Below are 273,465 nucleotides of genomic sequence, written 5' to 3'. Positions count from 1 at the left end.
TTTTCTGAACAGAGGTTGGATGCCTGTATCCCCGCGGAACCATTATTTCGGCTAGTCGAAATTAGTTCGTCAGCAAATGTTGTATGTCGGTAAATGCGTGCATTGTCGGGTCCAGTAAGTCTAAGGAAGTCAAACTGGACCAAAGCAATCTCCTAAAACCAGCAATGGTGGAGGTGCCGCACCACTTTGGTGTCCTGCTGATGCGCGTCTCCCAGATCTAGTTTAAGCTCCCAGCCAATATCATTTGCTTCAGCTGAGAGCTGGCTTTGGACAACTAGCTGCCCCCACTTCTGCCTGTGTGGAAAGCTGTGAACTGTACTTGTCTGGGAGGCTGAGTTTAGGAGGGGAAGTGGGCATTGACGCAACTACCTTTCCCCATCAGCTTCAAGACGTATTCTTACTGTGAACCCTGTCAGCCTTCTGTTGGGCAGCTGCTGCTGTGAGCTGTGGAGTCGATTCTGATTCAGAGCCCCCATGTGATGGAGTAGAACTGCCTGATGGGATCTTCTTGACCATGAATTAACTATAATCTAACAGTTCTTGTGGTCTATGGGAGCCTTGGTGGTGTAGGTGGTGGGTTCTATACTGGGCTGCTAACCACAAAGTTAGCGGTTCAAAACCACTAGCTGCTCTGTGGAACAAAGATGAGGCTCCCTACTCACATAAAGAGTCAGGAACTCACAGGGACAGCCCTACCCTGTGATTTTTTTAAAAATAATTTTACTGGCGGCTCATACAATTTATCACTATCCATACATAGATCCATTGTGTCAAGCACATTTGTACATTTGTTGCCATCATTATTCTCAAAACATTTGCTTTCTATTTGAGCCCTTGGTATCAGCACCTCATTCCCCCCCCCACCCTCCCTGCTCCCTCCTACCTCATGAACCCTTGATAATTTATAAATTATTATTTTGTCATATCTTACACTGTCTGGCATCTCCCTTCACCCACTTTTCTGTTGTCCATCCCCCAGGGAGGTTATATGTAGATCCTTGTAAATGGTTCCCCCTTTCCACCCTCCCTTCCTTCCACCCTCCCAGCACTGGTCCTGAAGGGATCATCCATTCTGGATTCCCTGGATTTCTAGTTCCTATCGGTACCAGTGTACATCCTCTCGTCTAACCTAACGTGACCAGATATCCCACTTTTGGCAGGACAGTCAAAATTTTTAACAATTTGTCCCTCATCCTGTGATGTTTTATAAAAGTCCCGATTTTTTTCAAGGATGCATGACACAAGCTAAGGTATACAGTTTTCGGCTGCCTTGTGGCTATTTCGCCTGGATATGAGTTTTATCAATGGTGTCCTGCTTTATCAATGTTAAAATCTGGTCACCTTAGTCTAGCCGGATTTGTAAGGTAGAATTGGGATCATGATAGTTGTGGGGGTGGAAGAGGAAGCATTTAGGAATTAGAGGAAAGTTGTATGTTTCATTATTGCTACACTGCACCCTGACTGGCTCGTCTCCTCCCCATAACCCTTCTGTAAGGGGATGTTCAGTGGCCTACAGATGGGTCTTGGGTCCCCAATCTGCACTCTCCTCTTTCACAATGATTTGATTTTTTTGTTCTCTGATGCCTGATAAATGATCCCTTCAACACCTCGTGATCACACAGGCTGGTGTGCTTCTTCCATGTGGGCTTTGTTGCTTCTGAACTAGATGGCTGCTTGTTTACCTTCAACCCTTTAAGACCCCAGACACTATATCTTTTGATAGCTGGGCACCATCAGCTTTTTCCACCACATTTGCTTATGTAATCGCTTTGTCTTCAGCGATCGTGATGGGAAGGTAGTGTTCTTGCATTGAGGGAGTCCTTGAGTGGAGGCCCAGTGTCCATGTGCTACCTTAATACTATACACTTAATACTTAATACTATAAATATATGCACATGATCTATTTCCCCATCAGATGAGGAAATTTTAATGGAAGTTATTTATTTGGAATATTGTTGATTTGTTTGAATATTTTGTTTCCTGGATAGAGGGAAGCTCTTTTTCTTCTTACACTATTTGTAATTCATTATATTTTTATAAATTTTGCTTTTTAAATTCAAATGAGACCTTTATAAATGACACATTATTCTTTTTGACACAAGTCCCCTCCTCCAAAGTCATAAACTCTTACTCAGTTTCTTTACTTTAATAACAATGTAATTAATGGTTTTCATATGCTCATTAAGAATTTGTACTCTTTTTTTAAAGTAACATTTTCTTGTTTAACGGGTGAAGGTTCTCATGGCTGGTTAAGTTCCCATTCAACAATTTCTACACAGACTGCTCCATGACGTTGGTTACGTTCTTCACGAGGTGGGAAAGCTTCATTCACTTTCTGGTGGGTCCACATCCATTATTCCTGTCCACTCCCCCTTACAGGCTCCTCATTGTTTTAAAGGACTTGTGGCCTCACTGAGGGGACTTTTCAAAGGAATGCAGTTCATACGGGGATGGTTTTCGCTGTGTGAGCTCATCTGTTATGTGTCAGTACAAGATTTAAAGAGGATCTCGGCCCATCATTGCAGGGAGTCATCCAGTCTAGACCAGCCAAGTAAATCTGGTTTGGGTTTGTTTGTTGTAAGATTTGGAGGTTTAGGATCCTGCTACTGTGCCCCTGATCACAAGAGCTGGCTCCGGAAGCTGGGCATCATCTAGTTCTGCTGGAGTCTGTGGTTCCAGTGGACTTTTAGTCTTTGAGGGAGTTAGTTTATTGTGCCAGCCTGACTGATACACACATGTGGATTGATTGAAGGGCGGAGAGATAAATGGCTCGGTGAGCCTTGCCTTTCTTGTCTCTTGCTCTTTGATCATCGGACCAGTGTACAGCTACCTTGCTTATTCTTTGCCTCAATTTGCAAGCTACACTACCTGTGGGACACCTAACCTGTGGACTGTGTCACTGAAATTTGAGGTTCCTTCAAGACCTGCTTTGGACACAATTGGAATTTACATCACTTAAGCTGGGGACTCTTGGACCCTGTCATCTGGCTGACTGTTGGTGACCTGCCTTGCTGTTTGCTGCCTGTGCTGGATAGCCTGAATCTCTCTACAGAGGACTACCTGGCAGCCCTCAAGACTTGAAGGACTGCCAATGTCTCACAATTGTCTCATGGGAGTGAGTTGCACTGAGCCATTTGTACTGCTTTATAATTTAACTGTTCATTTCTTGTATTATATATCTATCTATCTGTATATAACTTAACTGTTCATTTCTTGTATTATAGCTCTATCTGTATAAATGTATATATGTATATAAAATTATTAGCAATCTGGTTTTGTCTCTCTAGAGAACCCTAACACAGGGGGTGTCCTGAGGACATACCCTTCACCACAACCATAAGGAACAAGTTTGTGAAGTGGGTCCCAGCATCTCTTAAGACTCCTGTAATTGCTATTTTATGTGCACCAGAATTAACAGTGGGCACTGCCCTAAGCAAACTCTGACATTTGCCCACAATGGGGCTGATTGGTCCCTATGGTGGTAGAGGGCAGGTGTCAGCACTGAATCAACAGAGACAAGGTGGACGTGGTTATAATAGACAACAAGGTTTCAGTAGTAATCAAAGCAACCTGTCTTGTGTGGAATTATGGCATTGGCTACTTAGCCATGATGTCCCTAGAAGTGAAATTGACGGGAAACTTACTAAATAATTGTGATCTATACAGGCAGAAGAATGGTAGATCAGGTGAACAGCAGAATAGATAGTCATGATCACTCACTCAATTCCCAGACCCGAGCCAGTTTACAGACCTGCAAACCCTTGAATGAGGGGAAGGCCAGGTCCCTTTGAAGGAGGACCGTGCTACATCATCAAAGGTTTATACTGTTAGTCTTTCTTCTAGCCTTCCCCAAAGGGATCTGAGGCCTTTCACAAGAGTGACTGTTCATTGGGGAAAAGGAAATAATCAAACTTTTCAGGGATTATTGGACACTGGCTCGGAACTGACACTAATTCCAGGAGACCCAAAGTGTTTTGAAGGCCCACCAGTCAGAGTGGGGGCTTATGGAGGTCAAGCTATCAATGGAGTTTTGGCTCAAGTACACCTTACTGTGGGTCCAGTGGGCCCCCGGACCCATCCTGTGGTTTATTTCCCCAGTTCCAGAATGCATCATTGGAATAGATATACTTAGTAACTGGCGGGACCCCCATGTTGGATCCCTGAAATATGGAATAAGGGTTATCATGGTAGGAAAGGCAAAGTGGACACCATTAGAACTGCCATTGCCTAGGAAAATGGTAAACCAAAAGTAGTACCACATTCCTGGAGGGATTGCAGAGATCAATGCCACCATCAAAGACTTGAAAGATGCAGGGGTGGTGATTCCTACCACATCCCCATTTAACTCACCTATTTGGCCTGTAAAGAAAACAGATGGATCCTGGAGAATGACAGTGGATTATCATAAACTTAACCAGGTGGTGACTCCAATTGCAGCTGCCGTTCCAGATGTGATTACATTGCTTGAGCAAATTAATACTTCTCCTGGTACTTGGTATGCAGCTATTGATCTGGCTAATGCCTTCTTCTCAATACCAGCCTCAAAGGACCACCAGAAGCAGTTTGCCTTCAGCTGGCAGTGGCAACAATACACTTTCACCACTCTCCCGCAGAGGTACAGCAACTCTTCTGCCCTGTGCCATAATTTAGTCTGAAGGGACCTTGATCGTCTATCTGTTCCACAAAATGTCACACTGGTCCATTATATTGATGACATTATGCTGATTGGACCCACTACAGAGGATGTATCAAAGACTCTAGAGATTCATTGGTACAACATCTTCGTACAAGAGGTTGGGAAATTAACCCAATGAAGATTCAGTCACCCCCTCCCTCAGTAAAATTTCTAGGGGTCCAGTCGTGTGGGACATATCAACATATTCCTACTAAAGTGAAGAAAAAACTATTGCATTCATCCCCTCCGACTAAAAGAGAGGCACAACGCCTAGTGGGCCTCTTCGGATTTTGGAGGCAACATATCCCTCACTTGGGTGTTCTACTTTGACCTATTTATACAGTGACATGAAAAGCCTCCAATTTTGAGTGGGGCCCAGAACAAGAAAAGGCTCTTCAACAGGTTCAGGCTGCCGTGCAAACTGCTTTTCCACTGGGACCATATGATCCAGCTGACCCGATGGTGCTAGAGGTGTCAGTCGTAGATAGAGATGCAGTGTGGAGTCTTTGGCAGACCCCTATTGGTGAATCACAGAGTAGACCATTGGGATTTGGGAGTAAAGTACTACAATCCTCTGCAGACAACTAATCCCCCTTTGAAAAACAGGTGTTGGCCTGTTTGTTATTGGGCCTTGGTTGTGATATGAGTTGGGGAGGTCATCCCCCACCACTAATCACAGGTTCAGTAAGCACAATTGTATGGTTGAGGTATATATATATATATATATATATATATATATATTATTAAAGTCATCGAGAGCATGAGAGATAGAAGAGAGAGTCAAATAATGGAGCCAGACACATTTCATGGTAGCATGCTCATCTCAGCCCCGTTTGGTGGTCTACGTGGAGAGAGGGGGAGGGGAAGGAGGACAAGGGGAAAGGGAAACAGGGGAGTGAGAAGAGGGGGAACCAGTGAGAGGCCAAGGGAGGAGTGCAGAGAGAGAGAGAGTAAGAGAGAACGAGCTCTATTGCTAACCCAGGCCTATATATCTTTGGGGGTGTGCAAGCCCACTAATTATAGGTAAAGACATACGTCACAGGAAGGCGGTGCACTATAGGTTACACAGCAATGAGAGGGAGTGGTCTAGGGGCATACATGCAATAAGAAGGGGACGTTGGGAGTATACACGTGACAAGGTGGGCAGATCTTAGAGTCAAGATGGCAGCTGGATCTCCATAGGAACCATTATCAGTAGTGTGAACCCACCTACAGGAACCAAGTAGATGACTGCAGGCCTGTCCATGGTCCATAACATCAGGGAGCGGGGCCCACTGCAGTCTGGCAACTGATGGTCCTCAGGGAGGATGCCTGTAAGCCTCTGACCTCCCCCCACACTTGGTGGAGACTGAACGCCTCACCGTGGGCCACCAAGTCACCATGAGGCCTGAACTATCCATCATGAACTGGGTATTGTCTGACCAACAGAATCATAAACTTGGACGTGCGCAGCAACACTCCATTGTTAAATGGAAGTGGTATATACGAGATCGGGCCAAAGCAGGACCTAAAGGGACAAGTAAGCTGCATGAAGAAGTGGCCCAAATGCCCAGAGTCTCCACTCCTGTCACATTACCTTCTTTGTCCCAGTCTGCACCTGTAGCCTCCTGAGGAGTTCCTTAAGATAACTTAACTGAAAATCAAAGTCATGCTTGGTTTATGTATGGCTCTGCACGACATGCAGGTGCCACTCGTAAGTGGACAGCAGCAGCACTACAGCCCCTTTCCAGGATCTCCCTCAAGGACAGTGGTGAAGGGAAATCTTCTCAATGGGCATAACTTCGAGCAGTGCACCTGGCCGTTCAGTTTGCATATAAGGAAAAATGGCCAGATGTGAGACTGATTCATGGGCTGTAGCCAATGGCTTGGCTGGATGGTCAGGGAATTGGAAGGACCATGATTGGAAAATTGGTGACAAGGAGGTGTGGGGAAGAGGTATGTGGATAGACCTCTCTGAATGGGCCAAGAAAGTAAAGGTAATTGTGTCTCACGTGAACGCTCACCAAAGGATTACCTCTGAAGAGGACTTTAATAATCAAGTGGATAAGATGACACACGCTGTGGAGACTGGTCCTCCTCTTTCCTCTGCCACTCCTGTTATTGCCCAATGGGCACATGAACAAAGTGGACATGGCGGCAGGGGTGGAGGTTATGCTTGGGCACAGCAACATGGACTTGCACTCACCAAGGCAGACTTGGCCACTGCCACTGCTGAGTGTCCCATTTGCCAGCAACAGAAACCAACATTAAGTCCAAGATACAGGACAATTCCTCGGGGAGATCAACCAGCAACTTGGTGACAGGTTGATTACATAGGACCACTTCCATCATGGAGGGGACAGAGTTTTGTTCTTACTGGAATAGACACCTACTCTGGATGTGGATTTGCCTTCCCTGCACACAATACTTCTGCCAAAACTACTGTTTGTGGACTTACAGAATGCCTCATCCACCGGCATGGCATCCCACATAGCATTGCTTCAGATCAAGGAACTCACTTTACAGCAAATACAGTGCGGCAATGGGCCCATTCCCATGGAATCCACTGGTCGTATCATGTTCCTCATCATCCTGAAGCTGCTGGCTTGATAGAATGATGGAATGGGCTCCTAAAGACACAATTACAGTGCCAACTAGGTGGGAGCAACTTGCGGGGCTGGGGCAATGATCTCCAGGAAGCTGTATACACTCTAAACCAGCGGCCAATATATGGTGCTGTGTCTCCAATAGCCAGAATTCATGGGTCCAAGAACCAAGGGGTGGAAGCTGGAGTGGCACCAGTCACTATTACTCCTAGTGATCCTCTTACAGCATTTTTGCTTCCTGTCCCAGCAGCCCTGTGTTCCTCAGGCCTGGAGGTCCTGGTCCTGAAGGAAGGAACTCTCCCACCTGGAAACACAGCACAGATTCCACTGAACTGGCAGCTGAGAATGACCCCTGGCCACTTTGGGCTTCTCATGCCTCTGGATCAACAGGTCAGGAAGGGTGTCACTGTACTGAGTGGTGTTATTGATCCTGATTACCCAGGAGAAATTGGATTGGTACTATATAATAGAGGTAAAGAAGAATATATCTGGAATCCAGGGGATCCCATAGGCCGACTCTTCGTGTTACTATGCCCTTTGATTAAAGTAAATGCTAAATTACAGCAACCCAATCCTGACAGGACTTATAATGACCCAGACCCCTCAAGAATGAAGGTCTGGGTCACCCCACCGGGCAAAAAACCACAGCCAGCTGAGGTGCTTGCTGAGGGCACAGGTAATACAGAATGGGTAGTAGAAGAAGGTAGTTCTACCTATCAATTACGACCACGTGGTCAATTGCAAAAGTGAGGTTTGTATTTGTCAGTGTCTTTTCTTTATATGTGCTTATTGCATGTCTTTCCTTTGTTCATGTATGATATATCAGATACAATTTGGACTCAGTGTTTTCATTTATATGTGTGATAGATGTTTGATGATAAGTATAAGTGTGATTTCATTAATGTCCTGAAATTACATATGGCTAAAGGTTGTATACAGGTGCCAAGTTGGCAAGAGGTGTATTGAGGTAGTTTATTGTGCCAGCCTGGCCGATAAACATATATGGGTTTGATTGAAGGGCAAAGAGATAAATGGCTTGGCGAGCCTTGCCTTTCTTGTCTCCTGCTCTTTGATCATCAGACCAGTGTATGGCTACCTTGCTTGTTCTTTGCCTCCATTTTCAAGCTACACTACCTGTGGGACACCTAACCCCTGGACTGTGTCCCTGTAGTTTGAACTTCCTTCAAGACCTGCTTCACCACACCATTGGAATTTACATCTTTTGAGCTAGGGACTGTCGGACCCTGTCATCTGGCTGACTGTTGGTGACCTGCCTCACTGTTTACAGCCTGTGCCCAGGTAGCCTGAATTGCTCTACAGAGGACTACCAGGCGGCCCTCAAGACTTGAAGGACTGCCAGTGTCTCACAGGTGTGAGCTGCACTGAGCCATTTGTACTGCTTTATAATTTAATTAACTGTTTATTTCTTGGGTTATATATCTCTCTGTATAAATATATACATAAAATTATTAGCATTCAGGTTTTGTTTCTCTAGAGAACCCTGTCTAACACAGTCTTGAAGCCAAGTTCTTCTCGGTTCTTCTTTGGGTCTTTGTTACCTTTTTTCTCTTTTGCTTCAGACAAGCAGAGACCCGTTGTTCATTGTGTCTGGTGAGGCTCCTCACAAGCTGGTAAGACCCTGCACAGTAATCATCAAACTAGGATGTAAAACATGACCCGCATTAATTATGACAACTTGCAAACATGTTCCATGAAATGAATGTCCTTCAAGCCCAGGACACTAATCGATGAGGAAGCGAAATCACTTGGAATAGTGCTTCCATTAATATATTTTTCTTTTCCACCAAATGATGGGGTGGGACTGTGCAAATGGGGTTTGTGAAAGGCTAACAGGGGAGACTGATCAGTGTTGCCCTTTCACGGGGCATGTCAGAGTGAGGCAGGGAATTAGACAGCTCACAGCCACCAAGAAAGAGGAGCCCCCAGAGGAGAAGAACACGTGAGAGTGGTGGGGGAAGCCAAAGCACCAGAGGCCGCAGGACCAAAACCATGAGACAGAGCAGAGGAGCAGCCCTGAGACCCTGAGGCATAATGGTGGGCTTCGCTTCCCTGTCCATGGAACAAGGCAGAGGCCAAGGGACCATGAGGCGGAGAGTCCAAGGACCAGAGAGAGACAAGCCTGCTGAAGAGATGCTTCTGACGAAGGAACTGTATCCTTAACTCATGTAACCTGTTACAAACTCAGATACCAAATCATAGCGTGGGATCCAGCTCCACAACTCAGCGGGTCCTGAAGGGTGGCTTGTGCCTGCCCTGAAGGGGTTAAAGAAAATGAGACAGAAAAGACAGGACACAGGGGTTCCTCTCTTATCTTGGAATAAGAGCGTTGGGGGCTAGTTTATTACCAGTACAGATAGTAGCAAGGTACGGCAAACCTCCATCAGGCACATACACAATAGACTGGGCCAAGTGAATCTGAGATACCTGGACTCCTTTTGGGGAACATCGCAAAGGAAGTGTCTGGCAAGCAGAACTGGTGACAGTCACTCTAGGATAGTATTAAATAACCGAGAGGTGTGCTAGTTAGCCTGAGTGGATCCATCGTGTAGCAGTCTCCATTTTGTGTCAAGCTATGGAAATTCCCCCGAGGTTAAGGTCAAGCAAACATTGGCCAGAAAATAGCAGCTGCAAGACAAGGCCACACACTATTCTCAAAGAAAAAAAAAAGTTGTAAAATGTCAAGGCTAACTGCAAGGTCTGCTTCTGTTCTTGCTTGCTTTCACGCATAGCTGCAAAGCCCCATTGCTTACCCCACCCTATAAAACCCAAGTCTGTAAGCAATCAGGACCCGCTCTCCCTCTCCTCAGAGGGCTGGTCCCTGTGCGGGTTCTTTCTCCTTCTTTCTGTCCCCCTTTAATACAGTTTTGCTTCTTATCAGAGACTGAGTTGTTCTTGTCTGGTTCATGTACAACAGTTTGGAGGTCCCACCAAGATCTGGTGACCAGGTTTTACATTAGCGGACAAGCGAGACCCTGGGAATGATTGATCTCCTCAGCCAGTGCTGCAGCTAGGAGAAGGCCCCGGAGAGACGTTCCTCCGCCCCTGTTGTAGGGTCCTGTCCAGAGCGCTACCAGGTTGGTGTGCACACTCCGGGTTGGGAGGATAGACCCTGTTGGAAGTAACTTTAGGGCACTCCCAGAGGGCCAGAGAGACGTCTCTGTGTCCTCCTGTATCTTTAAACTGGTGGCTTATTGATGGCATATTCTGATTCTCTTTATATGCTTAAGTCCTGTGTTTATTGTTGTTTTCAGCTGTATGTTTGTATGTTTAAGTCCTGTGTTTCTTGTCTGTTTTTGTTTTCGGCTGTGTGTTTGTATGTTTAAGTCCTGTGTTTCTTGTCTGTTGTTGTTTTCGGCTGTGTGTTGCTTGCTCGTGCTCCCACTTGTCTTCGTGGTTGTTTAATTTTTTTTAACAGGCGAAGTGAAACCATAGGACAGACACCGTCAACTCCACTCCAGGGCCTTTTAAATAATTTCTCTGACTTTTCTAAAAGGTCTATGTCAAGTTATGGGTTTAAAACAAAGTCTGTCATCTCAGGACCTTTTGTGAGACAGACTGGGTTGCAGGAGTGTCTGATTGGCCCTCAGAGGGCACCTTTTCCCTACCTCTTCTATACCAGGTGCGGAAATATGTCTACAGAAAACCAGGTCACCCGGATCAAATCCCCTACATAGATGTGTGGATTGACAGAGCTTCTAATCCTCTTCCGTATATTCGGAAGTTTCTTCCCCCCAAGCAGGACCTGGTGGCAGTGGAAAAGGAGACTCGGATAAAAACAAGAAGCCCAGCGACTTTGCCCCGTCCTCCAGGGTGCCGACGGGGAGCTTGAACCCCCCTGCTCTGCCTCCTCCTCCTTACCCGTCTTCCGGGGTGGGCCCGGCACCGGGTACTACGGAAGCTGCTCCATTAAGTTTTCCCCACAGCTGGAGGGAAAGGTATATGCTGAGACAGCAGGTGAACAGGGCAAGCCTGCTGAAGTCCCGGTCGGTATTTTCCTCTTGAGACAAACTGTTCCTCCACCCAGGGTGGACCAAGCAGTCCCTTCCATGGTTTATGTCCCTTTCTCCACCAGTGACCTTTACAACTGGAAGCAGCAAGACCCATCCTTCTCTGAAAAGCCCCAAGGCTTAATCTCCTTATTGGAAACTATTTTTCATACCCACCAGCGCACGTGGGATGATTGTCAGCAACTTTTACAAGTTCTCTTCATGGCAGAAGAACGGGAAAGAATCCAGAAGGAAACCCTAATATTCTACTCGGGGCAGATGGATAGCCAGTGGCTGCCCCGCATTTGCAAGAAGCTTTGTTTCCAACCCGGTGCCCACCATGGGACCCCAACGATGCACAGGGCAGGGAAGCCCTGACAAGGTATCACCAATTTCTGTTGCAGGGCCTCCGGGGGGCTGCTAAAAAGCCCATTAATCTGTCTAAGGTGAGTGAGACAGTGCAGAAAGCTACGGGTGAGTCGCCAGCTGCTTTTCTTGAATGCCTCATGGAGGCTTACAGGCTGTACACCCCAATTGACCCAGAGGCCCCTGAGAACCACCAGGCCATTAATATAGCTTTTGTAGCTCAGTCAGCCCCATACATCTGAAAAAAGAAAAAAAAAAAACTTCAAAAGTTTGATGGGTTTGAGGGAAAAATCTTAATAAATTAATGAAAATAGCCCCAAAAGTTTATAACAACAGGGAGGATCCACAAGTAACTGCTACATGGCAGATGGCTAAAACCATGGTGGCAGCTTTTAAAGGAAACAAACAATCATGGTCCCGTAAGGGAGGGGGTGAAAACAGGCCAGATAACCATAGGGTCAGGCTCCAAAAAGATCAGTGCGCTTATTGCAAACGCATGGGACACTGGAAAAAAGACTGCCCGGAGAAGCTACAAAAAAGAACATTAAAAAAGTTCCAGTTTTACTAACCCAAAGTGATGACTAGGGCCGTCAGGGCTCCAAAAATTCTGGGCCCCAGGAGCCAGGCTAACTTTAAATGTAGGGGGTCACCCAGTAAACTTCTTAGTGGATACCGGTGCAACCTTCTCTGTATTGAAAGAGACTCAACCAAAGAACAAAAGCCATCATTGTGTGATCACCTTCCCCACATAAACGCTGAAGATGAATGTGTGCACAAGTAAGTGTGGTGAAGAAGGCTGATGGTACACGGCTATCGAGAGACATAGCGTCTGGGGACTTAGAGGTTGAAAGCAAACAAGCAGCCATCTAACCCAGAAGCAACAAAGCCCATATGGAAGCAGCACACCAACATGTGTGATCATGAAGGGCCGAGGGAAACAGGTTTCAAGCACCAAAGGTGGGTGGGGGGAAATCTTATCATCATGAATGAGGGCAGTCCATGATGGGTACCCAATGCCCATCTGTAGACAACTGGACATCCCTTGCAGAGGGGTAGTGGGGAGGAGATGAACCACTCAGGGTTCAGTGAAGCAATAATGAAATGCACAACCTTCCTCTAGTTCTTAAACGCTTCCTCCCCCCCCCCCCAATTATCATGATCCCAATTCTACCTTGCAAACCTGGTTAGACCAGAGGATGCACAGCGGTACAGTTGAAATCTGGAAACACAAGGAATCCAGGACAGATGAATCCCTCAGGACCAACGGTGAGAGTGGCGATACTGGGAGGGAAAGGGGGATAGAAAGGGGGAACCGATCATGTGGATCTACATATAACCTCCTCTCTGGGGGATGGGCAACAGAAAAGTGGGTGAAGGGAGATGTTGGGCAGTGTAAGATAAGATAAAATAATAATTTATAAATTATTAAGGGTTCATGAGGGAGAGGGGAGCAGGGAGGGAAAAAAAAGAAAATGAGGAGCTGATTCTAGCGGAAGGCGAATTTTGAGAATGATGAGGGCAACAAATGTATAAGTGTGCTTTACACAATTGATGTATGTATGGATTGTGATAAAAGTTGTATGAGCCCCAATAAAATGATTTTTTTAAGTTTTTTTTTTTTAAGAGACTCAAGGGACCGTCCTCAACAAAAATTCCTATTGTTGGAGCCACCGCGAAGCCTAAAGCCTATCCGTGGACTACAGCCAGGGTCACCGACTTAGCCCGCGGCACAATCCCCCATTCCTTCCTGGTCATGCCGGACTGACCGTACCCATTGCTGGGGTGGGATTTGTTACATAAATTAAATGCCGTCATTTCATTTAACTCCACGGACAAAGCGGTATCTGTGAAAATAAACCCAACTAAAGAACCGGGGCCTCAATTTACAGTATCTGTTCCATTAGCTGAAGAATATATTCTGTTCTCGGACCCGGAGCCAATCTCAGGCTCCGAGGAACTGTTAAGTCGGTGGATAAAAACCATCCCTGAGGTGTAAACTGAATACAGTCCCCTGGGATTGGCCCAACATCAGCCATCGGTGGTCAGTCAGCTTCTCAGCACTGCTACTCCCGTCAGAATGCAGCAATACCCACTGTCCAAGGAAGCCCGGGAGGGCATGGCTCCCACATCAACCGGCTGAGAGAGGCAGGTATGCTAGTGGAACACACCCTGCTCCCAGTTCGAAAACCAGGAACCAATGACTTTAGAGCAGTACAGGACCGCAGGGAAGTCAATGCCCGGCAGTCACTATTCATCCAGTGGTGCCTACCCCTACACCTTGCTAAGCCTTTTGCTCCCTGAGCGTACTTGGTATTCAGTGTTATATTTTAAAAATGCCTTCTCTTCCATTCCTTTGTCTCCTCTAAGCCAGCCCATTTTTGCCTTTAAATGGGCTGATCCGCAAGAAGCTTTCACTGGGAAATTAACCTAAATTATTTGGTCCAAAAGTTCAAAAACTCTCCAACCTTCTATGGAGAGGCACTAAATCAGGACCTCCAGGAATTCAGAGTAAGCAATCCCCAAGTGACCTTGATGCAGTATGTAGCTGACCTCCTGCGAGCAGCTGCCAAATAAGAGGTGCCAGGAGGCAACCAAGAACCTACTGTAGCACCTGGCCCTCCTGGGGTACCGGGTAGCAGCAAAGAAAGCACAACTATGCCTCACAACAGCCACGTACTTAAATTATCAGCCCCAGGTGGGACAGAGAAAACTGTCTGCCAGCAGAATCAACACAGACCTGCAAATACCCTTCCCAGAGACTAAACGCAAGGTGCGTGAATTCTTAGGTGCGGTAAGATACTGCCATTTATGGATACTTGGTTTTGCAGAAATCGCCAAACCTCTGTATGAGAACACCAAAGAGGAGGGACAGGTAGTAAAAAAAAAACCCTGAGTTGGAGGCTGGCTTTAAAAAAGCTGAAAGGGGCCCTCTTGTCAGCCCCAGCCTTGGCTCTTCCAGACCTGCGGAAGGTAAGGAGGTAGCCAAGGAGTTCTTATGCAGCACCTGGGACCGTGGAGAAGACCGGTGGCTTACATATCCAAAAAGCTGGACCCAGTTGCTGCCGGCTGGCCAGGATGTATGTGAGCCATAGCGGCCACGGCAGTGCTGGTAAAAGAAGCTTTAAAGCTCACGCTGGGCCAGGACATTACCGTCCCAGGAGGGCACTCGGTCGAGAGCCTGCTAAGAAGCCCTCCTGACTGCTGAATGACAAATGCCCGTGCGCTCCAGTACCAGGTACTGTTACTCAATCCACCCAGTGTCCAGTTCTCCAAAACAGCTACCTGCAACCCGCAACCCTGCTGCCGGATGAGGCTGGGGAGGAGCCGATCCACAATTGTGTGGAGACCTTGGAAACCATCTCCAACGTCTGGCCAGACTTAACTGATGCAGCCCTGACGTCTGCAGACCTGGAGCTGTTCTCAGATGGCAGCAGCTTCGTAAGGATGGCGTCCGGCAGGCAGGAGCTGCGGTCACCATGGAAACTGAAGTACTGTGGTCCACCTCCCTGCCCCCGGGGACCTCAGTCCAAAGGCAGAGCTTATCGCCCTGACACAGGTACTCAAGCTGGGAAAAGGAAGATCTGTCAATATATGGCCAGATCGCCATGATTCTTTTACTGCTGCTCACTTACAGGGAGCCCTCTATCAAGAAAGGGGGTTGCTAACCTCTGCAGGAAAAGAAATTAAGCACAAGGCTAAAATACAAGACCTCCTTCGAGCCTTGCGGGAGCCTCAGCATCTCGCTATAATCCACTGCAAGGCCCATCAAAGGAGACTCAAAGGTGACCAGAGGCAACAACCTGGCTGACCAGGCAGCCAAGAAGGCAGCATTGGCATCACCAAAGCCAGTAATGGGACTGGCACAAGCAGAAGGCAAGCAGTCTCTTACCTTGTTCCAGCCAAACCTGCCGACTCGCCCCTGCTACTCAAAACAGGACCGGGAACTGGCACAACAGCTGGCAAAAAAGACTGGTCAAATAGCTTGTGTTGAAGACCCTAATGAGTGGCTGACTCTCCCTGATTGCCGAAAAATGCCTCACCTGCGCCCAAGTAAACAGCCTCCACAGAACACGCCAGCCACAAGAGTGAGGACGTTACCCCGGTCAATACTGGGAAGTGGACTTTACCGAGGTAAAGCCAGGAATGTATGGTTATAAATGTTTGCTGGTCTTTGTAGACACCTTCTCTGGTTGGACAGAGACCTTCCCAGCCAAGGCAGAAACGGCCACTGTGGTATGCAAACTGCTGTTCACTGAGATCTCCCTAGATTTGGCTTTCCCTGGTACATTGGCTCTGATGATGGCCCTGCCTTCGTGGCACACATTTCTAAAATTATAAGTAAAATTTTATGCATTAACTGAAAGCTCCATTGTGCCTATCGGGCCCAAAGTTCCGGTCAAGTGGAGAAAATAAATACAACCTTAAAAGAAGTATTAACTACATTATGCACAGAAACTGGCCAGAACTGGGTAAGACGTTTACCTTTTGCTTTAATGCATGTCTGTTGCACCCCTGACCTTGAAAACCTTGCGCCTTGTGAAATTATATAAGGTAGACCCCCTCCTTTCCTACCTAGGGTTGGAATGGAGCAGTTGGCTCCCCTCACTAATGTTGAACTTTTAAAGTCTATGCAGGCTGTGCAGGAAGTCCGCAGCACTAACAACGCCTTGTTTCTCCGCCTCCACCATCCAGACACCGCAGGAGATCCCGGATTAGAGCAGTCGCATGGATCGGACCCTTCTGTGACCTGACCCCAGACAACTAACCTACAAAACCTGCCCAGCCTATTGAAGCATTTCATTTCTTAAGCAAGGCGGCCTTTGTATGGCTCTGGGTGAAACTTGTTGTATTTATGCCAACCATTCAGGAAGTATCAAAAATAGCTTGTGGCTGCTAATCATCAATAAATTAGTGCAGTTTGTACAAGATCGAGTACATTCTGTCAAGTTGTTGATACTAAGTAAGTCGTATGAGCGGCTAGCCCAGAGTGAGCCTCCGCCACAGCCCTATGAACGCTCCGCTCGCACCTGGAAGAGTCACAGGTGTAACAAGCTCAGGGAGGAATGTGATAGTTAGCCTGAGTGGAACCAGCTTGTAGCAGTCTCCATTTTGTATCAAGCTATGGAAATTCCCCGAGGTTAAGGTCAAGCAAACATTTGCCAGAAAATAGCAGCTGCAAGATAAGGCCACACACTATTCTTGAGGGGGGAAAAAAGTTTTAAAATGTCAAGGCTAACTGCAAGGTCTGCTTCTGTTCTTGCTTGCACAGTTGAAAAGCCCCCATTGTTTACCCCACCCTATAAAACCCAAGTCTGGAAGCGATCGGGCCAGTCACTCTCCCTCTCCTCTGGGGGCTGGTCCCTGCACGGGTTCTTTTTTCTCTTTTCTGTCCCCCTTTAATAAACTGTTTTGCTTCTTACCAGAGACTGAGCTGTTCTTGTCCGGTTCACGTACAACAGAGGGATGCTGTAGAGACAAGCATTTTCTTTATAGTATGTGGGAGAGCCTGGGCGCCCATAGGAAGTAGCTAGTCAAGAGAGTCAAGAGTTTGTTCCTGGAGAATTATATGCATCTGACTTCCTCTCAACTTACATCAGCAGGGTGGATACTTCTTTAAAAGTACCGGGCTTCTAAGAGCCAAAGGACAGCAAAAGGCAGCTTTGTCTGCTTATTCTGATAGGCATTTACAGCCTGGGGGTGGGGGTGGGGCAGCTTTACATTAGCATCTTCAAGTGGGGCAGTTGTGGGAGAACTCTTTCTGTCTGCAGAATGCATATAAGGTTTTTTCTCTGCCTCAGAACTGTGAAAGTCTTCCAAACTCTGTTTACCGAGCATAGAGATTCGGCCACTTGAAGTTTCACTCCGTTTCTTAGTTTCCCACAGTAGTGACCCTATAGGACAGAGAGGTGTTTAAGTCCACCCTGAGATTCCTGCCAACCACATTCACATAGACAGTAATTTGGAATTGTTCAGTGCTATATGACTAGATTTTGCAAAGAGAACTAAGTCCTCTATAGTGAATTAATACTCTTGAGGTGTCTATGTCCATAACCAGCTAAAGAGACCAGTCTTTGTGTTTGTGTTATGATTAAGAATAATCTTTCTGTGAAGAGCAAATGCCTTGAGAATGATTGGGACAGGGAATGTATGGGTGTGCTTTATACAATTGATGTATGTATATGTATGGATTGTGGTAAGAGTTGTTGGAGTCCCTAATAAAATGTAAAAGAAGAAAAGAGGAGAAAAAAATGATTAGGGCAAAGACTGTACAGATGTGCTTTATACAATTGATGTATGTATATGTATGAACTGTGAAAAGAATTGTATCAGCCCCAATAAATTGTTAAAAAAAATAAATAAAAATAAATATGCTTCTGAAAAAAAAAAAAAGAATAATCTTTCTTTGAAATTGTACATAATCTCAAAGGAAAAAGAGGCTGCCAGGAAATTGTCATTCTCTGAAATAGACTGAAGAAATTGCTTGGTGGCGTCAAGAAAGTGCTGAGCCTTGTCTAGTGGCTCTCATAGGAAAAGCTGATGCAATGAAAAGAGATCCCTATTTGTGTAGATAACAACCAACCAACCCAATTGCAGTGTGTCAATTCTGACTCATGGGAACCCCATGTGTTGCAAAGTAGAACTAGGCTCCTCAGGGGTTCGTTGGCAGTGACCTGTCGACAGCAGCTCACCACGAAGAGCTTTGGGTGGTGGCTGAACACTTAGCCCTTGGAAGCGCCCAGAACTCCTTAGAGCCCTTGGGCGGGCAGAGGAGTCCCTGGGGAGTGGAAACAGCTGTGTACTCCCAAACAGGGCTTGGAATCCACCCAAAGGTGACTTCCGTCAGATTCTTGACCTTGACAGCTTTTAAATGATCAACTATAATGTGCTCTCTTTATCATTTCCTGTTGCTCTCTTTTTAAAAAATCATTTTATTGGGGGCTCATGCAACTCTTATCACAATCCATACACCCTATCACTCTCTCCCAGCTGAATTCACACCACAGTGAAAGCATTTCAATTACTTCACTCTAGTATGGCAGTGACGATAGGCTGTTCTGAGACTGCCTACTAGGTATTATGATTTTTGCATGGTTGATAGGAAATCTAGATGAACAAAAGCCTTTATTCTAGTCAACCCCACCCCATACACACAAACTAAGCAGTGTTCTCAACACTCATCCCCCACATCTCCCCTAAGCTAAACTAGAGGATCGACAGGCCACCAGCTGAGCCATTTGGATAGCAAATCCTTACATTTATCCATACATACCAGTGCTCTCACTTGGTAGAAATCAATAATTTCTGAATGAATATATTAATTAATAAATATTACATGACTAATTCATATTCAGAATTTTTCTGGAATGCCTAGAATTTGAATCACACTTTAGGATTTTCTGGTTTTCTATATTTGCTTCTTATGATGACTGAGGAGGCAAAACTAACAGTTTTCAAACACCTTCCTACAGTAGATAACTTGAATCGTCCACTTCTCTTCAACTGCACTGTTGGGCACCACCCCACCTCTGGCTCCATCTGCTCTTCTGCAACCGTTTCAATCATTTCCTAATCGGTCCTGAGTCCATCCTTTCCACCTGTTCCCATTATCAATCAATTGTGGGCCAATCTCAAGTCTATCTTTCTTTTCCCTCGTTTTTGATGACTGAGTTGCAAACATGTCTCCCTTGTCCGCCAATATGATGTTAGTTACACACACACACACACACACACACACTCAGTGCCATTGAGTTGATACAGACTCATAGCGACCCTGTAGGATAGGGCAGAACTCCCCTTGTGAGTTTCTGAGACTCTAACTCTTTACAGGAGTAGAAAGCCGTCTTTCTCCCTCAGAGCTGTTGGAGGTTTCAAACTGCTAACCTTGTGGATCGCAGTCCAATGCATAACCACTAAGCCACCAAGGCTCCTTATGATTGAGAGGTCAATCACTGAGACACTGAACGGAGATAGGATTGAGACAAAGAACGTGAGGTTAAGAGCAGCTTTATCAGGGTAGGGAAAGAGCTTCCGGGAGGGAAGGGAGAGCAGAGAGAGGGACAGGAGCATCTTGAGCTCCTGGGAGGTTCCGAGACCCAAGGAGTTAAGTCAGGGGAATCGCAGCTGGTCAGTGAGGCAGTGGGAGATATCTAGGGCTCGAGCTAGGGAGGCAGACGTTGTCAACAAGAAGAGAGATTTTTTGCTTGCAGCTGCAGGACTTTGAGTCAGGATGCAATCCGTGGGAAGTGCCTTTGCTGTTTGCCAACATACTCCCCGAAGTGCTGGGACAGGGGCTGAACAACCTTAGTCTGGAGAGATAAGCTCCTTGGAATATTGGAGCAGAAGATGCATACTTCAATAGGTCATTTATCTGCCTGAGAGGCTGGAAATGGGGCCTGGAAGTTCTGTCGTCCTGAGGAGCCAGAGAGGCGATGGGGGCTGTCTAGTCCGGACCCGGCCCAAACAATTACGATATTAGCCTCTGACAATAGAGTGCCAGATGGGTCTACAAAACTGGAGGATAGAGAAGCTGCTTTTCTTCCTGTTTCACCCCCTCCCCCCCATGTTATACCCTGGTGGTACAGGGGCTAAGTGCTCCCAGCTTCCTGAAAGATTGCAGGTTTGAACCTCCCCGCTTCTCAACGGCAGAAAGATGTGGCAGTGTGCCGCTGTACTGGTCACACAGGTCGGGGAACTCTATGGGGCAGCTCTGCCCTGGAGCAGAGGGTAACTGAGGCGGTCAAACCCACAGCTACTGTGGAAGGAAGAGGAGGCTCTGTGTCCCCACGAAGATTTACAGGAACCCTCTCAAGGGTCGCTGGGAGTCGGCATGCTAGGAGATGGCAGTGGGCTATGAGATCTGCCAAGGAGCCCTGGTGGCACTCTGGGATAAGCACTGGGTTTCTAACCACAGGATTGACAGTTCAAAACCCACCAGCCGCTCCTCAAGAGAAAGAGGACTCTTTTCTGCTCTTGGAAAGATTTCCCGCCTCAGATAACCTAGGGAGCCCTTTCTCTTCTCAGTCCTATAGGGTTGCTAGCCATCAGAATCAACTAGACAGCAATGGGCTTCGATTTGGTACCAGGAATAATGAGCACTTGTGAAATACGATATCAATAAGCAGGAACCCTGGTGGTCTAGTGATTACGTGTTGGGCGGGTAACTGTAAGGTCAGCATTTCGAAATCACCAGCTGCTCTATGGGAGAAAGATGAGGCTTTCTAATCTTACAAAGAGCTAGTCTAAGAAACCAAAGGGGGCAGTTCTATAGGGCCACTGTGTTGGTCTGGGTAGGCTAGAGGAACAAGTTCGTAGACCCTCATATGTGTATAAGAAAGAGTTATATAAAGAGTAATTGTACATTAAGAAAACATCCCAGCTCAGTCCAGATCAAGTCCATAAGTTTGATATTAGCCCACAAGCCCTATACCCATCTATAAAGTCCTCTTCAGATTCACGTAAGACATGCAATGACACCGTATGCAGGAAGATCACAGGCCAGTGGGTGGGAAGTCTTGTGGATCCAGTGGCAGTGGGAGCATCTCAGCACTGTCAGGGGTCACCACGTGGCTCCTTCAGCACCAGGGCTCTAGCGTAGCTCCATGTGTCTTGTCTGCAAGAATGTCTCTCAGGGAGTGAGCCTGTGTCCTGCCTCCAAAGGAGGCATCAAGCTGTGACCTGATTGACAGGCTAAACTCCACCCCTTCTCTCTTAAGTCAAATTGACAACAGATTGTGTAACTACCACAGTCACTGGGAGTTGATACGGACTTGATGCAGTGAGTGAGAGCAATCTCAGCAAGCAGAAGAGTATCACAGAAAGAGGGTAAGAACTCATCTACTAACGGAAAAAAAGATACAACAGTATCTTCAACAAGTGACCCATGGAAAACCACCACCGCCAACAAAACCCTAAACAGTTGCTGCCCAGTGGATTCTAACTGCTAGCAATCCTATAGGTCAGAGTAGAACTGCCCCTTCAAGTTGCCAAGATTGAAATCTGCCCCCAGCCGCCTGCCACGCCTTTCCCCTGCAGGGTAGATGCTTGACCCAAACTGGAGTTCTCACCCAGACAGGAGAAAGCCTGGGGGTGCTGACTTGGCCTCCCTGCATCTGCTAATTGTCGCTCATGGTGGAATATATAACCTGCCTTTGCGGCCTCCAAATAGCAAAGCTGCCCTTGTGATCAATAAAATACAAATCCATTTTCAAGTGTAACTGCATTCACGATGGACTATATAGTTTTCCACCGCGAGAGATTAAGATTATGAGGACAAACATCTGGGGTGGGGGAGGGGAAAGAGTGGGAGGAGGGAGGAAAGGAGCTGAGAAAGGAGGCAGAAAGAAGGTCAAGTTGGAAACCTTTGCATTAGGAAACTGCGTTTCCGGTGGGAAAATCCGTGCAGCCCTTGCTCCCCCTGCTGGAATAATGGTAGAGTTGCTCCAGGCAACCTTTTCTTCGGCTGCACGCCAGCTTTCCACAGAAAGGACAGGCTTCTAGGCTTGAATCTGACTTCACACAGTGCCTGCTTTGGTTGATGCCGCCGCACGGCCGGGAGGAGTCACCTGGCAGAGGCTGTACAGGGTGGACAGAGGAAATGCTGTCGGGCCGCCCCCGTGGGGCGCCCGTGGAGCGCCCTTGCTGGGGAGGGCTGGCATGGAGGGGAGGTGGGAAGGCCGTGTCCCTCAGTGGTTGGTCTGTGGACTGAGTACAGAGCACGGGGACCTCCTTGGTTGTTTCCAACACACTCAAGCATCTGCGGGAAGGGCTGACCAGGGACCGGTCCTTTGGTAGTTACCAAACATCTTCACCTCCATGACTCCGTTTGGCTCAGAAACAACCCCTTGAAGAGGTGCCTCTCGCCACTCCATGGGTGAGGAAACTAAGCCCCCAAGACCTTGTTTTTCCAAAAACATACGGCGAATACAGAGGAGCTTTCAGGTTTTGGATCCCAGCACCTGGGCTTCCCATCACCCTTTACTCCCCCAACACCCACCCTTCCTAAACTGACTGGCCTGTGAAGAGATGCTCTTGTGACTCCGCCTTCTTGATCATGTCACCATGATCAAGGCCTTTTGATCACAACTCAGGGTGTTCCGCTCCTGAGTTCCCGTGTATTTATTATTCCCTGTTACCTGGAGCAGCGGTTCTCAAGCGACACCTTTGGGGGTCGAATGACCCTTTCACAGGGATCGTCCAATTCATAACAGTAGCAAAATGACAGTGATGAAGTAGCAACGAAAATAATGTTATGGTTGAGCGGGGGTCACCACCACATGAGGAACTGAATTAAAGGGCCGTGGCATTAGGAAGGTTGAGGACCACTGACCTAGAGGAATTATTTATTTGGATGAAATAAAGGATTTTTTGAGGGGGTCAGGGGGACTGTTAAGAAGGAAGGATTGAAACATTTGGAATTGCCAGCGCTTGAAGGAAAGAAAGTCTACCACTTAATTTTATGACACAAGAAAAAGAGAGAACCTAACTTGAACATATGGGCAAACGAGCGACAGAACTAATGATTTTCAGAGAAGTGAGTCCACCTCGTGCTGGTTCACCTTCTGCCCTCAGAGGGTTGTGTGTGCTGGTTCTGACTCGGAACAGCCCTGGACTAACCCGCAGGGAAGAAACTCCACCAGCCACCCTGTGGGAGGGAGATGGGGCAGTCTGCTTCTGTAGAGACTGGCCACCTTGGCAACCCTCTGAGGCAGTCCTTCTCTAGCGATAAGCTCGCTGTGAGTCAGAGAGAGCTCAATAGCAGCCTGCAGAAGAACTGCTGGGAAGGTCTTTTCCCCTGTGCATTGGCTCATGGCTTCTACCCACCAGCTGAAGTCCCAGAAATCACACTGAAGCTTTTTCGGCACCCTACCACACAACCAGGAGGACATTCAAGATAGCTTGACCACAGTTGACGTGTGTGTGTGTGTGTGTGTGTGTGTGTGTGGTTCTTGGGTGCTAGAGGTCCCAGCTTGTTTGAGCCACCTGACAGGATCATGGTTGTTTGGTGGGAGAAGTGACGGGGCTCCCCTACGGTAAGTGATGGCATTTTACCGACAGAGGAACGGGCCCTGATGGGAATTTGATGTTGGTTAGAGGAGGTTCTTTGGATTTGTTCTGTTTAGGAGTAGCTGATAGTCTCCCGCTTGTTTTAGTTGGGGCTGTGGATAGCGCTGACCAGTGCGTACCATTGTGGTCATTGGAGGCTGTCACCTCTACTCCCAAGGGTTCTGGGGGAAAAACTGTTTGCGAGGGCACCACAGGTGGTTTTCTCAGTGGGTGCTTGAGTTTCAGAAGCTGCTACATTTTACCTAATTTTAGAACTTCCACATGTAAATTTTAGGCAAGTATGATTATTTTACTTAAAAACAGATTTATACTTTCTGTTTGACTTGCAAGTGTAGGAGGATTGATGCATTTGAATGAATAGTGCTGGCGCAGAACACCGAAAAGACCACAGATGGCCACAAGAACAAACAGATCTGTCTTGGAAAAAGTACAGCCAGGATGTTCCTTAGAAGCAAGGATGGCCAGGCTTCATCTCATGTGCTTTGGACAAGTTGTCAGGAAAGACCAGCTCCTGAAAGAGAGCGTCAGGCTTGGCAAAGGAGAGGCCGTCAAAAGGAGGGAGGCCTTCTACAGGACGAACTAACACGGTGGCTGCAACAAGGGACCTAAACGTGAGCACAATCGTGTGGACGGTGCAGGGAGCTTCCTTCCATTGTCCATAGTTGTCGCTGTGAGTCGTCCTGACTCAAGGCCCCAACAGCAGCAGTCGTGTTTTAAAAGGAGATGTTTTGCTGTGTACACTTCCAACCACAGAAGAAGAAGCGGGGAAGAGGTTACCACTAAAGACACCCTCTGGGGCAGCTCTCCTCTATAACACATGGGCCTCCAGGAGTCAGCTCTACGGCATCCACCGCCAGCCCTTTAAATGACGAAGAAAAGGGAACATGGTGTCTAGCCCAGCCAGTCAGGCAAGGAGCCTCCACCTCAGTCAGCCCCAGTCTTTCAGGCAAAAGGGGGTGGAGACTAGAGGAGAGTATAAAAAGGAAGACCCCTAATTGTGCCGGAAGAGCATCTGATTGCACAGGCCAGGAGTGCAGCGAGGTGAACGGGACAAATGTCACGAGCAATACTGGGATGCTCGCTTCCCGGCACTGAGTGCCTCTGGGCATCTCCCATCTCACGGTGATCCATGCCACCTTTTGGAAAGAAGAAGCCTAAACCACTTCACGGGATTGGGTCCTTCAGTTAGGGGGTCATTCTGATTGTCTAGCACTGAGAAGCCCCAACCAGAGCCATGCACACCTCCTAGAAGACCCGGATGGAACATCACTACCCTGTGGGCAGAAGTCCAGCTTTCTTCTGTCGTGTGTAGTGGATAATGCCCTAAAGATTTGGATACAGCTGCTCTCCAATAAGGAAGAGTTTCCAGCAGGACTCTGGTAACGGCAGCAGTAGACTAGTCAACAGCTCAGACTAGACCAGATCGACCTGAGCACAAATGCCAGCTGTTTACACCTGGAAGAGCCTGCCTGGGCCTCCAGCATCTGTCAAAGGGTCATGGTAGCCACGGTACTTGATTCTTCAGGAGGTAAATGCCAGGGGCTTAGGTGGAGAGCAAATGTTTTGAGAATGATGAGGGCAATGGATGTACAAATATGCTTTACACAATTGGTGTATGTATGGATTGTGATAAGAGTTGTATGAGCCCCTAATAAAACAATTAAAAAATAAAATTTAAAAACAGAAATAGAAAATGCTTCCAACGATGCTCAGTATGTACAAAGTGTTGCCTTGTAACCCATGTATCTGAAAAAGAACTTGTATTTGGTACATATCAAGAACTCTTAATTCAATAATCAAAAGACAAGTAACCCAACTAAAATATGGGCAAAGGATCTGAATCAACAGTTCTCCAAAGAAAGACATACAAATGTCCAATAGCACATGAAAAGATGCTGACCACCACTGGACATTAGGGAGATGCAAATCTAAAACCATGATTAGATACTGCTTCACATCCATGAGAATGACTACAACAACAACAACAACAAACAACAAAAACTGGAGTAACAAGTCTTGGAGCAGATGTAGAGAATTAGAACCTTCATCTTTCTATGAGCATGTAAAATGGTACAGCTACTTTGGCTTCCAATCAGGACTCCCAGTTCTACCTTACAAATCCGGCTAGACCAGAGCATGTACACTGGTACAGATAGGAACTGGAAACACAGGGAATCCAGGACAGATAAACCCCTCAGGACCAATGAGAGTAGCAATACCAGGAGGGGAAGGGGAAGGTAGGGGAAAAGGGGGGAACCGATCACAATGATCTATCTATGACCCCCTCCCTGGGGGATGGACAACAGAAAAGTGGGTGAAGGGAGATGTCAGACAGTGTAAGACATGACAAAATAATAATAATTAATTAATTACCAAGAGTTCATGAGGGAGGCAGTGTGGGGAGTGAGGGGGAAAATTAGCTGATCCCAAGGGCTCAGGTAGAAAGAACATGTTGTGAGAATGATGATGGCAACAAATGTACACATGTGCTTTACACAATGGATGGATGTTTGGGTTGTGATAACAGTTGTTACCCCAATAAAATGATTTTTAAAAGAAAAATATAATGAGTACAAAAACAAAGAAAATAGTCTAAAATGGATTGTAGTAATGAACATACAACTTTTCTTAATGTGATTGAACTATTGAATTGTATGATATATGAATTATATGCCAATAAAGCTGTTAAAAGATTAAAAATTTGAAGAAAAAAAAAGATTAAAAATTCAACTGTGGAGTTAGGATATGACCCAGAGATTCCCCCCCTAGACACATATCCAAGAGAAACGAAAACATAAGCTCACACAAAAATGCACACCCAACACTCACAGCAGCATTATCCGTGCAGCCACAAAGTGGCAACAGCCCAGATTGCTCAGCAACAAGTGAGCAGGTCAACAAAGTGGAATGTGCAATGGAATGGTATTTGGGAAAAGAGGACTGGAATATTGATCCATGCCGCCACATGGAGGAACCTCAAAAACAGTGAAAGAAGACAAATACCCAAAGCCACATATTATATGAGTTCATGTCTATGAAATGTCCAGAGGAGGCCAATCCATAAAAGCAGAGAGCAGATTGGTCGCGTCTCAGGCTAGGACGGGTAGGGAGTAGAGATGCAGACAGCTAAAGGACTTGGTGTGTGGACCATACTCTTGTGGAGTTGGGTGATGGTTATACATCTCTGTGAATACATTAAAACTTTAAATCCTATAAATAAGTGACTATATTAATTACATCTCAATAAAACTGTTACCAAAAAATGTTTATAACCCAACAATTTTACCCCTCATGTAAACCATGAGAAATGAAACATCAAAGACTTATGCACTGGTGTTTTAGTAGCTTTATTTCTGATAGTCTAGATTGAAAACAATGCAAATGCTCATCAACTAGGTACTGGGTAAAGAAATTTATTAATTATGTATTTATTCATACATATAAATTGTAATCTATTTTATATGTAATTTAAAATAAATACATTATATGTAATTTATTCATACAAAGGGATATTTTTCAACAGCAAAAAGGGATAAAAGATTGATAAATATAACAGCTTGGGTTAATCTCCAAATGTTATGTTGAGTCAAAACAGCCAGACACAAGAGTACATACTTTATGATTACAATTGTGTGAGGTTTGATAAATGCCCAAACTAATCTAAAGGTCATAGAACTCAGAACAGTGGCCTTTGGGAAAGGTGACTGAGAGAACGCTACGAGTTAAAAGGCATACATATACATTTGTCAAAACTCATTGAACACCGAACACTTTAAGATCTTCCCAAGTAGAAAGAACATGTTTTCAGAATGATGAGGGCAACAAATGTACCAATGTGCTTGACACAATGGATGGATGGATTGTGATAAGAGTTGTACGAGCCCCCAATAAAATGATTTTTTTAAAAAAGAAATAAAGACCAGTGCATTCTACTGCATGTAAACTGTACCTTAATAAAGCCGCCAGTGGTGGGTACTTGTTTATAGCAGTTTATTAAAGGGCCCTGGTGGTAGAGTGGTCACACACTGGGCTGCTAGCCAGAAAGTCAGCAGTTCTAAACCACTAAAAGCTCCTCAGGAGAAAGAAGAGGCCTCCCTTCTCGTAGAGTTATTTCGGAAACCCACAGGAAGGGTTCCCTCCTACCTTCTAGGGTCGAAATGGTCTTGCTGGCAGTGAGTTTGAGTTTTGAGTTGTAGTCGATTTTCCAGAAACACAGATGTCACTACATAGTCTAAATATTTAGATGCTCCTACCTACGTAGGATGGTGGTTATCAGACAATAGACAGGGCGGAAAACTGAACATTTTTGTTCTGGAACACTATGGCCTTAAGATAAGCAGACACTTGCTCACAGTTGCACAGATGGCCCGGATTACTAACCCAGAGACTGTTGTTTGTATCGAAGTTTCATAAAGAGGTCTTGTTTTATTTTTCGTGAAATCCCTCCAGCATATCTACACCCAGCTATATTGCACTGTGATATTTTTCATTTTTTAATCTTTATTTTTTTAATTTCTTAAATATTTGCTTAACAACTCAATGTTTTAAAGAAGCTCTCCTTTGTGGCCACACTTACATCACTAAAGCTAACAGGACACCTCAAAATCACCCATTATCGTTCATTCAATAAGAGGATGGGTGACTCTGGGCAAAGCTCCCAGCAGTCCCAAGGGGGAAATAAGACCACGAGCCACGTGGAGATCATGAAAACACAGTGTGACTCAGCCTCGGCTGATCCTTTCACAGCAGGCTGGCCGCTCAGCGGTTGAAGTGCTCAGCCGGAAGTGAAAAGTTGGTGTGAATCCGTGGGAGACGGGTGACACAGGTGGCTTCTGTGGGTCCTACTCTCCCATCCTCCCATCCTGGGCCATCCTCCCTCCCCCCACCCCACCACTGCCTTTCTAGGGCGTGGGGACCCAGGCCAGCTCATCTCTGGGGAGGGCCCCTGGGGGTGGTCCAACTGCACGGCTGAACAGGGGGGTGCGGGGAACAGAGGCGCTCTGAGGAGAAGGGCATGGATTTGCCGACCCACTTTGTGTGCTCCCACATTGGCGGTGCTTGGGTTCAAGGAAGGAACCGCGCACCCTTTCCAAAGACTCAATGGCAGGGACTCCACGTCCTGGCTCTCTTCCTGCGCACAGAGACGCTCTTTGTGCTCAGTGGTAACAGAAGCCCCTGGCATCCGTCCAGTGCTTTAGAAAGACCCCTTGGCCTTGACCTTAGGCCGGCCTGCTGCACCCCTGAGGTGCACGGCCACGGGTACAGATTAGAGCTCCGCACACAGAGAATCAGCGACAGATAAGCCCACCGGAACCGAACCGCGATGGGAGTAGCGGTACCATGAGGCTAGGGTGAAGACGGAGGGTGGGGGGTGTTGAAGGTGAACCATCAGAAGGTCGGAAGGCTCAGCTCCGATCCTGGCCCCGACCGCCCGCCCTCTGCTTCTGGTCTCCGCACATCCCAAGGCCTGTCCGAGACATGGTCTTCGCCATCCTGGCCCTGGAACCTGCTCTTTCACAAAGCCCCGTGCGGTCAGACACGCTGACATTTAGGATGCCGAGTGAAGAAGAGCGAGCGCTCACTGCTGTTAACCCGGCGTTCACTCGACCTAAGCAAATGTCTCTATTCTACTTCTCTTTGAAGATAAAGCACGGCCTGCTCTCCTCAGGGGCTGACCCACATGCAGTATCAGGATGACATCTGACCGTCTGAGGGCCAGGATGAAGGGCTGAGCCCCATCTGCTCAAGGGGACTCTGCCGTTCACGAGCCTCGCCTGCTGGCTCTGGAGCCTGGACGGGCTGACATTTAGAGCTCACTCTCCCAGGCTGGGACAGAGCCCCCCTGCCCAGAACAGCCCACCTGGCCCCAGACACATGAAGGCGGCACAGCCATCCTTTTCATTGTGACTTTAACTCATTTCACATTTGGAGGTGATGGCGAGGGTCAGGGAGTCAGCGGGTTCTAATCCAGGGTCAGTCCCCCAGGTCACAGCACCCTTTCTTTCGCAATGTCATAAAAAAGAGGCAACATCTCAAATCAGGGCCAGGGGTGGGGAGGGGGAGCGTACGGGTGTGCATGCTTGCCAGCGTGGTGGAGAGTATAAACATTCAGGGCAGCCATCAGGGACAAATTGGTCTTCACTACGGATAACAGGCAAGCAGGAAGAGGCGACATCTACCTTGCTTGCCGGCTATTTCCCCTTGTGGCCTCCCTGGTGAAGCTGTGGATGGTGGCCTGGGCTGCTTCCCGGCTGCAAGGTCAGCCGTTTGAAGTCGCCAGGTGCTGCATGGGAGAAAGAGGAGGCTGTCTGCTCCTGTGAAGAGTTAACCGTCTCAGAAACTCACTGGGGCAGTTCCACTCTGCCCTAGTGGGTGGCGGGGTCAGAGCTAACTCAATGGCCGTGAATTTGATGTGAGATTGGTCGCCCTCAGCATCTACAACCAACTTCCGGCTCCAAGGAGCTCACTGACTCTTCCAGTTCCACGCCAACTTCCACCTGAGCAAGGGAACCAATTAGTTTTTCATTGAAAACACCTTGAGAAAGGGATTGTTTTACGTACTGCCTGCCTACCTAGGGCTGTTGAATAGAGTTGGGGAAATAGTGTGGGGAAATTCCTTCCTGCTTCTGGAAGATTTATTGACTGTGGAGCCACGTACACAGCGCCTAGCACGAAACTGGACACAGGCAAGGCACTCAAAGCTCAGCCTTTTGCACAGCACGGTTGCTTTTACGCTGGCTTCTGTGATGGTTACGGCGGTGACTGCACTGCCTCCTGGGGGTGCCCACCTCTTCGTCTGGGAGCAAAGAAGATGGAGGGAGATGGCCCCAGCCCTCAAGACTGATGCCCATTCTTAAAGCAGCATCATAGCCTGTGAGGCATCTGCAGAGGTGAAAGGTCTCCAAACATGGCAGATGCCCTGTCACCATTATCCTTCTGCATGCACTCTGGTCCTTTATTTGCCTATGGGGCTGCGACCATGCAGGGGAAATGGCCTCCTGAGCACTGGCGTGGTGGGGACCTGCCAGGTCACCCTGTCAGTGCTGGTCAGAATCCTGGTGGACAGAGCTAGTCTCTCGCCTCTGCCGCCCACAGCCTAGGCCCCCAGTGACTTGTCTCACAGACCCCCACCCTCTCTATTCTCCAACATCCTTGCCTCCCCCAGAATTCCCTTCATGCCAGTGCTGTCCAACAGAACCATCCCAGAGGGCGGGAACATGCTACAGACCTGAACCGCCACGGCAGCAGCCACGGGTCACCGGTGGCTAGTGAGCACTTGAAATGGAGCTGGTGCAACTGAAGAACTGAGTTGGAGATTTTACTGGATTCTGATGAATGAAATGTATGTGCACACGTGTGACTGGAGGATACAACAACAGATCTAGCATGCACTTGGCCCCACTTCTTATCTGAGTCCCTGGTCGTCCACAAGGCCACTCGGGGCCCATGTTTGCCATGAGACTCAGTCGGTGGGACTCATTCTCTTCCTTCTCAGAAGCCCCGCATGCTAAACCCTTGATGTTTCCAAATGTTTGCTGTAGAATGAACTCCAGTTAAGTTTACCACTCACCCCTTTTTGAATTTGTCATTGATATTTTTATGTTATCTTCACTACTACCTGCACTCTCAGACCTGTGGAGCTCCTGAGTGGTGCAAATGCTTAAGCGCTCAGCTGCCGACTGAAGTCGATGGTTCAAATGCCCCCAGAGGCACATCAGCAGAAAGGCGTGGCAGTCCGCCTCTGAAACATCACAGCCACGGAAAACGCTCTGTGACGTGGTTCTACTCTGAAATGCAGGGGGGCATGAGGAGCTGAAATCGCCTGGATGACTACTCGCTAAACCAGTGGTTCTCAACCTGTGGGTCGAGACCCCTTTGGGGGTCAAATGACCCTTCCACAGGGGTTGCCCAATTCATAACCGTAGCAAAATGACAGTGATGAAGTAGGAACAAAAATAATTTTTTGGTTGGGGGGTCACCACAACATGAGGAGCTGTATGCATGCATCATGGCATTAGGAAGGTGGAGAACCACCAAGTTAAACATTCAGGGGTCTGATCATCTTTTATTCTTAATTTAGGAGCCGTGGTGGTGTAGTGGTTACACGTTGGTGCTAACCTCAAGGTCAGCGGTTCGAAACCACCATCCGCTGTGAGGGAGAAAGATGAGGTTTTCTCCTCCGGGAAAGAGTTGCGGTCTCAGAAAACCACAGGGGCAGTTTCACCCTGTCCTATAGGTTTGCTGGGAATCAGCATTGACTAGATGGCAGTGAGTGTTTGGGAGAGAGACGAACTACAAGGAGCTCTGGAATTACTGCCGGGAAAGCATCAGACTGCTGAATGCAAGCTGGCAGCTCAAACACACAAGTCACTCTCAGATTGACAGCCTCAGACACCCACATTGCCAGTGCTACTGTGTCCCATAGGGTCACAAGGAGTCAGAATCAGCTCGGTAGCAGTGGGCCTGCTTAGTAAAGTTCCCCCACAGGGATGACCTCAAATTTTTATTTCATGTATTACAACAGCACTGTAATGTGCATTAAGAATACAGATTTGACAAGGACTGCCAGAGGTAATTTATGCCGCGATATTGCAGGCACTAGCCCAGCTGAGAATTCAGGTCATTGAATGCCAGTGCTGGTCACAGGGCCTCCGGACTAGTGGCCCAGGAGTCATATTCATAGCAGACCTGGTGAGTCTATTCCTCAACTTGGATAATGGAGTGGTGAATCACGGGCCTGGGCCCAGGATCATTTGGGAGGCACTACACAGGCCTGTGAGAACAGAGGAACCAGGTCGGGGGCTGACCCAGAAGGAGCCAAGAAGCTGGGAAGAAAAAAAAGCAGAACTTCCCGAGGGGAACATTCTCCCCCCACTCCACCCCCACCCACCCCTCCCGAGCAGCCTTCAGATTCCAAGTGATGGGCTTCAAAGAAAGGGCCCCCTTCTGAAAAGGCATTTCATTTATATCACCTGAAATTCTATCACCTGGAGCTTCATTGAAGGTAACCTGCAGACACGATGACAGAGTCCAAGGCAATAGCCCCTCCACTTAGGGTAGATTGAACAAACCAGACTGCTGCCGCTGACCCTACCTGCACTAGAGGAAAGGGGGGTTCACCCGTGGGAACAAGGCAGAGATCATTCTACAGGGTGGGCATGGTGGGTAAGTGGACTGGGTGCCTGGGTGTGGGGAGGTACCCTGGTCATTGGAAAGGAGAAGAGTTCAGGGTGGCACTGGAGATGCATTGTCCCAGCAGGCAATGCTCCCTGCATCCTCGTGACCATAGGTTGCTGTTGTCAATTCTCAAGTCTCCAACCTTCTACCCAGCCCTGGACTCGCCCTACATGGAGAATCCCGGCAAGGAGCACTTGAGTTTGCTCCACAACAGCCTCATAGACAAAATTCACTGCCACCAAGTTGATTCCAACTCCCCAAGTCGCTGCCAACCATAGCGATCCTATAGCATGGAGTAGAACTGGTTTCTGAGACTGTAACTCTTTACGGGAGTAGAAAGCCTCAACTTTCTCCAGCAGAGCCACTGGTGGTTTCAAACTGTTGACCTTGCAGGTAGCCGCCAACATATAACCACCGCACCACCAGGGCTCCCAAGTCCTAGCTACCCTATAGAGTGTCTCTGGGGCTGTGAATCGACGTCTTTCCCTCTCTGAGCACTCCCCAGTGGGTTTGAAGTGCTGACCTTGTGGGCAGCAGTCCAGTGCTTATACAAGGGCCTTGTAAACCTACTGCTATCAAGTCAATTCTGCCTCATAGCAACCCTGTGGGACAGAGGAGAACTGCTCCCTGGGGTCTCCGAAGCAGTAAGTTTACAGGAGGGGATAGCTGGCTGGTGGGTTTAAAGTGCATGTAGCAGTCCAACACATAACATCATGCCATGAGGGAGCTTTCAGACCCTTGTTTTTAACAACAACAAAAAAATATCTCACTGACATTTAGTTGATATCAACTCATAGTGACTATGTATAGGGTTTCCCAGACTGTAAATATTTGTGGAAGCAGACAGCCTCAACTTCTTCCACTGAAGACCTGGTGGTTTTCAAACCCCAGACCTTCCAGGGCTTTTATGAGGCCAATGCTTGTCTAGACAGTGAAAGCACCAGCGAGCAGAACAGACCTGGGGGGCAAGTGGGTGCTGAGCAAGGGGGACAGGCAGAAGCACTGGACTGTGTCCCACGCGTGTACTGAACAACAGCTTCCAGATGTTCTCTCAGGAGAGAGACAGGACTTGGCGCACACAGCATGGGTGCCCAATATTCACTCAACCATCGAGTAGGTGAGTGAAGGGTATCCTCTGATCATGCAAAATCAAGCAGGTCAAATAATGTTCTGTCTAATTTCTATGCTTTTGTCCTTTCTAGGTAGGGACTTACTCCAGCTGTGTTGGGTCACAATTTTTTTTTTTAAAAATCCTCCTTTGGGTCTCATTTCTGGCCTCCTCCTCAGAATGCCCTTGAGTTTACCCTTCATTTCCCTTCCTCTCACAGCTGAACCCTGGGGTCTCTAAGGGTGCTGGTAACTGGGGAAGCTTGTGAGTGGGGTCGGCTTGAACGGGAAGGGATCGCTTATAAGTCAGTTCACACACAAGAACCGAAGAAGACAGGCTCAGAGAGGCATGAGGTACAGCACAGGACACAGCGTGCACAAAAAGCAAACCCCTGCTCAGGGTGGTCCGGGAGCTGCCGGGCTATCTAGTGAGGGGGGCACATTCCAAAGGTCCATGGCCAGCCATACCGCCCGGTTTTCCACACCCACTCCCAGGCAGAGCCTGGGAATCCCTAGGAAAACACTGACCAATAAATTAGGTTGAAGAATATGAAGGCAGCAGGAAAGATCAGCCGAGAGTATTTGTCGATGGCATGAGTGTTCTGGAAGATGCGAAGACCCAGCTGGCCCTTCAGCAGCCCCTTCTTCCTGGAAGAGGTGGAGCCATTGCCCAGGGCCAGGTGGACCACTATTCTGTCATGCCTTTCTTCTTTCACTATGTGGCTTCTGGTGTATCCAGCCAGGCTGTTGACCTCAGACTCACTGTAGCTCCCATCCAGCGTCATGGCTCTCGAGGGAAGCATCCCACACGTGCACGGGCACTGCAGCAGCAAACAAGGAGAGGCGTCAGGCAGGACACGGGCAAAGGCAGAGGAGGTGGTCTAGGCTGCGAGCCAAACCCTGTTGTTCTCAGAACCACAGAATGACAGAACCAGAAGGCTCTCCAGAGATGACTTAGACACAGTGGTTCCCAACCTCCCTCATGCCGCGACCCAGTCCCTCATGTGGTGGTGACCCCCAGTAATAAAATTATTTTCATGGCTACTTCATGACTGTCATTTTGCTACTGTTATGAATTAGGTGACCCCTGGGAAAGGGTTGTTTGACCCCCAAAGGTTCTACCCCCACAGGTTGAGAACTGGTGGCTTAGAGCAGCCTGGGGTGCCTATTGGAATTGCCCAGGTAGCTCTTTAAAGTGGCCGTGCCCCGGCTCCACTCTAGACTAACGAACTGAAAGCTCACAGGCAATCATAATGCGCAGCCACGGTTGAGAACCTCTGATCTAGTCCAAACCCCCTCAGCTGCAGAACCCAAGTCACAGACCCAAAGAGGCTTTACAATTCACCTGAGATCACACCTGATTGGGACTTTATTTTTATTTATTTATTTATTTATAATCATTTTATTGGGGGCTCTTACAGCTCTTATAACATTCCATACATCAATTGTATCAAACATATTTGTACCCTTGTTGCCATCATCATTTTATAAGCATTTACTTTCTATTTGAGTCCTTAGTATCAGCTCCTCTTTTTTTCCCTCCCTCCCACCCTCATGACCCTTTGATAAATTGTAAATTATTATTGTTTTCATATCTTATGCTGACCACTGTCTCCCTTCACCTATATTTCTGTTGTTCATCCCCCCTGAGGGGGGCGGGATTATACATCAATTGAGATTGGTTTCCCCCTTTCTCCTCCTTCTCCCCACACCTTCTCCCTACCCTCCTGGTAGCTCTACTCCTATTTCTGTTCCTGAGGGGTTCATCTGTCCTGGATTCTGTGAGTCGTGAGCTCTTCTCTGTACCAGGGTACAGGCTCCGGTCTAGCCAGAACTGGAAGGCAGGACTGGAATTCTGTGTGTTTCATCAGTACTATACTGCGCTCTAGTTGACTCATCCCTTCCTTGTGACCCTTATGTGAGGGGATGTCCTGTTGTCAACAGATGGACTTGGGGTCTCTGCTCTGATCCCCCTTGTTTTCAACAATATGTTTTGTTGTGGTTGTTGTTTTTGGTCTTCTGGTGCCTGTTACCTGATTCGTCAACACCTAATGATCACACAGGCTGGTGTGCTTCCTCCATGTGGGTTTGTTGCTTCTCTGTTAGAGGACTGATTGTTTAACTTCAAGCCTTTAAGACCCCAGACGCTATATCTTTTGATAGCTGGGCACCATCAGATTTCTTCACCACATTTGCTTGTGTACTCGCTTTGTCTTCAGCAATTGTGCCAGGAGGGTGAGCATCACAGAATGCCAGGTTGTTAGAACAAAGTACTCTTGAGTTGAGGGAGGGCTTGAACAGAGGTCCACAGTCCATCCACCTCCTCAATGTATTGCCATATAAACATATGTACATAGGCCAGTACCTCTATTTTTATGAATTCATATAGTTATATCTATGTATACTTATGTAATACTTCTATGCATAGCTTTGCTTCCTAGATCTTTCCTCTGTTTCCTTTACCTTCCTCCTGCCCCACCATCATGCATTCATATTTCTTTTGAGGAAAGATCTAGGAAGCAAAGCTATGCATAGAGGTATAACATAAGTGTACATTTATATAAATATATTAATTCATAAAAATAGAGGTATTGGCCTATGTACATATATTTATATGGCCGTACATTAGGACTTCCTTTCAGCTAGATTGCTGTTGCTCCAACCCCACCGGGATCTCTGCGTCCTCCTCGTCCTCCTTGTTGTTGCTTGTAATACTCTAGCTGTTCGCCTGTCTTTGGCATTGTTTGTTCACCACTCCTTTCCCCTGCCCCCATCTCCTCCCAGGTCCCTCTGGAAGCTTCGTCCTCTTGCTTTCTCATGCCTATCTTATGTATGTAGGGAAAACAAAAACAGAGAAAAGAAACGATTGAATAAAAAGAGAAAAACAAACAAATGAAAAACACTAGCAAAATCAAAAATGAAAAAGCATAGATAATTCCAGGTCTGCCCACTGACCTTTATGCCTGTCTCCCACCGGTCCTGGGAGTTCCAGGAACTGCCCCTCCTAGCCTGAAGTCTATTTCAGAGGGGGGCTCCTTTAAAATCACATCTTCTCATTAGGAGTGTGGGCTCCCTTTCTGTGCATATGAAGATAAAGAACTCGGCTCCCACCGAATCCTGTTGGGAAGCCACGTTTTTTTCATTCCTGCACAAAGGGTAGTCTCCCAACTGGAATCAGGAAAAAAAACAAAACCTACCTCCAAACTTACTGCCACAGAATCGATGCCAACTCATCGCGACCCTGTACACCCGGTAGAACTGCCCCCGGGTTTCTGAGACTGCAACTGTCTCAAGGAGTAGAAAGACCCCACTTTCTGCTGAGGAGTGGCTGGTGGTTTCAAACTGCTGGCCATGAGGATAGCAGCTCCTGCTCTGACATTTCCAAGAGTCACATTTAGGGGTGAAGGGTCATGACACCCACAGTGTATTCTTCAATAGTTTCAACTGCAACAACAAAAATAATAAAAACACGTCTATGGACAGAGAGCTCACGCATTCATGAGGAAATACTAACAGTGTCGGTTGCAGGTGGGGAACTCTGGGTGTTTCTTACTCTAGTCTGTCAGCTGTTTCTGCCAGTGGGACCCCGTCGGTAGCAGGGTGGCAGTCAGGGAGGATGCGGTTTCACTTGGCTCCTGCCCCACTCTGTGTCAACACAGAGGACTTCCTGCAGCTGCTGGCTGCTCTTGGCTGAAGGGGCGGGCGAGGCCCACTGGCCTTGAATGTGTTGTCCTCAGCCTGTTGACTTTAAAACCTCTCTGGCCTGGCTCTCCACCCTGCAGTGCCTCTGCTCTTTACCTGGGAAAGTGAACGAAATACAGGCACACCTTGGGGCTGTTTGGGGTTTGAGATCATAAAGCAAGCTACACAATATGTGTGGTTGCTTATTTTCCAGTGTGTGTAAAAGCCACACTTTAGTGGTGTAATCGCATTATGAAAAGGTTTGACTTGAGGTGAGAAATAGCTCAGAGACGAGGGGTGAGCACAAGATCTAGGGAAAAACAAACAAAACAAAAAGATGTAGGGACCCCACTATGAGACATGATGCCCCTCAGCGACCAAGGGCGATACAGGGGACAGCACCGGAGACACAGTGTGGGAACTGCACCTGACCTGATCCCACCACACCGAGGCAAAGCACTGGGGGAGTGCAGCGGAACAGCAGGGGAACGGAGTGGCAGGGTCCCCAGGGAATGCTGAAAGTGGACTTTGGGGCCAGGGCGTGGTGCCCCAACAGACTGGACTGGAGGGCGCTCCTGAGGGCCAGCAGACGATCCCTGAACTGACTACGGGCTTTTCTCTTGTGAAAAATAAATAAATAAAAAGATGTAGGGAAAACGCTTCTGGTAGATTAGCTCAAGGCCGGAGAGTTGTCATCGACTCCATGGCAGTGAGTTTGGTTTGGGGTTTGATCCCACATAGATAGTTCTTAAAAGAGTATGATTCTCTGGACCGTGGTAGTGGGGGCGGGGTGGGGCAGGCTTGAGGAACTAGAGGAATGATGTGTGTTTTGTCCGTGCTAGACTGCACCCTGGTTGCATCGTCCCTTCCTTGTAACCCTTCTGTGAGGGGAATGTCCACTTGTCTACAGATGGGCTTTGGGTCTCCACTCCAACCCCCCTCTTGCACATCCATATAATTGTTTGTTTTGGATTTTTTGATATCTGATACCTGATCCCGTTAACACTTCATGATCACACAAACTGGTGTGATTCTTCCATGTGAGCTTATTTGCTTCCCTTCTAGATGGCTGCTTGCTTAACCTCAAGCCATTAAGACCCCAGATGCTATATCTTTTGATAGCTGGGCACCATCCGCTCTCTTCACATTTGCTTATGCATCCACTTTGTCTTCACCAATAAAACACATCATTTCGCTAGTTCAGTGGTTCTCAACCTTCCTAATGCTGCGACCCTTTAGTACAGTTCCTTATGTTGTGGTGACCCCCAACCATAAAATTATTTTCATTGCTACTTCATAACTGTCATTTTGCTAGTGTTATGAATTGGGCGACCCCTGTGAAAGGGTCATTCAACACCCAAAGGGGTCTCGACCCACAGGTTGAGAACCGCTGCTCTAGTTCTTGACTGCTTCCTTTCCCCCCTCCTCCACCACCATGACCTAGTTCTACCTTACAAATCCGGTTAGACCGGAGAACACACATTGATACGGATAAGAGCTATCGACACATGGAATTCAGGACAGATAAACCCCTCAGGAGCAGTAGTGGGAGTAGTGATATCATGCTGGTAGGGGGATGGTGGGGACAGGTGGGGAAAAGGGGAGACAGGAGAAACCCATCACAAGGTTAGATACATAGCTCACCCCCAGGGGGACGAATAACAGAAAGATGGGTGAAGGGGAACAACAGACAGTGTTAGACATGAAATAACAACAATAGTATATAATTGATCAAGGATTCATGAGGATGGGAGGGAGGGGGAAAGGAGGAGCTGATATGCTCCTCGAGGAGACGTATTTTACTAGTTAGGCTAAATGATTTAAGGTGCTTTGGCGCGGTGCTTGAAGCGCTCTGCTGCTAACCAAAGGTCGGCTGTTCCAGCCCAGCAGCTGTCCTGGGGAGGAAGATGTCGCAGTCCGATTCCATAAAGAAGAGCAGGCTCGGCAACGCCTCGAGGCAGTCCTTCCCGGTCCTATGGGGTCGTTGTGAGTACTGTCTGGTTCTAAAAAGACTTCGGAGGAGATTTGAGGTTAAAGGTTTAAAGATTATATCAGAACAATACTTTCAGGAGTTCACCCGACCTTCATGAACCCAGGAAGTCTGAAACTCGTGACAATTTAAAAATTCCGTTCTACATTTTTCCTTCTGTTTCATCAGGATTCTTCTCAAATGTATTGCCATTGGGTCGATTCCAACTCATGGTGAGCCCATAGGGCAGAGGACACCTGCCCTTGTGGGTCCCAAGGCTGTAGATCTCCATAGGAGCAGCGAGCCTCACGTCTCTCCCTCAAATCACCTGGTGATTTTGAACGGCTGATCCTGGCAGTTAGCAGCCCAGCGAACAATCCATCAGGCCATCCAGGCTCCTAGGATTCTTCTCAGAATCGTTGCTCCAACGGCTCAGTAATGGCAGCCCAAGCACCATCCAGTTCTTCTGGTCCCGTGGCAAAAGAGGCAGTTGCTGCTGGCGGCAATTAGCCACACATGCACTCATGGCCACCTTCATGACTGCAGAGTAGCTCCTGTGAGGGGGGCAGAAGGGAGGCTTTGTCCCCCCTCGCTGTCTACCCACTCGCAACGAGGGCTTCTCAGGCTTTAACCGCACATTGGACAGCAGGGGCCTAAACTGTCGCCTTCTGTACGTCTGTCTTCACGTGGACAGGGAAGATACACGTAAGCCCAGTGACCTTTCCATGGATGATTTCCTTGTTGTCCTTCAGATTGTATCATAGGTACAACCACTGGCAAAGTCCAGAACCCATCGTCTGGTGCCAGGCTAATGAACTTCCTGAACACAAGTTCTGAGCAGGAAATGGATCAGAGCTTTGTATGAGATGCTTCTTGGACGACAGCCTTACTTTTTTTTCTTTCTTTTCAATAGCTCTATATGGGAAGCCAATGGATAATAAGTCAAAGCTTAAATATAACCTATATTTAAGATTAGATTAGATTTAAATATAGATGATATGTACAAAATATAAGCTAAAGGCATTTGACGGGATCAATGTACAAGCTCTGAACATATAAGTAGTATTCCAATGCTGATGTTAGCACACGTGACCCACCAGCCTCACGGTTGGCAGTTGAGCAAGCAGCCACAGGACCAGCAGAGAGCCTTTAGTTACCGATGGCTGCCCATCATTTCGAATTAAAATCGTAGGAGTGAGTTTTGTGCAAATATTTCTCCTCTTTGTACTTCACTTGCATTTTCTTGGCTTCAGAGTGGTTTCTGGGGGAGCTCTGGATTTGTTAAGCACCTTCTGCAGAGGGCTGCTTTAACTCCGCTCCACAGAAGGCGGCAGAGAAGGCCTTCATGGCCTTCCAGTGCTCAACGTTTCCTGGTCTTCTCCTTCACTCCAAGTTCTGCAGGATCCTAGTGTACTGGGTTTTTGCTTCCAGACTTCGGGAATTTTATTAATCATGGTTATGCTATCAAATTCTCGTTTTATTGAAGTGTAGAGAGTACAACCTAGATATTGCTTTAAAAAAAGTTTTAAATACAGTTTAAAAACTAGGTTCCAAAGCCATCTATTACCATTTTTAGAGACAAGGCAGAAATACCGAAAGGCCCAGAGTGGCCACTGAAAGCCTCTTTTTGAAAAGGCAGCATATGTAGCCACCTCACCCAAAAACACAAACTCACTGCCATCGAGTCTGTTCCGACTCATAGCGACCCCATCAGGACAGGGTAGAACTGCCACCTGTGGGTTTCTGAGACTGTCTCTTTACAGGAATGCAAAGCCTGGTCTTTCTACCTCAGAGTGGCTGGTGGTTCTAAACTGCTGAACTTTTGGTTAGCACAGTATACTAGTATACTATAGTCTATAGTGTAGTATACTAGTATAGTATCGTATCATACTACATAGTATTATCACTAGTCTAGTATCTCCAATGACCCCAAAGGCTAAAGTCTTAGGATTTTCACTGGTCTTGCGCATTGATAAACAAAGGAAGTTTTCTTTGGAAAATACTCCCCATCTCTGGTCTAGAGGCAATATTCCTCTACTCATCCACAGCCATGGGATCAATTCCACCTGATGAGGATCCAGTAGAGGAATAGAGCCCTGGGGGCAGAATGCTTACACACTGGGTGATCCACAATGCCGGCTGTTCGAAACCCCAAGCTTCCCTTTGGGAGGAAGACGGGGATGCTACTGCCTTAAAAGGGTTCTGGTCCTGAAAGCCCACCAGGAGAGTTCTCCCTTGTCCTATAGAGTCGCTATGGGTCCGAATCAACTTGAAGGCAGTGAGTTTATAGGGAGGAGTAGAATTGCTCCCTAGGGTTTCTGAAGCTATAGATCTTTACAAAGGCCTCATCTTTCTCCCTTGGAGCAACTAGGAGGTTTGAACTGATGCCCAATGTGTGCTATCAGGACTCCTTCGTGTTCAATCATAAGTGATATTTTGTGTCTGTCCAGAATCCTGTAATTTTCAAATAAAAAGAAACAACTCTCACGTGCACTTGTCAAACGCAAACAAACACTGTCGTCAAATCCACGCAGCCTCACGGGAACCCCGTCGGAGGACAAGGGAGAACTGCCCCTGTGGCTTCTGGGACTGCAGCTGCTTGGGAAGCAGAAAGCCCTGCCTTCTCCTGCGTGCAATTCTCGGTTGACCTTTAAGCACCCCGAAAGCAGAGCGGGGGAGTGTTCCGTTATCCCCTATTTGACACCTGGAGAAAGGGATGCTTGCCATGGGTGGCAGGGTTGGTTCTAGGAGCCCAAGACTCTGCTTTCTGGGGTCCTCGGAGTGGAAGCTAGCACCCGTTCCACAGCGAGATCCTGCTTCTTTTGCATAACCCCCTCTCTTTCCCGCATGCGTTCATGCTCTCCCTCTTTTCGAATCCAGTGGGCTGCGTGGGTGCAGACACCGAGACAGTCCAGTCCCTCACCTTCTCCCGCAGCTCGCGCTCCGTCCGCTCCTGCACGGTGGTCAGGTAGTTGACGGCCGCGTACTCCAGCACCGAGAGGAACACGAACACGAAGCTGACCCAGAGGTAGATGTCCACCGCCTTGATGTAGGAGACGCGGGGCATGGAGGCGTTCACCCCCGTGATGATGGTGGACATGGTCAGCACCGTGGTGATGCCTGCAATGTGGTGATGCCAGTCTCAGGTCAGTCACAGACCGCTCACACAGCTGCCATAACTCTCACTGTCCCTCTCTTCAATCTAAAGAGAAATGTCCCCCTCAGTGGGGAACAACAATCTGCTTCCTAACCAGGCCATTCTCTGTCACGAAGGCAGGCCTATTTTTCACCTGGACAACATGCTCCTAGTTTCCTTTCTTTTAAAGCCTCTCAAGATCCTGGATTCCTGTGATGAGGGGGGTCACAAAATTCTTTGGACAAAAACCTGCTCAGATATTGGTTCGTGGACCCACTCAGCTCGGCTGTGCTTCTCGGTGGTTGGCAGACATTAGACCGGCCAACGTTCCAAGTGCATAGAAGGGAACCATCATCCAGGATGCAATCTCATGGAGCGGACCAATCGGGAGAACAGGGAGTGTCCTTGGGAGGGTGGGCTGGCTCCCGAACACAGCCAGGTGTCGGGCAGCGCTCCCTCTCGCTCGGCGCTGCACCCCTCTCTCTTCCGGTAGCCTGCCTACCCACTGGGGGATGCCAGCCTGCAGAAGTCTCTCCTCTGAGCAGTATGATAAAGTCATTCAATGGGTGGAGAAAACAGAATGACTTATAGGGGAGCCACTGAGCAGAAACATTAGTGTGGAAAAAAGGGGACAGAATCTGTGTTTCTCCTTTCCTAAGCAAGAAGATCTTGTCTGCATATTGAGGAGCCAGAAGAGAGTAAGCCATAAGGGAGTTCTACTGGGCGTTTCAGTTCGTTTAAAAAAAAAGACGTTTCCCATCCGCTACATGACTGATATTTTGGAATTTTTTGCCAACAGACCTATGGATTTGGGATCCATAAACCAGATGTAGATTTATGATTTGTCTCCTCTAGGAAACCTAAACGAAGGCAGAATTGAAGGCAGTGACTACAGGATACTTCTAAGGGGGTTCCATAGCCTCTCCGATGGACACTTTACTCTTCCTTCACATAGCGACCAGCTGAAAAGGTAACACTTTTACCCAGTGAAACGCGGGCAGGCACCGCTCTGCGGTCAATCCAGAAGGACACCCAGGACAGCATGACCATCAGGGTGGCGGGGAAGTAGGTCTGGAGCAGGAAGAAGAAGATGTGGCGCCGCAGGGTGAAGTTAATGTACAGACGGTTGTACCAGCCTAGGACACAGGAAGAAGCCAGTTAGGCACCACCTGGGGGCGGAAGTGCAGCCACTTGGTTGAGGGCCCCTTCTTTAGCTTACATCGCTCTTCGCATCAGCAGCAAGTTCAACTGAACCACCGTTGGCTTACTACAATACCTGGGCTTTCCAAAATCTAAGCCCCCTCTCTCACTCATAAGTCAATTCTGATTCATCCCGTCCCTCTAACACAGAGTAGGGCTGCCCCGGGGGGTTCTGAGTCCTTAGGTCGTTCTGGGAGTAGAAAACCACATCTCTGTCCCACGGGCCTGCCCCTGTGCGTAGGGCTCTTGGCTGTAAATACATACTGGTGTGTTTATGAGCTCATTGGGCCTTAGCTAACCTCACAGCATCCCTGGAAAGGATACAAGGAGGAAGATGTGTCCATTTGTTTGTTTAGTTGGTGTTTTTTATTTGCAAATACCAGCCATGTTCCCCCAAGTGACTCAGGAGCTTAAGAAGTTGGAGGGGATCCATTCTATTGTTGGTATCACCACTGAGGCAGGAGCCAGGGGACCGGGCCCCATGACTGTGAGATTAGTGAGCTCATTTAATTTCCATGCTCACCCAAGAAGAAATAAGCTGTTGGTTTGCTTTTAAAATTCAAGATGAGTTCTGCTTCTGACTTGAGTCACCATGTGATCAGTCCTCAAGAAAAATGAAAAACGAGGCTGTAGAAGTCATGGGTTTCCCTGGGGGCGGAGGACTGGTCCTCTCAAGTTGACTGCACACTAGAACACCTGGGAGCCGTGATCGCTCTCCAACTCTCCCAAGCCCTGGTCCTCTGCCTGAGAGGTACTGATTTAACTGGTTCAGAGCAGAGACCTAGGCCCAGGGTCTCTCTAGTGTTCTGCCCGAGCTGAAACACTGATGTAGACCGAGACTGTTCAGGTGCGATCCCCGGACCAGCTAGACCAGCAGCAAGAGCACCACTTAGGACCCTGTTTTGTGGGGCTGATCCCAGACCTGCTGCATCAGGAGCTCTGGGGTGGGGCCCAGCACTCTGTGTGCACCCTACCTAGGGACTTGTGAAAACACAGATGGACGGGCTCCATCCTCAGAGTGCCCAGGGAAACTTGCCTGGACACCACACTTGGAGAATCACTGGTCTTTGGACATTGCTATATGGGCACACATAGGAGTGTGTTGACCCTGCAGGTTCCTGGCCTCCCCAACTGGTGATTCTGATTCAGTGACTGGACAATGGGGCCTAGAAAGATACTGGGCAAACAGACTCTCCTGTGGGCTGGCGGCGCTCGGGCTGCACCTGGAGAAACATTGCAGCACGAACAAAGCCATGTGGCTGGAGTGAGGTTAGGCTGAGTCCGGAAGACAAGGTTAGGCCAACTGGAAAAGACCAGAACCATAAGGTGACTCCAGAAAGCTGGGTACGCGGCTACTGTACTGGTTCCTGGGCTGTGGAAGTGAGATGGGTGCTCCCTATGGAGTGCATAACTAGAAGGTGATCCTCTAAGAAGGTAGAGATTACTGATTATTTATTCATTGCCTGGCCTTGTCTAATCAGGTCAAAAGCTAGAGCCAAACCCATGGCTGTCAGGTAAATTCTGACTCATCATCACCCTTCAGGACAGAGGAGAACTGCCCCGTGGGGTTTTGAAAGCTATAAACTTCAGGGAAACAGATTGCACATCTTTCTCCCACGTAGCGGTTGACAGTTGGAACCACGAGCCTTTCCCTTCACTGCCAAGCACTTCACCACTGGGCCAGCTGGGCTCCTGCTAACCGGGGCGGCTCACTCCGCTGACCCTTGTTGTTTGCCCCAATCAAGTTGGCATTCATGAAAGAAATCACCAGGTTCCTCCCTTGGGTTTGCACAGCGTCTTTCTGGAAGGACCGAGACCCGCCTGTAGTCCGTTAGGCATTATTCCATTAATGTTTCCTTCTGCTTCTGCCGAAGAAAACCAGGTGAGACCTGTCTTGGCCACTGAGGGCCCTTAGGAATGCTCTGTGCTCCAAAGAGAGAGTGGTGCGATGGTGGCCAGGGGAGGGGCTGGCAGAGTTCGCATGTGTGGTCCAGAGTCAGCAATGAAAAGGGGACGACGCCTCTTACTTTGGACCGCAGAGAGGCTTGCATGCGGAAGGAAGCCAGCCAACCAAAGAAACACACACTGTCCTAATGTAGAAGGGGTTAAGTGTTGCAGGCCATTAAGACTCAGCCTTGAAACGGCTGAGCATTCTCATGACCTATGTGTCAGTGTTGCTGATTTCTTCTGTGACTTAACGTTTTGAACAGACAGACGGTCAAGGACAAGAAAGGATGCAAGGTCTGGAAGAACAGCTTGTTTCCTTTTCTCAAGGATGTCTGGCTTGGCAGAGATAGAGTTGCTATGTGTATCAAATGTGCTTGCTTAACAATGAGATAATTAACCCTGGGTTGTTTCTGCATGGATAGAAGGAGTGTATAGAATAAACTCCAGGCTTCAGTATTCACTGTTGCCCTCCCAATACTTTCTGTCTCTCTTTTTTCCTTAATCCTCACGCCGCCTTTTAGGACTGTCTGACACGTTGGCTGGCTCCGACAGTTAAAAGAGTCTGCCGGGTCACTTACCAGCTACACGACTTCATAAGCTAAACTCACTGTCTCTCAACCTCAGGTTTTGCATCTGTAAACGAGGGCCAATAAGATCTACACCCTGCGCCTGCTGGGTAGAAATCTGTTGACTGGCACAGTCACTAGAATAGTGCCCAGCACATAGTAAAAGTTATATGGAAAACTCTTCACAGTGACTTCAGAAAGATGGACGATTTGATGTTGCTAACAACAGCTGGGCGTCCGTAGGGACCTCTCTAGGTGGTCCAGACAGTTCGTGCACTTGGCGGCTAGCGGAAAGACTGGAGGCTCAAGGGTCCCAACAGGCATCCCAGAAGAAAATCCCAGAGAGCTACTTCTGACATGTCAGCCGTGGGAAACTGGGCGGAGTGCAGACCGACTGCCACACAGGAAAGCACGGGTCCGAGCTGCCCAAACGGCAGTGGGGAGAGTCGACAAGGAAAGGCGAGTGTGAGCTCAAGTGAGAGAGAAGAGAGATGGGGTGAGCCCGGTGAACAGACGCTGATGCAGGCCTGGGGCGGCCCAACACCTGCACCACTGTGCCTGGGGCTCGCTCTTTTCAAGAGAACTCGATATTGTCAGGGAGACAAGGAATCTGGGAGATGATGCCCACGCAGGGGCAGCTTTGGTCATGAAAGCTGCCAGGGAAGGGCCTGGGCTTCACGGTGCCGGACAAGGGAAGCCGGAGGTTGTGCGGGGCTCCACAGCCACCACAGACCCGATAGAGAGATTAGAACGACCCCGGCAAATGGGTCCTCTCAAAGCTTCCAGCCTGGCCCAGAGTCGCCCGAGAGCTTCCGCTATGCCCTCACAATGCAGCCAGTCAGAGACGCCTGTTACCTTGGAAACCAATCCATCCCATCTTGCTCAAGAGGTCAACTTGATCTCACCGGAGCAGCATGAAAAGCTCGGCCGCTTTTGCAAAATCACACGATTAAAGCAAAGCATCTGGAAGGAGGTTTGCAAAGTGCGAGGGGTGATTACCTGGTGGGGGGGGGGGAGACTAGCAACTTCACTCCTTACTTGGTGCCTTTAAACATTTATGTCTTTAAGGACTTTGCATTGTTTCAATAATGGCCCCTTCTTTTCACTGGGAGGCTGGAGAGGACTTCGAATGTGGTTTCTTTCCCATTTGAAAGAAACCAAGGGGAAGGCTCGCTACCGGTGCTGCTGTAGAAGGCCAGCCTGGAAGTGGTGTGGAACTTCTGAATCAGAAACTGCGATAGAGAGATCTTCTCGTCCGTCTTCAGCGACTGGTCCCCGTTCTTCCAGTACAGCATCAGGTCTTCATCCGTGTATGCATCTGGGCGGGGGGGGACAAAAACAAATCATTTGGCTCTGGAACACCTGAGGCAGGACAAAGTAACCGAGAAGTCGTATGGCGGTCAACAGTTCTGTATTCTGGCGTGGTCAGCATTTAGCTCGTGGCCATGAACACGCAAAGGTCAGAGAGGGGAGGGGAGGGGAGGGTTGTGGAGATAAACATGGATACTTACAGCTCTCCAGCTCCAAGGAGCAGGTCTGTGAGTCCAGGGGGAAGTGGCTGAAGTCCATGTTGCACATGGCAGAGACGGTGATCCTAGACAACCCAAACACGCATGTTGGCTTGTGTCAGGAGCACATAGCACACAGCCAGGAGTAGCCATTTTCTCACGTCTACTTCAGAAGTTTGGAAGCAGGTATCTAGGCTATGGAGCCTTCCTTTTTTGGCTTCCCTTGTCTGTAGCAGCTGCTTTTGGTGGTTTGCCCTGATGTCCTACAGCAGGCCTGGGCACCCCCTCCTCCAGCAACTCTGGCCCATGAGCCAATGAGACCCATTGATGCCTGGGAGGATTTAGACTCACCCTGACCCTCACCCTCTACCCAAGGCCAGTGACAACAATTCACTGCCATCAAGTCATTTCCGACATGTAGTGACTTTATTTGGACAGAGACGGACTGCTCCTGATGGTTTCCAAGGTGGTAAATCTTTTTTTTTTTTTTAACATTTTATTAGGGGCTGGTGGTAAATCTTTACAGGAGCAAAACACCTCATCTTTCTCTGCAGAATAGCTAGTGGATTTGAACTGCTGTCCTTGGAGTTAGAACCACATCTGGTAACCCACTATGCCACCAGGGCCTCTTCAAAGGCCAGAAGTGTCTGTAATTAGTGTTTGATTTTGAGAAGCCTGCAAGTAGACCAGGAAGATGTAGAGAAGACCGGGTCAAGTTCAGCCATTGAGCTGCAGCAATAATGCAGTGCTGTTTAGTCCCTATTGCCTGGCAAGGCAGAGAGTGGGTACGCATGATCTCTCTTGAGGGCCCACGGAAGGCCATTGCCTCCATCAGCATATCCAGAGCTGACCACGTACTCAGGCATCAAACTCAAGCTTTAGTTCCCCAGTGACGGAGAAGAACCCACCTACTGAAGCTGGCATCAGAAGATTCCAATCTTTCCATGTGGCCCACAGACCAGTCCAAAGGACTAACTCTCCAGGGCAGAGGGACTACCCGCACCTGCTTCAGGGGCGTCGGACACAGGAACAGTGATTCCCCAGACAGGTACCTCATGCTGTACAGCACGTGGCCGTCTGGGAACACCCTCAGCATGATGTTGTCCGTGGTGGTGTCGTGGGTGAAGGACCTTTTGGAGTGAACGAAGAAGATGTCGGGGACCCAGATCTTCTTTATCAGCCGGCCATCAAAGGTCATGCTCTTGTTGCTGGTGCTGGGGAAGGCCAGTCTCTCGTCCCTCCAGTAATGCCGCAGGTACAGGGTCATGGTGAAGTCCTAAGGAGCCACGGCGAGATGAAAGAGAGAGCGCTTAGAGAGACTCCCCTGTTAGAATCTACCACGTGGATGGGGTGAAGCCTCAGCCCCCATAGCCAGAGGCGACGGTTCTGAAGCCGTGACAGAGGTGTTGCTGTCATCAGAGAAGAATCTGTGTTGCCGTCTATCAGGAGGCTGAGCAATCCGCCCTGGAAGCTTTGATAAAGATCACTGCAGCTGTCCACAGTCTGGCCTGGTAGCTAGTATGGTAGGATTTACCCACAAACCTTACTCTTACTCATCTAAGCCTCTCGGACAGTTTATTCTGTACCTCCCTGGATAAACATCTGCTCTCGGCTCAGTGAACTTCATTCCAACAGGCTGAGTTGTCACACGCTCCTCCTAAGAGGGTTCGGCCATTAGACCGGAAGATCACGGAAGGCAGGACTGTGTCTGTCCCACCACGGGGTCCCCATCCCTAGTTCAGGGCCTGGCCAGGTACAGAGTCAGTGCTCATTAAATGTCAGCAGGATGGAGGGATGGAGGGATGAGTGGATGGGTGGACTGAGGCAAAAGCTTATCACCCAGAAAGCATATCGATTCCTTTCACCAAGAGTTTAGCACTCTTGCCATGACCAGAGAGAAGAGACCAGGTGCAAATGGTAAAAAGGTGCCTGAAAACTCCTCTGGTGGGAGCTGGTGAGGGAAGGATAGAATGAGTGTGTGATGATGGTGGGCCCGAGGGAGCCCCTGGAGAGAGGAGAGGATAGACACGGAGATCCTGCCACGTGACTGTCAGACGCTGGCCTGTCCTGGCTCCAGTGCATCAGCCAGGGCCATGAACTCCCCCACCGCACACAGGGGAAGGGCCATTCTCTGGTTTTGGCGAATGCCTTCCCAGCATCTTAGAACCTCCATCTCATGCTACCTCTGGAATGGGTTAATATGAACCTAGTCTTTTTGTAATAATGATTCTGTGCGATCCTTCCTGCGTCACTCAATAGCTTCCCCCATCGCCCTCACTCACTGCCATTGAGTTGATTCTGACTCAGGGCAAGCGTGTCGGACAGAGTAGAACCGCCCCTGAGGGTTCCCGAGACGACAATCTCGACAGGAGGTGGAAGCCTGTCCCATCTTTCTCCCAAGAGGTGGCTGATGGGCTCAACCTTCTGGCTTTGACAGTAGCAGCCCAAAGCAGACCATTACGCCCTCCATCAGGGTTCCCATTCCCCCAGAGAATCCTGCAGTAGTACAACTCGAGGCTTGAATTTTGAGAAATGTATCTTCCCTCTTGGCTTTCTAACTCCTGTTCAAAACGCAGCAGTACTCGGACCCTCATGCCCAGAGATTCTGAGTCAGGAGGTCTGGAGTGGCAGGTAGCAATCTGCAAGTCAAAACTCCCCAAGTCATTTTTGCCCATGAAGTTCAAGAACCCCAGCTCTAGATTGGACATTTCTGGGGCCAGCTTCCAAGCCCTATCAGTATCACCTCCTGCTCCTGCTGCCCATCCTGCGTGCACAAGGCCGCCCAGCCCCCAAGCTCCCACGGGAGCTGCTCCTTGGAGGCTGCCCTGCCGGGGCTCAACTTACCATGTCCACCTCGGAGATGCTGTCCAGGCTCTCCACCTGCACGTCCACGCCCACGGGGACGGCAGGGCCTGCAAAGAGCAAGAGACCTGGTGAGTCTACATCTGTATGTGCCATTAACCTGGGAGGTCGCCCCAGGCCCTGTCTCCAGCCGAGAGACCACCCAGGGGTATAGAAAGTAGTAATCCAGCTCACGCATACATCCATGAAGCATGTACTGAAATATCGGTCCACATCTAGAAATGGCAAAGAAGGCAGATAAGAAAGTTTAGGGACCGAAACTGTTAGGAACTGACGAGAAACGCTTTGTAGCATTCAGAACCCCTGCGTCCTTCCTGCTCAGGCCCGGGCTCATGAATACCTGAGCTGGACGACCATTTGCTGTCCCTCAGGGATGTCGCTGGCCACTTTCTGTACCTCCGCCTGCAGGGTAGGAAAGCAGTGGGCAGTGTTTGTGGTGGTACAAGGGGTGAATGTGCTCAGTTGCTAAGTGAAAGGCTGGAGGTTTAGTCCACCCAGAGATGCCTCAGACAACAGGCCTAGCAAGCTATTTAAAAAAACAGAACAAACAACCAAAGAAAAAAGTCATTGAAAATGCTACCAAACACACCTGGGATCACCATGTCTCAGAATCGTGCCATGGCTCCCGCTGTGAGTGGCAGAGTGGAGACCCGGCTAGAGACCTTTGTGTTGATGTGGCAGAATGAGGCTTCAGCACGGCTAGCCTGGGGTTGGGACAGCTGCATGTCCAGATCTGGATTCCTTGTGTCATGCAAACGATCTACAGAGTCCCCAGAGCAGCGCGTAAGACCCACCCTCCAGAAGCCTTCCCTGACCTGTGAGACCAGAGCTTCCTAAGACCACCCGGGTAAGAGATGTTTAAATCCCTGCATGGCAGAGTTGGTGAGGACCACCGTTCTCAGATATGTGACTCAGAAGCAGGCACTCCATTTCATCTAGCTCATTGCAAGATTTCTAGGACGGCGCTTACCCGTGAGTTCCTGGTCTGTGTCTAGAGCCGGTTCTGGTGATGCTGGGATGTCGCTTTGTGAGAATGGATGGAGCACTACCCTTGTGACGTGTGCAGTTTGAGGCGATGCTTTGGAGTATGTTTTATATACACCTCAGAGTGGAGAAATCAACACCTGTGTCTGCCAAGCATATTAATAAATGCTATTATTCAGTCACAGCCAAAAATGTTTCTAGAAAGAATTGGCCAGTGGGCTGGGTCTTCTGGGAAGACATGTTGCTAGAAAGCCAGTCGCTGGGTCTTCTAACCAGGGACTACAGGAGGATGATCTGACCCACACTGATCTGAGCAGGAAAACCTTAGTGTGACAGCAGGAGTCAGGTCTTGGGAAATGTGGGAAAACTGAAAGGGATTCAGACATTGGCCTGGGCCAAGGCAGGGGGATCAGAGAGCCCACCCTGAGTAGGAACTGGAAGACTAAATCCTAATTATACCGACTCCTCTCAGACCTCCCCTAGAGGCTTTGCTGATACTCGAAATCCCACCATTCAAGATTTGGGGTTTGGGATGAAACCAAGAGAATGGAATGATTTTATTTATTGTTGGTGGGATTTCGTGATTAGCAAGTAAGTACCGTGTCTTCTTTCTTTCTTTCTCACAGATCCATCTGGTTCTAATAGATCTTTGTATCTGCCTGATGGTGTAGGTCAATGGCCATGAGAACACTGCTCTCACAGTCAGACCCTCTTCTTAGTCCAGGCTCCAGGAGTGTGTTAAAAACGCCACACCAGCCGGGGCTGCAGAAAAGAGCCCTGCGTTACCTTGAGGTGATGGACAGGGAGCCAGTGAGTCTGAGATATTAAAGGGCTGTCAGCTCCAGCACTTCACCCGGGCAGCCATGCTGTTCACTGTCCCGCCTGTCCCTGCCTCCTGCGGCCCCTCTCTCCAATGGCCGAGACTCACCACCACAAGCAGTTTCAAGAGTGAAAGAGAAGAAACAATATAACAAAGCTTGGACCCACTTCCCAGTGGCCTGGTTTTCAAATAATGTGCCCAGTGTCTGAGCAGGAGCTGGTTTGGGCTAAAGACGTTTTCTAGATAAAATCTATCAGCTTGCTTGGTGTCTGTTACTGGGTCTCTGTCAACAGCACTGGGTGTCCTTCTACGGAGACATCTCTAATGACAAGACTCAAGACTCACTCCCTGAGCCATTGCCTGAGCCATTGCCTCCGGGGGAGGGAAGGTCAAATTCTCCGGTGACCTGGCTGCTGGAGGCAAACAAGCTGTGTACGGAAATGCTCCAGAGCTGCACTCTGGGGGCTCCCGCTTCTTCAAACAGACCAGGGGCCCTGACCTTCTTGGCTTTAGTTGAAAAGGAGCTGGCCCATCCCATAGCCGTAAGTGAGGACACGGATGGTTCAGTGGGAGGATGTTTGTCTGCCTTTCATACCAGAGTCCCGAGTTCAATTCCCAGCCAATAGTGCTCCTCATGTGCAGGCACCACCGCTGTCGGTGGACATTGGTGTGTTTTGGCTCCAGGGCTGGGCATTGCCGTCTTGCATTCTGCTGTGGCCCATTCCACAGCAGTTAACAGCAACTTCCCAAAGCTCGGGCTGGTCTGAGCCTGCCATTTTGTGGTGTCTACCAGCTGGTTTAAGGAGAGATGCTCCCAAATGTCCATCAAATTCTCATCTTCTGAATGGATCTGAATCCTAAAAGGTGTGAGCGGGAAACACTTTTAACAAATTAGGCTTATCAAAAAAAAATAAAAACAAAACAAAAAAAAAACAACAAATTAGGCTTATCTTGGCTTGGTTCACAATTTGGTCCCATAACATGACTTCAAGAGAAGGAAGCTGCCGAGTCAACCAGGAGTCCTGGGTGGGATTTCAGGCAGCTCAGCCAATGACGTGACCAATTCAAGGCAGCCTAAAGGGAAAACATGTTTAACCAAGGGCACTTGTGGTAGTTCCATAATCTGGTGTCAATTTGAGGATTAAGAGTGTATGGGTGGAGTCTAGTCTGTCCATCTTGATATAGCCAATGAGGCTTCTGTGTGGGTGGACATGGCCTTCTCCTGGGAGAATTTCCTGAGGATTCTGGGAACTCTGGTATTTCCTCCTTGGAGGCGGGAGGCTCTCTCTCTCTCCTCACTCCTTTGAGACTCTCTACTGACAAGACCCAAGACTCACTCCCTGAGAGACTCACACATGGCACTACGCTGATAGACCCTGTGCCCTGGGAACTAGGAAAGCCACATGCAGACCCTGCCAACACTAAGATGTTTACAACATCATGGGATCCACAAGACTTTGCACCCAGTGGCCTGTGATCTTCCTGAATTCAGCCTCATTGCATGTGGTCCATGGGTCTGAAGAGGACTTTGTAGATTGGTATTGGACACATGGGCTAATAATAGACTTATGGACCTGATCTACACTGGACTGGGATGTTTTCTCAATATTCAATTGCTCTTGTATGTAAACCTCTTTATCACACACATATAAGTGCCCCTGGATTTGTTTCTCTAGTCTACCCAGACTAACATAGAGTTTCTTGGTCATAGAGAAGAATATAGCACACATTTCTCCTCATACAGTCCTGCAAAGCATCCATTGGGCATTTATTGTATTTTATATATACATCTATGTCATTTCTTTCTCCACCAACTCTTTGAAAAGCAGAGACATTCTTAGACAAACTAAATTGGAAAGAATTAACAGATGTCAGGGGCTTAGGTGGAGAGCAAAGGTTTTGAGAATGATGAGGGAAATGAATGTACAAATGTGCTTTACACAATTGATGTATGTATGGATTGTGATAAGAGTTGTATGAGCCCCTAATAAAATGATTTAAAAAATAAAATAAAATGTATTTAAACATGAAAATAAATAAATAGAATGGAAAGCATTTGCCTGCAGGCATCTTCCCCTAAAGGAAGGTGAGGTTCCAGCAGCAGGAACATGATCCTGGAAGGCAAGTCAGAGACAGAAGAGCGACAAGAATAATGGGTGCCTGCCTCTAAGAGAACATGGACTATGTAAAGCAATGTTAATAATGTATTGCAAGGCCGGAAAAAAACCCCACACAGAACTACAGCACACAATAAAGACAACCCTTAAGGAGGGATGACTCTAGTTGACTGCTTGGTTCATTCACTGAAACTTGGACAGATAGGAGCCATTAGACCAAGCATCGGGCGGATGGAGGTGAGTTTGGCACAGTTTCTTTCTCCAGGAGCTTAAAATGTCTTAATCCTGGTCCCCTCCCACTGCTTTAAGAGAGCCAAATACCATCCTTGGTGGGGTGTCAGGAGCATCCACCAGATACTATGGGAGTGCTCAGGAAGGCTCCGTTCGGTCTACCCGAAACCTTAGGGAAACGGTCACAAGAGACCGCTTTTGATGAACGCTGAGGGCAGGCATTGGAGCAAGTGGCAGCCAAGGGACAGCAGGCGAGTCGGGAGCACTCATTACTTTCCACAGGTAGCGAGGAGAGGGCATTTGGGGAGATGGGAGCAGCATAGGTAAATAAGCATAGCAAGGTGGCTAATTAACCCATGCCTCTCAGATGTGGAAAAATACAGACGCAGATCTTTCTGGCAAGCCCTTGTGCTTTCTAGGTGTGTGTGGGGGTGGGGGGGGATAATAACCAACCAGCAGCAGCTCTGTCTTGCCGGCTTTCAGGGACCGGGTGACAGAGAGCTCCTTATACCCATGCTGGCCGATCTCACCGAGCACTCAGTCTGAGCTAGGAACTGAGGGAATGAGCAGAGCCTGCTGGACTTTTGGCAGATCCCTGGTCCTGGCATTTGGCCTCCAGTAGCAAGATCTCCTACATCATGGCCCCTGGGTCCCCAAGCCTATGGTGCTCTGGTGGCCCCCTCAGCATTCCGCACCCAGGCACTGAGCCTGCTTACACTTCCTCTCAGGCCTCGTCTGACCAACTGCTCCCTGTATCATGACTGAATCACCCCCAAAAAACTCACTCTCAGTGTGGAAGCACCCCCACCCTCCTCTTTGTGCCACACCCAGCAGGTGGGCCACCCATGTCCACGAGGTTCTTGGACTCCCTCACACCTGTCTGTGTACTTCTACTGAGGTCACACACCCAACACGGAGAGTGAGGAATTGATTTCTTCTAGCTGCCAGTCGTTGGGTGGAAGGATGGGCTTTCTGTGTCCCCTACCTGTCTGACAGGGACTCTTGTTCATGTCCCCAAGGGGACGACGTCCCACACGTCTACTTTTGTCAGAAGTGTCATCCTATCTTCACAATGAAGAATCTCTCTGGACAAAGTTGACACAGTGTTGACCTGAGAACCTAGGTAACTTGGACTCCCAAACGCCAGACTCACAGCCATTGATTGGAACCCCTCCCGCCCATAGAAGGCAGGGTAGAACTGCCCCAAGACTGAAACTCTTTACAGGAGCAGAAAACCCGTCCTTTTCCCATAGAGCAACTGTTGGTTTTGAACTAGTGACCTTGCGGATCGGAGCCCAATGTGTAACTACTTCACCACCAAGGCTCCTTATAATTATACAGTGTGGCTTTAATTTTATTTTTCAAATTCCCAATGAACTTGAGCTTCTTATACTTGCAGTTCCAGGGCTTCCTCTTCTGAGAAGTACCTGTTGATAGTCTTTGCCAAGGAGCCCGGTAGCACCAGAGTTCAGTACTCAGCTATTAATGGAAAGGTTGGACGTTCAAACCCACCCGGTGGCTCCACAGGAAAAAGACCTGGGTATCTGCTTCTGTAAGGAGCCCTGGAGGTGTCGTGGGTATGTGTTGGGCAGCTAATTGCAAGGTCAGCAGCTCTAAACCACCAGCCCCTCCACCGCAGAAAGCCGAGGCTTTTACTCCCATAAAGAGTGACAGTCTCAGAAACTCACAGGTGCGGCTCTGCCCTGCCCACAGGGTGACTCTACATGGGCATCCACTCGGTGGCAGGGCGTGTTTGTATGAGATCTGCTCTGCAAAGGTTATAGTCAAGAAGGCCCTCTGGGGCAGCTCTTCTTTGTCCCAGAGGGCGACTATGACAGGACTCGGCTCGCTGGCTCCCACCAGTTCTTTGCCCTGGAGTTCATTTCTCCTAGATTGGCAGGAGCCCTTCCTTTATTGAAATACGTCTGTCTGGGAGGCGTCATGCTTAACTCTTTTGGGAGGGGAGGTAGGTCGTTTATTCCTTTATTTTCTCCCTGAGAAAGGTACAAAGGACTTGAGCAAATGCTGGGAGGGGAGAGATCTGGATTCAGGTTGTAAAACTTTGTTTCCACAGGCTCCTTGCCCGGCCACTGCCTGCCGTGAGTGTCTGCTCAAGCCGTGAGGTGATCACTCAGAACCGTCGAGTCCTCAGCTGGAGCAGCAGAATCTACATCGCTGAGGGCTGGTGCTTCACAGGGGCAAGACGCCCCTACCCTCTCCTGGGACAGATCTTAGAAAATCTGAGTTCGTTTGAAATGTTTTGAAAACCATTTTGCCTCATAAACAAAAACAAACGCACTGCCCTCAAGGCAATTCTGACTCAGAGCGACCCTACAGGACAAGGTGGAACTGCCCCTGTGCGTTTCTGAGATGTACGGTGACTCTTTCCAGGAGCAGAAAAGCTCCTCTTTCTCCCGAAGGGCGGCCGATGGCTCTGAACTGCAGGTGCGTCCCCACTGTGCCACCAGGGCTGCTGGCTTTCCTTAGGGGGAGGCCCACTCGAGCAGTCAGACATGTCCGCTTTAAAACAGTCAGGTCTGCTCCATCAAAGAATCGACAGAAATTCAACCCTAGAGGAATTTGGAGGGAAGCCCACCTGTATGACAGTGCCCGTCGCTATGGACACCGCAAACTCTCCGTACGTATTTGGGGGAAAATGAGCAAGGCGGATTCCAAAGGGACAGGGTTCTGTGGTGCAGGCTTCCGATCAGTACTTTCAGAGAGAGCAGATGCCAAGGAGTGGTGGCACCGCAGTGTTCCAGAAGGGTTTCCCTAGACACCCAGTTAGGGGATCCGCAGGATGCTGCTCTCTGCCTACCAGCCCCAGAGTCTGCGGACAAGACGTTGAAGCCATTCTCTCGTTAGTCAAGGGCCTCTCCAGAGCTGCCGGGCGCATGTTAGAGTTAATTTCTAAAGACTAACACACATGAGGAATAGCGCTGGCGGAGGTGGTATTGAATATCTAGAAAAGCCATTTGGGACCAAGAAGTTGCTGACGTGTCGAATCGGCATGTGTCATGTGCACGTGTTTCCAGAAAGAAAAGCAAGCTTGTAAAGGGGAAATGGCTTTAGTAAGGAGCGAAAGCACAGTCCATGTACGTAAATTAATTCAAAATGACACACTGAGGCCAACAGCTAAGAGCTTTTATTTCTAGAAAAGCCAGTTCACTGTAAATATTTTAATGTTAGTTTGCTCACCAGTGATCTGAGATCATGGGTGAAATGAGAGAGAGAAAAAAAAGTCCTCAAACTACAATTTAATGCCTTGAGAAGAAAAAGGAAAACACGGAGCTAACAACAGTGATTCCAGCTACAATCTTTGGGTCACCTTGTAACGTGTTACAGGGCAATTTTTCCTGGAGTAGCTTACACAAAAGCATTTTCCTCCGTTCCAGAGATTCTGTACTTAATTTTAATGTTGCTACTGTTTGGGAAAGATAGGCTGTCTGTGTAGATAGGAAATATGGTTTCTCCATAAAACAGATGTTTATTTTGTATTAAAAATAACCCTGAACTTGTTTTACACCATTTTTTATACATGTCAGTGATATTCATGCTGCCCTGTACATTTCAGTGATTAAAATTCCCCGTAATTCACAAAAACAAAAAACTAGGTCAGACTTTTCTCCTGGTGAGTCCTACAGATGTTCAGGTCCCGCCACCGGCCCACTGACTCAGCAACTCTGGTTGTTGGGCTGAAGTCTGGGTTTCCATGAGCCCCCTGGGGTGACATGGGGCCACTCTCTGCCAACAGCTGTGCTCTCTGGCTTGTTTCCTGGTTGTTCAGCCTGGCAGGCGGGTCAGCAGCCAACCACAATGCCTGCTTTCCTGCTGGTGCTGCTCTGCCTCTCCGAGACTGTGCTCAGTCAGCTGCCTGTGCTGGGATCCAAGACGTCCCTGGCAGCTCGTCGACTTTGTTTCTTGGGTGTTTGCTGTCCAGGGTGACCTCGGGAGTGAATCGGTGGCAGAAGAGTGGCTGCAACCTGTTTGCAAGTTGTTTCCTTCCCCTCCTGTCAACACGACGACCTCCCTGCCCTAGAGTCCATGCCGACTCCACTCGTAGACACCATTCAGCAGAGGGGGACCTGCCCCTGTGGGTCGCAGGACGGAAACCCTTCACAGGAGCAGAAAGCCCATCTGTCTCCCGAGGAGCTGACTTTGCAGTTAGCAGCCCAATGCATAAGCACTGCACCCCAGGCCCCTCTCCAATAAACTGATGGAGTTGAATTCCCCTGCCCTCGAGACAGGGTGGGCGTTAGGGGCCCCACTGAGGAATAGAACGCAGCAAAAGTGCTGATGCAGAGTAAGACATCCACGACCTCTGCGAGAGGCAGGGAGACAAGCAGGGAGAGGACAGGGAGAGAGACACTGAGAGACAGCGAGAGAGACAGCGAGAGAGATAAGGAGAGAGACACAGAGAGACAGGGAAAGAGACGGCGAGAGAGCTAGGGAGAGAGACGGTGAGAGAGATAGGGAGAGAGGCAGGGAGAGAGACACTGAGAGAGATAGGGAGAGAGACAGGAAGAGAGACAGGGAGAGAGACACTGAGAGATAGGGAGAGAAGCAGGGAAAAAGACAGGGAGAGACAGGGAGTAAGGGAGACACTGACTGAGAGAGACACTGGCAAAGACAGCGAGAGAAACCCTGAGAGAGGTAGGAACCCAGCGGCCTCCCAGGCCAGGTCAGACCCCCCCCACCCCCGCTATGAAAAAGAAGAACCTTCTAGTTGACCCCAGGCAACACCCTCTGACTGCCACCCTGTCAGCACTTCCCGACTGAGCCAGTCAGTCTGACGTGTGAGGGTGGTTGGAAACAGACGGCCAGGTCTTTCTTCCTCATCACCCCGGGGGACCTGTCATCCATCAAGCAAGCACGCTGACTCCCCGAAGACTACACTCCAGACAAGTTATTCCGTGACTTAAACAATAAGTGATTGGAAGAAGGCATCTGCACAGTGACTTCTAAGGGGAAGGGCCAAGAAAGACTCGCTCTTGTAAGAGAAGCGCTGAGACGTGCAAGCCGTAGGCTCTGCGGGAGCTCCCAGGGCCCCACAACATGGGGAATGAGAACGATTTCCGGAGGCACTTGATCCCCAGTCCGGGGCTTTGTGCAGCCAGGAGCAAGCAACAGTGGTCGTTCACTGTCAGGAGGGTGGCCCAGTAGAAATTGGAACCCCATGCTACACACAAGCCCTCTGCCCCCACAGCCTCCTCATCTGTGACACCACAGGATTTGCACCAAGGGCAACTGAAGTTGGGTTCAGACGGCACCCACCCCCCACCCCACCCTCCGCCTGTTTCCTTCTCTGGGTCTGCTCCCAACTGCATCTTCTGGTCAGCGGTTGCCGACACAGCTTCTTCCAAGTTTCCCAGGGGGGTGATCTGCGCTCCCATCCCGAGGAGCAGCCTGATGGTATTTTATGAATACTTGAAAGAGTGGACACAGACACACACAGAACGGAATTGAGCTGGTGTGTGAGCATGGATACCTCATGGCCGTCCAGCCAACACTGGCTTCCAGTGACCCTATAGGACAGAGTAGAACTGCCCCTGGGGGTTCTGAGACCGTAACTCTTTGTGGGAGTAGAAAGTCCCATCTTTCTTCTGGGGATCTGCTGGTGGTTTTGAACTGCTGACTTTGAAGATCACAGCCCAATGCTTAGCCACTATGCCACCAGGTGGATAAGCTGTAAGAAGGGGGATGCTGTGGACAGCACTGGCAGCGGAAACAAGCACAGACGTGTGACCCCAATGGAAGGCGTTCTCGAGGGCAGGAGGCCCCGTTCAGAAGGAGACGCAAAGAACTGAAGAGACAAGTGGGGCGGGTGATGGGGGTCTCTGGATCCAGCTAGTCCTGGGCCGGGGCAGGTTGCAGCTTAGCTGTAGAATTTCGGAGGACCCTGATGTCTCAGGGGGAGGAGCGTCAAGGAGGAGGTATGTCAGGAAGGAGGCTGAGCCTGCCTACGAGGGAATGAGAAAGAGCCAGGGTCTCGCTGGAAGATGGACATCATGGTGTCCGTCTGCCGCTGTGCGATTCAACCTTTTTATCACGATTGCCCCTCACAGAGAAAAATCCAGCTACATTTTAAACTTCCTAATGAATGTACACTTAATTCCTCTCATTAGAAAGTAATTAAATTCTAAGGAATACATTTTGTTTACTCGGAGGGCTACAACCCCATCTAAGAATTTTTTTTCACTCCCCCCAAGTTGAACCCAGGAAGGTGTCCCGGGAGGGAGCAGGGCCTGAAGTAAGACAGGCGTGGGAAGGAGGGGGCCTAGTGGAGGGACAGTTTGCAAGATGAATTAGTGGACTGTGGTGACTCAGATGGGAACAAGAAGGAGGGCAGAGCCAGCCAATGAGGCGCATCCAGCCTGAGTCCACTGGTGGACTTGGCGAGGGCTCAAAGCAGGACTCGAAGGCCCACAGGCCAAGGCTGCTGCTTCCTCCCCAAGTCCGGGCCTTTGTTGGACAACTGCCACACAGAAAGGCTCTCTCCTGTGTTCTGGGTAAAAGGCACTACAGGCCCAGCCCCTGCTCTGGCTCCTTTCAGTTCCCAGGTCTCTCCTGACCCCTGTAGACATCCCATTGCCTCCTCGAATGCATGGTCCTGGAGCTGGCCTCTGTGTTTGAGCTGAGGAAGCTGGGTGTGTCCCCCAGGCCTGCTCTCTGACTCTCGCTATGTAGGGTCTGATCGCTGTACGGGGTATCGGCAGGTGCACACACACATCGACGTGAGTATGACTGAGACCAGATGCCACTGGCCTATATATTTCAAGGTTACAAATCAAGTGAAGGAACTGAAACATATCCCAGTCTATTTTCTCAACAAACATCTCTTCACAGCAACCCAGAAGGCCACGTCCAACCAGAGAACTTTCAGACTCTCAGCGTTCTGGGCGACAGTGAGCAAGCCCGTGGAACAGCAGGAGGCCCAGACAGGAGTCGGCTCTCTTCTTTATCCCACCCCCACAGGCAGCCAGGCAAGAGGAGGGCTCTGGGTGCAAGCCTGTGGCATCACTGCCCATGCACCTAAGCTCTATCCATGTCCCTTGCAAATGGCCACGTCGTGGGATGAGATGTCTGCACGTGGCTGGTGGAGTCCATCACCGGGGCTCAGAGCAGAACCATCGAAGGGCTGAAAAAAGCCCAATCAGGGGCTCCTTCTTCAAGCCATAGACAAGGGTCCTGGGTGGGGCCTCCTGGGTGGGAGGGTAAGCAGTCTTACCCCTGCCCTGGTTTGAGGGAGGCTGCAAGAGAAGGAGAAACCACCTCCAGCAGGGCCAGAAGACCCAAGGCTCCCACACACCAGCTGTCAGGTCTCAGACCCCACAGGGCAGGGCGGGAGCCACTCCTTCTTCCTGCAGCCGGCCCCTCCCCCAGGACAGCTGGTCCTCTGAGCGCCTTTTATCCCCTGCTGGGCTTTCCTGCAGGACCACATGTCACTGGGGTGGAACATGGGGAGGGAAGCACAGAGGGAGGGCCCAGGGCTCCATGGCTGACCAGGCAGAGTAACAAGGATGTGTCACCCTGGAGCCAACCGCACTGGCAGCCCTGGCCAGGCAGGGAGCTGGACCAGTCCCTCCCCTTCCCCCCTCCCCCCAGTGGCAGAGGCCTCCGTGGTGGATGTGCTTTGGGAAGTGCTCCAGGGGGCGCAAACGGTTGAGCACTCACCAGCTAGCCAGACGCTGGGCTGGTCGGTCTGCAGCCAGCCACCTGGAGGCCGTGGAAAGTCCACAGCCCTGAGAGCCCTACAAAGCCCTGTGATGCACACAGGGGCGCAGGGGGAGTTGGAATTGGCTCAGCTCACAACAGCCGTCTTTGAGAACATAGAAACAGGAGCCCTGCCCTTAGGGGCCTCTGAGGGTCCCCATGCCACCCAGCCCCTCATCCCTGCACATACTACTGGGAGGAGGGAATGGGGGACACCTAACACTCTATGGAGACACACTAAGAGACTAAAAACAGAGGGACCGCTTTCTTAGAGGTGAGCTGCCCTCAACCCCAGGAGAAGACCTGGGCTCCGCTAACCTGGGCCCCCCTTGCCCCTCCCCCCCCCCACACACACACCGAGCAGATTCTGTTCTTGCACGCAGTGCCTTCTCCTTCCTGTATTCCGTCTGCTGTTCTATTTGCCACGCTGTCCGGCTCGCGGGGTCAGTGCAGCGCAGATTGCCCCTGAGACGGGCACCTCTATTATCAGAGCCCATTAGGTACTGCTGGCACACCTCCTTCCGCACAGACCTGCTTCCTGCCCCTTGACCCGGGGATGAGGTCCTGCAGGCCTCTGCCACTGTGGGGGCAGGCCCGGCTCCCTGAGAGGCCCCAGTGCCACCCAGTGACACGTGGTCCTGCAGGAAAGCCCAGCAGGGGATAAAAGGTGCTCAGAGGACCAGCTATCCTAGGGGAGGGGCCGGCTGCAGGAAGGAGGAGTGCCCCCCCCGCCGCCCTGTGGGGGCCGAGACCTGACAGCTGGTGTGTGGGAGCCTTGGGTCTTCTTGCCCTGCAGCCTTCTCCTGCAACCTCCCCAAAGCCAGGGCAGGAGCCGAGATCTGCAGGCCTCTCCTGAGCGTTGGCCTCTGGCCTTCTGGCTTTCTCCAGGTCCTGTGCTTACTTTTCTCCTGCTTGGCAGGGCTCAGGGCTGAGGAAGTTCAATGAGAGGCTTTGCGGTCTTTTAAAATGCAAAGGCTTCTGGGATCAATTCAATGTCCTACTCCCCAAAGGGAGGTCTGACGGCTGGGTTTTTCTGAGAGAACCCGTGACCCAAAAGTGCCAGGGGCCATCCATACGTTATCTCTTTTGATCTTGACAGCGACTCTGCGCCTCGATGATGATCCCCAGTGACAACCAAAGGAGGCCCAGAAGGCCACCCTACTCCTTCTGCCCCAGACCCCTCTCTGGTTCCCTGGAGAGCGCCGAGGGCAGAGAAAAGGCAGCTTGAAGCCAGCCGGGGTGCCTGCGTCAGTCTCGGACAGCCCAGCACCCGACACGCTCCAGGCCTCAGTTTCCCCACATGCACGATGTAGGAGCTGGCTCAGGCCTCTCGTTTGCCCCACTGCCTGCCTGGCCTGAGCAGAGGCCTGACCTGTTTCTGGGCCCTGCTGTGGCACTTCCTGGTGGAGTACAGCTGCGGGCCACGTGCCAACCACTGACCCCATGAGCACCCACAGTCCTTGGGGGGCAGGGCTGGGAGGAGACCTTTCAGTGGATCAGGTCAGCATCAGGTCGCCAGCTCTTCAAAGCACAACATTCTAGATTCCCCTAGCCTGCTCCTCCTTTAGTTCCCCCCAAGAAAAGTGACTTGCTATCAGCAGAGCCACCTCCATTCGAAATGTAAACAGCTTAGTCACCAGGCAGCTTGTCTTTAGTCAACAACGCTCCCCACTCCTTCCTGCCAGCTCCTTCCTTCTTGGGAACACGGGTGACTCCAGAAACGGGCTTGAACGCGAGCCAGCGACCAGCCTGTGCGCTAAGGAGTCTCCCAGGCATAGGGGCCCCGAACCCTAAGACGGCCGCTGTCCTACCTCCAAAGGCGGGCCGCATGGTGAAGTCATGCTCGTCCACGCGGAGCAGGGGCTGCGCTTTGCCCTTTCGCGTTTTGGTTACGTCGGAGTCCTTCCTGTACACGTGACTGCAAAGATAAGTAGGAAAGGTTTTCTGTTGGCCACAAGGTGTTGCGGGAGCTGGTTTGGGGGCATGACACCTGTTAGGCCCCATTCTCCATTCTGTCATCTCCTTTCTGGCCATAGGGAGCAGAGCGTGAGGGCAGAAGGACAGCCCTTCCCAAGTCCCTCACAGACAGACCTGAGGGCCAGGCCCTTCCAGAGCCCTCTGCCTTGGACACGTATTATTATTATTATTAAAAAGCATTTTACTGGGGGCTATTACAGCTCTTATAAAGATCCGTACATCCATTGTATCAAACATATTTGCACATACGTTGCCATCATGATTTTCTAAACAATGACTTTCTATTGACCCCTTGGTATCAGCTCCTCTTTTCCCCCTCCCTTTGTCCACCCTACCCTCATGACCCTTTGATAAACTATAAATTATTCATGTTTTTATATCTTACACCGACTGCTGTCTCCCTTCACCCACGTTTCTGTTGTTCATCTTCTTGGTGGAGGGGGCAGGTATTATGTGTCACTCATTGCAATCAGTTCCCCTTTTCTCCCCTCCTCTCCTGACCTTCCCCCTACCATCCTGGTATTGCTACTCCCATTCCTGTTCCTGGATTCTGTGTGTCATGATTGCTTATCTCTTATCTGTACCTGTGTGCATGCTCCTGTCTAGCCCGCAGTGAGAGGCAGGACTGGGGTCATGATAGTGGGGGCTGAGGAAGCCTCAAGGAACCAGAGGAATATTGTGTGTTTCATCGGTGCTTTACTGCGCCCTGGTTGATTCATCCCTTCCTTGTGACCATTCTGTGAGGGGAAGTCCCATTGTCTACAGATGGGTTTTGGATCTCTGCTCTGACCCTCCTCGTTCTCAACAATATAGTTTTGTTTGTTTGTTTGTTTTGGGTCTTCCAGTGATTGGACACCTTCTCCAACGTCTCCCCAAAAATTATGGTTGAGTGAAAACGGTTGAGTTGCCTAGTGGATGATTGTGAGTATTTTCTTTTCAAAAATTCCTCTTGGGTTCCTATGAAATAGATTGATAAATAGAATTCTGATGCCACTGTGATTAAAGTGCTCGAATGCTCTTTGGGAGTGCATTTGGAGTTCGTTCCACCAGGGCAGACAGTTAATCATGCTTTCTATGGAGAGGTTCTGAAAAGATTGCATAACGGTGTGTGATCAAAAAAAGGCCTGATTTGTGGCAGACCAGGGGACTGGTTTTGCCACCACGATAATGCTCCTGCTCATGCAGCCATCTCAATGCACCAGTTTGGGGCAAAAACCAGCATGCCTCTCTTGCCGCACGCACCTGACTCACCTGCCCTCGCTCTGCTCAACTTCTTGTTTGGGTGAATGAAGAGGGACACGAAAGGACAGTGATTTGATGACTTAGAAGAGGTGAAGGGAAAAAAAGGAAGGAGGTGCTGTAAGCCATCCAAAGAGGTGAGTTTGAAAAACATTTCCTAGATGGAGTCGCAGAGTTGACAAATGTATTAAGTGTCATGGAGAGCACTTTGAAAATGATAAGGTTGCTTTGTAAAAGAAATTTAAATGCATAGCTTTGAATTTTTCCCATTTTGTTTTAGGGGGTGCCCCTTTGCATGTATGTAAATTGTCCTTCTAAAAGGGTTGGGTCTGAGTGTAACTTTTATGTGCACTGTACTCTAGGCCTGGCATTCAGAAAGCATTCACAAATAGGGTGGCCCTCAAAGAAGTGGACGGACACAGCGGCTGTACGATGGGCTCGCCCAGCAGTCCTGCAAATGGCGCAGGACCGGGCAGTGCTGCCTTCTGCTGCAGGGCAGGTATGCGAAGGTGCTGAGTGACACACAGGGGAAGTCCTGCTTGAACCAGAGGCTGTCTCAAGGCCTTTCAGGCATTGCTGCCGGCAGAGCCGTAACAGAGTTCGTCGCAAGAAAGCGGCACAGCAGCTGCCATGAAGTTGGCCAGCCTTCATGTCTCCTGAAACCAACACCCAGACCCAGGGCCGTGGAGTCAGTTCCACCTCAGAGTGTCCGAGGAGACTGGAGCTCCCGAGGGGTAGGGCTGGCTGGGTTTTCAGGAAGGGACAGCGAGACCCTTCTCTGAAAGCAAGTGTAGGCGGACTCGGATCGTCAGCCTTTCTCTTCAGCTGCACGTGTTAATCATCTGCCTCAGGAGTTGCGCTCTACAGTCAGCCCACGCATAAACCCAAGATGGGAGGCAGTGGCGTTGGGAGGATTCTCACCCTCGTACCCTGTCAGGGGCAGGAGCTTGAGGAAGAGAGAAAGAAAGATGAAAAGGCAGGAGGGACACTGCACATGACTTGCTCCTGCTAAAGGAGCCCTGGTGGTACAGTGGCTAAAGCCTTGGCTGCTAACCTAAAGGCGAGCAGTTCCAACCCGCCTCCCACACCGCAGGACAAAGACACGGCCCTCTGTTTCTGTAAAAACTGGTGGTGTTGTCGTTCGTTGTCGTTCGGCTCATGGTGCCCCTGGGCACAGCAACTGAAACACCGCCTGTCCTATGTCCTCTTCACAATTGTCCTCATGGGTGTGCCCTGCTGCAACTGCTGTGTCACTCCATCTCATCAAGGGTCTTTTCTTTTGATGGACCCGTGGCTTTATCCACCACGATGTCCTTTTCCAGGGACTGGGCAAAGCACATACGGATTACCGCCTTGGGAAGCCTCCGGGAAGTTCGACTTCCCTGGTCAAAAACGGAGGTTTTCATTGACTTAAAAGCTGCCCACAACTTTGGGGCCAGGGCTTGGTGCCCTAACAGACTAGACTGGAAAACACTCCTAAAGGCCAACAAACAGTCCTTGAACTAACTACAATCTTTTCTTTCTTGTTGTGTTTTGTTTTGTTCATTGTCAGTGGTTTGTTGTTGTTTTGTTGTATATTGTCATTTTGTTTTGCTCTGTCTTGTTTTTGTGCATGTTATTATCTCTGCAGGTCTGTCTAAATAAGATAGGCTGGATGAACAATCTGGAGGAGAAAACAACGGGACTGACAGTTCCGGGAACATGGGATTGGGGGAGGTGGGGGGAAAGGTAGTGGTGTTAACAAACCCAGGGACAAGGGAATAAGTGATCCAAATCGGTGGTGAGGAGGGTGTAGGAAACCTGGTAGGGCATGATCAAGGGTAACATAACCAAGAGGAATTACTGAAACCCAAACGAAGACTGAGCATGATAGTGGGACAAAAGGAAAGTCAAAGGAAATAGAGGAAAGAGCTAGGAGGCACAGGACATTTATAGAGGTCTAAATAAAGGCATGTGCATATGTAAATATATTTATATATGAGGATGGGGAAATATATCTATGCACATATATTTATAGGTTTAGTATTAAGGTAGCAAATGGATATTGGACCTCCGCTCAAGTACTTCCTTAATACAATAGCATTTTGTTCTAATAACCTTGCATTGTGTAATGCTCACCTTCCTGACATGATCGCTGAAGACAAAGCGGGTGCATAAGCAAATGTGGTGAAGAAAACTGATGGTGGCCGGCTATCAAAAGATATAGCATCTGGGGTCTTAAAGGCTTGAAGGTAAACAAGCAGCCATCTAGCTCAGAAGCAACAAAGCCCACATGGAAGAAGCACACCAGCCTGTGCGATCACGAGGTGTCAAAGAGATCAGGTATCAGGCATCATCAGAACGAAAAAATCATATCATTTTGAATGATGGGGGAAGTACAGAATGGAGACCCAAAGCCCATTTGTAGGCCACTGGCCATTCCCTTACAGAAGGGTCTCAGGGAGGAGATGAACCAGTCAGGGTACGATGTGGCAATGAAGAAACATACAACTTTCCTCTAGTTCCTAAATGCTTCCTCCTGCTCCACTATCATGATCCCAATTGTATCTTACAAATCTGGCTAGACCAGAGGATGTACATAGATACAGATAGCAACTGAAAACACAGGGAATCAAGGGTGGATGATCCCTTCGGGACCAGTGGTGTGAGTGGCGATACTGGGAGGGTGAAGGGAGGGTGGGTTGGAAAGGGGGAACCAATTACAAGGATCTGCATGTGACCTCCTCCCTGGGGAACAGACAACAGAAAAATGGGTGAAAGGCGACATCGGCCAGTGCAAGATATGACAAAATAATAATTTGTAAATTATCAAGGTTTCTTGAGGGAGGGGGGAGTGGGAAGGGAGAGGAAAAAGTGAGGAGCTGATGCCAGGGGCTTGTGTGGAGAGTGGATATTTTGAAAATGATGAGGGCACTGAATGTACAAAAGTGCTTTACACAATTGATGTATGTATGGATTGTGATAAGAGTTTATGAGCCCCTAATAAAAGGATTAAAGATAATAATAAAATAAAAAGCCGCCCACAGTCACTCTGGAGCACGCCTCATCAGCAGCTCCGTGCTAAACTTCGGCTGTCTTCCAAGTGCTCCAGCCGCTCTCTGCTCAGACAATGCAGAGCTGTGCCAGGAGCTGCTTCCTGGAAAGATCCAAGCGTTTAGTGCTCTGCACCCCCATCCCAGCTGCCCTCTGCCCATGTTCCCTACCACTAAACCAGCTGTCGCTGAGTGGATTCTGACTCATGTTGACCCCACGCGCGTCACAGGTCTTCAAGGGCTGGTTTCGGGGAGTGGGTTGCCAGGCCTTCTCAGGCACCACTGGGTGTTCAAATCAGCCTTTCACTTAGCAGCCAAGTGCACCACCCAAAGACACTGTCTTTTCCTTGGTTGACTGATGGCTCCGGGTATATTCTACAGCAGAGAATTAAAACCGTTTCCATCCCTCCCAGGGTCAAAGGAAGTCCAGAAAACTGGCCAATCAGAAAAGACTTTTCTGACAGGTCATCTGGACATCAAATCTGACAGGGTATGAGATCTGATTCATGCCAGAGGAAAAGGAGCACTAGAAGCAGTCTATATTATTGCTGTTTCTGTTATCAACAGGATATTGGAGGTTTTAAAAAAAATAACTGGGTCTGTGGCTGTGCTCTGTCTCTCCCCTCTGGTCTCTGTGTTAATTCACATCCTGCATACCCCACCCACATGGACTCCCCGCCCCTCCCCCTCCCAGCTAACATGTCACCGGTGCTGGGGGGTGAGGGTGGGGAGGAAGAAAAAAATTTTTTTTAAATAACTGAAGAGATCCTTATTTGGGGGTGTAGTTGTTCACGTGTATAGACCCTTCTCTTACTCCCAGGGCTCTGGGCACACCTCATTTGTGTTTGAGAGAAGCGGACATTTTCCCCATGTGGACGCTGGCAGAGGACACGGAGAGCCTGTGCACTGGGGCTCTTTCATTGGGGACCTTCACTTCTGCTCTCGGCCAGCTCTGTCCAGATGCGTGATTTCATGGGAGCTCTAAAGTACACACGGACCAATAAGGTGACCAGTGGCCACATGCTTCAATGAATCACAATGAAATGAAATGAAAGGTCAGCTCCTTGGTTTCTATCGCTGCACTTACGTGCTCCATAGCCACTGTGGCGCTGGTGGCCAGTCTTGGGCCATGTGCATAGGCAATGCTTCCCTGGTGGCAGAGGGTTGTATTGATTGGTGCAGGTCTAAAGATTGGCCTGTCCTTCTTCCCCAGCAAGGAGCAGAATCCCTTCTGAGCCAGGCTTCCCACCATCTAGCACAGTGGTTCTCAACCTTCCTCAGGCCGCAACCCTTTAATGCAATTCCTTATGTTGTGGTGACCCCCCAACCATAAAATTATTTTTGTTGCTACTTCATAACTGTAATTTTGCTACTGATATGAAGTGTAATGTAAATATCTGATATGTAGGATAGATTTTCATTGTTACAAATTGAACATAATTAAAGCATAGTGGTTAATCACAAAAATATGTTTAATTATAGATTGTGAAACATTTATGTCTAGTGACAAATAAACGAAATTTTGTCTCAAAGCATGTTGTAGCATGGGTAATAATCTTCACGCCGGGGACTCGTCTGTGGGTGGACTCACCTGGAGACGGATAGAGGAGCGGTGTCTCAGTTCCTAAGACCATCGGAAATATGTGTTTTCCAATAGTTTTAAGTGACCCCTGTAAAAGGGTCATTCAACCCCCAAAGGGTAGGGACCCACAGGTTGAGAACCACTGTGCTAGCACATGGCCAGCTTCTCACAGGTCAGCCAGTGAGGGCGCTGGTACCATCTGTTTTGTCTTCCCTCGCCCCCTCTCACTTCTTCCCATCAACCTTAGGGACATCAGCAATCACCTAGGTGTCCCCCCTCACACTCTGCTCTCCTCCAGTTCCTAAGTCAAATGTGTTCAGAACATCTGCTTTATCCAGACCCTGTTCAAGTCATGGAGATAGTAAAAAAAGTAGATAAAGTCACTGCCTTGACAGGGCTTATATCCCGGCCAGGGAGCTAGACGTTAGGGGAAAGATCAACACTGTATGAGATAGTTAAGGTTTATTGTGCCAACCTGGCCGATAGACACATGTGGGGTTAATTGAAGGGCGGAGAGATAAATGGCTCAGTGAGTCTCGCCTTTCGAGTTCTTGGGTCTCCTGCTTTGGGATGGTCGGATCAGGGTGCAGCTGCCTTAGCCAGTTCCCTGCTTCAACTGACAAGGCTGACTTCCTGCAAGACATCCCCGAGGAGAAGCCACATGGACCTACCCCGATGCAGCCCTGGGTGCTGGAGCAGCCGTGTGGAGACCCCTGCCAGTGCTGAGATGCTTACCCATTTCCTGACTCGGCTTTCCTTCTGCCGTCAGCATCATTGCATGTGTTTTGTGAGATGGAAGACGACTTTGTAAATCGGTGTCGGACATATGGGCTAATGTTGGACTTACGGGCTTGGACAGCACCGGGTTGAGATGCTTTCTGAATATATACTTACCCTTTATATAAAACTCATATAAAAAATAAAATAACAGAACTCTTCCTGATGTGGCTGAATGTATGACATGTGGGTGAAGTGCTCGTAAAACTTTAAAAAATAAAAACAATAAAAAAGTAACAAAGCAGAATAAGAGGTGAGAGAGAGATGGGTTGTGGCAGAAAACTGTTTCGATGTACCAATCAGAAGTTTCCCGAGATTTACAGGGACGGGGGCAGGGAATAAGCTCCGAAAAGATCTGGAGGAAGCATGTTTCTGAGCGAGGAGACCACCTGTGCAGATGTCCTCGGACACCGGGTTCAAAGGGGAAACCGGGAGAGCGCACTGAGGCAGGTGGGAGGAAGAGCAGGACAGAGTGGGTCGTTGAAGATATGTTTCAGGGAAAGTGTGTGTAAAGTGCTGCACAGAGTTCAAGAGACATGCGTGTCCTTCCAGGCATCGCTGGATGCGCCACGTCTTACCCCTGCCCTACCGAGAGCTTCTCCTCTCCGTTCCGCTGCACCTGTGTTTGCCTCGGGAAGGCCGACGGCCTCCTCCGGCCTTCAGGTACTGCACTACCAGCCCAGACCTCAGTTGCTTCATGTTATCATCTTGCTGGAAATGCAAGCTCCAGCCTCGCATGCCCTTTCCCTTGTGGGGTAAGGAAGCTCATTGGCTCAAAAGCACTAACTAACTGCTCAGCCGGCACAAGATGGGGGCTGTGGGCTCCCCAAAAGATTTTCAAAGCCTCAGAAGCCCTACATCGCATCCCTATGAGTTGGCATCTGCGGGATACCAGTGGCTTGGTTTGGATACACCAAATCCTGCCCACCTCCTTCCTTCAGCCCGACACCTTGAACCAGTTTGCTCAGAGATAAACTCCGGGGCCTCACCCCCCTCTCAACTGCTTGAGCTTCCCGGCCAGCTGCACTTGCTGCTCCACTTCAGCCAGGCTGCCCAGGACCAGAAAGAGCTCTGGGGGCACCAGCAATTGAGCACTCAGCTGAGAATCCGAAATTGCTGGTTTGACTCTAACCCGAATCTACTTACCAGCAAGGCCTTGTAATCTTTGCCTGCCTGTGACCAGACTTCTCTAACTTTGACATTAAATTTCGCATCTCCTTCTGTGAGTGGTTATTGGGGACTGCAAGGGGGCCGGGAAGTAGGGCGGGGTTTCTTTGTATAAGCTGCAGCTGAGGTATGTTACTAGTGGGGGGCTCAGGTGAGTGCTTGTACCACTGGGAAAATGTAGCCGGCAGGACAGCAGCGTGTCTGCAGACATTTACTAAGTGCTGTGTGTTTTGCTCTCTGTAGCTCGATACAGAAAAAAGATCTCATCTCGTGACAGCTTCCCACTTGGCGCCACCTCACCTGATCTATTCCATGCATCCAGCTTCTATGGCCTCTGCCCTCCAGTCTCTGACCTGGCTACTAGGTCTGCCTCTTTGGCCCCCACTTTCACTTCCTTGGTCTTTGACGCCATGGCTCACAGAGTGAGCAGTCCAGCGATTGCCAATGCCCTCAACGACCTGGTCTCTGTGGCCTTCTGTTGCCGTTTCCGCCGGCTGGGAACGTGTGCCTGCTGCCAGACGCAGAGTGCACCCTGGGAAACTCATCCTGTGCGGTGTGGATCCCGTGACGACAGAGGCCTGTGTGCGCCTGGCTGGGGTGCTCCCACAGACGTCCTAGACTCACCATCCTCATTCCCCCCACCTTCCTCCGGAAATCAAGTGGGACCAGACCTCGTTCTTGGGCCAGTGAGCATGCGAGGGGCCGTGGCCAGATGCCCCTGTAAAGATGCCCCGAGGACAACACTGATAAAAAGCTCAGCCCAAGGGCTAAGCAGCTCATAGACATGACGTTGTAAATCCAGCAGCTCACTGCCCCTCTGCCTGCAGATTGCAAATCCCTCTGGGCCAGCACAGTTTCCACAGCCATTTGGAGGGGAAGATTAGGCGAGCGGAAGTCCCATAGTGCCAGCACCTCCGCAGAGAGCAGGGATTTAAATCCTGATGCCCTGAATGAGACCCAGGAGTTGTTGTTATTAAAGAAATTGGATAACTCAGACAACTGACATCCCAGCCCTGGGCTGTCTGAACGAGCTGGGTGGACAGGCAGGCTCCGCCACAGCAGGCTCCATTCTCAGACGCTGCCCACCAGAGGGAGGACCCTGAGACGCAGCAGCCCGAGTCAGGGCAGTCAACCTTCACAGCTCCAAAGCTCAGCGCATAGAGGGTGAGTGAAGGACAGAGAGCTGCCCACCAAGCTGTGGAGCAGAGGCACCCTGGCGGCCAGTGGGTTACTTACTGAGCTGCTACCCTTGGGGACAGCAGTTGGAAACCACAAGGGCGGTGCTACTCTGTCCCATGAGGTCACAAGGAAGCAGCATTGACTCCACGGCAGTGAAGCTTTTGAGGTGTGGGGTTCATACCGCAGTGCTGTGGTTAATCGCAATCACACGAACCGTGTTTGGGACCCAACTCACACCAACTGACTGTCAACCCAGAGGGGATGGTGTCCCCACCCTGCTTTTCAGTGGGAGAAGCTGAGGTTCAGAAAGACCAGGAAGTCTGGCCCCTTGGCAGAATTGGGGCCCAAATCCGGTTCCCCTGACTTAGGGTCCCCTTTCCTTCCCTGGGCTTCTCTGGGCAGGGGTGAAGGTCACTGGGTATTGTGGGCCGTACCAAATGTGAGCCTTAATGCAGTCCAAGAGAAGGCCGGTCTGGGCCAGAGCGCCAGGAAAAGGCACATGGGAGGGGACAATGAATGCGGGCCTCAGGCTCGGAGACTAGGGCAGTGATGCCAAGGGCAAGGCCCAGAATCCTCTGCCTAGAGTTTGGTATGCCATTCCCACCACAAAGGTTGGACAGGCCTCTGAGCAGGAAAGCAATCACATGGTGAGGGCCCTTCCAGGCAGTAGGGCAGGGAAGAAGGGGAATAAAAACTGGGATGCAGGAAAAAACCAACACAAAACAACGACAAAGAGAAAAGAGGTTCCCCCCAACAACTGTATAAACAGGAACACAACGGAGCAAAACCTGAAAGCTGTTTTTGAGGAAGATACTGTTGAGCCAGGACAAGGAATACAAGGAAGGCTTGCAGATCCCAAACACACTAGCTGTCCAGTCGATTCTGACTCACGGAGACCGCTTGGATCACATAGAGCGGCTGGGAGGACTGTCAAGTCTACAGATCTTCACAGATGTAGACTGCCTCAGCTTTCTTTTCAGAGGGAGGCTAGTGGGTTTGAACTGCCTACCTTTCAGCTAGCTGATGCTTAATCCACCGTGCCACAAGTACACCTCCGAAGATTAGAAGAGGTCCTAACAGTCTGTGTGAGAATGCAAGTGTGTGTGTGTGTGTTTGTGTGATGGTGTGTTGAGTAGGAGTGTGTGCGTGCCCCGTGCATGAGTGTATATACCTGTGACTATATGTGTGAGTGTGAACGCATGTAGAAATATGCTTGCAAGTAGCTGTGAGTATGCAGGTAAGTGCATTAACCATGTGTGCATGATCAGTGTATGCAATTGTGTGGATCGTGCGTTTTTGTGTGAACATACAAATACCCTACATAGAGAGAGCGCTCGCTCTTAGCCAATACTCAGAAGGGTCAGGCTATTTGATTCCTGTTATTGACTAGTGTCACTTAATGCTTTCGGGATAGCAATAAAAATTATTTGGAAAAACTGTACTGGCTGAGAGTTTTCACAGGGAGACCTGGTTCTATGACTGTCTGACCAACTGCAGGTCCTGTGGGGGCAGACTCTGTCCTAGAGGGTCACGATGAGTCTGGATGGAATAGGAGCTTCCAAGAAGGTGGAGTAGAAAGGCCTAGAACCCTCTTCCTGATGGTCCCTTTTCCATAAACACTGTGCACGTCATCTCCCTCCTCAAGATCTACAAAGTCGTTTGTAAAGAAATGTGCTTAAAATGGTTGAAACCAGTTTTCATTTTTGACCCTAGGGCCCCCTTTCCACTCAGCAGAATTAGAACTCAGGGGAGTTGCTGGCCCGGGGACCACTGAGGTCCCTCCCAGGGCAGCAGCCTGTGATGCCTGCCGCAAAAGTAGGACCTGACAACAGCACAGGGCTTGTCCCCGTCCATCTGGGGGGCTCTGACTGTTTGCTCTTGGACTGGGGATCAGCAGGCCCTGCAGAATCATAGCATCTCCCAGAGCTGCAGCCCCAAAGATAGGCAAGCTCCTGCGTGTGCGAGATGGCCCCTGTGGAGAGGGAAGTAGCCGCGATGACCTCTAACGAGACTTCATTTTTATCTGATAGGTATGTATATTGCATATACATAGCCATCATGATATATGCATGGCATCATAAATAAACGATGCATTGCCTTGGGCAAACCGGCTGCACAAGACCTTGAAAGCATGCACGAGCAGAGACCCACTTCGAGGACTAAGGTTCCCCTGACTCCATTTTCCGTCACCCAAATCATGGTATTTTCAATCGTCTCATGAATAAGAAAAAAACAAAGAAGAAGAGGTCCATTTGCATGCCGGAGCTGGTGAAGAATATTGAAAATAGCCTGGACTGCCAAAGGAACGAATAAATCCGTCCGAGAGAAGCTAAGACTGCTCCTCCGAAAGGGAGATGGAGAGAGCTTCTCGCTCCTCCTGTGGACATGTGATCGAGAGAGACCTGTCCTGAGCAAGGCCCTGTACTTGGTAAAGCAGAGGCTGGGCAGGGAAGAGGAAGGCTCTCAAGGAGGTGGCAACAGGACTGGACACTGCCTCATTCTGCGGTGCAGAGGGTTGCGATGGGTTGGAACCTACAGGATGAACTCCAACAGCAGCATATACATTCACAGATGTCAGTGCAGATACTTAGACGGGAGGCATCCTTTCCAAAGTTGCTCACTGATAGTGGGGATCGATTTAAAATGTTTGGAAACTACTGTCCCAGAAAATGTGCCTGGAAAAAATATCCGTTTAAAGTCAAAACCACTCGTTCCCTCAGGGGTTGGTAGCATGGACCTCAGACGCGTGGCATCTCACTCATGAGCCTGTATCTCACGTGCCTGCTCTGTCCCAATGGATGGGCAGTTCCGAAATCTACTTGGCAAACCAGAGGTGCATCCAAAACGAGGAAGGCTCTGGAGGAGCTGGATGGACCCCCATGGCTGCAACAGTGGGCTCAGCCCTGGGAACAGCTGGGAGGACCTGCGGGCGCAGGACTGGACAGTGTTGCGTTCTGTTGTGTAGGGGAGGCTGTGGGTCAGAGCCGGCTCCATGGCACCTCACAACAGCAACAATAGCCGGTCTCCCTCGGCCAGGAATGTCATCGTTGTACCTCGGTTTAGAATTAACATTAAGAAACCTAGACTTGAAGCATCATAACTTAGCGTGCAATTTCTGGGCCTAAACCAATATCTCTTGGAAATGTTTCCATTACATCATGAAATTACATTCCCCGTTATCTACACACATTTTTCAAATAATCTAGCAAACTATGCCTTTGGTAATATCAGAGATAATAAAATGAAACCCAGTACAATTCCAAGATTGTTCCCAATCAAATATTTTAGCAAGACAACTTCAGTTACAACTTTTCTCTTTTTTTGTGTGTGTGAGTGCCTTCCTATTTTATTGGATAGCAATATCTACATTACAAATGTTGCTGTTGAGTACCAGTGGGTCAATTATAACTTAAAACAATCCTACAGCGCAGAGCAGAACTCTCCTGTAAGTTTTTCTAGCCTTTACCTTTTTTTAATATCATTTTACTGGGGGCTCGTACAACTCTTAACACAATCCATCCATCCATCCATCCATCCATCCATGCATCCATCCATCCATCCATCCATCCATCCATCCATCCATCCATCCATTCATCCATCCATCCATTGTGTCAGCACATTGGTACAACTTTTCTGAATAGTTCAAGCTCAAACTCCAGAGTATCTTACAACCCATTTGCATTTAGTTGCTCATTATGGGATGTAATCTGGCCCTCTCTGGTCCCTATGCACAATCAGTTGAGCTCTCCATTACCAGTCCAGAGTTTTGGCAGTTCAAACACATCCGTAAGCAACTTGCAAGACAGGCCTGGCCATCAATCGGCTTCTGTAAAGTCCCAGCCATTGAAGGTACTACAGAGTCCGATTCTACTGTGACCCACTCGGGCACAGGAGTCGGAATGAGCTCGACAGCAGCGGACGAGATGGTCCCTATGGGACAGAATCCAGAGAAACCAAACCTCATGACCAGGAAAGCCCCTCCAAGGTCTCGCTGGAGCCAGTTTCCTTGCTTGGCATTTTAAAGGAAAATGCTTTGGCAGGTCATGGGCACCAGAGTGAAAGGCTCGACCTAGTCTGGCATCACCCTCTGCTGCCCTGACCCTGGGAGTGGCTGTTCTCAGGGTGGCAGAGGCCCCCTCTTTTTACAGAGGGTGGGGTATGATTAAGGAAGGGCTAACCCCTCTGGGAACTGTCTCATGGGGCTGACCGAAGTCCTCCCAGAGGACTCCAACTCCCCTCCCTCCCCTCCAACTGCTGACTTTACCTTGGCCTGGGCACTTCCGGCTGCCCTGTCCATCTCCTGCTCCTGGGCTTTCTGCTTTCCACAAGAACTACCAAGCAAAACAGGAACAATATGACTCTTGTACAATAAGGCATTTCGTGGCTGCCTGCGATGCAACACGCTGATTTCCAGTGGTAACCTGTGGTGGCGAAACCCCCTGGCTTAACCACGGATTCCTGCCTGCTGCCTGGTGACGCCACCTCTCAGAGAGATCAGAGGGTGTGGCTAGCAAGCCTGATGGTCCTGAGGTAATATCTGACACTGATGCGTTCTACACACACACACACACACCACTGCCACAAGGCTTTCCCCTCCCTGCTGCTCAGGGATTGGCTATTCAAGACCGCTAAGACCTATAACAGCTTTGACTAAAACTGTTATATTAAAAAAAAATCAGTCTCTTCAACACGTCGGCTTCTTTTTACTGACATCGTTAATCCTTCTCTCTGGTGGCATAAAACCAGCCTGTCACGTCCCCAGGGAGTCAGCGTGGATTCGGGTGGATTTGCAGGGGACTCGGGGGTTTGGTTGTGAATGCATGAATGTGTCTAAAAAGAACCCAGGAGCTCTTTCCGCAGGGTGACTTCAGTTCTTGATCTGAAACACGCCTTGCCTGTGATCAAGGATTCTTGCCTTTCCCCAAATACCTATTGTGCATGTGTGCACCAGAATGTGCATGTGAGAGAGAGAAAGAGCATTTTACGAAAGCATAAGACTAATGCTTTATTTGCAGAAAAGCATAAACCAAAGGAGACTTCATGGTTATGTAAATTCCTCTTCCTGCCGAGTATTAGACAACCTTTGGTCTTTAACTCTAAAGTGCATACAGCCAAACACCCTAAATAAAGCTAGATTTCTACCCTGGGTGATGCAATTGTGCACGTCAGCATTGTAAGGAGCATGTAGCTGTGCTTATTTTACTGAACAGAATAAAATGTATTTAAAAACTACTTATTGCTTGTCTAAGTGTTAGGAAGTAAAGGTAGTAAGTAACCTTCTCTCCTGAAGTTCAGTGTCAGGTAATCGGGAGATAGCGGTGGGAGCAGGAGACAGCACTGGGGTTGTGTTATTAAGACGAAAAGAGACTCAAATTAAGCCCAAATCCGAAAGAGGGGGTAGAACCTGAGTTTAAATTGTGAGCACCCGGTTTACAGGGGATGCTGGATGGCAGCGGAAGGCCAAAATCCATCTGCAGGGTCCCCACATGGATTAACCCTCCAGCGAATTCCCTCTGACCACAGACCGGGGATGTGAACAGCCTTGTTAACAGACAGAGAGCATGTCAGTCCTTTCTGCTAGATGTGGTCACATGAAAATGTAGTATCGTATCGTTTCATTTCACATGTGACCTATTTTAACGTTGGTTCAGCTTTTTGTGGTTTTTGAGTGAAGGAGAACGACACGTGGATTGGGACTCGGGCGAAGCCCCTCTGTCTGTAGACCAGGGAGGCGAGCAGCCTGTCGGGCAGACTGCTTTGGAAAGCGGATGTGATTACAGATGCAGTTAGCTTAATATCTGATACCTTTGACCTCCATTTGACACATTTTTAATTTGTTCTAGTTTCTAATATTTTCTGCTTTCCTATAATTGAGGGTTTTCATGGTTTACTGTTATTCTTCTCAGTTTTGTTTGTTTTTAAAATGTCTCTCTGTATATGAAATGCAAGATAGGTAAACTTAAGAGATAGTAACTGGATTGATCATTTCTTGGGGCAACGCAGGGGAGGCTGAGGGGAAATGAGTTGTGATTCATGATGCCTGTAAGAATGAAAGGAGCATCCTAAAACGGATTGTGGTGATGACTGTGCAGCTCTTGATGAAGCTATTGAATTTGTGAATGATATGCCAATAAAAGCATTTTTTTAAATAGAGACTTAAAGGCTATCCATTGGATTTTTTTTCCAATTGTATTAGTCTCTTTATTCTTTTGATAATCTTCCATTTTTAGGTGATGAAATGCTTCAGATGCCGGCACCGTTAAGAACATGGTCACTCCCTTTATTTAAACTCAAAATTAAGCCTTTGGATTCTTGTCTCTATTCGGATCCCTGTAGTTTGGCTGCAACAGGCACCTGGAGACAGCCTCACACTGTACACGCGGCTCTAGCTTCTCCAGGAGCGCTACACGGTGATTTTAGTTTACGGATAGTCAACCAGGAGGCATTCCCCAGTGAGTTTAAATGCATTTTATTTTAGACAACCTACACGACATTTTTTTTCCTTTAAAAAAAAAAAGCCTCCGCTCCAAATAAATCAGGGTCAAAAGTAAATGAAGAGCTCACGATGATATCAGTTCCGTTTGTCTAAGTCCTGGTGTCGTGTGGATGAACAGCAGCCAGTCGGGATGAGGCATCGGTCGTGAGTTGCCCACTGTGTTAACATTTCTCCATCTCTAAGCCATCCTTAAAGAAGATCATATGTGGGGTGACACCATCTTCACGGTAGTCCAGCAGAGCAACCATGCCATCTGGATTCATGTTCTCACCAATAAAGAACTGGTAGTTTTTGAAATTTGCAAGGATGTTCTTGATTTGTTCTGCAGCACCTGTCATAAAAGGCTTTACTCTTTCTGGTTTCTGTTCTTCAAGTTTGCCTTTGATTGATTTCATGTAGTCTTTGATGTACTTCTTGTAGGCTTCTTTTGTGAAGCTGGTTTCCTGCAAGTGATGGTTCATGACAATATCAACACTAGTGACCACGGTGCTTTCTGCTGCATCACCATCGGGGCCTTCAGCTGAGGCATTACCCCCAATGAGGGCGTCATCAATGGCACCTTCGGTCCTACTGACCATCTTCCCCTCCACTTCCAGACACAGCCCGTCTGCGATCTCCCGGATCTTGTAGATGTCGGAGAACATCTCATCATGGCTGATGAGGTCCCGGTAGATGATCATGATGGCGGCTGAAGGGAGACAGCGCTAGCTTAGCAGGAGCCCGGAGCTCTGAGCTAGCGCGGTGCGGCCGGAGCGGCGCTTGGGGGGGAGGGGGGAGCGGGCGGAAAGGGCTATCCATTGGATATTTTAAGCAACATGGACTGACACAATTGAATTCCTAAAGAAACTTATAATTAAGATCAGTCAGAAGGACGGATACACGGGCAGTCACATTACAGAAGAGGATAAGGTTCTCTCCTAAGACCAGGGAGGCGGGAAGAGGAGAAAAGACATCGGAATGGAATCGTCACATTCAAATCGCGTCTGAAGTGGAGCACATCTGGTGAGTGAATGGAGTGGGGGCTAGAGCGACAGCAGTGTCCACTCGGATGCCGTGGGGTCTAGGTCGAGGACCTTGTGATGGCTGATATCCACTACAAGTGGGTGAACAACAGGTTTGGTGGAGAAACAGTCAGTTTGGAACTTGGGGAGTTTGAGGTGCCATGATGTTTCCAGATGCCCTGTGTTCTAGGAGAGAAAGAAAAACCTCAACCAAGCTCGCTGCCACTGAGTCGACGTCAACTCCCGGAGAGCCCAGCTTCACATACATTTTATAGCGACCCATTTAGTAAGTCTTAAATAAGACAAAGACCCGGAGGGGTCCTCCGATGAGAGACCATCAGCAGGAGGCCGTATGGCGTCCAAGGACTCACAGAAGCCGACACCAGCCCACATTCCCCGGCACCACGTCCGTGCCAACCCACGTCGACCCTCTAGGACAGAGTCGAACCACCCTGTGCATTTCTAAGGCTGTAAATCGTTATGAGTAGAAAGGCTCATTCTCCTCCCGCAAAATGGCTAGTGATTTCGAACTGCTGACCTGCATTTAGCAGCCCAAGAACCCATCACTCCCTCTGCCACCAGGGCTCCTTCTTCAGAGACATGACAAATGGGATAGGGAGGACAAAGGAAGCTCACAAAATCCTGCTTAGCGGCAGATCAGTTCATCACAGTTGCAGGCGGAACCACAGAAGTGAATAAATCAGTGGTTCTCAACCTTCCTAATGCCGTGACCCTTTAATACAGTTCCTCATGTGGTGGTGACCCCCAACCATAAAATTTCTTTCATTGCTACTTCAGCACTGTCATTTTGCTACCGTTACGAATCGGGTGGCCCCTGTGAAAGGGTTGTTCAACCCCCAAAGGGGTCGCAACGCACAGGTGGCGAATGGCTGGAGTAAAGGATCATGATTGAGATACACTATTGCAGACAGAAAAGCTCACAGGATTGGTTTAGCACCTCCAGCGCCCCCAACAAGGCAGTTAAGCCTAGTGCTCAGAATTTAAGCTCTAGCACACTAGCAATCAGAGGGTTATATGCCTGGAGCTCCGGAGAAAGATCTAGAATGGAGAGCGATTTGGAGCCATCAGGCTATGGTGGTAGTTTAAGCTCAGGAAAGGGTGAGGCCTCCCAAGGAAACAACGAAAGAAGTGTCTAAGCACCTAATTCTGGAGAATCTAGAATGGATGGGGCTGCCTCACAAAGCAAACAGACTGGAAAGCAGAGGCGGAGAGTTTCCAGGAGGTAGTCAACAGACTTCCGTGAGAAGTCAAGTAAGGCAGGGCAGAAAACAGGTCAGTGATAACATTCCTGGCTTCAGTAAGTGGACTTTTGGTTGTAAGATGCTGCAGGAAACCGGATGGCAATGGATTGAGAAGGACCTGGGCAGTGGAAATAATTCAGTAGGGAGACTAACTCAGTGTTTTCCAAATTGGGTCACTCCACAGAATTATCCAAGGAATTTATCAAGTCTCACTCCTTTCAAATATTTAGATTTTGTTCAAAAGATCCTTTTCCTTTCTCCCATTTGGAACAGGCCTATAAAGTTCTGGCTGACATCCCAGAATTGGCTCAGATACTGCTGATTTTCATGAAGTGTTTGTTCTATTGCACCCTTGATACAACTTCCACTCCGAACTCACTGCTTTGAGTTGATTCCAACTCAGTGACTCTACAGGACACGGTAGAAGGTCGTGTGGGTTTCTGAGACTCTGAGCCTTTTCAAGGAGAGAAGGGCTCCTCTTCCCCCCATGGAGCGCTGGTGACTTCAACCTGCTCACCTGGAGGGCAGCAGCCCAAGGCGTAATCCACTGCGCCACGAGGGCTCCTTTACCTCTACTGTTTTTTCCCTTCGAAGCTGTCTATTATAGTTTCATTACTGGGATTACAATTGGGGGGGGGCGGGGGCGGGAGGACAATCATGAGTCAATGATCTTTTTCTATGACTGTTTTATTGAATTATAATTCAAATACCATAAATTCACCTCTTTAGAGAGATGGTTTTAGTGTATCTTCATGATTATGCACTGTCACCACTATCTGACTTGAGAATTTTCATCTTTTTGAGTCTTCATTAAGTCATCCCCATTCCCCTCTCTCTCAGCTCCTTGGAAGACGAATTGACTTTCTTGCTACGAATTTGTCTATCCCTGACATCGAATGATATTGGCCTTCTTATTCGGCTTCTCTTACTCTGCACCGTTTTCAACATCCTCCTGACGGAGCATATATCACAGCGTCATTCCTTACTTGGTTGAAGAATGCTCTGCGTTGTGTGTCTCCTACATTTTGTGCTGAATTCTTTCTGTTGTCATAAAGCTGCAGTACATTCACAAACCAGTATCTGTTAACAGTGCCACAGACATATGCAAACCCATCTCCATCATGTAGGGTGGACGCAACCTAATGTCCATCAGTAGCAGAGGGATGAAGAAACTGTGCTAAAGATTAATGATGAAACTGCACACCTCAGGCATGGGTGGACCTGGATGTTATCCTGAGTGAAATTAGTGGATCATCATAGGGCCAATATTGTATGAGACCACTGCTTACAAGAAAGAAATCAAGACAAAGAAAACAGGTGTGGGTGGGTACCAATGTGGCAGGGGAGGGAAGCTGACCCAGTAAGCTAGAGTGCCCGCAGGTGTTAGCTTGCGGGGAGAGGAAAGAGCAATCCACAAGAGGGAGAAGAGAAAGCAGGGTGGGTGGGGAAGGAGCAGGCAAGTTATTAGGGGGAGGGTTGATAAGTACTTTTAATTCTTGAACACAAAATTTATGATCTGGAAATTGTGGTGACTGCATAAGTCTTAGTGATTGAACTATTGAATTGTATGTGATTATGCCAATAAAATTTTTTAAACTTTTGACAAGAAAAAAAATTTATCTAAAATGTAAAGCCCTACCAGTTCCTAATTAAACCTTCTAGAGACAGAGAGAGATGTACCTGTTTTCAAATCTGGGGGAATGTACATAGGGGTGCAATTGCTAGGCCACATGTTAATTCCAGGTTTCCCTTTCTGAGGAAGCACAGCACTCCCACCAGCTTATTGGCCGACCTGTAACGCACGGTTCCCATTCCTCCACATGCTCCGTAACATCCTCTTTCACTGTAGGCAGCCTGCTAGGTGTGGCAAGAATATCACACGGTTTTTTAAGCTCATTTGGGGGGGCTTACAGCTCCTTTAACAATCCATACATCCATTGTATCAAGCATATTTGTACATGTTCCCATCATTATTGTATACTTACATTCTATTTGAGCCCTTGGTATCAGCTGCTTTTTACCCTTCCTCCCACTCTCATGACCCCTTGGTAAATATGTTTTCCTATCTTACACCCACTCCTATCTCCCTTCCCCTGTGGTTTCTTACCCCTGCCACTCCCCACATTCCTCCTGCCCTCCTGTTATTGCTACTCCCATTTCTGTTCCTGAGGGGTTTGTCTGACCTGGATTCCATGTATCGTGAGCTCTTATCAGTACCTGTGTACATGCTCCGGCCTAGCCAACAGTGAAAGGCAAGACTGGGATCATGATAGTGGGGGGGGTGAGGAAGCTAAAGGAACCAGAGGAATGTTGTATGTTTCATCGGTGCTTTACTGCACCCTGGTTGACACATGTCCCATTGTGGTTTGCATTTGCATGATGGTTCACGATGTACAGCATCTTTCCATGTGCCTGTTGATTGACCATTTGTACGTCTTTGCAGAAGCATCTATTCAACTCTGGTGCCATTTTTAATAAGCTACCTTTATTGAGTTGTGACAGCTCTTTAAACATTCTAGATTTGTCCTTTCTCAAACGATTTGCAATTTCTCCCATTCTGTGCTGTCTTTTCGCCTACTTGACTGTTGAAGCACAGGTTGAATCTGATGAAACACAACACGTCCTCCCCTTTGGTTACTCGTGCTTTTGGTATCAAAGCTGGGAAATGACTAGCTAATGCCAAGTCACAAATATTTGTCTTCTACATAACGCTTTCTAAGAGTCTCATATTTTAAGCAATTCTACTTCAATCTTTGATCTGTTTGAACTTTTGCATGTGATGATAGACAGTGGAACTGCTGTGGTTCCACAGTTCAAATCCACCAGCCACGTGGCATTACTAAGAGGCTATCTGCACCCATATAAATATTTACAGCCTTAGAAGCCCTCCAAGCACGGCTTCCTTCAGCAACTCAAGCTCAGAGCTCTGGGAATACCAAGCATCATTCACTCAAGTCAGACTAGGCTAGTGGAAGGGCCCTCTGGTCACCAGGGGTGAAGTTAGGGAGTTATCTGGCTGCCATGTGAGGAATGGGCAAGACTGGAGACCTGCTGGGTTGCGGCATAAATTTTGTAAGATAATGGCTAATTAGGATCATGTCCAGCACAGAGAGGTCATGGAGAGCTGTGCAGGAAGAGAGAAGGTACAGGAGACAGGAATGAAATGCAACAGAGTAGACCACCCTTGGTATTCTTGGTCAAAGACAAGGCAGGAATAAAAATCCTACTTCAGTTCTACTGGGCAGCTCAAACTGGTTCTGAAGGCAACTGTGGCGAGGTGTTCCAAACAGGTTTCTGAGGCACGCACAACCTCCACAAGGCTTTCATCATCACGCACATGCTCAAGCACACGTATGCTCCTCGTTAAGAGTCAGGTTCACCAGAGGCTGTCTCTCTCTATGCACTTACTTCCAAGTAGCAAAATAGTATATGCTTTTCAGGATCTCATGCAAATAAAGCCCCGTGTGTGAAGCCCACTGGTTGACTGGACATGCTTTTCAAAATCGGGAGACGTCCCAAGACACCCAAGAGTTTATTCATAACCAATCAAATGAAAACATTTATTATTCCCTTGAAATAGGAGATTTTATGTTTCCATAGTCAAAAGCAAGAGTACTTTTAAAAAGTTTTTTTAAACAGAGATTGCTGATGGAATTCATTTATTTCAGTAGACTGAAACAAGCAGCATGGACATGTAAAGTGCTACATAAAAGCCCGTGTTACATGACATAGGAAAGGCTCACTGGTTTAAACAGTTACAAGTGAAAGAAAGGCATTTTATATCAATATATTCCAAGCATGCTATTTTAACTGTCGGGATATGTACTTGGTGTGCTATGTAGGTTAAAAGAAATTAAGTCACGAGTTACATAGTGGATTTGGAGATCAGACATCCAGTTTTGGCTTTATGCTAAAGGTTTAAAATGAGGCGTTAAAAATATTTGTTTTGTGGGGACTCACTTTGTGTGGGGTTCCCGTAAGAGAGGGCCGAGTGATCCCATTTGCTTATTCTTGTCGCAATGTGTGTCAGATTAACAGCCCAAGGATTCTTAGGGGCCTGTGGGCAGAAGGGAAGGAACATATGTCATACTCAGGTATGTGTATCAGGTGCTACAAAATCCTCACACAAAAACAGGCAGCTGCCTGGAGGGTGCGGGTAGAGAGGCAAATCATTTAGAGAAGGATCCGCCAAATCTTCCTGGCTTAACGATTTTTAAAGCACAGGTGTGTACACCCCATGGCAAAGTGGAATTCCAGATTACATACATGGAGGCTGCCGCGTCACTCTGGAAAGCCAAGATTGTTCTAGCACAGAGTTATCTCAGCAGATTGGGGTTCAGGACTTTCCTTCTTCTTAGAGCTGTGACACTATAGTCTCCCCAGTTGTATGACTTCCTGATAGGAGACCATGAAACTCCTAATTCTACTATCCTGTCCTGAAGCAAGATTTTCAAATGCATTTTCTCACGGCAGTGAGGTTAGGAAACGGGAACCTATCACTTTTCTGACATGAGGTCTTCACCAAGTCCTTCGGCTTTATAGACGTTACCAACGTCAGCTGTAAAAATTAACAGAAACAATCTGCAAACACCTCTAAAATGCTCATTTATTCAAGTTTGACAACTATGGATTACATCACAGTGCACAATATGTTCTTATGAGATGGGGTTAAAGGGAGACTGGCTCCCAGATGAAAATAGAAAATGTTCCTGGTGGCTAAAAGAACCATAGTCCTGTATTGAGAGTAAGATTTAGATTTGATTTTAAGATCATTTACAAATTGTTTCTATCTTGCCCATGATTTCAATCTTTAAAACTACACAAGAATACACCCCTCCAAATTATTCAAGGTACAATATGGGCTAACTTCTGTGTACCGGGCTAGAGCCTAAAAAGCCATTTACGACAGTCTGCATCGTAAAAGGAAATTAACTTGAAAATGCACGTTGAGAGCGCAGCTCTTGGAAAGCTAGGAACGGTCTGCATGTGTCCAAAAAACAGAGCTTCATGAATACCCTCCACGCGCCCTCCCTGCGCTAGTGAGCCTGCGCACGGCCGTGCCTTCCTGTGGCTCTGTGTGCTAGCCAGGACCTGGGATGAGAAATCTCCATTAGAGTCAGAACCAGCTAGGAGTCTGCTGGGAAAAAATGGTTTCTTGTATTTTGATTAGGTGGACAATTCTAAGGTTTTTCTAACACCCATCACTGTGACTTGGGCCCTGAGCTTTTACATTAAAATGGTACATGAAGTATTTCAACATTATGCACATTTCTGGAATAATTCATTCATAGTGATCACAAAACTAGGCATATAATACATCTCAACAGATATACAATTCAAAATAGAGAAAACATTCAAATTTAAAAATCAATTTCTGGAAGACAATCCGAGTTTTCCTGCGTTGAAGTTTTTCTTCCTCAAAAGAGCTCGATGGAGGGTTGGTTTTTCTTCCTTTTAACTGTTGGTGTGCGTGTGAGGGGCAGGGGATGACAGTGTACCAAAGAGGCTACCAAGTACTCGTCTCTGGTCGAGAAACATCCAGTAACCCAATGTGATCTCCTTTCGTCAAAAGGTTTGACTGAAAGGAAGTTCCCTTCACTTAAGAGGACTTAAGAGACAAAGTCATGGAACGGGCGAGCCCAGAACGTCTGGTTTGGGTAACTTTGGGCTTAAGAGACACACAAAATCATGGAACGGGCGAGCCCAGCACGTCTGGTTTGGGTAGCTTTGGGTACATTTGAAGGTGTTTGAGGAGTTTCACTTTCCCTTTTCAAACATTCTATCCCTATATAATTCTACAAAAGTAGAAACCATGTACTCAACAAATGGCATTGAGTAGCCAGTAATACTCATTGGAACTTAAAACACCATATCTTTTACCAAAGATTTTTCAAGGGCTATACAGATAAGTATAATAAATCTACATAAATAAAAGCTGAGGCCTAAGAAACAACAACGAGCTATTTTCCTGGAAAGCAGGTCAAACAGTGAGACAGGGGACATTTGACTTTCAGTCCCTTAAACTAAGCAGGACACACTGCTGGACATGGTCTGAATCCCACTCATTTCTAATAAGGAACAAAATAGGAATGAAAGGTAGATAGATACAAAATAATCTTTTTGTAAACAATGTGTACCCAATGCAGAATGTTTAATGAAGCACTCCTCACAGCTCTTGAAACACAAAGCAATGTTATAACTCAAAGTCAAATATATACTCATTGGCCAGATATATTCGTCGGAATATAAGAGCTGCGAGCGCCAAAGTCAGGATGACAATCAGCACAGCTGAGCCGCCGTGATCAGTGTGGTTGTCTCGGGGCTGCTGGCCCTGGATGACATCTGGGGACGTTGAAGACCTCCTCTGACTCTGCTGCTGGGCCCGGCGCTGTCGAGGGCTCATGGAGGTGTTTGTGGCTCCAGGCTGGGGAGGCTGCTGAAGGGCCGCTGGTGAGGGGCTCTGCACTCCATAGCAGACAATTTGAAGAACGGGTTTGAGATTGAAGGAAATTTGCATACACACTTGTACATAATTGTTTAAGAATACACAGAATAGAAACATAACACACCGAATCTCAGAGCACTAAATATGGCTACCACGACGACTAACGATAACTAACATTTCATCCACAGTATATCTGACACTGCGGATGTAATGTTAGCTGTTATTGTTATTGCTATGAGGACCTAGATTCAGGTTCAAACACAGTCAGGCACGGCTTTCCTTAGGAAGACAGCTCTTCCAAACTGTGTTAACATGATTAATATCTTTAGAAAAGAAATCCCTTAAGACACCGATTTCAGATGATACTTAATGGGTCACAATCAGCATGCATAGAAGCGGCGATCAAGAGTCAAAGGCAGACTGCAGACACGTGAAGGTGCCGAAAGCAGAGACGTCACTCACTTTTGGAGCGACGTCAATGGTTGCCTTTGCAGGAGAAAGCCAAACAATCAAAGACTGATTACAAGGATCTACATATGATCTCCTCCCTGGGGGACAGACAACAGTGGGGTCCTCCTCACTGACCTAACAACCCCGTAGGACAGGGTCGGACTACCCTGTGGGTTTCTAAACCTGTGAAGGCTTAAATCAAAAAACGGGTTTATTGGCATATAATTCACATACCATACAATTTAGTATTCTAAAGGAATTAAAAAGAGTTGTGCAACAAGACTGTAAATCTTCACAGGGTTAGAAAGTCTCACTTTTCTCCCACAGAACGGCTGGTGGCCTCAAACTCCTGACTTGCATCCCAACACAGAACCCACTACTATGCCACTAGGGCTCCAATTTCAAGTCGAACAGAATATTACAACTAAGTCTCCAAAGAGCCATTGTTTATTCTGGAGAGGTCTAAGGCTTAAAAAGTATTCATTCCAGCCCCATTTAGGAGGAAAACAAAAAATACCCAATAAATTAAAGGTCAAAGAATAAATAGCTTGTTCAAGAAAATACCATTCTTGCAGTGGTTCTCAACCTTCTTAATGCCGTCACCCCTTAACATAGTTCCTCATGTGGTGGTGACCCCCCCAACCATACAATTATTTTCATTGCTACTTCATCACTGTAATTTTGCGACTGTTAAGAATCTGGCAACCCCTGTGAAAGCTTCACAGGTTGAGAACTGCTGTTTTAGAGAGAGTATTTATCAGTTAAGAAAACTAAAATCTTCAAATGTTTCATCTAAAGATCTTTTCCTATGCCAAATAACAAAAAGACACACACACACAGAAGTCATACCGATGCACTGGCCGAAGCACCCTGGAATGCTGTAGGCGTGTCATCTTGTAAATCATTCAGGGAGAAAGAGTGCTTTAAGTCTGACTCAGCAATTGTCTTTCCAGATGAACTGACTTCTGCCTATGAAAAAAGACATGCCCAAGAGAAGGGTGACGGGAGGAAGAGAACAAAACAGCCCACAGACTATTAAATCCCTCCTCTCAGCCTGATCTAAGTCAGTTAAGCACTGAGCACTCGAAGCTCACACACTAGGACGGGTATTCAAGGAGAAGGACTGCTGACAGTTGTTCCCAAAGAGCTATTCCTTGGTAGCTCACAGTCACCATTCCAGCAGCCCCAAAACACTTGCAACTAACAAATATTTTGTAATTTTTCAGGAAAGCCTCATATAAACTGGTTTGAGGCTACTAATAATTTTTATCTCATCTGAATGTAAATATTCCCAGGCCTGCTGAGAAAAGATCAATGTGTTTGATCATGGGATACAGTTACTATCACAGGAGTCAAATGGCATGATTTCACAGCAGGTATTAACAGACGGTAACCAAGCCAAACCTGTGGCCATCAAGTCAATTCCAGCTGGCAACCTTACAGGACAGAACAGAAATGCCCCAGGTGCTTCCAAAGCTGCAATCTGGACAGAGGCAGCCTGCCACAGCTTTCTCCTATGGAGCAGCTGGGGGTGCGACTCTGTCAGCAGCACAGTGCTTAACCACTGCACCACCAGTGCTCCGTAGATGGTAGATGCATCACATTTCCTAAAGTCTAAAAAAGGCCGATAGATAAAATAGTCACATTAAACAATTAAAATGCAATTAAGACTTTTCAAAAAGAAGAAAGTAATCAACATCTATGAATCAGAACCTATTCAATGGCAGTAGGGGGGAAAAAGAGGCAATTCCTCTTCTGAGTACTACAATACAATATAAGAAATGGATTCTGAAGGGCACCGTCTTCTGTTCCGGAGTCTCAGCTTCTAACTACTGTGCTATAGCAGCTTTGTGACTTGTATTGGTACGTTAATATTAAAAAATAGCTTTAAAAGCCTTATTCCAAAAGAACTACATAGTTTTCCTTTCTGCTCAGAATACCGCAGTAGACAAAAGTAACCCACAGCCTGTGTAGAGTATCCCCTTACAGTACCTTAAAGCTGATTCGTCTAGCCAGTTCCTTGGCTTCCTGGTCAGCCTGGCTTGACTCACTTCCAGATGTTAAAGGCAGCAGGACATTCTTCATGGCAGAGCCACACCCCTCACAACAAAAATCTTGTGATCTGGTAAGAAATCATTTTTAATAAGTTCGTTTCAACATGCTCCATGCCAATCCTCACCCTTCAGAGAGAACTCGAAGGCTGCACAAATTAAATGGGACGGTTCCACATCACCTTCCCCACATGCTCTACATTAGAAAATAAAGCAATCAATATTTATAGTTCTGAGACAAACACATTAGGTTGTTGTTAAAAACAAAAAACAAAGAGCCTAGTGTTTTGATTCCTTTTTTCTAATATATAATCTAAAGAAATGTCACCTTTAGAGCTACATATTAACAAAATATATAGAAAATATATACTATTACGCTACTCTCAAGATCACAGTAACAAACCTACTTAGAGTCTGTGTAAAAAAATTCATTAATAAACTCAAATTACCTTTTGTTTTAGCAGGAACGTGTATAAAGGAGTAAAGAAATCAGTTAAAAACAAAATTTATTTAAGAATTAGAACTACACAACTTTTAGGACAAACTATAGGAGGAATGCTTTGGGGCCCGGTTTTCAATAATAGATTTTCAGATATGCCAAAAGCACAAGCAACAAGAGGCAACATCAATGACAAAAATCCAATCAAACTCGCTGCCTTTTATGATGGAATGAAACTGCGCCTTAAGACAGGGTAGAACTGCACCGGTATGTTTCTGAGACCAAAATTCTTTATGGGAAGAGAAAGCCCTGCCTTTCTCCCACAGAGTGGCTGGTGGTTGCGAACTGCTGACCTTGGGGATCAAAGCCCAACATGCAATCACTATGCCACCAGAACTCCTACAGATAAAGTAGACTTTATCAAAAGTTAAAGCTTTCCTGTACCTTATCAATAAAGTGAAGAGACACCCTACAGGACTAAAATAAATATTTGAGACCCACCTATCTGATAAGGGTTTATTATCCAGACTACATAAAGAACTCCTACAGCTCAGTAACAAAACGCCACTGAGCTCAAGAAAAGCCCAGGCCCAGGACTCTGATAGACAGTTCACCAAACAGATAACACACAGCCAATACACACGACAAGATGCCCATAGCCCTAGTTACTGTTGTGATTTATCAGGTGCTACTGCTTTGATCAGAAAGGGAAACAGCATAAGTACTGCTGAGGGTGTAAATAAACTGGAATCTTCTGTTGCTGGAGTGACTGGGAAATGGTACCTTGGATGTGGAAAACAGCATGGTGGTTCCCCAAAAAGGTAAATGGAACTGCTTTATGACTAGCAATGCTATTCCTAAGTACACACCCCCAAGACAATAAAGCCAGGACACGAATGTTCACTGCAGCATTACCAACCAACAAACCAAGTGTCCATCACAGGCTAATGGATACATAAAATGAGGTACAGGCCTGAGATCAGAACCAGATGGTTGAAGGGCCAGCCCCAATCCCAACGACGTGGACACCTGCCCCACCCCCCAGAAGAATTTATTTCAGAGGACAGCACTGAAGCTGCAGCTCCGGGAGAGGGACATGTCTTATCAGAGCACACAGGAGCAAATGAAGGGGAAGGAAGAGAGTGGATCACATCCTGGCCCACCAAGCCTTAACAAGGATATTCCTGCTCAGAGCAGCCAATCCACAGAGAAGACCACATAGCCAGCCCCGCTACAAGATACAAAACCCCTCACTTACCCAGAGCCCTACAGGGAACAACACTGGAGTCACAGTGTGGGAATCCCACCCGATCTGATCCCACCACACCGAAGCAAAACACTAAGGACATGGAACAGAACAGCAAGGAGAGCAGAGCAACAAAGTCCCCAAGGTATACAAAAAATAGACTTTGGGGCCAGGGCTTGGTACCCCAACAGACTCGACTAGAAAACACTCCTAAAGGCCAACAAACTACACGCTTTTCTTTCTTGTATTGTTTTGTTTTTGTCATTGGCTTATTGTTGTTTTGTTTTCTTTTGTTGCTTGGTTTTGTTGTCTTGTCTTTGTGCATGTATTATCTCCACAGGTCTGTCTAAATAAGATAGGCTGGATGAACAATCTGGAGAAGAAAACAACAGGACTGACAGTTCCAGGGGGACATGGGAGAAGGGGAGGTGGGGGGAAAGGAAGTTGTGTTAACAAACCCAGGGACAAGGGAACAAGTGATCTAAATTGGTGGTGAGGAGGGTGTAGGAGGCCTGGTAGGGCGTGACCAAGGGTAATGTAACTGAGAGGAATTGCTGAAACCGTAATGAAGGCTGAACATGATAGTGGGACAAGAGGAAAGTAAAAGGAAATAGAAGAAAGAGCTAGGAGGCAAAAGGCATTTATAGAGGTCTAAATAAAGGCATGTACATATGTAAACACATTTATATATGAGGATGGGGAAATAGAGCTATGTGCATATATGTATAGATTTAGCATTAAGATAACAGATGGACATTGGGCCTCCACTCAAGTACTCCCTCAATGAAAGAAGACTTGGTTCTATTAAACTGTCATTCTATGATGCTCACCTTCCTGACACAATCGCTGAAGATAAAGTGTGTGCATAAGCAAATGTGGTGAAGAAAGCTGATGGTGCCCGGCATTCAAATGATACAGCATCTGGGATCTTAAAGGCTTGAAGGTAAAAAAACGGCCATCTAGCTCAGAAGCAACAAAGCCCACATGGAAGAAGGACACCAGCCTGTGTCGAAGGGATCAGGCATCAGGCATCACTGGAACAAAAAATCATATAATTGTGAATGAGGGGTTGTTCAGACTGGACACCCAAGGCCCATCTGTAGGCAATTGGACATCCCCTTACATTAGGGTTGCGAGAAGGAGACGAGCCAGTAAGGGTCCAGTGCAGCAATGATGAAAAATACAGCTTTCTTCTAGTTCCTGCATGCTTCCTCCCCACCCACTATCATGATCCCAATTCTGCCTTGCAAATCTGGTTGGACCAGAGGATGTACACTGGTACAGATAGGAGCTGGAAACACAGGGAATCCAGGACAGATGAACCCCTTAGGACCAGTGGTGAGAATGGCGATACCTGGAGGGTGGAGGGAGGATGGGGTGGAAAGGGGGAACTGATTACAATGATCTACATATTATCTCCTCCCTGGGGGGGACAGACAACAGAAAAATGGGTGAAGGGAGATGTCGGACAGTGCAAGATATGACAAAATAATAATTTTAAAATTATCTAGGGTTCATGAGGGAAGGGGTGACAGGGAGAGAGGGGGGAAACGAGTTGATGATGCCAGAAGCATAAGTGGAGAGCAAATGTTTTGAAAATGAGGGCAATGAATGTACAAATGTGCTTTACACAATTGATGTATGTATGGATTGTGATGAGTTGTATGAGACCCTAATAAAATGATCTTTTTTAAAAAAAGAATGAGATGGTGTCAGCTACCACTACCAACTGGTATGAAGAGGATCAGATGAGAAGGTACTGAATGAGTGGGAGAAAAATATAGAACAGATCTCATTATCTAAAAGGGATGAGGCTCATTAGATGGATAGATACTAGTGGGACCCCTACTATCACCCTTAATCACCCTTCAGGTCTGGAACTGAATTCACCCCTGTGTTAGAATCATCAACCACTTATGATCAAAAGGGCAGCATTTACCCAAGGCCAAAACCCAGAGGCATAGAAAGGAGTGGGAAAGAAACAGGAAACACCAGGAGGAAGTGGGATAAGCAACAGTCCATTGAAGGGGCTGTAATGGATGAGGTAAGACAAACTATGAACTTTCAAATATGAAACTGATGATCTGCTCTGCAGCCTCATCTAACTCAGAAGAGAGTCTTTAAAAAAGTGGCACACAAGGGCTTCACAAGGATTGTGGAGGGAGGGGGGGAGGAGAAGAGCTGCTACCAAGGGCTCAAATAAAAAGTAAATGTTTAGAAAATGAGGATGGCAACATATGTACAAATATGCTTTAAACAATTGATGTATGGATTGTTATAAGAGCTATAAGAGCCCCCAATAAAATTTTTCTAAAAGTTTGTGGAAAAATTCTAATATCATTTAATTCCATTTTTCCATGAACTCTTCGATGCCTCCTCATACACATTTAATGAAATGTCTTTATTCTGTCTTATAAAGAGAAACAAAGTGTTGGTGTAGCTATGACATGGGTAAACCCTGAAAACATACAGCTCTAACTAATTTGACTAACGTCAGTGAGAAAGGATTCTTGGTGGTGCAGTGGTGAGGTGCTTGGTGGTTTGGACTCACCAGCTGCTCTGCAGGTAAAAGATGTGTCAAAGATTAGCCCTTTAGAATCAGAGTTTCTAGGAGAACTCAGTCAATTGGCATATCTCGCCACTGAGTTGATTCTGAGTCAGTGTCAGAATCCTATAGGACTAGGTAGAAATGCCCCTTTGTTTTCCAGACTTTAAATCTCTACAGGAGTAGAGTGCAGATGAGTGCACCTTTCTCTTAGAGAGTGACTGGTGGATTTGAACCATTCACCTTGTGGATGGCAGTTCAATGCATGATTTTTTAAAACTATATTTTAAAAAACAATGATGAGCTTTGGCATATTATAGTTAACAAAACTCATGTTCTGCATCCTAGTAAAGTGATCACCATCTGGAGTCTTAGATGGTTCCAACTATGGTCCCTACTCACCAAGAGCAAACAGGAAGAAGGTGATCAAAACACCAAACACTCAAAAACAAAAAATTATAAACTCACTGTCATCAAGTCAATGCCGACTCATGGTCTATGTGAGTCACAACCACATCTTCCCTGAGACCAGAAGTAGTAGATGGTGCCTGACCAACATTTCAGACCACTCTAACTAGGGTCACAATAGGTAGTTCCAGCTAGAACAGGAGAAAAATATGGAGAACCAAAATTATTATTTGAAAAGGAAGCCAGGCAACCTACAGCAGCAGCAAAGAGAGGGCTCTCTGAGACAATCATTGATGCACCCTACAAACCAAGTATCCTAAGCCCACCTCCAGATAGCACCTTTGAGTGGGACTGCAGGGAGGCAGAAAAAATGAAGGAAATCACTCCCTAGATCAGCGCCCTCCTTAGAAACCATGCGTGAGACCAAAAGCTCAACAAGCACGCACACGTAAAGATGAGAAGGGGCCGAGAACTTAAGGCAGAAGAAAAGGAGCAAAGTTGACGCCGGTAAAAAGAATGCTGACCCTGTTATAGAGCTAATGTCACCAAACAATTTGTGTGGAAAATTATCAAATGAGAACCTAATTCACTGATAAACTATCAACAAAAATCTAACAATCTTTTTTTTCAATTGTAGAGTGAAAAAAACTGTTAAAAAATTGCAGAGTGTAAAATAAATAAATAATTGTTGAGTGAGTGGAAGTTTACAGAGCACATTAGTTTTTCATTCAACCAATGACGGATACTTTCTTTCATAACATTAGTTGCAGTTTCCTCAGTGTAACAGCACTCTTCCCATTTCCTCCCTGGATTCCATGTTTCCATCTGCCCTTAATTCCTGCCCCTTCTTGCTTCTAAGCTTCTCTTTGGGCAGATGGTGCCTGCTGGTCTCCTGTGGTTGGATGTTATCTTTCAGAGTGCTTTCACCCTTGAGGTCTGTCTGTTGTTCGGTTTGCAAGGTGATCCTCAGGAGTAGGTTCAATTCCAGGTCGGAAGGTGGGGTCTCAAAGGCTCTACCAGTTTCTATCAGAACAGCAAAGCCTGGTCTTCCTTATGATTTTTTTTGATTCCTTATGAGTCTTCTACCATTTTCTCTTCCTCTCTGTCCAGAACGTCTCTGATCCTAATCAGAGCAGTCAGTGATGGTAGCTGGGTACCATCCAGTTCTTCAGGCCTCAGAGTAGTGCCTGTGGTCCCCATGGTCTATTAGAGCAGTGGACTAATTGTTTCCCTGTGTCATTGATTTTCCTCGCTCATCTTTCCTGTGGATGGGAAGAGACCAGTAGCTGCACCTGAGATGGCCACTGACCAGCCATTGAGTCAGTCCAGTCACTACTCAGCACCAAAGGAAGCAGAGCATTGTTTCTCTGAACGATGTTATGCCAGCTGGCTTAGCCACCTGCAAGGAGTGGCTAACAGCTTGTTTTCTGGCATAATAAAAACGTGGTGAGAGTAACCAAAGGAAAAATGCTTTTGGCTATTTAGAAGAACCAAGCAGTATAGACTGTAAAGATGATCTATCTTCGCTGAAAGATGAACAGAATCCTCATCTGGCAGCAGTCTGGTAGAATGGCTAGAAATGAAGTTAAGCCCCAAACTGCTATCAGCAGAGGGTAACAAACAAGAAACAACAGGAAAGATTTGCTGTTTTGTTTTCTATCTCTGATAACTATGTTCTTTATCGTAGAGAATACCAACTCATACAAAGTATTCATCAAGGCTGTCATATTTTTCAGATTCTCATCTAAATTACAACTGAAATTCTCATTTTAATAGCATTAACTTAATGTTGTTAGCCATGAACTGTGACGGATACAAGATTAAAGTTAATTCAGCCTCATATCTTTGGTAACGAATGTGGTATGAAATGTAATAGATCTTCGTTTTAATACGCTGAATGAAATAGTTTAGCTACAAAAGAAAAAGACTGTGTGATCTCACTTATATGAAGTCTCTAGAGTCAGCAGGCATACAGTGTTCTACGAGGTAAGTGAACGGGAAAGCGGAGATGGGCTGCTGAGAAGGTCCCGGTGAGTTTCTGCGACGGTGGACGAGGACACCGTGAAAGGAACAGTGGCAAGGCTGCACAATAATCAATGTCACAGCAAAATGTATACACCCTGCTGCATGGAAAACCAAACTGCATGTAAACTTTCACCGGACTCACAATGTTTAAGAGGTATTCGTATAAAACTTTTGAAAGAATGGAAGGTAACTCTTACTTTTTGGCAAGTGCTCTTCTCTCCTCAGGCGTGTAATCTAGAGAACCGATGGCCCCTTCTCCTTTTGTCGGCATAAACCCGATGATGGCTAATAAGGCAGTTCTGACTGAAATACAAATGCAACATCAGCTAAGTTGCTTTGTAAAAGGCACTGGGTTTTTTCTGGGAAGAGGACAAAACAGAAAGGGTATAGTAGGGGAATTGTCTTATAATGTTGGCAAGGACTAGCATTTTTGTTACTTACTCAATCATAAAATTCCTTTTCCAAATCAGCTTTAATCTCAAGAAGATATCCTTCTCAAGTACAAACCCCTAATGTACGCGCAAGCGCGAGCACTATGAATCGACACTCACTGCTCCACGAAGGTTGCCAAGTCTCAGGGTGATGTCCCGAGATGCTCAAACAGATTTTCTTGCCCACTTCAAAGCGTCCGTTAGCCTGAAGAAAAAGAATACGCTTTAAAAATGACCTCCTATGCTTTCTGTAGTGTTTTAGAAATAATGTAACCTCCGAGGAAGTACAATCTGTAAGGGTCTTATGACAGTCACTGTGCTGATGAAGCCTTATCAGCTGTTTTCAGAAACTGTAGCAGCTTTTGGAAACTGAGCCTAAATAATGAATATACGAAGATTGACTGACGTTCTAAGTAAGTTCCTGCTTTAATTCTTGCTAGACAAGAGATGACATAAAGCAAGAGGCTAAGGGACAATCTGGCATGAAATCTAAGGATTCAGTATCACCTAACGAGATGCTGGTGAGAAAGGGCACAGAGAAAAGGTTCCAGAAAGATGATGCCCTCTGATAGGGCAGAAGCACCGTTTTGCATGTGGGTCGGCAGGCTTGGATACTGACGGTGCTAGCAGGCACATGGAAAAGTAGGTAAAACTTTATGTCAGAAGCTACAGCAAGAGATCTATCTGGTAGCTGTATTCAGAGGTCACTCAATGAAGCCCATTTCATACACATGGAGACAACAGTTCAAGTCTCAACTTGTAAATTATTCATACTTAGTGGGTGAGAAAAGAGGCATACAGTCAGAATATTAGCTCTACATGGGTAGACCTTTGACACGCTCTGCTACACTCACAAGGCCTGAAGAAAACTTTTCAAAAGAGAAGATGAGAACCAGAAACAGTCCAATACTGAAGACCAGAAGGGCAGGACTTTCAGCCAGTATGCTGAAACATGACCATACCAATGAAACAATTGTGGTTCTTATTTATTTATTTATTTTTATTTTTTTTACAATTGTGGTTCTTATTGGTAAACAGCTGCTGCCCCAAATTCCCCACCCAGCTTTTCCCATGTCCCAACAAACCAAGCCCTTTCTCCATGACCTACATACTCACAGGAGTAACACCTGACAGGAGCAATTCCTGCTCCAGCCCTGTTGCCAGTGTTAGCATTCTCAATCTCACCAATACTTATTAGGAAGTTTGATATGCCAGAAACTTTATTACTGTGGGTGCATTAATCATATAATCCACTTTGACAAAAGAGAAGTCTGAATTTCATAGAGCTAATATTATCTGCCCATGATTTAGCAGAAAGAGTAAAATGGAGAATCCAGATCTACTGGCTCTAACACCAGTATTCTTTGCCCTACACCAAATAAAGAGGCATTAGTTTGAAATTTACTGAATACCTTTTGATTTCACCATCTGCCTACTGTGTGTGTGTAATACTTAATTTAGTTGGAAATGGAAGAAGCTGAGAAGAGGTCATGGGAGTTCTCAAACTGGCCTCTGAAAATGTTATAGTGAGCATAGCCAAACTATCACAGGCTAAGAGTAGATCCTTAAAGGCGGGGAAGGGGAAAATCAAGACAACAGCTTGAGCTAGTCATATGAAGGCTTTTATGTTTGGTTTGTTTTTTGATGGTTAGATAATTAAAGTTATAACTAAAAAGAAATTAAAGAGAAAAGCTTAATCAAAGAAAAAAATTTAAAATGGACCAAGGTAAAAAAAGAGTAATTTTTCTTCGCATAAAGGATAAAATATGTGAAAATGGAGAGAAAAATCTAAGATACAAATAGCAATGATACCTAACATTAACTGAGACCCAATTCTAAAAGTTGTGAGATACTGACTCACTTAATGCCAAAGCAATTCAATGATTATTATCCACATTACAAAAACTAGGAAAATGAGGAAAAAAGAAAGAAAGAAGAGTTGAAGGAGACCATGGGTCCTCGAGTCAGTTTGGGTTTTTAAAGCAGCAATGTTTATGATATCACATCACCAGGTCTTTCCCCCGAGGACCCACTGCTGGGTCCACACCATCCACCCTTCAGTTAGCAGTCAAGCACTTCACCACATCACCACGACTCCCACATATAAAGTTGTTGTTAAGTGCCATGGTGTCAGTTACAAGTCAGAGCACCCCTTTGTACATCGGAATGAACACTGCATGGTCCTGCGCCACTCTCACAATTGCTGTTGGAGCCCACTGTTGCTGCTATGTGAGTCCACCTCATGAAGGGTCTTCTCTTCGCTGACTTCCCACCTGACCAAGCATGGGTCCTTTCAAGGGGCTGGTTTCTCCTGATAATATGTCCGAGCATACGAGAAGTCTCACCATCCTGACGTCTAAGAACATTTTGGCTATGCTTCTTGTGAGGCAGACGGTTTGCTTTCCAGCAGTCCACTACTCTTTCAATATTCTTCACCAGCACCATTATTAACACGCATCCACTCGTCTTACTCACTGTGCAACTTTCACATGCTCATGAGGTTATTGAAAATACCAATGGGTCGAGTCAGGCACAAGATTCATCTGGCATCAGCAATGCTCTCCCTTATGCCATGTCCTCTTCTAAAGCCAGGTTGAATTTCTGGCAGCTCCCTGTTGATGTATTTGCTGCAACCACTGTCGAATGATCTTCAACAAAATTTTAATTGCATGGGCAGTATTGATACTGTTCTATAAATTTCTGTATTCTGCTGGTCGCCTGTCTTTGGAATGAACACAAATATGGATCTCTTCCAGTTAGTTGGCCTGGTAACTGTTTTCCAAATTTCTTGAGTCAGATCAGTGAGTGCTTCCAGTGCTTCTTCAGCTTGTTGAAACATTTCCATTTGTATCCTGTCAATTCCTGGAGCATTGAGTTTTGCTAATACCTTCAGGGTAGCTTGAACTTTTTTTAGTACCATTTGTTTTTGATCATATGCTGCTTCTTGAAATGGTTATAGGTCAAGCAGTTCTTTTTGATAGTGACTGTGTATTCCTACCATCTTCTTCTGAAGCTTACTGCATCATTCAATAGTTTGCCTATAGAATACTTCAATAGTGCAACTTGAGGCTTGACTTTTTTCTTCAGTTCATTCACCTTGATATATGCTTTTTGTGTTCTTCCTTTTTGGCTTTCTACCTCTAGGTCTTTGCACATTTCATGACAATACTTTGTATTTTCAAGCTACCCTTTGAAATTTCTGTTCAGTTCTTTCATTTCATCATCTCTTCTATTAGCTTTAGTTATTCATTGTTTATGAGAAAGTTTAGGTCTCTTCTGACATCCTCTTTCTTTTCTATCTTATCTTTTTAATGACTTTTTGCTTTCTGCATGAATGACATTATTGATGTCATCCCTCAGCTAGCCAGGTCTTCTGTCATTAGTCTTCAATGCATCAAATCTATTATTGAGCTGTTTGCTAAATTCAGATGGGAAATACTCAAGGTTGTATTTTGGGTCTTGTGGACTTGTTTTAATTTTCAACTTCAACTTGAGCTTACATGAGCAATTAATGGTCTGTTCCACAGTCAGCCCCTAGCCTTGTTTCAGCTTCGAAGACTTAGCTTCTTTATCGTCTCTTTCCACAGATATATTGTCAATTTGACTACTGTGCATTCCCTCTGGTGAAGTCCATGTATACTGTCAACTTTTGTGTGTTTCAAAAAAGGTATCTACAATGAAGAAATCATCAGTTTTGCAAAATTCTATCATGCTATCTCCAGCTTCATTTCTAGTGCCAAGACCTTTTCTTTTTTTAATTTCTGTGTAAGTCTACATACTTTAGAGAAACAAATCCACAGAAACTCATGTATGAGAGTTTTATATAAAGGTTAAGTGCACATCAAGAAAACATTCCAACCCAGTGCTGCCCAAGCCCACAAGTCCAACATTAACCCATATGTCCAACACCAATCCACAAAGTCCTCTTCCATCCCACAAAACACATGCAATGGCGCCAACTGCAGAATGAAATCAGTGAACATGTAAGCATCTCAGCACTGGCAGGGGTCTCCACACGGCTGCTACAGCACCCAGTGCTGCATGGAGTAGGTCCATGCGGCTTCTCCTTGGAGATGTCTCACAGGAAGTGAGCCTTGCCAGCTGAAGCAGAGAACTGACTAAGACAGCTGCACCCTGGTCCCACCATCACAAAGCAAGACACCTGAGAACTCAAAAGGCGAGGCTCACCGAGCCATTTATCTCTCCGCCCTTCAATTAACCCCACATGCGTTTATCAGCCAGGTTGGCACAATAAGCTGTAACTATATCAATTTCTTTTTTTAAAAGTCATTTTATTATTGGGGGCTCATACAACTCTTATCACAATCCATACATACATCCATTGTCTCAAGCACATTTGTACATATGTTGCCATTGTTTTCAAAGCATTTTCTTTCTACTTGAGGCCTTGATATCAGCTCACTTTTTTCCCTTCCCTTCCCCTTCCCTTCCCCTCCCTCCCTTCCTCCCTCATGAACACTTGATAATTCATAAATTATTATTTTTTCATGTCCTGGACTGTCCGATGTCTTCCCCTACCCCCTTGTCTGTTTGTCCATCCCCCTGGGAAGGGGTTATAGATAGGTCATTGTGATCAGCTCCCCTTTTCTCTCCCCACCTTCCCCTTACCTCCTGGTATGACTATTCTCAATCTTAATCCCGAGGAGTTAATCTGTCCCTGTGTTTCCAGCTCTTATCTGTTCCCATGTACATGCTATGTTCTAGCCAGATTTATAAGGTAGAATTAGGGTCATGATAGTGGGAGGGGGTGGGGAAGCATTAAATAACCAGAGGAAAGCTGTATGTTTCATAGGTGTTACACTGCACTGACTGGTCCATCTTCTCCCCACGGCCCTTCTGTAAGGGGATGTCCAATTGCTTACAGATTGGCTTTGGGCCTCCACTCCACACTTTGACCCCCTCTTGACATTATGACTTTTTGCTCTGGGTCTTTGATGTCTTATACCTGATCCCATTGACACCTCATGATCACACAGGCTGGTGTGCTTCTTCCATGTGGGCTTTGTTGTTTCTCAGCTAGATGGCCACTTGTTTATCTTCAAGCCTTTTAAGACCCCAGATGCTGTGTCTTTTGATAGCCAGGCACCATCAGCTTTCTTCATCACATTTGCTTAAAGACCTTATTTTCTAACTACTGCTTCTTCCTCTGTTTCCAACTTTTGCATCCAAATAGTCAATCATTATAATGTATCTTAATTGCATGTTTGATCAATTTCAGACTGAAGTACCAGTAGTTAGTAAAGTTCTTCAATTTCTTCATCACTAGATTTAGTAGCTGGTGAGTATACTTGATTAATATTTGTATTAACTGGATTCCCTTGTATTCATATAGTTAATATACGACCACAGACAACATTGTACTTCAAGACAGATCTTGAAATGTTCTTTTTGACAATGAATGTGACACCACCATTCCTCCTGTATTTGTCATCCCCAACACAGTAAGTGTATCTGATTCAAAATTTCAGCTCACTAAAGCCTAGGATATTGATCTTTATGCATTCCATTTCATTTTGAGTTCCTATTTTCCTAGATTCATACTTTGTATATTCTACATTCTGATTATTTATGTAACATTCCAAAATCAAACTTCTTGCCATCAATTCTGACTCACTGTGACACACAGGCCAGAGTTAGCTACTCTTATTGTGTATTTATAATATACTAGACACAGGAAGTTCAATTTTTATTTGGTTGGTACAAGTGAGGCAGCACAGGGCTACCAAAGCCTTCAGAATGCTGGGCTCGCCACTTGTCCAAGGAGCCATGGTTAGGGATGTATTTGACTCCATAGACATCTGGAATGAGGCACTTCTCAGCCACCACATCCTCAAACCCATCCACATTAAACTTGAAGCCCCATTCCTTGGAGATGTGGATCTTCTGGCGCCCAGAGAACTTGAATGTGGCCCTGTGTAAGGTCTCAATCACATGCTCCTTGTTATGAAGCTTGGTGCGGATGGGCATGATAACCTGGACAATGTGGATTCTAGCCACTGTGCCTTGAGGTTTCCCAAAAGCACCTCGCATCCCAGTTTGGAGCCTAGTTTAGGGAGAGCAGAAATTAGCCAGACCAGCAGCATCGAAAAGCAGCAAAAGGTTGTCTCCAAGGTCCCTTAGGGCAGCCTATACATACCAATAGGCTGCATACACTACCAAGGAGGCTTGCTGTTTGCAGCCATTGCACACCGGCCCCCACAAGGAGGAGGACGGTCGGCTTAATTGGCTGCAGATACTAGGAATTATTTAGAGGGGAACTCCAAACAAAAAATTACAACAATTTCTAATTTGTAGTCACCATGAAGAATTAAGCCATAGCATTCCCAAAAGCCATAAATAATACTTACCGTTAGTAAAATAATGCTTGGTGGTTTCATAGGATACTCTGGTGGCAGTACTATTCGTCCATGATAAACCCCACCATCAAAATCAGAATCTGGGGGCCCTCTAACAGTGAAGTGCCATTCAAAAAGGTTATCCTGAATTAAAACAGACAAGGATTCATTACCATGACTGTGGAACACTTATACCAGTATGAATGTTAGAAATCTTACTAGGCCTCAAAAAAGCATATGTTATAATCTATTGCTAGAACAGTTTCTAATGCATGAAATTTGTTTCAAGAATTAAAGCTGGGTTGCTATTAAATATAGCTTTAATGTAGTATTAGAGCTACATTATTTCTAAACAAAATGTTACAAAACATTTAAGTTCTGGTATGTATTTATAAATAAGAGTACCGTATATACTCAAGTATAAGCTGACCAGAATATCAGCCGAGGCACCTAATTTTACCACAAAAACTGCATTAAAAATGTGCTGAAAAACTCAGCTTATACACAATTATATATGGTATAAGCTTAATTAAGTTTGAAATTAATCCTTGAAAGAATGTCAGTTAGTGATAGTAACAACATGCTGTCTAAATTAAGATAGACTGGATGAACAATCTGGAGAAAACAATAGGACCGACAGTTCCGGGGGGACATGGGAGAGGGGGAGGTGGGGGGAAAGGTAATGGTGTTAACAAACTCAGGGACAAGGGAACAACAAGTAATCCAAATCGGTGGTGAGGAGGGTATAGGAGGCCTGGTAGGGCATGATCAGGGTAATGTAACCGAGAGGAATTACTGAAACCCAAATGAAGACTGAGCATGATAGTGGGACAAGTAGAAAGTCAAAGGAAATAGAGGAAAGAGCTAGGAGGCACAGGGCATTTATAGAAGTCTAAACAAAGGCAGGTACATATGTAAATATATTTATATATGAGGATGGGGAAATATATTTATGCACATATATTTATAGGTTTAGTATTAAGGTAGCAGAAGGATATTCGGCCTCCACTCAAGTACTTCCTCAATGCAAGCATACGTTCTTCTATTAAATTGGCATTCAATGATGCTCATCTTCCTGACACAATTGCTGAAGACAAAGCAGGTGAATAATCAAATATGGTGAAGAAAGCTGATGGTGCCCGGCTATCAAAAGATATAGGGTCTGGGGTCTTAAAGGCTTGAAAGTAAACAAGTGGCCATCTAGCTGAGGAGCAACAAAGCCCACATGGAAGCCTGTGTGATCATGAAATGTCGAAAGGATCAGGTATCAGGCATCATCAGAACAAAAAAAATCATATCATTGTGAATGGGGGAGGGGAATGCGGAGTGGAGACCCAAAGTCCATTTGTAGGTCACTGGACATCCCCTTACAGAAGGGTCTCAGGGAGGAGTTGAGCCAGTCAGGGTGTGATGTAGCAACGATGAAAAATACAACTTTCCTCTAGTTCCTAAATGCTTCCTCCCCCCACTATCATGATCCCAATTGTACCTTACAAATCTGGGTACACCAGAGGATGTACACTGGTACAGATTGGAACTAGAAACACAAGAGAATCCAGGGCAGATAATCCCTTCAGGACCAGTGGTGTGAGTGGCGACACTGGGAGGAAGGGTGGGTTAGAAAGGGGGAATCAATTACAAGGATCTGCATGTGACCTCCTCCCTGGGGTACGGGCAACAGAAAAGTTGGTGAAGGAAGACGTCGGACATGTCAAGATATGACAAAATAATAATTTATAAATTATCAAGGGTTCATGAGGGATGGGGAAGCAGGGAGGGGGTTAAATGAGGAGCTGATGCCTGGAGCTTAAGTGGAGAGCAAATGTTTTGAGAATGATGAGGGCAATGAGTGTACAAATGTGCTTTACACAATTGATGTATGTATGGATTGTGGTAAGTTGTATGAGCTCCTAATAAAACAATAAACAAAGATAGTAACAACATGATCAAATTATTAACATAAATTTGGATGACTAGCAATCTTTCAAAAGGTATATTTATAAACAGTAAATAAGCTTGTTTATGCTAACAGTCTATAGTTACCAAGAACTTTACAGTTTACAAAATATTACACATCCATTATTACAATTTATTCTCATTATTACCATGGAAATGACACAGAGATTTCAATCCCCTCATTTTACTGAGAAGGTGACAATGTTGGTATGAAAGTGTCTGGGCTGGCTGCAGAGTTCCACTGAGAGCCTGGACCTTCCAAACTGTAAAGAGTCTGGGGCTTTGGCCACTTTCCCACCCCACATAACTCAAGACCTTATGTTAATTTTGTCCTAAAACCCATTTTACAGGGTGTAGAAAAGTGCTTCCTTCACTTCATTCAGAATAGCTAATGAGATATAATACGATCGATCAATGAACCACATCGCATATATTAATAATGCCTCAAAGCAATAAAAAGACAATTTTAAAGAATTTGTTCATCAATGATGATGCATTAAAATCCAAAGAATGACATAAAAATATAAACTCACCTCTAAAGGCTGTGCATGGTAATGATCTGTTGGATCTTTCAGTTCTGCCGCTTCTTTCATGAGACGCTTAACGGCTGAAGTCAGATGCATAAGAAATAGTTAAAAATCTTTCCTAGCAAATGGTAGATTGACAAGCCAAATGAAAAAGTTTCCTTTGCAAAAAAAGAAACCCAAACATTCAGAGAACTAGTTCAACTGAGCATGTGGTAAAAGCTTTATGCAGAGGAGCGAGAGGAAGCTGTCGCTAGGTGCTGGCAGACGGCTTATTGTGAAGCGCTGCACACAGGGAGGGAGAGCAGCGCGAGCCAGACCTCAGTGGCAGCGTGCCTTGTTTCCTGGGTCTCCCAAGCTTACTCCGAACACTTCCATCAGTGCCTAACACTTCCACTACTCCTTCAGAGGCAAAGTTTCCACTTTGCACAGGTTCTAGTATTCACAGGCTTCAGTGTGTAGAGTACTTCCTATGACGGGCACTTACCTACATGCTTTACAGATATTGACTTATTTCACCTGGAAAGCAACCCTGTGAGTTAGGTACTCCTTTTATTCCCACTTTCCAGAGGAGGAAAAGGAGACAGGGAGATGTTATATCATTTATTCAAGGTCACACCATTTGTACATGACAGATTTGGATTCTAACACTCATCCCAGATAAAATTTAACTCTAGCTGACTCAACTTTCAAATTCAGTGTCTATACCCAAGCAGGTGAGTATTACTGAAGGGGGTGGGGGTGAGAAACCACACACACACACACACACACACACACACTGGCATATCAGTGGCATTATAAAGTCATTATCAACAACCTCCACTGATACACAAAGCCACCCAACTTCCGACATTTCTCTAGCAAGTCCACCAGCCCACTCTATTTCAACCCACTTATGAGTTACCCACTGGTTGAACTGCTAACCTTGAAAGGTTGGCACTTTAAACCCACCAGCCACTCCCCAAAAGATGAGACTGTCTGCTTCCATAGAGATTTACAATCTCAGAAACCCTAAGGAGCAAAGCCGTTCTACTCTGTACTGTGAGTCACAATTGACTCAGTGGACAATGGGATACTGACTGCCCAACTCACCTCTCTTTCCCTTCTAATGGCACAGCCTCTATTTTCATAATAAATCACAGTTTAGATGGTGTCCTCTCATGGACCTCTCGAAATGCTTCTTCCTCGAGGCTCTCAAAGGTGCAATCTTTGATAAGAGCTCAGGCAATCTGCTAAAACAGTGTCCGGATTCTGGAGTGTGAGAGCAGGGTAAAACTAGAGAGCCCAAGGCCCTGAGACTGTCAGGGAACCACTGCAGTAGTTGGGTTTGACCAGGAAGGCTGGGAGGACCAGGTAGCACCTGACTAAGAGCAGATAGAAAAGGAAAAAGACCAGGTATGGATATTTGGGGAGAAAAAAAGGGGAGGCAGCAGAAATTGCCTAGGTGTTTGTGTGAATAGACAGAGGAACAAGGGCAGTAAAATGTATGGAGGCACAGGTTGGAATGTTAGAGAGAAAAGCACCTCCCACACACACAGCCGGCGGAGTTCTGCTTTTATCTAGGCTTTTGCGTAAAATTCCATTTTTAGTAAGGGTTCCTAGGCTTAGAAGAAGGTTCTTAGGCTGCTATTGGTTTAGGATACAAAGACGACCTCAAATCTCAAATATAATTTAAAGAGAACATTTATTAAATCTTACACAGAACAAAGACACATCATCCAGATGAGGGAGACTAGTTAGCAGCACAAAGTCACACTGTATCTAAGCGTTTGCTGAGATTCAGAGACTTAAAAATGACATGTGGAGAGCATGTGATGATATGGGGAGGGCAAAGGAAACTCACAAATGCATGACTGGTGGCCGATGGATGCATTACAGGCCAGGTAGGACTACAGAATCAGGAATCAGGAATGGGTCCATGACCGGGACATGCACATTAATAGGCAGAAAAGTTTACAGGATTGGTCCAAAGCCTTCCATGACTCATGACCATTCCACTTGGGTCACTATGAGTCGCATAGACTCTACTGGCCATGAAGGACACACTCAGGCAAGCCCCTAAAAGAGACTGCCCTCCCTGGGCTGGGGGCTAGTGGGGGTAACGGCTTTCCAGAGCGCTCTGCCCGAGGATTCAGGAGTGTTTGGGATTAAATTCCATGGAGGACTCTACTGATTGGCTTCGGGCTCTCACTGCTCTCCACAGCCTCCTGCAAAGCCATGCTGGTGTTGGATATTCGCTGCTGTGGATGTGAAGCCTACTCACAGCAATTGTTTGTACAACAGAGTCAAACACTGTCATCCTCACAACTGGTCTTAGGTTTGAACCCACTTGTTCCGTGTTGATCCATCTCATTGAAGATCTTGCACTTTTTTGCTGCCCTTCTACTTAATCAAGCATGGTGCTGTTTTCTAGGGACCGATCTTTCCTGACCACATGTACAAAGTATGTGAGATGAAATTTCACCATCCCTCTAAGAAGTATTCTGACTGTAATTTGTGGGGAGAGGTCAAACGCTTACAGACATCCTCCCCAGAGCGATTAGTCAACCAGACTATATGGCAGGCCTCACTCTAGGGACAATAAACTACTGGGGACAATAAACTATTTCTCCTTGAGGCCTGTGACCAAGCGTTCTCACCCTACCAATAACGATCTCTATCAGTTGAGTCAGGGAACAGGCCAAACTGACTCTGTGACATCCAAAGTTAAGTTATCCGCCCACCTTATCACTTGTATACCCCCAATCCCCCCTCTTACTGTTACATGTATGTCCCTGGACCACCCCCTCTCATTACTGTATTACCTATGGCACAACCCCTCCCTGTGATGTATGGACTCACCTGTAGTTAGGGGGCTTGCACGTCCCTGGAGAATATAAAAGGCTTGGGCTAACATTAAAGACGACTCTCTCCCTCCACGTGGACCATCGAGTGGGGCTGAAGTGAGGCATGCTACCATGAATTGTTTATGACTCCATTTATTTCAATACTTTACTTCTATCTATCATGCTCTCTATAACTTTACTATGATCTTTACTTATTATCGCTGTACAATTGCGCCTCCCGGACCCGTAATGATGTGTTAGGGGCTGGCTTACCCTGAGAGTAATTTTCCTAAGATAGAGCTGTTTGATCTTTTGGGAGCCCAGTCACTGTACTTTCAATATTCTTCACTAGCACCATAGTGCTGCAAACCTCAGACTCAAATTTGAGCGTTAATACAATACCCTATTTCAATTCTGAACTATAAATAAGTCTCTTTAGGCAAATGTCTGATCACTTGATCAAATATTTATTGAGCTCCTATTATGTGTTAAATGACACAACTACAGCTAGAAACAAAACATAGTTTTGATCTTCAGGGAGCTTACCTTCTGGAAAGTGACCAGTCACAAAAATAGCATAAATGCTCCATCAAAACTAAGTACATGTTCTGGTCACAGTGAGGAATGTGACTAGCCCTGTTGTAAAGTCCATTATGGTGGAGGTAGTTACGTTAAAAACGGAACATCATTTGATATCTCTTTTGACCCATTTTAAAGGTGTTTCAGGTTTGTTTGTTTTTAAAAAGGGGGGAGGATACATGTGGATTAAGTCCCTGGTGAATCCCCTCTGATCAAGGACCATGTATGTGAATTGCCTTGCTATCATGCAGTGCACTGTTAAGTGGATTGTTGTGAATGCATTTAGGCTAAAATTTAGCATTTGATCGTCTTCATGATCCATTTAAATTTGTTCTAGTTTTAAATATTTTCTGCTTTCTTTTCAATTGAGGTTTTATTCTGTTTTACTTTATTATTCTTGTTTGTTTTTTAGTGTTTTTCTGCATATGAAATCCTGGGTAGGTAAAGCTATAGAGGCAATAACTGGATTAATGATACCTTGGGGTATGGCAAGGGAGGCTGGGTGTGTGTGTGATGAGTACAGAATGAAGAAAATATTCTAAAACTGATTGTTGTGATGACTGTACAACTCTTCTTGATGTGACTTAACTATCAAACTGCATGATATGTGAATTATAAGCCAATAAAACTGTTGGGGAAGAAACTGTACCTATTGAGACACTCTGCCCTACCCCACCCCCACCCCCCTCAGTTCAGATACTGGGCTTAATTCAACTCCGGATTGTGTTCAATTTTTGGAAGACACTCCACCTTCTCCTACTCAAAAGCCTTCATATATACTGCTACCTCCGCCTCCTCCACCCACTGTTGTTGGCTGCCATACAGTCAGCCCTAAGCCCACAGCAGAAAGCATTCGCCTGGTTCAGGGCCATCCCTGTGATCACTTACACATCAGATGATTCACAAGGTTTTCACTCATTGAGGCCTTTCTTTGTAGGCTAGAGGTTGTGGTCTAGACAGCATCAAAGCAAAATGCAAATCTCAACTGACACGGGTGGTGGCTGCACCAGAGGAGCAATGGCCGGAAACCAAAGCAGGACCTCCATGGTGGAAGACGAGAAGTCTACAACTGAACCACTGGCTTCTAACAGACCTTCAGCTTTGCTTGTCCACCCACATTGGTTCCTATCTGGGCAGACTGTAAACATCCCTGAGGACTACTAAGAAGATAGAGATCAAGAATTTGCCCTCAAAATGCAATCTACATTATTTTAATGGTCAGTAAAGTTTAGAAACTTTACTAGAGACAAAGTTAAATCTCTTTGGCATGTATCATAATACACTATACTTCACCTTTTATATCATTTATCTCACTTTACTTATGTATTTAATCCCTGTCCCCCCACTCCCCGACCAAATAAACAGTAAAGATGGTGTGCATCTACTTCACTGCACATAGAAAGCACTTAAATATTTGTTTAACTGAATTTTACTATCCTCCCCCAGAGGAACTATGATGCTGTAATGGTTGGCCAAGCCTTGGACTGCTAACCACAGGATCAGTAGTTCAGACCCACTAGCAGCTGTGTTGGAGAAAGATGAGGCAGCCTGCTTTCTTACAGATGCACAGTCTCAGAAACCCTGAGGAGAGTTCTACAAGAGACACATCTTAGACATAAAGATAAAAATAGACTACAAATCAAAGGATGGACAAAAATATTCCAAGCTAGTGGCAATTCTAAAAGACAGGGTGGCAATATTAATTTCTAGTAAAATAGACTTTAAGGCATCATTCAGCTAAGAGGTAACAAAGGGTATTATCTAACTAACCAAAGGGTCAAATGAACAAATGGTCAGAACCATAGTAAATATCTATGCACTGCACCCAATGAGCCAGAACCCAATCCAAATTCATTGCCACTGAGTCAATTCCAACTCAATTCTGAACCTGTAGGACAGCGTAAAGCTACCCTTTTGGGTTTCTGACACTAAATTTTTACGGAAATAGAAAGCCTCATCTTTTCCCACAGAGTAGCTGGTGGAGTCAAACTGCTGACCTGGAGTTAGCAGTCCAACAAGTAACCCGCTATGCCACCAGGGTTCCAACACCCAATGGAAGAGCATAAAATACATTAATCACACTCTTAAAGAATCAAAGAGAAACATTCCACAATAATAGTAGGATATTTTCATACTCCACATTCAATGGAAGATAAAACTGAAATAAAATGTTTTAAAAGACACAGAATACACTCAACCAACTTGATCTCCATTCAACAACAGTACAATACATGTTATTTTCCAGTACACATGAATACTACCCAGAATAGACCATATGTTAGAACACACAGCTCTCAGGGAACAGACCAGCCAGTCAGGGTGCGATGTAGCAACGATGAAAAATATAACTTTCCTCTAGTTCCTAAATGCTCCCCCCACTATCATGATCCCAATTCTACCTTGCAAGTCTGGGTAGACCAGAGCATGTACACTAGTACAGATAGGAACTGCACACAGGGAATCCAGGGCGGATGATCCCTTCAGCACCAGTGGTGAGTGTGGCGATACTAGGAGGGTGGAGGGAAGGTGAGTTGAAAAGGGGGAACCAATTACAAGGATCTGCATTTGACCTCCTCCCTGGGGTACAGACAACAGAAAAGTGGGTGAAGGAAGACGTCGGACAGGGCAAGATATGACAAAATAGTAATTTATAAATTATCAAGGGTTTATGAGGGAGGGGGAAATGGGAAGGGAGGGGAAAAAACAAGGACCTGATGCCAGGGGCTGGCTTAAGTGAAGAGAAAATATTTTGAGAATTATTAGGGCAATGAATGTACAAATGTGCTTTACACAACTGATGCATGTATGGACTGTGATAAGAGTTGTATGAGCCCCTAATTAAAAAAAAAGAAAACACACACACAAAAAAACACAAGCAAAGCCTCAATACATTTTAAAACATCAAGATATTACAAACCATCTCAGAGTAAAATACGATAAAATTAAAAATCAACAATAAGATGAAGTGGGAAGAAATCAAAGAACTTAAAAAAAAAATCCCTGAGAACCAATAGAGAGGTCTGAGGGGCTAACCCCATACCCAACTACGTGGACAGTCCCCCGACACCCCAGCAGAATTTACTTCAGAGGACAGCACTGAAGCTACAGCTCAGAGAGAGGGACATGTCTGATCAGAGCACACACTGGAGACACAGTGTGGGAAATTGCACCCAATCTGACCCCACCACACTGAGGCAAAACACTAAGGGCATGCAACAGAACAGCAAGGGGAACAGAGCAAGGAAGTCCCCAAGGAATACAAAAAATAAACTTTGGGGCCAGGGCGTGGCACCCCATCAGACTACTAAAGGTCAAGAAACAGACCTTGAACTATTCATAGGCTTTTCTCTTTTTTGTCATTGTTTTGTTGTTGTTGGTTTGTTTTCTTTTGTTGCTTTTTTTTGCTCTGTCTTGTTTTTGTGCATATTATCTCAGCAGGGCTATCTAGATAAGATAAGCAGGATAAACAATCTGGAGGAGAAAACAACAGGACCTACGGTTGTGAGCAGGGGCAGACATGGGAAAGGGGGAGGTGTGGAAAAGGAAGTGGTGTTAACAAACCCAAGGACAAGGAAACAACAAGTGATCCAAAAGCAGTGGTGAGGAGGGTGTAAGAGGCCTGATAGGGCTTGATCAAGGACAATATAACCCAGAGAAATTACTGGAACCCAAATGAAGGCTGAACATTATAGTGGGACAGAAAGAAAGTAAAAGGAAATAGAGGAAAGAACTAGGAAGCAAAGGGCATTTATAGAGGTCAAAATATAGGCATGCACTTATGTAAATACATTTATATATGACGATAGGGAAGTAGAGCTATATGCATATATTTATAGGCTTTGCATTAAGGTAGCAGATACACACTGGGTCTCCATTCAAATAAATACTCCCTCAATGCAAGAACACTTTGTTCTATTAAACTGGTATTCCATGATGCTCACCTTCTCCCCATGATCGCTGAAGACAAAGTGGGTGCATAAGCAAATGTGGTGAAGAAAGCTGATGATGCCCCGCTATCAAAAGATAATGTATCTGGGGTCTTAAAGGCTTGAAGATAAACAGTGGTCATCTAGCTGAGAAGCAACAAAGCCCACATAGAAGATACACACCAGCCTGTGTGATCATGAGATGTCGATGGGATCAGGTATCAGGAATCAAATAACAAAAAATATATCATTGTGAATGAGGGGGAATGCAGAGTGGAGGTCCAAAGCCCACCTGTAGGCAACTGGACATTCCCTTACAGAAGGATCACAGGGAGGAGATGAGCTAGTCAGGGTGCAGGGTAGCAATGATGAAACATACAACTTTCCTCTAGTTCTTAAATGCTTCCTCCCCCCACTATCATGAACCCAATTCTACCTTACAAATCTGGCTAGACCAGAGGATGTACACTGGTACAGATAGGAACTGGAAACACAGGGAATCCAGGACAGATGATCCCTTCAGGATACTAGGAGGGTGGAGGGAATGTGGGGTAGAAAGGGGCAACCGATTACAAGGATCTACATATAACCTCCTCCCTGGGGAATGGGCAACAGAAAAGTGGGTGAAGGGAGATGTCAGACAGTGTAAGACATGACAAAATAATACTAATTTATAAATTATCAAGGGTTCATGAGGGAGTGGGGGAGAGGGAGGAGGGAGTGTGGAGGGAGGGGGGAAATGAGGAACTGATACCTAGGGCTCAAGTAGAAAGCAAATGATTTGAGAATGATGATGGCAACAAATGCACAAATGTGTTCCGCACAATGAATGTTTGTATGGATTGTGATAAGAGTTGTACAAGCCCCCAATAAAATTATTTTTTTTAAATCCCTGAATCAACAACAACAAAAACCCAAATCTTAGGGACAAGGAGAGCAATTTATAGCAATAAACGAGCAAGCGCACACACACACAGAGAAATCAACACCTTAACCCAAGAGCTCCAACAATATAAGAAATGGCAGCAAAATAAGTAGGAAACAGAAGAAAAGAAGTAAGGTTAGAGCAGAAAAATTATTCCAAAGACAGAAAAATAGAAAGAATGAACAGACAAGAAGTCGGATCTTAAAAGAATTAACGAAACCAACAAAATACTGATAAATCAAGATGCAAATAGCAGAAATGGAATGACATCACAACCAAGAGATGTAAAATAGAATATTTAGAAGAACTGTACTGTAACAAATTTGAAAATGTAGAAAACCACTACCTACCTAAACTAACAGTCTTTTTAACTGACCTATAGCAAAAGAAAAAAAAAATCAGGTCATGGTAAAACTCTCAACAGAAAATCCAGGCCTTGACAACTTCACTAGTGAATTCTGCCCGACACAGAGTTAACATCAATTCTACTCAAACTATTAGAGTATAGAAAAGGCTGGGAAACTCCTGAGTCCATTTTATGAAGGGAGCATAACCATGATAGTAAAACCTGGCAGAAATATCACTAAGATCAATACCTCTCATGAACACAGATGCAAAACTTCTCCACAACACCCTAACCAATAGAAAGCAAACCATCTGTCTCACAAGAAGCATAGGGAAGAGACCCACTATACGCAAAGAACTCAGTAAGAATAATAAAATAGGAGGCCTCTCACTTCCTGCCCTCAAAATCTATTGCACAGCCATGGTACTCAAAACCAGCCTGGCACTGGTATAACCAGAACTACTGAGAGCAATGGAACAGAATAGAGAACCCAGAATAGATCCATTCACCTACAGACCTCTGATATTCCATATTAACTGGGGAAGAGACAGTCTCTTTAAGAAATGGTAAAGGCAAAATTGGATTTCCATCTGCAGAATAAAAAAACAGGGCCTACCCTTCACCCATATGCAAAAATCAACTCACTGTAAATCCCAGAGCTCTAAAGACCATCGGTGAGAAAATGGGAATAAAGACAAAGGCCCTACTGTAGGTGAAAGATTCCCTCAAAAAACTCCCTGCCACCAAGGTGAGTCCAATTCACAGGCACCCAGTACGACTGGGTCAAACTGCTCCTGTGTCTTTCTCCTGAGGGTCAGCTGTGTTTCAATGGCAGGCCTTTCCACTAAGCCACCAAGGCTCTGGGACATAGACATGTGGGAAACAGGATTTCGCCCAGGCTGTCTCCCCCAAATATATGCCAAACTTACCTGCTTGTGAATGACTATACACTTGGAGGTCATGAGGACTAGATCAGGGGTCACTCTCCCTAAGGGTTATCAGCCATCTAGAGCAAGCAGTCACCACTGTTTGTCCCACAAGTAGGGCCCACTCCCTTCTGATAAGGATTGTAGTTGTCTGTTTCCTTGTAGGAGACCCCAGAGAGATCAAGCCCATCCAAGGGTGATCAAGATTAGGCCGCCATCATGAATCTAGGGTCCACCCTTCTTGTCACATGTATGTATACCTCTAGCTCATCCCCTTCTAACCATTGTATATCCCCTTCCTATGTGTATGCCTATTGTACTGCCCTTTCCTGTGATGTGGTTGTCTGCAATCACGCCCCCCCTAAGTAGATATAACCCTGGGTTAGCAATTAACAGGTCCTCCAGCCTCTTGCCGGGTCCTCAAGCATCCTGCCGGGTCCCTGCCCCACCTTGCCTTGGCCCACACCAGGTGCCACGCTGGTAAGATCATGGCCATCCAGGAGGTGAGCATGCTACCATGAATTGTGTCTGACTCCATTATTTGACTCTCTCATCTATCTCTCATGCTCCCGATGACTTTAATATTTATATATCTCAACCGTACAACTGTGCTTACTGAACCAGTGATCAGTGGTGGGGGGCTGGCACCCCCAATTCCAACCACATAGACTCATTATCAAATATAAAGAAGGAAAACACACAGTAGAGGACAAAATAATGACTTGGACCCAGGAAATGTAAGACCCTGTTCTGCATCAAAAGATTTAATTAAAAGAATAAAAAGAGAACCCACAAAATGGGAAAATACTTTTTGGCAACAACAAATTGAATAAGAGAAAAAAAATCTGTTAAAAAAAACAGGCAACACCTCAGTAAGAAAAAGACAACTCAATTAAAAAACAAGCGAAGGACATGGACAGGCCACCAAAGATGACTTCCAAATAGGTAATAAACATGAAGAAATGCAAATCAAAGCGAGAATGATATACTACCTTTCACCAACAATGACAGTCAAATTTGCTAGAGGAAATGCTGAGACTGAAACCCACATACACAGGTAATGAGACTGTAAATATGGATAACCATTATGAAAAGCAGCATGGGAGTACATCAAAACATGGGGAACAGAAATTCCATCTGACCCAGTAGTCCTTCACCTAGATATATACCCAAAGTCGTAGCACAAGCATATGCACACCAATGCACATCCATCACAGCCCTGCTCACAATAGCAAGATAGAATTAGCCTACATGTCCATCATAGAATAAAAAACTCTGGTTCATTCACACAATTGAAGACTATGCATCCCTAAAAACTCACGATGAAGATGTAAAGTACCTCTTGGTGTGGAATGACCAGGGAGACAGTATACTGAATGAAATTAGTCAATCACAAAAAGACAAATATTGTATGAGATCATTATTATATATGTAAAAAGACACAAAATTTCCTAACAGGCCTTGAAGGTACCAATGAGGGGAGGGGAAGGGACGGAAGATGAAATAATAGACTAGAGGGCTGACTGTATTTATTAACTTGGTGAAGGAGAAGATAGTAATCCACACAAGAGAAAAGAAAAATAAAGGCGGGCAATAGGACAGGCTAATGAGGATCTTTGATTAGTTTAAACTGTTGAATACAAAACTGATTATCTAAGGAGAACAGGGTTACTGGTCAATTGAGAGTGGTGGATCCCGAGCAACGCTGAGTGCTGAGTCTATGGCCCTTAGCCACCCTTCAGGTCTGCAAGGTACTCACCACCATGACAGAATAATCAACCATTTCAGCTCAAAAGGGCAACATTTACCCAAGGACCAAGTACTGGAGGTTAGGAAAGAAAGAGGGATAGAAAGACTGAGACTGTAGTGAATGAACTGAAACAAAATATGTATAAATTGTTGAAGGTAAAACTGATGATCTGCTCTGTAAACCTTCACCTAATTCACAGTAAAAAAGGTTTTAGAAAAGAAAGATAATGCAATTTTTGCGAAAAAAAAAAAATTTAAGCCCCCAAGGTATCACTGAACTGAGAATGAAATAAAAGAAAGCATTTTTGTAATGCCTCCTGGCATTTTCAGTAAGGCCCATCTCTCATCTAAAGCACTTCTCTGAACTTCAAATGGCATATCTACTAAACAGCAACAACATCTCGAATTTTCTCTTTTAGAACAGCATCACCACCTTTGTGGAAACTCAAACTCACTGCCAGCGAGCCTATTCTGACTCACAGTGACCCTATTGGCCAGGGTAGAACAGCCCCTGTTTTCTGAAGACTGTAACTCAGGGAGTAATAAGCCTCGTCTTCCTCCCAAGGTGCAGCTGGTGGTTCTGAATGGCTGAGCTTATGGTTAGTAACACAGTGCAGAAGCCACTACACCACAGGTCTCTGCCCTTTGAATAAAGGAAACCAAAGAGGAAGCGATTTGAGTGCGTCGGCTAAAACTTGACTCACTCACTGCCAGCGAGATGATTCCAATTCACAGCGATCCTGTGGGACAAGGTAGAACTGCCCTTCTTGGGTTTCCAAAGCTATAAATCTTTGACAGGGGCAAAAGATGCATCTTTCTCCCTTAGTCGATGGTTTCCAACTGCTGACCTGGAGGCTAGCGGTTCAACGATAGCACCCGGGCTCCAGATGAAGCGTATCACGTTTGGTGAAACTGAGAGTTGGTGAAGATGACCCTCAACAAGATGCACTGACCTCGTAGCTGCAACAATGCCAGCATAATTGTGACGATGCCCAGGACCAGGCAGGCCTGTCCTGTGAGTCAGGGCAACTTGAGGGCACATAACAGTGACATGGCCCCAAAGAGCTTATGACTGGTTCTACAACCCCCCTGACCTACAGATATTTTTTTAGCTGATGGCTCCGGCTGCTGAGGCTCTGCTTAATCAACAGCCTCCGGCTTTTCAGGAGTCTTTGTAAAATCAGGAGGATTTTTTTTTTTTAATTGTCACAGTGTCAACTTTTGGAAGGAAAAAAAAAAGCAAGCAGCAAGAGTTGGACACACTAAACTAGATAGTTTGGGATTTATTATTTAGTGCTAATTTTCCCCTCTCCTAAGGTTATCACGGTACCAAACTCTCAGCCCTGAAGAGATTCGAGCTCAGTCACCGGGGGCAGGGTTGTTTGGGAGACTGTAAATCTCTTAGAGCAGAAAGCTTATCTATTTCTAGCAGTGGGTGGCTTCGAACTGCTGACCTTGTGGTTATCAGCCCAACGCATATCCCACGATGCCACCAGGGGTCCTAGACTCAATAACATTCTAAACTCGTGATTCAAATCTGCCTTAACATAGGAATGCTAGGTATTTTTCCTGCATTTTTCTATGCTCCAAAAATAAGAACCCGAAGGTAGGAACGCTTAGGGACTTCTGTAAACGAAGCAGCTGCATTAATACAGGAGGGAAAAGCTCAAGAACTGAATACAAATATCTCATCCGTTTGGCAAAATCATGACTAGCCCTCAAGTACTCGGCTCTCCCAGCTTTCTAGTTCTTCAGTTAACTAGCTCAGACCATCACATTTTCCTTATCGCTGAAATTCTATTCGGCCCAAACGCTGCAAATGGGAGACTTAAACAACCGGATTCTCAAAGGCGTGGAGCAGCTAATAAAAGTCAAGTGGGAGCCCCGTGTTCGGGGTGCAGGTCGATTCCTCACGACACCGCCTCTACACCTGTTCTTACTGATGAGTTTAAGGCATGGCTGACCCCGGCCAGAGGAGAAAAGGGAAAGTCGGGGTGGCGTAAGGCGGTGGCCGGACCCCGGTTTGGGCAGCCGGTGTGTCCTCGCCCTGCGGCCTGCACCTCCCTGGCAGGCGGCGGCCTCGCGTAGTGGGTGAAGCCGGTGGCGGGGCTCCGAGTAGTGGCGGGCACCAGGGGACTGTAGCCCCAACCGCGGGCAGTCCGTCCTGCTGCTCAGGCCGCCCCCCGGCCCCTGTCCCGTCCTGCTCACCCGGACTCTTGAGGTTGTAGCGGGTCTCCATGGCGGGTCGATGGCCCGGCTCCCGCCTCACGGCCAGTCACCGCCGCCGCCGCCTCTCCGCACCGCGCCGCAGCTGCCCGCGTCTCCGCGCGGATCCGGCCGAGGAGCTGCCGCAGGCGCCGCCCGGCCGCGTCCCGGACTGCCGCGGGCGGGGCGGGGCGGGGCGGCGCGGGGCGGGGCCGCCGTGAGCACGCTGGCTCCGCCTCCTGCGCTGCTCTTCCGCCTCCCCGGGGGCCGCGCGCGCGCCGGCGCCGGCCGGACGTCGCCGAGCCGGCTGCGGGGGTTGGAGGTCGGCCTTCTCGGCTGGCCGCGGGGTCCAACCCCGCCGGGCCGCGCGTTTGCGTCACGCGCGCTCGCCCGGGTTTGTGAAGTGGCCCCTGACGTGGCAGTCGCTTCGTGGCGCTCGGCCGGCCCGCGTGGACGCCAGTCCCTCGCCGCTCGGGGAGCTGCCGCCGGCTCCCTCACGGTCTCCCCGCCCCCGCGCCCGGACTGTCCCTCAGCGGCGCGTTGAGGGCGGCGTCTGGGAAGTGCTTTCTTCCTAACTGCTGAGTGTTGGTGGCGCAGCAGTTCGGCGGAGAGATCAGCAGGGGGAAGCCGCCCCGCGAGGGGCAGAGGCGAGCCTTCTCCGGTGACAGTGACAGCGCCAGGAGCCCACGCGGCCCTCCACCCTGCCCTTTAGGGGCTGAGTCGGAGGGGATAGCCAGAGCTCAAGGAATGGGTCAAAAAGTAAGTTGGCCAAATTGGACTTTGCTGTAGACAAGTCATGGCTACCAGTTGGTTTCAAATCCACTGAGTTGTATTATTAAGTCTAGTTGACAATCTTAAGTCTATAGTGAATTCGTCTTGGGAGTGTGGGCAGTGGGGTCTGTTCCCAGGTAAACCTTGCCCCCCACTCAGTCCAATTTATAACTTTCATAAAAGGACATTTACAACGTTAGCAGGTGTGCACATTCAAGCAGTGTTCCTCAACTGATTTTCCCTTGTTTCTTTTCACAAGAGGACCCTCCTCAAAATATCTTTTTATACATCTGTTCACTCATTCTTTACATTGAATCTTCAAATTGTCATTTGACAGCCTCTTGGTTGGATATCCCTGAAAAATCCCCCCCCCCACTCCTCCACCCCCGGTTATTTCTCCTGGGTTCACTAGAGGTCTCAGAATCTACAAGAGTGGGTGTCATCGTTTCTGACAGCTGAGAAAATGAGGTCCATCATTCGCCCCAGGGCACAACTGTCTTCTAGAGCTGGCCTGGCCTCTCAGGAGATGCTGCAACAGGATGTTGACAACAGAAAGCCACCACCACCAAATCAATCAACGTGGGCTTCTACCCTGCCCCCATTGGCTTGATAGCAAGGATAGCATTTCCTTCTCTGGTGAAAAAAATAACAAAAATCTATTCTGATAACTTAGTTATGGAGACATGTCAAAATTCTGTTGCAATCTTGCTGGAAGGGCAGAGGCTTCTTAGCAAACCATTTTAAATGTTTCTGTAAAGATACATTAAAGGAGCCCTGGTGGTGTAGTGATTACACATTTGGGCTTCAATCCACGGTGCAATTGTGTACACAGTTTGGTTTTGACCAAGGAGCCCTGAAAGTGCATTGGGCTCCTAACTAAAAGGATTCAAACCCACCAGCTACTCCATGGGAGTTAAGATGAGGCAATTTGCTCCCGTACAGATGTACTGCCTCAGAAACCCTATGCGACAGTTCTGTTCTGTCCTATAGGGTTGCTCTGGGTCAGAATCAATACAACCGCAGGTTTGCTGTGGGGCTTTGAAACCCATCACCACTGCCTGTATATCTGGTGTGCTTAACGCTTAACGTGGAGCAGTGAATTAGTGTGGCTCTTCCCACCATAGCCTGACTCCCACACAGTAATTGATGGGAATATGCAATCTAAGGACCTGGGAACTATAGTTTATTGCTAATGCAAATTAAGTATATGGATCGTGGTGATTAAGGATATAAACTTGGCTAAGCTACAATTCTTAGTATTTTGGACTTATCTTCCAATTTGTGATCTGATATACTTATTCTCCATTGTGGATGTTGTAAACCCTGCTCTCTGTGTTAATGGAGTCCTGGGGTCAATGGTTGACATGCTGGGCTAATCAAGAGGTCGGTGGTTCAAACCCACGAGTTGCTCCACATGAGAGAGACGTAACAACCTGCTTCTGTGGAGATTTACGACCTTGGAAACTCTCTGGGCAGTTCTCTTCCTTCCTATAGGATCAGAAGGTTGGGTTCGGATGTATTATATGAGGCAAGAGTAGCATGTTGTGGAATGAGGCATGATTAGAGTGGGATACTTCATGCTTATTCAAGTTAAATGCCATCTTTGGCTTGAGGCGTACCTTTTATCTTGCAGGAGATACAAGGAGAAAGGAGCAAATAGAGAGGGAGCTTGAATACCCCACAAAAAGGAAGGTCAAAAAAATAAAAAGAAGGGCTAGTTAGTGGAGTACGATGTTTGAACCTGGGATCCCAATGCTGAGAACCTCCTAGACCCAAAAGGAAAAACTAAGATCAGAGACAAGCAGCAACATTGGCAGAGAAATGGCTGCCACAGAACTAGAAAACCTGCAAAGAACATACAGTGAGCTTCCCAGCCAATTGAGCAAGAAAACTTAGTACCTTCAGGCCCAATCTTACTGCTGGAGTGGGGTGAATCTAGGCACTTATTGGCAGAGCTAAAAGGTTTGTAACAGTTGCCTAATAAAGGGCAAAGGCCAGACCCAGGGGCTAAGAGCCTGCCCACATAGCTGAAGAGATGTTCAGACTAAAGAAGAGTATCTTGAATTTCTCTTGATCCTGATCTCGCCTCTCCTGATAATGATGAGTATGTCTAAATGTTGTGTGGCCATTGCAATGAACTACTGAACACAGCAGAGAAGTAGCATGATGGAGCAGGGACAGGCTGGTGTCAGTCAGAATTGGTAAAAAGATTGTCAAGAAGGGGTATTCTTACCTCCACCTTTTAGGAATTCACCTTGGATTGTTGATGGTGGTGATTCTCTTGTCCCCTTGAAAAGTTAGATGAGGGTCAGACACCACCCCCACATGTGCCATTTTTATACTTGCTGTGACACCAGAGCCTACATCACCAGTATTTTAAATTCCAGCAGCCTCACTCATGGTGGGCATGTTTCACCAGAGCTTCCGGACTACAACAGACTAGGAAGAAAGATTTAGTAATCTACTTCTGAATATCATATCTGGATCACACCAGAACATTGTCCTGCATGGAGCTGGAAGCCAAGCCCGGATATACCAACAACCATGACGATGGCACAAGATCAAACCACATTCTGTTCTAAAAACAGGAAGTCATCCTGGGAGTCCACGTGACAGCAACTAGCAACTGCTTCTAGACTATCAGCTGGTGGGAAGGGAGCTTTCTTAGCACATTTACATTTCATTGGAAATAACACTTGTGTTTTTCCTAGAAAGAGACTGTAAATTACAATCAATTAGGGCAGAGATTTTTCTTTACACTTGATGGTCCTAATGAAATCTCCTTTTCATTTGAAGAGATTTTCCTTAAAGCAGTCTCAGGAGATTGCAAACACAATAAAAGATGAAGTTTCAAATATTTGAGAATCTTAAAAAATGTCTTAGGACTACAACCTTTGACTTCTATCTCCAATAGTATCTAGAAGCCTTTTGAAGGGCTGATCCCTTGCTCATCAGTCCTGGATTTGAATCCTGGAGCCCCTCACGGGCACACCCTGGATCAGACACTTAACACGAATTAACTCATGTATTCTTCCAACAGCCCTGGGGGGTGAGGGTAGGGCTAGGGTGGAGCAAAGATCATTTATACCTATTTAACAGCTAAAACCAATTGATGGCTCAAATGATCTGCTTAGAGCAGGGATTCTCAAACTTCTTAAACAGGGGGCCAGTTCACTGTCCCTCAGAACCGTTGGAGGGCTGGACTATAGTTTTAAAAAAAAAAACTATGAAAAAAGTCCTATGCACACTGCACATTCTTATTTTGAAGTAAAAAAAATAAACGGGACAAAAACACCCTGTGGGCCAGATAAACGTCCTCGGTGGACACATGTGGCCCATGAGCCGTAGTTTGAGGACGCCTGGCTTAGAGTCTCAATTTTTTCAATTACATTACAAATTCATATTCTGGCATATTGTTAAATCATATTGATGAAAGGAAAATTTTCTAGATTTCATTTATTTCTTGGTCTTAGTACTTTGAGACGCATTACATAGATTCTTAAAGTTTCAATGACTTAATTCAAGATGACAAAGCTAGAAAGTGGAAGAATCCTGATTTAAAAGTTGGCCCTTCTGACTGAAGCCGGAGTTGGTTTTGCTCCACTAAAAAAAGAATCAGGTGGTTTTGTGTTGAGCATTTGAAGAGGGATGTGCTCCTCAGTTATTCCTGGACCAAACACATATTTATTCTCTAGCATTTAAAACTTCCCTGACTAATTTTAAGGATTTATTTTTCCTTGATCACAAAAGCAATACATTATTATGGTTCAGTACTTGGAATATAAATCAAAATGCCAATCTCCCATATTCTCAGTCCTTAGAATAATTTTTATTAATATTTTGAAAACATTTGATTAATATTTATGTATTTACTTTATTATATCTTATAAGGGAAAAGTATTTTAACAGTTGAAATCCAATTGCATATGTTTTTGTTGTACTAAAAACACTAATATTGGCTAGTATCACTTAGACTGATAATATAAATTGGCTAATAATATATCTGCAAAGAAAACATTTAAAAAGCACTCTGAAGCCATGAATGGATCTTATTGTAACATCTTATTAATTACTCTTAATATTTAATAAAGCCACCCCCACACCCCGAAGAAAAACAAAGTCACCTGTCATCGTTTTTCCTATTGTTTGATCCTTAGGATTTCCCCTTTGGGATAGTTAGTGAGAACAGAGGACTCATTTTCTTATGGGGATGAGGCCAGTATTAAAAGAATGGAGATGATGGTCATATCATTAGCAGGGGCATACATTTAAATCCCGGCTCCCTGAACAAAAAATGTCAGACAGGAAGGAGCTGTTTTCTGAGCTGGGGCCCCACCTTACTGCCTACTGCATTGCAGGTCTCATAGCTCAGCTGCCGCCTACCATCTGGTGGCCAGCGGAGAGATCCAGGAGGGAAATGCAGCTTTGGTGTTTCTTCTTGGTGTGTGCCCGTACATTGAAGATAATTGCCTCATCTGCTCAGTCCCTTTCCCCCTAAAAAAATCACTTTGATAATATTTCAGTAATATTAAAATTCCGTTTACAATGTTAGGCAATCTGAATGAGAACGAAGACATTCAAGTGTGAAGGTGGAAACGGGGGTGGAGAGGGGGGGTGCAGCACGGTTGACAGTGTGGGGTCCTAGTTTAGGAGGTTCCTTTTACCGGAAAGCTTGTACTGTGTCCCATGTTCTCTTGGAGGTTACAACAAAGCGGGGAGGGTAGGAATAAGCAAATATATACCAGTGATGGGTTGTTGGCAGTATTATTAAAATTACATGTTCCCATAGTTCTCTTATGTTTTTGCTTGGAGAGTGAATTTTCTGCCAGAGATTTGACTACTCTGGCGCCTCCTTGATTCTGAGGTACAAGAAACGGAAATATCCTACTTCAGCACGGTGCTCGTGACATTGGCATGGGTTGGCTTTCTTTCTTTCTTTCTTTTTTTCCCCATATCTTAAATGTGTTTTAAGATCAATAATTTTAAAAAACATAGTACTCATCCTCCTTAGACCTCTCAAGATGTGTTTAGGAGTTTCACAAGTTATTTCATTAACTAAATTTAACTGTAACGGAAACACCTGCCACTTAGAAAAGGCATTCATGGTTGAAGAGGCAGGTTTCGGCCAGTTTCTCCCTCCTTCCCTCTGCATCCTCTCCTCACAGGCTTCCTGCCCCTGTCTCTCTGCCCTTGCCCATTCCTGTGTCCTCAGACCCAGCCACCCCGTTTCCCTCTTGGGGGCCCTTTGACCCACCTGTGAACCTTGCTCCTCTGCAGACATGCTAACAGGCTGAAAACTACCACCCACCTTAACAGTTTTACTTTCAATTCCTTGGGAAAACGTAAATAGACAAAGATGACTAAAAGAAAATTCGGTGAATTCAGAAATACTTTTGAAGTGTATTTTATTCACCACTAGAGCATCATTATTCCCCATTAGAGCATCCACATACTTTCAAAAAATACTAATTCAGAGAACTGTGAAACATTCTTTGGTATACAGTGCTCAGTGCATGCATGAATCATGAAACTTGATTCTGCAGCCACGGGCCAGTTCAGCAACAATGGACAGCCCTACACTGCTTTCCACTAAAATCCAATTTATAATTGTAGGCAAAGTTAGAATGATAGCCAAGGTCATTAGCTTCTGAAAAGCAGTCTTGAACTTCTCTACCAGTAATTCTGTCAGCACAAAACGAGATAGAGATTTGCCACAATTAGCGTGCCTTCCAGCACCTTGTGAGAAGATAGCTGGGCCAGGTTGACCTCTCTGGGGAGCTGAAATTGCATTTAGGGGCAGAAATTCCTCAAGAAAGCTATCTACTACATTTGTCAGAAAAGAAGATAAAATTCCTCTAAAATATTATTCTTCAGAATAGAGAGCTGCCTTATACTTTTGTTTTCACAAAGTCCTTCTGGAACAAAGTTATCTTCAGGAAAACAGTATAGAATGTCTTTACTCTTGATCTTTGCCAAAGGTAAACAGCAATAAAACAGCATGTCTTTGAAAGGCCTCAAGCAATTGCATTTTTCTAACACTTGCCACCTGACAAAATCGAGGAGAAACAAGAGACGACACACATATTTGTTCATTATTCCTGGGAATATGCTTAAAAACAAACATTGGAGATATTTTAAGATAGCCTTTAAAAGATAAATGCGAGCAGTTATTTATGGAGATAGTAACTATGCAGGGAGAACCCTGTCCTAATGGTGAATGTTTAACAGGTGAAGCACAGAGGTTTGGCAGTAGAAAGCTCCCCTTCCTTGGGATAGACCATGTCATTGCCCCAGCCAGCACACCTCCTGTCAGCGGGGCCTTGCATGCTGCCATGCTGCAGAGCAGATTGTAGCCGAGTTTCCAGACTGAGAGAGACGAGGAAGAAATGCTAAAAAGCCTCCGTTTGCAAAGCAGCCAGTGAAAACTGTATAGAGATCTCAACAGTCCTCTCCACAACCAACTATCGGGAGGTCTGAGCAGCATTTTGTTCCAGGGTGCACGGAGTCCCCATGAGTTGAAGGTCAACAACAAAGTTGAACTAATTGTACTAGAGACTCAGGTCAAAGCTCCACCGACAGCCTCCTGCTGGGTTTAAGTTGCATCAGGTCCCAAGTAACTATGAAGGCTGTTAGATGACTCAAAATGTCCTTCCGGGATGATGAATGCCCTACTATGGTACTGAACTGCTCACCTCAAGGTTCACTGCTCACCTCAAGGTTCCTGACAGCTGCTGCTTGTCAGGAGAAAGATGAGGCTATCTGCCCCCATGAAGATTTACAGCCCTGGGAACCCTAGACACCATGGCTAGGCATCAGAATCCACTCGATGGTGGGGGCTTTTATGTTTATAGTGATGACAGAGCCCTGTATGGGAAGAGTTTGAATCAGAGGAAGAGGAGAAAGCAATTCTATGTCAAATTAATGCCATCTTGTACAATTTGTGATATTACATCTACAATATTTGAAATTGCTTAGATGGTCTAATTTATAATAACTATTTACACCTACATTAGGGGGATCAAATATAGATTTTTAAAAATCTATATCCAAACAGAAAAAAAAAAGTTAAATAAATCTACATCTTCAAGACATTAGAAAAAGAAACAAACATTTGTGGTAGAAGCTCAAACACACTCGCAAATTCATGTGAAGAGTTGGGGGGCGGGTAAATGTTCCCCGGGAAGCCTGACCGTCATCTTCCTTCCCACAGCTCCACCTGCAACCATTCCCAATCAAACTGTGTCTACCAAATTAGAAGAATGTGGTCACTTACTCAGGTTCCCGGCCCTCTCTCCAGATCTTGTGATTCAAAGTGGAGTACCGTGGTCTCGACCATTAACTGAAACAGTGCTGTGTGGATTGGGGCATCATACACCTTAGTTCCTTTCCCACTAGGAAATGGAGAGAGGCGGCTTATCCTTCCCTGCTACCCAGAAAGGGGGTGTGAAAGCCTGAACCACACACACCACCTTTTAAGAGGTCTGGGGAGAGTCTGGATCTAAGGGGGTTAGGGGGCTGGGAGTGGGTAGATTGTGCAGGCTAGGGCGGTAGAGCCCTATAGGAGTTAGCTCTCCCAAGGACCAGATAAGATGAGTGAGACTTATGGACATGTGCAATCAGCGAAGGAGGCAAAGAGAAGCGGCCTATTGAGCTCCACAAAGGTAGGGAAGGCTGGCATCTAAGGGCTGAGGTTTAAATTGCTCCACTGCAGTTGGCCACTTGAGAGAAGGGCCTGAGTTTATGAACTCTTGGCATTGGGGAACTAGAAGGGTCCCCTCTTCCTCCTACTAGTAGTTTATTAGAAAAGATCGAGGGTGCAGGGTGTTCAAAATCCCCTGCAGCTGGACGTTAGGGCCCTGCTCTATACTAAGTGTAGCTACCCTATATAGGGTCTCCAAGGCTGTACATCTTTAAGAAAACAGGTAGCCTCATCTTCACCCATGAAGCAGCTACTGGGTTTGGACTGCTGTCCTTCAGGGTGAAACTGCCCCACAGGCTTTCCAAGTCTGTCATCTTTCCCGAAGCAAATAACCACATCTCTCTCCAGTGGAGCTGCTGGTGGATTCAAATCGCTCCCCTTTCAGTTAGCAGTGAAGCACTCAAGCCCTGTGTCCCCAGGGCTCTTTCATAGCAAAAAGGAGTAAGACACTAGACAGGATGGATGAATACAGGGACTCCAACAACAGGCTCCAACTTAAGAACTACTCGGGGGCTGGTGCAGGATCAGCAGTGTTTGTTCTGCAGAACACAGTGCTGCTAGTCAAAACCAACGAGAAGGCAGCCAACCTCAAGCCTTTATTTACGTTCACTTTACTATGACTGTTACCCAAAACTGTATATTTACTGACAGTACAATTGCAGGAAGACCACTGCCCAAACTGAACTTGAATGGATAAAAGCAGACCTGGAGAGCCCATTAGGCCAAGCTTTGGACACTACAAATATCATGCTTCCTTTCAAAATTCTAAATGATCTAAAAACCTCTTAGCCCTAACTTCTAAATGACGTTATCCTCTCAATTCTAAACGACCTGGCAATCTTAGCTCTGTTCTCCCATGAGAGCAGCCTCCTCACGCCTTCTGTTTCTCTACCCTGGGCAGCCCTTGTTTGCTGGTACAGACAGATGAAAAATGAGGAGAAACAGTAAAACAAACTTTTAAATCAAATCTAAAAATGACAGTAAGTTCATAGATACAGATTATGTCAACTAAATTATGTGATTTTCAGTCTGAAAATTATATTGTTCATATAGTCATTCCTTTAGAAAAGCATGAATATTAAACCAACACTTAAAACTTTGCACTTCTAACTCGTCTCTTCGTCATTATAAGGAAAGGCACTACTACAAGAAACGTTTCCACTTTCAGACTGAGTGTTTGGATACCATTAAAACAGCATGCGATCTGCTACTAGTTGAACACAACTTCTTGGATTGTTATTTCCATCCGTGATCTTTTCAGTTAAAAATTAAAGCAGTCCATTTGCTATTAGTTTTTAGATATTAAAATCTGTCTCCAATATCTGCCCATAGCCATCTTACCAAATGGTGTCTGGCACATGGTAAGTACCCCATAAACATACGTTGATGAAAGAACCCTACCATTTCTCTCAGGAAATGAAGGACAATGGAATGAATCCCACGACATGGTTCCATTCATTATTTCCCATAGGTGTATGAGCATGCTTGTCCAGCTCTGATGAGGGCAGGTAAGGACCAGGAGGCAGGACTGGTAAACTTTCTTAATGAGTGCAAACTGGTACCCAAGAATAATAAACAGCAAGCTTCTGGAGGGTGTAAGGGCATGGCTAAAATTGTGGCAGTTTAGAAAGGACCTCTGGCCTTGTGTGGATGGAAGGCAGGATAGGTGGATGTGGTGGAGAGGCACTGGCTAAGAGGTTATTGTGAGCCAAGTAAGAGAAGGTGGTGGGGACTAACCAAGGAGAGTGCCAGGGAGGATGGAGAGACGTGGACAGATGACGACTAACAACAGCAACAAAAAAGACTGAAGACTAAATAATAACAACAGATGCCTCTAACAACAGCCATACACACATTGCCATCAAATTGATTCCAACACATGATTCTATAGGACGGAGATGAGCTACCCTCAAACTGGAATCTTTAGAGAAGCCAACTGCCACATCTTTTTCTCCCTCCAAGCAGCTGGTGGGTTTCAACCACTAGCTTTTCTGTTCACAGCTGGGTGCTCAACCACTCTGCCATCAGGGCTCTTTCTGCAAGACCCTGCTGCAAGAATGGGTGGTTGCAGGAGGCGATCGGAGGAGTATCCGGCAAATACTAGAAAGGACAGTCAGGCCATCAGAGGAGGGGCAATCTGGCAGGAAGGAAGCCCGATTCAACTCTTAACACCTAAGACAGAGACTCTTCTTGTAAAAGGGTCTAGCAAGAGTATACTGGCGGTCACTTTGAATATAGGTCTGAAGCTCTGGAAAAGATTAGGATTGCAATACTTTTCTGATTCTAATCCAGAGTCACTTTTTGTTTTCATCAATTGTTGCGCATATTAAAAACTCTAGAAAAAAGGAATGCTTTTAGGATGGTTTTCTCAGAGTTGATCTACTCTCACCGCTTATAAAACACCGACTGGCTATAAAAGGTGTTGATGGTATGTTTGGCATTATAACTACTTAGGGGGAAGCATAATCTTTATGAACGTTCTTCTCTGAATTTTCAGAAGACACTTCTTACTGGGGTCACAAATACCGAAGGAACACATGTAAGAGAAGGTATCTGTTTTTAAATACTCAGCAAAGAAGTCTTCCCAAACCCACAGAGCAGCAAGTCCTACGCTTTCAGTCTCCTCACCACACTTGCAAAAGGAGGGCATTCAAGGGGGAGAGATTTGGTGAGGGCTCTTTAACTAACATGGTTGAGACTGAGGACTCTGGAGTCAGCCTGTCAGCTTTGCTGCTTACATGCTGGAAGATTTTGATCAAGGTGATATCTATCACCTTGGCCCCGGTTGTCTCACCTGTAAAAAAAATGTAACAGTCCTTATCTCTTGGGTTATGCAAAAGCACTTAAGAGCAGTACCCAGGTAGCCATCTGAGGAATCAACTAAGCCTACATGGAAGAAGCACATCAACTTGAGTGATCCAAAATGACCAGAAAGAAAAAAAATTCAAATACAACGAAGAGAAAAGTATCAGAGCTTAAATTGCCAACACCCCATTTGTAAAAGGTTCCGGAGGGCAGAGGGAGTCCAGAACCCATCTGCAGCGTATCTAGTCAGATTAAGCGCTTGGTCACAGGCAAGGGTCCCAAACAGGTTTCCTAAGAGATAGAGATCATGGTAATCATGATTATTCTGGATTGAATTTGATACTTGGTCAGTTGACCTCCCTCTTGACCCAACTGGAAATTGCTCTAGGTGCAAGTATTAAGTTCTTCCCTGGCTTTTAAAATACTACTGGTGGTCTTTTCTTTCTTACTCATTATTTGTTTTTTGTTTTTAATCTTTGTGTTATTATGATGTTATCCTTACTACTTTATTTTGTTTTTGTTTCTTACTGTTTCGGTTGGGTTTTCCAGTTGGTGAAGCACCAAAGGAGCAGATGCATAGAGCTAAGAACTAATGCACGGTGACCAGGGATGCATAGAGCTAAGAACTAATGCACGGTGACCAGGGGACTAGGAGAACAAGTAATATATGTGCGGGGAGAGGGGAGCACAACTCATTTTAAAAGTAATTTATAGAAAAGAGAATGTACTAATAAAAAACAGCAGTACCTGGCACATTATATACTCGAAATCAATATTATCAATAATCACCTTAAAACTGTTAAAAACAACATTTGCTTTCTCTGAAGTCAATATGAGTACAGAGTAAACACCTTGAGACAATTACTTCAGATCTGGTTTACCTAGCAGAACCACAATTTGCTATTTAAGCTATAACATGGAATGCTAGCCCTTTCTATGAACTCTTATAAAGCCCAAATCAAACCCATTGCTATAAAGTTCATTCCAACACACAGTGACCCTATAGGACAGAGAACTGCCATGAGTTCTTCCAGTGCTGTAAATCTTTATGGAAGCAGACTGCATATCTGTTTTCTGTAGCGTGCCTGGTGGGTTCAAACAGCCGGCCTTTGGGTGAGGAGTAGAGCTCTGAGCCTGTGCCACCAAGGCTCTCTGGAGAACAATGATGGGCTCTCCATTTAGCTGAAGTCATTGCAGAAGAGAATCTGACTAAGGAATGGGAGGGAGGCTATTAGGAAAAGAATTTTGGGATGGATAGGGAATACAATCAGAGCAGAAAGAATTAACATCCGATGTTTACTGACATGAAATGTTAATTTTTCTACAATCCTATAAAGCATGTCTCCATCAAAAATATGGAGAGAAAAATAAAAAACATGGAGAGATCAAAGGCTTTAAAAATGAAAGTGGGAATTCCTTTTAGCTAGCATGATCTCTCCTCATTCTGATGAAATAAGAACTGGCCAACCTGGACAAGCCCATTTTGCTCCATGGGCCACAAGCCCAATGCAGCAGTGATATGCCTGCCTGCCAAACCACCTCATCTCTCTGAAAGGCCATCCTACCTTGTCACAGATAACATCATTCTGCTCCCAGAAAGCTTAATAGGAATATGTTTGAAATGAAATGGCAACCTTACCAGACCATGAACATGTGACACACTGGCATTCAACATTTTGAAACCAAGTGATTTAAAAAGGGAAAGGTGTCCTGTTAACAGTGAAATAGAAGCCCATCCTTTACCACAAATCATATCCAGTCCATCCAAGTTGAATGCAGACTGCACTTTAATAATCAAGACAATTCAGCTGGGTTTTTTCAGAAGTGTATTTCAAACAATTAGCATATAACCTATATACAACAATATTGCTGTGATTTTAGTCATTTTACATTTAAGGGTTCAAAATATATTAGGTTCACCAAATAGCATCTTCCATGAATGTCAACCAGGGTTTCTTCAGAAACACTCCACCTGGATTGTAAATATGAGTGTTAATCAGTACCATTGATTATCAGTATCCAGATGATAAAGTCACACACAGAATCTCACCTCTACACACAAACAAGGTCCAATTGACTCAAGGGAAAAGACTGAGTTGTGTAGGTCAGGTTCACAACCTTTAAAAATGAGCAAGGGCATCCCAGTAATAGTCACTGTAGCCATGTATTTGAGGTTCAGATTTATAGTATCAGACTGGAGACCTAAATGTGCCCATACCCGCTGCAGCAAGCTAACTCCAATATCAAAAATGAAATGCAAAAGGTCTTGAGAGTTTGTAAACCCCACAGCACAGACTAGAAAAACCAAGTACTTAGATGAAACTCTGACACCCTCCTATAATTAAGAGGTCATGGTCACAATGACAGAGTTGAAGCAGTCATCTCTACTGGTGTGTGATCAATCAACAAGTATACTTACTATCATGAACTTGGGCCCAAAGCCAGAGGTTATTTTTGCCTGCCCCCACCAAGAATCATTTGTTCTTGAAGTGAAAAGCTTGTAAGGCACATTTTAACACAGATCCTTCATATACCAGCTTAAAATGGAAGCTCTACCTGGGAACAACAATATAGACACCCAAGTAACGTGTGGTTGAACAGATAGGCAAGGTATCGATCTCGATTTTAAATTCACATTAAAAAAACAGATTCTTTGCTTGATTTTTTTTATTCAAAGAGAAATAGTCTGTAAAAATAAGACTTCAATTTATAAGACTATTCCATATGTGCCAGGCCTGTTGGCATGGGTCCAACAGGGTATAGCTCTGAAAGTTCAGGCGGACACTTCCCTGGAACGCTGGGCTGCCAGGCACCCAGTTTCTGAGAACGAATTGTGAGGAAGGGAACGAGGGTGCCTTACTGGCTTTTAGAAACTTCCAAGGGCACAAACCCTTGTGAGGCCCAAACCTTAACCCCCCTGCCCTGTAACCATCTTATATTTCTGTTTCCAGCTTCAAGGGTACATGGCTTGAAGGGAGGGAGATGAGGAGCTGGAAGGAAACCACAGATATGAGAGTTTCAGGGCAAATTGCTTAAGGGACTTCAAACGCTGTTGCCAGGATCAGCTATGCTTAAAAACAAAAAACGTTCTAATACTCTGCAAGCATGCCTTAGGGCACTGACCCTTGCGACAGCCATGGAATCATCTATTTGGAATGGTTTGAGGTGGGGGAAGGCAAAGGAGTCACCTTCAATTCTTGTAAGCTGAAAGAAGAATTTCCAGAAACTGACACGGCTAGTGGCAATGCCTCCACTAGCTGTCCTTTTCTCACAGCCTTTTAGAGGTTTTCAGAGGGGCTCTTCAGCCGTACAGAGGGACCTGGTGGCCAGGGACATGCTAGTGCATGTGTAAGGTGGCAGGTGGGCAGAGTCCACAAGAAGTGAAGGAGACCGGGAGGGGACCAAGGTGCCCGGCAGGATTCCACTCCCTAGTGGACAGAGACCAGTGGAGAGCTGAGCCTGGTTAAGCAGTAGGATCAAACTGGCCCTAAACATTCTAAATGTCTAAAAAGCTTCATTTCCCAAGCACCAGAAATACTAAGACACCTTTACAATCTGCAGCTGCCAATCACCTGCACTTGGACAACATTTCTGACCTCTGACATTCCTTAGCTCCCAGTGGCAGTCAGGGAGAGCCGCCTGGAGCCCTGTGTCTCAGTGACACGCTTTCTCCCCAGTGGTTGGCACCACTTTGGAAACCTGGTGCCCAGTGGGGTAGAGAACAGTAGTGCAACGCAGGGGACGCAGCGCTCGGCACCAAGTGACCACAGAAACAGGCGCGTGGTGAGGTAAAGAGCGTCTTAAAAAGTGAGTGGGGCCCCTGCCATGGCCACAGAGGGGTTTCTAGAAGCCCGGTGCTAACAGTCTACAAAGCTCCTTCTGGACTCCCATGAGATGCAGAGGACACGTCTTACTGCGACTGGAGCCGTGTCTTTCCCCGCCGTGTAATATAAAAAGCCACTGCCCTTCAGTCCAGAAAAAAAGATTACAAAAGTCGTTTTTTATCAAAGGTCAATTCAATGAGGAAAAAACATGAAAAAGTTGCAAAATATGTACAGTTCCTGAAAGTTCTTGTGTGGTTTTTCTTACTACAGACCAAAAATGTTAACATTTGTGTAACAAAAATGACAGTGGAGTTCGCATCATGGTTCGTAGACACGTTTTTTGCTGCAAAATGCTTACTCTGTTTGAAAAGAGAGCAGGTCAGGCGGCGGCAGAGACTTTCTAACACGGATCCTCGTCATGTGTCCCCGTGCCGTCCTTGCAGTGCCGCCCGGGCCGGCGGCCTCCCTCCCGAGCAGCTCCTGAGAGCTCACCTACAGCAGCACTCGGGGGGTCCCGTTGGGGGTGGCGCCTTTTTTCTTCTGCAGCCGATTCTGGACCTTTCGAGACTTGACCACTCTCATTCTCACCTCAAAGACTTCATGGATGGCCTTCCGGAAGCAATGGAAGTTGTAGTCAATGAGTCCTGGGGAAGACAGCAAAAATACCATGAATACCCAGGAGAAAGCAGTCCCATTTCTGACCATGTCCATCACCCTTCACAGATGCTCAGGGTCCCCAAGCAATGACACCTCCTTCTCTATCTCCCTGCGGTCCCTGGGAACCACCAAGAAGCCTAAAAGGCCTCTGGATCTTTTCTCATCCTAAACATTTCATCTAAGTGGGAGCAGCCAGCATTTTGGTATTTTACAATGGACAGTGGTGAAGGCTGTACATAATGAATATAATTAACATCGCTGAGTTGTTTAGCTTAGATGTGAAAATGACATGTGTTTAATGTATATAGATAATGCACCCACTGCTGTTGAAGTGTGGGAGATCTGGTGGTGGTGTGGTTACATGTTGGTCTGCTGACCTCAAGGTTCCATGTTTGAAACCACCCACTGCTCCATGGAGAAAGACAGGGCTTTCTACTCCCCTAAAGAGTCACTGTCTGGGAAACTCACAGGGGCACTGTGAGTCAGCCCATCCACTCAACAGCATTGAGTTAACAAAAAACAACCTTTCGCATGTCTGCTCTGACCAGAGCATGCCAGTAGGGGGCAGTAAAGGAGCAACCTTAACAGAAGATCCTTAGAGGCCTAAAAGGTTCTCAGCTGGGTTTCAGGAATTCCAGTTTTTACCTTCCAGAATTAAGAATTGAAAAGTTCAATTCCCTAAAAGATGTTATTAAGTTGGTTTGGAGTAGGGGATAGACCCTGACTTTGACCGCCTGAGATCTCAAGGCCACACTAACAATCACACTGATTTCAAGCCCCGGTCTTAAGCCTGAGGAAAGCAGAGCCAAGTAACGGATATCCTGTACGTAGCTGCGCATTACACTTGGTACAGAATTACCAATAAGGGATATGGGATCAACTTGACAACAGTGACTCAGAGAATCAGACAGGCGCTTCAGAGGGCAGTGAATGTGTTAGGGAGCTGTGGACCACATGTGGAGGGAGGCTGAGAGTACGTGACTACAGCTCAGAGAACATGAGCAATGTCACTAAAAGGCTCACCGTGGATAGTCTGAACATGACAAATCAGACTCAAAGAAGAAAACATTTCTGGTGGACTCTTGGCAAAATGGATCAGGAGTTCCTGTTCTTTGATCTAAGTAATTCCACAAATTGAAATCTTCCCTGAGGAAATAACTAAAGATTCACAGTGCAAATGAGGTCACAAACAGGATTGCTTATCACAGAAATTTAGTAAATATACACATTGGGCTGCTAACTGCAAGGTCAGCAGTTTGAAACCAACAGTGGCTCTGTGGAAGAAAGATGAGGCTTTCCATTCCTAGAGTTACAGTCTCAGAAACTCATAGGAACAGTCCTACTCTGGCCTATAGGGTCCCTATGAGTCGCAACTGACTCGATGGCAGTGTGAGAGTAAGAACATAAATGTTGAATAGAGAAATTTAACACTGTTGAACTAGAAACATGTTTGTAACAATTTCAGTGAAGAGTATGAAGTAGTACTTATATAATTTACTGTGTTTATTGTAATCCCACTTTTTAAAAAAAATACATTATCTTCAGGGAAAATGCCAGAAAGTTATGTAGGAACTGTTTAAGAGTGATTATCTGAATGAGAGATTTATCGATATAATTAGTTTCTTTTTTGCTTATCTGTCATTTCTAAACTTTCTAAGTGTATTTATTACTTTGGTGAGTAAAAATAGTAAAAGTATAAATTTTTATTCCACAGCCAATGAATGAGGAAGATTTTAATGACCAATATTGAGCAAAAACAACAGTAACTGAAACTGTTTCCTCCCTTGAATTGTATCAGCACTACAGTGCCTCATATTGGGTCTATATCCAAGAAAGTTTTGAAGAATTCATAGAAAAATGGAATCAAAACATCATGGCAGGGGATGGAGGGGAAAAAAAAAAGAGGACCTGATGCAAAGGGCTTAAGTGGAGAGCAAATGCTTTGAGAATGATTGGGGCAGGGAATGTATGGATGTGCTTTATACAATTGATGTATGTATATGTATGGATTGTGATAAGAATTGTATGAGCCCCTAATAAAATGTTTTAAAAAATTGCACAAGCCCCCAATAAAATGATTTTAAAAGAAAAACATCATGGCAGATTTCCCATGAGCTTTGAAACTCCCTCCTATAGGTAATAGCCCACTGCCATCGAGTAGATTCGACTCATGGTAAGCCACGAGTTACAGAGACCTGTTCTGTAGGGTTTTCTGGGCTGTAACTGTTAAGGAGTAAATGGCCACATGTTCCTTCCAAGATGCTGCTGAAGAAGTTCTAAGCACCAGTCTTCAGGCTGGTCTATCAATGCAATCCACGCCCATCCAGGGCCCAGACAGACTTTATGGCCCTACCTTTCTTGGAAGGAAAAAAACAGAAGATTTAAACACATTTAATTAACTCTAGATGGTGTAATTAAGAAGTTTGCATTTGTTCTTTATAGTTTTCCCCCAAATATTTTTATAACGAGCATGTATTGTTTATGAGGGAAGAATGCTGCTTCAGAAAAGTTGCTCTTGTTGAGCTGAGTTCCCCTCCCCCCCCCAACAAATATGTAGGTCATACCCTAGTTACTAGCAAAATCCCCCAGCTGTGTCAGTAAGCTAGATTTCCAAACTTTGACACCCAAATCCATAGCCATCAGGTCAAGTTTGACTCACAGTTGTCCTGCAGAAGGAAGCTGACCTGCCCCGGGGCATTTCCAAGACTGAAATCCTTCCAGATGCAGACTGCTACATCTTTCTCAAGGCTTGAGTAGCTGAGTGCTTAGTAGCTGAGTGCTGTAGCTACTGAGCCACCAGTTTCCTCCCTAACGCAGACCTTCACAAAGAGACCCCACTGCTAGCAGATCAATTTCAACTCCTAGGGACCCCACAGGACAGAGCAGAACTGTTCCTTGGGGTTTCCGAGGCTGTAAATATTTTACAAGAGCAGACAACCTCCTCTTTCTCCTGCAGAGCAACTGGTGAATCCGATGTGCTGACTTGTCAATGACTAGTCCAACGCTTAACCTGCTGCACCATCAGGATCCTTCCAGTTTAGACAATAAGGAAACCATAAGGGTATCTTTTTGAGATTAATTGGCTTTGTTTTAAAATTAAACTATCTTTGGCCATAAAGTGACATGAAGTCATTAAATAGACTCATTATTACCTTTTTGGAATCATGTTACTACCCCTATGTTTTGAGGACTTAGGGATGTATGAAACAACATCTTCAGAGACAGTAATGGGGGTAATAATCGCCCAGGGCTGTGACAGGGGAGGTGGTGGGAGAATTGATTGGGGTGATGATGGCCCCACTCTTCTTAACATGATTAAACTATCCATTGGTGTGATAATGTGACTGATCTGCCAATAAACTATTAGAAAAATAGAATACATAAAGATGAAATAGATGTTACTTGCTAATGTCAATGTTGTATGAATCCTGTTGCCTCCTCTTTTAGTGAGAACAAACGGAGCAAGAGGTCAGACAGGCTCAGGAAGTGTGTGTCCTGTCCAGAAACTTTACTGCTCTGGCCGACAGAACAAAACAGTAATACTCACAGACAGGCGGAGGCCCCTGTGGGAGAAACAGCTAGTCCCACTTGTACTACAGGAGTTACACCACTAGAGGGTAGGCTAGTTCCCCTAACCCAGAAACCTGCCGCCCCACCAGGCTGCAGGCCTGCCGAGGAGGGCACCTGTGACCAAGTCTCTAGACACTGTAAGGATGCTGTAGAGCCCATTCCCATCCAACACACGATAAAGATTCTATTATATGAACATGTTTTTGAAAATTCACATGCCAAAAAAAATGTTACCTTTTCTTTCAAAGCTCTCCTCTCTAACAAAGCAAACCAGAGCCAGGAACTTTGTCACTTCTTTTAAATAAAGAACTGTCGTATTGTTCAACTTTATAATGGCTGTTGATTCCTTGTCGTAAGGGGTCCCAGCTCCGTCTTCTTTGAGGCTGAATGGAGAAAGAAGCCAAAATAAGTAAGAAAGAACTATGAATTGTAACTCGGTGACAGAGACCAAGTTTAACACACTGAGCATACTCACAATGATTACTAGTTTACATTCACAGTGCCTCTGGGCAAAAGACCTCAGAAACAATCACAAGAATGCAAATCATGTATAACTGCCGCTTTCCTAAGCGTGTGAGTGGCCGCCTGGCCGGTCTCCAGGCCCCAGAGGACTGGAAGTTACCTCTTCTCCCCCCGTGGCCCACGGACTTGTTTCCTTTATGCCTACACTACCCAGCTGTTTGAAGCGTGGCCTGATGAACGACAAAGAGCTGCTCCAGAATTAAGGGGACCTAAAGAAATCTCATGATCCACCGAGAACAGAGTGAAATTGTCTCGGATTTTGAATCGTTTGGATCCACAATCAGTTCTCACGAAAGCAGCAGGCAAGAAATCAGATGATGCGTTGCACTGGGTAAATCTGCTGCACAAGACCTCTTTTCAAATTTTCAAAAGTAAGAGACTAGGGTGCACCTGCCCCAAGCCAGGGCATTTTAAATACGCATGTGAAGGTTGGACACTGAATAAGGAAGACCAAAGAGAATCAACACAATTGAATTACGGTGCTGGTGAAGAATATTCAAAGTACTGTGGCTGCCAAAAGATCAAACAAAGCTGCAACTTACTCTCATCTGGTTGCACACAAACAACATGTGTTTGGAAAAAAGGCCACAGAATGGCAAGTTGGTAAGAGTGGTGAATACCAGCAAAGGGTAGAGAGGAGTCTATTGTGTTATTCTCGCATACTTTCTGTAGCTTTGATTTTTACCCTTAACAAAAAAGTAAAATAAATGCACTGGTCTATTTTTAAAAGGCGGCATGCACGGGCATAGGTGACTTGAGCTGGAAGCTCTTCCTGCATACGCAGGGACACATTGTGTAATCCCCTGAGACTCAATCTCCTCATCTGTCGTCTAGCCAGCAGCTGTGTTGGGTGTCATCAAGTCAGTCCTAACCCAGAGTGACCGCCTGTCGTCTGATCAGTAGGCCTTTCTTCTAGTAAGGTTTGGTGGACTTGAACTGCTGACCTTTCAAACTAACAGCTGAGAACTTTGCACTAATATTAATGACCTCCGAGTCCTGTAAGGAAAAGTCTGTAAAATAGTGCGTTATAGCACTGAACATCGTGCTGGAACACAGAAAATGCACAATGAATGTTAGCTGCGATTGATATTATTATTGCCTTCTCATAGAAATTGGAATCTTTGAATACACTAAAAAAAAATCCACACCAAACTCACTGCCATGGAGTTGATGCCCATTCATAGTAATCCTACAGGATGGGGTAGAACTGTCCCTTTGGGTTTCCAAGTCGGTTCCATCTCTCTCCTGAGGAGCAGCTGGTGGTTTCGAACTGCTGACCTTGCAGTTAGCAGCACCGAGACATAACCACTCTGCAACCAGAGCTTCTTAAAGATGCTCACTCTATAAAATTAAGTATCCTTTCCTCTTTGGCTAAGGGACGGTTCCCTGTACCTTTCTTTCCTCGGTTCTAAAACTACGTATCCACTTTATTTTCACTTCCTAAATTTATGAATAATAAGCCAGAAATCTGATTCAATGGGAATCGGTGCCAAACCTGGCTAATGCAGCATAGAATTCAGCTGGTGCTAAGCCTTCTCCTTGTCACCTAGGAGCTGTTGTTGACTTAGCTGTTTGGCTGTTGTCATGTTGATTCCCACCCACAGTGGCCCCTTGTTACTCAGTGGAACTGTGTGCCATGGAATCTTCTAGCTGCGACCTTTCAGAAGCACACAGCCAGGTCTGTCTTCCAATGTGCTGCTGGGTGACTTAAACCACCAACTTTTCAGCTAGTAGCTGAAGGTGTAACTGTGCCACCCAGGGACGCCAGAATAAACTCACACTAAGTGACAACCACCACCTTCGTGTCAAGGAGCTCTGGGGGCGGAGTGGTTCCACACAGGGCTGTTAACCACCAGGTTAGCAGTTTGAAACCAGCTGCTCAACAAGAGAATGGTGAGGCTTTCTACTCCTACAGAGTTACCGTCTTGGAAATCCACAGGGGCCGTTCTACCCGGTCTCAAGGGTCACTGTGAGTCCGGTCACTGTGAGTCGGGACCTGCTCGATGGTTGTGGGCTTAGCGAGTGAGGTTCAGAGGGGACCGGGCAAGACCAGCCATCCAGGGGAGAGGTCAAGAGCCAGGACTCCTTGGTTAGCATCCGAGCACAGTTGCCTTCAATGTTCCTTACAGCGTTTGATTTTATTTTGAACACCTTATTGTAGTTTGTATGGAAGCTGGGTGTGGGGGAATAGCTTCCATTCGACAATTCATGACTCATTGAAACACCCTCAGCGCAGCAGCACTTTCCCCACTCCCTCTCTGGGTTTCACTGCCTCTCCTCCATCTTTCCACCCTTTCCTGTCATCCTCTTCCCGCCCCTTCCTGTTGGAAGCGAGCGTCCCTCTAGATTCCTGTGGTGGAGGAGCCTCACAGGGTTTGCATCTCTAGGTAATACTGTACTCACTTGGAAATTCTATTTTTTCATTGGGTTAAAAGGTATTTCAATGTATTGATCTTCAGGTAGCACTTGAAAGACAGAGAAATTCTGTCTTAAAAAGGTGGAAAGAAGTTAAGAATTCTGTTAAAGTATCTAACATCTGAAATCCAACAGTTACCAAAATAATTTTCTTTTGTAGGTTAGTGTGAGTTGAATCCTTTTTCTAAAACTTAACATTCATTGTACTTTTAAGTAGCCATGTATATGCCAGTTTAAAATACTTTCAAAGTGTATGCCTTTCCTTTAAAGCCTTCTGAAGGCCAAGACTTGGCCCCCTGCCTCCATTCTACAAAGCATTAAAAACATATGAAGAGGGACGGTGTTTTAAAGCATGTGTGTCGAGATGACCAGCCGCAGCAGGGCCTTGGGTGACACCCTGAGCAGACCCAGGTGACTGAGGCACCAGGTCATCTTGCTAGGGCCACTGAGTAGCAGAGAAAGGATAATATGACCCACAAACAAGGCCATGAGCTGCCTGGTCGCCCAGTGTGAGTCCCACACTCTTGATCCACCCCCTGGGACTACCTGCTCCGGCAGAGAACTTAAGAAACCCAGTGAGAGAGCCATGCCCCATCTGCCAATGACCCAGACTGGTTTGAACTGACTCCACAGGGTTCCAGGGAACACACTACCTGGGGGAAAATAATTTGCCCTCAAAGCCCAGCTTCCTCCCCCGCCCATCTGCTCAGAGCTCTCCGTGTTTGTTTTAGCTGGATAGGAGTAACTGATTAGAGGCATTTACATGAACAACTTACCACTTAGGTCTAATTACCATATGGCACAATAATGATTATGCACATCGCTAAATATGTGCCGGATTAATTGTGTGGCTCACTGTATTTGATTACAACAGCAATCTAGATGTAATCAGGGTATAGTCAGCTTCCATGGCAATTTCAAGGTCATCTACTTATTGCTTAAAAACACGAGCAGTAAACTCTGCTTAGAAAGCCAAATGGCCATGTGAATAATGGACTAACTCACAATGATGGCAGCTACATGTATGTAGGGTTCATCACAGGATGGACCCAATAGCACTTCATCTTCACTTCAACCCTGCGAGCCAGGGTCCCTTCCTGCTTCATGCGGGAGGGGCCAGCTCCAACTCCTTCAATGCCATCCATGCCTGCCGTTCCACAGCGAGCACTGAGATTCACCCCCAAATCGGCCTCTCCTCATGGCCAAGTGAAGGGAGCGAGGGAGGGAGGCACCTGGGCTTCACAGCTGGGAGTGGCTGTCACATACTTGTCTGTCACATTGGTTTAGAGAGGTCATACCACACACACCCAATATTCATGCGTGGTTACAAAAAAGCATGTTGGGAACCCAAATCCCGTCTTTATTTCTTCCTCTGTTGCTATATTCATTGTGAGCACCTGGGCCTGACCTTTTGCAAATCTGCCTTCACTTCCGCTCCCTCCATGGGAAAGGCAGGATCCAAGAGTTAACCAAGAAACTGAACAGAGGGCCAAGGATCCTCACCCAGTGGGAGAAATGGCGGACGGAAACCCTCAGAGGTGACAGGGCGGGTTCACTGCCTGTGTAAAGAGGAAGATGAGCACAGGGAACAAATCTCAGGGTGGGCTTCTTAGGAGGGCACGTACTGTGCCTCATCAGTGGTTTACACAGCCCCACCTTGGTGTCCTAAGATGGACAAACGCAGACTAGTGCCAGCCCATCTACTTGGCACTGCACCTATGATGCAAACTTATGGTAACTTACGATAACTGCACCTGTTAAGCAAATATGATAACGCTGTAGAATTATTTCTGTGACAGATAACATAGTCAATGTTCTTCACTCCCTGTTCCTTTTTATTTTATATGTACATAAAGTTCTCTTTTCTAGGAATGCAATGAAATCAATACTTTATAATGAAATCATTAGTTTAAAATTCTCTCTGCTGCCCTTAACAGAAAATAATCAGAGTATATTAGAAAACAAAACAATAGCCAGAACAAAAAACCCAGCAGCTATGCAGCTATTTCCTCTAATAAAGAGGCTAGCAGATTGGCTGTCGATAGATAGTTACTGAGTTCAAAACTGCTGTTATTATTGTTAGCGTGTGACCGATAGCAACCCTGTGTACACTTCCGTGTAGTCATTATGGACATGTCTCTTCTGGTCATTAGTAATTGGAACATCCACACCCCTTACCGGCAGTTAGATTCAGACTCATAGCAACCCTGCAGGACACGGCTTCGGAGGCTACACAACTGTACGGAAGCAGCCGGTCTCCTCTTTCTCCTGGGGAGTGACTGGTGGCTCTGAACTACAGTCTAACGCATAGCCAACTTCTTGGTGGGACTGTGTAGTGTGAAGGGACTGGCTATCTTGCAAATAAGGTACATGGCCCCCTCAGGGTAGACCAGGCAAATGAAACCTATGGGATGCTAACATGGCGCTGGGTCAGTTTTGTCATCCACTAGCTTCAAGATGTGCCATCTGAGAAGCAGAAGGCAGGAATCTCACTGTCCACAAGAGCTGGTCCACAATATTAGCAGCACCAGGGACTACCCAAAGAACCAAGAACCCTACCTTGGAAAAAGTACAGCCAGAATGCTCCTTAGAACCAAGAATGTGGCAGCTTTGTCTTCGTTTCTTTGAACAAGTGATCAGGAGAGCTCAATGCTTGGAAAAGCAAAGCAGGCGATGAAACTGAAGACCCTCAAGGAGGTGGGGTTCCATGGCGGCTGCAATGGGCTCATGCATCAACAAGCAGGGTGCCGGTGTTGAAGGACAGGCTAGTGATTTTGTGGGGTCACTAGGAGCCAACACAATGACACCTAACAACACAGCAACCTCCCTGTTTTATTTTTCTGGGAAATGCTTATTGTTACCTTATTTGATTTCTTATCTCATTCTGTTTTTGCTACTAGAATAGGACTACCACGAACACCTTTTCTGACTTTAATTTCAGGGTCCTCATAAGATAAACTGCAGTAGGTGATCAATAGCTATTTTTGAGTGAATTCGTGACATTATCTTTTATAATCATTATCATTAGCTAAAGTCTCCTCTAGAATAAGAAACCCAGAACACTTCATTATCCTTATGCACAACCTGCATATGGACCAAGCAGCAGTCGTTTGAGCTGAAAAAAGGAATACTGCATGGCTTAAAATTGGGAAAGGTGTGCCTCAGGAGTGTATCCTTCCGTCATCCTCATTCAACCCGGATGTTAAGCAAACAATCCACGAAGCTGGAGTAGATGAAGAGCGAAGCATCAAGATTGGAGAAAGGCTTGTTTAACAGCCTGCAGTATGCGGAGGCCACGGCTTATTTACTGAAAGCATCTGTTGATGAAGATCAGAGATGCAATCTTTAGTCTGGATTGCAACTCAACGTGAAAAAAATAACTCTCCGAATCCTCCCAACTGGACCAACAGACAGCATCCTGATGCGCAGAGAAAAGACTGAGGTGTCGAGGATTTCCTTTCATTTGAATCTGTCACCAGCGCTCAGGGAGCAGCAATCAAGGAATCAGCCTACGTTGTCAGGCCATGCCAGCCCCTGGAGAAGGACAGCACGCTTGGTCGAGCGGAAGGGAGGCAAGAGAGGCAGACCCTTGACAAGATGAACAGACACCATAGCCACAACCAGGAGCTCACACTGAAGAACAATTGTGAGGATGGCAGAGGACCGGCCAGTGGTTTTATTTTTTTCAGTCTCTATGACGTCCGAACCAATCGGATGGCAGCAAAAACAACAAAAAGAAGACGAGCCGGACATAGAGCATGTCCTTCAGACCCTGAGATTCCTGCGCTGATACATCCTGGTCCAAGAGATAAAGAACTCTAACGCCCAAGTCAGCTCCAACGGCAGCGAGTGCCAAGAAGCAGAGGACAGCGGAATGAAAAGCACAAGGAGTGGTGGGTTCCGGCCAGGCAGAAACAGCTGAGCACCTCTGGGTGGGAGGCTGGCTGGCAGAGAGGGTTGCCTCCCGATCTTCATGGAGGGAGGGAACTAAGTGCTGAGCACCTTTGAGCTGCACAGTCCAGGTGGCGAGGGTGCTTGATGGATAGAGTTACACCTACCCTAACAAGGCAGAGAATGTCGGGCCATGGAGCAGAGCAACTGAGAGCTAAAGGAACTTTAGAGCCCTTGTCCAAGCAGGCCACAAGGCGAAGGGCTTGGACATGCTTGCAGGCATAGCCGAGAAGTGGTGCTTTGGACCATGTACTGTATTCTTTGAGTATTCCTGATCCTGAAGTTCCACCTGTTAACTTCCCTAATGAGCCCCATAATCATGAGGGTTGTCTGATTCCTGTGTGGCCCTTGCAAAGGCTCAGTAAACCCAGGAGACCACGTCCTAGGAAGGATGGTCGGTGTGAGAACTGGTAAGAAAGGGTGAGGGCAGGAGGCATGTCGGAGCTTTGTCTCAGAGCAACTGGCCGGCAGTGGTCGATGCTACTGGTTTGATTCTGCTGCCTGCTGGTGAAGTTAACGGAGGCCCGACAGGGACCCTGCTGGCCAAACAACAACAAAGGAACCCCGGCCTGGACTGTGCCTCCCTCAATCACTGACTGCCGTGTTGGAACCCACTGCTGTAGCCACCGTGCCACGCCATCATCACCCGCCTTCTACTTTACCAAGCAGGAGGTCCTTCTCCAAGGGTCAGTCCCTCCTGATATTGCGAGTCCACCGCGTAAGGTGACTTCAAAGAGTTCTTGGGAAAATGGAATTGAAAGACAATGCACTTGCTTTCCAGATCCCAATTTCATTCTCGAAAGGAATGAAAGCACTAATGACCAACTTCATGTGGAGAGACGAACAAAGGGGGAGGCCTCCCCATTCCCAACCTCAAAACCCACCACAATAGTTAACTAGTTACAATAAGCTACAATAGTTAACACAGGCTGGTACTGGCACAAGGATACACCCATAGACCAATAGAACAGAATCGGGAACCCAGAAATAAATTCGTCCACCTACAGACAACTGACCTTCGACAAAGGACAAAGAACATGAGGCAGGATAGCACGGTGTCTTACATACACACACACACACACACACACACGGTGCTGCTGCAAATGGAGCTCCACCTGTCGAAGAATGAAGCAGGACCCCATCTCACCTTGTGTGCAGAACCAGTCAAAATGGACCAAAGACCTAAATGTGAAATCCAAAGCTATCAAGATCATCAATAAGAAAACAGGGACCCAGACACACTATCAAATATAATAAAACACCCACAGATGATAAAGTAGATGACTGGGCCCTACTGAAAACAAGACACTTAGGTGCATGGAAAGACCTTTACCAAAAGAGTACAAAGAGAACCCACAGCATGGGGAAAAATCTTTAGCAAAGACAGGATGGACATGAGACTAACCTCTAACACCTATAGGAAACTGCAATACCTCAATAAGAAAAAGGCAAGTAATCCAAGTTTTTCAAGGGGCAAAGGATAGGAACTGACAGTTCGTCAAAATGGCATCCAAATGGCCAACATGGGAAATGCTCACAATCACTAGCCATTCAGGAGATGCAAATCAAAAACCAACAAGACAACCACCTTCCACTAACAATGGCAAGCAAGGTTAAAAACAAACACACAGGAAAAATAGCAAATGCTGGAGACCCTGCAGGCTGGAAGCCTCATACACTGCTGGTGGGACTGGAAGTATGTACAACCGCTGGGAAAAGGATGTGGCTCGACCTCAGTTAGTGGGAATACAAATCCCATATGATCCAGCAGTCTCTCTGCGGGGTATATGTCTAAAGAAGAACCGTGACAAGAACATGTGCTCCTGGGTTCCTCGCAGCACTCTTCACAATAGCAAGACATTGGAACCCACCTAACTGCCCCCCAGTGGAAGAGTGGATAGACACTGTGGTGTTCTCTGTGCATCCCTGAAAACACCTGATGGCACGGATGTGCATGGAGAACATTGTGCTGAGTGAATTAGTCAATCACCAAAGGACAGATATGAAAAGAGACCACTGTGACGGGGTTGGTTTTTACCAGAGGCCAGATAGACTTTTATACCAAAGGGAACACTTTGGAGACTGCCAAGTGGGGGTGACAAAGGAGGGAGGTAAGCAGCAGGCTAGACTATTGACAAGTATCAACTGGGTGAAATGGGAGAGAAAAGTCCACAAGAAGGGGAATGATGCCTCCTTGGGAGCTATGGCCTCTTAATAAGACAGGCAGGGAGAGCGTTCTCTCTCTGGACTTGCACTTGCCTCCTCGCCAGGGCTCTGTGTCTCCCCGCTTCGGGGCAGCCTCATGCGGACCAACAAACAGGAGAGCTTTCAGCATGCTGCCAAGTTCCCATCAACCTTGGATCCGCACGACTTTGCACCCACTGACCTGTGCTCTCCCTGCCTCCCGCTTCATCGCTCTGCGTCCTTGGCCTGCAGCTGCATGCGCCTGAAGAGGGCTAACATGGGACCCATGGGCTTGACTTGGACTGGGCTGAGGCAGCTTCTTGATCTAAAAGCTCTTTCTTATAAACAGATGAGCACAGCTGACTGTGTTTCTCTGGACAACCCCACCTAGCACATATGCTGATAGGTTTTTCAGCTGAAGGGCCAGAAATCAGCGAGAACTGAGTTCAAATTCTGGTTACACCCCTTATTGGCAGTATCAGCAGAAGTTAGAAGCTTAACTACTGTTAGTCTCAGTTTCTCTACCTGTAAAAGGAAAACAGTAATTCTTGCTTCATGCAATAGTTGAAAGCAGAACAACATTATGCCAAGTGTTTGCTGGATAACTAGTTAATTGTCCACAAAACAGTACTGCTAATTATAGGTCTTGGTCATTTAAAACAAAAGTACTACATCAAATCAGCAAATGCAAAAAATGTCTTAAAGGTTATGAAAGAGAAGTACGAGTTGACTGTGACCTTGAAGAACGTTTTACTTACCCATAAATACAAGAGATGTCGATAACCACATCTATCATATCACAGCAGAGCTCATAAGTCTGCATATCCACTGGGGTACTATCAGTTGCAATATAAATTTTACTGACCACATCAAAGAGAAAAGCCTTTTCAATCCCAGAATTCTGAAACAAAAAGATGCTCCCTTAAAGTGACAGTTGATTTCAGACCAGGTCATCGTTATATAAAATTACATGTCATCCTCAATGCAAACTCCAAATGAGCAAAAACCGCGCTGCTGAAAATTCTGAGTTGTGGCATTTTGTTACAACTTAAACTTAACATTCAAAAACTTCCTGAGAAGTGAAAAGTGAGTTGTCCCAAAGGAATTGGTTTACCATAAATTACTTAATTTAAGCAGGCAAACTGGGCAGTGTTTACAACACTCACCAACACAGTACTCCATACACCCCCCAAAAGTGAATTTTACCAACTGAAAATAGGAAAACACATTTTTAAAATCTAGAAAGACAATCCCAAAGTTGTGCTGAGACCGAGCCAATGTGAGTCCCACAAACAGGTAGGTTCTTCTGCTCACCGGCAGCCTGGCAGTGTCACTAAACACATAAAAATATATTGAACTACATAAGCCCTATTGACCACCACAACCTTTATAGCCCCACCCTCCTAGGGCCCTATCAATATTGAATGCCCACAGCTTGAAGAATAAACACTCCAAGTCTAACAGTGAACTACAGCTTTAGAGTGAAATGTTTAAAGAAGCTACAACACTATCTATGAGCATCTCCAATTTCACTGCACTAGTGCAGGGCAGGTGGGTGAGCAGGTGGGAAAGGTCATGGGGAAGGGAAGAGAGTTGGGGTGGGGGTAGGGGTGAGATACAATACACTCTATAAGGAGAAAAGGGAAGCATGGGGAGAACGTGAATGTCTCCCAAAATGTTTGCAAATTAAAAACAAAAAGCAAGATGAATGCTCAAGAGTCATGCTGGAGTGACCACGAATGGCAAGAAGCAGCAGCAGAAACCAGCAGACCTGTATTAGGCTTGCAACATCATTCTTCAGGGAGGCAGACAGCTTAACTGCTTCAAAGGAGGGGTGGGTAAAGTACTATTTACTTACTGAGATGAAGATGTTTAGCAAATTCTCCAGGGTTGGGAGTTGTGGAATCAGTTTCTGAACCACTTTGCTAAAAGCTTCGAAGATTGAATGATCATAGATGCTTGTCAGATAAAAGCTGTGAAGAAGAAACAATATGTCAGCACATGCTCCTTGGGGCTGAGGAATAAACTGCTTAGGCTGTGTCCCCACACCAGCCGCCTGCCTTCAGGATGTGCAGGTGTAGCACGCGTTGTTCTCAGCCTCACTGCCATCAAGTGGTCAATTCCGAGTCACGGGGACCTTCCAGGACAGGGCAGACCTGCACGCTAGGCTTTCTTTCGCCTTCACAGGAGCAGGCTGCCTCCTCGCTTGTGGGCTGGCTGGATTTCGAAGCTTAAACATGCAGCTGCATGTGCCCATACCACCTTCCTCCAGCTAGCGAGAGAACCCTCTTACACAGCCCGATGGGCTGTCCAAAGTCATGCAGTGGGGAAGCCCTTGGCAGCTAATCAAAAGGAGGGCCGTTCAAACCTGAGGGAGAAGGCCGACCAATTGGCTCCTATTAATATGATGGCCTAGAACACTCCAGGTGGCACTTCTACTTGTCATATGGGGTCCCTGCGGCCTACAACCACAAACAGCAGCAGGTCGATCTGGTGGTGATATTGAAGTGTTGCCAGTGTGCTAGGTGTCTTCTGTGGCTATTTATTTCCATGTGGACTATTTTCAGACACTCTTCCAGGTACTGTCTAGCACACCATCAAGTCGGTTCCAATGCATGGAGACCCACCCGGTATGTTACTGGGTAGAACTAAGCACCTCTGGATGGGTTCAAGCTGTCAACCTCTCAGTTAGTGGCTATTTTTAATGATAGGTACTGCACAAGACCTCTCGAAAGCAATAAAGAGAAAGGATGTCACTTTGAGCACTAAAGCTGTAGTATTCTCAATGATATCATATGCATTCCAAAGCTGAAACACTCATAAGGAAGACCTCATGTGGTACTTACATAATTTCAGGTCAACTTAAAAAGATCTAAAAGTGTAGGGGTGGAGTCTAGCCTGTCAAATCAGGCCACAGCCCAATGGTACCTCCCTATGGGCAAGGCCTTCTCATAAGGAAGGTCCTGGGAACCTCCCACCTCTCCCTGCCTTCACCTTCCTGCTGGTGGACCCTGGTGGCTGCCAGAGCCCTGTGATGTGGCCACCGCCATTAGAGCCACAAGACTTTGCACCCACTGGCCTGCGATCGTGCAGGTGCTCACGTTGAGTATGAAGAGGAACTTAGGGACTTGTATCGGACTTATGGATTTGATCTGGACTGGGCTGGGTTGTTTGCCTGATATACAATTACTCTTTGATATAAAGCTCTTTCTTACACATATGTGATCGTCACTGAATTTGTTTCTCTAGTCAACCTGGCCTCACCCACCTCAGAAGAACGGATGCATTTGGATCACAGTGTTGACAGACTATGGAAAGTACCATGTGGACTGCCAGGAGAACAACGCTGTCTTAGAAGTACAGCCAGGACACTCCTTAGAAGCAGTCTGACGGTAAGACTTCATCTCCTATACTATACACACAGAGGAGGGACCAGTCCCCAGGAAAGGAGGGTCAGCAAACACGAGGAAGGCCATCACCCAGGTGCAGTGACTGTGTGGCTGCCCACCACGGGCTCCAGCATCACTCGTGAGGAGGGTGCAGGCCAGGGCGGAGTGCCAGTCCGTGGTACACAGGGTTCCGGGGGAGGGGGAGACACCGAACTACAATCTCCTATTTTTCAAGACTGGTTGAGTTTCCACCAGGAGCCCTGGTGGCAGCATGGAGTACATGTGGCAGTGCTACCTACAGAAAAACAGTTTCCCCCACCAGCCGCTCCTTGGGAGGAAGCGTGAGCTGTCTGCTCCCCACAGAAATGGAAAGTCTCAGACCCTGAGGAACAGTTCCTTTCTGTCCCATATGGTCACTGTGTCCGAATGTTCTGGATGGCAGTGAAATGTTGAGTGGGCCAACTTCAACATCTAGGTGGTACCTTCTTGAGTATGCTCAGGGGTTGTATGTGCCGTGTTTCCTATTGGGCAGGGGAACCCTAGTTTGGTTCTAGGCTGAAACAAATACATTGCTTCAACCAGAGATTACAATGCGTACATTCAGTTACTTTTCGTAAATACTAAATGCTTTTCCCAATGTCTGCCGCACAGAACAGGGCATGCGGGTAAAGGCCTGCAATGCCGAGCCCATCCGGTGCCTGTGGGCCCCAGCCAGCTTTGTCCCTGTCTCAGTCTGGGATCGGGCTCTCACCTGAGGTGAATTTTCTCCAATCCAGCATCTGCAAGGTCATCGTTTGCCCTCTGGTGAATATCTCTTTGGGTCTCAATTTTGTGGTCATCTGACAGGCCATCCACTTTATGAATAAACACCTCAAAGTTGATGTCGGTGTTCACTTTGTAGGCCCTGGTCACCGTGAGGTGGAGCCTGGCCAGGGCTTCCATGTAATCGTCCTGGGAACAGAGACGCACCTGTTAGAGTGGGCACCGCCAGCAGAAATGCCCTTGCTTCCCCAAGCCGTCCAAGTCGCCCTCCCTGCCACCCTTAGGCTCTGGAAACCACAGAAGTATAAACCCCAAACATGTTGCAAAGTCCCAAATAAAACCTCTTTTCATAAAATCAAACTTGAAAACTTAGGGTTTGTTATCAAAGAGGAAAGCACAAACTAAATCACCTTGTGACCCAGCAATTCCGCTCCGTAACAGACACTTAAAAGAATGAGAATACGGTCTCAGACAAATATGCATACATGTTGAAGCCATGCTATTCCCAACAGCCAATGGTAGGTTGCCCCCATATGCTCAGTAGCTGGTGAATATGCATGTGCATATGAGAATATAACAAGGATAGCGTACTGACAGATGCTACAGCATGGATAGACCTCGGAAACATCACACGTATAAGAAGCCAGACACAAAAATGACATTTATGTGTAATATCCAGAACGCACAAATCCACAGCTGTGGTAAGAAGGGGCCAGCCCCCACCACTAATCATGGATTCAATAGGCACAAATGTATGGTTGAGATATACAATTATCAAAGTCATAAAGAGCATGAGAGATAAAAAAGAGATTGGAATAATGGAGTCAGACACATTTCATGGTAGCATGCTCACCTCAGGCCTGCTTGGTGGTCCACGTGGAGAGAGGGGGAGGGGAAGGAGGACAAGGGGAAAGGGAAACGGAAGGAGCACAAAATAGGGAGCAGATGAGAGGACAAGGGGGGGAAACAGAGAGAGCTCTTTATTGCTAACCAAGGCCTATATATACTTGGGGGCAGTGCAAGCCCACTAATCACAGGTAAAGACATACATCACAGGAAGGACTTGCACTATAGGGTTTTTTTTCTTTGTTGTTTGTTTGTTTGCACTATAGGTTATACAGCAATGAGAGGGGGACAATCTAGGGCTATATACGCAATAGGAAGGGGAGGGATTGAGGTATACATGGGACAAGCCGGGCATATCCTAGATTCAGGATGGCAGCCTGACTCTGGATGCCACTGAGCAGGTTTGACCTGTTCTCTGGATCTCCATAGAAACCATTATCAGTAGAGTGTAAAACCCCACCTACAGGAACTAAGCTAATGGTCCCAAGCCTTTAGGGAGTATCCCATTGTCCTTAACAGCAGGGAGCAGAGCCAGGCAATTGACTGCCTTAGAATGTCTCTAAGCATGGGACCTCCCCCCATATGCTAGCAAAAAGCCCCTAGTTTGGGGCATGTCTTTGGTAAGGTGACCAGATTTTAACATTGGTGAAGCAGGATACCAACAGGACACCATGGATAAAACTTCTATCCTGGCAAAATAGTCACACGGCAGTCAAAAAGCCGTATACCCTAGCTTGTCGTGCATTCTTTCCAAAAATCGGGACTTTTAAAATTTTTTTTCATTTTTAAAAAACATTTTATTAGGGGCTCATACAACTCTTATCACAATCCATACATACATCAACTTGTGTAAAGCACATCTATACATTCTTTGCCCTCATCATTTTCAAAGCATTTGCTCTCTACTTAAGCCCTTTGCATCAGGTCCTTTTTTTTTTCCCTTCCCGCTCCCCCCTTATTCATGAGCACTTGATAATTTATAAATTATTATTTTGTCATATCTTTCCCTGTCCGACATATCCCTTCATCCCATTTTCTGTTGTCCATCCCCCAGGGAGGAGGTCATATGTAGATCCTTGTAATCAGTTCCCTCTTTCCAACCCACTCACCCTCTACCCTCCCAGTACCGCCCCTCACACCCCTGGTCCTGAAGGTATCATCCGCCCTCCATTCCCTGTGCCTCCAGCTCCTATCTGCACCAGTGTACATCCTCTGCTCTATCCAGACTTGCAAGGTAGAATTCGGATCATGATAGTTGGGGGGGAGGAAGCATTTAGGAACTGGAGGAAAGCTGTATTCTTCATCAGTGCTACATCGTACCCTGACTCACTCATCTCCTCCCCTAGACCCCTCTGCAAGGGGATCTCCAGTGGCAAACAAATGGTCTTTGGGTCTCCACTCTGCACTGTCCCCTTCATTCACTATGGTAAGATATTTGTATGTGTGTGTGTGTGTGTGTGTGTGATGATGATGATACCTTATACCTGATCTCTTCGACACCTCATGATCACACAGGCTGGTGTGCTTCTTCCATTTGGGCTTTGTTGCTTCTGAGCTAGATGGCTGCTTGTTTACCTTCAAGCCTTTAAGACCTCAGATGCTATCTCTTTAGATAGCCGGGCACCATCAGCTTCCTTCGCCACATTTGCTTATGTATCTGTTTGTCCTCAGCGATCATATCATGGAGATGTGCACCCAATGATATGATTTTTTTGTTCTTTGATGCCTGATAACTGATCCCTTCGGAACCACCTGATCACACAGGCTGGTGTGTTCTTCCATGTGGGCTTTGTTGCTTCTGAGCTAGATGGCTGCTTGTTTACCTTCAAGACTTTAAGACCCCAGACACTATATCTTTTGATAGCCGGGCACCATCAGCTTTCTTCACATTTGCTTGTTCACCTGCTTTGGCTTCAGCGGTTGTGTCGGGAGGGTGAGCATCAGAGAATGCCAATTTAATAGAGGAAACTATTCATGCATTGAGGGAGTGCTTGAGTAGAGGCCCAAGGTCCTTCTGCCACCTTAATACTAAGCCTAAAAATATAGGCACATAGATCTTTTTCCCCATCCTCAAAATTGGGACTTTTTTAAAACGCCGCAGGATGTGGGAAAAATTTTTTTAAATCGGGCCTGTCCCACCAAAAGTGGGGAGACAGAGCTGGGAAGGTCTCTATAATCACACACACAGCAACAGAAGCAGACTCGTGGTGGCCAGGGGCTGAGGGGAGAAGGGAAGCTTCCCCAGAGCACAGGTCACCAAACCGTGGTCCCTGGCCACCCCCTCCACAGGACCTCCCCCACATTTGTCAGTCAATTGTTACTGTTACTGGAACCCAACCTCACTCGTTTAGTTGTATATTGTCGATGGCAGCTGTCCCGCTACGATGGCAGGGCTAGGTAGTCTTCCTCAGTAGAAACTCCCCAGAAACAGTAGTCTGCAAAACCTAAAATATTCACTATCTGTCTTTACTGAAAAAGGTTGCCAACCTCTGGTCCCTAGCTCAATGACTCTATACTATTTTTTGCCCCCTTCCTACAGATTGTGTCAGCACGCGATTCGAGTTGCCTGGGCAACACCCAACAACTTATGAGGCCCAACACCTCCTATCAATTGAATTAATACCTCTGTGGCCATCTCTCCATCTACAAAATATGACAGCAGACACTGAGGCCCAGGGCTCCTCCCAGTCTCCATCCCTCTAGCCCCCAGAGGCACCACTATCCTGAGTTTAGTATTTATTCCCCCTCATCTCCTCACGCATTTACTCTGTGCATACTCATTCATATCCCTATGCTATACAACGCGTTCACGTTGTTTGAAAACCTACAGAAACATCAAGTTTCAAGTACTTTATCATTTGTCCTTTTCACTTAACATTTTATGTGACTGAACTCTATTCATTGAAATGCCTAGCTCCCTTCAGCTGTATTTCGTTGAAGGAATGTCTATTATTCACTATTTATCTGCCTGTTGCCATTCAGAATGCTTCCAACGGTGTATAAGTGCAGACAATGATAATGTAGACACTCTTATGCACAAGTGTCGTCTGGGGCCAACTCGCTGGAGTTTTCTGGGGTTGCCCCGAGGGCAGCCTTTGCTGGGTCACAGGAATGCACACCCTGAACCTGAATACACACTGTCAGAGATGCTCCGGCGTCCCCACCAGTATGTGATGCTGTCAGTTTTGCAAGTTTGAAGGATGTGAATAGAATTGTATGACATACTGTAGAGCAAAAAGAAGATTTACAGGAGAGAATTTAAAGGGCTTTCCAATGCCAGTTATGACTTGTTATTTTGTTGTTAGAGGCGATTTGTGGCACATGGTGACCCCTTGTAACAGACGAGCTGCCCCAAAGGATTTTCCAGGATTTACAAAGGAGCCCGGGGGCCACATGGTTAGGTGGCTCCACAGGAAGAGGCCTGCTGTCCTGTGCTGTCTAGCTTTCGGCCTCGGAAACCCTAGGGGACAGTCCTCCTCGGCTGACCCTGCTCCACAGCCCACAAAGATCTTTCTGACAGCAGGTCACCAGGCCTCTCTCCGAAGGAGCCCCTAGGCGGGTTAGAATAGTCAGCCTTTCTGTACACCATGGCATGGCGTCAATTATTGGGGAGCAAACAATGAACGCCAGAAGGGGGAGGGAGCACTAGAACTGATGTGATGATGTATACACAACTCTTTGAGTTTAACTCTTCAGAGTTTAATTATGAAGTGTATATGTAATATATATATATGATTTCTTTAAAAGAAATATATGTTAATTTTATATCAAGAAAACTACTCAAACAGAAACCAAACTTGACCAGGGGTTATCATTGGTGAAGGAATACTTTTTGTTAAGGGGGCATTGAGTTTATGTCAATGGTGCTGGAATAATTTGGAAAAGGTTATCAATAGTGATTGTAAAGGGGGTATAGTCAATGGCACTGAATTATACATGTAGAAGTTGCTGAATTGGAGAATATTTTATTGTGTATATTTTTGCCACAATTAAAAAACATTTACACTAATAACAATGAGCACAAGGAAGAAGAAAATGTTCTAAATGGACTGTGGTAATGATTGTACTACTCCTTCTTGCTATAACTGAACTATTGAATTTTATGATACATTGATGAAGTGCCAATAAAACTTTAATAACAAAGGGTGTGTGTGTGAATGTTTGGGCTATCACAGCAGAGGCATTATAGATGAGTTTTCCCATTTAAGAATGCCTGTATTTGTTGTTCTCTTCCAGGACATGTAAACCCTGAGGGGTGGAAAAAAACATTGTCCTATGTCTACATCAACATACTCACTGCCAACTCATAATGACCCTACAGGACAGGGTGGAACTGCCCCTGTGGGTTCCTGTGGCTGTAGCTCTATATGGTAGTAGAAATCCCTGTCTTTCTCCCTCAGAGCAGCTAGTAAATTTGAACTGCGGACCTTGAGGACCACAGTCCAACATGTAACCACTATGCCACCAGGCTCCTGACATCAGTACAAGGCCTGGAAAATATCAGGAGGTGCCTATCACTGCTGCAGGCCCGACTCGCTGTGGGATCTAAAGGCACATGAGCAGTGACTTCTGGGGCATGGGGAGGTGGGGGGGAGCCGCAGCTCATGGCATCCATTGGGCATCACATCGTTTCCTCGTGGGAAGTCACTTGAAGTGACCTGCTCTGCTTCCACAAGAGTCTATGCAGACCCACGTCCATGATGGGGTTATCTTTATCTGGCAACCGTGTGGCTGTGAGGAATTCACAGACAAAATTAAAATATGAGGTATCAGACCAACAGCACATAGCTGAGAAATAAAGGAAATGCCAGCGAAGTGCCGAGGCCTCAGCCCCCTGCTGCAGAGCGGTTTCAGTGCCCTGAGCAACCCTCGCAGTTTCCCCGCAGAACAGACCTGTAATCAGCTGCCAACAGAGAAACCTAGCCCGGGGTGGTGCTGACACTGTGCCTTGCATTCTTTCTCACTTTGGATAAATGACAGAACGCAATTCTACTTTTTTTTGAAGCTGTAGCTTAAAAGGGGGACTATCTCAGGCCTTTCTCTACCCTATAGCTTAAAATAAAATAGAACAGATGAGAGGGTCTGCTCTTCAAATCCAGGTAGAATTAAAACCAAATTAGAGCTGAGTTTTAAAAAGGCCAGGGAACCTGTAAGAGTCACATTAACGCCCTATTATAAACACTGAGAAAGATTGGCAACGGTCTTTAAGTAATTACTCACCAAGCTGGAGTCCTGAAATGATGAATAATCTGCTCAGAATCTACTTATCCCTGGCAAGGCTGCCTTTGCTTCCTGAGGCTCAACAACTGTGAAGCAGGCAACGTGTAAGATGGCGCTTAGGAGAGAGACAGGCTGAGTGGACCACCTCAGAGCCCCAGCAGCAGGGCATGCACCCCAGCCGCTCCCCTCAGGCTCTGAGCCCCCTACTTGATGGGGCTGGCTGATAGGAGGCAGAGAGGCCACAGATGGGCCAGAAACAGGTCAGCACAAGTGGGACTGTCACAGAAGCAGCCACTGGACCTGAAGCAGGTCGCCCAACACACGCGCTCCTGCCTGGGCCACGGAGGAGTGAGTTGCTTGCTGGGAGAGCATTCAGAGAAGATTGTACTGACCAGGCATTTGGTCTGAAGCCTTCCTTCACACCTGTGGGATTATAAAGAGACTTTTCCCCAGCTTTGTCTCCCCCAAAGATATGTCAAACAGTAGGGACTTTTTGCCAGCATACGGTAGGAAGTCAGATGCTTAGAGACATCCTCCCTGAAGGCAGACAGTTGCCAGACTAAAGGTAGCCCCACTCCCTGCTTGTGACCCATTAGCTTGGTTCCTGTAGGTGGGGTTTACACCCTACTGATAATGGTTTCTATGGAGGTTCAGAGAACAGATTAACCAGGCTCAGTGACATCCAAAGTTAGGCTGCCATCCGGAATCTAGGATCTGACCATCTTGTCCCATGTATACCTCCAATCCCTCCCCTTCCTATTGCGTGTATATCCCTTAGATTGTCCCCCTCTTGTTGCTGTATAACCTATAGTGCAACCCCTTCCTGTGACATATGTCTTTACCTGTAATTAGTGGGTTTGCACTCCCCCAAAGGTAGATAGGCCTGGGTTAGCAATAGAGTCCTCTCTCGGCTCCTCCCTTGACACCTCTCCTCTCCAGTCCTCCCTCCCCTGTTTCCTTTCCCCTTGTCCTCCTTCCCCTCCCCCTCTCTGCACGTGGACCACCAAGTGGGGCTGAGGTGAGCATGCTACCATGAAATGTGTCTCTTCTATCTCTCACGCTCTCGATGACTTTACTGTAATCTTTACTTATTATCGCTGTACAATTGCACCTACCAGACCAGTGATGATGTGCTAGGGGCTGGATTCCCCCTGCACACACCCACTAGAGAAGGATCTCTTCTAACCACGTGGTCACGCTCCCACCGCACACAGGAAGCACACAGTCACCAGGAACAGAATGGCTTGGCTGCAAGTTTCATCATTACATTAAACAGACACCTGGTCTCCTCAAGAACGTACTGTTCCGTGAGGCGTGAGCAGCCTTCTTGGAAAATGGCTCTCCCGCGTGTGCGCTCAGAACCAGTATCCCTAATCCATACCCACGGCCCCTTCATCTGTCAGAGCGCTGCTTCTCCTGGAGGAAAGAATCCTGAGTGCCACTGAGCCAAGACCGGCCAGCCATGGGCCCAGTGTACGTCCATGGTTCTGGAAATGCCTGTCCATCAGAGTGGGTTTTGGGCTTTGATCCCTCACAGCTGGGGTGCCGTCCGGCTGCGGCACATGACAGGCTCTTTCTAAGGGTAGGTGCTACATGGGAACAGAGAGCATCAATGGCCCGGTCTGACTAAATGTAAACCTGTCATCAACTACAACAGTGGTTCTCAACCTGTGGGTCGCAACCCCTTTGGAGGTCAAAGGACCCTTTCACGTGGGTCACCTAAGAACATTGGAAAACACAAATATTTCACAATATATAATTACATATTATTTCATGAGTAATCACTATGCTTTCATTATGCTTAATTATGTTCAATTTGTAACAATGGAAATACATATCAGATACATTACATTACAATTCATAACAGTAGCAAAATTAGTTATGACGTAAGAATGAAAGTAATGTTATGGTTGGGGGTCACCACAACATGAGGAGCTGTATTCAAGGGTCACAGCACTAAGGAAGGTTGAGAACCACTGCACTAGAGAATTCTGACTCACTTTTTTAGCTGGGAGATTTTTTATTTTTTTTACGAAACAACCTTATCACCTTCAAAGAACTCTCCATTACACTTAATATATTTGTCAAAACTGCAGTTCCACTCTGGGAAACATTTTCCAAACTCATTGGATGGCTGACAGCACCTCCCTTGTTTTTCTTCACCTCTTCTGTTGCCAAATTGCTGTCCCTTCATGTCCCTCTGCAATTGCAGAAAAAAAAGAAGTCGCACACAGGGAGGTCAGGTGAGTCAAGTGCATGGGGCAAGAGAGGCATGCTGGTTTTTGCCAAAAAATGGCAAAATGAGATGGCTGCGTGAACAGGTGCATTGTCATGGTGGTAAAACCAGTCCCCTGGTTTGCCACAAATAAGGTCTTTTTTCTTGCACACTGTTACGCTATCTTTTCAGAAGCTCTAAATAGAAATTTTAATTAACAGTGTGATCTGGTGGCACGAACTCTACATTTCTGTCCATTCAGGAAGTAGACTGATTTCCAGAATGAGGTTTGTCATCAATCGACATTTCACCTCTTTTGAAACAAGAAAACCACTCGGACACTTGAATTTTTCCCACAGGGCTGTCCTTATAAGCTGTGTTCAACATCACAATGGTCTCTGCCACATTTTTCCCGAGCAGCAGACAAAATTTCACAGCCACAAACTATTCTCTTATACCAGCCATCACACACACAAATAAAACCAGGTTAGAGCGAATTTATGAAAAAATTCACTGTGACCAGAGACCCTTCCCAGGCAACACCACTGGGTGCACTAGCTCAGAGCGAGTTGCATGATGTCCACCTGGTAGGAAAATATGAGTACTACAAAAGCTCCACCCAATACAGCTTTTTCCACTTTTTTGTTTTGTATTGGGGGGTTGGTGCCCACCAGTACACTCTTTTCTAAGTGATCTGCCAGAGACCCCCACTTGAGGTCCCACAGTTCACACACACACACACTAACACTTAAGGCACGCTCACTCCAGGTGTGGGGGCCTTCTGGGTATAATCACCCCTGCTGTGCTCGCTGGAGAGACTCAATGGAGAAACCCACTCTAAAGACCGGGTAACAGGCTCTCTGCAAGAGGAGGGTTTTCCAGTTCTTCCCTGTTTACCAAGTTGGAAGAACAGATTGGCTATCTGCTGATAAGCTTTTGGTTTTGGTCATAAGAAACAGCAATTCAGGAACTATACGCTGGAAAGACTTTAAGTAATTAAGCACATGCTATATGCAAAACTCACCCACAGCTCCTATCTATTTAAGTGAACCCATTTCTCAGTGATTACATCTATACAAACATGTCCCGACAAATTGATGTCAAGCTCTGTCCTGTTCAAGCATAGACCTATGAAATAAACAGGGAAAATAACATCTACCCTTTTTTGCTTTTAATAATCAGCTATGAAAACGCAAATCAAGTTCTGCTATCTGATCAACTGTCTTCTGGCAATACTATTTTTTTGGATTTTTTTAAATCCTTTTATTAGGGGCTCATACAACTCTTATCACAATCCATACATGCATCAATTGTGTCAAGCACATAAGTACATTCATTGCCCTCATCATTCTCAAAACATTTACTCTCCCCTTAAGCCCCTGGTATCAGGTCCTCATTTTCCCCCTCCCTTCCCACTCCCTCATGAACCCTTGATAATTTATAAATTATTATTTTGTCATATCTTGCCCTGTCCGACGTCTCCCTTCACCCACTTTTCTGTTGTCCGTTCCCCAGGGAGGTCACATGTAGATCCTTGTAATAGGTTCCCCCTGTCCAACCCACTCTTCCTCTACCCTCCCAGTATCGCCATCACACCACTGGTCCTAAAGGGATCATTCTCCCTGGATTCCCTGTGTTTCCAGTTCCTATCTGTACCAGTGTATATCCTCTGGTCTAGCCAGGCTTGCAAGGGAGAATTCGGATCATGATAGTGGAGGCGGGCAGGGAGGGGGGGGTGAGGAAGCATTTAGGAACTAGAGGAAAGTTGTATTTTTCATTGTTGCTACATCGTACCCTAACTGACTCCTCTCCTCCCCAAGACCCCTCTGCCAGGGGATCTCCAGTGGCCGACAAATGGGCTTTGGGTCTCCACTCCGCACTCTCCCCCTCATTCACTATGGTAAAATTTTTTGTTCTGATGATGCCTGATACCTGATCCCTTTGACACCTCGTGATCCCACAAGCTGGTGTGCTTCTTCCATGTGGGCTTTGTTTCTTCTGAGCTAGATGGCCGCTTGTTTACCTTCAAGCCTTTAAGACCCCAGATGCTATATCTTTTGATAGCCAGGCACCATCCGCTTTCTTCCTGGCAATACTTTTCAATAACAGGATTTACAAGAACATTTTTCACCTAGAAAACGATTTCTTCATAAGAAATGCTAGACCTCACCACACCGAGGCAAATTACTGGGGGAGTGCAGCGGAACAGCAAGGGAATGGAGTGGCAAGGTCCCCAGGGAATGCTGAAAGTGGACTTTGGGGCCAGGGCGTGGTGCCCCAACAGACTGGAGTGGAAAACGCTCCTAAGGGCCAGCAAACGATCCCTGAACTAACTACAAGCTTTTCTCTTGTGAACTGTTTTGTTCTGTTCTTTGTCAGTGGTTTGTTTTTGTTGTTTTGTTGTCTGGTTGTATACTGTTGCTTTGTTTTCCTCTGTCTTGTTTTTGTGCATGTTAGTGTCTCCACAGGTCTGTCTGAATAGGACAGGCTGGATGAACTATATGGAGGAAAAACAACGGGACAGTTCCAGGGGGACTTGGGGTGGGGGGGTATGGGGAGTAAGGAAGTGGTGTTAACAAACACAGGGACAAGGGAAAAACATGGGACCCAAAACGGTAGAGAGGGGGGAGTGGCAGGCGTGGTGGGGAATGATCAAGGGTAAGGTTGCTTAGAGAAGAGGTATACTCTAGCCCAGGTGGCGACGAAGCATGGTAGTAGGGCAGGAGGAAAGTCAAGGGAGATGGAGGAAAGAGCTAGGAGTTAAAGGGCATTTATGGAGGTCTAGACAAAGACATGTACATGCAAACATATATAGGAGGATGGGGAAATAGATCTATGTGTCTATATTTATAGGTTAAGTATTAAGGTGGCAGAAGGACCTTGGGCCTCTACTCAAACACTCCCTCAATGCATGAATACTTTTTTTTATTAAATTGGAACTCTATGATGCTCACTCTCCCGACACAACGGCTGGAGCCAAAGGGGGTGAACAAGTAAATGTGGTGAAGAAAGCTGATGGTGCCCGGCTATCAAAAGAGATAGTGACTGGGCTCTTAAAGGCTTGAAGATAAACAAGCAGCCATCTAGCTCAGAAGCAACAAAGTCCACATGGAAGAACACACCAGCCTGTGTGATTGAGTGGTCCCGAAGGGATCAGTTACCAGGCATCAAAGAACAAAAAATCATATCATTGACTGCACACCTCCATGATAGGATCGCTGAAGACAAATGGGTGCATAAGCAAATGTGGTGAAGAAAGCTGATGGTGCCCGGCTATCAAAAGAGATAGTGTCTGGGGTCTTAAAGGCTTGAAGGTGAACAAGCGGCCATCTAGCTCAGAAGCAAAAAAGCCCACATGGAAGAAGCACACCGGCCAGTGCGATCACGAGGTGCCAAGGGACCAGGTATAAGGCATCATGCAAAAAAAAAAAGATATATGTGTATGTATGTGTACATGTATATATATATATATATATATATGTGTGTGTGTGTATATATGTATATATATACCATATTAAATGAAGGGGGAAGTGCAGAGTGGAGACCCAAGGCCCAAGTGTCGGCCAATGGAGATCCCCTCATAGAGGGGTTTAGGAGAGGAGATGGGTTAATTAGGGTGCGAGGTAGTACTGATGAAGAACACAGCTTTCCCCCAGATCCTGGATGCTTCCTCCCCCCAACTACCATGATCCGAATTCTACCTTGCAGGGCTGGATAGGGCAGAGGCTGTACACTGGTACATATGAGGGCTGGAGACACAGGGAATCTAGGGTGGATGATACCTTCAAGACCAAGGGTGTGAGGGGCGATGCTGGGAGAGTGGAGGGTGAGTGGGTTGGAAAGGGGGGAACTGATTACAAGGATCCACATGTGACCTCTTCCCTGGGAGAGGGACAGCAGAGAAGGAAGGGAGGGGAGACTCCGGATAGGACAAGATATGACAAAATAACGATGTATAAATTATCAAGGGCACATGAGGGAGGGGGAGAGAGGAGGGAGGGGGGAAAAAAAAGAGGACCTGATGCAAAGGGCTTAAGTGGAGAGCAAATGCTTTGAGAATGATTGGGGCAGGGAATGTATGGATATGCTTTATACAATTGATGTATGTATATGTATGGATTGTGATAAGAGTTGTATGAGCCCCTAATAAAATGTAAAAAAAGAAAAGAGGAGAAAAAAAATGATTAGGGCAAAGAATGTACAGATGTGCTTTATACAATTGATGTATGTATATGTATGGACTGTGATAAGAGTTGTATGAGCCCCTAATAAATTGTTAAAAAAAATTTCTCTCAAAAAAAAAAAGAAATGCTAGATCTTTTAAAATGTAAGTTTGTATGCGTTTAGCTGCTGAGACCCACAGCCATCGCTGTCGTAGGACTGGGTAGACCCACCACATGGGCTGAACTCTTTACAAAGCAGACTACCTTGTCCTCTCGCAGAAAGGCTGGGGGATTTCCACGGCTGACTTTTTGGTTAGCAGCCGAGTGCTCAGCCCGGTACCACTAGAGCACCTTCTGCTGCCGAAAAGCTGTCATCTTTGATGGATGCATGCCAGTCTATCAGAGGGGGCTGACACCTGTTGGCTGTCACTGGCCTGGGCTATCCCATCCATGCTGAGACCTAAGTGGCTCCCCAAAGGTCACTCGAGGAGCCCCGAGGCTGCAGTAGTTCAGGGCTCAGCTGCTAACGGACAAGTCAGCTGTTCAAACCCACCCAGTGGTTTCTCCCTGAGAGAAGGGTCCTGACAATTTGCTCTCATAGAGACTGCAGTCTGGCAAAGGGCAAGGGGAGAGTCTACTGTCACACTGGGTCTCCAGGCTCAGAACAACTCACCCACACCCAGCAAGAAGGGTCCTTGATGCTCAGGGCCAGGTGATGGGGGCCTTTTCTCCTTAGCCAGGTGTGCAAGCCTTGGCGGAGAAAGGCTGGTTTGGCAGAAGGGCCTGTTCTGGATGTAAAACTAAAACCATCACAGACGAACTTGTCCTAACAAGGGAGGGCCTGTCTGACCGGCTGGGAAGCACCCCCCCCCCCCCCCCGCCAAGCCTCTGAGCTGTACCTGGGAGTCAATGACAAATATCAGTGCTCCTGTTCCCCTGAAGATCATCTCGTAGTCAAAGGTTGGGTCAAAAAAGTCGATCTGCCCTGGGAAGTCCCAGATCTGAAAGCTGACGAAGGAGCTGTTGGAGACGTCTTCGCGGCATATCTTGTTCGTGCTCTCCAGGAACAGGGTCTCGTTGGGAGACATTTTGTGGAAGACCACTTTCTGGATGGACGACTTGCCACTTCTCCGCAGGCCCATGAGCAGGATCCGTGGCTTGACCTCGGTGCTGAAGGGATCGCTGAAGTCCAGGACTGGAGAAACCACAAAGAGGAATGAGGGTGAGGCTCTTTCACGGCGGTTAATCAGAGGAGTTTCACTTCCACACCGAGTGGGACTAATCTGCGACTCACAGCGTGCTTCTCTTCCAAATACACTAAGCCACTCACCACGGAAGGGCAGCTTTTATTAGTGGAGGGAGGGATGCTGTTTCACTACCACTCACAGACCCCCCCTCCCCGCCCCAGGGGACAAGAACTCCTGTAATTCCACAGCACATGCCGGGAATCCGGGGTCTGCAGCCGACTGACAGTGGGCGGGAATCCGAGTCCTAGTTTCTGGAGCCAGGTCCTTCTTTGCCTGGGCCATCAGAGCACTATGCTCTTACTAAAGAGACCTTGACTTACTGGAGTTAGGCACTCGTTCGTCACCCTTGCCTGGCCCGGGATCTCACGTGCCGCAGACACTAGAAAACAGGCCGGCCTGGAAGCCTCGGACTCACACTGTGTCACAGGGCAGAAGGCCCACGCTGGCTGTCGGCCTGTGTGCCCGAGAAGACACGTCAAGTGTTCGTTTGTAAACTGGTTAACCTTTTTAAATGAATTCCCTCGGGCGTGGAAGCTGCGTCCCGTGGCTGTCACAGTGGAGACCACCGCTACAGAAAGGGCCCGGCCATGGTGACGGGGAGCTCTCTATGTCCGTGCTGCTCCAGGCTCTGGTGACAAACTGAATCCCCAAATCCTTGGTCAAGGGCCCGCGAAGGATTAGGCAGCACTACATAAGGACAGGGATGACTTTCCAACTGAGTTTTCCTCTGTTTTATTGTTACTGTTGTTAGCTTTTGTGACTGGCTGTGTTCTATTTTTGTATGTTTATCAGTATCTGAAATCCAGAGACAGTGTAACTGGATTAAGGGTGCCTTGGAATACGGTACAGTGGGGGAGGGGGAACTGGAGAACTAATAACCAAAAAAAGAAAATATCCTAAATTGATTGTAATGACTGTACACTTTCAATAATAACTGAATTGTATGCTATTTTAATTATGACCCAGTTTATTTTTTTTTAAAGGGATGAATGTAAGCACTACAAACAGTATCAGGCCATTTTTTTGCTTATTCTCAAAACATATTAGTTCCACAATGTTCTTTACCTCTAGCCAACCACTTAATCCCTACGCAACCACTCTACTTGATTAAACGTAGAAATGCCAAGGCTCTGACGTTTTACTTATGAGATCTTAGACAAGATAATTAGCTTCTAAGGCTCAGCGCCAACATCTGTGAAATGGAGCTGATAATAATAATAAAGATTTCTTAGGGTTAATGTGATAATTAATGTGAGATCAAATATCTAAATAATTATTTTAAATAAATCTCATTTTTTTTAAATGTGCTGGGACAACTGGATAGTCACATTCAAAAGGATGAATTTAGACTTCTACCTCACACCATATAGAAAAATAACTTAAGATGGATCAAAGACCTAAACATAAAAGCTAAAACTATGTAATTCTTAGTAAAAAAAAACATAGAAATAAGTCTTTGTGACCTTAAGTTAGGCAATTATGTCTAGATATGACACCAAAAGCATAAGCAAGCAAAGGGGAATGAACAACAACAAAAGCCAGCTAAACTGGGCTTCATCGAAGACCACAAAAGCCAACAATCAACCCTGAATATATCTCGCCTGAGTTTAGAGAACATCTCCTGAGAAGATGGGACACACTGCGCACTCACAGCCAGAAGCAGAGGGGCTGTGGGATGGCATCATGCACAGCACGCATGAAGAGAGCAAAAGGCCGGTAAAAAGACAGGAACGAACAAAAGGTCAAAAGGGATGTAGGAAGAGCCTCTGAAACTTGTGCTCGGACATAAAGTCTCTGAAAGGAATACGTGGAGAAATGAGCGGGTTACAGAGCTGGACAGAAAATGTCCAGGGGCAGCGCCAGAAGACAATGTAAAGGATTACAATGGAATGAATCTACAAAGACCTGGAATCGGAACACCAAAAAGGAAGAACACATTCAGCGAACCTCAAGCTGAAAGAGGATTCTAGAGGCAAAATATTGAACCATGCAAGAAGCAACACAAGATGGAGAGAATACACAGGCATTGTTCCAAAAATATCTGGTTGGCGTAACACAGTCATTACAACATCAAGGACCAAGGTACTGAAAGAAGTCCAAGGCATCAGCCAACAACAACCTGCAGGAATTGATGAGACACCAGCGGAAATGTTTCAACAAAGCGGGGAAGAACTGGAAGCAAATTTCAGCCAAATTTCACTTGCTGTTTGATAATTTCCACATTCTGTTGGTCACCTTTCATAGGAGTGGGAACAAATATGGGTCTCTTCCAGTTAGCCGGCCAAGGTACTGTTTTCCAAATTTCTTGCAGAAATCTGAGTGTTTTGATGTGGTCAGTAAAGTTGATATTGCAACTGATAGTATCCCAGTGGATATGCAGCCCTATGAGCTCTGCTGTGATAGGCTAGCTGTGGTTACCGACATCTCTAACATTTGGGTAAGTAAAACATTCTTCAAGGGTACAGTCAACCCATCCTTCTCTTTCATAACCATTAAGACATTTTTGCATTTACTGATTTCAGTATTTTTGTTTTACATGACCAAGACCTATAAATACCAGTATCATTTAGTGCGTAGTTAACTATTCAACATGAAATTCTGGGAAAATGTAAACTGCTTTGTTTATTCAAGGACTAGAAGGGATGAAGGAGCTGTAGTAGCGTCCTGGTTACTCACGGACCTGTGATCTGCGGGCCCGAAGTTTCAAAAATCCAGCCATTCCACAGCAGAAAGACAGGGCATTGCTACTCCCGCCCCGTAAAGAGTTCCAGCCTCCGCAACTCACAGGGGCAGTTCCACCCTGTCCTATAGAGTCGCTGGGAGGTGGCATCGACTAGATGGCAGGGAGAAGGAATGGGGTACCTTCAGGAATACGAAGAAAAGTTTGGAGGTGACATTTGTTATCTTGATTGTGGTGATGGTGGTACGATGCATACATGTCAGTTATCAAAGATGTGCAGTTTATTTCGTACCAATTAGTATCTCATTAAGACCTGTCGATCTCAGTAAGCCCTTGGACACCATTATGACCTCAGGCTAATGGTCTCCCTCATCCAGATGATATGTCTCTGTAGTTGTCTTTGCTCTGTTTAAGACATAATCAATTTCTCTTTAAAAAGATTAGTGCAAATCGGGGGAGAAATACACATATGCTAGATCTCGGGGAACCCAACGGATTATAGAGACTGCGAACGCAGACGTGACGTGGGGCGGGATTTGGAAGAGGCAGGACATCCTTCCAGGAGTCCTCATTGAGCTGGGCCCTGACTCAGTGGCACCAGGTACAACAGAATGAAGCACTGCTCAGTCCCGCACCGCCTCTGTGATTGGCTGCAGATAGGACTGCTGTAACCCAGAGGGCTTTTCACTGTCTAAGACTGCCAGGTCATTCTTCCTAGTCCTCCCTAGTCTGGAAACTCCACTGAAAATTGTTCAGCATTGTGGTAAATGAATTTCATGTCAACTTGATAAATAAAAAGTATAGGGGTGGAATTTAGCCTGTCAATCTGGTCGTAGCTTGATGACCTCATTTGGAGGCCAACCCAGAAATAAATGGCTCACTAGAGGCTAGCCCTTCTCTCTGCTTCGCCTTCCTGCTGGGAGTCACTTGGAGAACCGGGGGAGCCCTGTGATGCTTCCACCACCCTCAGATCCACAGAACGTTGCCCCCACCATTTGTGATCTTCCTGCATTCTGCATCATTGCATGTGGCTTCATGAGTCTCAGGAGGGAATTATGGGCTAGTATAAGGCTTATGGACTAGGCTGGGATGTTTTCCTAATATACACTTACTTCTTGATATAAAACTCTTACATATGTGCCACGCTTATGAGTGTCACTGGATTTGTTTCTCTAGTCAACTCAGCATCATAAATAACATGCAAGTCTCCATTGACATGCTATGACTGCACATAGGTGCACTGCCCAGCAATTACAGCTGTAGTGAACATATTTTCCACCACTGAAATTTTTCACAGCAGATTCGTAGGTAAGCTTAAGTAAGCCTGTGCTTACCTTGCTTATAGGGTCAACAGCCCCATATGTCAACTACATAGGAAGGTACCTAACCATACGGTAGGCACACTATTTACACACCTCTTTCCTTTCACACTCCTTTGTTGCTGTCAGGGGTCCTGTGTCCTGGAGACCCTGTTTGCAGTGAAGCAAACCCTGCCTGCAGGTCCTGACCACCCTCACACTGGCTCCTGTGCTTGAGCCCACCGATGCAACCACTCTGTCAGCCCATTGCGGAGGGCTTTCCGCTTTTTCCAGGGCTCTCCTCTGTCAAGCATGTCTTTCAGGAACAGATATTACTGCGATCTCCCAGGAAAGAAAAACAACTCGGGATCAGAAAGGTTAAGTGACATGCAAACAAAGGGTGGTTAGTTGTTGCCCATCTAAAGTCTAGGCATGCTGTTTTTGATGCTCAGCAATGCTTCCAGTTAATGAAAGCACAGCCCCATATTAAATCACAAAATATTTCATAAAGGTCCTTCTTTCTTCCCAATATATACTGCTGGACACTGGAGTCGAATTAAACTCATCTTCTACAGTGTCTACAGGTTCCAGCCTAGAGTATCCATGGTGCCCTGCAGAGGTCTGGGTCACCTGGGATGGAGACCACAATGAACAGGCCTTGGGGGTGTATGTGTGATTACACAGTGTGGCTGCATGTGTGTGCTTCCATACAGAGTGTGGTGTGGCAGTAAGACGAAACCCCTCTGCTCTCCAGTCGATTCTTACAGCAATTTACAGGACAGAGCAGAACTGCTACCATCGGGTTTATGATACCATAATCTTCACAGAAGCATAGACAGCCTCATCTTTGGTCTTGGAAGTGGCTGGTGGATTTGAACAACTTACCTTTTTGGTGGGCGGCTCAATGCTGAACCCACAGCACCAAGATGAAAGTATTTCCTTCTCCCTGCCAAGTTACATGATAGGAGCCTTGGTGGAGTCATGGTTACATATTGGGCTACGATCCTCATGAGCAGCAGTTCAAAACCACCAACCGCTCTGAGGGAAAAAAATGAGGCTTTCAACTCCAGTAGAGAGTTAAGTCTCAGAAACTCACAGTGCAGTTCTACCCTGTCCTATAGAGTCACTATGCGCCAGCATAGACTCGATGGCAGTGAGTCTGGTTTTGGTTTGGCCAGGTTGCATGGAAGCCAAACCAACAACAGCATCGTCCCCTCTTCAGAGCCTCCTTAAACTGAAGGAGATGGATTTTACCACATTGTGGTAGTTACATAATCTGGTGTCGATTTGAGGATTCAGAGTGAAGGGGTGGAGTCCAGCCTGTCATCAGGTAGTAAGTAGATGACATCATTTGGAGGGGCTAAGGAGATAAATAGCTCGCTAGAGGTGGGACACATGCTCAGTCTCTGACATACATTCTTGTTGAAAAGTCACATGAAAACAGGCTGATGGCAGCCAGAGCCTTAGCTGGAGAAGCCACGTGGAGACCCCTGCCAGCACTGAGATGCTTACACCGCCACTGGATCCAGAAGACTTTGCACCCATTGGCCTGTGATCTTCCTGGATCCAGCCTCATTGCATGTGTTTCGTGAGAATGAAGAGGACTTTATAGATTGGTATCAGACATATGGGCTAATATTGGACTTATGGACTTGATCTGGACTGGGCTGGGATGTTTTCTCAATATTCCATTGCTCTTGTATAGAAAGCTCTTTCTTATACACACATGACTATCTATGAATTTGTTCCTCTAGTCTACCTGGACTGACACATGCAGTTAGCCTAGATGGGCTGTGTGGACATCCCCACAAGCTTCCGCCTGCCAGAGGGCAGTACAAATCTGTTTTCCACCTGAGCAATCTGTGAAGGCACCTGCCCAAGGTCAAATAGCTGGAATGTGGACCAGGCCTCTGCCAGCTCTGTCTCTTTGGCACATTAAATGCTAGTGGCTCTCTAATTTACATACCTCATGAATTAAAATACACTTGGACCTCCCTTGTGATGTTCTACAATTAGCTTTGTTCCTGCTGGGGCTCTTCCAATATTCCATATCCGTTATTACCAAATTATAAGTCTGAGCAAATTAGTGGTCATGCAATCAATTTAGTGGCCATTAAACAGCAGCAGCAAGAGAAAAAGAGGCTGGAAAACATCAAAGTACATCGCGTGGAGTTGGAGCGACTGCTGCTTAGGGAAAGTCTTTCACGTGTACATCCATGTACGGTGCTGGGCCACAAGGTAAAATGTGGCGTGTGGTTTTTTTTTACTGTGGAGCACAGTCTAAACGTTTTGTGAGGCGCTGCTGTCCATCAGAAAAGGTATGGTCCATCAAAACGGAACAAAAATCTCACCCACGGACCTGTCTCCTCTTAGCTATCTAAGTCCGCACCAGCAGAAACATCACTTGTGGATGGCGTTTTCATGCATTTCCTCACGGTGCCGGAGGTTCGCGCTGCCATCGAGCAGACTCGGACGCAGAGAGACCTCCCAGGCCGGGGAGAGCTGCCCTGTGGATTCCTGAGACTGCAATTTTTCACATAGAAAGCCTCCTCCTTCTCCAGGGGAATGCCTGGTGGTTTCAGTGTGCTGACCTTGTGGTTAGCAGCCAATGTGCAGCCCACCACACAGACTTTCTACTCCCACCAAGAGCGACAGCCTGGGAAACCTGCAGGAGCAGTTCTACTCTGTGCTTTGGGATAGGTATAAGTTGTAATCCACTCAGTGGCCTTTTTATACCTCAAAAGAAATTTACTCTAGACACACCCTGTACGAATCCTGACTAACAATCCATTCCCAAATGGTATTCTAACCTGAGGCTTAACCCAGAGCCAGGAATCCATGCAGAGGCAACATAAACAGATGCAATCTTTCCAGAAGCAGATGGATGATCACGTCTTTTAATTATTATTATAAACAAATCATTTTATTGGGGGCTCTGACAGCTCTTATCACAATCCACACATCAATTGTATTAAGCACAAAGGTACATATGTTGCCTTCATCACTTTCAAAATATTTTCTTTCTGTTTGAGCCCCTGGTCTCAGCTCCTTTTTTTTTACCTCCCTTCTCCACCATCCTGCCCTCATGGACTCCTGGTGAATTATAAATTATTATTATTTTCATATCTTACACCACCTGCTGTCTCCCACTGCCCAGGTATTGTTGTTTATCCCCCTGGGGAGGAGGGGGGACGTTACATCTTTCCCTCAGGGAGACTGGTGGATCTGAACTGCTGACCTTCCAGTTAGCTGTCTGCTGCTTAGCCTGACACCTTCACCTGGCTCCTTTGCCAGACACACACAGAAGTTAGTTTTCACAACACATAGTTTTGAATAACCTAATTGAATGCATGAAGCACCCCCCTCTCTCCAGTTTGAGACCACAGAGCATGCAAATCTGTATCCCACAGTATCACCCTCCACTCGGGGAATGGTAGAACTCCTATCAGGAAAGGGCACGCTTAACTTCTGGGTAAGGCTGCACCAATTTCCTGAACACTTCTCTTTCTCAGGCTCAACACCAGCACCCGGAGAAAGGTGACCGTGTGAAAGAGAACAAAGGAGATCCTGTAAAGTCCGTGGAGAGAAGGAAATCACCAACATGTGCCACTCACACAGATGGAAAGGGATCCACTGCACCTACCAAGACCCGGAAAAACCAGGGCAGGAGCTTGTCAAGTTCTGGTTCACACAGGCTTCACCGTGGTTGCTTTGGAAGGAGCGACAAAAGGGCTAGCACTGAAAAATATGATGTCAGAAATTAACGACCAGAGGACTTGTAATCTGAGAGGACCCTTTAAGAGTGCCAAGGGGGCCCTTTAAAAGGGGAGGTGGAAGGAAGTGGCTGGAGTGGGAGTCTGTTCGCTGTCATAAAGGCTCCCTGAAAGCCTGCCAGGCTTAGGCTGGAGGTACAAAGAAACCAGATCCATGCCCTAGCAGCTGGAGAGGAAAACAGGCAGGAAAAACAACGTTGTAACACGCTCTTGTCCTGCTCAGGGCTCAGAGGGCTCCCTGGGGAAGCCACAGGCTTGCTTCGCCAGGAGGAGGCATGAAAGAGATGGAGGAGCAGCGGGAAGGTTGTTTCAGGTATTTGGGCAAATGGAGGGAACTGGAGTTTAGGGAATATAGTTTAAAGGGAAGAAGAGGCTACGCACTGTCCAATGTCTTCCTACAGCAATCAGAATAAAGTCCAAGAGGCCCCACGAGGGCAATTGCAGGCCGCCACAGCCCCCCTTGCCCTGCGTTTTCCCCTCTCTCTCTCTCTCCTCCAGCAGCCTTGTCCTTCCAGCTCCTCAGAAACAGATAGCTCACTCTCCCCTCCCTCCGCCTGAACCCTCCCTCCCAGCCTTTCTTTCTCAGCCTTCTTCTCCCTCCTCCGTCCAGCTGCAACTTCATCTCCTCAACAGGAAGGGGGCCCTGGTGGCACCCTGGTTAAGCGCCTGGCAGTTCCAATCCACCAGCCACTCTGGGAGAGAAGAAAGCCAATGCTGGGGCGGCTCTACTTGGCACACCTGCAGTCCCCAGGAGCTGGACTCGTTCGTACATCAGGCCCCTTCACTTCCTGTGCCACAAGCCCGCATCTTTTTATCAGGACTTACCACAGTCCACTGGAGGCCCTACGTGGTGCAAAGAAGCGCAAAGCACTTGACTAATCACTGAAAGGATGGCATTTCAAACCCACACAGAAGTACAGCAACATAAAGGCCAGGTGATCTGCTTCTCAAAGGATGCCAACTTGAACTATCTGGATACGGAGCAGTTGATATCAGTCAACATCAACTTGATGGCAGCTGGTTTGGATTGATATCACTGTACACAATCATCTTTTTTTGTTCCATGTGTCTTATGCTGATTTGTTTGTCTCTCACAGAAACAGTCAAAATACAGTGGCGTGTACGGCATGAATTCAATTAATGTTTTGAATTAATTAGTTGATATAAAGGTAGCAGGCTAGCTCAGGAATTAGAGGCTGGCTGGGTGGGAGTTTCCTCTGAAAGCAAGAAGAAAATCTGCGAGGAGACTAACGTTGTCGGATCTAGTATATTCCAGAAGGAGGAGATTGGGGGCAGGGGAGGGGCGCCCAGCAGTGAGCTGGTGTAGGACAGCAAAAGAGATTTGTGAAATGTTCAAGGAGAATGCATATGATGTGGTCGCCCGCAGGACGAGAGAGAGAGAGAGAGAGACCTTGAATTGGCAGACCTAGTGAACAAGGAGAGAGAGAGAGAAACCTTGAATTGGCGGGCCAAGTGAACAAGGACCCCTTTCACCAAGAGGCTAAGGAGGAAGAGGCGGAGAGACGTTGAATCGTGCAGAGTCCGAGGTGCCTGTGTGTACCGCACTTGGGTGGGGAGGGGGGATCTGGGGCCTCGGAAGGGTGGCAAGAATGTGAGGCTGCACACAGGCCTAGCGGAGGAGCAGAGGTTGCGGAAGCCATCTCTACCCCTTTCCGGGTCTTGCTGACTGCGGAGGAGCCAGGTTTGACAGAGCTAGTTGAGCCTGGGCTAAACAGAGTGAAACAGCTCAAACCCACCCCAACCTCTTCACACCCAGCCGTCCTATTACTGACCACCTCCGAGGCCTAAGGCGTCATCCTGGACAATTACCAAGGAGCTGAATCCAAGGCTGGTTGACCCCTATGTGTCAGGGCAGCACTGTGCTCCGTGGGGTTTTCAATGGCTGGTTTTTCACAAGCACATCGCCAGGCCTTTCTTCTGAGGGTCCTCTGGATGGATTCCAACAGCCAACCTTCTGATTAGAACCTTTGGTGGCGCCTTTGCTTGCACCATCCAGAGATTCAAATCCTCAAGGAGGTGCCTTTTATCCTTTACAGATGTACACAAGGCCCCCATATTTAACACCCTCCTATACCAACACCCCCCCCCACAGTCTGTCTTTGTTTCTGTCTCTCTCTCTCTCTCTCTCTTTCTCTGACAAACCCACTGCCGATCCAGTCAATTTTGACCCACAGCTCCCCCGTATAGGGTTTCCCAAGGATATAAATCTTTCTGGAAGCCGATAGCCTCATCTTTCTGCCAAGGAACAGCTGGGGGGTTTGAACCGCAGACTTAGCAGTCAACTACTTACCCAACATAGTCGATAAATATTTGTTGGTTGGGATGAATAACTGAAAGTGATGGAGCAAATCTGAAGCTAAATTAACCCAAGCTTTAAGAAAAGTATCATATCTGATCTTGGCCCAGACCTACACTTGGAACTGGTTACCAAGAGGATCAGTTGTCTGCCTAGGTAAGGGACACAAATTTATCTTCTTGGTGAAGCCCCAGTGATAAGGTGGGCTAGTCCAAAGGCCAGCAGTTCGAAACCACCAACCACTCCATGGGAGAAAGATAAAGCTTTCTACTCCGGTAAAGATTTACAGTCTCAGAAACCCATTGGGGCAGTTCTTCTGTCCTAAAATCAACTAGATGCCCTAAAGGGTTAAGTATAAGTCAGAAGTTACTCAGATGACAGGGAGTTGAGTGGAGGTGCTCTTCTCCTTAGGAACTCTAGTGGCATTGTGGTTTATGAGTTTGACGGCTAACCTCAAAGTCAGAAGTTCAAAGCCACCAGTCACTCCCTGGGAAAAAGATGAAACTGCTCCCGTGAAGATTCACAGCCTCAGAAACCCACAGAGGCAGCTCCATTCTGTCCTAAAATCAACTAGATGGCAGGGAGTTTGGTTTCTAGTTTATCTGCTCCTTGGTCTTTTTAGAACCAGAATACCCCAGCTTTGAAACCAGACTCTTGAAGACCTCGGGGAAACTGCAACCAACCACCACCCAAGGAACAAGCAGCATGATCACTCATTACTTCATCTCTAATTTATCCACTATCTGTCAGAGTCCTGTCAAAGATCAGCCACCCTTCTAAACAAGCCAGGATGACCTCTGGGAGCACAGTGCTTCCTGGGAGCCTCACCTGCCTGGTATTTAAGACCAATGGCAAACTCCTTTCAGGAGAATGAGTTACTGAATGATACACCTGGCAAATGCAGGTGCATTACACAACTGTGAGCTATTATCATTAAGGAAAGTTCTCCAAAAGGTGACACAGTTGAACAGGTCCCAAATGAGGAAATAAACCCAAGAGTTAATGGAGAATTGGGGGGACGTGACGGCCCAGTGGCAACAATGGAATAGCTGGAGAAGTGCCGGCTTGGGGTCAGGTGGGGCTTCAAGTCCTAGCTCTGCCACGTACTAGCTGTGCTGCTCTGAACACGCTCCCTAATCCATGAATCTTCATTTCCTCCGCCAACATACATCACACCGCGCAGCATGCCCACGCACACTTTCCTCACACGTGCCCCCCACACCCCTACCCAACCCAAGACGATCTTCTGTGGAATGCGACTAAGAGGCTCACTCAGCCCTGGAGAAAGTTGGAATGTCTTTGTTATTAGTGTTCTGTGGGGTCCACAAAGATTTAAGGTCTGTATGCAATGGTTGAAGAAGGAGAACCAACCTATTTCTATTTGCAACATTATCTATGTCACCTTAACATTTTTAGAGCAGTGGGTTGATCAATGCCACGACTTAGACATTCAAAGCCCTGGGGTTCACGAAGAACCTCCCACTCAAGTGGGAATTACCATATATACTTGTGTATAAGCTGAGTTTTTGCAGCACATTTTTAATGCCGTTTTTGTGGTAAAAGGTGTCTCGGCTGATATTCGGGTCGGCTTATACTCGAGTATATAAGGTAAGCATATGAATAATAACAAAACCCACGGCCATGAGTCAAGTCCGGCTCATAGCAGCCCTATGAAGGGTTTTCCAGGCTGTAATCTGTACAGAAGCAGACAAGCTCAGATTTCTCCTGAGGAGTGGCTGGTGGGGTGGAACCTCCCACCTTGCCATTAGCCGACCAAGGCTTGACTGTGCCATCAGGACCCCTTAGGAGTAGCAATGGTGCTATTAATAAGAATAAGTAAAAATCATGAAGTCTCACTATGGACTGTATCAACTACCTCAAGAGGTAAGTTAAACGCAAACAGAAAAACGTCTTTTCAAAAGGCATGAGGATCTATGAAAGACCCTTTAACTGTGCAGAGACCAAAGCTTTCTCTGACATCCTCTCGGCTCTGGCAAGCGATTAAAAACACGATTCCATAGTTTCTTAAGCAGCAGTCGGCTGCAGCATGCCCACGGTGACAGAACGATGGGAATCACCAAAACGCCCGTCTGCGGAGGAACGGACACACAACCGCCGGTGAGAATTTGCCACGCACACTGCGCACCCTTAGAAAGCACTGATGAAACTGCCACACACCTCGCACCAGGGGCAAATATGGAAGTCAGTCAATCTTATAAAGACCAGTACTGCGTAAGATCACGATCATGAAAGGAAAAAATATCAAGAAAAACAGTTTTCACACCCAAAGAAGCAGACTTTGAAACCTATGGGGAGCACAAGGAGAGGCGGGAAGGAAAAGAAATAAGAGACAGACACATACACACATCGGCAAACAAAAGAAAGCGGCTGTAAGAGTAAATGAAGGTTGGCGCCTGGTGGGACAGTGGGTTAAGCACTGGGCCACTCACCGCAAGGTGGTGGGGTGGGGGTGGGGGTTGTTCCTGGTGGTGGTGGTGAGGCTGTCTACTTCCATAAAGATTTCCAATCTCAGGAATGCAGAGGAGCAGCTCTGCTGTCTTCCAGAACCACGCTGTGGGTTGGGGTACATGTCCTCCGTGGTACAGTGGCTAGCTGCTAACCAAGGATCCACTATTTGAGCCCACCAGCAGCTCCGTGCCATCTGCCCCTGGAACAATCTTAGCCGAGGAATCCCAGTGTGCAGGGCTATCTCGGAAACTCCGTGTGAGTCAGAATCATCAACAGTGACCAGCAACACTTCACAGGTCTGGGGAGCCACAGTGGAACTTTCCCCAGAGGTCTGGGAGAAAGTCAACCAGAGCCCAGGGCACAGGAGGGAAGGCGCGAGAAAGGCGTTTGTCTTTCTCTCTTTTTAAAAATCATTTTATTGGGGGCTCTTACAGCTCTTATAACATTCCATACATCAATGGTATCAAGCATATTGGTAAATATGTTGCCATCATTTTCTAAACATTTACTTTCTATTTGAGCCCTTGGTATCAGGTCTCTTTTTCCCTCCCTCCCCCCATGACCCCTTGATAAATGATAAATTGTTGTTTTCATATCTTACATGGACCGCTGTCCCCTTTCACCCACATTTCTATTGTTCAATGAGGGGGGCAGATTATGCATCAATCTTTGCAATCGGTTCCCCCTTCTTCGCCTCCTCACCCGACCTTCTCCCTCCCTTCCCCTTCAGTTTCTGAGGGGTTCATCTGACCTGGATCCCGTGTGGTGAGCTCTTCTATGTACCAGGGTACATGGCCCGGTCTAGCCGGAACTGCAAATCAGGACTGGGGTCATGACAGTGAGAGAGAGGTGTATGTGTTGAGTGTCACAGCAGAAACAGGGGAAGCCTCGGTGACAAGAAAGTGCTCACACTCAAGCAGGGCGGAAGAATAGAAAGTGTTTTACAATAATTAAAAAGCAAGGGGGACTGGACTCTGGGGCTTAAGAGATTATGAAAGATGTAGGTTCGAAATTTTGATACTCTGAATCGGTGAAACATGCTTACAAAGCCCCCAACATACAAATAAGGTCAGTGTTTGCAATGTGGCCCTGGACAAATCATTTCTTTTTAGCTCTTGTGCATTTCCATCCCCCTGCCCCCCCATGCATCTGTTTCTCTGTATTTCCAGCGTGAGCAAGAAACCCAAGAGGCTTGTTGTGGCCAGGATTGGAGTCGGTTCAGCTCTTTTTGGACAGGACTGAATCACAAGGGAAGCGGTTTACATTTCCACACATCATGCACTTGACCGTCTCCTAAACCACGCCCCCATGTGGCCTTAAAAAAAAAGTCCCCCCAGGCATGTCTCAGCAGCAGTTTCAACACCAGGAGAACAGTTATCTCTACTTATTTTTAAGAGATAGTAAGAAGATGAATTCAATAAATAGTTTTTGGGAAAAAAGTTGAGGCTCTCAATGAATAGATGTGAAACATTAGACACACTGATCAGGGCTGTGTCACCTGCTGCCTTCCTAGATCTGCTTTACTGGGTCTGCCTCCAGTCAACACCTCCAGTGTCACTTGCTAACCACTTGCTCCAGATAATATGCCCCTCACTGAGCAGCGATCGGCCACCAAGTCTCCTCTGACAACTGGGAGGGGCTTGGGAGGGAAAGCTTCACTATCTGATTAAGTGTCACCTTTTCATTGATGTCCTTGCAATTGGACGTTTTAGGGACAGTAATTTGCTCTAATTTTGAAGTCCATGTGTCTTTAAAAAAAATCATTATCTATGATACAATTGTTTTTCATTGCTTAATTGTTGCTCCCTAGAATTTAGAGTTTTATGGGAGCCCTGGGGTTGAAAGTGAGACATATCTCTGATTGACTAACATGGGGTGTGGGGGTGTGGGGAATTCGAATCTGTCCTGAATAGCAGAAAGCATCAATATGTGTGGAGGAGAAGCCAGTGAGGTGCAATTTAAGTCTCCCCCTAGCTGAACTACATTTTCAAACTGAGCATAATATGGGAAAACTCACAAAGCACTCTGTTTGAAACCAAGACTTGGTCCCTTACAAGTCTAAGGAAACAATCGCATTATCCACCTCCAGCCACATTCTTTTGTGCCGCTCCTAGCAACTTGCTTTTTAACTTACCTAGCAATGCCAGTTAGCACCGCATCCCAGCCGCAGGGGTGGATTTCGGAACCTCCTGGGAAATGCCCCAGGTCGGTCTGCCCGAAGCACTGGCACCACATCAAGCTGTTTGGTGGGCAGGAAAAATGCTTTGCTCATGCATGGCTCCAGGTGCACCCTCAGCCTTCTTTCCTCAAAATAAATAAGTCCATCTTTTTTCATCATCCATTTTTAAGCTTTGAAAGTGTGACCGGTCACCAAAGATAAAATAGCATGACAACGTGAATACATCGTGTGCCCGGCGGCCCATCAGGAATCAAGACATCCCTTGGGTGGCACTTTGAGATTCCAAGAAGCAGCCCTCTGAAAGCAACAGGCATGGAAGTCACAACTCTTCACTCCCACCAGCATCCGCACCACAAGCACCCCAGGACACCAGTCACCTCCACAGTCGACAAAACAAACAGTCCTGGCTGGAACACTGGAGCCTATCTGTCCAAGCAAATGTGTGAGAAACTCTGCATCCAGGACTAACTACCCTCCCAAATCAAGGCCAGGAAATCCTGTGCGGTATGGAGTGGAGAGCTCACCGGAAGTCTTCTGAGAAACAGACCACCCAGAGGAAGAGGGGACCTCGCGTAAGTGGAGTCTGCCAGCGCAAACAGCTCCTCACTCTTCCTTCCACATAAATATGCTCAGTCCTGTTACAGCAAGGTTCCAGGTGGGTCCTGAGCACTCAGGCAGAAGTGACCCACCGGGTTTGCCTTGAAGTGTGGGGCGGAGGGGGCTTCCGACAGGGAGCCCTAGGGCAGACCTTTGTGCAGGAAATGCAGTCCCAACACGAAGGCTGAGCTTTACACTTTTTAAGTGCTCCAAATCAAACTTTTCTTAAGTGTGACCCTTAGAGAACAGAAGAATGACCAAACAGGTCCCCAGGGGCTTTGACGGAAATCTCTTGGGCTCCCCCAGGACAGGATCAAATACAGGGCTTCCCCACCCAAACAGGTCCTTTTTTCTCTTTTCAAAGAGTGTCACGCATTCGCCTACTGTGCGTCTGTCTACCTTTCACATACTTTGCAAATATATCCCCATTCTGAATCACTCCAGGGGCCTCCAAGGAATCTGGGAGGAGCTAGTAAATACACTTTGAATAATAAGAAAGTACCTGAACAATTTAATTACGAAAGGAAGCCCTCGAGGCTCTAATAAGAGGGTTGAAAGGCTTTCTCCACCAAAAGGTAGCTTGCCACCTCAGCAGTGGGACCAATTACCCGGGATGCAGAAGAGAGGTGCACAGGTGCAACACCAGCCCAAGCAAATGACAATTGGCACAAGCCTTCTCCAGAGACAGGACACTCTGAAAACGGATGGCTTAGAAGGCGACTATGCCTCATCTCTCCTTTCTGGTTCCTAGATGGAGAGCCTAGGCTAGGTAAGATAATAAAGACAAGCACCGTTGGCAGAAAGGCTTTGGGTAGGGGATATGGAGTAAGTTCAATGAATTCTCCAGAAAAGTTCGTAAAACCAGCAGGCACCACGATACTTTTACCCCCGCCACAATTTCTCCAAGGTGAAATGAAAACACGCAAGCAGCCAGCTTCCCGGAGAAGTGACGTTGAGGAGCAATATTCTACTTGACCTTCGGAAGTGAACACAATACAATAATAACGGGCCTTCTGCTTGCTTTTCAGGAAAATAAGAAAGAATGACCTTTCTGGAGTCCTAAAAAGCTCTGATGGTCTGATGAGTAACCAGAAGACTCCTCTCCGCCCCCCACCCACCCCGGGCAGAACAATGACTAAGTTCTGCCTGGAGAAGGAGAAACAAGAGTTTGCTTCACGGTGGCAATGTGCTCGCTCCCCGCCCCGCGCGCACCCCGGGGCAGGCGCTGCCCTGCCCAGGTGACACCGAGTGCAGATAAGGTGTCCCAACAACCAACCCTATCTGCCCGGCCACTCGCGTGCGCCTCGCCCCCCAACCAACACCCACGCCGCCCCGCAGGTTCCCCCAAGTCTGAGACCACGGTGGCCATGGGACATCCCTCCCCCCCCTCCACCCCGCGGCGACACGGGACAAGACTGACACCCGCAGCTGCCGACGACCCTGTCAGTCAAGCTGCCGCCAGCTGCCTTTTTTAGCGCGGCCATCTGACCTCGGCTTAAGCCGCAGCGCTCAGGGAGTGGTCGCAGGGCGCCCCGAGGTTCCTTTCTCCCCAACCCCCAGAGCAGGCGGGGAGCGCCGGGGGTAGCACCGGTCTGAGAGCGGGAGCCCCTCCGGCCCAGACGTCTCCTCCCCCTCTCCACCCACCCCGGGTCCCCTTCCGCCGCTGGAGTCCCGGCTCCCCCTTCTTGTAGCTCGTGGTCGCTCCGCGGGCGCCCCGCCCCCACCCCGCAACTCCGCTCCCCGGGAGCCCAGCAAGTCCGCGGCGCGCGCGCTCGGCCGTCCGCTGTCGGTAGGGGGCCGGGGCCAAAGAAGGGGCGCGGGCCGGGGGCGCCGGGCGCTCACCTCCCTCCTCCGCCCCGCTGTCCCGGTCGGCGTCCGAGGAGTCGGGCCCGTCCCCGTAGTCCGCCAGCCCCACCAGCTCCTCTTCCTCCTCCTCCTCCTCCTCGTCCTCCTCGTCTTCCAGCTGCGGCTTCCCCAGCACCTGGCTCATCGCGCCCACCGGCCGGCCGGCCCTGGGGCGGCGGGGGTCCCGTCCCGGCGCAGCGCGCAGCCTCCTCGCCCGCCGCCCGCAGCCTCCTCTCGGAATTTGGGTTTTGTCTGGAGCTCCGCCGGGCCCGCGGGTCGCACGCGGCGGGCGGCGCCCAGGTCGGTCCTGCGGTTCCCGGCGCGCCCGGGGCCCCTCCCCGCCCCGCCTGCCGGCGGAGGAGTCAGCCGGAGCGCGGCAGTTCCTCCCGGAGGAGGGAGAGGGAGACTGCGTGACCCGAGTCACCTGACACACACTGCTGTCACACACACACACTCACACACACTCACTCTCCCCGCCCCAGCGCGGGCGCGCGCGCACTGGCCGCCGAGCACAGGCACTGCGGGCAGGGAGGGCTCTGGGCTCGGGTCCCGCGCACTCTCTGGGGGACCGGGCGGTGCAAGACCCCAGGCACGCACGCAGACAGGCGCGGGCAGCACCGGGCCCCGGCGCACGGCGCAGGCTTCCACCGCGGCTGCGCGCCAAGGGCCCCCGAGCGCCGCTCCAGCACGTGGTCCCCAGCACTGGATGGGGGAGGTAGGGTGGGGGTGCACTCTCTGGAAGCCACCCCACCACCCACACGCTGGCAGTGCCCCCGCCGCGGTCTGCCGTCTCCAGATTTTAATCCTGGACCAACGTTCAAATCCCAACTTCCCTACCCTGACCCTCTGCCCGCGCCCCTCCCCACCCACTCCACCCGAAAGCAGCGCGCAGAGGACCCCGGTGGGTGCTGAAATGCCCAAGGAAGAGAACTCGTTGAGAAATGCACAGCGGAGGCTCCGTTTCCATGACGGTTGCCTTACGCGTGCGTTTGGGTGCAAAGTGCTTGCCACCACGAATATTTCATAAATCAGGCCTACCCAGATGCAAATGTTTCTGAAGCAGTACAGGCTTCACGGCTGATTACAGTCGACTGACTAATCCCTCTCCAACGACTTGGAAAGCTTGTGTATAACACGCGGCGACCATTCAAGAGCCACTTCCTACTGTCTCATTGTTGCACAAACTGTCATCCCACATCTCAAAATAAAAATGTTTTAAGCGCCTGCGCTTGCGCGCGTGTGTGGTGGTGGTGGTATGTGAATGAGGGGGCACGTGGGGGGAGGGAAGCGGTTATTCTAAAATAGGAATAGTAACAAGGTGGGGGTGAGACTTGGATTCCTCTTTCACCAGCTTTTCACCACAGGACGTACTGCACCCACCCTTTCTGGGTATGGCAAAAAAAATCACGTGGATGAACTTCCGTCTGTCAAGCACTAAGCTAAACCGGCTGGCCCGCTTGGTTATCCAGATCCTACAGGTGCCGCAGCTCAGCAGGTGGTGTCGGGGAGGAGCCTGGGAGGAATGGAGCTGAGACTAGAGGTTCTGTGGTCCAAGGATACTGTCTCTGTAGTGAACACTTATTGAGCACCTACTATATTCCAAAAAGGTTTCCTGACAGCATAGTGGGTTTTGTTGGGCTGCTAACTTAAAGATAGCCATTGGAAACCACCAGCCTGAGAAAGAAGAGGTTTTCCACTCCTGTACAGATTTACAGTCATTGGAAACCGACAGGGGCAGCTCTACTCTGCCCTACAGGTGAGAACTATATTCCAGAGGGAGCCCGGTGGTGCTGTGGGTGAGACATTGGTCTTATAGCCACAGGTCAACAGTTTAAGCCCAACGGCTACTGGGGGGAAAGGTAAGACTATCTCAGAAACCCCACGTGGGTTCACCGTGAGTCTGAAGCTATGGCCGTGGGGACTGTAATGCAGTACAATGTTCCTGCTCTGGAGACGCTGCTCTGTCTTGAGGGTTATGAAGAAGATACTGAGTCTTCACAGTGGATACTCGACTCACTGCCACTGAGTAGATGGTGATTTCAAATCGCTGACCTTGCGGTTAGCAGCCGCACCCTGGAACACACTGCAACCCAGCGTGCCACTAGTCAGTACTGAGAGGAGGCTATTTCTAGTTGGAGAGGCTCTGGGATTTTCCCATGTGGGGACCCCATCAGTCAAGATTCCGCCTGGAAGGAAACATATGGCACGCCCAAAAGATTGTAACTGAAAAGACTAAGTGCAAGGACAAGGGTATAAACAGTGTGGGCAGAGTTTAGAGAATCAACAGCGGGATTAGTAACAGGAGAAAGAGATGGGTCACCCCTAATTCTGACAGGTGAGGAAAAGGAGCTGGAGTACTACAGCGGGCAGCAAAGCGGGAACTTCCTATGGCTGGTGAAGGAGCAGCCACATGATCCACATAGCACCAGCATCAAGGAGGTTGGGGGGAGCAAGGAGTACCCCGGCCTCTCTCTCCTCCTTCTTCCCCCTTCCGTGAGTGCCCTCCATTGGGCAAACCGGAAGCCAGAGTCAAGGGAGCCTTGGAAGTTCGTCCACAGAGGTCGGCCTGACAGGGAGTAGATTTAGGGTAGAGGGAAGTCAGACCAGCAAAGCAGAGGACTTCCTCTCAGCACTGGGAAGTGAACCCTTCCAGTTCTTAGTCCTCACCAGTAAAACATCCCCCCCCCACACCCCCTCTAAGCCCAAGCCTAGACCCATAGGACAGAATAAGAAGGCCTACCACAAAGGTTTTCCAAGTCTACAAATCTTTATGGAAGCAGACTACTGAGCCACCTTCCGGCCCCCGAGTGGCTGCTCAGTTCAAACTTCCCATCTTTCAGTTAGCAGCAAAGGATGTAACCACTGTGTCCTAAGGCCCCTCCCAAGATTTATGGGGACTAAATGGGAAAAGAACTTGGAAGGTACTTACAAAACCCATTTTCTAGGACTCAGTAAGTGCTCAATAAATGATGTCTGTTTTTATAGATTCCACAAAAGGAAGTCCCAGGAAGGAGGATTCTCCCACTGGGAGACTTTAAGACTTCAGATTGTCTAAGAATGAGCTCACCAGACTGTGAAGGCCTTTGAGCTGGCTGGCTGACTCAAATCCCAGAGGGCTTCTTAAGACACCCTATAAGATATTAGAATAGAATAACTATTAAGACTTATTTTCATTTTTATGAACTTTTCTAAAAAGTCTAAGATCAACCCAGATCTTGCTGGGTTGCCGAGTGAGTGAATGAATGTGTGCCTTCCATGGATAAAATAATTCATAAGCCAACAGCCCCTCCGTGTCTGAGACCCAGAAAGGAGAGAGTGTTTCCGTCCTTCAGAGGAGGGATCCGGGGTGGAATGGCCACAGTAGAAGATCTTGGAGAATTATACCACTCTTTGAGAAAAAGAAAAGGAACGGATTCCATAACAATTCCGTGAAAGCCAAATCCTCAATTATGTTCCAACTCAAGCTAGAGAAGAGTCACCTACCAGTTTAAGATAGTCTAATTTATTATCATTTCAGAAATACGGAAAATTAAAGGTTTGCACAAACAGCACAGAAAATACTGCTTTTCCTCTTTTGCAGCTATCATCTATCGTCAGCTTTCCAAAAAAAAAAAAAAAGGCTATGTTAAAGATATCTTAGAGAAATAGAAGTTATCAAATTTAACAAATCTTATGTGTGCATTCTTTTTGCCCCAGATATAAATCAAATTTTAAAAACACTGAAGGAGCCCTGGAAGCATTTGACAAGCTGTGTAGACTCTGCCCTGGGAGTTGGCTGTTGCCTTGGCCTCTCTAGCCTGAAGCCAGCGTTCTGAAGAACAAAGATTTGTCTCTGGGGTACCCATGGGTTTTGCTATTGTACGTAACCATGGCAGGTTGCCTCCTGTGTGATGCATACTTAGTAAATCTTTATAGAAAGAAGGAAGGAAGGAAGGAAGGAAGGAAGGAAGGAAGGAAGGAAGGAAGGAAGGAAGGAAGGAGAGAAAGATGAGTGAAGAGAAGAGAGGGTCTCAGATGTACCTGCGAGGTTTCCACACAACATGGTATATTTTGAAAGAACATTCAGGAAGAGACAGAGTATAAGCTGTTGACTTCGTGGAAGCCTTCAGAAATGCTACAGTGAGGTAAACATGAACTGGGTGTGACAAGAGCAACCAGGAATTCGCTGGCGTGCAAGAGATGATAACTCTTGGCTCTACAGCCTTATTGTTACTCTTACTAACCTTTAAAATCATAACTTTTAGAAAACATTGTATAGCACTGTAAAAAGCAAGTTTTGCCTATTGTCTGTTAAGATTTAACCAACTTACATGACTTGAGATTTACCCCTGTCCAAAATAATACAAAATCCTAAATAAGCAAACTCCAAAATCCTAAGTAAGCATTACTGTTCTTTCTCCCCTCTTAAAAGACTGAAAAATCAAACAAACAGTAAGACAAAATTCCATTTAGACAATGTTCCCCACACACTCCAGGGAATGAATGGCAGAACTATTTTGGAACAAGGATAACCTGACATTAGACTTGCTCTTACAGTCACTACGCTGAAGAGGACTGGGGTACTGGCTCCTAGTAAAGAAGGTAGACATGCAAAAAGTGGCTTGCTGTTCTCCTCGGGGCATTTAATTTAACAATTTAGGGGGTTGGGAGGAACAAAAGTTAAAGAACTTCCCCAAAAAAGGTTAAAAAAAAACAAAACATCTTGTCCTAATAAAATTGTTTGTCATCATCTTTCCTCTTATTAGGAACACAAACAGCAAATTATTTGGTACTCTTTTAGTTTTATATGGCTATGTTGTACTCTATTCTAAGTCAAATTATAAAATCTAAGTATATTTTGACTTTCACATTTCAGAACTTTAAAGGTCAGAAGTTTATGTTCTCAGTTCAGTGAACTACTTTGCTACTATAAGTAAGATTCTCATATGTGACAAGGCTGTAAGAGCCATGTAAAAGAACCTGTACAAGTTAGACAAAGTAATTACAGTCTGAACAGGGCAAGAAATTAAATGCAGCCTGCATCTTGGGGCTATTTTGAGGCATCTGAAGACTTTTTGCTTGGTTCTCGGGACGCATGTTGAAAGGCTTTCACACTTTGTTTTAAAATTTCTATGGAAAGCTATCAATTTTCTCTTGGTGCAAAAGAAAGAACTTTCTAAACATCTCACGGAACTCCTTCTTCTGCAAGGAAGCCAACCAAATTTTTCAAAAGGGCAACAACGCGCAGCCTCAGATTGACCGGAAACTATTAATAGCTTGATGAGATCACTGACATCACAAGATCACATCCACTGAGGTGATTCACTCAGGAAGATTCTTTTCTGCTTGTTTGTAACTAGCTCATGTATCATAAAAGAAACGAAGTCACTTTCCATTTTACTTTCCCTCCTTTTATAAGCGCCAGGACCAGTGTTTAGCTCTTTTGGGTGTGGAATCAGGAGGATTTTTACCCTGTGACCGGTCTCTCTTTAAATTTTGTTTTCCCTTTCATTTGTGGTATGTGGCACATTAGTAGCCCCGCCCAACACATCAGACAGTGACAGTATCCCAGGAGACCCTGCCAGGCCCCTTGTATGTGGTTCTTTCTTCTCCTTTTTTATCTTTCCCCCTCCATCCTCCCTCATTCCACCCACCCCTCCTCCTTTCTTCTTTGTCCCTTCCCTTTTCGCCTCTCCACCCTCCAACTTCTCATAGTCTTCAAAGTCTTTTCCTTTGGTGTGAAAATCAATTTTTTCCTTTTTTCCCTTTATAATAAATGGTGTCCTGAAATATTTGTCTTTATGGGATTGACTAACTTTGGCAAGTATCATGTTTTCTAATTGTGTACACGTCATAAGGTGTTTGACAGTCTTAACACATGGATAACTCAAGGATGCATAATACTCCAATGTGGGTAGTACCAGAATTTATTGATTCATTCCTCCACAGATGGGTTTTTTAATTGTTTCAATTTTTTTTTGCTATTACAGACATTGATGTGAGAAAAATGAGTGTGTGTATGTATATCTGTTCATGTTCTGTCCTTTATTTATTTGGGGTATATTCCAAGTAGAGACATTGCAGGATCATATGGTATTTTCTATTTGCATTTGTTTAAGGAAGCGCTGTACCATTTTCCATAGTGATGTACTGTGGGGTACTAGCCCCCACAGTTCGAACGGGCCCAAGGGGCGGATGTGTAATTGAGGGGTAAAATTAAAGAGACATCAGACAATATAAGGCATGCAATTGCTCACCTTCCAGATGGCCATGAACTCAGCAGCCAGATCCATGCAGGGAGAGCATCTATATTTCCAGTCATATATACACTTTCGGGGATGTGCAAGCCCCCCTGATTGCATCATAACAGGAAGGGGTTGTACAATCAGCATACACCAATTGGAGGGGGGCAAGCCAGGGGTGTACATGCAATCAGAAGGGGCAGCACTAAGGGTGCACATGTGACAAGATGGGCAGACTCTAGATTCAAGATGGCAGCCTAACCTTGGTCGTCCTTGAGTTGGCTTGACCTTTATCAGTAGTGGGTGGATGCTACTCAGGGTGGGACAGACTATAGAGTCTGATTGCTCTAGATGGCTGATACCCTCAGGGAGATAAACTCTAAGCAGTTAGCATTGACCTCCAAGTGTACAGGCATTTACCGTGTGTTGCATGCAGCTTCTTAGGTTTGGCATATATTTGGGGGACCACCTGGGAGGAAATCCTTCTGCATTCCACAATGTACAAGTCTGCAATCCTACCAGCAAAATATGAAAGTTCCAATCTGTCTACATCCTCTCCAGCATTCATTATATTCTACTTATGTGAATTTTTCTAAGTGTGTAGTTGTGAGATGGTATCTCTTCATTGTTTTAATTTATAATTCTCTTATAGCTCAGGATCTCAAGCAAGATTTTTTTGTTTAATATTTTGAGAATGTGTTTATATTTGGCTAGGAGATTTAGGGTTATCATTGCATGAGATTTTGCAGCTAATTGGCCTAAAACCATTTTTGCTTCTGTTCTACTTCCCAGTTGCCTATGCAGTGCATAGGGTCTGAAAAGCTTGCAAGTGGCCATCCAAGACACAATTGGTCTCTATTAACCTGGAGCAATGGAGGAAGTAGGAGTCAGGGGTAAAGAAAATGGAATACTTGGCTGTGATCGTTAGGTTTTGTGTCAACTTGGCAAGTTCTCACACAGATAACAGCCAATGCAGTCTCCTTGGGGAGTGACTTATTTGATATCTAAAAAGAAATGTTGTAAAGAAATCCCTCCTCTCTTCTCCTTCCTGCTGGCCAACATCCTGTATTTGGCTTCCAGGGACTTAGGTTGGTGACCCCTATGTGGCCTGCCAACCCTGGGGAACTCTGAGTGGCCTGCCATGTTCTCTGCCTTAGATTCACTCAACTCTGTCTCCACAGCCTGCAGTCTTGTCATCTCCTGCTTCATTTTCCTCCATTTTCAACAGCCGGCAACTGCATCAATTGGGAAGGCTCTCCAGCTTGTATTTGATCCACAGACTCGAGTTGGACTGTGCTCTCCTGCTCTGTGGCTATGTGAACCACCTTCTGGATATACATTGCTTTCTTATACATGTACAAGCATCCTGGTTTTATTTCTCTAGAAAAGCCAGCGAGATGTAGTTAGTTGATATGGCCATAATCTCTTATGTGATATATTGCACATCCTAGTCAATATGCCTGAGGCTAAATCCCATTTAGGAGGGCATTCACTGGTATACTAATGACAGGATTAAATTAGGTTGAAGTCTGAGTTCATATCTTACTAGAGCAGTGGTTCTCAACCTTCCTACTGCCCCAACCCTTTAATACAGTTCCTCATGTGGTGGTGAGCGCCCCCACCCCACCCCCAACCATAATATCATTTTTGTTGTTGCTTCATAACTGTAATTTTGCTAATGCTATGAATTGGGCAACCCCTGTGAAAGGGCCATTTGACCTTCAAAGGGGTCGAGACCCACAGGTTAAGAACAGCTGTACTAGAGTGTGTGAATCAAATCATCATCTTTGTTTACTTGAGGATATAGTCTGCTGAAAGACAAGCACCACACTTGCATCAAAGCCTTGCCTTTGCATATAAGAGCCACTTGAGAAACACAGGAAACAATCCCAGAACCATCAAAGAAGCAGGGCCACCAGTGGAGCACATTCGTGGTCTCTGTCTGAAGAGGCAGAGACCATAACCAGAGGTTGCGGTACAGAGACCATGGGACAGAGCAAACGGGCCAAGTCAAGACCAGAGGCAGAGACTAGGAGACCATGAGACAGAACAATGGAGCAGCATCAAAACCATGAGACTGGTCAAGTCCCTGAGAAATCCTGAAAATAGACTTCTGACTTGGGGACAGGGCTTGGCACCTCATCAGACTTGATCGGAAAACATACAGAAGAGTCAACAGACGGACCTGAACTATCTGGTTGTTGGTTTTTATCCCTCTTGTTCTGTTTTGTTTTGTTTGTTTGTTTTATTATGTGTTGTTTATTTTTTTCTTTTGCCCTATGTCTATCTAAGATAGGCAGGATGAACAATTTAATGGAGAAAACGGCAGGACCTGCAGTTACCAGGGGGGCATAGGAGAGAAGGAGGGGGCAGGGAGGGGAGTGGGGAGCCAACAAATTTAGAGATAAGGGAATAACAAGAGATCTAAAATTGATGGTGAGAAGGGCGTATAATGCTTGGTGGGGCTTGATCAAGGGCAATGTATCCGAGAGGAATTACTGAGAGCCGGATGGAGGGTGAGCATGATAATGGGATAGGAGAAAGCTGAAAGGAGAGGAAAGAAATAGGAGGCAAAAGCTATGTATAGCAGTATACCTATAGGCATGTATATATGTAAATATATTAATTTATAATAAAAAGGATAGAGGTCAATGTGCATATATTTATATAAGTATTAAGATAGCAGGCAGACTTTGGGCCTCGACTCAAGGCCTCCCTTAACACAAAAACACTGTTCTGAGAAGCTGGCACTCTTTGATACTCACCTTCCCGACAGGATCGCTAAAGACAAAATAGGTACATAAGCAAATCTGGTGAAGAGAGCAGATGGTACCCGGCTATCAAAAGTTATAACCTCTGGGGTCTTAAAGGTTTGAAGTCAAACAAGCAGCCATCTAGCAGGGAAGCAACTAAGCCCACATGGAGGAAGCACACCAGCCTATGTGATGTGATGATGAGGTGTTGACAGGATCAGGCATCTGGTATCAAAAGATCCAAACAAACAACTATACTGATGTGAAAGAGGGGGATTGGAGTGGAGAACCAAAGTCCATCTGTAGACAATTGGATATTCCCCAGCATAAGTGGTATAAGGAAGGGATGATTCAACCAAGGTGCAGTATAGCACAGAAAAAAACACACATCATTCCTCTAGTTCCTGAATACTTCATACCCCCTAGGCCCCACTACCATGACCCAGTTCTACCTTACAAATCTGGCTAGACCAGAGAACATACATTGGTACAGACAAGAGCTCTGTACACATGGATTTCAGGAAAGATAAACCCCTCAGGAACAGTAATGAGAGCAGAGATATCATGAGGATTAGAGGATGGTCAGGGAGGGGGAAGGGTGAGAAAGTGGGAACGCATCACAAGATTGGATATATAGCCCCCACACCCCAGAGGGGACGAATAACAGAAATGTGGGTGAAGGGAGACAAGGGATCGTGTAAGATATGAAATAATAATGACAATATATAATGGATCAAGGATTCATGAGGGAGGGAGGGAGGGGGGAAAAGGGGAGCTGATACCAAGGGCTCAAGTAGAAAATGTTTTGGAAATGATGACTGAAACATATGTACAAATATGCTTGATACAACTGATGTATGGAATGTTATAGGAGGTGTAAGAGCCCCCAATAAAAGGATTTATTTTTTTAATAAAAGGACTATGAGACTATGAAGCAGATCAGCGGCTGACTTCCTGACCCATGGAGGCCAAGGCCAAGGGGTCACGTGTCCGAGAGGCTGAAGACTAGAGAGAGGCTGGCCTGCTGGCTGAGGAGAGGCGTTGCTGTGGACCGGTGACTCTTCTTAAGGTTTTCTGACCCTGGCTTGAGTTAATTTCCCCTTAAGTGTGAGCGATGTCCAGGAGTTCTATGCGGGCATTGCAACAAATTATTGAATCCAGCTATATGTAGGGTTTCGTGGCTTGGAGGCAGACTCGGTAAATAAAGGTGGAGGGTAGAGGCATATCTGACCTTTGCTTCAAGGCAAGAGGAAAGCCAGAAGAGATCGATCAGATATTCCCCCCAGGTTGTTTTCCGACCCGCCCAAACATAATGGTTAATTGTCTCCATAAAGAACTTCATCCTTTGCTATAAGACTAGATGGATGGAATGTGTCTAGTCACCATTACTGAACATTATGATCTGAAGTTCTATGGGAGAATACTGATCAAAGACAGGGAAATGTAAAAGAATTTTAAATTCTCATGGAAGTCAGTCTCTCTGTATGAAACACTGAACCTATCACCGTGAGCTAATCTGTAAAACGTAAACCAAAAAATATTCCCTGATATTGAAAGTCAACAATAGTTAAGCTAAAATAGTGACACATGTCTGTCTAACATTTTAACCTGAGTGACAAGGGAGACAATAAGAACAAGGTTAGAAAAAAATGATGGTAGGGCAGGGGGAGACACTGAGAAGTTTTCGAGACTGAAAGACAACGGGGCAAATGCTATTATATACACAATTGTGGAAGAGTAGGGAAGCTACGAGTGGGTGCTCCGATAGACATGCAGGCTGAACAGGTAGAAAAGGAGAGAAGGCATGTACCCACAAATATAGGAAGATCTGCAAGAGGATATTTGTATATTTATATTTATTTTTGCTGCAAATTAATCAATGAGTATTACGATGATTAGGTTTATCATGCCAACGAGGCCAATAGGAACATGTGAGCAGAGTTTAATCAGGTCACAGCTTGATTGGAGGGGAATGAGATAAATGTCTCTGCAAGGCCCATCTCTCTTGCTCCCTGATGATCGGACCAGTGTGCTGCTGCTTTAGCTAGTTCTCTGCCTCAACCTGTGTGCTACACTACCTGTGGGCTAAGCCAACCTGTAGGTCAGTAGTTCTCAACCTTCCTAATGCCCCAACCCTTTAATACAGTTTCTCATGTTGTGGTGACCCCCCCTTCCCCCAACCATAAAATTATTTTTGTTGATACTTCATAACTCTAATTTTGCTACTGTTATGAATCAGGTAACCCCTGTGAAAGGGTCATTCGACCCCCCCAAAGGAGTTGTGACCCATAGGTTGAGAACTGCTCCTCTAGAGAACCCTGCCTAACATAAGTATGGTGATGAATTTAAGGACAAAGTTATTAAAGATGTCTCAGATATAACCTTGGAAAAGTCAAAGGACCCTGGGCATCAGGACCATCATCTTTGGGGACACCAAGTTCAGTTGGCATAACATTGTACACAAAGACAGTGTTCTCCATTCTAGTTTGGTGAGTAATGACTACATCTTAAAAGCTCCCAAACAGCCATGGAAGGGGCAACTATTGGTCTCTCCCACCCAGAGGAAAGAAGATGATAGAAATCAAATGACACATGGGAACCATTAGTTTAATGGGCTAGTGGACCAAACAAATATCAGCTTCTGTGACCCTGAGACCAGAATAACTAGGTGGTGCCCAGCAACCATTACTACACTATCTGGAAAGGATCACATTAGAAGTTCCTGGTTAGAAGGGAGAAAATGTGGGACAAAATCTCAAGTCACAAATGAGACCAGGTTTACTGGTTAGACAGAGACTGGTGGAACCCCTTGAAGTTGCCTTAGCCACCCGTGGTGTCTGGATGAACTCACCCCTCATGTTAGAATAATCAACTATTTGAGCTCAAAAGGGTAGCATTTGCCCTAGGGCAGAGTACTGGCAATGAGAAAAGGAGTGGAAACAGGAGGCACAGTGAGGAAGTGGGATAAATGATAGTACGGAGAGGACTGCAGCAGAGGAGGTGAAACAAAATGTGCATGAGCTGTTGAGTGTACAATTGATGATCTCTGTAAACCTTCCCCTAATCCACGATACATTTCTTAAAATAAAACTGTCCAGTGAAAGAACACAAAACACAAACAATAGCAAAGTAAATGACAGCAAAAAGAAAATGTCCTGCGCTTTCTACTCTTTAAAAGAGCTACATGGGGTACAGATAAGAACTGGAAACACAGGGAATCCAGGACAGATGAACCCCTCAGAACCAATATTGAGAGTAACCATGCCAGGAAGGTAGGGGTAAAGTGGGGGGAGGAAGGGGGAACCGATCACAAAGATCTTCATATAACCCCCTTCCAGGGGGACAGAAAAGTAGGTAAAGGGAGACATTGGTCAGTGTAATATATGAAAAAATAATAATTTATAAATTATCATGGGTTCATGAGAGAGGGAGGGTGGAGGAGGGAAAGGAAAAAATGAGGAGCTGATACCAAGAGCTCAAGTAGAAAACAATGTTTTGAGAATGATGATAGCAACAAATGTACAAATGTGCTTGACACAATGGATGGATGGATGGATTGTGATAAGAGTTGTCTGAGCCCCCAATAAAATAATTAAAATAACCTTAAGGCAGTGAGCTTATGTTAATAAGGGAGCAATACCTGGGAAAAGGAGGGTGAGAACAGTTGTCAACATGAAGCACGTCACCAATGTCACTGAAGTATCCATGCACATATTGCTGCATGCTGCTCCGCTGTGTATATTTGCTTTTTTATTCATCATTTTATTGGGGGGGCTCTTACCAATCTTATAACAATCCATCATTCAATTGTATTAAGCACACTTGTCCATATGTTGCAATCACATTCCCCAAACATTTCCTTTCTACTCGAGCCCTTGGCATCAGCTCCTCATTTCACCCCCCTCCCCGCTGCCCCTCCTTCATGAACCCTTAATGATTTATAAATTATTATTTTGTCATACTTACACTGTCCGACGTCTCCCTTCACCCACTTTTCTGTTCATTCCCCAGGGAGGAGGTTATATGTAGATCCTTGTAATCAGTTCCCCCTTTCCAACCCACCCTCCTTCCACCCTGCCAGTATTACCACTCTCACCACTGGTCCTGAAGGGATCATCTGTCCTGGATTCCCTGTGTTCCCAGTTCCTATCTGTACCAGTGTACATCCTCTGGTCTAGCCATATTATTAAGGTAGAATTGGGATCATGATAATGGGGGGCGGGGATCATTTAAGAACTAGAGGAAAGGTATATGTTTCCTCATTGCTACACTGCACCCTGACTGGCTCATCTCCTCCATGTGACCCTTCAGTAAGGGGTGTCCAGTTGCCTACAGATGGGTCTTGGATCCCCAATCTGCACGCCCCATCATTCACAATGATTTGATTTTTTTTGTTCTGATGATGCCTGATACCTGATCCCTTTGACACCACGTGATCACACAGGTTAGTGTGCTTCTTTCATGTGTACTTTGTTGCTTCTGAGCTAGATGGTCACTTGTTTACCTTCAAGCTTTCAAGACCCCAGACACTATATCTTTTGATAGCTGGGCACCATCAACTTTCTTCACCACATTTACTTATGCACCCACTTTGTCTTCAGCAATTGTGTTGGGAAGGTGAGCATCATGGAATGACAGTTTAATAGAACAAAGTTTTCTTGCATTGAGGGAGCACTTGAGTGGAGGCCCAAAGTCCATCTGCCACCCCAATAATAAACCTATAAATATATGCACATAGATCCATTTCCCCATCCTCTTATATAAATACATCTACATATGTACATACATTTATTCAGACCTCTATAAATGCCCTTTGCCTCCTAGCTCTTTCCTCTATTTCCTTTGACTTTCCTCTTGTCCTGCTATCATGCTCACCCTTCATTTGGGTTTCAGTAATTCCTCTCGGTTACATTATCCTCGATTTCACCCTACCAGGCCTCCTACACCCTTCTCACTACCTATTGATTTGGATCACTTGTTGTTTCCTTGTCCCTGGGTTTGTTAACACCACTACCTTTCCCCCCAACTCCCCTTTCCCATGTCCCCCCGGAACTGTTGGTCCCATTGTTTTCTCCTCTAGATTGTTCATCCAACCTATTTTATTTAGACAGACCTGCAGAGGTAATAACATGCACAAATACAAGACAGAGAAAAACAAAACAACAAAAGAAAAGAAAGCAACAACAAAAAGCCAATGACAAAAATAAAAAATGGAAACATGTACAGTGGGCCCCTGCTCAAGCACTCCCTCAACACTTTGTTCTAACAATTCGCCAGTCTGAGATGCTCACCTTCCTGGCATGATCACTGAAGACAATGGGTGCACAAGCAAATGTGGTGAAGAAAGCTGATGGTGCCCAGCTACCAAAAGATATAGCATCTGAAGTCTTAAAGGCCTGAAGATAAACAAGCAGCCAACCAGCTGAGAGACAACAAAACCCACATGAAAGAAGCACAACAGCCTGTCCTGACTCAATTGCTGAGGACAAAGTGGGTGCAGAAGCAAAAGTGGTGAAGAAAGCTGATGGTGCCTGGCTGTCAAAAGATATAAAATCTGGGGTCCTATAGGCTGGAAGATAAACAAGGGGCCATCTAACTGAGAAACAACAAAGCCCACATGGAAGAAGCACACCAGCCTGTGAGATCACAAGGCATCGAAGGGATCAAGTATCAGGCATCAAAGACAAAAAAAAAAAAAGCATTGGGAATGAGGGGGAGTACGGAGTGGGGACCCAGGGCCCATCTGTGGGAAATTGGACATTCCCTTGCAGAAGGGCTATGGGGAGGAGACGAACCAGTCAGGGTGCAATGTAGCAATGATGAAACACACACACACACACACACACCAAAGAAGAAAGGCCTGTAGGTAATTCAAGGACTGTTGGCCTTTAGGAGTGTTTTCTGGTCGAGTCTGATGGAATGCCAAGCCCTGACCCCAAAGTCTATTTTTGGTATTCCCTGGGGACTTCGTTGTTCTGTTTCCCTTGCTTTTCTGTTGCATGCCCTTATTGTTTTGCCTCAGTGTGGTAGGCTCGGATCGGGTGCAATTCCCACACTGTATCTCCGGTGTTGTCCCCTGTAGGACTATGGGTCAGTGAGAGATGTTGTGTCTCATAGTGCGGTCAGCTGTATGGTCTTCTCTGTGGATTGGTTGCTCTGTGCAGGAATATCGTCCTCAAGGATTGGTGGGCCAGGATGTGATCCACTCTCTCTTCCTCCCCCATCATTTGCTCCCATGTGCTCTGATCAGACATGTCCCTCTCCCTGAGCTGCAGCTTCAGTGCTGTCCTCTGAAATAAATTTTTCTGGGGGGAGGAGCAGGTGTCCACGTAGTTGGGTTTGGGGCCAGCCCCTCAGGCCTGAGGAGGATATAGCAAATAAGCACATGAAAAAATGTTAAGCATCACCAGTTATCAAGGGAAATGCAAATTAAGACGACGATGAGACAGCAAGACATAGTTATTACAATAGTTACAATAAAAATTATGATGACAGCACATGTTGGCAAAGATGTGGAGAGACTGACTTATCATACAATACTGGCGGGTTTGTAAAATAGTATAACTATTTTGGAAAAGTGTTCGGCAGTTTGTTTGTTTTTTACCTCCATTGGAGAAGCAATTAAAATTATTTTATTGTGAATTTGGTAAAGTTTTACAGAGTAAATAATTTTCCATTCAACAATTCATACATATTTTGCTTCATGTCATTGGTTGTAGTTTTCACAATATTAAATCGCCTATCCCACTTCCTCCCTGTCTTTCTCCATCCATTCCTCCTTCTTTCCTCGTCCTTCCTAGCTTCTGAACTTCGTGCTCGGCAAACGCTACTCTTTTGATGATAAATCACTGACTATTTCAAGGAGCGTGTATTTCTCTAGTGTTGTTGTTCACCTAGTACACCTGCCTATTGTCTGACTAGAACTCGAGCCATGGGATCGGGGAGGGGTGTGAATTCAGTTCCTGGCCTGAAGAATGGCTCAGGGCCATACACTCAAAAGGTTCCACCTATGTGACCAGAAGCCTCGTCTGGAAGCAAGTCTCTTAAAAACAACAACAGTGAGATATATGCCTATTGTTATATATTTATATGTTTACTTATATACATGCCTATATTTATACCTGTATAAATGTCTTTTGCTTCCTAGTTCTTTCCTCTATCCCACTATCCTATCCCATTATGCCACTATCATCTTCCACCTTCATTCGGCTCTCTGTACTTCCTCTCGGCTACATTGCACTAGCAGACAGACACAGGGTCTCTACTCAAGTCCTCCCTCAATGCAAGCACACTTTGTTCCAATAACTTGGCATTCTGTGATGCTCACTTTTCCAACATGATTGCTGAAGACAAAATAGGTGCATAAGAAAATGTGGTGAAAAAAGCTGTTGGTGTCCGGCTACTAGAAGATATAGCATCTGAGGTCTTAAAGGCTTGAAGTTAAGCGACCTTCTAGCAGGGAAGCAACAAAACCCACATGGAAGAAGCACACCAGTCTGTGTGATCATGAGGGGTCAGGGGGATCAGGTATCAGATATCAGAAGCCCCAAAATAAATAATCATAGACAATTGGACTTCCCCTCACAGAAGGCCATAGGTGTAGTACAGCAATGATGAAACACATAGCATTCCTTTAGTTCTTCAGTGCTTCCTGCCTGCACTATCATGATTATCATCATCATTTGTGAGTTCTGTCTTACAAATTTGGCTAGACCAGAACATGTACACTGGCACAGATAAGAGCTCTTGACACATGGAATCCAGAACAGATAAATCCCTCAGAACAATAATGGGAATAGCAATACCATGGGGTAGGGGTAAGGTGGGAGGAGAAGGGGGAGAAAAGGGGAACTGATCACATTGATCAACGTATAACACCCCGCCAAGGGGGACAAACAACAGCAATGTGGGTGAAAGGAGACAGCAGATGGTATAAGATATGAAAATAATAATAATTTATCTGGGGTTCACTAGGTTGGGAGGGTCGGGTGGGGGAGAAAAAGAGGAGCTAGTATCAAGGGCTCAAGTAGAAAGAAAATGTTTTGATAATGATGACTGCAACATATGTACAAATATGTTTGCTACAATTGATGTATGGATTGTGATAAGAGCAGTAAGAGCCCCCAATAAAATGATTTTTTTTTAAATAGCAGCAGCAACAAATACTAAACGTGCAACTACTATGTAACTCAGTAATCCCACTCCTGGCATTTAGCCCTGAGAAACGAAAATTTACCTTTCCATAAAAACATTTATATGAATGTTCACAGCAGTGTATTAGTAATAGCTCCAAACTGGAAACATCCAGCTGTCTATCACCAGGTGAATGACTGAACAAGCTTGAGGGATGGCCATGAAATATTGCTCTGGAACAAAAAGAAGTGACGTTTTGATACACGCAACAACTTGGATGAATCTCAGGGATGTTAAGCTGAGTGGATGAGCTGTTCTCACAAGGTCATCTACTGTATGATTATCTTTATACAATGCGATTGAACGGATGAAGTTACGAAAGTGAAGAACAGATTGCCAGGGGTTGCGATGGTACAAGATGCATCTGACTATGAAAGAAAAGCAAAGGGAGATGTGGGCACGGGAGAGTTCTGTGTCTTGGTTGTGGCAGTGGTTCCACCAAGCGGCACATGAGCTAAGACCCTTTGGTGAAACAAATGGTTGACAGTGGACTACCACCCAAAGACTGCAGGGTCAAACCCATCCAGAGAGCCATGGAAGAAAGGCTTGTCCATCTTTGTGCTTTTGTTGTTGTTGTTGTGACACCTTTATTGGCACTTCATCTACATGCCACACAATTCAATATTTCCATCATATCAAGAAGAATTGTACCACTACCACCACCACATTCAATTCTAGAACATTTCCTTCTACCTTCTACTCATTGTTATTCATGTAATTATTTGTGTTCTAATGGTGGCAAAAATACACACAACAAAACATTCTCCACTTCCCCACTTCTGCAGGTACGATTCAGTGCCTTTGGCTATATTCTTGGTGCCGTGCAACCATTATTTTTTAAAAACATTTTATTAGGGGCTCATACAACTCTTACCACAATCCATACATATATATCAATTGTATAAAGCACATCTGTACATTCTTTGCCCTAATCATTTTCAAAGCATTTGCTCTCCACTTAAGCCCTTTGCATCAGGTCCTCTTTTTTTCCCCTCTCTCCCCGCTCCCCCCTCTCTCATGAGCCCTTGATAATTTATAGATTATTATTTTGTCATATCTTGCCCTATCCGCCGTCTCCCTTCACCCCCTTCTCTGTTGTCCATCCCCCATGGAGGAGGTCACATGTAGATCCTTGTAATCGGTTCCCTCTTTCCAACCCCCTCTCCCTCTACCCTCCCAATATCGCCCCTCACACCCCTGGTCCTGAAGGTATCATCCACCCTGGATTCCCTGTGCTTCCAGCTCCTATATGCACCAGTGTACAACCTCTGCTCTATCCAGTCCTGCAAGGTAGAATTCGGATCATGGTAGTTTGGGGGAGTGGGGAGAAGCATCCAGGATCTGGGGGAAAGCTGTATTCTTCATCGATGCTACGTCGCACCCTGACTGACTCATCTCCTCCCCTAGACCCCTCTGTGAGGGGATCTCCAGTGGCCAACAAATGGGCTTTGGGTCTCCACTCTGCACTTCCCCCTTCATTCACTATGGTATTTATTTTTTTGATGATACCTTATACCTGATCCCTTTGGCACCTTGTGATCTCACAGGCTGGTATGCTTCTTCCATGTGGACTTTGTTGCTTCTGAGCTAGATGGCCGCTTGTTCACCTTCAAGCCTTTAAGACCCCAGACACTATCTCTTTTGATAGCCTCAAAAGGCACCATCAGCTTTCTTCACCACATTTACTTGTTCACCCGCTTTGGCTTCAGCAGTTGTATCAGGAGGGTGAGCATCATAGAGTGCCAATTTAATAGAAGAAAGTATTCGTGCATTGAGGGAGTGCTTGGTTATTCTTGATATTCTTTTCCAAATTAGTCTACCACCTTTAACCTAAACTCAATTGCTCCGAAGCTCAAAGTCCTTCCGTGAAGGCTACCATTGGCAACCCTCGAGGAGTTGCCCGGCCTGCAGCACCTTTGTTAGCTGTGAGGTTAAGTGGACTCGATGACAGTGTGGTTTCTCCTCGTTTTGAATTGCCATTCATTGTGCCAAGGTCAATTTCCTGGTTTTGACATTGTGCTACAGTTATCTATCGTTCATACAAACAGTTGTGAGGATGGTGCAGGTGTTTTGTGCTGTTGTACGTAGGACTGCCATGGGTCAGAACCATCTTGGCAGACCCGAACGACAGCAACAAGCTTGTCTAAGATCCGGTCACTGGGAGAAACCAAATGGCAGGTATATGGGCCTCGCAATACTAATTTTGAAACTAATTGTGAATCTGAATTTTTTTTAAATTTAAGGATATGAAAGGAAGAAAAAAATTATTATTTTCAGGTGAAGTGATAATGCAAAAAGAATATATAGATACATTTTGAAATTAATAACAGATTTCACAAAGTTATTGAATATAAAGTCAATAAACAATGATATTTGGATTTCTTAATATTCCCATGAAAAAATAAGTAGAAAATCCAGTTTTAGATATTTATAATAGTAACAACCAATAGAAGATAATTCAGATTAGATCTCAGAAAAATAGAAGTTACAAAACTTAAGGAAATCCCTAACGAAGATCTAAATGAGTGGACAGATATGTTCCATACCATGGATTTTGTCAACTGATTCCAAAGGGTAATGGCAGCAAAAGACATTTCTTGTTCCCGTGACAGGAGGCCACAGACTGCCCACAGCGGCCTCGGCGGTCTGGGATCTAGACTACAGGAGCAGCTGTCCTTGGGGCATGGCGTTCTCCTGACACGGGGCAGGAGTCCAAGAGGAGCAGACCCAGAAAACCAAATGCATTGCTGTCAACTCGGTTCTGACTTGTAGCGACCTGATAGGACTGGCTACAACTCGCCCAGAGTTTCCAAACCTCTAGATCTTTCCAGGAGCAGACTGCCACGTCTTTCTCCAGCAGAGAGGCCGACGAGTTGGAACCCTAGCTTTCAGTTAGAGGCAAGCACTGAGACCTGGAGCCACCAGAGGCCCTTTCTGGGGGGAGGGAGCACTGCACCACACAACACCGTAAAGCCTCCTGCTCCAGTACATACCACTGGCCAGTATGGGTCACACAGCCCCCAGTCAACAGTCAAGAGCTCGGCACCACCGGAAGGGAAGCCTGGCAAAAGGGGGAAGGGAGAAAATTACTGATGGTGAATAATACAATGCACCCCAAGGATTCAGGGAAATTTCAACCAAAATCTTAAGTGTTTCATAAAACTTGATAAACCAATTATAAGATGTTCGTGGTAATATCAAAGGATTAAGAATGCTCAAGACCTTTATGAAGAATCAGAAAGTAAGACCAAGGATGTCACGATTGAATGTACAGCTACAGATTTTCAGGCAAAATGCACAGGACAGGTAACGAACTAGAACACCCAAAAGCAAAACAGAAGATCTCACCAGACTGATATGTCCATGGAGACTTGTCATAGGAGAGCCTCTGGCACTGCAGGCGAGGGGAGAAATGGATTCCAGGGGACATGAGGAGTTAAATGGGAGAATATTCTTCCAGCCCAACAGGGATCCATGAAACAAGGCAAAGATCTGATCATTTCATAAATGAAAAAACAAGGAAGGTTTCAAACATGAAACACGCAAGAAATGTTGCTACAAAATCATAGACCTATTTATTAAACCAATATTTTTAACGTGACCCTATTATTTCTTGACAGACACTCCGTACACTTCTGTTTCCATTTCCAAATAATTCTGTGCTCTTTGATTTACACCAAATCAAAGTAGCAGTTTTAGCACCCTAGAGGGGCTCCAATCAAGTTCCTTTAATTATTATTATTTTTAATCATTTTATTGGGGGCTCATACAATTCTTATCACAATCCATTCATCCATCCATTGTGTCAAGAACATATGTACATTTGTTGCCATCATCATTCTCAAAACATTTGCCTTGTACTTGAGCCCTTAATATCTGCTGCTCATTTTCCCCTCCCTCCTCACTCCCCCCACCTCATGAACCCTTCATCATTCATATATTATTATTATTTTGTCATATATTACACTGTCTGACGTCTCCCCCTGCCCTCTTCTCTGCTGTCCACCTCTCAGGGAGGAGGCTATACGTAGATTCATGTAATCGGTTCCCCCTTTCTACACCACATTCTCTCCACCCTCCAGGCATCGCCACTCTCACCACTGGTCCTGAAGGGATCATCTGTCCTGGATTCCCTGTGTTCCAGTTCCTATATGTACCAATGTACATCCTCTGGTCTAGCCAGATTTGCAAGGTAGAATTGAGATCATGATAGTGGTGGGGGGGAGGAAGTATTTAAGAACTAGAGGAAAGTTATATGTTTCATCATTGCTACCCTGCACCCTGCCTGGTTCATCGCCTCCCCATCAAGTTCCTTTTAAATGCCCTTTGAGCCTGGGGGGCAAAAAGAAGTCTGAAGGGGTATGATCAGGAATGTAGGGTGGACAGGGTACGGCTTCCCAACAAAATTCTTACAGTACCCATGAAAAGTAACCAGGTGGGGAGGACATTTCTAGGCACAGATTTCCTGATCTTTTCTTCATCAAAGGAATTTTCACTTTTCTTGAAACTTGTTCATAATAAGCTCCCAAGGTTGTTCTGTGTCCTTTGAGAAAATCTATCAAGATCACCTCTTGGGAATCCCCAAGCACAAGTCATCATTAGTCTTCTTAGCTGACTTCTCTTCCTTGAACTGAAATTGCCCAGCAGATCCCCCTGGGAAACCATTGTTTTGGTTAGGCCTATTTTTGGTAGACCCCCAAAGGAGCCGTTACGTTTTAGGGAAATACAAATTATAACCGATAATGAGAAATCATTTCACACCCAATCCTCCCCACCCCTCAAAAAACAAAGGTGCTGTAAAAGATAGACCGATGGAAACTTGCAGGCTAGTAATTGATAAAATCACCTTAGCAAGCAATTTGATATTACAGTACACTTGAACACATGTACCCCTTCAGATGCAGTAATTCTACTCCTAGGGATATAGGTGGCAGTCCTTGAACAATGCAGGGGTCAGGACACCAACTCCTTTACAGCTGAAAATCCAAATACAACTTTTGACTTCCCCAAAATGTAACTACTAAGAGTTTACTGTGACCTGAAACCTTACTGATCACATGTGCAAGAATGCAGCAAATACAATACAAATGAGGTACAAAGTATTATATGTATATGTTGTATTCGCTTCAAAATATATTTGAAATACACCTTTATTCTGGTTCTGAACTAAACGCATGGGAATGACAGTTTAATAAAGTGTCACCACCGAATATTGTGCTGTGACTGGAGGAGTCTTGTATTTCAAATTGAAGAAATAAAACTATTGTATTCCTAAACAGTGATATATGCTGGTCCAAATGAATGAAGGTTGTAACTGCCACACTCCCGCTAAAGCCCATTCATCTCCTTCAGCATCGCGAAGATGACCACGCCTGGCTCAGCTATAGAATACAGAGACAAACACGGCTTCTGACCCCGGGCTCCGGCTTTGGCTCTTACAGGTCTTCCTCATCATCTGAAAGCCGCAGCTGCACGACCCACCAAGCATTTCTTACCGTGCCACCCAAACTGGATTCACGGCAACCTTTGGTGGGGCGAGAGCAGGCAGGCAACAACCTCCAAGTCTGGATCTCCAATTAGTTTTGTAGCAAGCCAAAGTACTGAAGGTTCTTCGTTCAGTAGAAGATGATGCATTCTGCCTTGACTTTCCTGTCCTTAATGCCCACTCTGCTGCCATGCAGTGCAACGGAGATGTTTTCACATATTCAAACCAGATCCCTATGCCAGTCAGATGTTTTTGTAAGTAACTCTGATGTTATATTGGGCACACTGGGCTTGGATATGGTAGCTATCTCTCGATCCCCCAATTTTTCTTGACCAGCCGTATCCCAACCAATGTATAAATACATTGAATTTAACCAGTCCTCTGTTAGTATGGAACCCAAGGGGATGGACCGTGTCTGCCTGAGGGATGGAAAGGTAAAGCTTACACTGTATTCTTACCATAAAGAATGCTTGAAAACAGAAAATGCTATTAATAAAATCATAAAGAAAAGAAAATACCTTTACAGCACTGCCTTTATCGATACTGTAAGCTTACATCATCTATTGCAAGGTGAATCTTCTTCCTGTGGAGGCAGAGGAAGAAGAGGAAGAACTGGCCTTCCACTGTCTCATAGGTGTCCAAGGCAGGCGAGGTGCAGGAGATGGGAAGGGAGGCACCAGAGGCAAGCACACTCGGTGTAATTCTATGGAAATACATTATAATTTCTGTCTGACTTTGTTTTTCATTTCTCTAAAAATATTTGCAGGGGCTACTATCCTTATATCACTGTGTGCTTTAGTTTCAGGGCTTGCGTATCAAGGAAAAGCGTATACATTTTTTAAAGTCAAAAGCTTTCAACTCACTTGCTGCCACCCAGTCAATTCCAACTCATGGCCACCCTGTAGGGCAGGGAAGTATTGCCCCAGTGGGTTTCGAAGATGCTACGGGAGTAGAAAGCATCATCTTGCTCCTGAAAGAGGTTGTTGGCTTCAGCCTGCTGACCTTGGAGATCTCAGCCCAAATCGCAACCGCTGCACCAGCAGGGTTTGAAAGCAGTCTTGAATAATTAAACACTCCCCCAAAGTGTCTAATGCTCGTTTGTCGTCTGGTACTGCTTCTATGCCTGCCTCCTCACCATCTGGCACAGGTTCAGAAGCGCTCATCTCCCACAAGTCAGTTTCTGCTCACTCTTCTGCTGTGCTGTCTATCTGCGCTTGCATTTCTCCAAGATCCATACCCTGAAAATCTTCACCGCCATCCCACTTGTTTTTTAAACCATATCCACAATCTCTTTTGTGATTTCCTTGATTCAATGTCATGGATTCTGTGAAGACAAGCACAATATCTGGACATGTTTTTTTTCCCCATCAGATAATTTATTGTTTGGGGCTAAATAGCTTTAAAAGCTTTTTATATAACAATGATACCATTGTCCATGGTGTAATCCTGCCGAACTTTCATGATGTTCTCTTCCACTGTATTGGCAACCCTTTCCATAAAGCACCATGCGGAATGAGTCCTAACGGTCCTTGTGACATTGTGGTATAGAAGCTGAATTAGACACACTGCGTTTGGGAGTAAGTAGACCACTTTGATGTCTTTGGTGTTGACTCCTGTGGAAGTGGGTGTTAAGAAATCCCCAGGGATAAGGGAACAACAAGGGATCTAAAATTGATGGCAAAGAGGGTGTGGGGGGCCTGGTAGGGCTTGATCAAGGACAATGTAACTGAGAGGAATTACTGAAACCCAAATGAAGGCTGACCATGATAATGGGACAAGAGGAAAGTAAAAGTAAATAGAGGAAAGAACTAGGAGACAAAGGGCATTTATAGAGGTCTAAAATCAGGCATGTACATATGTAAATATATTTATATATGATGATAGGAAAATAGATCTATGTACATATATTTATAGGTTTAGTATTAAGATTGCAGATTGACATTGGGCCTCTACTCAAGTACTCCCTCAATGCAAGAACGCTTTGTTCTAATAAACTGGCATTCCATGATGCTCACCTCCTCGACACGATTGCTGAAGACAAAGTGGGTACATAAGCAAATGTGGCCAAGAAAACTGATGGTGCCCAGCATCTGAAGTCTTAAAAGCTTGTAGATCAACAAGTGACCATCTAGCTCAGAAGCAACAAAGCCCACATGGAAGAAGCACACCAGCCTGTGTGTTCACAAGGTGTTGATAGAAGCAGGTGTCAAAGACCCAGAACAAAAAATCATATTAATGTAAATGAAGGGGAGTGCAGAATAGAGACCCAAAACCCATCTGTAGGCAATTGGACAACCCCTTACAGAAGGGTCATGGGTTGGAGACGAGCCAGTCAGGATGCAGTACAGCACTACTGAAACATACAACTTTCCTCTAGTTCATTAATGCTTCCTCCCCACCACTATCGTGACTCCAATTCTACCTTACAAACCAGGCCAGACCAAAGCATGTACATGGGTACAGATAAGAGCTCACAACACAGAAAATCCAGGACAGATAAACCCCTCAGGACCAATATTGAGAGTAGCCATACCAGGAGGGGAAGGTGAAGGTGGGGGAACAAGAGGGAACCGAGCACAATGATCTACATATAATTCCCTCCCAGGGGGATGGACAACAGAAATGTAGGTGAAGGGAGACTTTGGTCAATGTAATACATGACAAAGTAATACTAATTTATAAATTATCAAGGGATCATGAGGGAGGGAGGGCTGAGGAGGGAGGGAGGGTGGGGGAAGGAGGGGAAAAATGGGAAGCTGATTCCAAGGGCTCAAGTAGAAAGCAAATGTTTTGAGAATGATGATGGCAACAAATGTACAAAGGTGCTTGACACATGGATGAATGGATAGATTGTGATAAGAGTTGTATGAACCCCCAATAAAATGATTTTTTTAAAAAGAAGAGGAAATTCCTTATGTAAATTACTGAAACATTTAATCCTTGTTCTGTTCAAGGGTTCATTGTTTGTCCTAAGTAAGTATTCTTATATATGCATTAGAATAAATATTTAAGAATGTTCATAGCAACATCATTTGCAATAGCAAAAAACTAGACCCAACCCAATGCACAACACTAGTCTGGATAAATAAACTGTGGTGTAAGCTTACAATGAAATACTATATAGCAGATAAATTAAATAACTGAGCCTAGAAACATAATAATGACTGGAAAAAGCAAGCTGTACAGGAATCATACAGGCTGGCTCCATATTTACAGGGTCAAAGCAGGCAGAAGTGAACACAGCACTTTCTCATGTATTGTCACTGAGTACATGCCAACTCATAGCGACCCTAAAGGACAGGGTAGAACTGCCCTTGTGGGTTTTTGAGACTTTCTGGAGTAGAAAACCCTGTCTTTCTCCCATGAGATGGCTGGTGGTTTCGAACTGAAAACCTAGTAGATCACAGCCCAACACATAACCACCATTCTACCAAGGCTACTATGTAGTTTTTAGAGATATCTATATATGTGATCCACTGCTTGTCTGTCACAAGAGTTAAAAGATGACCTTAAAGATATCCCACCGGACACCAGGAGGGAAGGGGGTGTAGAAAGGGAGAACCGATCTCAGAGATCTATGTGTAACCCCCTCCCTGGGAGATGGGCAATGGGGAGGCGGGTGAGGGGAGACGGCGGGGAGTGTAAGATAAGATATAATAATTATTTATAAACTATCAAGGGACCAGGGGTGGGATCGGGGAGGGAGCGGGATGGGGGAAAAAAAGGGAAACCGAGCTGATTCCAGGAACCCAAGTGGAAGGTGAATTATGAGAATGACGAGTGCAACGAATGTATAAGGGTGCTTAGCTCAATTGATGTAGGTACAGACTGTGATAAGAGCCTTATGAGCCCCAATAAAAAGATTTTTAAAAAAAGATATCGCACCGGAATTTCAAGAGCATCTCATTTTGGCCCATTGAACAGTAATGAGAGAGGACCTGATGAACTGCAGGATGAAGTCCAGAACATCAAGCAGGAAGAGAGCCAAGGGTCACTAAAAAGACAGGAAAGAAATAAAAATGAATATCAGAAGCGATCCTGATCCTTGCTCTTGAATGCTGAGTAACTAAAGCAAATGGAAAAAAATATGGGTTAAAGAACTGGATGGAAAATTTCAAACAGTACCTCCAGAAGACAAAGTAAAGTATTATAACAAAAGGTGCAAAAACCTGCAGTTAAAAATCTAAGGGTTGACGTGGAGAGCAAATGTTTTGAGAATGATGAAGGTAATGAATGTACGAATGTGCTTTATACAATTGATGTATGGATGGATTGTGATAAGAGTTGTATGAGCCCCCAATAAAATGATTTTTTAAAAATTCTAAGGGAAAGACAGGCCCAACCAACATTTCCCAAATGGAAAGAATCAAAGAAAAATTCAACCCTCGAGTTGCGATGTTGAAAGTTCTATGGGCAAAATATTAAATGATGTAGGTGCCTCAAAAGAAGGTCAAGGGAATACTCAAGAGTCACTGTCCCAAAAAAGAATTGGTAGATGGTCAAGAAAGAAATCCAAGCTGCACTGGAGGTATCAACGAAAAGCAAGACTCCAGAAACGGACCAAACATCACTCAAAATGTTCCAACAAGCTGCTGAAGCACTGGAAGCATTCACTCGTCTATGCCAAGAAATTCAGAAGACAGCTACCTAGTCATCTGACTGGAACATGTGGACGCCATTACAAGATGGCGCTGGACCGCGCCCTTATCTTCAGGGTTAGTGATAACAAGTTATGCCACGCATGCGCTCAGTCTGGACTTTGACGCAGGAGAGCTTTGCGCCTATCTGAGAGAGCCCCGTCACCCCGAAGCATATATAAGCCAGGGTTTTTAGCCTGCCCGGGGTCTTCCATAGCTGACCTCGGATCTAGAGGCAGCTCTCAATAAACTCCGCTTATCACGCTATCAGAAGGATCCTGGTCAATTTGTCTCGTCGTGTGTCGCGTTCATCCTCTTATCTTCCGCCGTGGGAGGGTCGCGCGTGACAGGAACAGATACATATTTTTCCATATTTCAAAGAAAGATGACCTAACAGAATGCAAGAGTTATCAAACAATATCATTAATATCACATCCAACTAAAACTTTGCTGACCATCATCCAACAAAAATTGCCGTAGTACATTGAAAGAAAGCGGCCAGAAATGGAAGCGGAATTAAGAAGAGGGCATAGAAGGAGGGGATAGCCTTGTTAACGTCAGGTGGGCTTGGCTGAAAGCAGAGAACACCAGAACGGAGTTTGCTTGTGTGTCATTGACTGCGCAAAGGCATCCGACCGTGCGGACCAGAACCACCCAAGAATACATTGAAAAGATTAGGGATTCCAGAATTCACTGTGTTCTAGTGGGACCTGTACAGAAACCAAGAGGCAGGCAGTCATTTGAGCAGATCAAAAGGCCACTGCATGGTTTTAAATCAGGAAAGGTGTGTATCAGGGTCGCATCCTTTCATTAAACTTATTCAATTTGCGTGCTAAGCAAAGAATCTGAGAAGGTGGGACTATATGAAGGCAAATAAAATGGCATCAGGACGGGGGGGGCAGGGGGACGGGGTGAAGGCTCATTAACCATGAGTGAAGAGGGCTTGAAGCACTTATTGATGAAGATTAAAGAATACAGCCTTAGGGCTCATGCAGAAAGCAAATGTTTTGAGAATGATGATGGCAACAAATGTACAGATGTGCTTGACACACAGTGAATGTATGCATGGATTGTGATGGGAATTGTACGAGCCTCCAATAAAATGACTTTAAAAAAAGAATACAGCCGTATATATTTATACGACAATACACCGAGGTAATGCACTGAGGTAGTGCATGGACTTCGAGTCTCTGCTCATACCTTCCCTCAATACAAGAATCCTTTTATTTGATAAGAAATTTTCATTCTTAGATGCTCACCTTCCCGGAACACAATCGCGGAAGGCAAAACGGGTGAATAAGCAAATGTGGTGAAGAAGAAGGATGGTGCCGGGCTATTAAAAGATATAGCATCTGGGGTCTTAAAGGTTTGAAGTTAAACAAGCAGCCATTCAGCAGAGAAGCAACAAGCCCACGTGGAAGAAGCACACCACTGGTGTGATCATGAGGTGTCATTGAGACCGGGTAATAGGCATCAGAAGACACATAACAAACAAACAAACATGAGAGGGAGGGGGGGAAATGAGGAGCTGATGCCAAGGGCTTAAGTGGAGAGCAAATGTTTTGAGAATGATGAAGGCAATGAATGTACAAATGTTCTTTACACAATTGATGTATGTATGGATTGTGATAAGAGTTGGATGAGCCCCCAATAAAATGATTAAAACAAACAAACAAAACATATTGTTGATTATGAGGGGGTGTGGAGCAGAGACCCAAAGCCCATTTGTAGACAATGGAACATTCCCCCCACAGAGGGGCCACAGGGAAGGGATGAGTCAACCAGGGTGCAGTATAGCACCGATGAAGCACACACTATCCCTCTGGCTCCTTGAGGCTTTCTCTCCCCCCCACTGTCATGACCCCAGTGCTGCTTCTCAATTCAGACTAGACTGGAGCATGTACACAGGGATAGATAAGAGATGGAGCCTCACCACACAAGGAATCCAGGAACAGGAGTGGGAATAGTGATACCAGAAGGGGAAGAGGTAGTTGGGGGGAGGGCCGGGGGGAGAAAGGAGAAAGGGGGAACTGATTGCTACAATCAACACATAACCACAAACCCCTCTCCAGGGGGAAGAACAACAGAAAACATGGGGGAAGGGAGACTGGTCGGTGTAAGATATGAAAATAATAATTTATAATCTATCAAGGGGTTATGAGGGTGGAGGTGGGGAGGGAGGGAAAAAAGAGGAGCTGATACCAAGGGCTCAATAGAAAGTACATGTCTGAAAAAGAATGACGACAACATATGTACCAACAGGCCTGATACAACCGATGTATGGATTGTAACAAGAGTTCTAAGAGTCCCCAGTGATTTTTTAATTAAAAAGAATACAGCCTTCAGTATGGATTACAATTCAACATAAACTCAAAACAAAAAACCACACTCACTGTCATCTAGTTGATTCCAATGCATAGCAACGGAATAATAGGACAGGGTAAAACTGTCCCAGTAAGATTCTGAGACTGTAACTCTTTTTTTATTAAATACTTTTATTGGGGGGTGCTCTTAGATCTCTTATTATAATCCATACATTTATTCATTGTGTCAAACACGTTTGGACTATATTGCCATCATTTTCAAAACATTTTCTTTCTACTTGAGCCCGTGATATCAGCTTCTTATTTCCCCCTCCCTTTCGAACCCTTCCTTCCTCATGAACACTTGATAAGTTATAGAGTATTTTCATATCTTACATCATCCTCTGTCACCCTACACTCACTTTTCTGTTGTTTGTTCCCCTGGGAGGGGGTTATATGTTGATCCTTGTGATAAATTCCCTCTTTCTCCCCCCACCTTCCCCTTATCCTCCTGGTATCTCTATGCACATGATTGGTCCTGAGGTGTTTATCTGTTCTGGATTCACTATGTTTCAAGGTCTTATCTGTAGCAGTTTACATGTTCTGCTCTAGTCGGATTTGTAAGGTAAAATTGAGGTCATGATAATGGGGGTGGGGGGGACAGACTAACTTTTGATGGCAGTAGAAAACCCGATTTTCCTCCTGCCAAGCAACTGGTGGTTTTGAACTGCTTATCTTGTGACTAGCAGACCAACTTGTAACCACTAAGCCACCAGGGCTCCCTAAATGAGTGTAAAGAAAATAGAAATCCTCCCAAATGGACCAATAGAGAATGTCATGATAAATGGGGAGAAGGTTGAAGTTGTCAAGGATTTCATTTTACTTGTTTTTTTTAATCGTTTTTTAGGGACTCATACAACTTGTATCACAATCTATCAATTGTGTAAAGCACATTTATACATTCATTGCCCTCATCAGTCTCAAAACATTTGGTCTCCACTTAAGCCCCTGGCATCAGCTCCTCATTTTTCCCTCCCTCCCCGCTCCCCGTCCTTCATGAACCCTTGATAATTTATAAATTATTATTTTGTCATAGCTTGCCCTGTCCAACATCTCCCCTCATCCACTCTTCTGTTGTCCGCCCCCCCCCCCCCGCCCCGGGAGAAGGTCACATGCAGATCCTTGTAATTGGTTCCCCCTTATCCAACCCACCCTCCCTCCACCCTCCCAGTATCACCATTCACACCACTGGCCCTGAAGGGATCATTTCCCTGGATTCCCTGTGTTTCCAGTTCCTATCTGTACCAGTGTACATCCTCTGGCCTAGCTAGATTTGTAAGGTAGAATTGGGATCATGATAGTAGGGGAGGAGGAAGCATTTAGGAACTAGAAGAAAGTTGAATTTTTGTCGTTGCTACATTGCACCCTGACTGGCTTGTCTCCTCCCTGAGACCCTTTTGTAAGGGGATGTCCAGTGGCCTACAAATGGCTTTGGGTCTCCACTCCGCACTACCCCCCTCATTCACTATGGTAAGATTTTTTGTTCTTTGATGCCTGGTACCTGATCCCTTCGACACCTTGTGATCACACAGGCTGGTGTGCTTCTTCCATGTGGGCTTTGTTGTTTCTGAGCTAGATGGCCTCTTGTTTACCTTCAAGCCTTTAAGACCCCAGACACTATATCTTTTGATAGCCGGGCACCATCAGCAGCTTTCTTCACCGCATTTGCTGTTTACCTGCTTTGTCTTCAGCGGTTGTGTCAGGAAGGTGAGCATCATAGAATGCCAATTTAATAGAAGAAAGTATTCCTGCATTGAGGGTGTACTTGAGTGGAGGCCCAATGTCCTTCTGATACCTTAATACTAAACCTATAAATATATGCACATATATCTATTTTCCCATCCTCAATTATAAATATATTTGCATACGTACATATCTTTATCTAGACCTCTATAAATGACCTTTGCTTCCCAGCTCTTTCCTCTATTTCCTTTGACTTTCCTCCTGTCCCACTATCATGCTCAGTCCCCACCAGAGTTTCAGCAATTCTTCTTGGTTACATTACCCTTGATTATGTGTTCACAGTCAAAACACTCATAGAAGTATTGTATTGGGCAAACCTTCTGCGCAAGAAGTGTATAGAGCAAACTGTTTTAGAGCAAAGATGTCCCTGTGAGGACGCAGGTGCTCCTTATTCAAACCATGGTATTTTCAGTGGCCTTCAATCCGTGTAAAAGCAGGACAATGGATAAGCAAGAATCGATGCGTTTGAACTGCGGTGTGGGAAGAATATTAGAAGTATATGGACTGCCAGAAGAACAAACACATTCGTCCTGGAGGCAGTGCAACCAGAATGCTCCTTAGAAGCAAGGAGGGTGGAACTTCATCTCATGTGCTTTGGACATGTTAAGGCTAAGGACATACTTGGTCAGCCAAATCACTGGCCTCGGTGACTCCGGGGACCCTGTGTGGATGGCGGACTGTGAGGGCAGCTCAGTGCAGACGTTCTCAGGACCCAGCTACATGCTTCACCATTTTGTCTGCTTCTTCTTTCTTTCCTGCTGTGTCCTGCAGCCCCTCTCCCCCATGAGGGACCCCTTACCTCGAGTGGCAAGCACATACGCATGCTGACACTACCGCAGGAGGAGGAATACCAACCCACCCCCCAGGTGATTGTATATTTTCTTCACTTTTTTGTACTTTGGCTCTGTTGTAATATTATAATAATTTTTCTATTTCTTTTCACTTCCTTTTTGGGTAATACCCGACCCTCCTGAGAATATGCATTCCCCTCAAGCAAAACAGGCAGGCCCAAAATTTTGGCTTTTTATTTTCCTCTGAGTGTACAGACGCACACACATTCACACTGCCATAGCAACAGAACTCCAGTACCCACACCTAAGCCACACCTCAGTCTTCTGTCTCTTCTCGGAACATCAATGCTTTTTTGCCCTTCTTTTACTCCTTGACTTTTTCTATTTTCTCCCTTTTTTCTTTTTCCTTCCTTCTCTATTTTATTTTTTTCTTCTTTACACTTCTTACAAACACACACACATATGTAAGCCATTTTCTTCTGATGTGACTATTTGCTAACACTTTTCCATACCCCACTCATTATCTCTTTTTACTCTCTCTCTTTTTCATTGTGAAACATATTTCCATTAAACTTATGCATTCTAATTGCCCCTCTTAAAATACATTTTCCCATTATTGTAAAAAAATACATTATTTTTACAAAGCTCTTGGCTATCCGCGTGGCCACTTATTATAATTATTGTTACTTTAATTTTATTCTCGCTTTTCTTCTGCCCCCTCCCCTCCACTTTCCCATTATCTATCTCTCCCTTTTCTTCATTTCACCGCTGTATGATCTCCAGTTGCTACGAGATCTCTCTCACATCCCTAGAAAGAGCCAACCACCCCAACATGATCCAGCAGCTCACACACTCCTGATAGCACCACAGTGCTGAGGAAACAACAGTCAACCACAGTGTGCTACACAGGGTTCTCTAGAGAGATAAAACCAGATTGCTGATAATTATATATATTTATATATATTTATAAAGATAGATATATAACACAAGAAATGAACTGTTAAATTATATACAGATAGATAGATATATAATACAAGAAATGAACAGTTCAATTATAAAGCAGTACAAATGATTCAGTGCAAGTCACTCCCATCAGAGAGTTGTGAGACACTGGCAGTCCTTCAAGTCTTGAGGGCTGCCAGGTAGTCCTCTGTAGAGAGATTTTTGCTATCCCAGCACAGGCAGCAAACAGCAAGGCAGGTCACCAACCGTCAGCCAGGTCACCAACAGTCAGTCCCAAAATCCAGAGATGTACATTCCAATTCTCTGGCAGGGCAGGTCTTAAAGGCGCCTCAAATTACAGCGACACAGTCCACAGGTTAGGTGTCCCACAGGCTGGCACAATAAACTAACTATCTCAATCCACCCCTTGCCAACCTGGCACCTGTACACAATTCTTTAGCCATATATATTTATATAATTTCCAGACATTGATGAAATCACACTTATATTTGTCATCAATCATCTATCATACATATAAATGAAACACACTGAGTCCAATTATATCTGATATATCATACCTGAACAAAGGAAAGATATGCAATAAGCACATAAAAAGAAAATACATTGACAATTACAAATCTCGCTTTTGCAATTGATCATATGGTTGTAACTGATAGGAAGAACTACCTTCTTCTACTACCCATCCTGTATTACTTTTGCCCTCAGCAAGCACCTCAGCTGGCTGTGGTTTTTTGCCTGGTGGGGTGACCCAGACCTTCATTCCTGAGGGGTCTGAGTCATTATAAGTCCTGTTAGGATTGGGTTGCTGTAATTTAGCGTTTACTTTAATCACAGGGCATGGTAACACGAAGAGCCGGCCTATGGGATCCCCTGGATTCCAGACATATTCTTCTTTACCTCCATTATGTAGCACCAGTCCAATTTCTCCTTGGTAATCAGGATCAATCACACCACTTAGTACAGTGACACTCTTCCTGACCTGTTGATGCAGAGGCATGAGAAGTCCAAAGTGCCCAGGACGCATTCTCAGCTGCCAATTCAGTGGAATCCATGCTGTGTTTCCAGGTGGGAGAGTTCCTTTCTTCGGGACCAGGACCTCCAGGCCTGAGGAACACAGAGTTTCAGGGACAGGAAGCAAAAATGCTGCAAGTGGATCACTAGGAGCAATAGTGAGTGGTGCCACTCTAGCTTCCACCCCTTGGTTCCTGGACCCATGAATTCTGGCTATTGGAGACACAGCACCATATATTAGCCACTGGTTTAGAGCGTATACAGCTTCCTGGAGAACACTGCCACAGCTCCGCAAGTTGTTGCCATGTAGTTGGCACCATATTGTGTCCTTAGGAGCCCATTCCATTGTTCTATCAAGCCAGCAGCTTCAGGATGATGAGGAACATGATACGACCAGTGGATTCCATGGGCATGGGCCCATTGCCTCACTGTATTTGCTGTAAAGTGAGTTCCTTTATCTGAAGCAACGCTATGTGGGATGCCATGCCGGTGGATGAGGCATTCTGTAAGTCCACAAATAGTAGTTTTGGCAGAAGCATCACGTGCAGGGAAGGCAAATCCATATCCAGAGTAGGTGTCTATTCCAGTAAGAACAAATCGCTGTCCCTCCAGGATGGAAGTGGTCCTATGTAATCAACCTGCCACCAAGTTGCTGGTTGATCTCCCCGAGGAATTGTCCCATATCTTGGACTTAATGTTGGTTTCCGTTGCTGGCAAATGGGACACTCAGCAGTGGCAGTGGCCAAGTCTGCCTTGGTGAATGGAAGTCCATGTTGCCGTGCCCATGCATAACCTCCATCCCTGCCACCATGTCCACTTTGTTCATGTGCCCATTGGGCAATAACAGGGGTGGCAGAGGAAAGAGGAGGACCAGTCTCCACAGCGCGTGTCATCTTATCCACTTGATTATTAAAGTCTCCTCTTCAGAGGTAATCCTTTGGTGAGCGTTCACACAAGACACAATTAACTTTACTTTCTTGGCCCATTCAGAGAGGTCTATCCACATACCTCTTCCCCACACCTCCTTGTCACCAATTTTCCAATCATGGTCCTTCCAATTCCCTAACCATCCAGCCAAGCCATTAGACACAGCCCATTAATCAGTATAAAGTCTCACATTTGGTTATTTTCCCGTATATGCAAACTGAACGGTGCACTGCTCATTGGGAAGATTTCCCTTCACCACTGTCCTTTAGGGAGATCCCAGAAAGAGGCTGTAGTACTGCTGCTGTCCACTTAGGAGTGGCACCTGCATATTGTGCAGAGCCATACATAACACAAGCATGGCTTTTCTGATTTTCACTTAAAGTATGGTAAGGAACTCTCCAGGAGGCCATAGGTGCAGACTGGGAGAAAGAAGGTAATGTGACAGGAATGGAGTCTCTGAGCATTTGGGTCACTTCTTCATGCAGCTTACTTGTCCCTTCAGGTCCTGCTATGGCCCGATCTCGTATATACCACTTCCATTTAACAATGGCGTGTTGCTGCTCACGTCCAACTTTATGATTACGTGGGTCAGACAATACCCAGTTCATGATAGGTAATTCAGGCCTCATGGTGACTTGGTGGCCCATGGTGAGGCGTTCAGTCTCCACCAAGGCCCAGTAACAGGCCAACAGCTGTTTTTCAAAGGGGGAGTCGTTGTCTGCAGAGGATGGCAGGACTTTACTCCAAAATCCCAATGGTCTATGCTGTGGTTCACCAATAGGGGTCTGCCAAAGATTCCACACTGCATCTTTATCTACAACTGACACCTCTGGCACCATTGGGTCAGCTGGATCATATGGTCCCAGTGGCAAAGCAGCTTGCACGGCAGCCTGAACCTGTTGAAGAGCCTTTTCTTATTCAGAGTCCCACTCAAAATTGGAGGCTTTTCGTGTCATTTGATAAATAGGTCTAAATAGAACACTCAAGTGAGGGATATGTTGCCTCCAAAATCTGAAGAGATCCACTAGGCGTTGTGCTTCTTTTTTAGTCGTTGGAGGAGCTAAATGCAACAGCTTATTCTTCACTTTAGAAGGAATATCTCAACATGCTCCACACCACTGGACCCCTAGAAATTTTACTGATGTGGAGGGTACCTGAATCTTCATTCATTGAGTTAATTTCCCAACCTCTTGTTAGCAGATATTGTACCAATGAATCTAGAGTCTTTGATACATCCTCCTTAGTAGGTCCAATCAGCATAATGTCATCAATATAAAAGACCAGTGTGACATTTTATGGAATAGGCAGGTGATCAAGGTCCCTTCTGTCTACATAATGGCACAGGGAAGAAGAGTTGATGTACCCCTGGGGGAGAGTTGTGCAAGTATATTGTTTCCCCTGCCAAGTGAAGGCAAACTGCTTCTGGAGGTCCTTCGAGATTGGTATTCAGAAGGCATTAGCCAGATCAATAGCTGCATACCAAGTACCAAGAGAAGTATTAATTTGCTCAAGCAATGAAATCACATCTGAAACAGCAGCTGCAATTGGAGTCACCACCTGGTTAAATTTATGATAATCCACTTTCATTCTCCACGATCCATCTGTCTTCTTTACAGGTCAAATAAGTGAGTTAAATGGGTATGTATAAGGAATCACCACCCCTGCATCTTTCATGTCTTTGATGGTGGCACGGATCTCTGCAATCCCTCCAGGAATGCGGTACTGCTTTTGGTTTACTATTTTCCTAAGGAATGGCAGTTCTAATGGTGTCCACTTGGCCTTACCTACCATGATAGCCCTTATTCCACATTTCAGGGATCCAATATGGGGGTTCTGCCAGTTACTAAGTATGTCTATTCCAATGATGTATTCTGGAACTGGGGAAATAACCACAGGATGGGTCCGGGGGCCCACTGGACCCACAGTGAGGCGTACTTGAGCTAAAACTCCATCGATAGCTTGACCTCCATAAACCCCCATGCTGACTTGTGGGCCTTCGAAACACTTTGGGTCTCCTGGAATTGTCAATTCCGAGCCAGTCTCCAGTAATCCCTGAAAAGTTTGATTATTTCCTTTCCCTAAATAGTTACTCTTGTGAAAGGCTGCAGATCCCTTCGGGGAAGGCTAGAAGAAAGACTAACAGTATAGACCTTCGGTGATGTAGCAGGATCCTCCTTTAAAGGGACCCGGCCTCCCCCTCATTCAAGGGGTTGTGGGTCTGTAAACTGGCTCAGGTCTGAGAATTGATTGAGCGATAGTGACTGTCTATTCTGATGTTCACCTGATCTACCATTATTTCACCTGTATAGATCACGTAAATATATAGTAGGTTTCCATCTATTTCATTCCTAGGGATACCATAGCTAAGTAGCCAATGCCATAATTCCACATGAGACAGGTTGCTTTGATTACTACTGAAACCTTGTTGTCTATTAAAACCACGCTCACCCTGTCTCTATTGATTCAGTGCTGACACCTGCCCTCTACCATCACGGGGACCAATGAGCCCCACTGTGGGCAAATGCCGCAGTTTGCTTAGGGCAGTGCCCACTGTTAATCCTGGTGCACATAAAATAGCAATTACAGGAGTCTTAAGAGATTCTGGGGCCCACTTTACAAACTTGTTCCTTATGGTTGTGGTAAAGAGTATGTCCTCAGGACACCCCCTTTTTGGGTCTATGGGAATATCCTGATAGATTCATTCTAACATACCAATTTTTCTAAGCTTTTGGATGCCTTCCTCTACAGTGTACCAAGGTAGGTCAGGTACTTCAAGTTGGTCTATTCTAGGCCATCTGGCAGTCCATGCTTCATCGAACCAACCAAATGAAAAATTAGATTCTCTCTTAGCCTCTCTCGCAGAGACATTGAAAGAAGAGTCTGTGCTTAGGGGTCCCATATCCAGAAACTCAGACTGGTCTAATATTACATTTCATCACCAGTATCCCACACCCTTAGTAACCATTCCCAGGGGTATTCGCCAGGCTTCTGCTTGTACGTATTTGAGAACTCGAGCAGAGTATAGCACGCTTCTTCTTGGGTAATCATCTCAACCTCACCTTTAGGAGTTTTCTGAGACCAATTTTAGTGACAGGTCTAGCGGAAATAATGGGTAGTAAGGGTGTTTCCTAGGTGCTCTCAGCAACATCTTGTAAGGCATCTCCTTCAGGCAATGCTACTGATGCAGCTCCACCTGGTATATCAACTTGAAGAATTTGGCTAATCTGCTCAGGTGTGGATTGTGAATTAATACTTTCAGCTGGGAGGGGTGGATCTATTGACTGGGTGGGTCAGTTGTTTCTAAGGGCTCAATATCCGCCACTTCTGGATTTTCAGCCCGTATGTTTTCATCCCATGTTTCAGGGTCCCAACTTTTCCCAATCAATGTCCTTACTTTGATTTCAGACACTACTCTAGATCTGCAATTCAGCTGCCGTTGTAATTCAGCCACTTGTATAATGAGACTCTGGACCTGGTTCTCAGTAATGTCAGCTTTTATTAGAGAGAAGGCTCTCCTTTGTAGCACAGATGGAAGTATTCAAATCCGTTAGTCCGCACCTGAGCTGCAGTTTTGAGACTCTGAGACCATCCCTCTCCTTAATCACACTTTCCATTGTAAGAACGACCAGCCAACCAGCTTCCTTATACTTGTCATCCTTACAAAACTCCTGGAAAATATCAAAGATATGATCATTCAGAGCCTCTCCTTTAACTAGCACCTGATCTAACAGTGGTGCTACTTTAGGTATTATCTTTGCTATTTCACACCATGGATTAGGAAGAGTAGCAGACTTATCCATGCTTTGGGATGTTGAAGTAGCCTTACTAGTGTTAAGACTAGTCAGGCTGGAGAGCCAATTTAAGAACCCCATATTTATGATTTTCTTTCCCTAGAACCACTCCTGGTACCAAAATGTGTTAGACAGGGTTCTCTAGAGAGATAAAACCAGATTGCTGATAATTTTATGTATATATTTATAAAGATATATATATATATAACACAAGAAATGAACTGTTAAATTATATACAGATAGATATATAATACAAGAAATGAACAGTTCAATTATAAAGCAGTAGAAATGGCTCAGTGCAAGTCACTCCCGTCAGAGAGTTGTGAGACACTGGCAGTCCTTCAAGTCTTGAGGGCCGCCAATCCCTCTGTAGAAATTTTTGCTGTCCCAGCACAGGCAGCAAACAGCAAGGCAGGTCACCAACCATCAGCCAGGTCACCAACAGTCAGTCCCAAAATCCAGAGATGTGTATTCCAATTCTCTGGCAAGGCAGGTCTTAGAGGGGCCTCAAATTACAGCGACACAGCCCACAGGTTAGGTGTCCCACAGGTAGTGTAGTTTGCGAACTGAGGCACAGAACAAGCTAGGCAGCTGCACAGTGGTCCTATGATCAAAGAGTGAGAGACAGAAAGGCGAGGCTCGCCAAGCCACTTATCTCTGTCCTTCAAGTAATCCTACATGTGTTTATTGGCCAGGCTGGCACAACAAATTATCACAGTCAATTCAAAAAATCTAGGAAAACAAACACACTCAAAACCCACCAAAAAAACAATTGAGTACTCTGAAAGAGGCCCTGGTTATACCAGAAATAGAATTCAGAAGAATGCTGTCTAGATTTGAGGTTTCTCCTCTTCATTTATCTCTACCATAAGGTCTGCAGTTTGTAACTACCGGCTGCTCCACGAGAGAAAGAGGAAACTTTCAACTCCTGTAAAAAGTTACAGTCTCGCTTAATGTACTAGTAGCACTCCTAAAAACACTATGAACGTTTCTAAAACCTGCACGGCAAACACCAACCCTCAAAAGGGGGCACCTTTTGTATGTCTAGGGAAAGTGACGACATGACAGGAAGCAGAGTAGCTATGGAGAGCAGACTAAGTTAACTTTCTGCAAGAAGGCTAAAACTGCAAAGAAGATTGTGTTGACCCTTGACCGTGTTGAGCCCACCTGCAGTTCTAAGAGAACATTGTCTATTAAGCTCTGTGAGCCTTTTGAACTGGGAGATCAGAGGAGAAAGGGCCAGCTGAGCCAGTTCTAAGCTCCATCACAGCTTACTGAGAAAAACAATACAATTTTAAAATTTGTTTTTGTTGTAGTTTTTAATCACTTTATTGGGGACTCATACAACTCTTATCACAATCCATACATTCATTGTGCAGAGCACGTTTGTACATTTGTTGCCATCATAATTCTCAAATCATTTGCTTTCTACTTGAGCCCTTGGTATCAGTTCCTCATTTCCCCCCTCCCTCCACAGTCCCTTCTCCCTCTCCCCCGCTCCCTCATGAACCCTAGATAATTTATAAATTATTATTTTGTCATATCTTACACTATCTGATGTCTCCCTTCACCCACCTTTCTGTTGTCCGTCCCCCAGGGAGGAGGTTATATGTAGATCCTTATAATTGGTTCCCCCTTTCCAATCCACCCTCCCAGTATCGCCACTCTCACCCCTGGTCCTGAAGGGATCATCGGCCTTGGATTCCCTGTTTCCAGTTCTTATTTGTACCAGTGTACATCCTCTGGTCCAGCCGGATTTGTAAGGTAGAATTGGGATCATGATAGTGGGGGTGGGAGGAAGCATTTAGGAACTAGGAGAAAGTTATATGCAAAACAACACAATTTTAATGTTACATTCACTTGGAGGCAGGGGAGGGGAATTACAGCCTCCGAAAGCCACAAGGGCAGTTCTACTGTCCTATAGGGGCTCTAGAGGGTCGCCAGGAGTCGGAAATCTGCCGGATTGCAACGAGTTGAGTTTGAATACAAGCTCCCAGCAAGCTCCTTCCGTTCTCAGAGCTGAAAACCGCATCTCACCGTTCCCGGCTCAGAGGGAGGCTCCGCGGCCGCCCAAAGGGCAGTGGCCCCAGTCAGAGGGTCGGTCGGGGTCCAGCTCCCACACGGGCCTGGCCCGGGCAGGCCGCTGCGGGGCGCTGTGCCCGCAGCGCGGCGGCGGGTGGGCGGGGCGCGGGCGCGGGCGCGGGCGGGCGGCGCGGCCACAGGTTATCCGCGGGCGCGGGCGGCGCGCCGGGAGAGCTGGCAGCGGGCAGCGGCGGCGGCGCCGAGGCCCAGGGCCGCCGGAGCCTGCGGGGACGCCTCTGCTCTCGCCCAGCGCGCTCGCCGCTTGGGACGCTCGGCCCGGGAGAGAAAGGTACCGCGTGACCTCGCGGGCGGTCCCGGGCCCCCGAAGGCGGGCTGCCTCTGCGACGTCCCGGCGGGGTCCTTCGCGGCGGGTCCTTCGCGCCCTCGGGGCGCTGTCCCTGCCGCCTCTCGACGTGAAGGCCCGGGGGTGGGGGGGCTTGGAGAACTTGGTCGCGTCCCCCCCCCGCGGGAGCGGCCCGAGTTGGGGGGAAGTGCGGGCGGCGCGGCACCAGGTGCGTGTCCCCGCGGCCCTTGCTGGGCTCGGCGCCCGGCCACCGCCTGGCTCCCCGGCTCCGGCGCGGGCACCCGGGACCCCGGTCGGTGCGGCGTTTCCGCCGGCGAGCACTCGGTCGGGTGCGGGCGTCCGCTGGTGGACTAGACGGGGGCGGTCTGGGAGGGCGGAGGGGAGTGGGAGTTTATTTGGGAGCCCCAGGGACACGTGGACGCCCTAAACCCCGTCAAGAACGCTTTTCGAGAAGCCCAGTGAATTGCTCTCAGGGGGGCGCCTGGCCTTCCAAGGACGCAGGACCGGGTTCTGTTGGACTTTGGAAGACCAGCGCTTTAAACCGTCGTTCTTGGCGCCTTGGGAAGGAAATGCTCCGCCGCGCGGGTCTTCAGAAGGAGAACTCCTGGCATTTCTTGCTGGTGCGGGTTATTCCCCGAAGCCGGGCTCTAACAGTAAGCTGGAGGCATTGTTGTTTGGTGGTGGAAATTAAATGATGCATGGCAAGCTACTAGGTATTCTTTTGTGTGGAGACCAAGTTGAAGCCGACTCACTGTGACCGCAGAGTAGCCTGTTCTCTAAGACTTCCTAGGCTGTGAGCTGCATGAGAGCGATGGTCAGGGCTCTGGTGGAGCCCGGGCGAGTTCAGACAGCTGACCTTGCGGTGAACCGCCTGGCACTTACCCACCACAGCTGGTGAACCACCTGGCACTTAACCACAACGCCATCATTTTTAGGCCAGTATATGTGGAAAAAACCTGGACGATGAAGACAAATAGACCTGGGATCAAGGTGTGGCATGATGACTGACGTGGAAATTAAATCCCCCATTCTGAAAATAGCAACGGGAACCCCATGGCCTTTTATACGTTGTTAGCCCTACCAAGTGCTTCCAACGCCAAGCTCAGGGCCATCAAATTGATTGGTTTATAGTGAGTATGTAGAGTTTCTGAGGCTGCAAATTTATCTGCATGGAAGCAGAGACACTCATTGATTTTTTTTTTTTTCTCCTGAGGTGCAGAAGGTGAGTTTGAGCCTCTGGGCTTCGATATCATTTTATTAAAAATTAGGAAAACAAATTAAAATTGGAGACATTTCCTGCCTATGTGTCATAATTAAGGAAGTGTGGAAGAAAGATGGAGAGGAACATGAGACCAAAAACAAGTGCTGTGCAGGTTTAGGAGGTACAGACCAAGGATACTAAGAAATGCTAATTGTGAACTCCTCCGTTGGGGTTGGGGCACCACAGTGCCTCTCCCTGAGCCTCGAGGCCCTACAGATAGGTGCCTACGCCATGTAAAACCATTGTGCTCCCGATCTGTTTGCAGAGTTGATCCAGATTCCTGGTGACCCCAGGTATGCTCCCATTATTGTTCCTGAGGGGTTTACCTGTCCTGGATTCTGTGTGTTGGGAGCTCATATCTGTACCAGTGTACATGTGCTGGTCTAGCTGAATTTGTAAGGTAAAACGGGTCATGATAGGGGTGGGTGGGGGGAAGCAGTAAAGAACTAGAGCATCGTTTCATCGGTGCTATACTGCACCCTGGCTTGCTCGTCCCTTCCCTGTGACCCTTCTGTGAGGGGATGCCCAATTGTGTACAGATGGGTCTGACCCCACCCCATTTGTATTGATATGATTGTTTTGGGTCTTCTGATGTCTGATACCTGATCACCCAGGCTGGTGTGCTTCTTCCATGTGGGCTTTGTTGCTTCTGAGCTAGATGGCTTGGTGAATGTTTTAATGCACCACACAAGCACTATATGCTGTCTGAGTGAGAGCAATGGTTAGACTGAAGCATCTGGAGATGCCGCCCATGACTCTCGGCTTGTACAAGTGTTTTCAAGTTGGATTTTCAATTGGACAATCGAGCAAAGTTAGGAACACTGAACAGATCCCCCCCCACCCCCACCCCCACCCCCGTCCCCCAAACTTTCCTGTTTGAGTAGTGGAAAGTTCAGGCTTGGAGCCATTGACAACTGAGGTGCTTTGCTACCAAGACTCCTTATATTGTATGTACAAGCAAATCAAACTCACTGCCATCGAGGCCAGTCTGACTCTTAGTGCCCTCTAGGACAGGATAGAGCTACCCCTGTGGGTTTCCAAAACTTTAAATCTTTCTGGGAGTAGACAACCTCATCTTTCTCCAACGGAGCAGCCTGTATTAAACGCACAGGTACAATTTAAAGTATAATAATACAAGGCACACCCACTCAACTGAGCATCACCAGGACCTTGGCCTCTTTATACCTCTCCCCATTGCATTCCACTTGTTTGCTTGTCCCTTAACAAACCCACACCCACACTACATGCCAGTTGGTTGGGACTCATAGCAACCCCTCGATGGCACAGAAGTGCTCACCGGGCTTTTGAGGCTGCAGATCTTCCTAGAGGCAGACGGCTTTGCTTCTTCATTTTTCAATGGGCGGCTTGGGCATTCGAACTGCCAAACTTCTGGTGAAGAGCCCGATGTTTGGCCCCCTGTGCCAGGAGGACTCCCTCTAGTTATAATATCCCCCACACAGAACCTACTGCATCGAGTCACCTGGCCTTATAGCACAGACTTGAACTCCTCCATAGAGCGCAGAGATTGTGTATTCTAGGGAGCACTTGGCTGGTAGCATTGAACTTCCACTCTTGCAGTTAGCAACCCAAAGCTTAACCCTTTATACCACCAGGAGGCCTTGTCCCTAGGAAACCATGATTCTGACTTTGGGGTTAATTTTCCCTTTGCTGTTCACACGTGCTATTTTTTCTAGGAAAACAAGTTTCCAGACAAGCATGTCTGCTATAATCTGAAGTATGCTCATTAGCTTAAAAGCAGTATATTGAGAGTGAGATGAAAGCCACAAACTAGCGTCGTCTCGAAGTGCGGTGACCGCATAGTCTCCTCTCTTCAAAGTTTCTCCTTGGTTTTCCTGGCACAGATGCAAGGGTGTGTTCTGTCTGTGCGGGCCAGGCTCATTCTTTTCCAACATAGCTGGGAGGCTATAATTTTAAAAGCTTTGCTAGAGTCTGTAGGAACTGCAAAAACAGTAATTTGCATGCTTGTGTTTTTGAAGGTTCCCCTTCCCACCAAAACAGGTTATCCAGGGGGCATTGCATAGGATTGGAAGGATTAAGCAGACTGAGTGAGTGACCTTTAAAGCCAGTTTTAACCTGAATTCTTCTTTTCCTGGGTTTTGTGTTTGTGTGATGGTCTTTGTTTTAAGCACGTCAGGGTCACACAGCTCACCTTGGTAAAGCGTTCACAACACAGGGGCTTGGCTGAGGCAAAGATCACAAACTTTGCCAGGAACTTTGAGTATCACAGTAGAGTTTTTTGTTTTAAATAATGGTCCTAAATGTATTAAGCTGTGGTCACACAACTTAGTTTTTTTTTTTTAAATTTTAACAATTTATTGGGGCTCATACAATTCTTTTCACAGTTCATATATATACATACATCAATTGTATAAAGCACATCTGTACAGTCTTTGCCCTAATCATTTTTTTCTCTTTTCTTCTTTTACATTTTATTAGGAACTCATACAACTCTTACCACAATCCATACATATACATACATCAATTGTATAAAGCACATCCATACATTCCCTGCCCCAATCATTCTCAAGGCATTTGCTCTCCACTTAAGCCCCACAACTTAGTTTTTTTAATTAAAATTTTTTATTGAGGGCTCTTAAAGCTCTTGTAACAATCCATACAGCAATTGTATCAAGCATATTTGTACATATGTTGCCATCATTATTTTATAAACGTTTACTTTCTATTAAGCCCTTAGTATCAGCTCCTCTTCCCTCCACCCCCCTGTGACCACTTGAGAAATTGTAAATTATCATTTTCATATCTTATACCAACTGCTGTTTCACTTCCCCCATGGTTTCTGTTGTTCATCCCACTGGGGATTAATAAGTATTTTTGGCTAGCAATTTAGAAGCCATTTGAAAAAATTATACACAAATTTAGAGAAAAAATATTTGTTTTATTCCTCAATTGTTGCAATTATGAATGAAGTATGTGTGTCCACTGTGTGCGGTGCAGCTTTTAATATTTTGGGTTTTAGATTTACCACCACCATTCTCATTTCCTGTCGCATTTGATTTTGTCAAACTTGACTACTGAAATCCCAGCTTTAAGATACAAATCTATTCGTAGCAACATAATGTGATACAACACTGAAACTATGAACTGCCTCCAGTGGGTAGGTCCAGCAGTGTGCAGCATACTGAGTTCACCATGTTTCTTAGAAACATTTCATATATCATACATCGCCTCTATGTATCTGCTCTAGCACCTGGGATGCCAGGTGCCATAATCTGGGAATTCTGGCATACAAGGTATACCCAGAATGAAATTAAAGCTGCATTCTGGGGAGAAGGAAGTTACTAAGGTTCAGCTGTGAAGAGTCGGCTAGATCTTGGGTTTCTGGTGTTTGGACTCATGGCATCCCTATCTAGGGTTTCCAAGGTTTAAAATCTTTATTGAGCAGGTAACCTCGGCTTTTATTTTTAAATCATTTTATTGGGGGCTTTACAGCTCTTATCACCATCCATGTGTCCAGCACATTTGTACCTATGTTGCCTTCATCTTTTTCAGAACATTTTTTTTCATTTGTGTATTGCTGCATCTAGTCTTAAATATATCTATGACAATAAAGAACATTTTTGCTTGTTTATTTTTTAGATCTATTTTATTAGAGTAGACTGATAACACATGGTCCAACAACACTCAAATAGCAAACTTAAATAGAATCAGATGATGGTAAAGACTGTTCTGCAAACATCACAGCCAATGATGCCTTGTTTGCCTATGATCTCCTCAATATAAAGCCATATCCACACTTCAGTGGCAACCAAAACACTCAGCAGAGCTTCCTAATTGTGAGCTGTTTGAAGCGACCAGTCTCAGCACTATTGGCTGTTATTTTCAGGCTCTGAATAGCTGCAGGGATCTCAGCAGGGGGTGGAGGAACCAGCTCCACCCTGGCACAGTGCCAGCTGTGGCCAATTGAGGCTTCCAATAAGTCACAGCCATGTAAACCATCCCGGGAGATTTCTCCACCAAGTTAGGGATAAATTGGGCCATGGTTCTAGGAGAGCAACAATAAAGAACATTCAGGAAAAAAAATGTTTTGATGAACTTATTGGACAAGCCGGAAGTAGTAACCTAGAATGGAAATGCAATAATGGAGAAGTTAAGCAATCTTAATTGATTAACAGAGACCAGGAAGGCCATTTGAGGTTGGTTTGTTTTCGTAAGGATATATTTTGAGAAATGTTTCTGACATTGATGCAAAAAAATCAAATTGATTTTAAATATGTATTAAGTAGTAGGTAGAAGATGAACACAGGATTTCGTTCTCCAGAGGCACCATCGTCAGTCGGGGTAGGACGAGGCAGTGGGCTTGGAGGGTGCTGAGCTTCGTGGCGCACAGGAGAACATCAGGAAACTTGGTGTGATTCTGGCCACTTCAGGCTGCAGCCACAGTCATGTGTTTCAGTCGTTTCTTCACTAACTAAAGGGATAGTCCCAAATAATTCTTTTTTAAAAATATGGTTCTATGAGTGACACATACTCACGGTAGCAGCACTTTGGTTCCGTGATAGTTCTGGAGTTCAGTGCCTTCTCGTCAGCCTCCTCCTCTGTGAACCAACGAAACCAAGTAAGATTAAAACGAAGAAGGTGATGGTTTCCGCGTGTTAGTATCCTTGCCATTGTGGCTCGCCGTCCTTGAGGCGGTCTGATTCACTGTGGCCTCTTGTGTGTAGAGGAGACCTGCTCTAGAGGGTTTTCAAGCCCTGTGACCTTTCAGAAGTCAAAAGGCAGGTCTGTCTTCTGAGATGTCTCTGGGGCATGTTGGAACTGCTAATCTTCTGGCTTAACGGTTTGTGCCATTTAGGAACTCCATTTATCAATTTTTCCACAAACCCCAACTCACTGCCTTCGAGTCAGTTCTGACTCACATTGACCTTATAGGACAGAGTGGAACTGGCCCATGGATTTTCGAGACTGTAACTCTTTACAGGTGTAAAAGGCATCATTTTCTCCTGAGGCAGGGCGAGTGGATTTGAACTGTTGACCTTGTATTAACAGCCCACGTGTAACCCAATGCCCCATCAGAGCTCCTTTTGTCAGGACTGTTCTGTAGTAGGACTGTGTGTGAATCCACATTATAGACTGTAAGTTGAAAGTGTCATTCTGTTCTAAATTTTGAATCCAGAAGAGTAGATAATTGATCATCTGATTTCAGTTTATTAAGCTTCCCATTTTTTAAAAGTTTACATTTTATTCTGACTCTAAAATAACCCTGAGCTTGTCTGATGTATAAAGACATCACTTCTAGGTGGTGAGTTTGAGGAAATGAGACTTCTCCCTCCTGCATCTTTATGGGAATGGCATTGATTATTTGTTCCAGAATGTAAACTTAAATATATTCAGTTTATAATCAGAAAAATAAATTCAGTAAAAATCTTCTAAATTTATTGTAACTTATTATTTCTAAAGCTACTTAGATACTTTGTTCACATAGTGGAGCTATGAAAGTAAATTTTAAAAATCCCACACAATCATAAAAGTTTTTTTAAAAACAAATCGAGTTCTGAAGCTATTTTTGGACGTGCACTCTCTCTAGATCTATGCATTGCGTCTCTCTCAGCCTTTCCCCCAAGAAGCCCGCGTGTTTCCACTCACCCCATGGCCAGAGAGCAGTGCACTTCCCAAGGGACTCCTTTGTGTTCCCTTTAAATGCTCTTTGAGTCTGGGGACAACAACAAAGAATAAAGTTGGAAGGGGCGGGCTCTGGGCTGTGAGGGTCAGTTAAAGTCTCACAACAGAATCCTCAGGACAGCCCTTGCTACCCTCCAAGGATGACCAGGTGCACTGTCGTGATGGAAAAAATCCCCTGGGTGCAATTTTCTAGGCCTTTTTTCTCACTAAAATTCCTTTATAATCAACCCCTGTAATCTCCCTGTTTTCTCTAAAAAATCTATTATTACCCCTTGGGATCCCTAAGAACCAGTCATCACAGCCTTCTCGTGGGACCCTTGAATGGAACTGGCTCAGCAGGCGCCCTGGAAAGCGACTGTTCCGGTGGGACTGTGTTCTTGAAGGCTCTGTAAGGAGGGTAAGCCTGAGAGAATGCTCTGCAGACCCACTGACGGCAGAGACAGGTTCAGACACACTATGCTGGAAGAAGCCTGTGTGTGTAGGAACTGGAACCCTGGTAGCAAGCAGTACTTTCTGACTTAACTTTTTTTAGTTTTTAATAATTTTATAGGGGCTCATATAACTCTTATCACAATCCATCCATCCATCCATTGTGTCAAGCACATTTGTACATTTGTTGCCAACATCATTCTCAAAACTTTTTCTACTTGAGTCCTTGTTATCAGCTCCTCATTTTCCCCTCCCTCCCTACCGCCCCCCCCCATGAACCCTCGATAATTTATAAATTATTATTCTTTTGTTACGTCTCACACTGTCTGACATCTCCCTTTACCCACTTTTCTGTTGTCCGCCCCCCAGTAGGGGGTTTTATATGTAGATCCTTGTCATTGGTTCCCCTTTTCTACCCCACCTTCCCTCCGCTCTCCCGGTATCACCACTCTCCCCACTGGTCATGAGAGGTTCATCTGCCCTGGATTCCCTGTTTCCGGTTCCTGTCTGTACCAGTGTACATGCTCTGGTCTAGCCAGATTTGTAAGGTAGAATTGTGGTCATGATAGTGGGAGGAGGAAGCATTTAAGAACTAGAGGAAAATTGTATGTTTCATCATTGCTATATCGCACCCTGACTGGCTCATCTCCTCCCTGAGACCCTTCTGTAAGGGGATGTCTGACTTGTCTTTGTACATTTTGTGTTTCGCATGTATTGAAGTATTTTGTACAGTTGTCATTTAGAGGAGCGCACCTAAGCCATTAGATACTCAGTAAGGTAGAATCATTATTTTAAAACGTCCTCGTTAGCAGTTAGTAGTCACTAATCAGAAAAGAGTGCTCTCCAGTCACTCCTTTTGGGTTTTCATTCATTAAGAATTGGCTGGATGGTATAAGATATGATAAAATAATAATTATTTATAAATTATCAAGGGTTCAGTGTGAGGGGAGAGCAGGGAGGGAGGGGGAAATGAGCTGATACCAAAGGCTCAGGTGTAATGCAGGTGTTTTGAGAATGATGATGGCAACATATGTACGAATGTGCTGGGCATACATGTATGTACGGATTGTGGGAAGAGTTGTATGAGTCCCTAATAAAATGATTTTGAAAAAAGAATTGGCTGGATAAGTGAGAAAAAAGGATTTTGAAGGCTTCTCTTATACATGTGATTTCTTAATATTTCCATTCACCCTGGAAATCCTTCAGTAAGGTATGATTTGACTCATTCATCCACCTTTAATACATTCGCTAAGGTAGACTAACCTGCTGTAACAAACCTCCCCCACAATCTCCACGGTTTCATCCACTGAGAGCTTGCTTTTAGCTCACAATCCAAATGGGCTATTCCGGAAATACAGCTTTCCCAGGTTTCTCCCCCTCGAGTAGCTCAGAGATGTCGATCCCTTTCATTTTGGGGCAGCCCTTCTTCAACCTATGGCCTACTGTCACATCCCTACAAGGAGGGAGTGTGGGAAAGGGAGACCAGATTAACCACCTTGGTCCTCAAGTGAAACCCATCACTTCCATTCCTATCCCATTGGACAGAACCAGCCACGTGGCTCCGCCTACATTCAGGAAGGCTGGACAACATCCCTAGCTGAGCAACTGTTTCCACGTGACAGTCATATACATTGGAACACAAATCTTTGGTGAGGAAGCAGTCATCTTTTCTACCAGTGGCTGTCAATTAAAAGACGAGGCTATCTGTCCCCGGACAGAGTTACAGTTTCGGGAACCCTCTACTGGGCTGCTCTGTGTCCGAGTTGACTCGATGGCAGTGGGCTAGGTGTGCTTTTTCTTGTTACTTTACCTTCCTATAAAGGAGCCCCGGTGCCGCAGTGCTGAAAACCCCGGGCTGCAGATGTTAGCCCTCGAGGATGCCACAGGAGAGAGATGGGACAATCTACTTCTGTAAGGGCTGACAGCCTCAGAAATCCTGGGTCACTGTAAGTCATAATTGACTTGAGAGCAGTGGGTCTGGCCTTTTTACCCTTCATTTCTTCCATATACCTATGTATGAGATGTTATGATGTTCTAGTTCAAAGTGGGGATGAGAAGCTCATACAAGAAACAACTATAACATAGTTGCTGTGTGAGCAAATAAAAATAGGATGAAGCCATCGAGGTTCATACATTTATTGGGAAAGAAGCACGTTTAACTTCTTCCGAATCATCCAACCATGTAGAGAATGTGAATTTGAGAAGGACGGAGCAGAGACAGATTAGCAATGGGCAAGAATATGCATGTCTTATTGGCTTCATAAATGTTATCTTAAGCATTTAAAATGATTTCAAGCTGCTGGTAATAGACTGATGTGAAAAAAAAAGGTGGGGGATTCTTTGCCATGGAAAGTATTATATAACTTCAAAGTGTGTGTCTCACTTTTTCTTTCTTGTTCCTAAGGGAAAGGAAATTGAAAGGATGGTGGCACAGGGGTTAAGCACTTGCTGCTAATCACAGGGTTAGCGGTTTGAGCCACCAGCTGCTCTTTGGGAGCAGACGTGGCAGTTTACTTTTGTGCTAGACAGAGTAGAATTACTCCGGTGTGTTACCAAGACTAAGACGCTTTACAGGAGAAGAAAGCCCGTCTTCCTCCCAAGGAGAAAGTTACCTTGCAGTTAGCTGCCTGACACGTAACCGCTTGGCCATCATGGACACCCTTGAGGGCCTTTCTTCTCCGTCCTGTTGCTGTCGTCTCCTCAATCGCAGTGCGTGTCAGGGAAAGGAAAGCTAACTCGGGCTTGGAGGGGAGTCATTTTGGCGCTATCAAGCATCTGACATCTACAAACAGGATATTAAGGGATAGAAAGAGAAACAAAAAGTCCATGGGACAGTGTTGGTTCTGCGTTCCCTGTGCCCTCTGAGAATCATGATCCACTATCTTAGAAGTATAGACTCACTATAGTAAGGCTTCATTCCTCTCTGGGACTGGCCTAGTCTACCTGAGGGATACAAAGGAGACCTTCAAGTCTTAATTCAACAAAGAAGTTCCCATATTTCATGTTGTCCTTGTTGGAATCACAGTTGCAGCAGACCGGATGTGCCTTGAAAGACAAGCCTGGTGTCTGCTTCTGAATGAAGCAGGTCTGCTCTGCACCTGGGGCACCCGGAGCTAGAGCATGATTGTCATGTCTATTGTCCAGTTCCCTTCCTGCGAACAGTGGTCTCAAACAGCACACCTAAGCATCATCTACTGAAGTTCTGAGATTCCCAGGCTTCCTCGCTGGTGCGTGTGTAACAAGCTGCCCAGGGATTGGGATGCAGGTAGCCTCTGGCCCAGACTTTGTGGAGCAGATGCTTGTGTCAGCTTGCCTTTTGGTTCCTGTCAAGTTTTGTCTGGCGCTCTAGGTAGACTCTTGCCTTGTTCACCACTGAAGTCCTGCCTGCTTGACATAGAGAGTTTGGGACCAAGAAGGAGATGGTCAGTGGCTTGGATCATCAGCTTCCTGAACACAGGCAGAGAGGCCTGGGCACCAGATGTACGTAATATATTGAATTAGGCCACTTCCTGAGCTCACCTATATAGCCATGTGCAGCTTTTCAAGCAGAAATAGTGATAGCAAAGTGAGTACTGTCACTGAGTCAATCCTCTGGGTTTCTAAGACTGTTTATGGGTCTAGACAGACCAATCTGTCTCCAAGGGGCTGCTGGTGGTTTTGAACTGCCTACCATGTGGATCACAGTCCAACATGTAACCACTACACCACCAGGGCTCCTGCTCTTGATGCTAACGGGGCAAAATAAAGCTAAATTTCGTGTTGTGGCTCTGGTTTAGCCATCTCTCTTTAAAAGTAAGGTAGAAGCGAAGAGCAGAAGTCTTGAGAGGAAGTCCCGGTGCCTTACAGGTGCTTTAATTGCGCAAGCTTGTTCAAGTGTTTATGATTTCCTTAATCTTGAGACTATTATCCTGGGTTACATGCTACGTCATGAATGGCTGGCTCACCGAAGCCTTTGTTTTCCTCCTTTTGCTGTTCCAAAGCTTGCAGAAGAACTGCAAAACCTGTAATGAATCATAGCAAATTCCCCAGGCACCTGGGGTTTTACACACTATGGAAAAAGTGCGACCGAAAAATAAAAACCAGATCCACAGCAACCCCAGAAGCAAAACAAAACACCAAAAAAATGCTGACGGGCAAATGAACCACAAATGTGGGTGAAGGGAAGGGAGACAGTTGCCGGTGTAAGATATGAAAATAAAAATTTCTAATTTATCAAGGGGTCATGAGGGTGGAGGGGAGGGAAAAAAGAGGAGCTGATATCAAGGGCTCAAGTAGCAAGTAAATATTTACCAGGAGGATAAGGGGAAGGTGGGAAAAAGGGGAAATCGATCACAAGGATCAACATATCTCCTCCTAGAAAAGTGGGTGACGGGTGACAGAGGACAATGTAAGATATGAAAATAATAATCTATAACTTACCAAGGGTTCGTAAGGGAGGGAGGGTGAAAAATGAGCTGATCCTAAGGGATCAAGTAGAAAGAAAATGCCAACAAAAAAAGAAAATGCTTTGAAAATGATGAGGGCAACATATATACAAATGTGCTTGACACAATGGATGAATGTGTGGGTTGTGATAAGAGATGTACGAGCCCCAATAAAAGTATTAGGGAAAAAAAGTAAATGTTTAGAGAACAATAATGGCAACATATGTACAAATGCTGTTGATACAATGGATGTGTGGGCTGGTACAAGAGCCCCCAGTAAAATGATCTTAAAAAAAGAAAGAAAATTCTAAAAAACTGAAGGAAGAACCAAAGAATCAAATCGGCTCACACACCTCCCCGTCCCACCCGCAGCCCGTGCTCACTGTGATTGCAGCTGTCGCTGCCGCTGGGAGACCGCTTTCGAAGGGAACTTCAGATGCCACGAGACATTTTCCAGCTTTGCTACTCTGCGGAAACGAAGTGCGGGATGTGTGACTGGATGGAAGCCAGGATGTTTTGTACTTTGAAATATAAGTGCAAGTAGACACATTTGTCCAGTGAAGGACTCCCAGCTGATCAGATACCTTCCTGTTGAGAGACCTCCAGGGAAATGCATTTCAAAAACATTTGCGTAATGGGGATTTAAAAAAACACACGGATATAAGATTATCTAAGGATTCCTTTAAATAATGAGCTATTAGTCCCAGGATATCTACTATATAATTAGAATTACTAAAATGTAAAGTTCACACGTGTTTCGGGAGTGTCCATTGCCAGGGGGGCAGCGATAGCTTTGTGGAACACATTCTCAAAGATGTCCAAGTACACAGTCGTTGCCTCTCAGATTATTATAAGGATACCGTCCCCCCACCCCCCTCCCCGCCCCATAGTCTGAACAGGACACATTTACTACTAGATAGAGTGGTTTGTTTGTTTTTGCCCTTCTTAATACCAACTCCTGGTAAAATAGAGATTTTCATGGAAAATACAGTTTATGACTTTAAAAATTGGTTATTGTGCAATATAGAAAAATCTGTTGTCTTGATCAGTGCATATTTTTTAAAGGCATTTCTTTAAAAATGTTCAATTCCAGTTTCTTGGACCTCCAAGATCAAAATCACTAATAATGATCTTATAAATGATTGGTTGTGTTTAAAGGGACAGGGTTTAAACATGGAATAGTACGTATTGTATGTAACTTTTGTGCCATTACCTATAGGACCCCACCACCACAGAGAAAGAGAGACACACACACACACACACACACACACACACACACCACCCCCTCCCCCCCAATCCACAGCCTTTGAAATTCTCTAACCTCTTAGAACATTAACTTTGAATGTAAGGAAGAAAATGTTAAGGGGTTTTTAGTATTTGCTCTGAATTTATTTACCAATTAAATTGTATTGAAGCTATTATCCCAGTTACATAAAATATACTTCTTGTTAGTTCATAAAAGCTGTGTACAGATTGGAGAGAAAATATATCCCCCAAATCAATAAGCAATAGAAGTCATGCGATGCCTGATGGACTTTGGGTGAATAAAAGTGACATCAGAGGCTATTAGAGCGTTTACGTGAGGAGAACAATGTGGTCTAACACTAAATCCAGAAGGAAAAACCAAGTACTGATTACAAGTAATTCAGGCATCAGAAATTCATAGCACTGTGGCCCCAGCCCCACGGAATAAATGGCATTCATTAAGTCTGAATTGTTTTTGTGCTAGGAGCAGGGAGGCAAACTGTTTACCGCTTTCTGCAAAGCTTAATTTTTCCACCAGAGAAATTATTTTTAAAACTAAAAAGTATAGTTTTTGAGGTCTGGCTTTCTCCAGGGAGAAAGCTGGGGCTGAGCCTGTCGAGATCACAGCTGCGTCACTAGGAATGGGAGTCAATTGGCTGATGGTGGGTTTGGGTTTGGGCTTGGGGATTTTCTTTTAGTCCTCCCAGTTTATTCACGTCTTTCCTTTGATTGGCACCAAGTCATGCATACTCAGACCTCGCTGAATCCCATCTCTTGGAAATGCACACTACGCCCTTTGGACCTTGGTTTCGTGAGAACCTGGCCACCTTTGAAGAGAGGAGTGTGCAGACCTGGCCGCCAGGATGGCCAGGTTCTGGTTTCCTACCTCGCAGAAGGCTTTGTGTCCTCTGCCAAGGAACTTACCCATTCGGGGGCTTTTCTTGTTTTCTTAGAGGGATGACCACTGGCTCAGGGTTTCATTGACTAGTCTCCCGCTCCCATGAATTGGCATCACAGAAACCTTTTTTTAGCTTAATGAATTATTAGAAGTCAGATTCCCTTGTGGCCACCACTCAGGCCGTCTTCTCCAGAAACAGCTCGTCTCTGTAGCCAGCCCAAGCAGAATGCCCTCCCTGCAGAAACGCCAACAGGCAGCCCTGGCAGTCCAGAAGGGTGAAAGGCTGCCGCACGTGGCGAAGCGACCTCGGTCATCGGTGCAGAAGTGAGAGTTGTTCCAGGACCTTTCGTTGATTTTGTCAAGACGTGAAGGACTCTCACGTGACCAGGCTTTACTGGCGGGATGGAGACTGGCTGGACTCTCGAGACTATGGTCCTTTGGAACTGAACGCATCGCTATGTTGGAATAATCAACGTTTTAGGATCAAAAGGGCAGCACTTACCACAAAGATAAAGCCCAGAGGGTTAGGGAAGCAGGTAAAGGGCAACAGGAAGTGGGGAGTATGCAGAAAACGCCATGGTCCCTTGAGGGGACTGCAGTGGATGTGTTGAAAGAAAATGCTGTGACTTGTTGAACGTTAAAGACTGGTGATCGACTTTACGCCTTCACCTGATTCACAATGAGAAGTTAAAGTGAAAACAAACTTTTCTTACTAGCTTTTTAAATTTTATGTTACTCTTGAGTCGATTCCAATTTAGGGCAACCCTGTACAACGGGGTACAATGTCCGGTCCTTCGCCATCTTTTCAGTCCCTGGTAAGCGCGCATCAGTTGTGGCCACTGTGTGTCCCGAGTGTCTTCCAGGCCAGGGGGCTCATCTCCAGCACTACCAGACTACATTCCGCAGGGTTAACCACGCTGCACAGGTTTCAGCAGAGCTTCCAGACTTGGAAGAAAGTCTGGGTGATTGTGGTTGTTACATAATCTCATGTCAGCTTGAGGATAGTAAGCATGAAGGGCTGGAGTCTAGCCTGTCAATCAGGTCACAGCCTGATGATGCCTCCTTGTTTGCACGACCTTCTCATGAGGATTCTCAGAAATTCCTCCCTTTCACCCTGGAAGCAGGCTAAGCACCCTCCCTCTGCTTCACTTTCCTGGTGAGGAGCCACACTTGGAGAGCTGGAGGAGCCAAGTGGAGACACATGCCAGTGCTGAGATGCTTCCAAGGCCACTGGATCTGCTAGGCTTTGCACCCGCTGGCCTGTGATCTTCCTGCATTTGGCGTCATTGCGTGTGCTGTGTGAGTCTGAAGAGGAAGTTAAGGGCTAGTGTGGAATTTATGGGCTAATATCAGACTTATGGACTTGATGGGGACTGGGCTGGGATGTCTTCTTACTATACAATTACTCTTTGATCTAAAGCTCTTTCATATACATACGTGAGTAGCTCTGGATTTGTTTCTCGTCAACCCAGTCTAACACAATGATCTACTTCCGAAGATTAGCCAATGAGATCACAATCAAATGCTAAGAGGCATTTGATTTGAGCAGGAGAATGTGCTTCCGAGATGGCTCACTCACATGGTTGGCATGCCGGTGCTGGCTGTTGGTGGAAGTTCATTTTCATGTGGACCTTTCCACATGGCTGCAGAGTGACCTCATGTCATGGCAGCTGGTTTTCCCCAGAGCCAAGTGATCCAAGAGACCAACATAGACATTGCTGAGCCTTTTATGCTAACTCCAGAAGTCATACATTGTTACTTCCCAAAGAGTCTATTGTGTAGACCTAGACTTGACTCCCTGTGGGAGAGGACTGCACACGAGCACAGACACCAGCAGGTGAGATTCTTGGCCCATCTTGGAGGCTGGCGGTCATAAACTGGATGGGGTATGCTTGCACATCTCCACTTTCCAAATGCTCACGGTATATGGCAAGTCATCAAAATTAAACATTACCACACACTGTCTACTTCACATTTCATGAGTCGGTATATTTTTAAATGTTTAATTGGCATATAAATCACATATTACATAATTTAATCATTCAATCATATGAAGCAGATTTGTGCAATCAAGACCACAATCTATTTTAGAACATTTTCGTCTTTCTTGTACTCGTTGTTAGCTCCTCATTTTCCCCTAACCCTCCTATTAGGCCCCCTAGGTAATTATTAATCCAGTTGTTGTCTCTATAGATTTACCTATCCTGGGTTTTATGTATAGAAAAGACATACAAAACAAAACAAAGAAACAAAAAACTAAAATCACCAAAAATGACAAAACAAAAGCTTCAATTGAAAAGAAGCAGAAAATATTAAAAACTGAAACAACTTTAAAATGGGTCAAATGGGAGGTCAAAGGATAAGGTGTGACATTTTAACCTAACTTCATTGGCCATAATTGACTTTATGGTGGCCTTTGTGTGATAGCAAGGTTATCCACATCACTGAATTGTGCTCAGAGAGGTTCAATGGGGGCTTAATCCATGTGGGTATACGGCAAGTGTAGATCCACGTGGGTATACGGCAAGTGGATTTGTTGGCTTCCAGTGAGCTCTAGCCTTCTGAAAACCAAGTGTCCAGAATTTAATCTGTGGATTTGGATTTTGTTTACAATCTTTGGATCACATAGACAGGTGGGCTTCCGTATGGATAATGAGTTACTCTTTTCAAGATAATGCTTTTTATTGTCAAGCTCCATATCTGATTAACAGCATCATACTAACTCAAACATTTATGGATGCCAGTAGATTTCTCTTCAGCTTTTTTGCTCACCTGCCATATTGACCTTAAATCCTGTGATGGACCCTGAACCTTAAAGGATATGAGTAGAAATACTGGCTTTTGTGATTGTAGTCTACTATAGGAAAGAAAATCTTCAATTCCCCTTATAAAAGTCATGGGGAGGAATTGGCGATGACTTGGGCTATCACTTTAAGGAAGAGCAGAAAGTGTGTGAAATTCCACTGAGAAGCCCAGTTGGATTTTGGTGCACTGGGATTTAGCACCCCGGGCAATTAGTCCACTGTCCACCTGGGAGCCATATCTCGCTTTTTCTTACAAAGAACCTAGGGCCGTCTGGGACATGTACACTCCTGTGCACATACCTACTGCATATTAGTCCGTGTATAAGCCGAGTTGTCAGCACATTTTCAATGCCGTTTTTGTAGTAAAATTAGGTGCCTCAGCTGATATTCGGGTCGGCTTATACTTGATTATATACGGTATCTTGTTTCCTGTTGGTTCACAGACTTTATCACCAGTTATCCTTCCTCTTTTGGTTAACCTCTGTCCAAGGTAATGTGTTTCTTCGTAAATCTAGAAGTAGAAGGGCAATGGAAAAGAGGACGATGGATGGGCTCCAGCACAATGATACTGGCGAGGGTGGCGCTGGACTGGGCTGTGTTCTGTTCTGTTGGACATTCGGAGTCGCAGCCGACTCGCCAGCACCTCACAACCACTCAACAACCCCCTGTTCATCCATTCAGAGAGTTTGCACAAGTCTCAGATAAATGAAAGTCTCTGTGCCAGAGACCAGTGAAAGTTGATTATGTCAGATGTAGACCCATTTACAAGTTGTTTCAGTTGAAAACACACACATGGGTTAAGCCTCCGGTGAGTAGATCAGGCATGTATGTGACTAGCCTTTCTGCCGTGCAGAGCGCGTCGGAAAGTGGATTATTGAAGGTGCACTTGAGTTAAAATTTAGTATCTTCTCGTGATCCCCTTTTGACCCATTTCAAGTTTGTTCTGGTTTTCAATATTCATTGTTATTTTTGAGGTATTCTGTTTTACTTCGTTATTATGTTTATTTGTTTCTGTGAAATCCAGGATAAGTAAATCTATAGAGCTGGTAGTTGGATTAATGATTTCTTAGGGGTGTGACCAGGGAAGTTGGGGGAAATAGGGAACGAATAACAATGATTACAAAAAAGAAGAAAATGAATTAAAAAAAAGAACATATGCTTAAATTGACTGTGGTGCTGATTATACAACTCTTCTTCATATGAATAAACTATTGAACTGTGTAAAAAACAAAGGTTGCCACCCCAGAGGACTGGACCCTTCAGTGTCTGTTCCTCAAGCCTTTATCAAACCCGCCTGCTGGGTAAGAGTTAGAAATGTTTTTATCAATCACAACGGCAATATAGACACACGTGGCAGACCCCAACTTGACTACTTTTCATAAGTATTTCCTCTGCTTAATTATTATGAGGAGCCCTGGTGGCTCAGTGGTTATGCATTGACTGCAGTCCACAAGGACATCAGTTTGAAACCAGCAGTGTCTCTATGGGGAGAAGGCTGGACTTTCTATTTCTGTAAGCAGTTAACAGTGTTGACAACTTACAGGACAGTTCTGCCTGTCTGTAGGGTCACAATATGAGTTGACATCGACTGGGTGGCAGTGAGTTTGGAGCTGGAATTATTCTGGGCCAAGAACAGCAGATAATATTTCTAACATTTTTAGAACTAGGTTGTTGCTATTTAAAATAGGTTAAATCTTATCCTTGGCCCTGGAGAAAATACATTCTAAGAAATTAAAGCAATGTACTTTTCATTCTCCTTCCTTTGTGGCCATCTGTTAGAATTTACCTTATTGAGGCTCTTCCTTGTATTTTCAAATTGAGATTGCAGATGGTTCTTTTCCTGAAGGAACCAGATATGGGAATAATGGGTCCTAGAAGATCATGATCGTGGAGACAAGAATCTTGCCTGAAATCCCTGAGACTTACCCATTTAGATAATAACAGATTCTATCAATCAATAGCAAGTTAATTTTTTCTTTATTTTTTTAAAGTGGGAGAGGCTATGAGTAATATTTATAAGCCAAACCAATTGAGAGAAATATTCAATCAGAAGAACTTTCAAAAAACCTTATAGATTAACAAATGTTAGGACATATTCACTATATATTTTTTTTCATAATCACTTTTTAAAACATAAAGTGAATTGCTTTTCCTTCTTGAGTCTGTTACCTATGTTACTGAGCATCATTTCAGTATGGAAGCAGGGTGTTCAATGAGACAAATGAAATATTATGCTAGAATCGCAATATCTAATTTCCACAAACATGCCTTTGTGTGAAGTAGGAGGCTTAAGAGCAGTACTAAGGAGTGGGGAAAATATATAAAGGAGAGGAAATGTGTTTTGGGTTCAGTTGTGCTCCCTGCCCCAAACAAATGTATTAAAACCCTAGTCCCCGGTATCTGGGAAGGTTACCTTGTTTAGAAATGGTGTCTTTGCAGATGTATTAGTTAACACAAGGTCTTCCTGTAGCAGGGTAGGCCCTGATTCAATGTGGCTGGTGCCCTTATGAACAGAAGAGACACAGATACAAAGAGAGGGCGATCATGTGAAAGTAGAGGCAGACACGGGAAGTAGACTGCCATAAATCAAGGAATGCTCAGATTAACCAGACCTGGAAGGAACAGAAACCATCTAGAGCAGTGGTTCTCAACCTTTGTTATGCCACGACCCTTTCATACAGTTCCTCATGTTGTGGTGGTGACCCCCAACCATAAAATTATTTTCGTTGCTACTTCATAACTGTAATTTTGCTACTGTTATGAATTGGGCAACCCCTGTGAAAGAGTCGTTTGACACCCCCCCTCCCCGCCCCAAAGGGGTTGTGACCCACAGGTTGAGAATTGCTGTCCTAGAGTCTGCAGAGAGAGAATGGCTGTTCTGATATCCTTAGTTCAGACTGATAGCTTCTAGAATAGTGAACCAATAAATTTCACTTGTTTAAAACCACCCAGTGTGTGGTGCTTTGTTACAGTTGAGAGGAGATATGAGAGACTAATGTTAGGTGTAGTCTGGTTGGTTCCCTGTGGGCAGTAGAGCAAACGTTGCCGATCCTGAGCCACTTCACAAATGTTGCTGGATTGGAGTCCATTGCTGCAGTGCTCTTAGGTTGAGTCTTCCTCTTTCTCACTGACCCTTCACTGCACACGATGTCTTTCCCCTTGAACCTAGTCCCTCCTGATAAGATGGATAAAATACATAGGATGGATTCTTGCCATCCTTACTTCCAAGGAGCATTCTGGCAGTGTTTCTTCCACGACAGGTTCATTTGTTCTTCTGGCATTCCATGGTATAATCCATTTTCTTTACTAACACTATTTATTCATTATCCAGCTTTGAAATAGAGAATTTGGGACAATTGAAAGCACCCTGGCTTTGTTGAGGTACGCTTTAGTCCCCAAAGTTACATGTTGGCTCTTTACCACATGAGCAGCAGATTTGCCTACAGCAAGTCGTTTGAATTCTTGATCGCTGCTTTTTTGAGCATTAATTCGGATCCAAGTAAAATGTAAGTTTTGACCTCTTTAGTCTTTGCTCCATTTATTCTGATGTTTTCTCCTGGTCCAGTTGTGAGGATGTTTGTTTTTGTTATGTTGAGGTATCAATACTGAACGCTAGATTCTTTCATCAGTAAGCACTTCCAACCCTTTTCACTTTCAGCAGGTTGGGCTGTGCCACCTGTATATCACGTTATCAAGGAGTCTTCCGCCAGTCCTGAGGCTATGGTAGTCTTTGTATAGTTCAGCTTCTCAAATTATGTGTTTAATATACAAAGTGAGTAAATATGGAAGGATACAACCCTGACACTGTACGCTCTTCCTGATTTTAAAACCATGTGTATCTTCTTTACAAATGACTTTCTTTGTCTAGGTTCCTAATGAGTACAATGAAATATTCTGGATATTTTTACAATATTATCCATAGTTTATTAGTTTGTCATTTAGTTAGTTTAGTTTTTTAGTGATCCACACAGTCAAATGCCTTTGCATAATCAGTAAAATATAGGTAAACATCTTTCTGGTATTCTCTTCTAGTACTTACCTGTTGATGTACTTCTGCAACCATTTAAAATGGTATATTAATGATATTATTTCATAATTTCCACAATCTAGTGGATAACATTTCTAGCATTGCATCTGTTTATTGAAACATCTCAGCTGGTAGTCTGTCAATTCCTAGTCTTGTTTTTCACCAATGCTTTCTGTGCAGCTGGGCCTTTGTCCTTTAATACCATTTTTCTTGATTATATACTGCCTTTTGAAATTATTGAACACCAACCAACTATTTTGGGGATAGTGACTCCACGCATTCCTTCCAACTGGTTTTGATGCTTCCTGCATTCAATATTTTGCTCATAGATTCCTTCAATATTGCAACTTGAGATTTGATCTTCAGTTCTTTCAGTTTGAGCAGCACCCTGTGTGTTCTTCCCAGGGTGAATAATAGAGAGTATATTAACTCTCTGAGAAAATATATTGGTTGTTGTAGGATGAGATTTCTTAAAACAATATAAACTCAAGCTGCAGTATTATGTGCTGTTTGTAGCAAGATAGATGCTTATTCAGTTGATTTAATGCTAAGAAAGTCAGAAACTCATGGCTTTATATTAAATCAACTATGTCCACTACAAAGCTGAGGCGAACAATTTGAGACTTACATTCTTCAGCTGGTCACATTCACTAATACCATATCAGTGTCATTTGTTAAATATGTGTTTTGGGTTCATTCATAAAGGAAAATTAGGAACATAATTAACATGTGATAAGAACATAAACCCCTAATTTGCTGTAACTTGTTAGGTTTAGCACGACTGCAGAAATGAGTGCAATGTGCAATCAGATCTCTTGTGAATAGAGTATTAGAAGTGAGGCCATTACATTTTTACACTCCCTGCAAGTTTCTAATAAATTTAGTAATGTCACACTATGTCTGAGTTTTATACAATTTGCATAAAAACTATAGCTAAAATTAATATGTTTATACTCTACCTGACTGCATATATTTACTATAGGTGGCTACTGCTAGTTATAGGAGCCCTCGTGGTGAAATAAGGAGCTCTGGTGGCACAGTGGGTTGCTAACTGCAAGGTTGGTAGTTCAAGCCCACCAGCTACTCTGCAGGAGACAGACGAGGCTATCTGCGCATGTAAAGACGTACAGGCTTGGAAACTCTGGGGAAGAGTTCTATTTTGCATTATAGGGTCAATGTGAGTCAGAGTTTTTTGTTGTTTGCTTACTTTTTAGTTTTTGAGTGGCACAATTGATTAAACCCGTGGATGCCAACTGAAAGGTCAGTGGTTCAAGTCCACCAGCGGTTCCATGAGAGAAACAAACAGCTGGCAATTTCCTCCTGTAAAAATTGCAGCCTAGGAAACCCAGTGAGGCTGGTCTGCTCCATTGCATAGGGTTGCCACACTTTGGAACCGATCTGATGGGGCACAACAACACTGCTAGTTAAAGAACCTAGGGAAGGACAGTTGCAGGGTTTGTGTTGTTTTGGGATCAGGTATTTTGCAGAGTCAAGGTTATTGACATTTACTTGTGGCAGAGATGGGTGAATAATAAACATTATTTTCCAAACATGTAACACAAGCTCCCTGGGGGCTTCTAGCTGTCTGCCTGAGAACAAAGACATCTCTGTGCCTCCGGGTAAAGACCTGGGGTGAAGTGACTGCCCTGTAAAGCTAAAGAGCCCTATTAACCCATAAGGGACATAGAGTCCTAGTGATTTCTGGTAACTAGACTGTTCATGAAATATCAATGCCCTCCTATGTCCTGCTATTATGGGGTTCACCAGTCTTTCATGTACTTGAAAGGCAGCATTCTGTTGTAGAGACAGAGTAGGGTCTGTTGGAGAAGACAATAGAATACTGTCTTTGAGCAATTCCCTTACCAGACTTTTGTTTTAACAAAGCTCTTAGGGTGTTTGAACCCTGTATTTCTTTTTAAAATAGAAGCACACCTGTACACCCATCTATTGACTACCAAGATGAGTTTTTAGTTTCTAACATTTTCATGATGGGGACTTGATTTCTTGCTTTAGGAGATCTTTTTTATTTATTTATTTTTTTAATCTTCTGATTCTTTTTTTTAAAAATTTTATTAGGGGCTCATACAATTCTTATCACAGTTCATACATATACATACATCAATTGTATAAAGCACATCCATACATTCCCTGCCCCAATCATTCTCAAGGCATTTGCTCTCCACTTAAGCCCCTTGCATCAGGTCCTCCTTTTTTTTTCCCCCTCCCTCCCCTTTCCCCCCTCCCTCATGTGCCCTTGGTAATTTATACCTCGTTATTTTGTCATATTTGCCCTATCCGGAGTCTCCCTTCCCCCCTTCTCTGCTGTCCCTCTCCCAGGGAAGAGGTCACATGTGGATCCTTGTAATTAGTTCCCCCTTTCCAACCCACTCACCCTCCACTCTCCCAGCATCGTCCCTCACACCCTTGGTCCTGAAGGTATCATCCACCCTGGATTCCCTGTACCTCCAACCCTCATATGTACCAGTGTACAGCCTCTGTCCTATCCAGCCCTGCAAGGTAGAATTCGGATCATGGTAGTCGGGGGGAGGAAGCATCCAGGATCTGGGGGAAAGCTGTGTTCTTCATCGGTACTACCTCGCACCCTAATTAACCCATCTCCTCTCCTAAACCCTTCTATGAGGGGATCTCCATTGGCCGACACTTGGGCCTTGGGTCTCCACTCTGCACTTCTGCCTTCATTTAATATGGTGTATATATATATATACATATACATATACACATATATACACATACATACACACACTTATATCTTTTTTTTTTGCATGATGCCTTATACCTGGTCCCTTGGCACCTCGTGATCGCACTGGCCGGTGTGCTTCTTCCATGTGGGCTTTTTTGCTTCTGAGCTAGATGGGCGCTTGTTCACCTTCAAGCCTTTAAGACCCCAGACACTATCTCTTTTGATAGCCGGGCACCATCAGCTTTCTTCACCACATTTGCTTATGCACCCATTTGTCTTCAGCGATCCTATCATGGAGGTGTGCAGTCAATGATATGATTTTTTGTTCTTTGATGCCTGGTAACTGATCCCTTTGGGACCGCTTTAGGAGATCTTATGCTCAATACAAAAGGCCTTTGAACTTGTACTTTGAATAGTCTTTAAAAAGTGAAAGAACAAAGATCCTGCCCAAGGTAACCTTTTATTTATAGTTGTCACCCCAACTTTGGTAGAGCCTCGTGAACTCCCATCAGAACCCACTCCTTAACATTAACAATAAACTGAGTCTTGTTATCATTGAGACAGTGGTTTGTTGGATGTGTTTATCATCTCCACTATTACATATACTGTCAAACCTATTCCAGACCTATGAGAAAGAAGAGAAAAATTAATTAATTTCCTTCATCTCTTTGCAAATAAATGATCTCCCCCTGCTCCATGTAAAGAATTTGGATCATTCAGAGATATAAGCCATTAGTGTGGTTGAATTTTGTTCATTCGCTGTGCTGAGTGCCTGGCTCTCTCACTGTGCACATGCATCTCCTTCAATCCTGAGGAAATGTCTTCTATCATTTATTTGATAATTCCCTCTCTTCTCCCCTCCCTCTTTTCTTAAACAGAGGATACTCTGGTATTGGATTACAACTGATTGAGCTGCTTCCCCCCCACCCCCGACCTTTTCTTTCTTAACATGTGTGTCTATCATAGTTTTCTTTGTCTCCATCTTCCTTCTTAGTTCACTTCCATGTCCTTACCTGTGAGCAACAAGCTGGGCCTTGTTCTCCTACCTCTACCGTAGCAGTGACCTCCTTCCAGTGGCTTGCCCTCCTCCCACCGAGGCCCCTCATAGTCGCTCCCCGACGTTGGCTTGTTTATTTGTGTTCCTTTTTCTCCCATTAGCCAGGATTTTGGTTTCAGAGAAGATACCAGAGATATATAGTACATATATTAGTCAGAAACCATTGTGAAGATTCGTGTCACTTCCCCCCATTTTAAGGTGTATGTGTATGTATATATATATATATATATATATATATATATATATATATATATATATTCTAATATGTATCTTTTAAAAGCAAAATGGATAAGCAATGTTGTAATTGGTTTTTTCCCCACGGATGCTTTTTATGAACATTTCCCATTCCATTAATATTTTTTAAAAGATGCTTTTTAATTGTGGCAAGATCATTGGTCATATTGAAATACTTGATTTTACTTGTTCTTGTTATTGGACATTTAGGAAACATCTGGTATTTTGTTTAAAAAAACACACACATTGAAATCTTGTTTTACTTAAATGTTTTATTGTCCAATGAATACGTTTAGATGAAGTCTTAGAAATAAAATTGCTGGGGGACAGTTAGGAAATATTTTTGTAATTGTTGTTTTAAGACTCATGATATATTGTCACATTACTTTATAAATAATTATATCTTAACATAGTATTTCATCAGCAAATCAGAGCTCTTATATTTTTTCAAAGAGTACATAGAAAGACTTCAGATAATAATAGTCTTATTTATGCAAAATAGAACATATTGGGCCTGGCTCAATAAATCTTTATTGTTAAAGAATATTATCCTGATTATTCTCATTCTTTTGTTAGGTTCACTGTTACAAAATTAAAATATGATAATACATGTGTGTGCTGGACCTAGGAGTCCATCTCTCTGATTTATCGGTTAGGTGTGAAACCACAGCCATTCCGGAACAGAGGCTTACTTTCTGTGAAGTCCGAGCTGACAGAATAACATCCTCCCTAAGAAGGGAGGCTGAGAACTACAGTCTCTGAAGTTGAAAGCTGTCATTGTTCCATTATAACATTTCATCACTTGTGATATTTTAGCTAGTTTAAATTCCTGTTTCCACTGGGAGGAACTTCATTTCTTTTTAAGCTGATCAGATGCCCAGTTTTAGAATAGCAGGTGGCTGGAGCTTAGGTTACTCTGATTAGTAATATTTCTTCCTCTAAGATACAGAAAACGTTTCTTCAGACCCTTAAAACTTGACCATCCCTGCACTGTTGCAGAGATCTCAATGTGACTTGGATGGTTTGTGGTGTTAGCTGCAAGCACTTACATCTGTCAGCCTTTTGTCTGGAGGCAGAGCAGGCTTGTCCCATGATACACGGGAAAGGATCCTGTAAGCCTGCCTGTTCCCATTTGACACATCATAGTCTGTCAAGAATCGTTTGTATTTTAGTAGCACCTTTCCAGAAATTCACATTGCTTCCATCCCAACTACCTTGTAACTGCCTGAGGCGGGAAACCATATACATTTCTGTTTAGAATTGAAGTGGAAAAGACTATTTTACAACGGATGGTGAGTTAAATTTTAATATGTCTGGATAGACCAAGGAGGGGTTATTTATGCAGGATACACCTTGCCTTTTTAGGGATCAGGAAAGATATTCCCAGAGGATTGTGTTGTACATGTGTGTCCATGTTTGGGGGTGTGGGGATGTGGAAGGAGGAGATGTTGACTGTAAAAGAGAGAATAGATACTTTTTAGATAATCCAAGTAAAAACCTACATGGGGGGAAAAGGGAAAATTGGCAAGACAGGCGGTCGCTTTGCGTTTCACTCCTTCCTCCCCTTTGCCCTGAAGAGTCTGGCCCAGCCAGATCCTCCTCCTTCAAGAATGTATAAGGCATGCAATTACAATTTGGCAAACGACGTTCCTTTTAATGCTTTCCTTTTTTAAGTGAATCATTTCAAAGTGGCTAAGAGATTACACTTGGGAGCTAGATCATTTGAGGGCAGATCTTGGCTCCACGACAAACTTAGTAGGGTGAAAAGTTATTTATCCTCTGTGTGCCTCAGTTGTCTCATTTTAACTGAAGATACTAAAAGTAATTACCTCATTGAGTTGTTATGGGGAAAGTAATAGGCCTGTAAAATTAATAGGCATTCATTCCAGAAAAATAAGTCATGTAGACATGAGCAAAGAGAAGACAAACACCTTCAGATCTTCCTCTGATAGGCAAGTATATATAACTGTATTAGCAGTCCCGCTGGCCCTGTCAGGGGTTGGTCACTAACTGCAAAGTTGGAGGTTCAAATCCCTCAACCGCCCTGAAGGAAACTGATGAGGCTACCTGTTCCTTTAAAGATGTACAGTCTCAGAAACCCCACGGAGAGTTGATAGGCATCAGAATGGGCTTGCTTACAATGTTTGTTTGTTTGTTTTTTTATAACTACTGTCTGTTTGCCTATAGCATGAGATCAGACTGGTTGTGCTGTTTGATAACATTTCCCCTAAATATGATGTATCATAAGGAGTCCTGGTGGCATAGTAGTTACTCATTGGACTGCTAACTAGAAGGTCAGCTGTTCAAAACCACCAGCTGCCTCTCTAGTGAAAGATGGGGCTTTCTATCTCCATAAAGAGCTCCCGTCTCAGAAACTCACAGGGCAGTTCTACCCTGCCCTATAGGGTCACTGTGAGTCGGCATCCACGCAATGGCAGTGGATTTGAGTGTCTATCATGAGCATTTCCCCTGCCACTCATTTACTAAAATCATTGTATTGAAAAGACTACACTGAGTCACCATACATACTTCCGTTTATTAAGCTGTTCCCATTTGTTGAAACTTCAGGTGAAAATGTTTGCAGAGATGCTACAAACAATTTTATATATTGATTTTACCCTCCATGCTACTTTCTCAGAGAAGTGAAATTGTTGAATCAAAAGTTATTTAGATGTTTTAAGGTTTTTAATCTACAGTGCCTCAAAATTGTGTGGGAAAATTCCAGTGCCTTTTATTTAATTTTCCACAAACTTTCCTCTGTTCTTTCATAGATTGCAAAATTGCCCTCTTGACACTTTGATCAGCAATACAGGGGCATCTTATCAGAGCTGATTGTCTGAATTTAAAAATATATATTTGGTGTGATAGGAAATATATTCATCATTCTCTGGTTGCTTGATTCTGGAGAAGGCTAAACATGTATATGTTTCTTGCCCTTGTGTTTCTTTTTCTTCTCTGTTTGTGAAGTACCTATGACTGCTTTCTGCACAGTTCATCTTTCAAAGGACCCACTCGCCCTTTGGTAAACTATCAATTTGTGAGTGATCTTTATATGAAAAGGTGGTTGAAATCCTAAATAGTCGCTGTGAGTCGGAAAACACTCAATGGCAGTGGGTGGATCTTAGTATGTGGAGTGCCTACAAGGAGCAGATGGGTAAGGGTTCAGCTGCTAACTGAAAAGGTTGGAGTTCACCTAGAAACACCTGGGAAGAAAGACATGAGCCAGTCAGTCATTGGAAAGTCGGTGGAGCACAGTTTTACTCTGTCTCCACGAGTTGGAATCAAGTTGACAGCAACGAGTTCGAGTCTGTTCTCGATGGCACCATTTAAACATGTATCACAGTCGGTCACAATGTCAGTGCACTGTGTTTGTCAAGAACCCCTTATGGAGATAGACCAAAAGTCAATATGGAAGGCCCACCGATTTCCGTGGTGCTCCACCCGAAGTCGTATGCTTCGTACCCAACTGCTTCGAAAGGTGGGAGCAAAGGATGTATACTTCATGGACTCTCTCGAAGGGTCGAGCCAGGGCGCACCCTGGGTGGGACGGAGCACTGATGCACAGAGAACTCCTCAAACCAGTTCGGTGGGGGATTATGCCTCCATGCTGCAACATTGTTGGCTTTGAGTATGAAGCGTGTATTTTGAGAAACCTGGGAGCTGCAGTGAATTCCCTGAGAGGGCAGTGGGAAAGCCCACTCCAAACGCTCTTGGGCATTGCGATCATGCACAGCGAGAGCCTGAAGCAGGGTGATGGGGCTCCCACTCCTGAAACCTCCCCCCTCCCCCTGACAGGTGATGGGGCTTCGAAAAGGTCCTGGGAGCATGAGATGGAAAGGTCTGGATTTTTCCCATGGGCTTTTAAAAGGCCCTTCGTCTGAGCGCACCTTGAGTTTTACTAGATGTCTTAAGTTAGGGTTAGGATATCTAAAAAGTTACGTTTGGCCTAACCAGGTGATAAGGAGGGTACTTATTTTACCCGGCTGGGCGTTTCTGAAACTCATGAGTTCAATGAAGCCTAAAGCAGTCTTGGGTTCTAGAGGGGTGTTTTGTTTAGTTTAGGAGAAGTGTTATGACTTCCTCACTTAAAAAAAACAACATTTTATTGGGGTCTTACATCTAACCGTCCATACATCCATTTTGTCAAGCACATTTGTATTACGTTGCCAGCATCCTTTTCAGAACATTTTCTACATGAGCCCTTGGTATCAGCAAAAAATTATTATTTTCATATCTTGTCCCATCCGCTGCCTCCCTTCACCCATGTTTCTTTTATTCACCACCCTGGGTGGTGGTGGTGGTGGGGTTATATGTTGATCACTGCAATTGGTACCCCGTTCTCCCTTACCCCTATCCTCATGGTATTGCTACTCCCATTATTGTTCCCGAGGGGGCTATCTGTCCTGGATTCTATGTGTAGAGAGCTTTTATCTGTACCAGTGTACATGCTCAAGTCTGGCAGGATTTGTAAGGTAGAACTGGGGTCATGATAGTGGTGGTGGTGGTGGTGGGGAAAGGAAGCATTAAAGAACTAGAGGAATACTATACTGTATGTTTCATCGGTGCTATACTGCACCCTGGCTGGCTTGTCCCTTTCTTGTGACCCTTTTGTGAGGAGAGGAATCCCCAAAATAGACTTCCTGACTTTCTTATCCCCAGGTTAAAAGTTGGTTAGAGGGAGAAGACATACAGAGAACACGTGAACACTTGTTTATAAAATGTAGTATTTGAATAAAGTTCTTAATATAAAAAACTGAGAACTGGACAGCCTGGCGTTATGCAATCAATCAGCTCTACCTTGTCTAGATAAGGTGTCTGGAGGGTGTGTACACTAAATGTGACATACTCTGGAGAGTTCTTCTGCCATCCTGTCTAGTCCTTTTCCAGTTTAATTCACCCGTTTGGCTCCTATCACTGCACAGGAGCTTTTTCACTGGGCTTTCCTTGCCTCCTGGGTCAAGTTCCTCCCATTCAGCCAGTAGCCCTAGGATTAAGCCTGGAGGACTGGCAGCCTCGGACCACCACTCTGCTCACCCTCCTAAAATGCTGGATCAAGGTCCTTGTTAGCATGTTCAGACCTCCATGCCATAAACTTCTGCTTAATTCTCTAATCTCTCATACTGCCTCTTGACCCAAATTTCTGAGCCACTATTGTCTGCAATAGCGCTTTCCTGGCCACCCTTCTCTGTGCAACCTGACCCGCCTGGGAAGCAGAGGTTAGCACTCCACACTCCTTTCCGGGTCCCCCCTCCTGGCAGTGTTCTGGTGCCTATTATAGCTCCTGGGTTTCTCAACTGGAATGATTTCACTGTTTGTCAACCTGTAGCTCTCTGCGGTTAGGAACTGAGTCTTACGCATTTCGGAACTTACGAATTTTGGTTCCTCTGAACATACTTATACTGATTGGCCTGCAGTAGGCATTTGATCTCTCTAAATAAGGTGTTTTTAATGGTATGTTTGAATAAGGATCCAAGTAAGGCCCACCTGTTGGGTCATTTGCTGTGACTCTTTTAATCCACATGTCTGTGTGCTTCTCTTTCTTTTCTCCTTGCAAATTATTTTCTGAACCCCATAGGAAGTTATACTTGCATTATCTTAGTTGACAGAGCATAGTTTCCTAAAGCCCCTGGATAGCCATGTAGGTGCTTTGAGGTCTCTGCTTTAATGACATTGACTTTGGACTGAAGTTGAATCATCTACCACTTACAGGCATCGTGGTCTGGCTCACCTACACCAAGACAGTTGCCATCAAGTCAACTCTTGACTCCCAGGGACCTTTCGTGTGTCAGACTAGAACTAGGCTCCTTGAATTCTTTAGTGGCTGATTTTTCCATAGTAGATTATTGTCTTTCTTCTGAAGTGTATCTGGGTGGACATGAACCACCAACCTTTAGGTTAGCAGCCAAATGCATTAACAGTTAACACCACCCAGGTAGGTTTTCCTCTCCACTGTTGCGGATGCTCACTCCCATTCATAGCAACTCCATGTGACAAAGTAGAACCACTATGGGAGCAGATTGGCGGGTCTGGGTCCTGTAGAGCCACTGTGTATTTGAACTGGCAACTTCCCTCTTTGCAACTGAGTGCTTCACCTTGGTACCACTAGGGCTCACCTCTGTGAGTTGATTCCTACTAGTTTTACTGCCAGCAGGAATCACAGAGCTCTTAATTTTTGTGTGTGGTAAACATACATTAAAACATTTGCCATTTCAACATTTTTTACTTGAACAATTCAATGACATTAATTATGTTCATCACATTGTGCAAAAACCCACCTCTTACTAAAAGCTGAATGAAGGTTGAACATGATAGTGGGGCAAGAGGAAAGTTAAAGGAAATAGAGGAAAGATCTAGGAAGCAAAGGACATATATAGAGGTATAACTATAGGCATGCACACATGTAAATATGTTTATATATAACGATAGGGACATAGATCTATGTACATATATTATATGTTAAATATTAGGGTAGCAGATGGACATTAGGCCTCTATTCAAGTACTCTCTTAATGCAAGAACACTTTGTTCTAATAACCTCGCTTTGTGTAATGCTCACCTTCCCAACATGATCGCTGAAGACAAAATGGGTACATAAGCAAATGTGGTGAAGAAAGGTAATGGTGCCCAGTTATCAAAAGATATAGTGTCTGGGGTCTTACAGGCATGAAGATAAGCAAGTGGCCATCTAGCTGAGAAACAACAAAGCCCACATGGAAGAAGCCCACCAGCCTTTGTGATTGTGGTCATGAGGTGTCGATAGGATCAGGTATCAAGCATCAGAAGACCCAGAGCAAATAATCATATTGGTGTGAATGGCAGGGTGGTGGCGGAGGGGTGGCAGCAGCGGAGTGGAGACCCCGAGGCCCATCTGCACAGCACACTTTTATTTAGTTTCTTAGCGAAACCAGGTTCTTGGTCCTGTGGAGCGTCTACATTGTCTGGGTTTTGCTGATCTACACATAAGGTGTCATTTGGTGGGTTTTTCTGCTTCAATACTTTCTGTAAATTGGTCTTGGATCCAGAAGCCTGGTCACATTCAGGTTCAGTTTATGTTGACAAGACAAGTGTGGACATGCACTTTGGGGAAACCAGCCACTGAAAGCCCTGCGAGGAATCAGTGCTGTGGAGCCGAGTTCTATGCTCATACACGTGGCCTCCGAGCCAGTGGGCACAACTAGTTTCCTCCTTCGGGTTTTGCTTGAGGGTGATGTGTCCTTTGTCAGGAGGCGTAGGAGACCAATTAGTTGCTTCTTCACGAGCTATCGGTGCTTCATGCCTAAATCTAATGCATCAGGTGTTGATAAATGGTGAGATTCTAATTGTTGTTGTACTAAAGGGCATGCCTTCTTGTTTATTAGCTGACCTATAAAGAGAAATTTTACCTCCTATAATATTTGGAAAATCACTGTCCAGTTTATAAGAGGGAAGGCAGGATAAATCTTCTTTATCGGTTCAGGTTTTTAAAAATCATTTTATTGGGGTTTGTACAATTGTTATCACAATCCACACATACATCCTCTGTGTCAAGCACATTTGCACGTTTGTTGCCATCATCATTCTCAAAACATTTGCCTCCACTCAAGCCCTTAATATCAGCTCCTCATTTTTCCTCGCCCTCCCCCCTCCCTCATGAACCCTTCATAATTCATAAATTATTATTATTTTGTCATATGTTACACTATCAGTTCATTTTTAAAGCAGTTTTCCTTATGTGACATGTCTGATCCCAGAAGGCCTATAGCACAGAGCACACTGCCTGTTGGAATACCTTCCCAGAACACCTTTCTTCCCCAGTACATGGAAGGAAGTCAGCATGGAAACAGTGTGCTAACTGAGAGGTGAGACTCTCGTTATCCCCCATCCTGTTTCTCAGCATGAGGAATCCTTCTCTCCCCCTGGAGCCTCCCTTCTTCCCTCTCACCTCCAGACATAAATAACACACATATATGTACGTAGTTCTTAAAGTCCCAGCGCAGTGCCAGACAGTCAAACTAGGATTCTGCCTAGAGCTCGTGGGCGGTGCCTAAGGGGTGCAGGCTTGTGGCAACTCTGAGGTACTGCTCTGATCCCCTGGGTCTGGGGCTATAGTTTGGCTTCACTCCATCTGTCAAAAACGTGCCCCAGAGCAGGCTTCCCTTGAGGATGGCTCCATTCCTGAAGGGTGCTGGTGGTGGCCCAGCTGGAGGCAGCTAGCTGTGAGAGGAGGAAATGAGGGCCGTGGGTGCACGTGCCTCAGTGGGTCTCAGCCTCTTTCTAGCCATGGGCAGCTTTCTCTGCAGACCATGCTGCCTGCCTGCCTGCCTGCCTGCCTGCCTGCCTGCCTGCTTGCTGCAGTGTCTTCCTCTGAAAAGCAGTCTTCCTGCCCCTCTATCTGCTGATTGCTCTGCCCACCCTGAAGCTTCCCATAACTGTAACCCCCCCTCCACCCCCCTCACCAGTACCTGCATTCACTCCTGGTCTTTTGAGGCCTGCAAAGAAGGAAGTCTGCTCCCGACCTCTAAGCCTAGATCGACTGACCTTAGTCTGCATTTTCATCGTGCATTACTTATACTTAGTATTTAACTGCATTTCTTTTTTTTTTTTTATGCCGCCGCGTCTAACTGCATTTCTTTTAAAGCAGAGATGATTAGACTTTCTTTCCCCATCATCTGGCATTCTAAATTTCAAACTCAGGCATACTATTATTTTTTTACCCTTATACTTTTATTTGTGTAATTATTATAGGTTGAAGGAATGTATTTAAAGGCATGCATAATTATTTGTTACATATTTTAAAGCATCATACTGTTACGTTGTCACTTCTTGAGTTTTCTTTTTTTCCCCACAGCCTCCAAACATATTTTATGATGGGCCTTTGCAGTTTACTTTATTATTATTTTGTGTTTTTTTACTGGGAGTTAATACATATGTCATATGATTCCATAGTTCAATCACATCAAACCGTATTGTACAATTGCTACCACAATCCGTTTCCAAATATTCTTTTTCTTCCTTTTTTTAAAAAAAGTCTTGTCTGTATTCTTATCTTTCCGGGATTGCCTAATTTAAGTCTGTGTTGAAGGTGTTCCTGTTCTTGTTGTGAGGCGGGTCCTCCTCTAGTTCTGCCTCCCAGAGACAAGCTTGCAGAGTTGAACTGCCCCAGGACTTTCTTGGCTCCACCCACCTTTATGGAAGTAGATCTCCAGGTCTCTTTCTGGGAGTCACAGGCAGGGTTCAAACTGCCCACCTTGGGGCAACCTGAACCCTCAGCTGTTGGCACTACACCCGCTCCTCACTAAATGAATAGCATTTATGAGTCGTGTAATAATATTGTTTTGCAACATAACGTCTCATGTCACCAGTGCTGATGATTCTTAGTTCTTTTTTATTGTTACTCATGTAATCCTTTTCTAATTGTGGCAAAAATATGCACCACACAATATTCTCCTCCACAACTTCTATATGTATAATTCAGTGCCATTGATTATACTCTCTGTATTGTACTACCATTATTGATATCCTTTTCCAAATTATTCCACCACCATTAACTAAACTCAATGCCCCATAAACAACAACTCTTTCTTCTTCACCCATGGTAACTGTTGGCCAAGTTTGGTTTCTTTATTTTTTTGAATTCATTTTCTTGATGTAGAACTCACCTACAGTACATGTCCATAGTTGAATCGCTTTTCAAATGAGGTGTAGATACAGCATCACAATCAGCTCTGGTGCTCCCTCGCCCCTGCTGATTATTTTTCTACAGTGTTTTCATGCACTACCAATCCAGTTCATGGTGAATCTTAGTTACCAAACGCTGCTGTAACACGAGTAGCACCCAGGGATGATTTTAAAGAACCGAAATGTGTGTTTCTCACAGTTCTGGACTCTCTGAGCCACGTTGATTCCTTCCTTGTGGTCGCTCGTAGTGTTTCTGGGTTCCTTGTTTGTAGACAATCCTTGAACCTCACTTGGCACCTGTCTTCCTGAATGTACATGTAATCTAGTCTTTTGTCATTCAGAAGTGATTAGGCTTAGGCTCCTCCCTGCACTGGTTTGGCCTCCTTCATAAAACAAAAGAAAAACTCCAAGCAGGGTCATATTTATAAGCATAAAACTTAAGATTTCAACACAGTTTTGAGGGACACTATTTATTCCATAACAGTGAGACTTTAAATTTAGCAATGGATAACTTGCAATGCCATAGATGAAGGGAAAGTAAAAGCATGCTTGCAGGTCCGATTTCTGCTGTGTGCTCCTGTGCAGCTCACTTAGCTCCCTCCAAGCACGCATTTTCACATCGCTACAGTTGTCATCAGCATGAGCTGGAGGAAGTGTTCGGCATGTACAGTAGACAATAGGTACCACCAGCGCACATACAGGCATTTTAATCTGAGGAACGCTAATAGCAATAGAATTCTCTTCTGTTTTCATTTGAAAATTCCTTGCTACAATGCCTACAGTATATATTCTAGAAACAAATCTCATGTTAAGTTCACTTTGGCCTCAAATTATTTGTGCTTTCACTCGGGCACCATGACAGTCTATGTGTACCTCGTAGGTCTAGCTTACCTGTCCTAGTGGCCTTACGAGCCTTGGTAGTGGGAGTCAATCATAAATACAGTAGTCCACCTACATTGAGGCATGTGCCAGGTAAATTGTCAGAAGGCAAGGACCCCCAACCCTTCTACATAAAACATGAACAGATGCTTGGAACCACCACTTAAGAAACAACCCTGCCACTTATGTAGGACTATTTCTTAGTTCCAGAACTGCTCAGTCAACGGAGTGAACTTTCTTAGTTTAAACAGACACTGCCGACTTGTTCTTCAGAAAGGTTGTCCCTTGGTTCACTCCCACCAGCAGTGAAAGAGAAACCAACCAGCAAGTGGTAATGAAACCATACTGAGAGAAGTTGATTCTTAGAAGGGGTTTAAGTTGCTTTGTTGCTGTTGTTCTTAGGGGTTATCAAGTCAGATCTGACCCATGGTAGCCCAGTGCACAAGATGAAATCTCCCCAGCCTGGCCTCCAAGGAGCCCCTAGCTGTACTTCTTCCAAGTCAGATTTGTCTGTCCTTTTAGCAGTTCATGGTACTTTTCAATATTCCTCTCCAGCACCACAAATCAAAAGCATCATTTTTCTTTAGGCTTCCTTATTTATGGTCTAACTTTCACATGCGTATGAGGTGTTTGAAATATCATGGCTTGGTTGGGTCAGGAGCACCTTAGTCCTCAAGGTAACATCCTTGTTTTTCAATACTTTAAAGAGGTCTTGTGCAGCAGATTTACCCAAAGCATGTGTCTTTTGATCTCTTGACTGCTGCTTCCATGAGGATTGATTGGATTCGAAATCCTCGACACCTTCAATCTTTCTCCATTTATCATGATGTTACCTATTGGTTACTTATTAGGTGATGTAAAACAACTTACAGAAATTTTAATAAAAGAATTATATTTAAAAATGCAAAATACTTTTAAAAATATTAAAAATGTTTTTAAATGAAAAATAATTTAAAAGGTTTTGAAAAAATCCTACTCATCTTAATAAATTAAAATTTTTTGCAAAATACTGACTACACACTAACCCACTGCCATCAAGCTGATTCCATCTCAATATGACTGCATAGAAGGTATTCATTGTAAATCTTCACTGGCGCTCTCAGAGAGCCTCCATCTTTCTACCAAGGAGCAACTAGTGAATTAGCAGTCAGGTGCCTACACAACAGCGCCCCCTGGGCTCCTAACTGACTACATGTGTACTACACGCCACAAGTTGTAGTGTTTCTATGTCTGTTTGTATCATGCTTTCCCCCCCATATGCTATTTCTCTGTTCCTGTATATCCTTTATAATGGTCCTTTAAAGGTTTCAAATTGTTCAAACTCAAAACTCTGGCTCACTGTCATTGAGTTGATTCTGATTCATCGTGACCCGGTAGAATAGGGCAGAACTGCCCCTGTGGGTTTCTGAGATTAAGCCGTAAGGGTAGTAGAAAGTTTCATCTCTCCCCCTATGCATAATGTTATATTGTATTGTTTTACCAAGATTTCTTTATTCAGACCCATAACATTGAATATTTAATGTACAACCAAGTACTTAAAATGAATAAGATATATTGGTTTGTTCTGTCTCAAAAGTGTATTATAGGAAATTTTTAAAACACTAATAAGGAGGAGAAAAAAAAGCACATCTTGCTATATAACTTATACTAATAAACCCTATGATCACTCAGGCAATTTTCCTCTTGCCTTTTCTTAATACTTAGTTTTTGTTTTGTAGTCTTTGGTTATATTATTGGTATAAAATATGCTAATTTTTCTATGTTTCAAACTCCTTTTAAACATAACCTAATTTTTAAAAAGGAAAGTATCAAAAAAAGAAAGTTTCTTTTTTTCTTTAACTCTAAAAGTAATTTGAACTTGTTATAGAATATTGAGAACTAATTCCAATCCTAGATAACCTCATCACACTGAGGCAGTTACCATTAATATTTTGCATATTACCACGGCATACTTTTTTCTATTCATGTTAAAAAAAGTTAAGATTATATGCCATGAGTGGGTCTTAATTTGGAGTTGGTCTTGGATCATTTTTAAAAATCCGAGGAAATCCAAATTAAGTACTCTTGCTTTATATCTAATCTTAGATCCAACTTTTTTCTCTCCCTCCTAAGCTTTATAAAATCGGTATTTCTTTATCATTGTAAACGCAGAAATCTCTAAATTTGCTGACTATGTAATGTTACATAAGTCTGGATGAATATTTATATCATGCCAGATATTGTACTGGATATCAGGTTCCTGCCTTAGAGATCCGCAGATTGGGACAGTCGTGCAGAACTCCGGGGTAGTATTAAAATGGGTGATGTATGGGGGCATCAAGATAGCCTAGAGTCAGGGGTCAGTGAAGGCAGTTCCTGAGAATTATCACTTGAACTTAGGTTCAGAAAGCGTGTAGGAGCTTACCTAACTTTTCTATTGTTACGTGTCTCCAGTGATTCACCTCGGTAAACAGGCCTTCCGTGTGTATTTCTTCAGGAGCAATTCCCAGCAGTACACAACTGAGACAGGAATGTGAAGCCAGCAATATATTATTTTTAAGGCAGTCTAATACTCCACCATGTGGATGCTTTCTGGTTTTATGGAATCACCTTTTATTGAACAGCAATCTCCCAGATACTCTGTTTCCAATTGTCCATATAAACAATGCTGCAGTGTACTTTCTTTTTCAATTAAATACTTGTATTGGGGGCTCTTACATCTCATACCACAATCCATAAATTCATCCATTGTGGCAAGCAGATTTGCACGTATGCCACCATCATTTTATTTATTTTTGCCATCATTTTCAAAGCATTCTCTTCCCACTTGAGCACCTGATAACAGCCCATTTCTTCCCCTCCCTCCCCTGCCCACCCTTCCTCATGAACCCTTGGTAAATTATAGATTATTATTTTCATATCTTACATTGTCCTCCATTGCCTCTCATCCTACTTTCTTTTTTTAGCAGAAAACTTTCCTGAAAATTAAAAGAATTTCCTTAGTAGTGATAGTTACAGACCTAGATTTAGAGCTACAGTATATGAAAAACAGTTTTTCAGAAATGCTGATTTATATTCCTACTAATCCAGTAGGACTCACAAGCTATTTTGATTTGTCTGTCGTCTTTTAGAGGCATCCTGGTGGCACAGTGCATTATAGGTCGGGCTGCGAGACACAAGGTCAGCGGTTGGAAACCACTACCCGATCTGCGGGGAAAGGGGGTTTCTACTCCTGTAAAGAATTATGGTCACTGTCACACCGTCCTCTGCCCCCCCTTCTTCTATTCATGACTCCCTGCTGTTCACTCTTGCCCAGGAATAAATGGGTCAGGAAGCTCCCCCGCCCCATGGCCTTTAAGGACACCAAAAAGACACCTGTGGGACCAGAGGTGGCCATTCACCAGATTAAAATGACTGACCAGCTGCAGTGTGAAATCCCTGGAGAAAGTGCTAACTTGATCAGATGTGAAAAGGAGAAGAACTTGAAAGTGAAGGGACCAGTTAGGGTGCCTACCAAGACTCTTAGAATTGCTACCAGGAAAACCCCCCTTGGTGAAGATTCTAAGACCTAGGATCGTTGCCAGATGGGAATCCACAAGCCTCTCATTGACGTGCACAGTCTGAGATAGTTCATGTTTATTGTGCCAACCTGGCTGATAAACCCATGTGGGGTTAATTGAAGGGTGGAGAGATAAATGGCTCGATGAGCCTCACCTTTCCAGTTCTCAAGTCTCTTGCTTTCTGATGGTCGGACCAGGGTGCAGCTGCCTTAGCTAGTTCCCTGCTTCAGCGGGAAAGGCTCACTTCTTGCAAGACATCCCTGAGGAGAAGCCACATGGACCTACCCCAATGCAGCCCTGGGTGCTGCAGCAGCGTGTAGAGACCCCTGCCAGCACTGAGATGTTTACACGTTCACTGACTTGGCTTTCCTCCTACAGTTGGCATTGCAGTGTGTTTTCTGATATGGAGAAGGACTTTGTGGATTGGTGTTGGACATATGGGTTAATGTTGGACTTGTGGGCTTGGGCAGCACGGGGTTGGAATGTTTTCTTGATGTGCACTTAGCCGTTATATAAAACTCTGTCTTATACATGAGTTTCTGTGGATTTGTTGCTCTAATGTACCCAGACTAACACACAGTCCTTCTGAGATGGTTGAGCAGATCACTTCCATCAGTATTGGAGTAGAGGTTGAAGTCACCATTGCAGAGGCTTAAATCAACTAATTTAATAAATTGATTATCTTTTGGTTAAAAAAAAAAGAGTCATCGTCTTAGAAACCCCAGGAGTGGTTCTACCTGTCTTCGAGGGTCACTGTGAGTCAGAATGGACTTGATAGTGGTGAGGGTTTTTTAAATCTTTTGGGATGTGTGGAGGGAGTTCCATGCTGAGTCTTGAGAAGTAAAGGCCGATTTGAATCACATGGAATGGATATTGACTTTCGCTGCACATGGAGTAGGCGGGAACCTGGTGGAGCATCTGGGGGCAAACTTCTAAAACAGCATCCGGAATAAGTCATCAGGCCTGGGGATGCAGGACAGTAGCCTCAGGGAACACATAGGTCAGTTGATAACACAAAAGAAAAAAGAAAAGGACTCTTTCTCCACTTGAGAAAAACCTGCTTCAAGGGCATCATACCATCACGACCAGTTCCAGCAGGTGTATATATCAACCCCAGTTGATAGTCTCCTAAGTCGTTGTCTGTTTGAAATGTAAGGATCCCCTTTCAGGTGCGCTATTGCTATTCTGAGCCTCCCTCAAAAGGACTTCCATCCTGTCCACTGCCAGACTGTAAATCCCACTGATGTTGGCTGCCTATCTACTGTATCGGAGTAACTAAGAGAACCACAGCAGTGGTGACCCGCTGGGAAGAAGGGGGCTTGAAGAGCCAGGTCCGGAGTGGCGGGGCGTTGTGGCTTAGCCAGAGGACTTGCAAGTAGAGATGGTTGTTTTGCTAAAAGTGAGTCTAAGTACACTTTATTGACTGAACCAGACAGCAAGCATCTGAGGAGCGAGGAATAAGAACCACACTTTCATTAGGTTTGTGTTCTTTACTTGGCAGAGAATATAAATTGCATAATCAGTTAACCGAATGATTAAGGAATAGGTTTTTAATATCTAGTGTCTGTTTTTGTTTAATTCCCCACTCACTAATGATTTGGAAAAAAAATTAGAAGTCAGAAGGTGTCATGCAGTTATACATATTCTGAACATCATAGGAGTAGACAGTGTGCAAAACGGAAGCCTCCGTAATCCTATGAAGATAAGCAATCATGTTAAACATTTTAGGACATATTTTTCTAATTTTCCCTCATAGCATTTAAAACACACAATGATGGTCAGCCTCACTAACAGTAAATGAGATACAAAACAAACCCCAAATGAGATATTTTTAGCCTATCAAGTTTGACAGAGGAAAATGGGGCCTCCCATACCATATTGGTAAGAATACAAGTCGGTATAATCTTTTTCGAGAGTACTTGGTAGTCATTTTCAAAATCTTATATACACACATATTGTGCTTTTTCTCTGCTGACGTTAGAACAAGAAGAATGTTGATTACTTTTCTATAATGGTGGTGGTGAAGGCAGCATGGTGGTGGTGCTAATGGTGGTGGCATTGGTTCTGCTGGTAGTATCACTGGTGGCACTGGTGACTGTGGTACTGCTGCTGGTGGTGACTGAAGCTCGCTGTGTATTCTGTTACATACTGGGGTTTGAGCTCGCATCTGAGGTTGCTCTGTACCTGGAAGCAGTGCCAGGAGCCAATGTGGGTCAGAGCAATTCTTTTTGATTCTTTCGCAATATTAGGCAGGAATATAATTTGGGGGGGACAGGAAAGACTTTATCATTGACACGGTGAAGGTCTGCTCAGACACCTGCAGACACACCACACTCCAGGCACTCAGAGGAACTTCTTCCTTCTCTGGGTTTTAAGCCCTTGTAGCCAGCAGTGAGATCCTGCCCTATGAAATATTCATAAAGCTCAATCGACCATAAACCACTTTGTAAATGTAAGTGCTGTAAGAGACCCAAGTTCTATCAGCAGCTTTTTGAGAAATGGGGGTGAGGGTGGGGGGTGAGAAGGTATTTAAGTGAATGGGATCTAGTGAGCCAACTTTGCTATTTTCAAGCTATAAATAAATGGGTCATGGACCTGCATTTTATGATTTCAGAAATGACTAATGCTTGGACTATTTCTGAGTGGCCACATGCCAAAAGAAATCATTCTTTCTCTATTACACAGATTGCCTTGCTTTTTAAAATCAATATTTTTATTTCACTGCCCTTTTATTTCTAGCTTTAAAAATCCCAAGAGTTAGTTCTCAAGCTGATCTTCTCACATGAGCTGCTCTGGAAGCCCTTGAAGCCCCTCTGGTTTCTGCATCTGAGAAGTGGACGGGCCTCTGTGAATACCCTCTTGTAGGTGGTGTAATGATTACAGCAAGAGCGTTTGCAAATGCTCTTTCCACACCACCATTAATCCTTTATTCTGTTGTCAGGACAAGTCTCCTCTTTGTATCCAGCAGTTCTGCAAGCATCCAAGAAGATGGCTGCCCTCCCAGCTTCCACCCTTTCCCAAATAAGTTCTTCCTATAGGACAAGATTCCTTGAACTTCCACCTCCTCGTTACCCACTCCTCTTGCTGTGTAATCATGCACCGATCCTCTGCTGTCCCTGAACCCCACATCTTTTTCATAAGGTGGTATTTTTTCTAATTGTTGTGGCCCGTTGAATCGATACCCACTCATCACTCACTATGATCAAATCAGTTGCGACTCGTGGTGACAGAGCGGAGTAGAACTACCTCTTTGGTTCTTGAGGTGGGACATCTTTATGGAAGCAGACAGCCTTCTCTGATGGAGTGGCTGACCCAACACTTTCCCCCAGGCATAGCACCAGGGCTTCTTCAGTAGTAACCCCATAAAACCAAACACCAAGCCCTCTCCAATGGATGGTCAAGAGAAAAACCTATCTTGGAAGAAGTACTGTTGGGTTTCTCAGGTGGGAAATACCTCAGTTCTTGCCTTCGTAAGAGAAAGAATTCACGCCGAAGCCTGGTTTGTGATCCAAGTGGGTTTTTAAAATGGACAGAAGTTTCAGGTTTCACACCCACACTTGAGGCCAGAGAGAGAGAGAGAGAGAGATGGTCACATGGCCAAGCAGAAGGCGGAGAGGCAGGCCAAGGGCGGCTGGTCTCCAGGTCCCGGTATTTGGGACCTTCCACTGGGAGGCGTGGTCAAATGGGCTGACCCCATTGGTTGAATTAAGCCCACCTGGCCTAGTTTGGGCCTACCTGGCTCTGAGGCCTGAATTTGGAGCGTGCCCAGTTAGTCTTTATGGCTGGCTAAGGGGGGGCCTGATTCTCTGCAGCAACCTCCTGTGGGCCCTTCAGGCATGGAGAGGGGCAACATATCCGTCTCTAGCTACCTGACAGTACGGAAGAAGCCAGAATGGTCCTAGGAGGCAAGGATGGTGAGACGTTGGCTCATTTACACTGGACACGTTATCGGGAGAAACCAGTCAGGGGACATCATAGTTGGTAAAGTAGAAGGGCAGAGAAAAATAGGAAGACCCTCGACCAGAGGGATTGGCAGAGTGGCTGCGACAATGGGCTAAACCTAAGAACGATTGTGAGGCTAGAGCAGGACCCTGTTCTACAGGGTCGCTACGAGCCACATCTGACTGGATGCATTTTCTGACTGGATGCATCTAACAAGTCTTCCAATCCACTGCCGTCCTCTGGGACAACCGAACTGCCCCAGGCTCCTGGGAGCAGATTGCCGGTGGCTGGCGGGTTCCAACCTCCAGCATTTTGGTTCCTATCGGGAGGCCTAACCAGTTCACTCCCAGAGCACCGTTCTTCCCGAGAATGAATCCTCAAACGGTTCTGTTTGTTCATTTGTTCCACTCGGGCACCCCACCGCACCATCCTCTCCAAGTTAACTTGAAACCCCTAAAAAGCCCAGCGAACCGGCTGCATGGAAGGAGCCATCTATGCCTCTGAAATCATTTCCCCCTTTTGGCCTTTTTCTTCATCCAGTAGCTCTTTGAGGATTCTGATTCTGTCCCTAGGCCTTATCTCGTGCGATCATCCCTCAGCGTGGTGTCATCGGTGATTTGAAAAGCCTTCCTGCTGGGCTGCTAATGTATTTACCTAGGCTCTCACTCTGAAGAGGGTGACAAATCCCTCATTATGAGTTTGCCAAATGGGAGCTGGCAGCCGGCAGATTCTAGGCTCTTAGGTGGAAGGAGAACAAAACCCAGAACCTGCCTGCTCCCAGGGACTGGGGCTGGAGTCTTAGGAGCCTGGAGTTTGGCCATTGACATGTAAATGGTGGAGAGGTCCTCCTTGTGGGTACACAAAGCCTTCTGTGGGGCTGCTGGCTCTGCTTCGCCTCTGTGAGGCCCTGGGCCAGGCTGCCTGACCCAGGCTGCCCAGAAGTCCCACGAGTGTCTGCTGTTTTAAAATGACTTCATCTAAATGGGGAGCTGGTGTCAGGAGGCTCAAGTGGGAAAAGAATGCTTTGAAAATGATGATGATGGCAGCATATGTACAAATGTGCTGGATACACTGGATGAATGCATGGATTGTGATAAGAGATGTAAGAGCCCCCAATAAAATATTCAATAAAATTATATATATAATTTCACATTTTATATATATACCGGCTTCCTTTTGCATTGTGATTATGAATGAGAAAATTCTCCCAGCCCCATGCAATGGGAGCAGTCCCTTTGAATACTCAGTTCCTGAATGTAAACATAGGCCTTCAAAAGGCTTCTGAAATGAAAATGAGTTAATACTAGATGATTTTCAGTTTGATTTTATATGTGGGAAGGGACCATCACAATTTGAACACTTGTGTATCTATATGTATATATGGAGCCCTGGTGGTGTAGTGGTTAGGTACTGGGCTGTGGTCCGCATGGTCGGCAGTTCAAATCCAACAACAGCTCTGCAGGAGAAAGACTGGGCTTTCTATTCCTGTAAATGATTAGAGTTTCAGAAACCCACAGCCAGCCGGTCACTGTAGGTCAGCATTGACTCAATGGCAGTGGGCTTGATTTTTTTGGAGTTTGGTGGTATCATGATTTCCATTGGGCTGCTAACTATAAGATCAGCAGTTAATTGCTTTGAAAGTGAGGATGGCAGCATATGTGCAAATGTCCTTGACACAACGAATGGATGTATGGATTGTGATAAGAGATGTAAGAGCCCCCAATAAAAGTATTTAATAATAAAAAAGATCAGCAGTTTAAAACCACCAGCTATCGTGTAGGAGAAAGATGGGGCTTTCTACTTGAGTAAAGAATTACAGTCTTGGAAACCCACAGGGGCAGTTAGGTCTACCCTGTGCTACAGGGTCCTTTTGAATTGGAATGACCTGGCAGGATGTTTGGTATGTGTACATATTGAAGCCCTGGTGGTGTGACGGTTAAGTGCTCGACTCCCAAACCCTAAGCTTGGCTGTTCCAGCCCTCCACACCTAGGGCTCTGCTCCTGTAAAGATGGCAGCCAAGGAAATCCTATGGGACAGTTCTTGGTCATCTAGGGTCGATGTGAGTCCAAATTTTGACTCGGGAGCACGTAAAACATGGCGTATACAAACATGTAAAGCATGGCATATAAAACAACATGAGCATGTACAAAAGTTCAAAATACTTGATGAATCAACTGAAATTTCTGTTGAGAAATATTCTTTTTAGGATTGTTTTCTGGACTCCTGCTCTATGACTTAAGGGTTCTTGGTGGCATTAATAGGTTACGAATTGGGCTGCTAACGCTGACTGCAAGGCCAGCAGTTTGAAACCAATAATCGCTCCATGGGAGAAACATGAGGCTTTCTGCTCCATAAACAGTTATGGTCTCAGAAACCCACCAAGATAGTGCTACCCTGCCCTACAGGATTACCAAGAGACGAATGGACCCAACGGCTGGGAGAGGTTTTTTGCAAGTTAGAGAAATGGAGAGAAGTGTACATAGTAGAAGAATCATATAAATTAAATATTGTTAAAAAATGGATATACAGACGTTTTCTTTTGTTGCTAAAACTTCAATGGGAGAGATTATGTGAACTAGTGTTGCAGCTGTGGGCAAATTACTTAACCTCCTGGACCTCGGTGATGGGCTCGATTGATGGTTCTCCCCAGGGCCACTTGAAAATACTGAGAGGAGGGAGTGTTGTGTATTGTCACGGTGGATCAGGGCATAACGAGTTGGGGGCCAGGTACCTATGCCTGGGACCATCCTTTGCTCAGTAATGAATTGGCTTAACCCAGATGGCCTTGACATCCCTACTAGATGGCCACTAAGGTTCCCGTCAGGTTCCTCTCGAGTTTATTAGCAGAGCACTGAAGGATCTGTAGCTTACATTTAGTGGTAAGGACTCTGTTGTTGGAGTGACATCACACCCTTTTCCAAGGCACTCAAGCCATAGCAGATCCTCTTTCCGTCTTTGTTTCTAGGCTGGCTCAGCGGTTCCTCCTTAGGCTTCGGATCAAAAGCCAGTTGTTGGAAACCACTAGCTACTAGAAAAGAGGAGGCTTTCTGCCCCTGTAAAGATTTACGGCCCTGGAACCCCAAACCTCCTCTGCCCACTAGGGTCACTCTGGATGGCAGTCGGCTCGCTGGCAGCGAGTGTGGGTTTTGGAGTTTGGGACTAGATAGCTCATGAAAGCAATACTGGCAGTGTTCAAAAACCAAGGAACCTGGCACCTGCTCTGTGTGAGAAAGGTCCGGCAGTTTGTTTCTGTAAGATGGCACCCTTGGGGACCTGATAGGGCAGTTCATTGTACTATGGTCCTGTGGGTCACGGTCTCCGACCGGACCCTCTAGAGAGCCCTGCCGAGGCTGTCTAGCATGTGAGCTGGAGTATGCATGACTGGAGCATCAGAACTCTGGTTTGGTGTGATTGAATTACTTTTCGTGTGGCTGTCAGTGTTATTAAATGAAAGTCTCATGAGAAAGCTTCTGTGTTTTTTTTATTTGTTCCCCTCAAGACTATGTTTTTGTAGAGGAATGAATTACTAATCCTCTCTACAAGTTTGCTGTGGTGTTTGCATATAAGCAACTCTTAATTATTAAAGTGTAAATTATCCAGATCGAGTTTTTGCTGTTGACATTACTGTTTTTAATCATAAAAAGATAAGTTATTAAAGAAAATCCAAATAAATAAGAAAAATGCCAGTAAGAGCTACATTTTGGCATCTACCTTACATTTTGGCATGCACAATTAGTTATGTAAATGAGTTATTAAAAAATCTGATAAAGCATTCCAAAATCAAGCAAAAAAGCAAAGGGGTCACCTGCCCTTGATAGTTCCTGTGCTTCAACTTCCCTCCCTCACGGGTGTGAAAGTATGACCCCCTTAAGTGCAATCCCCATGTCCCAGGCCCCCCAGCTCGATACAACTTCCAGACATACTGGCGGAGAACGTTTTTCTAAATTACCTTGAGATCCTGTTGGGAAAACTATGGATAATTAATTACATAGATTACAAAACCGTGCCAGCCTCTACTTTGTCCTATATAACAATCACGTTTCATCACTTTTTCTGTTTACCACTTAGAGTCTGCTGCCAGTTGGAAGGTACACCGATTGCCTCCGCGGGCCCCTCTTTGCCCTCACACGAGACAGTGCTCTGGCCCAGTGGCTTGGTCAGTAGCCCGAGCTTCAGTGACTCGGCTTTCCCAGCCATCATCCCCTTTAGGACGGCTATATCCTCTCCTTGGGCTCTCGATAAGTATTGTTACGTGTATTTCCCTCGAGGGCAGGATGCTCTACCCTGGTTACCCAGCAATCAAAGTATAATCACCTTCTCAGAAACAGAAATGCCCAACCCCCACCCCTCAACCTTTGTCTCGACTTGAATTTCCAGTAAAATTCACTTGTCATTCTTGTAGGCCTATCTGTTGAGAATATTCTTAAAATTCTCCATAAGAACACAAAATGTCAAAATTCCTGTTGCGAAAACTCAGATCCCTGAAAATCCATTCATCTGAGCACCCCACAGCTAGGGAGAGGAGGACTCAGTTTGCAGACATTGTCCAAGGTACATTTGATAATTATTGACATTCCCAAAGTAAGTGTAGGTTATCGTTTTGTTATTTCTTTGGATTACTTGATTCATTTTTGCTCAGAAACAGTGGCTTTCAAGCGTTTGCCATTCTCCCCAGTCACCCGGTAGTACTCCATGTAAGAAAGGCATAGGTGCAAACACGAGTGCAAAAACCCTCACAGAGGAGCCGTTACTGGATGCAGTACACTTTGGTATTTTTTTATTACTTTAAAAATCATTCTTTAAAATGCTGCATGTGACCCTAAGTGAACGGCATGGGGCTACATCTAACCTCCTCTGGCTTCAATAAAGGGAAGAACCCAACCCCACACCTGCCCAGGGATTTCTACGAGGCAGAGTCACATATGCCTCCACGGTCCATTGGTTATCCTGGTACCAGCAATCCTTCCTCATGGACGCTACTCTGCTGCAACCACACAGAACTCAGACAGTACTCACAATTATTTGGGAAGTTAACAGGTTACTAGAAGTCAGGATCAGAAAACATTCAGGACACAGTCCTTTATTCATGACAGTGACTCTCCTCAGCCCTGCCGACAGCCACATCTTTCTTTTCCTCAACGCCTGAGCTACACAACCCTGTTGCCTCTGTCTGCTCAGGCCATTGCTATGAAAGCCCCCTTTAGACCAAAGGGCGCCCCACTCTGTCAGCCAGTCTCCTCCTCCAAGGCCCTGTGAGGGCA

The 273,465-nt window shown here is 45.8% G+C and overlaps 5 protein-coding genes, 1 long non-coding RNA gene, 1 other non-coding gene and 1 pseudogene across 11 annotated transcripts in view; 2 read left to right on the top strand and 6 right to left on the bottom strand.

Annotated features, from left to right (window-relative positions):
• Window positions 1-34,492: 34,492 nt before the first annotated feature.
• On the bottom strand, window positions 34,493-78,044 carry GABRR2 (gamma-aminobutyric acid type A receptor subunit rho2). The gene is made up of 9 exons (XM_075554022.1): window positions 77,932-78,044; window positions 64,526-64,632; window positions 50,832-50,899; window positions 49,040-49,263; window positions 47,991-48,073; window positions 47,657-47,797; window positions 43,750-43,902; window positions 42,554-42,750; window positions 34,493-34,801 (listed from the first exon to the last, which is right to left on the bottom strand). Exons 1-9 carry the CDS (start codon window positions 78,042-78,044, stop codon window positions 34,493-34,495), a joined length of 1,395 nt encoding a protein of 464 aa, XP_075410137.1.
• Window positions 78,045-79,890: 1,846 nt separating this feature from the next.
• On the bottom strand, window positions 79,891-80,861 carry LOC142453454 (translationally-controlled tumor protein-like). Its single transcript, XM_075554777.1, has one exon. It carries the CDS (start codon window positions 80,841-80,843, stop codon window positions 80,325-80,327), a length of 519 nt encoding a protein of 172 aa, XP_075410892.1. The 5' UTR covers window positions 80,844-80,861; the 3' UTR covers window positions 79,891-80,324.
• Window positions 80,862-85,944: 5,083 nt separating this feature from the next.
• UBE2J1 (ubiquitin conjugating enzyme E2 J1) lies at window positions 85,945-120,960 on the bottom strand. Its single transcript, XM_075554773.1, has 8 exons — window positions 120,787-120,960; window positions 107,312-107,385; window positions 104,835-104,966; window positions 98,587-98,671; window positions 98,233-98,338; window positions 91,314-91,443; window positions 90,171-90,290; window positions 85,945-88,886 (listed from the first exon to the last, which is right to left on the bottom strand). The coding sequence occupies exons 1-8, from the start codon at window positions 120,815-120,817 to the stop codon at window positions 88,620-88,622; spliced, it is 945 nt and encodes a 314-aa protein (XP_075410888.1). The 5' UTR covers window positions 120,818-120,960; the 3' UTR covers window positions 85,945-88,619.
• On the bottom strand, window positions 104,586-104,719 carry LOC142454006 (small nucleolar RNA SNORA70). The gene has a single exon (XR_012785545.1). It is a non-coding gene; the product is annotated as a small nucleolar RNA SNORA70 (small nucleolar RNA).
• Window positions 120,961-121,062: 102 nt separating the features above from the next.
• On the top strand, window positions 121,063-158,322 carry LOC142453453 (uncharacterized). Of its 5 annotated transcripts, XR_012785378.1 has the most exons (5): window positions 121,063-121,542; window positions 152,431-152,573; window positions 153,222-153,374; window positions 155,525-155,604; window positions 156,718-158,322. It is a non-coding gene; the product is annotated as an uncharacterized LOC142453453 (long non-coding RNA). The 5 variants fall into 5 exon arrangements; XR_012785382.1 differs by lacking the exon at window positions 153,222-153,374 and having other exon boundaries at window positions 121,064-121,542; window positions 156,718-158,321; XR_012785381.1 differs by lacking the exon at window positions 155,525-155,604 and having other exon boundaries at window positions 121,066-121,542; window positions 156,718-158,321.
• Window positions 133,850-184,579, bottom strand: RRAGD (Ras related GTP binding D). Its single transcript, XM_075554776.1, has 7 exons — window positions 184,179-184,579; window positions 166,676-166,971; window positions 153,322-153,521; window positions 151,040-151,154; window positions 149,940-150,082; window positions 140,344-140,492; window positions 133,850-136,526 (listed from the first exon to the last, which is right to left on the bottom strand). The coding sequence occupies exons 1-7, from the start codon at window positions 184,324-184,326 to the stop codon at window positions 136,375-136,377; spliced, it is 1,203 nt and encodes a 400-aa protein (XP_075410891.1). The 5' UTR covers window positions 184,327-184,579; the 3' UTR covers window positions 133,850-136,374.
• Window positions 184,580-225,327: 40,748 nt separating this feature from the next.
• Window positions 225,328-273,465, top strand: part of ANKRD6 (ankyrin repeat domain 6) — a 188,990-nt gene continuing 140,852 nt past the window's right edge. Inside the window, exon 1 of the mRNA XM_075554771.1 lies at window positions 225,328-225,430. The gene's annotated coding sequence lies outside the window, so the exon portion shown is untranslated. The remainder of the gene's footprint in view (window positions 225,431-273,465) is intronic.
• Window positions 230,393-230,726, bottom strand: LOC142452411 (ATP synthase F(0) complex subunit g, mitochondrial pseudogene; annotated as a pseudogene).

This window comes from Tenrec ecaudatus, chromosome 7, assembly GCF_050624435.1.
Source record: "Tenrec ecaudatus isolate mTenEca1 chromosome 7, mTenEca1.hap1, whole genome shotgun sequence".
Taxonomy (NCBI): domain Eukaryota; kingdom Metazoa; phylum Chordata; class Mammalia; order Afrosoricida; family Tenrecidae; genus Tenrec; species Tenrec ecaudatus.
This window is presented reverse-complemented; position numbering and strand designations above follow the sequence as displayed.

Coding starts and splice junctions, on each gene's coding strand:
- RRAGD (XM_075554776.1), bottom strand. CDS start 184,326: ATGAGCCAGGTGCTGGGGAAGCCGCAGCTGGAAGACGAGGAGGACGAG. Junction 166,972..184,178: donor CAGCGGGGCGGAGGAGGGAG/GTGAGCGCCCGG, acceptor TGGTTTCTCCAG/TCCTGGACTTCAGCGATCCC. Junction 140,493..149,939: donor GACATCTCTTGTATTTATGG/GTAAGTAAAACG, acceptor TTCTCCATTCAG/CCTCAAAGAAGACGGAGCTG.
- GABRR2 (XM_075554022.1), bottom strand. CDS start 78,044: ATGCCTTATTGTACAAGAGTCATATTGTTCCTGTTTTGCTTGGTAGTT. Junction 47,798..47,990: donor CTCCTTGGAGCTGGAGAGCT/GTAAGTATCCAT, acceptor CCCCCCGCCCAG/ATGCATACACGGATGAAGAC. Junction 34,802..42,553: donor AGCGCGAGCTGCGGGAGAAG/GTGAGGGACTGG, acceptor TTGCTGCTGCAG/TGCCCGTGCACGTGTGGGAT.
- LOC142453454 (XM_075554777.1), bottom strand. CDS start 80,843: ATGATCATCTACCGGGACCTCATCAGCCATGATGAGATGTTCTCCGAC.
- UBE2J1 (XM_075554773.1), bottom strand. CDS start 120,817: ATGGAGACCCGCTACAACCTCAAGAGTCCGG. Junction 104,967..107,311: donor ACCATGCACAGCCTTTAGAG/GTGAGTTTATAT, acceptor GTTTTAATTCAG/GATAACCTTTTTGAATGGCA. Junction 98,339..98,586: donor TTGGCAACCTTCGTGGAGCA/GTGAGTGTCGAT, acceptor TTTGTATTTCAG/TCAGAACTGCCTTATTAGCC.